The following is a 284,178-nucleotide window of genomic DNA, read 5'->3' on the forward strand; positions in this document are numbered from 1 at the left end:
AGAGACTAATTCCCCAAACCCCCTGGGAGACTGATAGCAGTCGAGGCTTTCCTTCTGCCCTGGGACACTCCAGATCCCGGAGCAGGCTGTGGTCCTGACTTGGTCATGCATGTAAGGAATCATCCCGTAGCTGGGATGGGTCACATCCCCCTATCCTGTCCACTCTGCCCTGTTCTTTATAATTCTTTAGCATGTGCCAAGTGATGTAGAGGATGTCCACTTAAGTTATGCCTCTTATGTAAGTTCCCCTTAATAAACTCTGTCAGTTGCCAAACTGGAGAGGTAAGTAGGGCAAATTGTGAAAAGTTACATTTGTCCACGATAAAGACACAGAGTGGGTCTGATGCGAGGATCTTCTCTGAAGGGCACATTCATCTGAGGACATCCACATCCTCCTCTGCCCACAGGCCTGAGGCCATCTCCCCTCGTCCTCATCCTCATACCCTGTCTCTTCAGCCATGTCTGCCATGACATTTCATTGCAAAAGAAAAACATGCTCAATAAAGAAAGTTGGAGACTTTCAACTACCACCTGTAGGTAAACACTAACAACTGTCTCATTGTTCTGTAGTTGTAGAAATATGTATGCATGTGTGTGTGCAGGGCCCTGGGGTGACATGTCACAGCTCACTTGTTCTACTGCTTCGGGACAGGATCCAATGTGTGCTGTTATCCTGAAAACCACTGTGAAGTCTGTTCTTGTCTCGGACACACTCACATCCGTGTCCCCTGTGTAATTGATTTGTCCTCGGTGGGCACGTGCCTAACTTGAAAGGATGCTGCCGTGGCCTGCAAGAGGGGTTGAGCCAGTTACCCAGCATCCCTTGGGAGGCCCCACGCCTTCGCCAGCTCAATGTCCTTGCCTAATTTACATTGTGGCCATTGTGCCAGTGTTAAATAATCACCTTGTGGGTTTTGTTGTTGTTTGTTGTTTTTGTTTTAAGCTTTTTAAAAGATTTTATTTATTACTTTTAGAGAGCAGGGAAGAAAGGGAGAAAGACAGGGAGAGAAACATTGATGTGCGAGAGAAACATCATCAGTTGCCTCTTGCATGCCCCCATCTGGAGACCTGGCTTGCAACCGAAGCATGTGCCCTGACAAGGAACCAAACTAGTGACCTTTCAGTTCACAGGCCAGTGCTCAATTTACTGAGATGCACCAGCCAGGGCTGTCCTGTGGTTTTTAACTGATGGCCTGTGTCATTGAGCTTCATCCATGAACTGACCAGCCATCATGATCCTCCCATTTAAATGTCCTTTTCTATTGGGATGCTGGCCCTTTCTATTAATTTTCAGGACATTTTACTATATTCTGGAATAAGTACTTCAGAAACACCTTCCCCCGCTCAGCCACTGGCCTTCCCAAACTCTTAACACTGTCTGAGATGAACACAAGCTTTCATTATACTGTTGTCCAATCATTGACCCTTTTAAAGAAAATCCTCAAAGTCATGAAGATATCCTCATAGGTTTCATTCTGGAAGCTTTACGGTTCAGCCTTAGACATTTCAGTCAACAGTCCACTTGGAATTCTTTGGAATTGGTTTTCATGTGTCGTGTGAGGCAGCATTCAAGATTCCCTTTTTTTTTTTTTTTTTTTTGATATCCAAATGATCCATCGCTGTTTACTCAAAATATCACCCTCTTTTCCTCTTTCCGCAAAACTGCTTTTGTCATGGATCTATTGTTTGAATATGTGTGGCCTTTTTCTTCACTTTCTACTCTGTTCCACTGGCCTTTGTGCCCACCTTTTGTTGTGGGTACATAGTCTTGATCCCTGTGGCTTTAGACCAGGTCTTTAGAGCTGATGTTCTTCCAACTCAAGAATATAGATGTTTTAGAACATGCTTGTAAGTGTTCACAACTTGGGATTTTGATTGAAGTGCCCTAACTCTACAGATTTATAGAGTAATTTAAATGGAATCTTAACAATATTGTTTTTCAAACCAAAAAAGAATGTGTTCCTCCATTAACGTATGCCTTCTTTCCTCAATAACAGTTTGTAGATTTTTTGCATGGAGGTCTTAAAGATTTTTCATTAGATTTGTTCTTAGGTATTTGATTAATTTTTATGTAATTTTAAATGGGCATTTTTTAAATATCTATTTTCTAATTGTGTATTGCTGGCATATATAAAAATATAATTTATTTTTGTATATGGACTTTATATTGAAATATTTTAACTTTTTTTAACCATTGACTTTTAAATAATTTTCAATACTAAGTTATGCCAACTGAAAATGACAGTTTTATTTCATTAATTCATCTCCATCCTTTTTCTTCTTATTCTGGTTTTTGTTTTCTCCCCTTATTACATTATCTCCAGAACAATGGTGGACGAAATCATTACCAGGAGGTATTCTGTCCTCATTCCCATTTTGTGAGAAAGCTTTCACTATTTCACTATGGGACCGTTGAAATGATGGCAATTTTTGTACAAGCTCTTGTCGGAATAAAAAATGTCCCTTCTATTCTCCGTGTACTAAGAGACTTTGTTGTTGTTGTTGTTGTTGTTGCAGATTTATTGAGATACAATTATCATAATATACAAATCGCTCCCTTTTTAGTATATTTACAGCATTGTGCAACCATCACTACAATCAATTCTAGAAATTTACATCACCTCCAAGAGAAACCTGCTCCCTTTAGTCATCACCCAACCTCACCCTTGAGGGTCTCCTTTTATTATGAATGGATGACAAATGTCATGAAATGGTTTTCTACATTTTTGAGATGATTATTAATGACTTGTACTTCTTTATTCTCTCAATGTGGTAATAACAGATAGATTTTTCAATATGAAACAACCTTACATTCCTGGATAATCCGAAACTGGCCATGAGGCATAATTTATGCATCGCTGGTTTCACTTTGCCACAGATAAATGCAGAGGTGTCACACCTGTGTTCCTGGACCCTGTAAGTCAGCCCACATTTTCGAGGGCTGGCTTCAGGTGGCTCGCTCTGAGGGACTGTGAGATCACACATTGTTCTCTAGGAACACTGAGTTATACTCCCACCAACAGAAAGCAAGAATAGTCCATTCCCTGCACTTCCTCTAACAAGAGATATTATTTTAAAATCTTTGCTATCTCATAAATTTTTAAAAATGTACCTTGACCCAGAGAGCTCTTCAAAGCCATTAGGAAGTGGATATGGTCCTTAGTCCATTTTGTGATTGTCTCTCACATTTTATTTCAATGGGCCCACATTCAGCTTCAGATATTTACACATTAGTACTAGAGGAGAACACCTCGACCTTAGAACCAGTGGGAAATATGTGGAGAAGCCTGAGTTGTGAACTCTTCCAGTGCTGGGCCAGAAGCCAAGCGAGGGGGCCCTGCTCCTGGGAATGTCCCTTGGACAGGACCTGCTAAGGGACAGGACAACTTACCCTGGCTGTGTAAGTCAGTTGGTTAGAGCATCGTCCTGATACGCCAAGGTTGTGTGTTTGATCTCTGGTCAGGGCACATACAAGAAGCAACTAATGAATGTGTAAGTAAATGAAACAACAAATCAATGTTTCTTTCTTTCTTTCTCTCTCTCAAGTGAATTTTTCAAAACAAAAGCCACAAAGGATAGGACAACGCCCCAAGCCGTAGGAGACACAGCTAGGCACAGGACTGGAGCTGATCATTAGTGACTGATGTCAGCCAGGCCACACCCCCACCATCTCAAGTCCTCAGTGCTGTATCACAGCAGGTGAGGGAGGGCCACGGGCTCTGGTGATCTCCAGTCATTAACCTTTGTCTTGAACAGGGTGGTTTGTTTTCATGAAGGAGTAGTGTTTATAAGGCCCAAGTTACTGAGTAGTAGCTTCAGAAGTCACGGGATGTTGATGCTTTTCTGCCCCCATCCCAAGTCTGCATTCACTGACTGCAGGCCAGAGTGGGGCCCACAGGGCCAGTGCCATCCCAATGGACAGTCCGCTCTGGCCTTTTACCTGTAGTTAGTATTCCCTCTGCCTTCGTTTTCCCACGGGAAGGGGGAGCAGAGTGCTGTCTGTGCTGGGGCAGGAATCCCCATGAGAGAGAGAGGCGGGGGAGGGGGCAGGGAGAGAGAGAGAGAGAGAGAGAAAGGGCTCCAGCAGGTGTGAGCACTTTACACTCATCTCTGTAGCCCCTCCCTCTTTCTTCTGCTGGGCTTAAGTGTGGGCAGGTGGTAAGGGCCTGGCCAAGGAGCTGTGGGGGTAGGTGTGTGGAAAGAGGGTTGGGGGAATGGGAAGCATAACTGAGCATAATTTCTGCAGAGCCAGGTGAGGAGGCCCCAGTCACAGTGGCAGCTTTTCCCTGAGGCCTGTGGCTGAGGCGTAGGGACCCCAGTGCCTGAGTATGGTGTCCCTGTGGCCAGTGCAGTGGGAGGTGGCCCTGGTCCTTATATGGGCTCATTTAGCAACGGTGTCTGGTGCTGTGGGGGTCTAGTTAGCCTCAGACAAGACTGTCCTCAGTCATCCTGGCCTAGGCCGTCCAGGGTCACCTGAGTCTCATTTCTACCTGTTTGTTTACCGATTGTTAACAACCTGGATCTTTGAGGAAATGATCCAGGCATAAGCGGGGACAGGATGCAAAGTGATTCTGCCTGTGTTATGGTAACAGCTGTCCTTAGAGCCCAGATGGTAGCACAGGGGGTGTCTAGGTCCCCAGAAGGCCTGGGAGACGGAACATCTATCTGGGAACCCAGGGTCCGTCACACAGAGCACTCTCATTATTTTACAAGGTTGGAAAAAGCAGACAAAGCATTGGGTTAAGGTCCTAAGCTAGTTTGGTCAGATAAATAGTAATATGTGAACATTTATTTTTATAACTTTTGCGATTACAAAAGTAATACATTTTTTGTAACGAATTGAAAGTTTAAGAACAAAGAGATGAGTAAAAGCATTTACAATTAATTTCACCATTCACAGATGGTGCAGTTAATTTAGCATTTTCTTCTCATATATGTGTGTATATATATATATATGCATATCACATATACATTCTGACATATATTTATAATTGTATCACTTTGCATTTTCCCACCTAACATATTGTGTTTTCGCATGCCATAACTCTCACACTGCACATTTGTCTTCATGCAGGGACCTGTTCAATTTTTGCCCATTTTCTATTGTTGGGCAGCTATGTTGCTCCAGCTATCAGTTATTGCACAAAGGGGGACCCAAAAAATGAAATTCATTTATAAAAATTGTATATATTCTTACATGTTTAAACTGCAGTCACCTTCAAAGTATTCTCCATTTGATGCAATACGTGTCGAGACATTTTTTTCCAATGTTCAAAACAGTTTTTTATCTCATCGATTTTAATGCCTTTTAGTGCCATTTTTTTTTTGTTTGTTTCACTTCTTCCACATCTGCAAAACTTTTCCTTTTGAAGACTTTTTTCATCCAGAAAAACAAAAGAAAAGTCACTTGGGACAAGATTGGGTGAATAGGGAGGGTAGAGCCCTGGGGTCATGCTGTTTTGGGTCATAAACTGCTGAACACTCAGCGTGGTGTGGAGAGGTGTGCTTGTTAATCACCCATCATGAAATGGGAAAATGAATTGAGTCTTCAAAAAAAATTCACTGAAGCCGAACACAGCCTCTCACAAAAATGTGAGCTGGTACACTGGTACAGATGGATTCCTACAACACTCACCCAGTGGGGCAAGCCTGTATTCTCACCTTCCAGAAGATAATCCTGGGGTTTTGGGGGTGCCCCTTCATAAATGTGGCAATAAACATCTTTGTTCAAAAATCTTTTTCCCCATCTTTGAAGTTCTGGGACCCATTTTTCTAAAAGTGGCTTATTAAGTTGAAGGAATGACACTGGACTCAAGAGACCCAGCACACCCAATAAGACAGTGTCCCCTGCGATGTCCCCACCTATGACATGACCCTGCAGAGAGGGCAGAGACCACTGACCCAAATACCAACGAGGACTTTCACAGTAGCTCCGGGGGTTCCAACCTCGTGTTAAATCAGTTTCTGGAACTCTGTTCAAGTGAAGCTTGGAGAGGCAACTCAATCCAAAATGTGGGAGAAGTCAGGGTAGATGACAGCAGGGCCCTAGCCCAGCACCCACAGCCCCTCACATGGGTTCTCTGGGGGGCGGGGAACTGGGCCACCTCCTCCTATGCTGCCCCAGGGACCCTCTGGTGGCTCCCCACCTTCCTGTCCTCCAACAGGGATGAGAACTTCATTGGCCTCACCCAAGGACTTTGCCACCTTTCACCTGGGGCCTCTGGGGTCCCTGGGGACCTGGCCAGGGACAAAGCGGATGGTCGGTGGAAGAACCTCAGGGCAGATGGGGCCTCCAAGCCCACCCTCTGCCCCCAAAACCCAGAGGAAGGGCAAGCACAGGGCTGAGGTCCCTGGTACATGTGGGACTGTGGGGGTTCACACTGGCCCACCTGAGCCCCCGCCCAAGGGACCTGAGAAGCCCAGGCCCACCCCCCCAGAGAGGAGCAGTTTGCAGAGGGCAGAGGATAGTCCCCAGGCCACCAACCCCTGCTACTCTGTCTCTGGCTCCTCCCTGCTCAGGGCATTTCCAGAAGAGAGCCAAATTGTTTTCAAATTGACTAAACTTGATTAACCATCAACCTAAGGAAGTGACTTCTCAGCAGACTCCAGGCAGTACTTTTCCAAGAAACCCTGCGCCCCACCCCATCCTGTGCCACTTTGGAGGGGAAGAGGGCTGGGCAGTCTGAGTGAGACAGACTAGTAAACCAGGACAAGTGGGGTAGGGAAACTGAGTCAGATAGTTAAATGGCCAAACAGTTTACAGTCACCTAGTAAATTGCAAAAAACAAGGACACCTAAGAGTGAATGGTTTACACTTCTCCCCAACCAGAGGGTAAGTATCTTATATCACCCTACTTGGGGTGATATAAGCCAGATAGCAGAAATTCAATTAGTACCACGTGTGCCAACCACACCCAAGGAAGGATGAAGTCAAGGGACTTCATCGTATTCGCGCATCAGCATAAAGATGATGAATATTCTACTGAGAGTCTCCCCTAAGAACTCCTCTAAACCCCCAGCCTTTAAAGCCCTCAAAATGAAGGATCCAGTGTTTGCTTCCCACCCCCCCCCCCCGGACCCCAGCACAACCTGTGCCTTCCCCTCCGCCTCCATCCCCCCAGCACGTTGCCTTTACCTTTCTCTCTTTGAAGCTCCAAGGGCCCTTCTTTTTCCTCTGTGACTTTCTAAATAAACTTTCTCTTATAGTTCGAGACTGGCTCTGAACTCTTTCTTAGCTAGAACTTAAGAACCAAGGTCCCACACCACCACCAACAAAGGAACCCAGCCTTTGTACCTGCAGTCCTTCGGGGAATCCCATGCAGTTCCCCACCTGGAACCCTGCTCCTACCAATCCAAACCCCTTCTCCCCAAACCTCTTGCTTCTACCCCGCTCCTAGGGTTCATCCCAGACCAGCCCCAGTGTCTTCCCAGCCCCTGAAGGTCAGCGCCTTCCTGCATCCCAGCTTTTCCTTGATATTTAAAATCTTTCCCCAGGCTGAACAGAATGAGCTCAGTGGACCCAGCCCAGGGACCGCCTTCCCCAACATCTGCTCTTTACTGGGGGCCCTGGGTCACCCCATGCTGGCAGGTCTCCCCACTTAACAGAACACATTCTGAGTTTCAGAGATCTTAGGTGCATACAGAGTAGGTCAGAGGGGGTCCACCCACCAAGGAGGCCCCGTACCTGACATATGTAGGTTTCTGCTGTGCCCTGAGAAGACCTGGCCAGGAGACCCCCGCAGTGCCCTCTCAGGAGCAGAGCCCCATTGTTTGCAGAAGCAGTGTGGGGACAAAAAAGGGGTGCTGTAACAAATTATAAATACCCAACTGGGCAGATCACAGTGGGTATACCCCACACATATAACTTTTTAGTAAAAGGTTTATCTGAAGCCCTGGCCATTGTTTCTGTGTATCTAGGTAACACACCTTTAAAATAAGCCACAACTGAGAGACACAAGGTACGCACGCACCGAGGAAAGACCAGGCGAGGACACGGAGGGAGTACAGCCATCCGCACATCTGCCATTGTGGGTATGTGTGTGGCCTCAGAAAAACCACACCTGCCAACACCTTGATCTTGGACTTCCAGCCTCCAGAACTGTGACACAATAAATGTCTGTTATTTAAAAAACTAACTAAATAAAATAAGCTGCAACCTGTACTGTAATCTGATCCCTGTCCTCCTTCCTCCCACCCTCCTGTAATCTTCCTCAGTTCCCTCCTGAAATCCAAATGCATAAAAGGAGCTGCGAAACTGTTATTCTCTGGAGCTTTGACATCGTGTTTTCCAGCATATAGCCTCAGTTTGGCTCAAAGAAACGTATAAAAATTCTCCAACTGTTTGGATGTTTCTTACGTAGACATGCAGAGGCAAATGAGCGGGAACTGTCCTTAAAAGGGTAATTGGCTTGCTCTGACCATTGTGACTTGGTTGGTTGGATGTCATTCCGCAAAGCCACAGGTCGCCAGTTTGATTCCTGCTCAGGGCATAAGACTGGGTGCAGGTTTGGTCCCGTCAGGATGTACCAGAGGCAGCCAATCGATGTCTCTCACTCACATCACTATTTCTCTCCTCTTCCTCCCTCCCCTCCCCTCTCTCTAAAAATAAATAAATAAATTCTTTAAAAAAAATTTGGTTCCAGGCTCATTGTGGACCTCTGATGGGGAAAGTGGGGAGACTGTGCTGTTGCCCCTTGATAGAGGTACTTAAAGGAAATGTGTTCTGGGGGAACATTGTTATCACAAGACCAAAATTCGCCATTCATTCATAACCACCATTTTGGAAGCATTTTTCTGCACCCAAGAGCTCCCTGTGCTAGAGGGACCATGTCACAGACTCCACTAGAAGCCACGTTGATTGTGGCAAGCAGCCTGCTTACTGGGCTCTCCAGCGTGGACTTGGGGTGGCTGCAGATTCTGACAGGATTCCCAAGGCCTAAGTTTCTCTGCCCTTCTTTAATGAACAAGTATAGCAAACACGGGGGACTTGCATTTCCACCAATGTGCTCGTAGACTGGTCTGATGCCTTGCAGAGTGGTCCCTTGCAGCTTTCAACACAGCAGCCCCTGACCCATCAGGTGCTGACCAAGCCTTTCCTGTGCCCCTACGCCAGGCAGGAGTGGAGGGGAGCCTCAGCCCCCATGTCCAAAGACCACTGTGAGAGGCTGGGTGGGAGAGCTGGGGACAGGTGGGCCAGGGCCAGGCCAGCGGAGGAGGAGAACCTCACCAACCAGAGGGGAGTTATTCCAAGCATCAGGGAGGCAGGTAGGAGTCCCCTCCATCTCTGGGTGGAGGTGCCGGCTACAGCAGGAGTATGAATGGAGAGGGCAGAGAGGAAGCCGTGGTCTAGGGAGGGAGCATTGAGGCCCCGCCTGGGTGGGGGCACTGAGGGTGGCCACACAGAGCTGTGCGAGAGGACTGAAATTGATGCCCAGAGAACCAAGGAGAGGGAGCTACAAAGAACCCCCCTTGGCCGCCCTACCTAAGGTACAGTTGCCCTGCGCAGGTGTGGGGTATCCCATCGTGTGTTCTCCGCAGCTGCTGGAGGATCCAGAGCTGAAGGCACCGGGTGGGGAGATGGGAGACCACACGGATGCCCGAGGTTTGAAGCCAAGAGCGGATCTTACAAAGATAATTGAGTGAGAAGAGTAAGGAAGAGAAGCTCTGAGCAGAATGTTACTTCCTAAATTAAACCACACACATTTCCCAAGAACTCATATTAAGCTAATTCCTTCAGAAGAGCTGCTGGGACGGGGGAGAAGATGCCACTAACCAGGTACAGGTATAGTAGAGTCAGCTCCCCTGCCCCACTCTCCAGCTGGAGGTAGGGATGGGGGAGGGGAAAGAGCTGATGGAGAGAAAGGGGAGGGGCCGTGGAGGGGAGTGGTCTCGGAGAGGGATGTCTGGAGGGGAAGGGTACACAGCAAAGACAAGCCTGAGGACCTAGACCCTGCAACAGGGGGTCAGGAGCAGTCAGGAGTGTGAACTCCATTGAAAGGCTGAGATAAGGGAGTGAAAATAAGTAAAGCAGGATCCCCAAGCTCCTAGGGACCCTTGCAAGGGACAAAGAGTGTCAGATAACAACAGGGCTGTGGGGAAGACTTGGGGCTGGCCTAGACAGGACTCGGGAAGTTTGGAGGAAGGGGATGTAAGGGTCCCTGCCCTACTCCCCTGGTCTAACGGTGGTGCTCAAAAGGTTCCAGAGCTTTAGGAAAGCTGAGCGCAGTAGAGCAAGGTCAAGGGTCATGGTGAGCCCAGCCCAGGCTGTGAAACCTGTGGTGGGAGATCCAGGTTGTCAGGGAAGCTGATCTGGTCCCCAGGGCAAGCAGCCCAGGCTGGGGGAGAGGGGCCCAGGGCCCTGATCGGGCCAGGCCGCAGTGCGTCCCCAGACTCCTGGGGTGGGCAGATGTGGGGCTGGGGGTCAAACTGAATGCTGGGCCAAGGGTAGGTTTGGGGAGTGCTAGGCATGGGTGTGGCCGTAGATGGAGGCAAGGTTCAAAGGGCAAGGTCACTGTCAAGAGGCCTGAGTCAGCTCTGGGAACAAGGGAGAAGCAGGGTGGATACCTGACCAGAGTCTTCAGAGGAGGGACCCTGGTCAGAGGTCTGAGGTCAGAGAGAGGAGGAGGGGCAACAAGGCTGTGGTTTGAGAAAGGCAGGCAGCAGTCTGCTGGGGGAGCAGAGAGAACCCCCCCACCCCAGAGTCCTGGGGGAAGGAGCTGGAGAGGAATAGCATGGGGAACCCCATACTCCGGGCCTCAGTGAGCCCCTGAGCAGCGGTACAGGCCCTGCCTTTCTCCTGGTCAGGGTCCTATCCCTGCTCCCCCGGTACAGGAAAGTGGGGGCTCCTCGGGGGCCCCACACAGGAGGAGAAGCCAGACCATTGCTCTCCCCTCCCCTCCCCTCATCCTCATCCTCTCCTCCCATCCCTTCCCCTTCTCCCCCCTCCTCCTCTCACCCCTACTTCCCCTCCCGCATCCCTCATGTCAATGTAAGAAACAGCCAAACCTGTAGAGAATTTTTATAAGAGTATATTTGAAAGAAACTGAGGACATATGCAGGGGAGCAAGAACTCAGACGCTCCAGAGAATGACAGTTTTGCAACTTCTTTTATGCATTAGAATTAAGGAGGGAACTTAAGAAAAACTGGAGAGAGCAAGGCAGAGACTGGATTATATCCGGCAGGGGTCTCCAACCCACGGCCTGACACGAAATCATAAATTTACTTAAAACCTTTTCTTTGCTCATCAGTTTTCTTTAGTGTTTGTGTATTTAAAGTGCAGCCCAAGACAACTCTTCTTCCAGTGTGGCCTAGAGACGCCAAAACTTTGGACACCCCTGGACTATAGGATAGTTAGCAAGACTGCGCCCCCTTGAGGGTTAATACTCACCCTTGGTGGTATATTACTGCTCGTATTTTAAAGGTGTGTTAACCTAGACTCACAAGAGCAATAAACAGGGACAGCTTAAGACATCCCTGCTACAAGCCTCAGGTATGATTACCCGCCATGACCTGCTCAGTTAGGAATTTATGACCAAATCGCCCTGAGAGGGTACTTTCCATAGAACCCCTTTCCGTCCACACCCACCGCTCCCCTCCATGGTGCAGGAACAGGTTCAGTCGGCTCCCCTGGCGCCTGCCACTCTGCCTGGGGTCAGCCTGTAAAACCACATCCTTTCCAGCTCACTTGTGTCCACGTAAGAAATGTCTACACCTGTACAGAATTTTTATGAGTTTATTTGAGCCCAAGTGACATAGGCAGGGGAGCAAGATCTCAAATGCTCCAGACAGTCACAGTTTTGCAGCTTCTTTGACAAAGTCGAAATTAAGGAAGTGACATAAGGAAGATTACGTGGAGCGGGGAGAAGCAAGGCAGGGACTGGATTAAAGGATGGTTAACAAGACTGTGTTTTCCTGAGGTTGGTGATGGCTATTTCAAAGGTGTGTTAACCTAGATGCACAGAACTGGCTTAAGGCAATGATAAACCTTTTAGTAAACCTTTTACTAAAATGTTATAGGCCTGGAGTGTGACTACCCACCATGACCTGCCCAGATACAGATTTATGATCAGATCACCTCGTGAGGTTATTTTCCATAAAACCCTGTTTTTTCATCCACACTCAACCTCAGGATGAGGCCTGACCCCACCTAGACGCCACCATAACCCAGAGCCCCTTTCTCCCCTACCATGTCCAGCTCAGCAAAGGGCAAACTCTGAGGCAGATGACCCTGGGCCCCTGCCACCTAAAGAGCAGATCAGATGGGCTAGGAAGGGGCCTCCAGGAATCCCCCCGACCCCCACCCCTGCTCATGTGAGTACTGAGAAGATACCAGTTCTCTTTGCAAAGATAGTACTTCCATGCTCAGAGTAAGCAGGGAATGTGTGCAGTAGTCGGTCCACAGGCGGGGCCCTGAGGTTTGTTCCAGCAAAGGGACCAGTTGAGGCAAGATGGTAAGAAAGCCAAGAAATTTCCTCCTGGGAAAGGAGAATTCTCAGGGGGCACTCTGCTCTGAGCCCCACGGAGTCCTCAGAAATCTTTCAAAAGCAGCAGCCGGGTATGGATGAAGGAGCTCTGTAATAAAACTGACAAGTCCAGTGATGGAAAGGAAGGTCCAGTGAAGGCGTGGGGATGTGTCTCCGTCTCCAGATACCACCAGGGAACAGGGGGAGAGAGTCCAGGCAGCTAACATTCCACTGCAGCTGTCCCCACCCTGCAACACCAGGAGAGAGGACACCCTACAGGGGCACCAGTGGGTCCCTGGCACTGCAGTGGACCTCTCGCCTGCTGTGCCTCCGAACCACGCAGCAGCTGGCTGAAGCCATCGTCCCAAGGTTACAAGTGGTGAGGGGACTGTCAGGTGGCTTGGCTGTCTTAGTGAAATACCACACATGTGGGTGACTTAACTAACATTTGTTTTCACAGTTCTAGAGGTTGAAAGTCTCAGATCAGGGTGCACGTGGTAGGTTCCTGGTGAGGGTCTCTTCCTGCCTGCAGGTGTCACCTTCTCCTGTCCTCCTAGGGCAGAGACAGCTTCTGGGTGTCTCTTCTTTTAAGGAGATCAATGGTATCAGATCAGCATCCCCCGTTGCAAGCTCATTGAACCATAATTACCACCTGATAGGCCTTATCTCCAAATATAGCCACACTGGGGGTCAGGGTCTCAGTTTGAATTAGGGGGGACACAGTCCACAGCAAGAAGTATGTCTACAATGCAGGCATTCTCCAAGATGCAGCACTTCCGTAGGGGTGTTAGGAGAAATTCTCAGCAGCCAATGCAGGCAGGACCCCAAATGACTATGACCACTCAGAAATGAGGTAAGAGTCACTTGCCAGGTCAGGACCATGTGCAGCAACCGGGAGTGGAGGAAGGACAGCCTAAACAAACACCAGGCAGGATGCCCACTGAAGGGCAGATTTCCCTGTTGCCATGCTGGGGATCTCTCTGTTCAATAATCACTTCCTCCCGTCTCCATTTCTCTCATATTGCACATAAATGTGTTGGTGTTGCTAATCTTATAGTAGAGTCTTAAATCCTAGGCGGGTGCCTGGAACAGGTGAGGAGACGTCATCCGGAGGCAATCAATAACTGACAGGACTTTGGACGCCCAGTCGGAGATAGAAGAGCATTCTTGTTTGCATGAGGTGCGGGGGTGGGGTGTATCATGTTGCTGAAGCATCAGCTCCAACAGTTAAATTTGGGGAAGGTGTTCATAGAGGTCCAGGGGGTGGAGCACGTAGGATGATCTGCTAGCACTTTCCCTCTTTTGAGCCCTTTACTCAGAGACTTAGGCACCTCATTTCTAGACAATCTGCCACGGGGTGCTGGGCAGCATCCACCAAGAGGCAGGCACAGAGCATGGAGACAGAGAGGGGCTGCCACCTCCACAGCGGGGGTGGAGTGCAGGGGTCACCCAGGTGGCTGGAGTGGAAGGAGGCACAGAGAAGACCCTGGGATGGAACCCCCCATTGCAGACCCCAGGAAGGACAGGTGGAGACCCCAGGAGAATTTTGCCGCCTCAGCATGGCCACCAGCACCCCCTCCTCCTCTTCCTTAGCTAGTCAGCTGGCTGGGAGTTGGGGGGACAAGAACAAGGGGTGTTTAAAGAAGGGGGCCCCGAAGGAGGGGTCAGTTCCCAGAAGACTGAGGAGTTTCTTTCCAGAGGTACATTTCCATACGCCAGTATCACCAGCGAAAACACTCTGAGCGGCCTCTGCCAAGGGCTGAGAGCCACCTGCTTTTCGACAACTGAGACTACCCTGCTGGTTCCCCTTTAATCCCGAGCACCATCCCCTGAATGACAGGGCTGCTCTGTGAGCCCTCCTCTCATGGGGGGGGGGGTCATGTGCGAGTCATGTAGCGTTTGTAAGGGAATCATGTGTCAGTCACACAGGGGAAATCACCTTTTGGGTCACCTGGCAGTCACGCAGGGGCCAGGCAGGCATTGGTGGCACAGAGGGACAGAGACAGACACATAGAGGAGGCGCGCACACCAATGTGAGCTCGTCATGGATGGGTTCGGTCACTGGTTCCTGTGAGCTTCTGGCTGCTGCTGGCATCTTAGGACCCCAGCTTGGGGTCATCACCTTAACCCCACATTTTTGGCAGAGGGTCTCTGTCCGGCCATCAGCACACACCCTGCCTCCCTGCCTTCCCCACGCCCTGCAGGACCTATGGGAGGGTGGGCTGGCTCCGCCCTGGGACCCTGGACAGCAAGGCTCCAACCTGCATTCCTGTCACCTGTCCTGTGCCAGGTGAAGTGCTTTGTCTTGTGCTGGACACTAGCTTTACATTCTGCTTTCCCCCCACTTGAATCCATATAATGAACATTTTCCCATGCTAGTGAACACTCCTCATGTATCTGGTGTTTAAGGGTCACGTACACCCGGTGTCCGATGTTCCTTCACTTACCTGATCCTTCCTCTCCCATGGGACACATGGTTGGTGCCAGTTTTTCTTCTGTAAATAATGCTACGTGTACTCACAGTTCATGTTCCTCTGGACAGATGGCCAGTGGGGCTTCTTTTGAAACCTCCTGATACTTGCAGTGCAAGAACGCACTGCCCCTGCTGCAGCAGGCAACCAGGCGAGGTTCCGAGCTGGGGCTCCCTGCCTGGGGCTCTGCTGCTGCTGCCTCTTCAACACTGCATCTGGGACAGATGCTCCTGACCCCCGCTCATCAGGCACCGACCCTCTCAGGCAGGGACCAGGAGCTGTGCTGCCCTGAGGGGAGGCAGCCACATCCTGGTTGCACTGACCTGGTCTTGCCAGCTTCCCCCTCTATGAGGTAGGGAAGGGATGGGTGAGTAGCGGGGCCAGTGTGCACAGGTAACAGCCCTCTTATCATTAGAGGGGCGGTCGCTTCCCCTCAATGAAATGGTCAAGACCCAGAGCATTAATTCATCCATGCTGGGTTGACATTAGGGCAGAAGGAAGGTCTCCTCCCTTCCATCATTCCTGCCCATGCCCTTAGGCCCTGAGAGGCCTCCCTGCCAGCTCCTGGGAAACCAAGGGTCTGCAAGCCCAGGTCTCAGGTGCTGGATCAAACTGGTCTGCCTTCAGGGAGAGTTGAGGCTCCCTTTCCGTCCCGGGGTCTGGAGGTTCCGCGGCCTCCTGCAGCCCTCCTTGCCCACCCCCGGGAGTGGTTAGAGAACGGTGGGAGAACTGCAGGCCCTTCGTCCCTCCTCAGCAGGTTGTCTTGATTAAAGGGGATAATCACAGTGCTCTCTCGGGCCTGCCTGCTTCATACACCAAAGATCGCGTGAAGCGCCGGCCCACCATCGTTTCATACGCGGTGGAGAAAAAATATTGCCTAACGCCGTCCCTCTCCCTTCTCCTCTTGAACGGGAGGAGGTGTCAGGACCGACAGGTGTGCAACTTACCTAGGCAGGTGCACACCTCAGTGCCTGCGCGGTGCGGCAGGAGTGCTCCCTGACGCCCACCCGCCACCCACTGCTATGGGTGACGGCGCCGCAGCACAGGAAGACCTCTCTGGGCGCCCAAGTGGCAGCCGAAGCCCAGGTTCCTTGCAGGGACCAATGAGGGTCCCTCTTGTCGCCGCTCCCGCTCCACCGCCCCGGCCGGGTCTGACTTTGTGACAGGTGGCCGGCAGGGGGCGCCCTCGGACCGCTCAGAATCCTCCGGGCTCCCGGCTCTGGCCGCGATCAACTCGGCACAGGGCCGGCAGCGTCTACTAGAGACAGCGCGGAAGCAGGGCGGCTCAGCACCCTGGCGCACCTCTGTTCACCTCCGTTCATCCTGGGGAACCCCGGTTTACCCCCTCCAGGGAACCCCGGGCAGGTCCCTCCCTCTCTCTGTGCTTGTTTCTTCCTGGGGTCAGCTGAACATGAATCTGACCCTGGCTCAGGAATGTCAGCAAGATGGGCAGGGTGTGTTGCTGCGGGTTGGGGTACAGCTGCTCCAGGAGCCCGGATTTTTAGGGGTGAGCAGAGCGCTGAACCCAAAAAGGACTTGCACCCACTGTACATGGGGACCCCGAAGCAGTGGGGAGGGGAGCACACAGGTACGCGGGGCGTGAGCAATGCCAAGGGGAGGGATGTGTCCTGACCCCTCACTACCAGGGTCGCTGGCCAGGGACTGCACCGGTCCATCTGACCCGGAACCCACGGGACCTCATCAGGCCTCCTCACCTCCATCCTCCCCCAAGGGTGTGGACACCCTGGCGTGGTGGGCATCAGGGTGCAGTGGTGAGTCCTGAGCTGAACTCTCCGTCTGTGCCAGGGGGCGACTGTGCCCTTTCCCGCCGGCTCCTGGGACTACGGGTCCCCCTGTCGTGGAGGTGGGGGTGGTCGTTGTGGGGTTTGGGGTGACAGAACTCCCTCTGCAGCCCAGCTCTGAGACTCACAGTGGGCTGCAGGAGGCCCCCAACATCCAGAAAGAGGATGAGCTGTCATCAGGTGGGGTGGGGAGAGGCTGCAGGTTTTCTTGCAGGTACATACTGGGGGTGACCCCCTACCAGCACCACAGGCCGAAGCCTCTGTGTGCTTAGCACCTGGGCATAAGGTTCATCCTGCAGTCAACAGAAGAGAGAGACAGGGACAGACAGAGATGCAGAGATCAAGAGAGAAACACACACAGAGGAAGAGAGATGGGAGACCCTGCTTCGAAGGTAAGAAGATGGAGGCTGTGCAGGCTGAGTGAGATGACCACCTGTGGGCAGGGGGCTAGGATGGGTAAGGTTGACCCAGACACCTACTAAGGAAACAGGGCAGGGTCCTGCATCAGAGATGCAACAGGATGGTCATCAAGTCTCCTCCTGCCTAGGATGGGGACACATCAAATGACGTATTGAAGGAGGTAAGCTTAGCTGGCCCACTCAAGGAGCCTATAGGTGGAACCCCCAGTAGAGCTGCTGAGAGTCCTCCCCCCACGCTTGCTTTGGCACCCCCACCCACGGCAGCCTTGACCCTGCCCATCATGTAAAATGGTGCCACCACTTTGGGAAAATGTTGGCACTTTCTAAGAATATATATTAAATATAATCCTACTCCTTGGGCTGGTCTACTCCTAGGTACTCAAGAGAAGTGAACACATGTCCGCATGGCCACTGGTACACCAAGGTCCAGAGCAGCTTCATTCCTAACAGCCCCACCAGAAACAGCCAGTGTCTGTCAGCAGGAGAGATGGATAAGCCAAAGGTGGGTTGTCTGTAAAGCAATGTTGCTCAGCCACAGAAAGGAAGGAACCAACAAGTGACAGCCAGGAGCACAGACCGCCTGATCTTATCTACCCTGAGTTCCAGAACAGGCACAATAGGTCCCGCAGTGGCTCTGCATGGGGCGGGGCTGCCAGGCAGGTCCAGGAGAGAAGTCTCTGGGCAATGGGCACGTCTGTATCTTGTCCTGGGTGCACACAGTTCTCTAAACTCTGAACAGAACAGTTAAGGTATGTGCACTTTATCACATGTAAAACCTATGTAAAAAAGGGTTCAAGGGCTCCCAGACCTCTAGTCTCTGCGCCTGGCTGGGACCTCTCCCAGCATGCACTTGGAGAGCATCCCCCAGGAAGGCAAACACAACTCATGTTGCTAGGGTTTACTTGGGAATCCAAGCAGGACAGACATTTCTTTTAAAAAAATTTTTTTTGTTTATTTTTGGAGAGAAGGGGAGGGAGGGAGAAAGAGAGGGAGAGAAACATCTTGCACACCCCCAAGTGGGGACCTGGCTGGAAACTCAGGCATGTGCCCTGACCAGGAATGGAATCATTGGTTTGCAGGACAATGCCCAGCCCACTGAGCCATACCAGTCAGGACAAGGACAGACATTTCTGACCTTGACCTTGACCATAAAGCAAGGAAGCTCTGTTCTTGCTTTAAATTATACCCTGGCCATACCTGCCCATCCTCAGAGTATCCAGGTGTGTCTGTCCTCAGCTGTGAGCATTTGCTCAGCTCTGAGCAGGGTCTGTGCAAGTGAAGACATCTCCTGGCATATCTGAGTTGGAGCAGGAGGTAGGGACCGAAGGTTGGGAAAATAGGTGGAGAGATGCCCAGGCAGACAGGAGAACCCACAGACAATGCAGGGCTGTGGGAGCAACAGGAAATGGCCCAGAGGAAGGGAAGAGGGGGTTGGGAATTCCAACCCTAAAGGATTAGTCGGCTCTTGGGGCCAAGGAGGCCACCTTGGGAGCACGGGCAGTCAGCTCCAACTGTATTCAGTGAGGGAGGTTGAGACTAAGGGTGTGTGTGGCAAGTGAGCAGGAGCCCTGAAAGCCACACATGTTGAGTTGGTCATAGGGAGCCACTGAAGATCTTAGGTGAAAGGCAGCTTTAGTAGAAAAAAAAAAAAGGCAGCTAGATCAAAGAGATTATTTCAGTTATATTCATCATCAGCTTCTGGACCAGAAGTGACAGATGTATATGTTAAAAGTATCTTAACAACAGCCTTGGACCATATGGCTCAGTTGATTGAAGCATCATCCCATAGACCGAAAAGTCACAGGTTCGATTACTGGTCAGGGCACTTACCCACGTTGCGGATTCCATCCCTGGTCGGGGCATGGATGAGAAGGCAACCAATTAATGTTTCCCTCTCTCTACCCATCCCTTCCCTCTCTCTCTAAAAGCAATGAAAAAATGTCCTTGGCTGACAAAGATGCTACTTTGGCTTAGGAGTCTGAGAGGTAGAGTGTGGCCAGGAAGATGGAAGCAGGAATGACTGTGGCTGGGCACCCCGTGTTGTTTGTTCCCTGCCGCCTACAGCCTTGGCCTCTCTGCATCAGCACCCTCTGCCTCTCCTTCTCAACTGCTCTGAAGCCTCATATTTGGCCTGATAACAGGGTGGGCCCCAGTGGGGGCCCTGTGCTCCCTCCCTGTCCCCTCTGTACTGCCTACCACATGGCTTTGCCCGTCTCTGGGCTCCTTACACATGTCCTTGGCTCCTCTCCCCTTCCTCCTGATAACAGGCACCTCAGGAGAGCCTTCACAGAGGGCTCCCATTTTGTGTCCCCACCCGAGTGTAGCATCTCATTCTGTGCATGTCCCTATACCAGGAATAGACAATGGATGGATGGATGGATGGATGGGTGGGTGGGTGGATGTTGTAGAGATGACAGATGGTGGTGAATGGGTGATGGAGGGGCGCTGATGGTGGTGGACAGGTGGATGGATGAGTGATGGGAGGTAGATTGCGTGTACTGAATATATTCTGTCTTAATCTTTCTCAAAGAGCAGCCTGTCTGCTATGCAAGAAGCCTTCGAGATTCAGACTGTGCACCCGTGAGCAGTGTCTGAGCCACCCAGTATGGGAGGCAGAGCTTCTGGGATTTGCAGCTCCCAGAGGCTCAGGGGCCACAGGATTCGATACACTGCGTGCCCCCCAAGCCATGGGAGGCATCTTGAGGAGGCTCACGGCCAGGATCACCTCAGGCACCCCTTACGAGAGCAGGCTGAGATGCCCGGCCCTGGAAACCCGACCTCCCAGGGGAGCGAGGGGCCGGAGGAGCCCAAGGGATCGTGTCACTGTGATGAGTGAGGCAGCGGGTCGGGTGGCCCAAGTTTCCGTGTTTACACATTCAAAGTGGAGCAGGTCTCGCAGCAGGGAGGGCTCCACGCCGAGGGCTGACCCAGTGACATGGAAGCAATGTTACCAGAGTTGGGACTGGGGCCTCCAGTCAGGGGAGGCAAAATGGGTCTACCATGGGGGTTTCTGAGCACCCTGACCCTCTGATCCCCTGTCATTGATCTCAGAACCAGGACAGTCTTGTCTGAGGCTAACTAGACCCCCACAGCACCAGACACCGTTGCTAAATGAGCCCATATAAGGACCAGGGCCACCTCCCACTGCACTGGCCACAGGGACACCATACTCAGGCACTGGGGTCCCTACGCCTCAGCCACAGGCCTCAGGGAAAAGCTGCCACTGTGACTGGGGCCTCCTCACCTGGCTCTGCAGAAATTATGCTCAGTTATGCTTCCCTTTCCCCCAACCCTCTTTCCACACACCTACCCCCACAGCTCCTTGGCCTGGCCCTTACCACCTGCCCACACCTAAGCCCAGCAGAAGAAAGAGGGAGGGGCTACAGAGATGAGTGTGAAGCATCCACACCTGCTGGAGTCCTTCCTAAGACTGGTGGGCAAGTGAACAAACCTGGGCCTCTCCAGCAGAGCAGAATGACAGGACGGGATGGCCCTGGAGATAAAAGGCTAAGGGGCCACCCTGCACCTGGCCACAACCTGCCCCTTGTGGTCCTGTGCGGTCTTCCCCCAATCCCTTGTTTTGGTTTCCATCCAGCCACCCTGGTCCCAGTCAGCCCACCATCGGGGCCAATCCTGGCATCTTCCCCAACAAACCTGCCACATTCCACCCTCCCATGTGCCTGGCTCCTGCCCTTTCTCTTTCTCCCCCTCCTCCTCTAGACTAAACTCCTGAGGGCAGCTACATGATCTTATCTCAGGGCAGAGATGCAGAACTGAAGGCCAGCAGCCGTGAGGGGGACTCTAAACATGCTAATACTTCTCCTCCCACCTTCTAAGTTCTTCTGGCTGGGCTAATAATCAAATTAACAGGGACAGGTTAACAGGGGAAAATCAAAGTTTTAGTACGTGTGTGGAGAATTCACATGAGGATGAAAAATCCAAAGATGAAGTAACGCTGGGTATATAACACATTTTGGACAAATGAGGTCCAAAAAGTCCACTTAGTCTTTTTGGTAAAACAAGAGACACATTTTCATTTTCACCAATAACTTTATCGATTTGGATATTTTGATATGTCGGCTATCTCCCGCATGGTATAATGTTGATCGTACTCAATTAATGTCTACCTGACCGTGGAGCATCATCCAGTGAGAAATCACCAGCACAAAACTTCGCAAACCACTTCTGACACGTTTAATCAGTCACAGCAACTTCTCCATACACTGCACAATCGTTTTTTGCATTTTGGTTGCATTTTTACCTTTCTTGAAATAATAAAGCATAATACACCAAAAGTGTTGCTTATTTTCTTCCATCTTCAATATTAAAATTGATGCACAGAAATTCACCAATTTTGATGATTTTTTTAAATGCACACTGATATGATAGTTATCACAATACAACCTGACAAAATTGTTTTGAATGAAATTAAAGACAGCTAAGCACTACTAGAGCCATTTTATGGTGAGGAAAACACAAAATTTTTGGCCAATCCAATAGATTTCAGAAGTGAGAATGGGCCATTTACAGCTAGTTGAGAAAGAGCAACATACCAGACAGGAAAATTCTTGCTCAGCAACTCAGAAACACGGGACACGGGTTGTATCTAGCCAGCAGACCCCGAGAAGCCCTCTACCTACCATACATAATTCAAATTAGACTAGGCTACAGACATGCTAAGATCTCCTTTTTCTTAAGTATATTTTATTGATTACACTATTACAGTTGTCTCCTTTTTTCTCCCTTAAAGGGTTAAAGCCCCCTCCCATCAGCATTCCCCCCACCCCAAGTTCATGTCCATGGGTTGTACATATAAGTTCTTTAGCGCCTCCATTTTCCATAATATTCTTAACTTCCCCCTGTCTATTTTGTGCCTACCAATTATGCTCCTTATTCTCTGTACCTTTTTCCCCATTCTCTCCCCCACCCCCTCCCTGCTGATAACCCTCCATGTGGTAAGATCGCCTTCTTGAAGCAGATTTCTCTACCTAAATCTTGTGGGCAGGAAAGAGGGGAGGGCGTAATGTTCTGAGTTTTTTGTTTCTTAATAAAATAGCGTAAGATCAATATCCCAAAAAGGACACTCAGGTGGCAAAACATTGGTTCCCTTCATGGTCCAGGGCAAACAGTAGCTATTCTGAGATTTTCTAAAAGAAGGAGAATTAACATTTACTGGGAGCCAACTACACTATAAGGAACACGAGGCATTTATCCAGCCACCCATTAACCATTCATTTATCATCTGTCCACCACCCACCCACCCAGCCAGCCAGCCAGGCACCATCCATCTGGCATCCGTTCATCTCCCATTCATCCCCAGAAAGGTTAGGAGCCCGTTTATGGACTTGGTGAGGACCCTCCATCCTGGAAGAATCTTTCAGAAGCAGGAGCGGTTTCTGACCCCTCCTGAGCCTCCCCTCCCACCCCTGCAACCCCTGCCACCCCCAGAAGCCCCAACAACGTGTGAATGAGGATAATCATTGTCAGTCTTCAGTGTGAATCACTCCCTGTGTTGCAGAGAGGGGCCTGGCCCTGAGCGGGTCTGCCTGGGGCCAGCTGCCATGTGTGGGCTCTTGACTTCATGCAGGAAAAACTTCACAACACGAATTCAGGTGATTATGAGTGGGCATTTATTAAAGCTGGGACAATACCCCTGGCTCGTGTGGCTCAATGGACTGAGCGCCAGCCTGAGGACCAAAGGGGTCGCTGGTTCGATTCCCAGTCAGGGCACATGCCTGGGTTGCAGGCCAGGTCCCCAGTAGGGGGTATGTGAGAAGCAACTACACATTAATGTTTCTCTCCCTCTCCTTCTCCCTTCCTTCCCTTCCCTAAAAAGAAATACAATTTTAAAACCTGGGACAACAAAACAAGGAAGGGCTTAGCACAGAAGAAGCGAGAGGAGAGCCTAGGCTGGGCTGCCTTAGCTCACTGGGGAGTCAGAGAAAAGGGGGCTTTGGGGGCGGGTTCAGGGGCTCAGCCTGGGACAAGCTGCCAGCTGCCCATTGTCTTTGACTTTAGCAGACACAGGCCTGTGGGGAAAGAAGTGGAGGGAGAAGCAGGGAAAGGAAATGGCGGGGCTGCTCCCCAGAGGGAGAGCAAAGGCTGGGTTCTTTTGAGGCTTTTCTCTTTCTCTTGCAGGTGAGGATCTTAGGGGCGGCCTCAGGGGAGGGTCTCAGTAGAATATTCGTGAGTTCTCCAGGTGTGCTCTTCTAGGGTCGTGGCCTCCACTGACTGGTTGGTGGACAGGCAAGCGTTCTTCAGTCCCTGCAGCTGGTTCTGCCATCCTCACCTGGTTTTGCTGCTTTGCTGAGCCTGGCACTGAAACACAACTGAGACCTGGATGTTATCTTCTAGACATTATTTCCAGGGAGGAGAAGGGGAGAGGCAGAGGAGGAGACGTTACTGTGGGGGCCAGGTGCTTGTTTTCCCAGTTTCGCCCCCTGCCAGGGCTTCCCAGCCTGGCGACCGTCTGCACCTGGCTGTAAACTGCTCGGCCATTGCATTCAGCTGTCTGTCTCAGTTTCCCTCTTCCACTTGCCAAGGAATTGTCCTAGCTTCTCACTATTCTGTCTCACCTGGAGGATGTCCAGTAGTACAGCACATGTCCAGTACCTTCCATTGCATCCCTACCCCCAGCCTGGCCCCAACCCTTTCTCCTGGACCTTCCCTCTGGCTCCTGATGGCCAGCAACAGAGGGCTGAGCAGCCGGCGTGGCGTGAAAGTGACCCCTGTTCTCCAGGTCCCAGGACAGTATCCAGAACTCCAGGGGTGGGACTGTGGTGGCCGCCGAGGGTTTGCGGCTGGTCTGCCCACCCCGCTGGTTGAGGGGAGGGACGTGCTGAGGCAGGATGGGGCTGACTGGCAGGTACCCCTGCCCTGAGTCGCAGGCACCAGCACCCTTCAGCAGGGGCTTTGTGTCCTGCAGCCAGGAGAGGCCCCTCCTCCTCAGGGAAGCACATGACTGTAACACACACAACCCTGAGCCTGTCCCAGGGGGTGGGGGTGGGAGGGCAGGTCTTCCACCAAGTCAGGAGAGGCCAGGTGAGGTGGCTTTGGCAAATAAGGTGGGCATCACCCCTCAAAGCCTGTCTCCTTCCTAAATGAAACCGTGAAGTATGTGAGAGTTCCCCGGCTCAGAGGGAGGGACCCCCAGCCAGGGCCCCATGCTCAGCACCATTGTCACCTTGCCCAGAACACAGCCACTGGCAGCATTAAAAAGACAGCCAAGAACAGAGGGGACTTTTTTTTTTCTTAAAGATTTTATTTATTTATTTTTAGAGAGCGGGGAAGGGAGGGAAAAAGAGAGGAAGAGAAACATCGATCGGTTGGTTGCCTCTCACATGTCCTCAGCTGAAGACCTGGCCTGACTGAGAATTGAACCGGTGACCCTTTAGTTTACCAGCCAATGCCCCACCCGCTGAGCCACACCAGTCAGGACGAGGGGACTTTCATTTTGAAGGGTTCCCAGTGTGAGACCACTCCAGAGCTGGCCAGGCCTCCTTCCCTCTGGGCTTCCACTGGAATGAGGTGTGGCCTCTTCTGCTCTCACAGCAGGACCACGAATTTCTCACAGAGGTGATACCTGAAACCCAAGGCCCCAGGAAGGTCCAGGATTGTTGTTCATGGGTGAGGGGGAGGATGGGTTTTATTAAAGACAAGGGAACCTGAAACTTTGTGGGTGAAACCCTCTGTTGGCTGGGGTTTTGTTCACAGTGACACCCATGGGGGTAGATGGGGAAGGTTGGCAGGGCTGAGGCACAGGTGGATGGGCATCAGATGACAGGTCCATGGCATGGACCCCCGGTGCACGGGCCTCCTCACTGTCCCCCCTGAGTGGCCCATGGGCCCATGGCATGCGACACACAGCTCAGCCCGGCTAGGGATGAAACTGCCGGGCCTGGCCCAGGTCAGCCTACATGGCTCAAACCCTGGACCACACATGAAACCCCCTCTGTCCTGGCTGACCATGGGGCCAGGGTTTAGGTTCAGAAAGCCGAAGCAAGTCTTCACAGCACCCAAGGCTTGTGTGAGTGTGTGCGCGCACACCATGGAGGTTGTCCTGCCTGGGGAGTCATCGAAAATGGCTCTAAAGTGAGGGCTTCAGGCTCCAGGCTGCTAGTATCCTTGCTCCCAAGGCACAGCATATCTGATGAGACCCAGAGCGCTCTAGAGTCTCCCTGCCACCCAAATTGTTAACTCAGACTCATCAGCCAGCTGTGTATTCTGATTAACACGTGTCCCAGTGCCCCTCCCGGTGCGTCACAAGGCACACACTGAGGAGGGGACAGCTTTAGGCAGATAGACGGTCCCCTGGACCACAAGGACTATAGCCCACAGGGGCCCTCCTTGGCCTTGACTCAGTGGACGGTTCGGCATGGTCAAGTGAGATAAGCCCAGGACAGCACTCAAGCCCCTGGAGTGACCGCTGGGTGGTCAGGTCAGCACTGGGGACAGCAGGGGCTCCTGTGCATGCCTGGTCAGATAACACGGGACTGCCGGCTCCCACCTGCTTGTACCCATCCACGGGTGTGCTGCTTGCATGCTGGGCCCTAATGGATATCCAGAGCCTCCACCCACTGCACGCACACGCACATACACAGGCACGCACATACACAGGCACGCACATGTGGCCTCTGCTGGCCCTCTTCTATCTTCTTCATGACTCTAGGACTGTGACGTTTGGGTTCCATCTGAAGAGCCCGTGCTTTGCCATCACTCCAGCCTGGAGGCCTGGGCAGTGCTGCCCCTGACAGACTTTAGAATGGGTGCCTTCCTAGGATGTTTTTATGGCCAGAATGGGAACATTTCACATGGGCTTTACATTTTTCCAGGCTAAGGCTCAGAAGGCTAGCTGTTGCATGATGGATGCCACTTAGAGGACATGCTGGCAAAGAAGGTAGGGAAAGAAAATGACCAGTGTTTCTGGTGCTGGGAAACAGAGGTGGTAATAGTGCTCTGCTTTCTGCTGCTCGAATTTGCCAGAACCCATGGAACATCATCGAGAGATGGTGCCTCCTACTGTTCATACATGAGACCTCAGTTAACAGTAAATCAACAAGGGAATGATGTATACATATATAATTTAAAAAGTGGAGGCTGTAAAAAGGTTTTCAGTGGAAGAGATGAAACCTATAATAACAGGCTATGTGGAAAATCATGACTTTGAGAGAATAGACAGAGAAAATCAGCCTGAAGAGAGGAGGCCAAAGCTGTTTTCAGAGGAAAATGTATAATCTTCAGTGTTTGTACTTACAGAGACATAATGAAAATCAGTTTTTTAAACTGAGTATTCAGATCAAGACGGCAGAGACAAAGATTGAAAAAGAAGAAACAGTGAAGATAAAATCAGAATTTAATGAATGAGAAAAAGGGAGAGCAGGACTGATGGCCAACTCATGCCCGACACCCTCCCCACCTCATGACGGTCTCCTGGCCCTCTGTGAGCGTCTCTGGCATCCCTGAGCTGCTTCCTCCGGAAGAAGGCCCTGTTGTTTTGTAGTCACAGCCCTTCATCCTCTCATCTCCCTTTACCTAGCACATTGGGAGCTGACATGAACGAGGCTGCATTTTTCTGGTTTGAACATTTTAAAGAAGTAACTAGATATTTTACATCGTTCTCAATTGCTGATGGATAGTGATGGTCAGAGGCCACTTAGGTCCTCCTGGGTCAGGTCCTGCCCACTCCTACCAGGACAGGCAGAGGGTTCTGAGGCACCCAGGGACATTCACCAAGGACCTCGCAGGCGAGGTGACACAACCGGAGCCCACATGGGGCTGTGCATCCAGGCTGAGGTCTTTGTGGCTCCAATGCCTATGGATCTCTAGGGCAGCCATGTGCTGAGGAACGGGGTAGGCAGAGAGCTGTTCCATAGAGGGTGTGGCTGGACCAACTAGGTTTGGCCACTTTCAAGGGAAAGCTGGACTCTCAGGGTGTCATCTGGTGGACCCTAAACAGAAGGAAGAAAAGGCTTGAGAAAAAGCTGAGTGTGGGAACTGCCTTCAGCAGCTCCATTCCAGGCCCCCCAGGTCAAGTCTGTCCACGGCTGCCTCCGGTCGTAAGGGCAGCTGCTGGCTAACGGTGACCACCAGGGCCAGTGTTGGGGGGGCAGGCAGCACAGGAGCACCCATCCCAGGCCCTTGGCCAGCACGACTCTTCACGAGAAGATACCAAGGCTGGTCCCATTCCGGCTCAGACCGTACAAGGAGCTCCACCAAGCACGGTATTTCATATTGCCCTGGAATTTCTAGAAAACTCCAAAACAAAAACAAAAAGGGGAAAAGAAAACAGAAGAGGTAAAAACAACAAAAAAAGAAAAAGCTAGCATTCTTTATGGGTAAAATGATTCCCTTGCAAAACCTAAGAAGTTGAACCTGAAAAGCCAATTGAATAACACAATTTAGAATTCTGTGAGGTGGCAGGTTACAAAAGAAATACACAAAAGCCAGTGATGTTTTGTATTTTTGTTCTTAAATATCAGCATAGTTGCAAGAGTCATTACAGTAGTAACAAAAAATGTGAATACATGTGAATTAACTTAATGAAAAAGACGTGCAGGACCTGGATAAAGGATTCGACACCATAAAGATGTCAGTTCTCAGCAAATTTATTTATACAGATTGAATGCCACTTCAATCAAAACATAAATGTACAAGGCCTGGCAGAAGTAACACCTGCTTGAGTGTAGTTGGTAGGAAAATAACATGGGTATAATGATTTATAGTCTGAATTTGAACATTTCACCTAAAATGTCTTATGGTGTCCTTGAGTGTGATATTGTTATGTTACAGAATTACATGCTTATGACTTTGTAATAAACAAGGAGCATTATTTGTGCCAGACCCTGTGTTTTGGGGGGAAACTTTCCAATATGATTCAAATGTTCATCTTGGCAGGTGGGGTGACGATCAGTGCTCAAGAATGGCCTAGAAAATATTGAAGAATGGGTGCCTGAGGGACAGTGCTGCCATTCCCATTTGTCACACTCTGAGATCTGTGAAGAAGGCAAGAGGGGCTCCTGAGCACCCAGAAGAGCCCAAAAGGTTGGGCGGGAAGGAGATGTGTGTGGCCAGGCGTTCCTGCAGGTGTGAGAACTTGGACCCTGGTCCTCTTCTCTCCCAATGAATGGAGTTGGGGAGACATAATGAGAGTGTGGGTGCAAGAATGGAGTCCTCGTCCTCCAGCACCCTGGATCTTTTCTCCTGTATTTATCGTGTCCCTAATCCCTAACATTAACAGAGCTCCCAAACATTAGTGGACACGTTTCCTGGACTTCTTCACAGGCAGATGTGCTCATATGACTAAAGTTGTGGCTAATGGTTCAAGCAAAGGTGTTATGCATGACTTCTGGGCTGGCTCTTGAGAGGACAGCCCATTGCCCTTTCCCTGGTTTCCCTCCCCACTACTGGAATATAAATGTGATGGCTGGACAAGGAGCAGCCATCATGGGCCATGAGAAGAGTGAATTGAAGCCATGCACAGCTGACCACTGACCTCCTTTAAATCATTGCTCAGATGTCATCTTCTCCTGGGTCCCTCTTGGACACCCCATTTACAATTTTACTCTTCCTAGAACCTTTCTTGTTTGCTACTTAATCAGAGCTCTTATCTCTGCCTCCACTCTAGAATGTATGCTTCCAAGAAACAGGGATTTCTGCCTCCTTATGTCATCCACAGGTCCTGGCGTAGCTAGGCACGAGCATGTGTTCATTGGATGAGTGAGTGAATGTGCAAACCTCGTTTCATATTTTAAAGTGCTATGTGAATTAATGTGAAGTGGTAACAACAGTGTGGTAATATTAACTCGGAGCATGTATTGTAGGAGCCCATAAACAGAGTGACTGATTCTCACCCAAGAGGGGCCTTGTCCGTTGGTTTCCATACCTCCTGAGGGGATCCTTGGTACCTGCCCCCAGTGGGCGTGGCCAGTGGTCCCAGGCTGGCGCCCCGGTCCTGGGGGTGAAGCCGTCGGGAACCAGAGATCTCCGGCGTCCCATGGCCTGTCCTTCTCCTGGCCCGGGCCCTGGCTTGCCTGGGATGGGATGGGGTCTCCAAAGTCCTGCAGAGCGACCCTCGAGGTTGGGCTACTTGGAAAGGACAGGACTGGCTTCTAGATCAAGGATTCTGTTTCCAACGACGGGCAAGGGATCTCGGAGACGGTTGGTGACCAAGTCCGCCCGATCCCACAGACGTCCTCTCCCCGGTGCCCGCGCCTGGCTACTCCCGGGACCCTGACCCCGTGGAGTGCTTGAGACCGCCTCCTCCCGGCAGGCCGGGCCCCGCCCCGCCCCCACCTCCGCTCCGCCCCGCCTTGTCCCCACCTCTGCTCCTCCCCGCCCCGCCCTGCCCCCACGTGCCCTCCCCCGTTCAAGCCCGACTCGCGTCCCGCAGCCCTCGCGTCGCCAGGGGACCCGAGGCCACCATGGCCCAACGTTTCGTGGTGACCCCCGCGGCCGGCGGCGGGGAGAATCCAGACCCCGCAGCTGCCCCGGAGCCGGCCCGGGTGGACGCGCTGCCCATTCTGAACTACGGCCGCGAACCAAGCCGCTACGGTAAGCACAGCCAGACGCGGACGTCCCCTCGGGGGTGAGAGTTGCGGGCGTCCCTAGCGTCGCAGCTGGGTGGCCGGTGGCTTGGGTGGGAGAGCTGCCTTAGTGCTGGGCTTGAGAACGGCCGCGTGTTGCTGCGTGGTCAGCTATGGATTGAGCTGGTGCGGTGCGTCCATAGCGCTCTCCTCGGAGACTTTGACAGCAGCCCGATCCCCGCCGGTGGTGTGCCCTGTCGCTGGGCCTAGAGGGAGATGCTAGGGCATTGTCTTTGGGGATTGGCTGGTGACAGCGTCTGAGCCCCCTGACATCCTTGGTCCTGGAGCGCAGAGCGTCAGTCCAATTCTCATTTCGGATGCATGCAGGGATAGGGCTTGCAGACCAAGGAAACGTTCTGCTGGGCTCTTTCTGTCTGGGTGTCACAGCCCAAGAGTCAGTGAGGCCTCCCTTCAGGGCGGTGCTTTTATAACATATACAGCCCTCTAATCAGCCACCTGGTTTATACCCTTTTCCCCAGTGACCTGCCTTTAATCACTTTAATGATCTAACTTCTACCTTTGTGTAACTTGTCTTGAGAACTCTGATTTGAAGGAATTGAGGAGTGTTGGCAGCCACACTGGTGTCCCCTGCCTGGTCCCTGTATGTGGGGGATGTAGAGACAGAGTGGCCTCCTGGCCACTCACTGCTCACACAGGTGGGGGCCCACAGCCCTGGGCCGGGAAGGTGGGGACATGGGAGGACAGGGCAAAGCCCGGCTTCCAGCCAGCGAGGAACAGAAGCAGGGTGTGACTGAACCTGAAAGGCTGCTAGAGCCCTGCCCCTCCACTGCAGTCAGTCTCTCTCCATGTGTGGGGGGTTTACACCCCTGGGAAGGGAGGCCGGCCCTGGGGCTTGACCCCCGCCCCAACTTCTCCCAGGGCAGGCTGCCCTTGGGCTCTTACTTGCCTACAGGACTTCGCCGCTGCAGGGCTGATGTTGGTGGGGCAGGGCCAAGGTTGGTCCGAGCTCCCTACAGCTTCGGCCATGCCCAGTAGTCCCAGCAGGTCAGCTGGGGGGAGGCAGCTCTTCAGGTAGAAGGGCCTCCTGTCTGTCTCCCACCCAAGGGAAACAGTGCATGTGAGCGTCATGTATGTGCACTCGATGGGGGAGGTGGCTCCAAGCACGAGGGCTAAGAGGAGCAGAGGTTTTGGATGCTCGTTCAACGAGATCTTTCGTTGAGTCACTGGGAAGTTCTCTAGCATCGTGGTGACATCTGAGTGGTGCCTCCCCATGTGAGCAGCGGGCTTTCCATGGCACGGGTGTGCATGAAGTATGCATGCCCATAGGCTTCTGCAGGTATGTGTTGCAGACACCCGCTCTCTAGGACAGCACTTGGCACAGACGTGGGATGTGTGTGTTGATACAATTCTGCTCTGAGTTCTAGATCAGGTTTGGATATGTGGACAGGACTCTTGTCACCTTGATAGTGGCTTATTCTCCGGTCATGCTCCCCCCACCCCCCCGTCATCCTCTAACCCTTGGGCTCCAGGAGAGGCTTGTGTGGCACCTGCTGTGCACCTGCAGTATCAACCCCAGAGCAGGGGGAGGCCTCTCCACCGCCCCCTCCAACCAGCTGTGACCCAGGCAGAGGGCGCTCTCTAGCCAGGGGCTGAGTCTTGTCCTGTTCCCCCTCACCCAGTAGCACGGCCCTTTTGTTTTCCTCCGTGAGCCGGTAATTCTGCAGTCACTGATCAGAGTAAGTCAGAGAAACTAATGATTTCTTGGGGGTCATGCAGGCCTCCAGCCTGTTCTGAGGGAAATAGCTTTGATGAAGAACTCAGTGGAAATTTCAGGGAGAATATGGGTAAGAAGAAAAACCATGTCTGAGAGCCTGACGGGTGAACTCTTCCTAGCTGTAGTCAGCAGCAGTGAGATGAGCTGTTGCTTCTGGGCAGTGGAGCTAGGTCCATACTCCCTCACCAGGGGCCCCCAGGGTGGTCCAGCTTCTGCACTGACCGCAGCCTGGGCTTGCTTGGCCCCCACGCTCTCCCCACAGGAACTGGGGACTCTGCGGCCTTGGCCTCACCTCTGGGCTGAAAGATGGACGCCCAGTGGGCTCTGCCCCATCATGGGGCTCTTTTCCAAGCCAGAAGAGCTCAGCTCCCAGCACCCCAAGAGCTCAGCTCCCAGCACCCCAAGCAGGGGCATGGGCCTGGGTCAGTTGACCCTTCAGGTCTTCCTCTGGCTGCATCCCCCTTTGGGGGCCCTCTGCCGCCCTGACCCCTGTCACCTAGCATGCTGGATTGTGCCCCTGGGGAGAGGGTTTGATGCCAGGTGACATGCTTAGGCCTCGACTTGTCTTTTTGCTCTCTATCAAGCTGCTGAGATCAGCAATGCCTCCTGCCGGTACGGATGGCATTGCACCAGGGTCCTCAATGCGGCACTCAAGAGATGGGGCCGTTGGGGCCAGGAGATCCCACCGAACTTTAGAATTCCCCCACACCCACGTTCACCTCTTTTTGTGGGTGGCTGTCCAGGCAGCAGGTCCTCCTCCTTCTTTCCCCACCACCACCCTTGGGGACTAAAGAACCCAGTTGGGGACAGGCCACCCAGCCATTCCTCCACCTCAGTCTTCAGGTGTGGAAACTACTGAGCCTGAATCTACCACCTGCTCCACCACTTGGCTGACCAATGTTTGCCCATAGACCTTAGGCTCCATAGTGTGGGAGTTCTAGCCAGTGGTCAATGAAATGATTTTTGTGTTGTGACCACTACATGAGAACAAAAGCCCTATTATTTGGTGTTCCATTTAAACAATGTGAACTAAGTTTAAAAAAGGAAACAGGCTTCATTGACACTCCTTGGTCCGAGCCAGGAAGTATGGTATGGTGAGCACTCATCTGGAGTTGTCCTTTCACTTCCAAGTATGTGGTGGGGTGATGGAGGGGAATTTCTAATCCTCGGGGACACCCGGCCTTTCCACTCGCAGGCTCCTAAGGCCATGCCAGTGTCCCTGTGGTGCCTCCTTCAGCAGCCAGCCTGGAGCGGGAATCGCAGAGTCTAACCATTCGACTTTGCTCTCAGACCAGCTCCCCTGGAGTGCCTGTGTGCAGAGAGAACATGCGGTGGCGGGGTCTCCCTTCTCTGGGACAGGACACAAGCCCAGTCTGTGTCCCCATCTCTGTGTCTCTCTGGCTCAGCCAGCACTTTTTTGAGGGCTCCCCCTTGAGCCCACAGCACACACTGGTCACAACAGCATGCCACTCAGCCACTTTTAGTTAGCTCATTAAGGGCGGCATGATCTTGTGCTGGGACAGGAGCAGCCTGCGCATCTCCACCCGCAGGAAATGAGAGATACTGCTCCAGATGTGATTACTTGCCCCCACCCTCCCCCACGTGGCTGCCGGAGGAGAAATGTGGCATGAAAAGGGACCATAGAGCCTTTTGTCTCACAGGAAAGGTCTCGCTGTGTTGCCATGGGGCTGGAAATGTCACAGGTGGTCTGGAAGTTTCCAGGTGAGCAAGGCTGAACCATCTCTCTCCTTTTGTTCCTGGTAAAGGGGAGCTGGTGGGAACCTCCAATGCAGTTTCTTTGGTGGGATCATCAGAGGTGGTTCCAGATCCAGAATCAAGACATGAGATGGACATGTTCCCCTCTCAGCCTGAGGGCAGAGGAAAGGGAGAGGGTCCAGCCTGGAAGGAGAGCCTGTGCAGGAGGCTGTCTTGAGGACAATGACATCTGCAGAGGGTCAAAGCCAGCTCCAGGACTTGTGGGAGGAGGCAGCGCAAGGAGCACATGCACACCCACCCCCTTCTTTCTTCCCTTTGCCCCACACCCCCAGGGCCACACCTCGGAGGGCAGCTTGGCTTCCCAGGGACCAGATTCCCCTAGGTCACCTCTGTGTCTCTGTGGCCTGGAGCAGGCTGCACCTGAAGCAGACATGAGTAGACGATTCTGAAAATGAAGAGGGTAGCGGAGCAGCCTGTCACTTGCATAGGGGCTGTCTGGGAGGGAAACATCCTCCTGGGCTGAGAGGGACAGCAGGAGGCCATCAGCATTGGAACACAAGGACTGAGTATCAGACAGCCTGTCCATCTGGGCAGTGGGAGCAGGAGCCAAGGGGCCCGGTCTGGTTAGGCACCGCCCATGGTGCCCGCAGCTACCCATGGGAGGAGGAGGGCACAGAGCAGACTCGAAGATGGGGTGGAGTGAGGGGCTAGAGGGCAAGCTGGCTCCCCAGGTCACCCTGTGTGACAGGCCCTGCTGGACAGTTTACCCCCCAACCCCTGCTCAGACAGTGCATCTGCGCTGTTTACACGACTTTGTGCATCCATCATCACTATCATTCATGGTGTTGGTCATAAGTTTCTGCTTAAAGAAAGTTTCAGGGATTCCTGGCCAGATAATTCAGTTGGTTAGTACATCAGCCTGATACACCAAGGTTATAGGTTCGATCCCCTATCAAGACACATACAAGAACCAACCAATGAATGCATAAATAAGGGGTACAACAAATTGATCTCTCTCTCTCAAATCAATAAATAAAAATTAAAAAAAAAAGTTTTAGGGAAAAACCCCATTTCCCAGGCCGAATGTGATGCTTTTCATCAGGATCCAGACTGCTGCCTGTTCCCTCTTGGCTGACTGACACCCCGGGTGGAGGCTGCAGACGGCTCTGGTGTCGACCCCCCGCCCCCAGCTTGCTAGGCAGACTCCATTTCCTTTCCCTTAAATATTTTATGGAGCATGGCGCATGTTAATCTGTAAGCCACCCCTGGGTCTCAGGGAGCAGTGCTTCTGTCCAGAGTACCCAAGAGTTTGGTCACTCTAATCCTGAAGAATTCTTGCCCTGGTGATTTCTAACTTGGCTTAAAAAGAAAATGCTTGAAGGCACTGCTATCGTTTCTCTTCTTTGCTTCTTAATGCTCAGTTTGCCTTCTTTTTCCATGGGGGTGGGCGTGTCATGGGTTTTGAGGCACGAACTTCCTTCGTACATCAAAATTTTCTTTAGATAAAGGCTTTACCATCCAAAGAGAAAATTGCAACTCAGTCTCCAAGACTGTGAGCCAAGGTCTGCACGGTGGGGTTGGCTTCTCTGGGCTCCCGGGTTCATCCCTGCTCATCCCTACAGTGGTCAGCTCACCCAGGTAACAAACACGAGAACGTCTGGTTCAGGCAGCCACACAAACATCCTTAACCCACTGGGAGGCTGTGATGGCAGGCTCAGGACCCCAGGGGAGACGCCTGGAGCAGCCCTCCTGCTGCCCTGGGTGTGGCGCCTGCCTGGGGCCCTGGCTGCCCTGTCCCCACAGTCTCCCCCTGGGCCTCTGTCCCCTGGGTTCAGGCTGGGGTTCTGCATCTGTGTCCATGGATGTTGACTTCTACACGAATATGTGGGGTCGGGGCAGTAAAAAGGTAACTATATAAGCATGGAATTTAAAAAATGCAAACATGTACCAAAGGGTACTACGAAAAGGCAACCCACAGAATGGGAGAAAATATTCGCAAATTACATCTGATAAGAGATTAATATCCAGAATGTATAAAGAGCTCCTATAACAACTCGACAACAGTAAATCAAACCAATTACAAATGGGCAAAGGACTTGAATAAACACTTTTAAAAATTAAATGTATTGAGATGATGCTGGTTAATGAGATTACATAAATTTCAGGTGTACAGTTCTATGATACATCGTCTGTATATTCCATTGCATGTTCAGCACACAAAGTCTAGTCTTCTGCATTACCATATGTTTGACCCCCTTTACTCTCTTCATTCTTCCCCAACCCCCTTCCATTCTGGTAACCTTCATACTGCTGTCTGTGTCTGAGTCTGTTTGTTCATTTGTTGCTTTCTATTTTATATCCCACATATGAGTGAAATCATTTGGTTCTTGTCCTTTTCTATCTGACTTATTTCACATAGGCTGATACTCTCAAGATCCATCTCTGTTGATGCAGATGGTGGTATTTCATCTTTTCTTAGGACTGAGTAGTGTTCCACTGTATATATGTACCACATTTTCTTTATCCAGTCATCGGTTGAAGGACACTCTAGTTGTTTCCATGCCTTGGCAACCTGTATAATGCTGCAATGAACATAGGGGTACATTTATCTTTACAAACAAATGTTTTCAAATTTTGGGGGTAGATAACCAGAAGAGCGATTACTAGGTCATAGGGTAATTCTCAAATAGACATTTCTCCAAAGAAGATATACAGATGGACAATAAGCACATGGAAAGATGCTCAGCATCACTGATCACTAGGGAAATGCAAACAAAACCACAATGAGATAGTGCTTTACCCCCATTTGAATGGCTATCATTTAAAAAAAAAAAAAGAATATAACAAATGTTGACAAAGATATGGAAAAATTAGAACTTTTTGCACTGCTGGTGGAAATGTAAAATGGTCCAGCTGCTGTGGAAAACAGTCAGGAGGTTCCTAAAATATTAAACATAGGTTTGCCATATGGTTCGGCAACTCCATTCCTAGGTATTTACCCAAAAGAATTGAAAACAGGGTCATGAAGAGATATTTCTGCACCCATGTTTATAGCAGCATTATTCACAATAGCCAGAAAAGTGGAAACAACTCAAAAGTCTATCAACAGAATAGATAAAGAAGATGTGGTCCAGGACTTCCCATCAAGATGGAGGCATAGGTAAATGTGCTTCGCCTCCTTGAGCAACCATAGAAAGAATTACAACTAGACCTTAAAACAAATAACACTCAGAACCATCAGAAAATTGAGCTGTATGGAAGTCTGGCAACCAAGGATTTAAAGAAGCCACATTCATAAAGACGGGTAGGAGGGGCAGAGATGCGGAGATGGGTAGAGAGGCAAGGAAACATGGTGTGGTGCAGCGAGGTGGTGGCAGTGGAATGGATGGTCCCACATTCACATGTGGTGGATAAAGATCAGGAGGGATACCTTGGGGGCAAGCAATCACAGCTCCAGGCCAGACCACATGGCCCTGGGTTTCAGCACCATGTAGATAAATCCTCATAACTTCCAGCTGTAAAAACCAGTGGGGGTTGGGGCAGCAGAAGAAACTGATGGATTTTCAGGAGATTCCACATGAAGGGCCCACATGGACTTAAAACATACACAGGCCCACCCTCTCTGGGATTCAGCACCAAGGCAACAGCTGGAAGGGTGCCAGTTGCACAGGGCGAGTGCCAGGCAAACCTCCAGAAACCAGGCAGCAGCATTGCCCCTTTCTGAGCTCTCCCCCAACACAGAGCCACAAAGTGGTGAAGAGGATTGCCCTGCCCTGGTGATTACTTAAGGCTCCACCCCACACAATTTACAGATGCCTTTTCTACAATAGACGATGCTACTAAGACATGGAATCAAAGCAACTCTACCTAATACACAGAAACAAACGCAGGGAGGCTGTCAAGTTGAGAAGACAAAGAAATATGGCCCAAATGAAAGAACTGAACAAAACCCCAGAAAAAGAACTAAATGAAATGGAGATAACCAACCTATCAGATGCAGAGTTCAAAACATTGGTGATCGGACTACTCAAAGAACTCATTGATTACAGCAACAACATAAAGGAAGAAATGAACATTACACTAAGTGAAATAGAGAAAAACCTACAGGGAACCGACAGTGAAGGGGAGGAAACTGGGATTCAAATCAATGATTTGGAACATATGGAAGAAATAAGCTTCAACCAGAACAGCAAGAAGAAACATTTAAAAAATGAGGATAGTATAAGGACCCTCTGGGACATCTCCAAATGTACCAACATCTGAATCATAGGAATGCCAGAAGGAGAAGAGGAAGAGCAAGAAATTGAAAACTTATTTGAAAAAATAATGAAAGAAAACTTCCCTAATTTGACAAAGGAAATAGACATACAAGTCCAGGAAGCACAGAGAGTCCCAAACAAGTTGGACCCAAAGAGGCCCACACCAAGACACATCATAATTAAAATGCCAATTAAAGATAAAGAGAGAATCATAAAAACAGCAAAAGAAAAGCAGAGTGTTACCTACAAGGAGTTCCCATAAAACTTTTAGTTGATTTCTCAAAAGAAACCTTGCAGGCCAGAAGGTACTGGAAAGAAATATTCAAGACGATGAAAAGCAAGGACCTACAACCTAGATTACTCTATCCAGCAAAGCTATCATTTAGAATGGAAGGGCAGATAAAGTGCCTCCCAGACAAGGTGAAGCTAAAGGAGTTCATCATCACCAAACCATTATTACATGAAATGTTAAGGGGGCTTATTTAAGAAAAAGAAGATCAAAACTATGAAGAGTAAAATGACAACAAATTCACAACTATCAACAACTGAATCTAAAAAAAAACTAAGCAAACAACCAGAACAGGAGCAGAATTATAGGTATGGAGATCATTTGGAGGGTTATCAGCTGGGAGGGGGAAGGGGGAAGGGGGAGAATGGTGGAAAAGGTGCAGGGACTAAGAAGCATTTGGTAGGTACAAAACAGACAGCAGGATGTTCAGAATAGTATAGGAAATGGAGAAGCTGAAGAACTTATATGCACAACCAATGGACATGAACTAAGAGGGGGAGTGCTGGAGGGAGCAGGGGTGCTGGGTGGAGGGAGGAAAAGGGAGAAAAATGGGACAACTCTAATGGCATAATCAATAAAATATATTTTTTAAAAAAGACGATGTGGTCCATCCATACAATGGAACATTATTCAGACTTAAAAGGGAAGGGCATTCTAACATAGGCTGCAGTGTGAATGAACCTTGATATTATGCTGAGTGAAATAAGCCAGTCACAGAAAGATAAATACTGAATGATTCCACTCATACAAGGTCCCCAGAGGTGTCAGATTCATAGGGACAAAAAGTAAAAGAGTGTGTGCCAAGGCCTGGGGGAGGGTGATGGGGAATTAGTGTGTAATGGGGCAGAGGTTCAGTGTGGGAAGATGAAAAAATTGAGGAGACAGGGGAGGTGATGGTTGCACACAGTGTGAGTGTGCTTAGTGCCACTTAACTGAACGCTCACTGTGGTTTAAATGCTGAGTTTTATGTTATATATATTTTATCTCAATACAAAAAATACAAAAAAAGAAAAGAAAAGCAAATAGGAGAGAATGGCCAAGAAGGAACTAAATCCCTTCCCTCCTGCCTGTTTCTGCCAGAGAACCCTGGTCTCTGATTTTCCGGGAAGAGGCCAGTTTGATTAAATCAATTCTCGCCATGCGGGGCTTTCCCAGGAGTGGGTCCTTTTTAATTTAAATTGCTCTCTGTGAGGTGCGAGATCAGGCCTCTTACAGGAGATATTTTTGTCAAGGAACCTTCCTGTTTCAAATAACACCCTCTGTGACCCCTTCTGGGCTGGTCCTGGAGGGGAAGGGGGGCTTCTGACTGGCTTCCTGCATGCAGATTCTAGGAAGGGGGCTGCAGACCGGGTACAGCCCCTCCTCACACTGCTTTCCCCAAGGACCTGCTCCTCCCTGGGCAAAGATAGAGTGGCAGCCTCAACCACGCAGCCAGGCATCGAGGGGAGGTGGCCCCGAGTCCTCCGGCCCACTCAGGCCCTCTCCTCCCTGGACATGCACTGTCTGTCCTTGTGCCCAGGGCCAACCTCACAGAGTGCACGGACCAATGTCCCGGCTGCGGGGCCTGCAGCCCCTGCCTCATCTTAGCCCCAACTGTCTTTCCCCAGACACCCCGGAGTGGGGACAAGTTCTGTCTGAAGATTTGACTGGGCTGGGCTCTCTCAGGAAGCCTCACCAACCTTATGGGTCCTTCCTTGTTCTGTTTGCTGGTGTTAGCCCTTTTCTTAACATCAGTGGCCTGTCCCCAGAAATGGAAAGGTGGCTGCTGACTGTACTTCTTCCCTTCGGAGGCAGCAAATGTTGGCTTTTTGCATGTGACTTTTCAGAGCTGTCCTTGGAGGGACTGAGATCCCAGCTTTGTGCCCGAAGAGGGGACTGTGCACCGCATGCAAGGCAAGACTAGTCATGATGGTCTCCTTGGTGGACATGCTGTGTCCTGGCTTCAGGAAAGGGAGTATGCGTGTGTATACATACATGCATGTGCATGCATGCATGCAATGTTTCTCCCACCTTAGCAGAGCTACCATCTACCTCATCTTCATTTTGGACAGTTTGCACAGCAATGACACATTATTACCTCATTCGTGCCTATGACCGCTCAGTGAGCAAGGGACAAGGTGTGCAGCCCATCAAGAGCTGGGCAGATGCAGCTCCCAGCCCTCGCTGGGCGTGGGGAAGCCAGAGCCCCTCCTGTGGCAGGCTGGATCATGATGTCACTCCCATGGGGAGCTTGGTGGACTGGTGCACCTTCCAGTGCTCTGTGAAGTTCCCTCAGAGCCATGCCAGAGTGGTGATGCTCACGGCACACCCTTGAGAAAAGGTGGGACGTGCAGGCTTTGAGACCCCAGAGAAGCAGACCCAAGATTAATAGAGATTAATTAACTCACAAGATTGTGGCTTGGTGAATCCAAAATCTGCAAGGTGGCCGGAGGGCCGGAGACCTGGGGAAGAGTGGCAGCTTAGACCACAGCCATCTGCTGGCAGGATTCCTTCTGCTCTCTGAGGTTGGCCTCCAGTTGAGTGCATGAAACCCATTCCAGTTAGGGAAAGCAATCTGCTTCCTCTAAAGTCCACCAATTTAAATGTTAATCTCACCCAAAAAAACACCTTCCCAGAAACATCCAGAAAAATGCTTGACCCTATATTTGGGCAAACTTCCAACCCCCAGCACTGAGACAATAAATTTCTGTTGTTTAAGCCTCACTGGCTGTGGTGGCTGTTATGCAAGAGCTGCTTGAGGTAAACTGTTCGACTGTTACAGACTGTGGGCACCCCTGCAGCCCCCGGCTGGGCTTGTCTCGGCTCAGCCTCCTCGGTGGCTGGGGCCACGGCTCTGCTCTGTCCTTAACCCCCAGGTGACTCCCTACGAAGAGCCTCCCCAAGGTGGTCCTCCATGAGGTCATTATGAGCTGCCACGATGCCTTCTCCAGCCCGGTGCTCATGGACTGCTTCACCTGGACCGAGGCTCCCTTCCTAGTAACCACCTCCATCAGGATCCATGCGATCCCCCCCCCCCCCCCCGCCATGGCCACCTGCGCCCTCCCTCGGGGCCTGGGTTCCTCATTGCATCTTGTTGCCGAGAGACGTAGCACTCCTGTCCCCCTGGACTAGATGGCATAGAGGAGGCACTGGGATCCTGAGCAAAGGGAAGGTGAACCACACTGGTGCTGTCACTGAGCCTCCACCCCATTTACAGGAGGGGCACCTCCCTGGGGGGCTTCTGGGAGAGGGGAGTGAAGCCAGCAGGTCAGGACTAGATCTCCCCCAGCTGCTGCACACAGTGAGACCCATTTTCTCTGGACCAGGCCCCTCATGTTGGCCCACAGGAAGGGGGCATCCGGGCCCCCACCTGCACGATTCTCTGCAGGGTTTCTGCCTGCCTGCAAATCTGGCCTGGGCTGCATAACCCGAAAGGTTTACCCAGGTACAGGATACAAGACTCAAGCCCTCACAGCAGCCCAAGATTGAGAGCAGGCTTCCCGAGGGTCCTTTGAGGGAGGTTTGTTCAGGGATGCTGACCGTTGCAAAGATGGAGTGAGCCCCTCAGCCAGCTGACCCTGGAGCGCCCTGGCCTAGAACAGCTCAACTGGCTTGTCCTTGCCTGTGCCCTAACTGCACAGAGAGAGGCTTGTGGCCACATCATTCTGGGAGACAGAGGTGCTGGTGGCACACTCCTCAGTTCTTCTTAGCTGAGTGCTTCCTGGGACTGGTGGCCTGAAACACACACATCTAAAACAGACGGGGCAAAAATGTTCTGGACACTTCACAGTCTGCCTGGTTTCCAGAACAGTGGGATGTGATGCACTCCAGGAAAACAGGAAGGGGAACTCATGTTAAAACAACATTTGTCCCCAAGAGAAGCAGGTCTGCTGGTGGAAGGGGATGGGATCATAGAGGTGGAGTGTGATTGCTCAGGGGAACAAGCCAGGCCACTCTGGGTGTTGTGGGAAGGAAGGTTGAGTGGCCACATGCTGAGGGGTATTGGGGCTCCCCAAGGCCCATTTCTCCAGTGTCACCCCCTCCCCCACAGGAACAGCCTCTCTCAGAGCAAGCCAATGACTAAAGACAACCTGTCCTGTCACTGACCAGTCAGTAGAGGCCATGACCCTAGAAGAGCACACCTGGAAAACTGATGAATATTTTACTGAAACCCTCCCTTGAGACCTCCCCTAAGATCCTCACCTGCAAGAGAAGAGAAAAGCCTCAAAAGAACCCAGCCTTTGCTCTCCCTCTGGGGAGCAGCCCCGCCATTTCCTTTCCCTGCTTCTCCCTCCACTTCTTTCCCCACAGGCCTGTGTCTGCTAAAGTCAAAGACAATGGGCAGCTGGCAGCTTGTCCCAGGCTGAGCCCCTGAACCCGTCCCCAAAGCCCCCTTTTCTCTGACTCCCCAGTGAGCTAAGGCAGCCCAGCCTAGGCTCTCCTGTCGCTTCTTCTGTGCTAAGCCCTTCCTTGTTTCATTGTCCCAGGCTATAAAATTGTATTTCTTTTTAGGGAAGGGAAGGAAGGGAGAAGGAGAGGGAGAGAAACATTAATGTGTAGTTGCATCTCACACACCCTCTACTGGGGACCTGGCCTGCAACCCAGGCATGTGCCCTGACTGGGAATCGAACCAGCGACCCTTTGGTTCGCAGGCCGGCACTCAATCCATTGAGCCACACCAGCTAGGGGTCATTGTCCCAGTTTTAATAAATGCCCACTCATAGTCACCTGGACTCGTGTTGTGAAATCTTTCCTGCAAGAAGTCAAGAGCCCACACACAACAGCTGGCCCCAGGCAGACCCGCTGAGGGCCAGGCCCCTGTACTCCTGTCACAGCAGGAGTAACTCCCTGGCCCCGCTTCCTGGGGCCCGCATTCTTCCCAGTTTGGACCTGAATTCTATTTTAATTTTGAGGTTTGTAATTATGCCCACGCCCTAACCTCTGGTTCCTGTGAATGGGACATTATTTTGAAAAGGTCTCTTTGTGAATGTGATTAAGTTAAGGATCTGAAGATGAAGAGATCATCCTGGATTATGCAGGTTGGCCCGGAATCCGCTGACAAATGTCCTTGTAGAAGACGCAGAGTGGAACAGACATAGGGGGAGGCCATCTGACGACAGGCAGAGACTGGAGTGATGCCTCACAGGCCCAGGGATGCCTGGAGCCCCAGGAGCTGGAAGAGGTGGGCAGGGCCCTCGCCTGGAGCCTGGGAAGGGAACATGGCCCTGGGACACCTTGATCTCATACTCCTAGCCCCAGAGCTGTGAGAGCACGCATTTCTATGTTAAGCCAGCATTTCTGCCTCTGGGTACAGCAGCTCTCTGAGTGGTGCCTGCAGAGGCTGGGTGGGCTTGCCTGAGAGGGGTTTCTGGGGTGCTGGAAGGAGAATGGACACACCTCCTGCTCCAGCCTCATCCGTCAGCCTCCCCATCACGTGGCATCATGACTGCTATCAGGGACTCCAGCATGTGCTGCTGCTCTGGGTGCCCGGGTCGACCCATAGGGCAGCACTGCCCTACAGGCAGAGAGGGGGAGCCTGGGGACGGCCCCCTGCCTAGACCCCAGCCCGTTCTGGGGCACACACCCCACAGCCAGGAGACCAGGGCCTCCTGGGGCAGTGCCAGGAGGAGACTGGACCCCAGCAGGGAGGTGACTGCTGTGTCCTGGAGCCTGTGGATGGTGGAGAAAGTGGGACTGAGGGGTGATCAAAGGAGCCAAGGAAGCTGGGACCTGAGCCACAAATCAGTGCTTGGAGCAGACCTAGCTCCAAAGTGCAGATCTGCCAGCCGCTGAGTCACCTGGAGGCTGCTCTCCCAGGAAGAAGGGTGTGGGGCAGTGCCAGTCTCCACCCTCTGGGGCCTAAGAAGCAGCCCGAAAGGAGAGACCCCACCCACTCAGACCCCTTCTGGGTTTCCTGCACAGAGCCAAGGCCGGGGCCCTGACAAAGTGCCGGAGCACAGGGCCTGGCGTGCTGCACATGCGTGCGGGCACGTGTGCGTGAGTGTGTCAGTGACTCTCACAAAAGCCAAGGCATCCCCTGGAGTCCAGAATGGGAAGCCTCCCGGGCCCTGGGCCTCACCTGCACTTTGTCCCCTGAGCCCTTTGAACTTTGCTCACGTTTGGTAACAGGCTCTACTTGGAAGCCAAGTTATGGCCTTGAAACCCAGCAGAGGGTTAATGTTGACTGTGCTGATAGTGAGCTCAGGGCACGGAGCCACAGTGAGTGAAGGGAGAGTGCAAACGTGTGCAGAGTTGCGGCAAGCGGGCCTGTGGGCCAGCAGCTGGGCAATAGCGCTGGTTTAAAAGCAGCTGTGGCCGTTTTTCCCGAGAGCAGAGTGTTCTTCTCTTGCACTTGTATTCGAAGGCAAAAGATCCTGTTTGTTTAGTTCCAAGGCATTCTTTCAGCTGCGTGTTGATGCTCCTTGCAGCTGGGCACTTTTACCTTCATATTGGGACCATGGGGCTGGCTTTGGACAAACCCTCACATTGGTTCATACCCTGAACACAAACCCCTTGAACTAATGACAGTGGGAATAAGAAAATGTCCTGGCAGAATCTACTTCATCACCTCAGAAACATGTAGGTCACCTACATGTGCCAGCACAGCTCAGATCTTGGCGTGGCGCTGCCTCCCTGTCAGTCCCGCCTGTGGGTTTTCATGATATGCTGGAGTGAGCAGGAAGGACCTCAATGGCAAAGGCCACTCCCAGGAAGAGAGGCCCTCAGCTGCCCACATGTCCAGCCCAAGGACAGCAGTGCAAAGCCCTCCGGCAGTGCTGATTTCCGGGCAAGACCTTGGATGTGAACAAAGACCTTCCAGTGTGAATGGGCGGAGCTGGCTGTGGCGGGTCAGCCCATCGCTACGTTTGGCGGAGACGCCTGGGCAGGTGAACAAGAGCAAGATTGTCACAGTGGAGAAGCAGGGGCCACAAGCCTAAGGAGGCGGGAGGCAGGAGGCAGGAACTGGAAGGGGCATCCTGTGTAGGTGGTTGGGGAGCATTTGCTTCCTGTAGCTGGTCCTGAGTGGAAGTGAGACGGTCGCTGACTGAATCCTGACCATCTGGACCCACCGCTGCTGTGGCTGTGATGGGGCTACCAGGCTGCCGGCGGCAGAGGTCGTGGGGCAGGGTTCTGTGTCATCTGTGGTGTGGCCGCTGTCTGCTGTTTATGCAGAGTCTCAGGGCACCGATGATGGGGCTCCCTGGGGAGCGGATCCAGATCATTCAGCTTTGTTTGTTTTCAGGTTCACAGGAGAGAGCCCACATGGCTCCACCAGTGAGGGAGGTGGGCGACCCTTGCAGTACAGGCGCAGGGAGCCGGCGCAGGAGGGTGGAAACCCCGGGGGAGACAGGGGCTGCCAAGTGAAAAGTTATAGGCCATGCTCAGCGGGGGGCATGGTATGACCCTGGAGGGCACTGTGGAGCCCTGTGGGGGGCACTGGGGAGCACTGTTTGGAGAACTGTGGGGACACTGTGAGGCACTGTGGGGGAGGCATCAGGATCAATGGGTTCTACACAGCCTCTGCTGGAGGGCAGGGCCCAGGGCTTCTGGCCTCCAGGTAGCCTTTGGGTGAATAACAGGATGACCAGCAGGGGGCAGGGGAGGACTGTGCTGAAAATGTACGGGGGGCCCTCGCTGCAGGCTTGAAAAATCAAACCTGCGTCTGGTGCCCAAGCTCTGCTTCGAGCCTGTTCCGTGAGGACACCTGGTTCTTTGGCCAACTCTGGGGCCTGGTCTATTAATCTAGATCCTGCCAGGAGGTCACAGCCAGGGGAGGGATTCCAGAAGTTTCCAGCCCAACCTCACAGCCGTTGCTTAGAGAGCCTCAGATGCTCTTCCCATGCCGCCATGCCCCCCCCCAACACCAGCTTGGCTCTGGGGTGTCTTGCCCCCGCCCCTACCCCAGGGCCCTAGGCCTGCATGGGCCCCCAGACCCCGCTCCCCATCAGATTCCTGCCTGGGGTCTTGGGCTGTTCCCCATTGCCCCTCCGAACCCCCGGCTCCTACCACCTAGCTCACCAGGCTGCCCACCTCTGACTGGACTGGCTGCTGCTTTTAACCCAAGAAGACAGCCTGGGTCCTACTGAGCTCTGCCTCCCCGTCTGCCTGCTGGGCCTTGTCCCTCCTTTTCCCTCCTCCTGCCACCAGATGGTCTTCCTCCTCCACTCCCCTCCTGGTTTCCCTGAAAGGCCTGGCCATGGTCCATCCTGCACCCATCTCATGAGTCAGAGGAAAATATGGGAGCTTCTCCCCTTCCCCCTACCAGCCCAGCTAAGGGGGACATCAAGCAGGAGGCTGCCCTCCTGCCCCCTCACCGAACCCCATGTCTGACTCTGGCGGGCAGAGGGTGGAACTTTTCTATCCCTCACTTCAGGCCTAGGGAGGGTGAAGACCATCTTTCCACGCCCCTGCCCATGTGTAGAAAGCCCTCTGCCACATGTTGGGGCCCAGGCCTACCCCCATGAGGTTGTCCTTGATGCCTCAATGCTGCTCGAATGAGGTAGGTGTGCCCTGCCCAGGACACTGGGCACAAGGGCACCTCCCTGCCGTCATCCTCGTGGGGAGACCAGCCCGGCACATGGCCAAAGCAAGTGCTGAGGCTTCTGGATGATTCTGGGTGGTTCTGGAGCTGCCAGAGTTGGTCACCTTGATAGGGGGCAGGACAGCAGAGCCGTCACCGCCACGGCTAAGCCTCCTGTCACCAAACAAGCACAATTTTAGGTGATTTTCAGCATTTTTCCTGAACCACACCCAGAAATACAATCATTGAGGTAACATCAGAAGTTTCTTTAGTTTCTCTAACTTTCTTTTTCAGGAGAAAATGGAGACATGTGCCCTGGGCTGCCCTGGCAGGGACATCCCTCCCTCGTGGTCTGACCCCAGGCCCTCAGGCGCAGGGCCCGGGATCAGATTTTCACTCTCTGACGACAGTGAGGCACCTTCCTTTTGAATGACCAGGGTTTGGGCAGAGGAATAATGCCGTGCCTTGGAAGCAGCCCCGTGTATTTGTGAATGTAACCCCATCTGAAATCTTTTATTTTCTTCCTGTTTAATCATGTCAGTTGTACCCACAGTTGAGGCTGTAATTTTCCTCCCGAGACGATGATGACTGTCAGTGACTCCTGAGTGTTCTCATGTTCATTCATGGGGCGGCTGTGGAGGCTCTGCCTGGCCCCTCCTGAAGTTCTGGTGGCATGGTGTTGCGGCAGCTTCCCGCAGCCCGGGAGCCCTGGGGGCGCGGTGCCCTCTCTTGGTCTGGGCCTCAGCACACAACCCAGAGAACTGCGGGGCAGGGCGTGCGGAGCCTGACTCCACATCTCTCGCCAGGAGAAGGCCTGGACATTCGTCGAGCCTCCTGAGCCTAGGGTCTCAGGCAGACGCCACATGGCCCCCAGGGACGCTCCTGGTGGCCGTCTTAGCACCCCATGCCTGGGAGGGTATTCCATGAGACCCTACCCTTTGGGGAGGAGAGGCGGTGGGTGTCACCTCCTCCGGCTTTCACAGTTTGGGAACAGGAGTCACAGCACGAACCAGCAGCCCCCTCCACCCTCACTGTGCTTGGAACTGCACAGGCCTTTTAAATTTATTTTTCAATTGTGGTAAAATATACAAAACACAAAACTGACTATCTTATTTTTGCGTGGCATTAAGCACATTCACAGCGTTGTGCAGCCGCCGCCACCATTCTTCTCTAGAACCGTTTCCCTTTCCCAGTTGGAACTCTGTGCCCATGATATACTAACTTCCTGTTCCGCTTCTGCTTCCGATCTCCAGGCCTCAGAGCCTTGGAAGAGCCTGGGTCAAGCGGAGCAGGGTGAGCAGAGCTGTGTGGGCACTTTCCTTGTCTGTACCGACAGGAGTTACGAGTGAGCTGCAGCGCAGGTGGGCCTGTCTGCGCTCTTTCTGCAGGCCTCGCAGCCGTCTGCAGGCCTGTTCCTCCCGCGGCTCCGGGCCATCCCTGGTTGCCCTTGTCCCCCAGTGGAGCATAAATAAATCAGGAGCTGAGCTAGACATAAATGTTAAAGATGTGTTCAAGGGTCTTAGATTTTGTAAATCAGAAGCACAACTAGGCAATACCCAGAGTTTTCCAAAAAAGAAGGTAAAGCTGAGGGTTGTTTGTTTTTGTTTGTTTGTTTTTTTAATGTATTCATTGATTTTAGAGAGGGAGGAAGGGAAAGAGAGAAAGAGAGAAATATTGATCGGGTTGCCTCCCAAATACGCCAAGGCCAGGGATCAAACCCACAACCTAGATATATGCCCTGACCCAGAATCAAACCCTTAACCTTTTGGTGCACAGGAGGACACTCCAACCAACCGAGCCACACCAGCCAGGGCAAGCTGAGGGTTCTCATAGTAAAGACTCTTGAGGAGAACCATTCCTGCATTCTTAATCTCCGGACTGATCTGAGATGGTAGTCTTCTAGATCAGGGGCCCTCAACTCCTGGGCCATGGACGGGTACCGGTTCATGGCCTGTTCGAACCGGACTGCACAGCAGGAGGTGAGTGGCAGAAGGATCAAGGGAAGCTTCTCTGCATTATCGCCTGAGATCTACCTTCTGTCCCCTCCAACCCCTACCCCCACCCCTCATCTGCCAGCCCATCCGTGGAAAAATTGTCTTCTACAACACCGATCCCTGGTGTCAAAAAGGGTGAGGACCGCTGCTCTCCATGACCTGACCGGTGGTATGGATAATGGATGTCAGACTGTCTGAATGGGTCTGGATGTTGGTTGTTAGGCAATCTGGACACATGCACATTCTTTCCTTGGTCCCTCAGGGCGTAATTAGAGGGTTATCTGGAGGTTTGATGTATATCTGGGGATTGACGCAGGACTGAGAAGGTTAAGTTCCCAGGCTGGTTAAAACAAGAATTGTTTCCTCACACCTCAACCTATGTAATTTTAGTAATTTAGCAGCTTGACTATAGTGACTCCATTTTATTTTCTCACTCCTTCTTCACCCTTGACCCTCCGGAAACATCCCTGATACATTCAGCAGACACCGTCCTGCTTGCCTGTAGGCGGCACCCGCATTTCCACAGTCCCTTCACACCTCGCACATCCTCCCCCGACACCTCTCTCCCCAAAGGCAGGGGCTGCTCCCCAGAATGCAAGGAACATTCCAGATGCTCATTGGTGATCAATACCCAATACTAACCCTTTGTTCTCGTCCAGTGACCTCACATCTCCCTGAGTGAAGGCCCCCAGTGTGTCGGTCTGGGGTGACATTTTTCTGTGCATGTTAGAGTCCCCTGACTCTGGGCCTGAGCAGTGGGGCTCAGCTTCCTGTCCCTCAGAAAGACGTGGGGCCCCCAGGGCAGGCCCCCCCCCCCCATGCCTGTCAGCTGGTGTGGTGTGTGGCCGCAGAGCCTGGCTGCAGCTGTATTTGCCCAGGTCGGGGTGTTTACTCTCCAAACACTCCCAGACCTGCCTGGTGCCACACAGGCTCTCTCGGGAGTGTCCCGGCTGGACTCAGGGTCTCTGCCCTTTCCAAGGCAAGAGGCACAGCTTTCCCTGCAGCAGTGAGGAGCCCCAGCGGGACATGTCTGCCTGTGTCCCATTCCCCTGGAATGCGCAGAGTGGCCAGCAGGAGTGGCCTGGTCAGTCTGTGGCCCCTTGCAGGTGACCCCTTGGGGAGGTGCCCTTGATGTTCAACACACATGGCCGTACCCCAGGGAAGGCAGAACCGTGGGTGAGAACTTGACCACCAAGGGTCAGCAGGGCTGTGGGCAGGCGGGGAGGGACTGTATGAGGCCATCAGACCTGGAATTTTTTTTAAAAAAACAATTTTATTTATTTATTTTTAGAGAGAGGGAAGGGAGGGAGAAAGAGAGGGAGAGAAACATTAATGTGTGTTTGCTTCTTGCACATGCCCCCTACTGGGGACCTGACCTGCAACCCAGGCATGTGCCGTGACTGGGAATTGAACCAGCAACCCTTTTGGTTTGCAGGCCAGAACTCAATCCACTGAGCCACACCAGCCAGGGTAGACCTGGAATCTTAAGGGGACCCTCCCCTGCCCTGCAGAGGACAGCAGGGTGCAAGTGGGCAAGTTTATATTTTCTTTCAAATTGGCCACAAAGGACAGTGGAGTGAAGGTGAGGGGGTGGAGCCCAGGGTGGCTGAAGTGCCAGCCTTTGTGGGGTGACAGAGGGAGGTGGTCTGGCTTCTGTGCCTCTGTGTGGGAGTGGGTCCAGATCGGCATCTGTGTGAGCAGGGTGCCTCAGGACCCACACATGCATAGCCTGTGCGGCGACTGACCCTGGGCTGCTCCAGGCCATTTCAGGAACACAGTGTGCACACGTGAGCACATACCCACAAGCTAACCCACTCTCACAGCATGCATACAAGCCCATGCTTCCATTCATACACAAACACAGACTAACACACTCACACAGACGTACTCATACACGCACACACAGGCACACTCCACTGCATCCTGATAAGGACCGAGGGGAGCCGGGCACAAATGGCCTTGATTTCACCAGGCTCTGAGTTAATCAGTCAACTGGACTTCCTGCCCAGTTAAGACCAAGTGGCACAGGTAGCTGTTCAACAACAGTTGGTTCTGAGGAGACTGGGCTGGCAGCTTGGAGTGGAAGCTGCTGCCTTCCAACCACTGTCCACTCTAGTCTTCCCTGATGGACATGTCCATTTTTACCTAAACTGGTCCCAACCTGTGATACAAATAGCCAGACGTACACAAATTCAGTGTTTACTGCTTGCATGTAATAAGCCCTGTTATATTGAAACTCACAGCTTCTCTGAAAGAAAGGGTTTCCTGAGCCAGGTGCTACCCAGAGTAAGGGCCAGGTCCTGGGGCATCCGCCTGAACCCCCCGTGGCAGGGCTGGATGGAGAAGGCAAACAGGTCCTCTGTCCTGGGGCTGACAGGGCCCTTTCATTACAGTGAGTTTGGGAAAGAAAGATGTAAGTTGCTTTGAGAGAATTTACACTGGCTACATAAGGGGGTACAGTGGGGCCAGGTCTGGGACAGGTGAATAATCCCTACGAAAGCAGCACTTGCTGATTCTGCACTGGTTGTGGGCCACAGCCCAGAACGTTCACATGTAAACAGGATGCCATCTGGTAGTCACCTAACTCTCTAGATAAGAGCTGAAATAGCCACCTGGAAGTCGATTAGTTTCAACCCAGTCAGGAATGCGAACAGTTTTTCCTTGGCTTCTATTTTGGCTCTGTTAACTAACCAACTCCTTGTCTCTTTTTCCCAACTTCAGGCTACTCTAATTTAGGACATTTCAGGGTTTTTCCCTTGCCACCCCCAGGTAAAAATAGAATTTTACAGCCAACCCAATCAGTAGCATTTGAGACATTTTCATGGTTTGTAGGATAACTCACCACAGCTGTATCTTTCAGTTCTTTGGTGACAAAGGCTGATTTGATAAAATGAGTTAGGAAATATTCCTTCTTTTAAAAAAAAATCCTCTGGAAGGGTTTAGTATAATCGGTACCATCTTCTGTGTTTGGAAAATTTTACCAGTAAAGCCATTTGGGCATATGTGTGTGTGTGTGTGTGTGTGTGTGTGTGTGTGTGTGTGTGAAGGTTTCAAATTATGGCTATAATTTCTGCATGAGATATAGTACTATTCAGAGTTTCTATTTCTTCTGGTATAAATTTTGGTAGGCTGTGTTTCCCAGAGAATTTGTCTATTTCACCTACAATTTCAAAATTATTATCACAAAGTTATTTACAGTATTTTCTTACTATTTGTATCAATTTCTTAGGGCTGCCGTAACAAAATTGCCCAGTATGGTAGCTTAAAACAATAGGAATGTATTTTCTCTGGGTTCTGAGGCCAGAAGGTGTAGAAGGGCCACACTCCTTTCCGAGGCTCCAGGGGAGGATCATTCCTGCCTCTTCTGGCTTTTGGGGACTCTAGACGTCCCCCGGCTTGCGGACACATCATTCTAACCTCTGCCTCTGTTGTCACATGACCTCCTCGCCGGCATCTCTCCTCTGGTGTTTTCATATCTCTCCTTTCAAAGGTACAAATCATTTTGGATCAGGGTTCCCCCGCCCCACTCTAGTATGACCTCATCTTAAGTCAGTCGTTTCTGCAATGATCCTATTTCCAAAGAAGGCTACAACCACAGCTAAGAGAGGCTGGGACTTCAACATTATCTTTTTAGGGGCCATAGTTCAACCCACTACATTATCTTTGTAATTTTTACAGGATCTCCTGTGTGTCGACAAGTTTTTCCCCAGCATAGTTTTAGCCGCAATTTACACGTTGATAGGTTGTATTTTCATTATCAGTTAATTAAAAATATTACCTGCTTTCAATTGTGGTTTCTTCTTTAGTTCACTGGTTTCTTGGAATGTGTTGGGGATTTTCCAGTTATCTCTCTGTGGTTAATTTGCTTTCTTCCTTCCTTTGTGGTCAGAGATCCTACTGTTATTCCATTCTTTGAAAGTGATTTGTTTTATGGTCCAGAACACGGTCTGTTCTGATAAATGTGTTCTGTGCACTTGAAGAGAACATGAGTTGTGCAATTGTTGGGTACATGTCTGAGTACCTGTCAATTACGTCACTCTTGTTACACATGAGGTTCGAATTTTCTTTATCTTTGCTGATTTTTTTTTCTTGTCATGTCAGTTACTGAGAGACGTGTCTTAACATTTCTAACTACTGGTATGGAGGTGCCTGTTTCTTCTAGTTCCGTTAGGCTCTGCTGTTCAGGGTGTGCCAATAGCGCAAGAACTGGATGTGCTAATCTTCCAGGGTAGCCAACCAGTCCTTCAGTATTAAACATGTTGTTATTATTATTATTTTGTTTTCTCCCTCCATTAGCTTGTTAGTTACACATGCTGCTATTGTTGTCATGTTGCCCTGGCTCGAGAGGGTCTATATAAAAAAAGCACAGCCGCCACATCCTACCCAGCGCAAGAATCCACCACCTCACTGCACCTCCTGAGCCACTGGTGCTGCATTTTTCATTCTACACATGCTTGTCATGCTCTGTACATTCAAGGTCATGCATATTACCACTGCTATCCTGTCTGGTCAGTGCTCTTGCTCATTTATATGCATTATTTTCCTTGTGGTTATTCTGCATTTTTGCGCTTCAATTAGGGGCCACTTGCCTTCAGTTCAGGAAGAATTCTCTCAGGTGTTGTCTGTCTGAAAATGTCTTTATTCTGCCTTCATTTTTAATGACCGATTTGCTGGTGTGGAAATTCTGACTAGGAGTCGTTTTCCTTGTTCACTTTGAAGAGGCCTTCTACTGTCTTTTCTGTGACCACCTCCCACAGGCACTGGTCCTGGCCCCAAGCCAAAGCTGCAAATCTTTCTGTTTTGGGTTTTTAATGTGCATCATTTTTCTCCTCAAAAGCAGAGTATAGCAATCAGACAGTCTCAATTGACCCTGTTTTTGTTTCCTTTTCTCTGTACTAATCGGTGCCTTTGTATTCCACGGTTTTGGCCTGGGACGTCTGTCCCTGAAGGATCTGGCTTTAGCACTGGGTTTTGAGTTGCTGATGAAAAAGGGTTCTGCGGAAAGTAGCCTCACAGGGTGATCTGGTCATAAATTCCTAACGGGACAGGTCATAGTGTTTGTCACAACTCAGGCATATAACATTTTAGTAAAAGGTTTATCTTCGCCTTAAGCAAACCCTGTCCTTTGTTTCTATGCAACTAGGTTAACACCTCTGAAATGCTCACCGTCCAGAGAGCACATAATCTTGTTAACTATCCTGTAACCCCTCCCTGCCTTGCTTTCTCCCACCTCCCCGTAATCTTCCTTAAATTCCCTCCTTAATTTCCAATTTGTAAAAGAAGCTGCAAACTATTATTCTCTAGAGCATCTGAGATCTTGCTCTCTGGCATATGTCCTCAGTTTGGCTCAGATATACTCTTACAAAAATTCTCTACAGGTTTTGACATTTCTTCAAAAAAGTTGTGAGGCCCATGTAACCTTGGTACTGCTGTTGCCATAAAAGGTTTTTCTAAAAATCCTTACCCAAGGACATTTTTTAAAACAACTTTCTTTCTTTCTTTCTTTCTTTCTTTCTTTCTTTCTTTCTTTCTTTCTTTCTTTCTTTCTTTCTTTCTTTCTTTCTTTCTTTCAAAGAGAGGGGAAAGGAGGGAGAAAGAGCGAGAGAAACACCATAGATCGGCTGCTTCTCATGTGTGCGTTGACTGGGACCGAACTGGTGACCTTTTGCTTTGCCAGACAATGCCCAACCAACTGAGCCATAGCAGTCAGGGCCAAGGACATTTTTTTCATTGCTTTTAGAGAGAGAGAGCGAAGGAGACAGGCAGGCGGAGAGAGAAACATTGACGTTAGAGAGAAGCATCAATTGACTGCCTTCTTTATGGGCCCTGACCGGGATTGTAGGTTGTGTTCAGGCGGAGGGGCGCCCATGCCCATGCCCAGACCCAGGATCGAACCCGCTGCCTAGGCATGTGCCCTGACTGGGAATTAAACTTACAACCTCTCAGTTACGGGACCACGTTCCAATTAACTGAGCCACACTGGCCAGGGCTCAAAGCTTATTTTTAAAATGTATTTTTTAAATCATTGCCCTGAGAAAATAGAAATCAATGACTTGCGGTGTTTGCAAAAAATAGCAGTTCTCTGTAGATATCAGTAAATCTTAATAGCACATTAGTCTGTCTGCTCTCATGTGAATCGAGCCAAAGATTTAAGTTTTGAATGAGGTAATTAAATGAAGAGGTAGTTACCTAACTCAGAAACTGTTAATAAAACTTTCCCTTCCTTCTCCTCTTAATGTAATAAAGTCAAGAAAAAGAGGTGGCTTTTGGTTCAGTTCACCAAGCAGAATCTCAAGTTCAAAACATGAGGTGACGGCTCAGCCAGCTCAGAAAATGTTTGGACCCATCGACTATGGCCAAGTCTGTGACCCTGGGCGCCCACACGACTCCAGGCCCGTGGCCGACGGACGTGTCCCTCAGACACTCACAAGGGAGGCTCAGCCCAGAGCTGAGCTCAGTCCCAAACCCATTATGGGCACGTCCTCTCCCGGACCTCCATTTTTGGCTGTTTGTCAGAACCCATTGGGATGACCTTGGGACAGGTTGTTGGTCACTTTATCTGGGCCGCTGGTAATAATAGGATAGAAATCACCGCCCTCGGGGCGCCAGAGTGCGGACCTGCTTATCTCTGGGCTCAGCAGCTGCTTAATTTAAATGATTGTAAAGTATTTTTGTCTCAGCAATGCTGGCACAGGCTACAAAATGTAAAAGGTACAGAGGAGTGCGCCTTTCCCTCTGGCCACCCCCTGTCCCTGCTGAGATGTCTCTCTGTGCCTGTGTGAATTCGTGTGTGTGATTCTTTACAAAAATGGCAACAAATTGTCCCACTCTATACAAGGGAAAATCATTTAGTGAAGCAAAGTTATTAACAATGGCCAAAAGGTGGAAGCAACCCAACTGTCCATTGATGAATGAGTGGATAAACAAAAGGTGGTTTCTCCATACAATAGAATATTATTCAGCCTTAAAATGGAGCAAAATGTTGACACATGCTACAACACACATGAACCTTGAGGACATTATGCTCAGTGAAATACTCCAGTCACGAAGGACAAACTCTATAGGACTCCACTAACATGAGTCCCACCTTCATGGGTCACATTCATAAAGACAGAAAGCAGAATAGTGTTTGCCAGAGGCTGAGGGACAAGGAGCTAGTGTTTAATGGGGACAGGGTTCCAGTTTTGCAAGATTTCTGGAGGTGGAATTACTGACAGTTGCACAATGACGTGCTAAAAGGTACATTAATGTCTTTGTTTTTAATTTTTATTTATTGATTTTAGAGAGAATAAGAGAGAGAGAGATCAATTTGTTGTTCCACTTATCCATGCATTCAGTGGTTGCTCCCTATATGTGCCCTGACCGGGCATCAAACCCTCAAACTGGAAAAATGCGCTAACCAACTGAGCTACACAGCCAGGGCTACATTAAAGCTTTTAAGAGTCTTTGTGAGCAAATACGCATCCCAATGGGGTGGAAGCAATTGGGAGCTCCCCCCCCCCGCCCCGCCCCGCCCGCCCCTCGCAGGAGAAAGGAGAGTGTTTTATAAAGAAGATGTGGAAATAAAGCAAGGAAACTGGTTGGTTGGCCTCAGCTGAAGAAGTTGGCTTCTCCGGGACAGCCTCACTGGTGTCTATCGTGGCCGCCCTGATGTTCTGTTTTTTCAGCTCCAGGATTCTGGCCCTGGCTGAGGCTCCGTTTTGCCTGCACCAGGCGATCTCCTTGTTCAATTACTGTAACATGCAGGAGTGTACCTCCTGCACCGGGCTGCACACTGACATGAGGTTATACAGCTAATTTTATGTCATGTATATTTTATCACAAACAAAATTAATTTTTTAAGAGGGAAAGAAAAGTCAAAACTAATAGATAGTTTTTGACAAGGCCCTGAGGTTGGTGTTGAGGAAGGCAGGCAGACCGCCTGGCACCAGGACCTGCAGCATCAGTGACCCCAGGGCCATGACTCACACATGGTGACTGCGGTGACAGCGTGGCGCTGGGCGGCTGAGACATGCTCTGCCCCCCTTCAAGGAGGTGCTTTCCTCCGCACCGACCACGTGGGTGGAGAAGAATTCTGATGCTTGGCGGGAACACCTCCATGACAGCCTGGCCACAGGATGACAGGACTAGTGTCCCTTCCCAGGCTGCGTGTGCACACAGCTACCCTTCCCTAGGAGAGCCTGCATCAACTCCTGAGGACACCTGAGGATGTTTGTCCAGGCTCACCCCGTACGCCCTGGGTGAGGTTTGGACAGGCAATGGGCTCACCTCCCAGGAAAGGCACAGCTCCGGCCTGGCCTCTCCGCTCACTGCCCAAGGGCCTGGGGACACCCAGCTCTTGGAGCTCCTTCCCTAGTCCCAGCCCCACCACTCACTGGCCGTGTGCTGTCTGGCAAGTGATTTAGCCTGTCTGGGCCCACAGATGGGCATCATTGTTGTGCTAAGACAGTTGAGGCTCCACACAGAATTACTCAGGTAATGTCTGCCACAGCGTCTGTCAGTGACAGCTCCCCTGAGAGGGCTGGGGGCCGGGATGGGGAGATCAGCACACAGGGCCTTGGACATTGGCTCCACGCTGCTCAGTGAGGCTGTGAGCTGCTGGCAAGGGCACACAGAAGTGCCCTGGCTTCTCTGCAGCCCCAGTGCTGGCCCCTGACAGAGCCACATGCTGTGCATTGAACAGACCGTTGTCTGGGGACAGACAGTGGCATTCCATGTGCGCACTCCAGGCCTCTGCCCCAGGCGGCTTTGTTGAGGTCTGTAGCCCTGACGGAGTTCTTTTCTGCTCAGACCACTTTGTGATTTAACAAATATTTGCTGGCTTGTCCTTTCCCTGTTGACAGGGGGATGTGATAGAAGCAGGATCAGGTCTCCTGCTGTCAGGAAAATGAGAGATTCGGGACCTGGGAGGCAATTCAGTGACTAGTGGAGATGCGCGCATGTGGAGGGTCAGGCTCAGGCACGGCTTCCATAATATGCTGTGAGGTCAATCTGCGCTCACCCCACATCTCAGAGGCTCCTAACCACCGCTTTGTCCTGTGAGGAGTGGCCGGCCACCTGTGGGGCACACGAGTCTGTACCTGCTGAGTTCTGTGCCAGGCAGGCCCCATCCAGGTAAAAGCAGAGCCTGAGGTGCACCAGATTTGTCACCCCCACCCCAGGGAGCCGCCATCCTGCCATCTGCCTGCCCTTGAGCTTGAGGTAGACAGGCTCACACAACCACCCGCCACAGAACTGAGAGATGGAGTGCGGCCTGTGTGGCCGAGGCCTGTCCCTCCTGCTGCTGTGTGCAGTTCCACTGGACACACGTTCTCGTCTGTCTGCCCAGCAATACTGATGGTCATGTGAGCTGTTCCCAGCCCGGCTGACATGAAGGTGCTGCTATGGCCGTCCTTGTGTGTGTCTTCTGTGCGTGCACATTTTTGTTGGGCATGGAACCGCTGGGTCCTGAGAGAGATGTGTGTGTCGTTTCCCAGGTTGTTGCCAAACAGTTTCTAAGGTAGCCGCGCGTTTTACACACCCAGGTGTGCAGGGGATGCCCCGGGGTGCTGCGCCCGTTGCTCCCCCTGGCTGTAGGTGCTGCTCCCTGCTCTGCGCAAAGGGCTGCTCTAGCTCCTCCTCCTCTGTGGAGCATCTGTTCACGTCTTCCATCTTTTTTCTAGCTTTTTGTTTTCTCCCTGTAGGCTGTCTTTATAGAATCCCAGTACAGGCCTGGGTTGGGTGCGTGAATGGCGGCTATCTTGGCACACTGGGGCCTGGTTTTCCTCTCTTAATGGTGTCTTTGGAGGAACAGAAGTACCTGACATTAAGGATGACCATTCTGCCAGTTTCTCTTTCATGCAGAATGCCTTTTCAGACCACAAAGGAATTTCACAGCCATCCTTTGTAATGTAAATCTATGTTTTGTAGCCTCCTCACTACAGCCTGTGCTTCTGCAAGGCTGGGGCCTCCCAGATGGCTTCGCCTTATGCCCAGGCCCAGCCCAGGGGCTTGGCCTCATGGTGTCCCCTGAGCCTGCCTGGTGGGCCAGACTTACCTCAGCCCCAGGAGGGAGCCACGACACTCTGAGGGGTGAAACAGGAGACCTGGCCAGCACCCAATCAGCAGAAAGGTCCGAGATGATACAGCAACTTGCAATGGAGTCAGAGAAAGGCACCCTGATGGCCTCAGAGGGACTGAATGGCTGGGAACAATGTGAGTGTCTGTTAGGCTGGTGTGGACTGGACTTTGGAGAGAGATGGAACAGCCAAGAGGGGCAGCTGGTCCTGAAGGGAGGTCAGAGGTACCAGAGCCCAAAATGGATGCTCCTGTCCCCATCGCTGGCACAGGACAGCCTGGGGCTGGCCCATTCCCTGGAACTCTGGGGAAAGTCCAGAGGAATGGGGTGTGTTTCTGGCCTGCACCCTGAAACGCAGCCTTCCAGAAAAGGGTGGGGCCTGCCCTGCCCGTGCCATGTCTGCCCTGGGGCAGGCTGTGCGGGTGGGAGCCTGGGGGAGACGGCTGGCACAGAGATGGCAGAGGGTTGGCTGCAGGGGCCCGGTTTGTGCCACAAAGCCCTGTTGCCCTGACAGTTACTGCTGTCCTTACCACCTACCCTGAGACCGTGTACTTTTGGGAGGGGCTAAGGCCAGAGGTCACTGGCCCACCTGGCCCTGTGCACTGGCCATGGGTGAGATGACAGTGTGATGCCTACATACCTGGACCGGAATGGACAGAGGGTCATCCTACAACTAGGGCAGAAACGTGCGCTTCCTTCCAGGCTTTCCTTGGCCCTTTGAGGATCTGAGGGGTACAATGAGGGTAGGGGGGAGACAGCAGGGTCCCCTACCCGTGCCCAGTGCTGGCTGATGGGCGAGGGCCCTGGGCATCTGCGCTCTCTGGCTGTGACTCCAGGAGGAGGTCTGGGGAGAAGGCAGCAGCATTCGTGGGCCTGGCCTCTGCGCCGGATTCCCAGTTGCAGGTTCTGAAAACGCTGCCGGTGGTGTTCCAGTGGTGTTTCTCTCGTCTGTACTGGTGAAAGGTAAAATGGCATGATGATTAGAGAACATACCCCTATTCTTAGAGCTTCCTGAAAATGCCTTTAACCTACTCTATGTATGGTCTCGTGTCCGGAAGAACAATCTGTATTTCATAGGCTGAATTTTCACAGCTCAGAATTTCCTTTCACAGAAATGAGGCAGACCCTCCTTCCAGGACCAATTACAAAATGCCGCCGCAGCATCCGCCCTCCCTGCAGCCCTCTGAACATTCCAGCGGAGGAGAGTGTCTGGTGTGCTTATCACTGACAGCTGTGCAGGCAGCTCCTTTTCTTTTAAATTAAAGCAATCGGTGCTTGTGATCCCCCAAGATGGGGGGCTGCCAGGGAGGTGGGCCCTCCGTCTGTGGGCACGGGTGCTGGGTCCTCCTCCCTCTGCCCCGTGGGTCCTGGGGGCCCCAACAGGCGCTGAGCCAGATCCACCAACTCTGCCTTTGCCACAGTCAGCCAGGCCACAGACTTGTCCTGCCGCCCCCACTCCTTGGAAGAAATCCCCCCAAACTGCAATGTCTTCAGGATTTAGCTCAGTTGATCATGAGGGCAGATCTTGGGTTTCCCCCAATTTGAACACCGCAGGGGTGGACTTGCCCAAGTCCTTTCTGGCCAGACCCTGGGCCAGGGTTTTCCTCCCTTCCTTGTGGACTCAGCACGATTTCCTGGTGGGTTGATCCCTGAGACCTTTCATGCCTGAGAATAGCTGGATTTGGCCTCATGTTTGAATTTATCAGGGCCAGCTGTCTGGGCTCACAGTGACTGCCCTCGAATATGTCCCAGGAGTTACTGCAGTTGGTTCAGGGTGCACTGCTGCCATGGAGAATTCAAGAATTTAGCTGGGTCAGTCTGCTCTCTCTTCCTACTCTGGCCAAGGCTACAGGCACCTCATTGAGGACGGTCCCAGCTCCAGGGACCCTGTGTCAGTCCTAGGCTCACTGTCAAATTCTGAAGCTTGGACTCCAGCAAAGCCTGCTCCTGGAGCTGACAGCAAACATTTGCCCAAGATGTGCTTGAAGTTACCTGTAAAACCAGAACAAGGGCTGGAGGGCAAAATGGTGTTTGGGACATTTCATACTTTACGATGCGCTCAAGATGGCTGGCTGCCACCTCTGCACCAGCCCCCCTTTAAGATTGCGGTTTGTCCTATGATTCATAAGGGCTAGCAGCAAAGTCACCACAGGTGTGCAGGATTTCCACAGCATCGGAAGAGTAACAAGAGAGGGATGGATGGAAATCTGTGCGTAGGCTACCAAAGTCCCCAAGCCTGGAGTTTCAGAAAATGAGAGGCTGGAGATCCAGCCACTGGGGGCCTCCAAGAGGGGTATCACCTAAGGCGAGATCTCTGCCCATTAAAGGATCTCAAACCCCCTGGAGTGCTTGAGTCCTAACTTCTGTGTTCTTCTTCTTCTTCTTTTTTAACCTTGACTTGAGGATATATTTATTGATCTTAGGGAGGAAGGGAGAGAAAGAGAGACAGAGACATTGATATGAGAGAAAGAGATCCTTGGTTGCTTCCCGTATGCGCCCCAACCTACCGGGTATCGAACCCCCAAGTTAGGTATGTGCCCCGACGGGAGATCGAACCTGCAGCCTTCCAGTGCATGGGATGATGCTCCAACCGACTGAGCCACCAGTCCAGGGTGCTGTGTTCTTCTATCACTCCTTACTTTTCTCAAATACAAAATAAAGCCCCAGCAAGGTTTCCAAGAATCCTGTTGGTGGGGACCCCACCTTTCCATCTTAAAGGGACTGCTCCCTGCACCCCAATCCTGAAGGCAAAGGGTGGTGTAGGCAGCTTGAGACATCCAGCGGCCATGTACTCGGGATGTCCTGAGCTGGAAACAGAGGAGCAGAGCAAGGGCAACTGGCAGCAGGACATCAGGGCAACTCACTAGGGACATCGAAGGCTGTGGCCGCTAGTGTTTTCAAAACAGCTGTCCGTCACTTTGAAACCAGGAGGTTTCACGTAGACTTATGAAATGATTTTATTTTGAAAAATTTCCAATCAACAGAAAAATCCAAGAATAGTGTGAGCGCACTCACATGCTGGCAGCCCACACTGCCCTTCCCAGGTGCCCCTCCCCTCCCTCTCTCATGGGTCTGCTAGTCCCTTTCATCCGGTGCGAGGTGAGCCCATGTTTTTTGTTTCTGTATTCTCAGGTGACAGTGACGTGTTTCAGGATCCAGGACATTATTTTGCTCAAGCCCAGAACCAGCTGGGCCTTCAGGCCAGGTGGCCTGCCGCTGCACCCCCCCCATCCCCCCATGAGGGAGATGTGTGTGTCCCCAGGGCCAACACAGGGCTTCTGAGCGGGAGGGCGGGTCAGGGAAGCCTGGTCACAGGGGTGGAGCGTAAGGTGGAGAGGCCCACTCTCAGAGCCCTCTACCTACTAGGGCAGCGCCGGGGACATCTGCTGTCCCTGACTGCAACAACCCCTTCCTGAGCCACTGCATCTGGGACAGACCTGTGGTCTTCGGGGACCACTCTGGCCCTGGACAGTGCTCTCAGAGAATTCTTCCCACCCTGGCAACCAGGAGGGTCCTGGTCCCACAGGCCAGCCAAAGGCCACAGACATGTCCCCTCCCCTCCAGGCTTTTGTCCCTGTGGCCCTCACACCCCCACCCTGCCAGGAAGGGCTCACCACACTTTTTGTTCTAAAAAATATGATTTTAGCTTTAGATAATGGGCCTCCCTCTTTCCCATTCCCTCCCCTCCTGCTCACCCTTCGCTTTCTCCCCTTCTCCTCCCCCTCATTTCTGCCCCTGCCCCCATCTGCTCTCCTGGTAGAGGGGTTAGCAGCAGACGGGCATCTTCTCCTCTTAGTTGGGATAGGTTCATCCCCCAGGGATGGCGCCAGGCCCCCCAGAGTGTAAGCTCGGGTGGAATTCCTGCCAAGAGTGGCCTTGGGCCTCCTGGGCCCTGGGCGTCTGAGACATCAGGCCTCCAGCTTCTGCCAGGAACCTGGGACAGAAGGTGGAAACCTGGGCCACCTCACCTTCTTATCTTTGTCTTTCACTGGAAATGGCTTTTCCAAATTTGGTTTTATGTTGCTGGGATATCACAGAAATGCAACGTCAGGGAAAATCACCGCTGCCACAGCCCAGAGAGACCCTGGTCGCCATGCCTTTTGGGCCTGCAGAAACACACACTTCAAACACGACCAAACCGTTCTGATTATGGTTTCAAGTTGTGACCGCCTTTGCTGGTACCACCTGTATTTGTAATGGGTGTTAAAACTGTTCGGTGTGACTCATTGCACTTATTTGCCATTTGCCGTAACTTTTCGGATTAACTTCCCTTTGTTGGCCCGTTTCATCGTGTCCTCAGGGGTTAGGAAAGTGACCTGAGGCAGTAAGATACAAGGCCATCGGGGTGTGCCTGCAGCGTCATCCTGGCCTCGCCTTCCCGGTGCTCTGCTGCAAGCTTCTGGCTTCCACAAACCAGACCAGTGGAGTGTGAGGAAGAGCGGGCTCCTTTGAGCAGGCAGGGTTGGGCCTTGGGGTCCTGTCGCAGAGCCTTAGTGACTTCTGTGTACCGGATTAAGTCCCGTGTGGAACAAGCCCCTGGAGCAGACCCCTCACCAATCATAGCTCGTTTCTGCAGGAAACCCCTTCCCACGAGCTGGGTGAGCTCCAGCCAGGCAAAGAGCGGGAGGGAGACCAGATTCCAATCAGTCTAGTGGGCGGGGGACACTTCTGTTTCGCGACGGAGCCAGACTTTGCCGGGAAACTACTCGATGGGGTGTCAAGGACTGCGGGCAAGAGCTTGCTGGAGGGCGGGAGTGGTGGGCAGGGTCAGTGCCGGCAGCCCGGAGGCAGGGAGCGAGCCGAGTCACCCGCTGGAGGAGAGTGATACGAGAAGAGCTGGGGGCGCGGGTAGTCCTGGCACAGGCTGTGGGAGGGACATCTGCGGAAGGCGCCCCGCCCCGTCCCGCGCAAACTTTTCCAGAGGCCGCGGGGACCGCAGGTGAGGTCACGTGGCTGGCTTGGGCGGGGCGAGGACAGGGCCGGAGGGCGGGTCGGGGGCGGGCCGCGTGGACCCCGCCTCTGCGCCCAAGTCCCGCGGCGCGTCGGCGGGAGCGGGCGGAGCGGAGCGTGGCTGGAACGCGTGGTGTGGCCTTAAGCGCGCAGTGACCGGAGTATCATGCCCACCAACTTCACCGTGGTGCCCGTGGAGGCGCGAGCGGACGGCGACCAGGACGAGGCGGCAGAGCTGACCGAGGCGCCGGGCGCTCCCGAGGGCCACGAGCCCGACAGCTCGAGCCCGGGTGAGCGCGGCCGCACCTGTCCGCCGGACAAAGGCGGAGCCGGGCTTCGCCGGGATGGGGGCGGTTCGGGGCCGGAGGAGGACCGGAGGAAAGGGTATGGGGCTGCTCTCCCGCCCTTGTATCCCCTTTCCCAGGGCCCTCCGCTGTTCCTCTCACTCCGCCTCCTCCTGAGGTTCCCTTACCACCACCCCGTCCCGCCCCCCTCCTGCCTGCAGCCCCCCCTTCCCCGCAAGGCTTAGTCGTGGGACGCCGGGTTGGAGGATCCCTGCCGTGTCCAGCGCTCCTAGCGCTGTGAGCCCACCTGTGCTGCTCCCCTATGACCCGCCTCCCGGGCCCAGGAAGCACCTTCTTTCTAGAACTCACGGTGGGGCAGAAGGGAGGTGTGGGAGGTGGGAGACGCCCGGGGTAACTATGGGAACGGGGGAGGGGCGTCTCGTGAGAACCCCTGCCTGGTTGTGCGGGGTGGGGTGCGGAAGCCGTAGGGGTGGTTGGCTCGCATGAGCGCCTTCCTGCTTCCTCAGGCCTTTGCTCCCCACGCGGCCAGGCTAAGAGCCACCGATGAAATTAGCTAACGCTGCTGAAGTCTCAGTTGTGTGTGCCCATTCTGTGGGTCATCAGCAGGAGGGACAGCAGGTCCCTGGAGGGGCTTGGGGAGGCCCCCCAACTGTGCTCAGGCCTAGGGTCCCCCTGGCCCTCTTTGTTCCGGAGTCCCAGGTCTACAGCACTTTCACTTTCTCTTGTGGGGGCTCCCTCAGGCCTGTGCCTCCTCACCCCGGCTCCGGGCCCCAGGCCCAGGTTCTTGCTCGTGATGGGTGAGTTCCCCTTAGTGATCAGCTTCGTCTTTGCTCTCATCTCCCTCTAGAAATTGGGGGAAGCAAGAGGACCCAGTCTAGCACCCACAGCTGGGGCTCCGCTTCCCTGTGCCCCGCCCCCCAGTGCAGCCTTGGCAGGAGGCTCCCAGCTCCAGGCACTTAAAGAAAGAGAACAAACAGGTCAGTGGAGACCACAGGTCCTGACTGCCCAGCACCCTGGCAGAAAAGGCCAGTCCCTCCTCGGGGCACCGTTAGGAGCCTGTTGGAAGGCTTGTCCTGATGGGCTGTTGCATCATCATCCTTCATTAGGGTCCTACCCTCTCCTTCAGGTGTCCCTTCCCTCAGGGTGAGGCAGCTGCCCATCTTTGCTCTGCTGGGTGTGGGGCTGGCCGCGGCTGCTCCCTGGCTGCTTCCTGGCACAGGGGCTTGAGACCAGGCGGAACATGGAGTCAGAGTCTGTGAGCTCAGCCTTTCTCCCACCACTCCCCTATGGTTCTGGTTCTGAGCACAAAGCATAAGCTTGTCAGGCTACCAGGAGCCACTGTGTTTCCAGAGGAGCCCTCAGCCGCCCTACTGGGTGTCTGGCTCCCTGTCTGCTGGCCCTGTCTTGGGTCCATGTTCACTTTCTCTCCAGACTTTGTGGCTTGTTGGGAAGCTGGGGATAATTTTCCTGCTGCTTGTTCCTTCTGCTCTCAGTAGGTCTCATGTGGTGCCCTGGGCCTTCATGCGGATGGGTGACTGTATTTGCCCAGCTGGCCTCAAGCCCCTAGCTTCCCTCCCTGAGTGCTTTTGCTTTCTGAACCCCGATCCCCGTAGTTCCTGCTGGGAGCTGAGCAGAAATTGAATCTCCCTGGGTGATCTCAGACTCAGGAGCGCCAAATGTCGGATTTGTGCTCACTTGTTAACAAATCCTTTATGGTTTGAGCGGAACTTGTGACACTTGGCTACATAGGCATAGAGCTGTCCTGGGACTTCCACATTTGTCTTCTATGCACTTCGTGTTTCCTCGGAAAGACATGGCAGAGGAGGTTTTCCCCGCTGAGCGGTCACGTTGCTGTTGTCTTTCAGGGTCTCTGGCTTGGCTCTGAGATTTAACGTAAGCTGTCAGACCACAGTCAGTACTAAGAAATGCTGAGGGAAGGGCACTGTGATGCCAGCATGATAAGGAGGGAGCTTGGGGAAACCACCTTGTTCCCTTCCTGTTGGGGAAGGTCCTGTAGGAGTCGGGAACAGCCAGGCTGGAGCCGCTTCCCAAGGTCCACATGTGGGGTCCACGATGTCTGGGGTCTGAACTCCATGGTCCCAGACCAGTAGCCATCCCTGCCGTATCCCAGGGACACTGGTGCTATTGAAGTTCTTTCCCAACTCTGGGTGACCCTCGAACCCCTCAGGGAAGCACCCAGCTTTCTGGGTGGGTTTCCTGGTGGCGGCGGGGCAAGTTTGGGGAGACCCTGTCCCTGGAAATCCTTGTTCTGTCATGGAAATAGGATGCACCACCCTTACCCCTCACCCTGCGGTCCCATGCCTCCTATTTCCACCACAGCCAAGGGATTCGTGAGACCAGACTCTGGTCAGTCCAGCCTGGAGGTGCAAGGGCCTCAAGCCTGTGACACCTACACCAGCTGGGGTCCCCACATCTTCCTGGGCCTGCTCTGTGCTCCAGGCTGGGGCTTCCTGGGAGCCGTGTCTCTCTGAAGCTCTGCCCATTTTCTGGCCCTTAGATGCACCTGGGACACTCAGGCGAGTGGCAGCGTGGCGGGTGGTAGATGTTGAGCATTGACCTTGAATTAGTTCTCCTGCCCTGACCTCAGCTCTTTTGGCTCTCAGGCCCGTGCCTGGTGCTTTAGAGCCAGAAGACGGTGGCCCTGCACCTCAGTGGAGGCCTGGGCCCTCTTGGAGGAGACACTCCTGCCAGAGAGTGAAAATCGCCCAGGCGGAGGGGAGGCTGGCGTGGGAAGCAGAGGCCAAGGTCAGTGTTAGCTTCTGCTGAGGACACTTTGAGAGCCCTCCCCGCTTTCCCGTTCCCTCCCGGCAAGGGTGTTCTGGTACGACGGGACTCATTTTCCCCGGGGGCTGGCGTACCTCCCCCGCCCTGAGGACCGAGGACGGGCATCATACCCTGGTCCCCTGTGTGATGGGACATTTATTTTCCATTTTATTGTTATGGGAGACTGGTCTGAAGTGACAGGACAGGTTTTTATGTATCCCAGTGTTACTGATACTTCATTTTTGGTAGAAATAACTTACCCAGGGGAGGTGGCCAGGAGAAGGAGGGTGTTTTTTCCTGACTTCCGATTATGGTAGGTTTTTATCTGATACCAGGAAGCCCAGCCTGATCTGCTCTCTTGGTGACACCCCTTCAAGGTGTGGTTAGACCTGGAGGCCGCAGGCAGCTGTGTGGCACTGTGGAGAGGACGGACATTCAGACCTCTAATGAGGCAGGGCCACAGGCCCCAACCCCCAAAGAAAGTTCCACCCCCAGCTTCTGTGGCTAAGGGAACCGGTCCCGCCCTTGAAGGGTGCTTGGAGCCTGCAACCCCCATGTCTCCTGCCTCCAGCTGAGACTGTTCCTCATGTGGCAGTTCCCGTGGTTCTGACTCTGTTTCCTCTTCTTTGGGTTGCTGTTCTGCTTTTTGCATTCCTTTCTGTGATTTCACTCTCTGCTGCCGAGGTCCTCTAGGTCACCCCGGGGTCTCTCCTCTGCCCTCTGTGAAGGGGATCTGAGCAGCTTGATGTGCTGATTCAGGCAGTCCTAGGGAACATGACCTTTGTCCTGTCGTGGCATGTGGCGGGCTGGCCATTAGGAGTAGGCAGTGGTTTGCTGGTAGCATTCTGTGAGGGCATCAGCTGCGCCAGCCCCAGGGTCATGGAGCCTCTGAGGCCATGACCCTAGGTTTTGAGCCAGTTTTCTGCCAAGTGTGGGGCTGCCGCCACCGAGATGCTGGGAGCACAACTCATGGCCAGGGGCGGGGGGTGGTAAGTGGGGGTTCAGGGAGTAGGGCAGTTGAAAAATGGGAAAAGAGAAAGCTTTCAGTCTCTGTCCTGCTGAGCAAGGACATGGAGCAGCTTGTTACTGGGTTTCAGGAAGGAAGGGATGCCTCACGCTGGCACAGGAAGGACAGGAGGCACAGTCGTCCCATTGGGCAGATCCCATGTTCAGCCTGTCTCCTTGGAATTTGCTGTAGGTGGCTTGGCTCGTGGATGGTCTTTAGGGGGATTTCATATTGGATGCACAGTAGAGGTTACTAAACATGTATTTTGTACCAAATTCCATTTGTAAAGGTAAAGGAACAAAAAGTAGTTGGACTCTGACTGAATGGAGCATGGCCCCGAGTGCTGGGAGCACGGCTCATGTCCATGCGTTTTTCCGTGTGCTTATGGGGGTTCCAGACCCTCTTTAGGTGGCAGGCCTTTTTCTTAGAAATCAAGTGAGGACGTGATTAAGTCCTCCTGCCAAGCCCATGTATATTTGTGTGTATAGGATGTGTGTTGTGGGCATGCACCTGCTTGCATGTGTACATGTGTGTATGTGTCTCTGTGGGCATGCATGTGGGCTCTCATTGCATGTTTGTGTTTGTACGCACATGTGGGCATGTGTGTGTGTGACTGAACAAGGTAGCAGATAGAGAGGGGTTTGGTCACTGGCACTGGGTCACATGGCATGAGGGCATCTGTCCTTTCCTCCGGCCCCCCAGCAGACCCCGTTCAGTCATGTGTCTGGGGGTGCTCTGCCCATCTCGGGCCGTGCAGGAAGAGGTGGCGTGTCCGTGCCCTGGTCTGAAGTATCTCCCCGGCTTGTGTGCCCTGTGAGCAGTGCAGGAGCCCATTGCCTCTTAGGTCCAGCTCTATGGTGTTTTCTTCTGGGAAGTTCCCCAGACCTGATCTTGATGCTTTGCTGGAGTGGGTGCCTGAGCCGTGGACACTAGTGGTAGTGGCTGCTCCTGCTTATGGGGGTGGTCACAGTGGGGCTGTGCTTGAGGGATCCTCCAGGGGCAGCCCAAAGTGCCAGGCAGCTCCAGGCCACTGGGTGCCGGTTGTGGCAGCTGTCGTCTGTCCTGTGCAGGCTGTGGAGTGTCCGCCCCTCTGGCCACCATGGTCCTCGGTGCATCAGCGAACGTAAGGGCTCCAGCCCTCCTCCTGGGGGATGGCGGCTGTAGGATCTAGCGAATGGTTTCTGGTGCAGTGGGGGAAATGGAGCACCATGAGGGTTTGGGTGTCAGTGGCCTCTCAGAGGGAATATTTGTGCAGGACTTGGGGGTTAGGGACAGTGGCACTGGTAGGGAGAGTGGTGAGGAGGCAGGGCAGGCCTTCAGATGTGAACTCCAGCCTTGTCCACGTGGAGACTACAAGCTTCGTGGCCTGTTCTGCTTCTGATGCCCTGGCTGTGTGACCGTCCAGAAGTGAACAAAGGCTGGAATTCCTCCATCCACATGAACCCACCACCTGTCTGTCACTGACTGTTTATGAAGTGGGCTGTGGCTGTGAGCAGGGAGCGGCTGACCTTGCAGACAAGCTCTCTGTTTTTGCTGCCCACTTTGGTGACAGGGGCACTTGGGCCTATGGCTGTCACGGTACTGTGCTGGTACCCAACTGATCGGCTACAGTCAAGACTGTCTGGTGACAAGGACGAGCAGCCAACTCCCAGAAACGTAGCCCCCAGGATGGAGTCCCCTGAAATGCAGCCTTCCAGGAATGCGGCCCCTGGATATAGCCTCCAGGTTAAATGAAATGCTGTGGCCTGAGGGTGACCCTGGCCCTAGACAGAGGCGCCTGGGCACTGAGTCAGTGTCTGAAGGGCCAGTGGACTGGCCCAGGGGAATTCCACCAGGGGCAGCCTAGAGCTGGTGAGGCTACACTGCCGAGGTACAGGGAGCAGGAGGAGCGGCCGGAGGAGCGCCTGGTGTGCGGGTTCTTGGGTCCCCGACACAGTGGGCCTGTATGCTCAGCAGGGCTCTCAACACTGTTAGCAGGGAAGAAGCGGGCTGTGCCATCGAGCAGGGCTTGGTTGTGGAGGCACCACTGTGCTGTGCATGCAGCCCACCTCTGTGCCAGGCAGCACTGTGGGGCCAGGTGTTCCTAGCACCTTGACTGGGTCTGTGCATCGTCGGTGTCTCATGTGCTGTTGGAGAGTGGGAACCTCTTCTCAGCCTTGAAATAGTTGACCCCAAATGCCCTTTACTTAGAGGTATGTGGCAGGCTTACTCTGTATCACTGGGGTTTTAGACGAAGTTCTCATGGGGATCGTTGGAAAGAGTGTGTTGCAAGGGTGAGGTACCTAGTTGTCTTGGAGCTGCTCAGGGCCAAGGCCACATGGGAACTTGGGAGATGGCTGGTTCATGGTCATGTGCCACAGCTCAGGCTCACAGATCATGCTGGCGTGGCTGGAGTGGGCCAGACATATCTGTACAGGTCAGAACCAGCAGGTAAATGGTGGACGATCCTTGCCTCCCTGCCTGCTGAAGGACCCGGCTGTGCTAGGGAGCTTCTGGCCCAGTGGACCTGACCAGATAACCCCACCGCCTGGGCTCCTGCATTGGGGGATGGGGGACTTTGGACCAGGACACCTTGCAGGTCCGCCATCCTCTGGAAGCTTCTGTAGATGGCCTCTCACTGCTGAACAGCTGTGTTATCAGTCTGAAGGGATCCATTTGCCCGCTCACGTCAAAGCCCAATAATATGGAAACAGGAGTTTGCAGCCAAGAAAGTAAAGGTTTATTTTAAGGAAATGGTGCCAACCCTGGAATCACAGGTAAGCTAGCAGTCAAAGACCTGGCTCCCTGTTGGCTTCTAGGGGGTTGATTACATAGCAGAAAAATCATTCATCGTTGTGGCTAAGGGAGTTCAGGTCACGGGCTCTACTGATTGGCTAGAGCCAAGGTAGGGTCAGGTCATTGTGATCATTGTGTCAGGTCCTGATGTCAGCCATGGCTTGTTCTCTCTATTTTCATGAGGGCACCCTAGGATGTGCCACTTTCATGCTTTCTTGGGGATGAAACATAACTGAAGTCAAGATGTTATCTTGAGCTTCTTTAGCTTGACAGAAGGAAATTCCTGGTCAGTAGACCTGAGGCTTTCTTCTTAAGACAGTTTAATGCTGATCAGAATCTGTTGTCCTAGGGGCTTAATGATTAAGGAAGAAAGTGGACAGACAGAAAGGAGAATAGGTCATGTTCAAGAAATGGAATTTCTGCGCCATTATAACCGAGGGTGTGCAGATGGGTGGTGGTTGGTTCGAGGCTCCGTCTGCTGGTGTCTGGTTCATGGCTTTGTGTTGCCAACCAACTGGGTCATCACTTCTGTGGGTATAGATTTTATAAGCGTCGCTCTCTGCAGATGTGAGACTGGAGGGCAAAGCGTGTTGTTCAGTGTTAGGTTTTAACTGCTATTCACACGGCCAGGTGCTTCCCATTTCAGCGTATTTGTTGGGGTGTCTCCACAGAGTCATTTTGTAGCAACAGCTGTACTGGGGAGTGTGTGCAGACATTTGCAAGCACCTCTGGGCATTTGAGGTCAGCTGGGGGCCTCAGGAGGGAAGCCCCACCCCTGTGGGGGTGTGCCTGCCCTCAGGAGGGGCCCTGTGCGACTGAGGCCGGGTAGCTGGCATGGATGGCACGAGAAATAGATGGGTGAAAGGGCCATCCAGGCCCTGGCAGGCGGCTGGCTGTGGGCTCCCGCTGGGGGCTGGGCTCCTTCCTGGGGGACGCTGGGGCAGTCCTGTCCAGCAGAGAGCGCAGAACACAAAGGGTTAATACCTTTCTTTTGTGAAAAAGAGGGGAACTCCCTTTTTAGAGTTGAGATCTGCTCTGTGCAGATAAGCCCCTGGAGCTTCAGCAGGACCAGCCAAGAATGAGGTGCCCTGGCTCCCGTGTGGGTCCTTGCACCTCCTGCCAGGAGCCCCTGTAAGCAGGCCCCATCCACTGTGGCTGGGGGGCTGGGGGGTGGGGGCTACAGGGCTGGGAGCTGTGGGGCTGTGTTCCTGGGTCCCTGGCCAGGAAGGCTGTGAACTGTTGGTGTTGGGGTCTGGCCTGGGTGGGGGGTGCCTGCGTGGGCCCCACTGCCCGTGCCTCCGGCAGGGCCCGAGCAAGACCCTGGTCCCTCCTTGACGTTCCTGGCTTGCTTCCTCTCTCTTTCCCTGGGCGGTTTCTTTCTGAGAAAACAGTTGGGGGAGGAGTGGAAGTGCTTTTTTGTTTTGTGTGGATGGGGGTGGGAGCTCCGTTCCAGGAGGCAGTTGAGTTTCCTGCGTTCTGGGTCATTCTCCAGCACAGTCTCCACTTGCCGGGTGCTGTGTGACTCACACGCCTGGGGTTTCTGGCTGTTGGGAGGAGAGCCAGTGGCGCCTGGGGGCCTGTGTCCACCACGGAGTGTCAGAACCACTTTCAGTTCGGCTCTGTGATGTGAGGCTGCCCTGACGGCGAGCCTGTCTGGGTGTTCACACGCAGGCCATGCCCTTGGCCAGCACAGTGGCTGTGGCCTGGCTCCGTCTGCGAGGTGGGGGTGTCCCACGCGCCCACATCTGTGTCACCCTCTGCTCAAGCGGGCATGTCTGCCTCAGGGTGATGTGAGGCCCTAGGGGACTCCAAGGCTATCCCTGCGTTCTCCTTATGCCTCAGTTTCCTTCTCCAGGGGCCAGCCTGCCCCAGAGATGGCCGTGACCTCTCTGCTCCTGGGCTCTGTCTGCCTGGTGCCTGCGGGTTGGGCCTGGGTTCTTGGAGGCTCAGAGGATGGTCACTGGGGAGGGATCGGGTTGAGCTGAAATCAGAGGAGAGAAGCGCCAGGTTGTTCTTAGGTTTCCTCTTGCCTCCGACCAAGGGTCTTGACCACAGCCAGACAGGAGCCGGAGTCGGTAATGGGAGCTGCCCCAGGGGCCTGGCTGAGGCTCTTGCCAACGCCCCCTTGGATTGCCAGCACTGGCCCCGAGGTGGGAGAGGTCGGTCCAAGAGCAGCGAACAGCCATGTGACTGACACAGTGGCAGGGAGTGGGGTTCCCCAGGGGCCTGTCATTTCCCACGAGGGGGGTGCGTCCTTTAGACACAAGTGCTAGGAACACATTCTCCTCTTGAGAAACTCTCAGAGCTGTGGTCCCCAGAGATGCCCATGTGCTTGTGTGTGGGCGTGTATGTGTGAACATGTGTGCATGGGTATATTTGTGCATGCACAAGTGTGAGTGTGTGGCGGTGTGAGTGTGCATGTGTGTTGATGTGTGTTGTGGGCATGTATGTTCTGTGTGTGCTGCATGTCCTATGTGTATCTATGTGTTTGTGTGTACTCACATGTGGCTGTGTTCTGTGTGTGCCTTTGTTTTGTGTGTGCGTGCACGTGTGTGTCTCACTATTTTTTTGGAACTTGATGGCCACTCCTGGTTTGCTCTTTCTCTGCATCTGTGCCTCTTGGTAGCTGAGCACCTGGTACTGTCTCTTCTTTTTAGACGGTGCGGGTGTCATATTTAAGAATGTGCCAGAGATGGGGTCTTACCCAGATAGTGGGGACTGAGGGCTCTGAATGGAGTGGTGAGTAAATTGAGGCCGAGCAGGGCCTTGGCTCTGGTTTAAAGGTGGTGCTCCCTTCCCTCCAGCGTCTGAAGCCCTCCTGCCCCCTTCCCTCAGCTTCCCCCAGACCTCCTTGCTGTTTCCCTGGAATCACCTGCCAGCCCTTGGGGTGACGATGGCAGGAGCCCTGTGGGACACATCTGGTTGGTGAGGAAGTGAAAAGAACACACCTGCCCCCAGGTGGGCTTTAACCTGAGACTGCACTGCAAGCCTGGGGAGCGTCCAGTCCCTCTGACCCATGAGACTCCCCCCATCTGGAGTCAGAGGGCTGCTGGGGACAGAATGTGTTTGGTGCTTTCAGAAGTGAGGGCTCTGCCCCACTGGGGAAGCCTCTAGGCATATAAGCAGGGCCACCTGCCTCTCCACAGGAAGAAGCCAGGTGGGGAGGGCACAGGTGTAGAGCTCGAAGGAAAAAGGTTTAATTTGCTTACTTGAAGCAGCAGGTCCTCCCCGTGAGAGGCAGTGGTGGTCCCACAGGCCTGTGCATGGGGAACATGCCCCACATCCTGTCCTCTCAGGTGCAGGCAGGTTTGTTCTCAAATGACCTTTTTACTTTCCTGGAAGTCACAGTGGGGAAGGAGAAGGCTCATCAGTCCTTCCAGAAGACAAGACCAGAGGGAATACCCCTCAGGACACAGTGGTGATGGTGGCTGGTGGACTGTGGGTGGTGGTTCCTGTCCTCTCAGTGTTTCCTCTGCTTTCAATGCAGGTGTTTCTGTTTTAGCCAGAAACTTGCTGTTAAAAGCCTGGGGACTCAACCTCAAGCTTTCACGTTTTCTTGGCCTGAATGCAGAGAGTCCCGTGGGCACCCTGCTGGCATTGATCGCCAGGGTGCTGGATTTCAGGTCCCAGCATTGATCCTGGCTGCAGAGCATGGCGGGTAAAGGGCAAGAACCAGGGGTCATTACCAGTAGGATCATGGAACCTAAAACCACTTTATGTCAGCACTTAACCACTTCAAAGACGACCTGGCCACTGGGGTAGTAGCTGTGGGGTGCTCTGGGGTCCAGCCGATTGGATGCACTGTGAGGTCACCAGTGGGAACTCCAAGTTGCTGAAGGTGCCTTGCATCTCCATGGGGGGGGGGGGACCATGTGTTCCCTCATCACCGGCACCTTGGTGTTGGCCCCCGTGTGGCCCGCATGGTGTCCAGTGCCGGGCACACTGCCCCATGTTTGGCGGTGGGAAGGAGCGATGGCTGCCGATGCTGGGCCCACCTAGCCCGCTGACCCTCAGAGACGTGTCTGGCTCTGAGCCTCAGCGGTCCCTCTGCTCCTCTCTGGGGAGCCGTTCTGGGAGAGATGGTGGTGAAATCCCACATTCAAACTGGAGTAAAAGGCGTGGGGGAGGAATGTTCTGGCTCACTCAGGGACGGGAGCTTGTGTGTGGAGGTGGGGGGGTGCTGGTGGAGGCTGTAATCGGAGAGTGGAGAAGGACACAGTGCACTTGGGGCCCGCTTGGGAACGCCGCCCTTGACAGGACTTGGGCTCTGATCCAGTGTCCACAACAGACCACCATGGTCTGGGCTCCCAAGCCACGGCAGGACACAGGCTCTGACTGAGCATCCGCAGCAGACCGCCAGGGTCGAGGCTCCCTGGACACGGCAGGAAGGTGGGTCTGCCGGCCTCCTTTCTCGCCCCCGAGCCTGGGCAGCCTCAGCTGAGTTCCACTGCCCCACCTGCTTGTCTGCGCTGATAGCTGTCTCCTCCAACCCTGTGGATGACTTAACTGTGTTTGCTCAATAATGACAAGGACGTACGCACTTCTCTCAGGGACACAAAGCCCGAGTGCCCCTCAGCTTCTGTACAGTCTCCAGAGTGACTTAGTTCAGGCGTCATCTGGGAAGGGAATCTGCTCTCTGCCAGGCTAGCACTGTCCCCTGGTCACTGTCTAATGTTTGCTGATACTGGGGTTAAGTTTGCATTTCAGGGAGCCAGAAACATGGACATCAAAACGGATGCAGGGAAAACCGATAGAGGACAGAAAAAAAAGAGACCAGAGATTGCCTGTGGGGGAACTTCCTGGGCCACTGGGTATGCTGTATCTTTTGGGGTCAGTTTCACAGGGTGTTGGTGGCTGCTGGGTGCTTTGAGATGCCCCTGGCTTCAGCTGGACAGGTGGGCTTTGTGCTTGGGGTGTGGGCTTTCATAGAACACCTGTCAATTTTGCCGAGTGTTGGGGCATTTTTTTGGAATGAAATGACAAGGTGAAGACACAAGATGAGTGGCTTCATCTAGGACACACCTGCCACTGCCTTCACAGGGAAGAGGAAAAGGGCGCCCGTCAGGGCTGCGTGCCCCACGCCTGCCCTGCTTCCTGGATCCCTGGGTTCTCCACTGGCAGGTGCCAGCCATCCGGTCCGTTCATGTGGTCTCAGTGGGCTGCCGCTCTGGGGCCTGCTGACCAGTCGCCGTTGGTCATCTGTCCAGAGCCAGGACCTCTGGGGATAGATAACCTTCTGTGCTGAAGGTGCTGTGAGCAGATGTGTTGCTGGAATTTCACCAAAACCTTGAGGGGACCAGCAGGTTTGTGTGGTCACTGAGACCTGGTTGTGCCATGCTGAGGAGTGACTCGTGAGATGCTGGCTTCCTTGGACTTCCCTGGGCCACAGAGCCAGGGGCATGAGGAAGGGGCTTCTCCAGGGAGTGAGCTCTCTGCCTGCTGCAAGGTAGGGCACAGGCAGGGCCAGGTCCTAAAACCAGAAAGCCTTAGGCTGGGCTGGAGGAAGAACCTGCTGGTTGACCTCCTGGGCTGGTGAGAGAGTCACATGAGCCATGTATTGAGAGCTGGCTGCCAGGCTCTGCAGCTTACAGCCTAGCAAGCTGCTTGCTTTTGTCAATAAAGTTGTGTTGGAACATGGTCCTGCTGTTTTGTTCACTCATTGCCTTCAGTGGCCGTGAGTGGTTGTGAGGGGACAGTGTGGCCCTTTACAGAGTAAACTTGCCACCTTATGGTCCAGAATGTTCCCTACCTTGCTGTCTTTCCCGACATCTACTTGCTCAAAGATGTCTGGGTCAGATATCTTATAGAATGCCACAGAGCATATATATGCTCATTTTTTTGGGGCTGTTTTCAGGAGAAACACTTTGAGACAAGAATGTCATGGGACATCCTGTGATGCATAAGTATTGGGGTTATCTCCCACCACCTATGTGACCTCAGACGACCTCAGTACTGGGCCCCTGGCCTTTGTTATCAATATGTGAAGACCTGCCCACACCGCATGCCTTTCACCCAGTAGCTTCAGGGTGTCTCTTGGGTTCTCGCTCAGTCACTTAATGTAGTGGTTACAGATGACGATCTTTCCCATGCGCTGACATTCACAAGCTGCGCCTGTCTGTGTTTTCCAGGCCTTCTTAAATTTTCTCCTTGTGGTCCCACCGAGATGAGAATTATTCCTTTACCTAGTGAACTTTACATTTGGCGTAGTTGGGGATCTGCGGAGCACATGGAGGTGGAGTCGGCTCTGGTTTCTGCCTGCAAGCCCTGGTGCCCACTCTGTACTCATTGGTGCGGTCACAGCTGAGAGCCGGCCCTTCGCCCCACTGCCTGCTGCCTCCAGCCCCTTAGCGTCTCACCTCACGCTGGCAGCCTCCACTGTCTGCAGGCCCCACGCGGCACTCAGCTCTCATGGCTGCCTAGTGTCTTGTTGGCTGCAACAGGTTCTCAGACTGTTGTTGTTTTCAGGGGCTTCATGGTTCTGAGATGGGCACGTGGGCTGGAGGATGTACTCAGTTGGGGTGTGTCACATGTTGTCCTCATGACCAGACTGGGGTTGTGGGTTTTGGGAGGAAGCCTCAGAGGGAGTGTGTCTTTTCATCTTGTCATATCAAGGGTGTCCGCCATCACCGTGGCTCACACGGCTGAGGGAACCTTGATCTCTGGCTGAGGTGTGTTTGTCATGCTTTGCCATAATACTGCTCTTCTTCTCTTTCTGTATTTAATTATAAATGAGTCATTATGTCCACCTTCCCAGCCTTTTCATTTTTTGTTTTTAAATGAGTGGCACGATGGCTTTATGATTTCATTTTATTCCGTGTTGTAGCCAGTTGTCACCATCTTGCTGCACTGGTCACCCCGTATTTGGGGCAGCCACTCCGCTGTGGAGTTAGTGGTGGGCTGAGTATGCAACACTCCTACTTTCAATCAGGCGATGGGTGTTGGTGTCCTTGGCCCAGGACCTCTGAATGCTCCTGGGACTGGTGGCCCTGGGACAGTCAGGGAGCTGGGCCGATGCTGCCCTCTGCTGTGGGACCATGCATTGTAAAGTCCATAAAAAGACTAATCGCAGGAAGTGGCTGCGGTGTCACAAAGTCAAACGTCTGGCCTGAGCACCTTGAGAGTTCAGAGCTAACGGAGTGGCAGGAGTCCAGGCCCTCATGCGCCAGACGCTAGTGGCTCATGCCATGCTGTGCTCGCCAGTGCCCTGGTGGGTTTTGAACTCGGGTGGTGGTTTCTGCGGGACCCGCCACCAGCACCAGTTGCTGCAGGGCTGCTGTCAGGGCGGCACACCCAGCACACGGCACCGCCCCTCCCGCTGCTGCCCGGTCCGCACTGACTTGATGAACTCATTACGTATTTTCAGGATGTTTCCATAAAGGCTCCCTGTCCCACTCCATGTGTAGGAAAATACCCTTCTGTTCTTCAAGAGTCATTGGCGCCTCGGTTCTTTTTTTTCCTGTGTGACATACCCACAGCTCAGCCATTCCCTGGGGCAGGTCCGGCAAATGGGAGTCCACCCAACCACCCCCAGTGGCACCGCAGCCTGGCTGGTGGTGTTTCCTGGTCAGGCCGGTGCGGGGAGCAAGTAAAACTCACACTCGCTGGTTCTGCTGCAGGTTTGGTTGGCTGAAGGGTCTGTTTTAAGACCTGTCTTGTCTGTTTTCTCAGTGACAAGAGAAACCAGTACCAAGCTGTGGAGGGAGGGGAGGTGGTTTTGGGGAGTCATCCTTGGACAGGCTCCATGTCTATAAGCGCCCCCGCCACCCCCGGGGTGTCACCTTAAGGAATCGGAATCCCGCCCGCTCTCTGTGCCGAGTCACGGAATGGCTACATGTCCTTGTATCTCGGCTTTGGAGGGAGGGGTCAGGGCTCAAGTGAGCTGTGACCTTCCACGTTAGCACGTTGCTTTTCTGTGCGGTAAACAACAGATAGTTACATCTAGATTGTAAAATCAACACATCTTAAAATTGTTTTTGTAATTGTGAGGACAGTGTGCGTTTTCAGTCCTCAGATGAGGAGCTGAGTCAGAAATGTGTTTACCTTTGGGCAAGAAGAGGGAGTGTTGTTGGGGGGTTGGTTTGGGGTTAATCCCATGACCTCCGGGCCATAACTGTGATTAAACATCTGACTGGCAGGCACAGACTCTTCCATTAGAGCAGATTAACTGTGACCGGGTCTCCTGGTGAGAGCGCTCCTGCTTGGGGACTGTAGGTGTGGGTCTTGCCCCCGGGTCGGCTTGGCCCAGGACACCTGATCCTGCCTTGGGGACTTCCCTCATCAGACAGCCTTCCGCTTCGTCCTGGACCATCAGAGGCCACCACTGTGCAGCAGGGACACCTGGAGCCCGGGGTCTGCGGGCCTGACAGGGCACCACCCAGGGAGCCTGCCCAGGAGGACGCTGTGGGGCCTGGCGAGTCCCACCTACCCCTCCAGCACCTGCCCATCAGGGTTTCCTCTGCTCACGCTTTTCCTTGGTCCTTGTTGTCATGAATGCACAGAGAGACGCAGGGGGCGCCAGCCCAGGTGAGTGGCCTCCCAGAGCTCAGGTGGGCCTCAGCCAGAGGAAGACCCCTGCCCTCCAGGGCTTCAGCAGCCTTGGCAGGGCTGTGTCTGGGGAGTGGGAGGGGTTTTGAAACCTGCTCTGTTTCACTTCTGGAGGTCTTTAGGGCCCAGTTTCCTTTGTTCAAACTTTCATTGTAACGTGTCCTTCCTTAAACAGGAAATGAAGTTTGAGTGTATTTAGAGGTGCAAGTAGTCAGGGGAATCGTAAGAACCATACAGGTGCTGTGTTCATAGTGTTTCCATATTATGAAGATGCAGGTGAGTCCCTCAGGTCAAAGCATTTGATTCTTACGGGAGTGCCTTGACTGCAGCGGAGTTGAGGAGTAGAGTCGCACCGGCACCTCCTACGGGGAGGAGCTGCTGCCTCACCCCCCCGGGTGGCAGCAGTCAGTGGAGGCCCTGTGTCCGCGGATGCTGTCAGGTGCCTCTGGAGGCGGGCCCTGCCCAGGTCTCCTGGCCTGGTCGCCCTCCGGCTCAGTATTCACCGTGCAGCGATGCATCTCCTCTCCCAATGCGTCGTCTGTTCTGCTGGGCACACGGGTAATTTTGGTAGCACCCCTGAGGGTTGACTTAGTAGACACTTCTCAGAAATGAAGGGAAATGAATTCTCTTTAAAGGACTAATGACTAAAATGACTTGGATAATAAGAGGAAGCATAGTTGGTCATGCGCAGGGCAGCGGTCTCCAGATTGGAAGGATTCACCCAAATGCTGAGGGCACGTTTGCTGCTGCTCTTGTATGTTTCTCCATTTTTCTGCCCTCATCACTTGCGTCACTTTGGTAACCTACAAAAGAGGATACCAGGTACTGGGTCTGCACCTTGTCCGCGGCCAGTGGCCCACAGCACCCTGGCTCCCTGTGTGCCCTGGCTGCTCCCACGTCCTTCATGCCGCCAGACTCCCACCATCCTGGTCATTGTTTGGGGGGCGATTACTTCCCCAGGTTTCCGTCCCCATCGTCAGGCTCATCGACAGTGTCAACAAGTCACTAAATGGACACTTAGCTGGATAAGTCGTTCCTGGTGTTCTTTGTTTTCTGCGCCCATGGGGAGCTCTAGGGACACTTCTTACCTGTCTAGTTTCTTTTGAGTCCTTCTCAGGACACCTTGTCTTACGTGCTCCTTGTCAGAACGGACAGGTGGGGTATGTTTAGCACCTGTTTGATAGCTTGTCTATGAGGCCCCTGTTCCCTGTGAGCGTCAGGTGCTTGAGAAAGGCATCAGGGCCCTCAGGTCAAGTACGCGGAGTTGCTGGGTGTGCATGGTCCTGAATGTGTGGCTGGCAGAGGGTTCAGTGGTTAGTGTTCACTTGCAAACAAGTTCTGAGAGCCATGGCTACCAGCCTGTGCTTTCCCAGCACCCAGCACGGGTTGTGTCTCACAGTGAGCTGAGCGTGGACCTCGCGGATGCCTGGGGACACTTGGGGAGCTGCGGGCCTGAGCTGTGCAGCAAGGCCCTTCCCATGTTGGCCGTCTTCCCCCCCAGCAACAAGAAACATGAGACCCAGGAGCTTGACTTTGTCCAAGGTCGTGTGGCCAGCCTGGCTTGTCAGAAGGAGAACCTAAAACCCAGCGCATCCCCCTCCCTCCCTCTCTTCCGGGGCAGTCAGCCCCGCTGGGGGCTGGGTGACCATGTTAGGACCTGGCCTGAGTGTCCTCTAGACAGAGGCTGGTCTAGACAAAGCCCTTTGCATCTTGCATTCATTCCCAGGAACTCTGTCAGCAATCGCGCTCCGTGTCAGCTGCTGATCATTATCACTGAAAAAGTAAAATCAGTATTCTCAGAAAAAATGTGCTGGGCGCTGTGGGGCCTGGCGAGTCCTGCCCACCCCTCCAGCACCTGCGCTTCACTGGTGGTGACTCACTGGCGGCGGTGACTCAGAGGTGGGCGCACTGTTGGGAGACTTGGGTAGGATACAGATTGGGAGGCACAAAAGGAGCTGGTGGTCCCGCCTGCCAGGCCCCTTTCCTTGCTCTGCTTGAGTGTCCCTGCCGGTGGCTTCTGGGCGGCATCAGTGTCCCTGGTGGAGTGTATTGAGGGTGCTAGAGGGGTCACTTAAAGATTTCTATCAGGGCAATACCACTGTGGGTTTTCTCTCCATTTTGAATTCAGAGCACACATTCAGGCCCTGTGGTTTGAGATCTGGGAGTGAACTCACTCACACATTGAATTCAGGCTGAGCCTTGTGGGCTTACCTGGGGCCTGGCTGCGGTGACCTGGGGACCTGATGGAATAGCTGTGGAGGTAGGGGTCCAACGTGGTCACCTGTGGGCTGTCTTACGTATATATCGGTTCCGTGACACCCATGGTGGGATACGCTCTGAACAGCTGGGGGGCCGCAGATAAGGCCGCTGTGACCTGTCAGGAGTCGAGTGCTGTCAAAACAAAACTGACCGGTTGTGTCTGTGTGGCCCTGGTCTACGCGAGCGTTTTCACGTTGCTGGAAGTTACAGGCCAGGGGTCAGTGGAGTTACTTGTCAGATATTTGTCCCCAGGAGCTCCAGTGACGCATAGGGTTTGTGGGACCTGAAAGGCATCCCACATTGGGATTTGAAGTTCCTGAACAGAAGGCCATACTTGGAGCTCTTTTTACCTGAGCCCCCCGCCCCAGTAGGGAGCTTTAAAAAGTCCAGGCAGCACAAAGGAGTTATTGTCCGTGCTCCCAGCCCCCGCGGTGAGCCCCACTTTACCTCGAGCTGTACTTTCAGAGGCTGCGATCCTATTGTGTGTGATGCTGTTACCCGCTTTTCATCTGACACACCATGGGCGTCATTCATGGCAAATGAAGGCCCGAATCTTTTAAAATAAGCACAGAGTTTTATTATGTGGTAAACCATGTTTAAAACCAAATCCCCACTAATGGCCCATTCGGTTGTTGAGCAGGTTTATCCTTATAAAAAGAGCTGTATGTTTGGTCTGAAAGTGTCTGATTAATTGTGGGAAGGGTGCAGACGGGGTGTCTGCCAGAAGCCTGTTCCTGCTGCGGGTCCCCTCCCTTCCCGGCAGCTGCACCCCAGGACAGGCGTCTGCCTCCCACCGCCGTCTTCTTCCCCGGTGTGCACAGTGGAGTGAGGCTGGGTTGGCGTTGCTTTGCTCTGGACTCTTTCCTCTGAGGTCGGCAGGGTTCTCAAGCCGCCTGTTGTCTGTAGGGAAGCGGGTGAGAGGTGCTTGCTATCCCTCCCTTGCTGGCTGGCCGAAGGCCTGGGAGCTCTGCTGCGTCCAGGCTCTTGGCGGGGGGTTCTGGCCTTTGTAGGGGATGTGGGGGATGCAAGGTCGGGGGTGGCACTATGTCTGTGGGCAGGGCACAGGCAGCGTGGCCATGACCGTGGCTTCTTCCATGTTGTGATTCAGCCCGTTTGGCCCTCACTGTAGTTGGGGTTTTCTGTGTCCTGGCCCTTTTCCCGTTTTCTTCTGAAGCAACAAGTGGTGTTTCTTGTCACGGAGTTGTGTTTTTGGCTTCAGAGCAAGGAGGCCACCCTGTGTGGAGGGCGTGGGGGCACCTCCGCGTCAGCACGGCTCCCTCTGCAGGCTCTCTGGGCTCCTCTTGCACTGGGATGCCTCCCGCCAGCCCGTGTGCTCGGGCTGCCGACCTCTCTGTCCTCTCGGTGGACTGGACCGAGGAGATCTGGCTCAGGGCCTCGGGCCTTATGCACCCAAGCTGAAGCTCCTCCTGGAACATGGACTGTCCCCTTGTGGCCAGACTGTGTGGGGGCAGTCTGGGTGTTTGGGAGCAGTGCTCAACTTGGTGGCTGAGGACATGCAGCCCAGGATGGGGAGTTCCTGCCTGATGGGTGAGGGGACTGCAGGGGCCCCACCCAGCCCAGACCTGGCCTGGCTGCCCGAGCTGCCCAGGATGATGTAACTGCCCCACATGGAGATCGGGGGGGTGTTCGGGGAGGGCCATGGGTCCAATTCACAGACACCGCCTTTCCTGCCTGGGTTTTGAGTGAACAGAGATGGGTCCCTCGCTCCCCTCTGTGCTCACCAAGGACAATTCGTGGCTCCACGGCTTGTCATGTTGTATTGGTGGAGGGCCACCGGGCTCTGAACTGTCCACCTCAGGACTTGCGCCGGGGAGGGAGGCCCCGGATACCTGGCCCAGCAGCATCCTGAATACAGTGGTCACTGCTCATCCTGGCTTCCCACTTCTCGGCATCCGGGACAGGGAGCGGGGACCCTCGTGGGCCTCGCTGGTTCAGGGTCTCAGGCAGGGTGTTGGCTGGTCACCTGCGTGCCTGTGTACCCAGAGAAGGCAGACTGGCTGCACGGGGCTCTCAGAGCCCCGTGCCCTCATCAGCACCCACCCGGTCCCCAGTGTCTTGCACTTGACTCAGCTGTGCACCCCTGTCTGTCACTGGGATCCCTCCCCCTAGGCCTGCTGGTCCCCAGGTCCTCTGTTGCCTCCACCTCCTCTCAGCTTCTAATCTGGATCCAAACTCATTTCCCAGCAGGAGATGGACACTCGAGAGAGAACAGCCCCATTATTAACAATGGCGACATGGAGAGAGAGAGTTTCTTTGAAGGAAAGAACATGGCACTTTTTGAGGTAAGTTTCACTTTTTCCTGCAAAAAGCAGGGGTCAGTATAGCAGCTGTAATTTGGACAAGTGAAGAGGCTGTGGTCTGGAGACCCCCAGTCTAAGGGTGGACCGAGGGGCCGGGCTGCCCAACTGGACATTGTGTGGGCAGGGAACTGGCTGCCGTCTGTGTCCCGAGGCCGTTGGACCGTGTGCCCTCACAGCTGACACCTGTCCATGAAGGGCGCGGAGAGGCTGAATCCTGGGCCATCTCGAGGACCCTGGCCCCCCTTTTTGGGTGGGTGGCCCTGCTCCATGTGGCCTGGAGCCTGCCCTCTAGCCCCAGACCCCTGACCTCGGACGGCTGTGATGGGGCTGGCTGGCCCATTTCAGATCTTGGGAATTCAGGACCAGGTGCAGAGCTGGGCTCCTGATGGCCCTGGAAATGGTCCCTTGAGTATCCACGCTGCAGGAGCCCTGCTGGGTTGTTGACCTGGTCAGGTTGGGGGTGTTTCGGTTTGGGAGCCGGGTGACTTATTCCATGTCTTGCTCCCAAACAGGAGGAAATGGACAGTAACCCCATGGTGTCCTCACTCCTCAACAAGCTGGCCAACTACACCAACCTGAGCCAGGGCGTGGTGGAGCATGAGGAGGATGAAGAGAGCCGGAGGCGTGAGGTCAAGGTGCACCGCCCGCCCCAGACCCCCCGGGACCCGTCGGGAGCCTCCTCGCCTTCCCTTTGTTTTTCAGTGATAGGACCATTTTCCTAGGAATTTCGTTTCTTAGGGATGTGTTTCTCGAAATCCATCCTAAAAAATAAGCAGAGCTGCGGTGAGGATTCATGTGTTAGAAAGAGGTTCTTTGGGAGAAATTGTAAAAGCCAAAACTTGGAAACCACACAGATGCTCCCGAGGGGGCTGGCGGGTTGTGCGTGGCTCCAGGACACACCAGCCCAAGCACAGGTTTCACGATGTAGGATGATGTTCGTACGGATGCTGATGAAGCTGCAGCGAACACAGTTGTGTTGAGAGTTTTTCTATGGGAGGATGATGGGTGATTATTAGTTTCTTCTCAGTTCCCTTATTTTTAAAATTCTCTCACAATAAGTATGTATTACTTTAAAATTAAAGATAGAAACTGCCCTGACCAATGTGGCACAGTGGGTTGGGCATTGTACCGCAAAGCAAAAGGTCGCAGGTTTGATTCCCGGTCAGGGCACATGCCTGGGTTGCCCGCTGGGTCTCTAGTTGGGGTCCAGCCCATTGATGTTTCTCTCCCACATCAGTATTTCTCTCTCTCTCCTTTTCCCTCCCTTCCAACATCTTTAAAAAGTAAATAAATAAAATCTTTAAAAGATACAAAATAAAAATTAAGAAAAAAAAATGTAACCACCGAAGGAATCCCTGTAGTACAGGCCACAGCTTCCAGAGGTCCTGATGGCCATCCCTCTTCCTGCCTTGTTCTGAAACCTTGACAAAAACAGGCATTTCCCAAGTTTTGGCAATCGTTCTACTGTTCACCTTTTCTGCAAATGGCTCACTAGAGGGTGGACATTGGCTTTTCTCTATTTTAAGTGCTATTTCCCCCCTTGTTGCTTCTGAGAACACCACTCAAAGGGCAAGGGCACTGAGTTGTGAAGGGAGGGGCTTGGGAACCGGGGCTGTTTCCTGGCGAGCAGGACAGAAGGCTTTGTGGGGCCTGAGCCCCTGGCCTCCCAGAGGGGGTCTGGCACTTTCCGCAGTGTTCTGTCAGCTAGATGGGACAGCTGAGCGACCCCCACAATGCTGAGCGGGGGTAAAGTGGGAGGGGTCCCGGCAGCCACCTCCCTCCTGTCTCTCCCCTACCCCACGTATACAGCCTGCCCATCTGGCTAGGGCTGGGGCCGAGGTGCCGGGAACCCTGCGCCCTGACATCCTCGCTCGCTCTCCCTCTGAGTATCTCCCTCGTACCCGTGTCTGGCCTGACCTTGGCCCCTTTGGGCTCCAAGCCAAGGGCTCTGCCTTCTCTCCTTCCTCTGACTGTAAACCCAGCAGGGTTCACACTCATTTCCCGACACTTGTGGGTGTTGGCTCCTTGTGTTTAAAAGAGATGCTTGTTCAAGATGGAAGTAGTAGAGACAGGGTACATGGGACATGGGGCGGCCTCCATCCCAGGCAGAGGGCAGTGGCCTCTGCAGCAGCAATGTGTCTGGTCCCCCTGCCATGATTTTCCTGGCTCCTCGGGAGCCTGTAGCCACCCTGGCTGTTCATGGAGCCACCGCTCCTTCCCCCACCAGGCAAGGGACAGGGGATGCTGACCCCAGGTGATGCCTTGTGGGAGGTTACAGCTTCAGACGGGTGCCCTGGGCACCGCCTGTGGTTTCACGGGCTCTGGTTCCACTGGCTCTGGGTGGGAGCCCAACTGTCCGTGCACACAGCACACGTCTGTCCCTGTGTCTGTCCGCTGGAGCTTGTGTTCAAGCGAGCTGTCAGCCAGCTCCAGGAAACAGACACTTTCCCGCAGGGACCTGTGTCCGGATGCTTCCTGGAACTAACCCTCAGCCTCAGCTTGTGGCACCACCCAGGCCTCGCCTGCTGCCCGCGCTCCTTCCGGGCCGGGTGGCGCAGCCCAGGGGGTCACAGAGGCCCTTGCAGCACAGACAGAATTGCAGCCCAGACCCCTCGTCGACATTTCTGTTGAGATGTAACCTCAGTGTTCAGCCCGGTCAATCTGAACAAAGCACGGGGTGTGGACTCACTGCCAGATCAGGGCCTAGAGCAGGACTGGGTTTCAGTCGCAGGAAGGACGGCTACCCTGTGACCCTCAGCAGGACTGTGTGTAGCCAGGCAGGCAGATTTCAGTTTGGGACAGATCTAGTCACCCCTCTTAGGCACTGAGTGTAGGTCTCATGGGATGGGAGGTGGGGGCCTCCCTCCCCTATTGTCTCTCGGACCAACCAGACACAGGAGCTTGTCCCTAAAGATGGGGCCTTTGTTTCCTTCAAGATTCCAGGGCCTGGAGACTCCAGCACCTCAGAGCTGTTTGGATCCTTCAAAACTGCCTTTTAAGAGGGCGCTGAAGGCCACTGTGCCCTTCCGAGGTGACTCAGGACTATGTCAGCCACTGGGCACAGAACTGGCTCCGGGCGGGCAGACGGGGCCCACGTGAGGCCTGGAGGCCCCGCTGCTCTGAATGGTTTGGGTCAGCCTCCAGCGGTGGTTTATTGATCTCTTCACGAGTTAACTAAGATTATAAAATAGAAGCCGGCAGTTTGCCCAGCGTTGCTGTCACTTTGCATATTTCATGTCACTTGGCATGTTCCTTCTCATTTTTATACAATTGAAAGACGCCCACCCTGTGTGTAAGACCCATAATTACTTTTATTTACCCAAAAGGACAAGTATCTCGTGGGTGGATGGGGCTTGGCCGGGGGAGGGGGAGCGGTGCGCCTGGCCAGGAGCTGGAGCTTGGACCGGGCATTGCGGGAGCTGCCGGGAGTCTAGGACTCAGGACCTGAGTCTGTGTGGGCTCTCTGACCCTGGCTCCCCCGGCCCGGGCTGCTGTCTTAGGCCATTCTCCCCAGGGCCCTGGAATCCGGGGGAGCTCTGAGGCCTTGCCGGCACTGTGGCGGGTGTTCCTCTCTGTTAACTCTCCATTTTCACCTGAGAAGCCTATCTAGTTTTTTTAATGGGGATTCAGCTCATTCTCCTTTGGGCGTTTGCCCTCCGGCCGGCCTGTGTCCTCCCGAATCCCAGGGCTGTAGCCCCTCTCTGAGACACCAGGTCCTTTTTGGTCAACCTTGTCTTTCAGGAAAGCTTCCCAGGATTTTTTGTTTTTGTTTTTTTTTTTAAGTTGATTGATTTTAGAGAGAGAAAGGAAGCAGGGGGAGAGGGAGAGAAGAAAGAGAGTGAAAAAGAGAGAGAGTGAAAGAGAGAGAAACACCAACTTGCTGTTCCACCCACTTATGAATTTATTGGTTGTTTCTTGCATGTGTCCTGACCAGGGATGAAACCTGCAACCTTAACGTAGCATGACGATGCTCTAACCAGCTGAGCTACCTGGCCAGGGCCTTTTTTTTTTTTTTTAAATTCACCTAAATTCAAGACATTTTCCCCACTAAACAGCATCTTGTCTTTGTAGCCAGATGATCCTAAATCTCAAGTGTGCTGCCTGAGTGTGGTCACACTGGCTGTCATCCCAGGTCACAGGCAGGGAAGGCGGGGACCCCTGGGCCTTGTCTGTCCTCTGTGGTGGCTGCGGGGCTGGCCCGTAGGCTCCTGGGCTTGTTGCCAGCTTTTCCGCGGAGGCTGTGGGTCTGCTCATCCCATAGTCTTTCCAGGATCACAGCAGACACTTCCATCAGGCACCGTCCTTGCAGTGCCCGTCCCACAGTTACCCCATGTCTGGTGGCAGCCATGCCGTGTTTCTGTGTCTGCAGTTGTGGACTCGGGGAAGGGAGTGCTCAGTGCAGCCAGGCAGCCAGTTCTCTGAACTCTCAGTGGTGCCCCCGATCACTTCTTCCATGTGGGTTGAGACACTGCTGATTTCTGCCTGGAGTTGGTGCCACTGGCCTTCTGTGGTTTTAAGGAGCATGGCTGTCTCATCCTCCGTGGCCCTCACATCTCCTCAGGTTGTGATCTCCTGAGGGTCTAAATGCCGGAGCTACAGTCACATTACCTGGGGCCTGGAGCCCCTTGCTCCCGTCTTTTCCCAAACTCCCCCACCTTCCCGCTGTTCCCCTCTCTGCTCCCTGGCAATGACGTGGTGTTGGTCCCTCTCAGAAGGCCACCCTGCTCCAGCACAGCCAGAGACCTACTCTGGAATCTTCTGGAGCCTCATTTCACACTTGGGCTCATGCCCCTTCAACCATTTTTCCAGGTCCAGGCAGCTGAAGCTTCCACCCTTGCCAGTTCCTTTCCCTGTCCTCCTGTCCCTGGGACCTTTTCCTGGGGCCTGCGGGTATAGCCAGGGCTCACAGGGGAGGGATCCCTGGGGCGAGGGGCTGAGGTCTGGCCCCTGCTGGGCGCAGACATGACCTCCCTAGAACCACTGCTCTCTCTCTCTCTCTCTCAGAGCCCAGGCATGGGCACCTTCATCGGCGTCTACCTGCCCTGCTTGCAGAACATCCTCGGCGTGATCCTCTTCCTGCGCCTGACGTGGATTGTGGGTGTCGCTGGCGTCCTGGAGTCCTTCCTCATTGTGTTTATGTGTTGCACCTGTGTGAGTGACCAAGGCTGTCCTGGGACGTGGTGTTTTTGCATTTGGGGCAGCGGTAGCCAGACTCCAGGGACCCGACCGGGTGCATGACTGTGGGCTCTCCAGGGTCTGCAGCTGCCCTTTGACCTGAGGTTGCTCACGTGGATTCCATCCCAAGGTGGCCTCCTCACCGGTGCTGGTGTGATCACGGGGAGATGGGTGTGGCCCGGGGGCTGTGACCCAGCTGTCTGTTGGCTGCGTGGAGTCTCATTTGGTTGCCTCTGAAGTATGGCGGGGCAACGCAGCAACCAAGGGTTTTTGCTGGACACTGTTGCCACTCACAGGGGTCCTGCACTCTGATTAGGTCCCCTTCCAGTTGGACCCATCTGGACATTTTCAGGGACCCCATTTATAGGAAGGGACACACCTCAGTGACTTGTTGAGCCCCAGACCCCAGCACGCCACACCTGCCAGTTGGCCTCCGCGCAGCCTCCCTTTCTGTTAGCAACAGTAGTCTCTTTCCACTGTTTCGTTGTGTCTGGTTTAGCCTCTGGGTGCCTCCTCCAGGCAGTGATTTTTCTTGCTGCTTTTATTGTTAAGGTGATTAAGCTGTTCTGTCACCACGTGTCACCTGGGAGTGGCTGTCTAAAAAAATTCAAACAATGCAGATGAGTGGGAGTCCCCTGGACCCCTCAGGCCACTTCCCCTTCCACCCCAGGCTTCCCGGTGTTTGGCCTTCAGGGAACTGTGGTGAGGTCCCTAAATGGCCTTGCTGCATTCTCCCCGGTCACAACGTTTCTTTCATTTAAGAGTCGCAAAGTAAGTGTCGCAAAGTATCCGGAATAGTGCCAGACAGACACAAAAAAGAATAGAAAGCGGGATAATGGGGTGGGGCCTTGTTCGAGCAGCAGACACGGCGCAGCAGGAATAAGGTCACAGCGACTCAGGTCACTGGGGCCTTTGCTTCCCAGGCTCTTCCTTCTGGTCCTTGGGTTGTAAAATAGTTACTCCATAATCCATGGGTGTGGCTGCTTCCTGAGCAGGGGGGCACCTTATACCCCATGGGGGCTGGGCACGCAGGCAGAAGCCCCCCCTTCAGTGCCGGTCAGGGTCCTGAGTCGGGGTTTCCTTGGGCAACCTGTAGGAGCTCAGGTTTGGGAGTTACGTGGAGGAGAACGTGGGTTGGGGTTGCAGTCCTGAGTGTCGAAGCTTTTTGCCTGCTGGCTGCTCAGCGGCCCGTTTGTGATCAGGAGCTGAGGAACAGGTAGCTGGGCCCTCCCCAGGCCCGGTGCTGTGCTCTCATCACCGGGGCAGCCCTCTGAAGGGCTCTTCCAAAAGGGTCACCTGTGTTTTTGCAGACGATGCTGACCGCCATCTCGATGAGTGCGATTGCCACCAATGGTGTGGTCCCAGGTAAGGGGGTGCTGGAGACGGGGTCTGCTAAATGAAGCCTTCCTTTTGTGGGTGGTAACTGATCTGAGCTCTGTCATGGATTCAGTGCATACTCTACTTTCATTTTGACGATGACCTTGACTTTAGCCCTTCACCTGAGATGGCCACAGGTGAGGCAGGAGTGGGGCTGGGAGTGGACGTGCCCTTACCCACCTGGAAGTTGCTGCTATCATTCATTTCCAAACAAAGAGATCTCCAGAGGTCTCTTGAGGGGTCAGGTGGGTAGAAGAGGGACATCCTCAGCCTGGCCAGGCCCTTCTAGAAGCTCTGTGAGCAGTGACCGCGCCTTTGGGCAGTGACATTCATACATCTCTCAGCTCTCACCAGCAGTCGGACCCTCAAGGGCTAGTGCCCCTGGTGTCCTGGGGCCTCTTCCTGTGTTTCCCCCAAGGGCACCGTGGGGCTCTGCTAAGACCAGGGTAGGGACCTGTTTTATAGCTCGGCTCCGCGCCTGCCCAAGTGCTCAGAGGCTGCTGTGCAGTAGCGATTCTCCTCAGAGCTGGAACTGCATCAGCACCCCTGTGGTTTTTGCTTGTCAAACTTAATTAAGCCTTTGGTGTCTAGACAAGAGGCTGGCATTTTATGACCAGATGTGTCCCTTTGATTCTGAAGTTTAATATCCCACAAACCATTATTCTCTTTTTAAAGTGACAAAACTGCAGCACCACAGGCTTGACTTAACTCGCTACCTCTGGCTCTGTCTGACCCCTAGGCAGCAGTGCAGGAGGGGCTGCCGGGCTGATTGACAGGGACGGGGGGCGGGGGGAGCTCTGGTTTCTTTAGGGTCCACTTCGACTTTTGAGCCCTGAAATTCTGGCTGTTGGTTTTCCCCAGTTTTGCAGCTGGCTCCCCGGGACTCAGAGGGCAGTGCCTGCAGGGTAGTGAGCTCAGCAGAGAAGGGAGGGCAGGTGGATAGGCCGGTGCTGCGCTAGCCTGGTGCCACGGGCCAGTTTGTTCCTTAGGCTATGTCATCGCCCATGAGCAAAGGTGCAGGCAAAATGCCTTCAGTTTCTTTGCGACCTGGATTCAAGGAACTGAAGTGATGCCACCTTGTTCCCCTGCAGCTCATGCAGTGTGTGTGTGTGTCTGTATAAGTGAGGCCCAGCTTATTTTGCACCCTGAGTCCTTGAATAGCTATCCCTCCTCTGGAAATCCCCGAGCATCCCAAGGAGAGCAGTGGTACAGAGACTGTCCTCTGGCCAGCCATCTTCCCACTAGCCATGGGTTGTGAGGCCCCCTGTGGGCCTAACCCGCCTGGGCATGGGAACCAGTCTCCCTTTGCTCAATGCCCAGCTGGGAGGCAGCACCGAAAGTCGGTGCTGGAGGAGGGGGCACGACGCGCTCACTTGGAGATAAGAGTCCAGTGGCAATTGGCTTTTAGGTTTGCTTCTCAGAAAGAGGGGCACACTCTAAGAAGCTCTTCAGGCATTCCAGAGTCACGCCATGGTCTCCTGGTTGGTGTTTGAGCATGGACTCAGCTGACCAGCAGAATGGTCAGGGACAGACCTGTTGGGCATAGCTATCAACTGCACTTTGGGGGTGATACAGAAATGATGCTTAAGCATCCCTGGGTTCTCAGGTCTTTGGGGACAGAAGTTAAAAGAATGGAAGTGTTGGTCTTACATCAGAATGTGCAGACTTATGGGCTCTGCCCGCTGCTTGTGGCTGTTGTTCACCACGACCATGTTTAGTCACAGCTTCCAGCGCTGGTGGTCTGTTCTGTGAAGTTCGCATTCACAGGACATGGTGGGTCCCTAACCCACTGTTTTCTGTTTGGTGTATTTTGCAGCTGGTGGCTCCTATTACATGATATCACGGTCCCTGGGGCCAGAGTTTGGAGGGGCCGTGGGCCTCTGCTTCTATCTGGGCACGACCTTCGCAGGGGCCATGTATATTTTGGGAACCATTGAGATTTTTCTGGTAAGTGCTTTGTCTTGGGCTGGTTTCCCTTGGCCGGACACCGACTCCAAGGACAGTGCTCCCCATCAGGCCTTTCTGCTCAGCTCTTGTTCCTTGTCATCCAGCGAACATTCTGGGTCCCTCTATGGAAGGTTCTCCCCTGAAACTTGACATGGAAGTACTTACGCTCAGTTGTGTAATGTGTTTTAAGGTAGACATGCTCTCCTGGTTTGCTAGACCCCTCAGAGGCTGAGCTCTTTGGGATCCCCCACCCTTTCGTCCCGGCTTCCTGCTCCAGTGCCGAGGGCGTGGCTGCCAGAAACACAGGGATTCCTGATGGCGGCCCATGGGGTGACATGCTCCCTGAGCCTTTGTTTGCCATGTCCGTACCTGATCCCACCCACCTCTTAGAGCTTAGTCACTGGTCCCTCAGTCCCATGGTCCATCGTGCCAGCAGGATGTGCCAAGCATCTGTTGGGTGAGCCCGCACTCGGTGCCAGCCCAGCGTGGTTCTGGGAGGACTGTCCTGGGCTGGCACACATCTCCAAGCTGGAATGATATCCCTGTTAGCAGGAAAAAACATTGCTTTTCTTCAAATTAGACAATCGGGGTATCCTTGTGTTCTAACACTGCCTCACTGTGAAGGGTCCTGTGCTTCATCTCAGACTCGTGCCCTGGCCATCACTGTTTGCTGCCCATGTTTTTCTGTACCCAAGGGTCCCCTGTAGATGCATTCTGGGGGTATGGGGGCTCTTGGGGAAGGAGGGAGCCGAGTGCTCAGCCCCGCCTAGATAAAGCCCCTTCAGAAGGTTGTGTGTGGCCCCCTCCCTCTCCCTGGCAGTCATCTTGCAGGCAGGGATGCGTAGGCTGCCCTTCTTGACCTGCTTTGTCCTCACAGACCTACATCTCCCCTGGAGCAGCCATCATCCACGCCGAGTCGGAGGGCGGCGAGGCCGTGGCCTTGCTGCACAACATGCGAGTGTATGGGACATGCACGCTGGTCCTCATGGCCATGGTGGTCTTCGTGGGTGTCAAGTACGTCAACAAGCTGGCCCTGGTGTTCCTGGCCTGCGTGGTGCTGTCCATCCTTGCCATCTACGCTGGCGTCATCAAGACTGCCTTCGACCCCCCAGACATCCCGTGAGTCCCAGTCCTCCGTCAGGGGTCTCTTGTCCTTGGCCCCTCTGCTTGGGTCAGGCCTGGAAGGATACAGTGTTTCCTAGTTTGTAATTCAGGTTTCATCTGTGGCCATGACGGTGGGGCCCCAGGGTGGTGGTACCAAGAGTTTGGCAGTCTTACCTTCTCTCACTGGCTTCGGGTGAGCAGACAGGATGTTCTAGCAGCCAGCTGTCTGCAGGGACAGGACAGGAGGTTTGGTGAAGGTCTGGGGGGCATATAGGTTGGCTGTATAGTCAGGCAGCACTGAGCTACTCCTGGGTGTTGCCTACTCCCCTAGTCCTCACGAAAACCCTCAAGTGGGTTCTTTTTTTGTCCCTCTTTTGAATGAAGACACTAAGTCACAAGGAAGTGGCCCTAGGTCACAGAGCAAGTGAGCAGGCTGGTGGTATGGCCGGCATTCGGGCATCAGGGTACCCAGTGGCCTGGGTGGGGAGGGGTGGGCTGGGAGGCGGCAGGCACCCAGCCCCCTCCTGGCTCCTGTGCTTCGCTGCCTCCATGTGGAGTGAGCCACCTGGGTGGACGCAGCCCCACTCATAGCTGCGTCTGACACTTCAGAGCAGGGTGGCAGAACAGGCCTCCCCTGAGCCCCTCATACTGCATGAGAGCTGGACTCCTGCCTAGACACTGATTTCCAGCAGCTCACACAGATGTTCCCGTCATGCTTAAATGGAGAGTGTTAGAAACCACGGACCGGGGCCCCTGCAAACCTCCACTCTAACTGAAGAATGTGGTGGAGGTAATTTCACATGGGAGCCACAGGTCTCCTCACGGAGCCCCTACTCCTGCTCCAGGGTCTGTCTGCTAGGGAACCGCACGTTATCGAGACGCAGCTTTGACATCTGTGCCAAAGTCCACGCCACCAACAATGGCACGACAACCACCGCGCTCTGGGGCCTCTTCTGCAACGGCTCCTCGCCCAGTGCCACCTGCGATGAGTACTTTGCCCAGAACAACCTCACAGAGATTCAGGGCATCCCTGGCGTGGCCAGCGGCGTCCTCCTGGGTGAGTGTCCAGTGGATCTCGGTGGGGCTGAGTACCCCAGAGCCCAGTCCCTGGGCACCTGTCCTGCCTCCCCATCCATGGTTGTGCCACCCCTCCCCCGATGCTCACCTGCCAGGGTCCTGCTCTGGCTGGTTCTCCCCAGGGTCATAGTTACAGCTGTGCTGGGAGGTCGACTACAAGTCGATCCTTTTTCTTTAGGATTTCATAACAGCTCTGTTAATAAGGGAAGTATTTAACCAGTGGGGACTGGTTTTTCCTGTCTGTGAGTTCTGTGATGAGAAATTGGGCTGGCCACCCCGCTACACCAGGAGAGAGGCCTCCCCTTTCACAGAAAAGGCAGTGGAATAATCCTGAGGCTGTGACCCCTGGGTCCCTAGCTGCCTGCCCACAGTAGATGCGGCATCACGTGTCCCTCCGAGGCTGTGATGACAGCGGGTATTAGGGGAACACGGGGCTGTACTGAGTTGATGGGTGGGCAGAGATGGGTCAGGACTGCTACACACGTCCACACGTCCCTCAGCCTTGGGATCCTGATGTTCAGAGGCCCCTGGCTAGTGAGCCCACCCCCTACCCTCGGGTTTTGGCAGAGCAAGCCCCTGGAGGGGGCAGCTGTGTACAGGTCATGCAGGGAGGGTGAGGTGGAGACAGGGCGCCCGGCTTTGAGGGAGCAGGGATAGGAGGACAGTGGGAGTGAGGCATGGAGATGACGGGCAGGGGCGGGGGATCCTGTGGGGCTTCCTGGGGAAGGAACGGATCCGTGTCAGCGGGGAGGGCCCGGAGGAGATGGGCTCTGCAGCTGGGACCCTGTAGGGAGTTTTGGGGGGAAGGAGGGTCTTTATGGGGAGGGGGCCCACAGGGTGTAATCTGCCCATGGGTGCCTTTGCACAGATAGGCAGGCCTGGGTGTCACCGCGAGTATGTGGTGGGGGCCTGTCCCTGCCCCTTAGGGGTCCTCTGTCACTGAGGGGACCTGTGTGAAGGGATCGCTGACGAACTCCCTCCGTGGAGACCTTCCCTCAGAGCCCAAAGGTGGCTTGTCAGAGATGTGCTTGTTCAAGTGAAGTTGTTCCTTCAAATTCAGCTTGAGGATCAAAACCTTTCACTCAGTGATTAGGTGAACAGTTTCCTCAGAGGTCAGTGTTTGAGTTTGACGTCCTTGTCCTCGTGGGATGTTGGTGCATGCTAGGCTCATCTCTGGGCCTCCCCAATGGCGGGAGCCCTGATGGAAGGTTCTAGGCTCCTATTAACTGTCCTTGTTTCCCCACAGATAACCTGTGGAGTGCGTACTCGGACAAAGGGGCGTTTGTGGAGAAGAAGAGCACACCCTCAGTGCCTGTGTCAGAGGAGAGCAGATCCAGCAGGCTGCCCTATGTCCTCACCGACATCATGACCTATTTCACCATGTTGGTTGGCATCTACTTTCCCTCTGTGACCGGTGAGGCCTTGGGCATTCCAGGCGGGCCAGAGCCGTCACCTCCCTCCCTCAGCTCTGACACAAGCAACCTGTCTCTTCCCACCCCTGCACGCTTCCCCTCTACACCGCCTTTCCTACCCCGCCTCCCCCTGCCCCGCCTGTTTTCTTTACTGTTTGGTTCAAGAAATGAGCACAGTCTGCTCCGGTCTGTTCTGAGTGGGGAGCAGGAAGTCGTGTTAGAAGCCCACGTTGCTCTCTCCTGAGAGGCCCACGTTGTTAGAAGTAACTTTGTGTCTGCAGTGTGGACTTGCTGAGAATACCTGGTGTACTCTTAGGTGGCACCTAGGAGTGGACATGGAGAACTGTTAGTGGCCAGGTACTGCAGCCATTCTTGTCCTTACAAGAGAGTCAGTTGACCTTCCGGGATGGTCCTCAGTGTATGAAAGTCCTGTCTCCTGTCCCCTGCAACACACATTTGGGCACACACAGGAGGGCCCTTAGTGCATGCAAATCCCTCATATACCCAATATAGACATGTATATACACGCATGTGTGCGCATACACAGCTTCACGTGCACCCACGTGCTGCTCCAGGAAACCACTGCCCACTGGGACACTCTTCAGCCTACTACCCACAAAGCGGAAGCCCCCAGCCCCTTCTAACCTTGCCCAGTTGACTGAGCAGCTTGTAGCTGTCGGTGTGTCTATCCTTCGAATCACTGTCCAGGCCAGCTCCTGGCCCTACATCAAGCCTGTCTGTGCTCTGGCAGGCTGGCCTGCAACGGCCCCGCTTGCCAGCCTCTCTGTTCTTAATTCATCTCAGCTCCTCCTAAAGTTGTGAAGTTTAGGGGCGGGGGGGGGTTGGGGGAGGTGTTGGCAAGTGCTTGTTTTTAGTTTCCCCTGAAAGACTGGGAGATGGGGTCACAGACTCACTTTGGCAAGCATGGGGATGTGGATCGGGTCCCTGGGGAGCTCTGTCCTGTGTTCCCCATCTGGCAGTGTGGAACACGTTCTAGGGTGAGAGCAGACCTGCTGGGTGGAGAGTGTGGAAGCATCCTCTGTGGATGCAGGTGGTCCCACAGCTGGGGGCACCCTGTCTGCGGGCTCTGTGCCAGTGTACCCACCCACCTAGCATCGCCGCATTACCGAGCATGTTGGCACATCAGGTCACACATAGCGTACACCCCTGGGGCGCTGAACAAACCTGCCATCAGTTAGCATTTCTTTGAGCCTGGTTGGAATCATTTTACTATATTTTATTTAAAAATTTTTTTGTTTTAGGTTTTTGGGTTTTGTTGGTTTTTTTTTTTAGATTTTTAATTATGTATTTATTTTTTAGAGAGGGGAAAGAGAAAGACGGGGAAAGAAACATCAATGTGTGGTTGCCTCTCATGCGCCCCCTACTGGGGACCTGGCCTGCAATCCAGGCATGTGCCCTGGGCTGGGAATTGAACTGGCGACCCTTCGGTTCACAGGCTGCCGCTCAATCCACTGAGCCACACCAGCCAGGGCTCTTTTTTATTTATTGATTTTAGAGGGAAAGTAAGGGGGAGAGAGAAATACTACTTCGTTGTTCCACATATTTATGCATTCCTTGGTTGATTCTTGTATGTGTCCTGATCAGGGATAGAACCCACAACTTTGGCATATCTTGATGATGCTCTAACCAACTGAGCTACTCAGCCAGGGCCTCATTTTACTTTATGTACCAAATCGAGTGAGTCTTGAGGGTATAGGCAGTAACATATCCATGTGCAGAAGGAAAAAGATCAAACTCAGTGTGGAGAAGCCTCAAGGTACTTCATGGTCATGTTCTTAAAATGCTTGATCCAGACCTGGCTCCATGACCCCCAGCCACATGGATTAACCCAAATCTTAGAGGGAAGTGAGGTCAGAGCCGAGTGCACCTGGAGGCTGACTTTGGTTTTGGTATCAGTGGCAAGTGCCTGGGCTGAGTCTTACTCTGGTCTTGACTGTGACTTAGTTCATGGGGTTAATTGTCCCTGTGGAGAGTATGGGGGACATTTGGGGCTTTTCCCCATGTGCCCTGCAGCAGCTGTCACACAGCTGCACAGGGACACCTGGTCCGTGCTCTTTGAGGCCTGGATTGGGGACAGTGGCCCACACAGATGTGGTCGTCCTCAGCTCGCATCTTCCCAGCATGGCCCAGGTGAGGTCCCGCTAAAACATGCAGGTTAGCATGTGTTCATCCTAACTCAGCCTCAGATAGGCCTTAGCCAGCAGGGATGGAGTTTTCTAGGTTTTCTTGGTAACAGGCCAGCTTTGCCTGTCTCTTTCCACAGGCATCATGGCAGGCTCGAACCGGTCTGGGGACCTCAAGGATGCCCAGAAGTCGATCCCCACGGGGACTATCATGGCCATTGTGACCACATCTTTCATTTGTATCCTTGGAGGGCTCAAGGCGTGGGAGGCTCAGGGGCAGGGGCTGTCATCGGCCTGTCAGGGCGTGAGGGCTCCTACCCCGACGCTCTGGGTGGCTCACCGCTGTGCCATCAACAGCTTCGGATGAGCTTCTCTGCCTCAGGTGAGTTCTGACCACAACATCTGTCCCTTAGAGAGGGACCTGGGCTGGTGCCGACCTGATGTGAGAAAATAAAACAACACCTGGGCACCACCTCCAAAGTCGGTTACAGAACATGAAATCGTGCATAAACTACATACAGTAACCATGTTACCACATACAACTCATCACGTGCGTTCGTAACACTTCACTGCGTGTGTATGGTGGGATAATCCCACACACGTGCACTCGTCAGTTTTACCACGCTGTGGCGCTGCCCTTGAGGTGCCAGTGGAGCCTTGTCTGTCACCGAAGTTTGTCCCTCTTAAGCAAGCAAGGAAGCGTCCCCTGCGGTGGTCATACTGCATGCCCAGCATGTCCTCATTGACCTGAGGCCGCGTGCTATGGAGCAGGGCCCAGAGGGCCACTGGGACAGGCAGTGTGCGCCCAGAATGAGCAGGGGGCACAGGGTGGCTCCAGGCTCATCTGCAGCCCGGGCCCTGCTGCCAGCACATGGTGTCCACGGCTTCCTTGACACCAGCCGCAGACCTCTCCTGCATCGTGCTTTTTGGGGCCTGCATCGAAGGTGTGATCTTACGAGATAAGTATGTTGGTTTTTGTGTGCAACTTCTAGAAATTTCTGGGGTCAGAGTCAGTTTTCTTGAATGCCTTTAGCTTTGAAATTGAGATCACTCCGGATTTCACACGTTTTGTGTGTGGAGCGATAAGGTCCCGTGGTTCCTTTGCCGAGGTTCTCTTTTATCTGATGTGTCCATCCTGCTCTAGCCTGGAGCTGTGAGACCGTAGAGTCACCTCAGACCCAACTGAGCTGGGGGTGCAGGGATACCTGGGCAAGGCCATAGGAAGCCCAGCTGTCCCCACCACTCAGTGGAGGAGTGGCCTGTGCCCCAGGCTGTCACCCGCCAGCGCTGCTTTCTGGTGGTTACATGTTTATCAGCTCCTTGGGGCATCAGGGCTCCTACTGGTTCCTGACAGGGAAGCTGTGGTCACTGCCCATCACTTTTGCAGGAGTGACAGTGGCCTCACAGACCCCAGGCCGGGCCATGGGCCGGGCCATGGTTTCCTTGCTCCTGAGAGGACCTTGGGGAGCAGGACCCATGTGTTTACTTGGGGTAGGAAGGGCATGGCCACTCAGATGCTGGAAAAACGTTTAGTCTTCAGCTCATGTTTTGAAGTCCACCCCACCTGCCCCTCCTGCAGGTTCGGGGAGGCCCTGCAGGGGAACCTGGTCATCGGCATGCTGGCCTGGCCGTCCCCCTGGGTTATCGTCATTGGCTCCTTCTTCTCCACCTGCGGCGCCGGCCTGCAGAGCCTGACGGGGGCGCCGCGCCTGCTGCAGGCCATCGCCCGCGACGGCATCATCCCCTTCCTCCAGGTGAGCGGCGGCTGCCCGCAGGCTCGGGGCTGCCTTGAGGGCTCCCTTGTGAGAGCGGGGCCCTTGGGAAGGAGCATGTCTGGAGGGTCCCCACGGTTCTGTTCCAGGGCACAGTCTTTACAGTTTAAGATAGTGGGACCTATTTCCCCACCTCCAGCCTGGCAGTCCCTGCCCCAGGTGGTCTCTGGGCTGAGGCCACAGGGTGCAATGGATAAAGGCAGCCCCTTAACACCTGGGCTGGCAGAGCAGTTCGCAGCAGCGACAGTGGGAGCCTCCTCTTCCTCTGGGGTTGGCACCTGTCCTGCCATCGCCCCGTGGGACGCTGTGCCCCAGGACTGTCCCACTGCCATGATGATGAGGGCCATGGTACCTGGAGCCTCTGCTTTCTCCAGGTGGGGCTGCAGGTTTCAAAGTGAACTTGAGGCCGTTGATGTTTTGGTGCCCTGGTGCCACCATGAGAGAGGCCACAGGCGGGGTGGCTTAAACAACACAAGCTGATTGTCAGCGCTGGGGGCTAGAAGTCTGAGGTCAGGGTATCGCAGGGCTGGTTTCTCCTTGAGACGACGGCCCTCTTGTCCTCACGCGGCCATCCCTCTGTGTGTGTCTGTTATACTCTCTTCTTGTAAGGACCCCAGTCGGATTGGATCAGGGTTCACCCCAGTGACCTCAGTGTCACCGTGGCCCCAGTATCTGCCGTTCTCACCATAGTTTCCTGAAACCAATCCCAGCAGACTTGGGTTTCTTTACCTTTCACGCCTTCTGTCTGTTCAGGAGAAACGAGGTCATGGAGGGTGTGCTGACGGTACGGGGGCTGTGCTAGGCTATGTGTGATAGACGGGGTTAGGCTGTCTATTCAGGAAGGTGGCATGGGGGTGGCGCTAGTATCCTGGCGCCCCCTTGACTTCCCCTGAGGCCTGGCCAGTGGGGCCGCTTCACTGCGTCTGCCCAGAGAATTCACACATTTTGTGTTTCTTTCTGCCTGTCTCTCTAACAGTCCCCGGGGCAGGAGGGAGAGGGTGGGAAGGGCTCTTCAAGCCTGTGTCCCTGAGTGTGGGGCAGACCTTCCAAAAGGTTCTGCCACCCCTCATGGCTGTGGGTGAAGGTCCAGGTGCCTCACAGTGAGCTCTTTGCAGAACTCTCTCCTCTGGTGGCTGGGCTTGAGACCCCAGGAGACCCCAGTCCAGCACACTAGGCATTGCCCTCACCCTGGTTGCTGCTCTGCCAGGACCCTGGGTCTAATGCTACCCAGGTGCCATTTACCCCATGAATTCTGGGCATCAGGTTTTCTTCCCCAGGCCCCTGGGTAGGGTGCGGGGTGCATTTTAAAAGTCCACTTCTGCAAACATTGCATCGCTGAGGCCTTGTGGGTTGGACCACCCAGCTCGGGGCCTGCCCCTGGCCCCCAGCCCACGTGCCCTTCTTCCTGCAGGTGTTCGGCCATGGGAAGGCCAACGGGGAACCCACGTGGGCCCTGCTGCTCACAGCCCTCATCTGTGAGACCGGCATCCTCATCGCTTCCCTGGACAGTGTGGCCCCCATCCTCTCCATGTGAGCGCGGGCACGGCAAGGGCATGTGCAGACCAGGCCTAGGGGCGTGGCTGCCACTGTGACCACAAGGGCGACATGAGGCCCTGTGCTCAGGGCTGGCCATCTGCGCAGGGGACTGCAGACGGGTGGGCGCAGGGGCCCAGGTGGTTACGGTGTTGGATAGTGATGTGGATGAGAGGGGGCGGGAGACCCCAAGAAGGGCTTGGATATGGAGGGTGGGGCAAGGAGACCCCACGGGAGGGACAGTGATGCGGACAGGGGGTCAGGGAGAACCCCACAGGAAGAACCGCGACATTGACAAGGGGGCTCAAGGGAGCTGGTGGGCAGAGACGCCCACAGGACGGAGCAGACCACTGTGGGGCCTGGCCAGGCACCTCTCACACTGCTCCTTGGGTCCCTAGGTTCTTTCTCATGTGCTACATGTTTGTGAACCTGGCTTGCGCTGTGCAGACCCTGCTGCGCACCCCCAACTGGCGCCCACGCTTCAGATACTACCACTGGTAAGGCTACTGCTGGGAGAGGACACACGGTGCACCTGCAGGACCCAAAGGCTGTGGGGGCCCTGGTTGTCCTTCGCAGAGGAGTCCAGCCAGGCTGGTGAGGGTGGCGCGCCTGTGTCACCTGGGACGCCCACCATGCAGCAGCCCTTGTTATCGGTATGGGCCCGGTGCTTCTCCGTCCCCTGTTCCCTGGGCATTAGGTGCTCAGTGCCTCGCCACAGTGGGCATTCGGCACAGTAGAGGATCCAGGGCTCCAGCAGGTGTCCCGGGGTTGTTTCAGCCCTCGCAGCCAACTCGGGATGGGGAAGCTGGTTTCCCAAGAGCCCCTGTCATTTTCTAGCAGTGACTAAAAGAAAGATTTTCTCTAAGGGACCAGGAATGTTTCTGCGGCAGCTGCTCAGATGCTAGGTTAGGGCATGGGAGCAGGTGGCATGTGGGGTGTTGGGGTCAGGGTGTAGCCTGGGGCGTGGACTCTGGTCCCCACCTGCGGCTACTGGATGACCACACTCTTCCCCAGGACGCTGTCCTTCCTGGGCATGAGTCTCTGCCTGGCACTGATGTTCATCTGCTCCTGGTACTACGCCCTGTTCGCCATGCTTATCGCTGGCTGTATCTACAAGTACATTGAGTATCGCGGGTGAGTTCTGTGGGCCACGCAGCCCCTGTGGTCACAAGGCCCCCTGCCAACCTGGGTGTGCTCTCAGAGTGGGGCCTCTCTGGGCTTTGGAGCCAAGTGCTGTGTGGGCCCCCCTTGGACCAGTGGGGCTGGTGTCCCTCCTCTGGGGACAGGTGCACAGGGATCTGGGCAGGATCTCTGCTGCAGCCGTCATTACAGCAGGTGGAGAGCCACCACATTGGCTACTCTTTATTTTATTTTTTTAAGGTAATGATTTTTTTTAAAGACTTTTATTTATTTATTTTTGAAGGGGGAGGGAGGGGAAAAGAGAGAGAGAAACATTGATGGTTGCCTCTCACACACAGCCCCCCAGCAGGGGACCTAACCCATAACTCAGGCATGTGCATTGTCCAGGAATCAAACCTGCGACCTTCCAGTGGGCAAAACGACACCCAGCCCACTGAGCCAGGCCAGTCAGGGCACACCCGCTGTTCTTAATTGATTTTGTGCTATGACACACATGAGGTTTATCTGTGTATATATAAAAACCATGATATCTTTAAAGCTTTTCTTTTCTTATTTTTAGAGAGGGAGGGAGGGAGACAGGAAGAGAAACCTCAATGTGTGAGAGAAACATTGATTGGTTGCCACTCATACCCCCCCAGCTAGGACCTGGCCCTCAGCCCAGGCCTGTGCCCTGACTGGGAATCGAACTGGCGACCTTTCGGTTCACAGGCCAGCAGTCAGTCCACCGAACCATGCCAGCCAGGGATAAAAGCCATAATTTTTTTAAAGTGTGGTTTTTTTGGAAACTAAAATCCACACAATGGCAGCACTGATGTATGATGGATTTCAAAATTTCCAGAAACCATCCCCCCATTCCTTCTTGGCCCTGTTTTTTTGTTTTTGTTTTTTTGATCAAAAAAAGCAAAGCTGTGCGCAACAGTAGTACCTCAGGTTAACTCTATCTCAGCACCTGTAGTCCCTCACTGGGACATTTCCCCAGCCCCCTGGCCCCTGGTAGTGGGAAGGGAAGGGAGGTGGGGTGTGTCTGGCCAGGTGGTATGGTAGGTGGGCTGCCTGAAGTGCCATCCTGGCTCTTGGGGTGGTTTGCAAGGAGGTAGGGGGCTGTGGCTGCTCGTGCTGCTGAAGCCCAGCCTTTTGGAGCCGGCTCTGCCCAGGTCACTGCCTGCCCATCGGGATGCCCCCAACCACACCTTCATTTCCCGTGGTTGGCCCAACTCAGGTCCCATACAGGGTGTCAGGGCCATCTCCCACTACCACTTCCAGCCAGGGTGTCCCCTCCCCGTGTCCTGCCTCTCCTCATGTATTGCCCATCCCCACCCTTGGCTGGTCTGGAAGCCCCTCCCTCATCACAGAAGTGCCTGGAGATCCTAGGTCAGCTTCCTGGGGCTGCCGCCCTGCGGGCACCGTCCTGAGTGTGCTGCAGGGCGGGGCCTCACTGCTGCCCCCTCCCCTGCAGGGCCGAGAAGGAATGGGGGGATGGCATCAGGGGGCTGTCGCTGAATGCTGCCCGCTACGCTCTGCTGCGCGTCGAACATGGCCCGCCCCACACCAAGAACTGGAGGTGAGTGCCTGCAGCCCACCCCAAACCCGGCCCCCGCCCTGTGATCCCACGGAACGCTTGTTTCTAAAGGCAGTTTCTCTAAAGAGAGAAACTGTTCCTCCTGTTGTTAGGAAACCATGCCTCAGAAGCTTCTAGTGCCTTCCCTCAGTCCAGGAGTGTAGGCCAGCCCAGCTGTGATCAGCTCACATGTGATCAGACATCTGAGGGCAGTGCTAAGCTCTAAGCTGGGCCTGGCCTGGGTGGTGGGTGGGGGACGGGTGAGCTTTCCTAGTGAGGCTCCGGCTGCAGATCGAGGGCTCCAGCGTGTGACGGCTGGGCTGCTCCCTCCTCTCACTTCTGGGAGGGGGTTGGGGCAAGGGTTGCCCCTCTGGAACAGGAATTTAATCTGCACTGAAAGCCCTTGGTCTCCCCATCCTGCACTTGCCTGGAGGTGTTAACAGGCAGGGACAGGAGGTACCCACTGGGGTTTTCTTCAGGGAGCCTCAGGCTCTGGGTTGGGGTGGGGGGCTCCCAAGAAGCATCTGACTGTTCACTTGCCTCACCTGTTCACCTTTCCCATCTAGTCACCTGTTCCACCTGTTCACCCGTTTCATTTGTCCCATCTGTCTCACCTGGCCACCTGTGATCATGTGGTGATGCGTTTCCATGGTAACTGCTGTCCCCGCACAGGCCCCAGGTGCTGGTGATGTTGAACCTGGACTCTGAGCAGTGTGTGAAGCACCCGCGCCTGCTCTCCTTCACCACACAGCTCAAGGCCGGCAAGGGCCTGACCATCGTGGGCTCTGTGCTGGAGGGGACCTACCTGGACAAGCACACGGAGGCCCAGCAGGCCGAGGAGGTGGGTTGGCACGGGCTGGGGCTGGAGGACGGAGGTGGGACCAGGGTGGCCTGTGCAGGAGCAGAGGGCTGCACACAAAGGTTTTCCATCCCCGATGCTCCAGGCACAGTGCCGTGTGTTGTGCTGTCATGCATCAAAAAAGACAGTAGTCTTGGAATTTGAAACATACGGGACAGAAACCTGCTTAAAAAATACCCTGCAACATGCGATGCTCCCGAGACCTTAAAGAGACTGTCGGTGCTGGTTACACTCGGAAGTTGCAGACTCAGTGCTGAGGGCCATTTAGCTCAAACCTTGGAAAAGTCCTGATGCACAGGTTCCGCTAGGGCCCTCGTGATGGCCCGGCTCCCGTCCCGTTTTCTTCCGTGTTTGAGGTCCCTGGGCTGCTGGGCGGGTCTGCGCAGAGGCCCTGGGGTCCTGGCAAGGGCGGAGGGGCATGACCATAGCCCTTTGTGTGAGTGTCCTGCAGTGGATGTAACCAGTGACCACACACAGGGGGCCTGATATCAGTACACGTTTATTATCCTCCCTCTTTTGGAGGCAAAAGTCCAAAATCAAGGTGTTGCAGGGTCACACCCCCTCCCTAGACTCTGTGGTTGAGGGGACCCTTCCTGCCTCCTTCAGCTGCTGGGGGCTCCAGGTGTCCCTGGGCTTATGGCTGCCTCTGTTCCACTTTTGCCCCTGTCTCTACATGACTTCTCCTCTGTGTCTGAGTTTTTCTCTTCTGTCTCTTATAAGGACACTTGTCAATGGATCCAAGGCCACCTGGATGATTCCAGATGATCTCCTCATTTTAGGATTCTTAATCACAGCTGCAAAGACCCTTTTTCCAAATAAGGCCACATTCACAGGTTATCAGGATTTAAGACGTGGGCATATTTTTGGGGGGCTACCATCAACCCCCTGTAGTCTGTCCTCCAGCCCCCAAAATGCCCATCTGCCTTATGTGCAGAATACATTCATCTCACCCTAGCATCCTCCCCAGTCAGTTCACTATCAGTTCTCGCTGCGGAATCCCACCTGTCTCTCAGCAGCTCCAGGGCCCGTATCTCACCTTCTGCATCATTTGAATTTGGTATTGGTGAGACTCTGGTGGGTGTAGTCCATTCTAGGACAAAATTCCTCTGTCCACAGACCTGCAAGGCTTGAGAAAACAGGTGATCCGTATTCCAAAGTGTGACTTGAGGCAGGCCTAGGAGAGACATTCCCATTCTAGGAGGCGGACATCCAAGGAGTTTGAAATCCAGCTGGTGGTCCCATTTGATGTCAGAACCCGGGAGTGCTGCTCTGTGGCTTGTGACTCTGCCAAAAGGGGGCCCCAAGCCGGGCCTCTGTGGGCTGGTCAGTGTGGCCAGGAAGATCAGCGTCCGCACGTGGCATTGCTTTAATGGGAGACATGCTGGGTCTTCTGAAACTGAGCTGCCTGGTCAGATACCTGGCATGTGACTGAGTGGGAGGGAACTACACAGTGAAGCATATGGCACATGCCTGGTATTTCTTCCCTGAACCCATGAAGTACCACAGTTTTCTTAGAAGAGCTGTTAGATTTGACATATTCTAGTCAAGTTTCCCAACAGACCAGTGAAATAGCAGGCAGTTTCACGACAACATACATCCCGTTGAAAGAACCACCTCAATCAAGTGGTGTGCACAGCACTCACTGTCACCCCACTCTCCCGCACACACGCGTGGCCTCACGCACAGGCGGCCCCCAGAGCACCCGCCCACTCATGAATTCAGGAACAACGGGCACCGTCCACGCGGAGCCTCTGACCTCCCCTGTGGTGTGGGGCCTGCCCAGGGCTGCCCCGGCCCCTTGTTGCGCGTTGGTGGGGCTGGCGCGTGCTGCTCTCAGCCTGCTCCGTGGGCGCGGGGGCCATGACCCCTGACCTCTCCCCAGAACATCCGGTCCCTGATGAGTGCCGAGAAGACCAAAGGATTCTGCCAGCTGGTGGTGTCCTCCAACCTGCGGGACGGCATGTCCCATCTGATCCAGTCGGCCGGCCTGGGCGGCATGAAGCACAACACGGTGCTCATGGCCTGGCCCGAGTCCTGGAAGGATGAGGACAACCCCTTCTCCTGGAAGAACTTTGTTGGTGGGTATCGGGGTCACTGGCTCGCGAGGTGCTCCCTGGAGGCCTGCTGGGGCCCCCAGCTGTGCCATTTCACTTGAAAACATTGGAAAAGCAAACAGCCGTTTGAAAGCCTTGACCCACCCTCTCCCTTTTTCCTGGTGATGCCCCCCAGTTTGGCCGTCCTGGGGGAGGTACTGGGCTTGGCCATGCACGTCCGTGTGCTGGCTGTGGAGTTGCTGGTGGAGGGAGGGCTGCTTTTGGAGCCTGCCCTTGCTGGGGGCTTCATGGGGACCCTGTGGCCACCTCCTGCGCTGGCTGGTGCCCAGTAAGTCCACGGGGTGTGTCGTTCTGTTGAGGCCCTGCTGACACGTGTGCTGCCTCTCCACAGACACTGTCCGCGACACCACGGCAGCACAGCAGGCCCTGCTGGTGGCCAAAAACGTGGACCTGTTTCCACAAAACCAGGAACGCTTCAGCGACGGCCACATCGACGTGTGGTGGATCGTGCACGACGGGGGCCTGCTGATGCTGCTGCCTTTCCTGCTGCGGCAGCACAAGGTGGGGGGTAGGGGTCGCGGGGGGGAGGTTGCAAGTGGGGGGTCATGGGTCATAGTTGGGAAGTCATGGGCCATTGGGGTCATACCATGGGATGGCACCGGGGAGGTCACCTGAGTAGGGGGGCTCTGGGGAGCTTGTGTCCCCTGAGGTGGTCAGTGGGGGCCAGTGGTGTCAGAAACTGCCCCAAGCGCAGATGTCTCCTATCCCCAACCCCCAGGTGTGGAGGAAGTGCCGGATGCGTATCTTCACAGTGGCCCAGGTGGATGACAACAGCATCCAGATGAAGAAGGACCTGCAGACGTTCCTGTACCACCTCAGAATCAGCGCAGAGGTGGAGGTGGTGGAAATGGTGAGGGCTGGTGGGCCGGGCTGCCGGCTGTGCTGTTCTGTTCATGTTTGGCGATGTTCCGGATTTGTGGGTGCGTGCAGGCGCAGCCGGGCTCCTGCGGGCCTGGCCCTGACCCCGCACTCAGCACGGTGGTCATGGCTGAGGGCGGGCCCTGTGCGCGGCTGCACTCTGTGCTCCAGGCTGTCAGCGTCTGCCATTACTCCTCAGAGTCCTTCTCTGTTCAGGACCCTGCGCTGCACTCCCTCCTCTGGGCCCTGACAGTTCCTGTTCCTTATTTATAACCGTGGAAGTTTAGAGTGGCGCAGATATGTCGTAGAATGTCCTCCAGATTAGACCTGTCTGATGTTTTTCTCATGACTGGACTGGGTTTTGTTTATGGAAGGAAGACCCCAGAGGTGGTGTGTCCTCCCGAGTGTGTCCTGTAAGGGGAATGTGCCAGTCAACCCTCACAGGGAATAAGGGCCTGTGGCCCAGCCACATCCACTGGCACCTTCTGTGTGAAGTCTAGTCTTTGCCCCGGAAGCGTGTCCCCAGGTCCTGGGGGTACAGGAGGGGGCTCAGCTGTCAGGATCTTCTCTGCGTGTGTCAGGTGCACTTGTGTCTAGATCTCCCACTACTTTGCACTTTGGGTTGTTCACCGCACTGTTCATTCTGTTGCTCATGTTGTCCAGCTCTGGCTGCTGGAACGTCTTCCATGTGGCTCCTGAGTCCCTTTGCCATTGTCCCCCATCCTCCTGTGACCATCCATCAGCAACCTCACATGTTTTAAATCACCCGCAGCCAAACAGAATTAAGATGCAAAGATCTGGCCCCCATTTGAGGAGGGTGCTGAGTCCGTGTCAGTGTCACAATTTTGAGTAACTACGTTTATTACTATGTTTCAAATCCCCTGGTCCTATTCAGCTTTCCAAGTGTGTTAGTTGGTGCCATTTATTTAACAATAACATTGTTAAAATCGACAGTCCTACTTGATTTCAGTCATGATTGCAAACTAGGTTTAAGTAGGCAGTGTCTCTTGTTTAGGGACATAATTACATTTCCTTTCTGAAAGTGAGGGTGGTCCTGCTCCTGCCTGGGACCACCCTGCTACCTGGGGGGTTGAAGGTTGCAACGAACACTCCCATGGGAAGAAGACACCAAGACTGATGTCCTGTTAGTTCAGTCTCTCCTTCCCCTCCTGTTGCTTCTGGCGTCTTCTTCAGGTCAGCCTCTTCCCTCCAAGGCATTGCAGGGCAGAGATGGTCCCAGAGGCTGCTCTCACGTGGAGTTTTGTGCATCGGGAGCCTTGTTCACAGAGGGCGAGGGCCTGGGGTTTCACTGGCGGCTGCCAAGCCTGGCGCTCTTGGGTCCTCAGGAGCAGTGGGCCCATGGGGGGCCCAAGGGCCGAGGACCTGAGGGGAGTGTGAAAATGAATGAGGAGGGGAAACCAGTGGTTGGAGTCTAAAATTTAATAATTGAGAATCAGGGCCACTAACCAGGAAGGAGGTGTTCCCCACCAGCAAGGTTCAGAAAGACCAGAGTCAGGAGTGTGAACCGTGCAGTGTCAGCACATAAGAGCTTAGGGGTTTTGTAGATCTCACGGAGTAGATTTTATTAAGAGCATCGCAGACATTTAGCTAATGGACTCAAAGAGCACCCAAGCCAAAACCAGCTCTCTGAGCACCGAGGGTTCGCGCATCGGCGGTTGGCTCAGCCGGCCATCTGTCCGCCGGGATCATGTCTGCTGGATGCTGATGTTGCAGCCTTAAGTATCAGAAATGAGGGTACTTTTTAGTCTGCAGAGGATTTGATTTAAATACCTAGGAAACACAAGAAAATAAATAAACAGTAGGAATTTAGGAGAGTGGACTGATAACAGAAATAATGCACAAAAATTAATTTCTCCACAGTGAGTCACAAGAAAGTGTCAGGGAGTGATATCCAGCTCACAGAGCCCTGTAGATGGGGGCACAGAGCTCCACAGAGGTCCCATGGGCAGCTCTCCCCAGAGCCTGGGGACAGGGAGGACTCCACCCAGGGACAGGGAGGACCCAGCATCACCCCCTGAAGGACGGGCCAGTGTCAGGACAGGACCAAGCTCTGTGGTCGGTGGGCACATGACACACTTGGCTTGCAGAGGGGGAGGCCGGGGTGGGGGCGGTTTCTGGCCAGCCTGTCGTTTCAGCAGCTGCTCAGACACGGAGTGAGGCCGGTGACCTGTGGTGAAAATACCATGTTCTATACATGTTGAGTTACTTCTGTGCCCTGGGACGTTTTAGGTGGAGAACGACATCTCCGCATTCACCTACGAGAAGACACTGGTCATGGAGCAGAGGAGCCAAATGCTGAAGCAGATGCAGCTGTCCAAGACGGAGCGCGAGAGGGAGGTGTGTGCAGGCGCCGGGCGCCCCTCAGTTAGAGGTGGTCAGTCCCATGGGTGCTGGTGCGGTGCAGGACCCCGTGCTCCTGCAGATCCCACAGAGCTGGTGGGACCAAGTTTTATTGCGGTCACTTTACGCCGGTCATCTCCATCCCTGGTTTTGTGAACGGTCGTGTGGGCTGCCTTCCTCCTCCACCTCCTCTCCCCACACAGATCAAGGCCTCGCAGCCTCGCTGGCCTCTGTGGACCACTCCCAGGCTACGTTCAGGGGCTGTCACCCCTGGTCTGCCACACACAGTGTACTCAGAGCTGTCCCAGCCACGCACAGCCCCCTCCTCTCTTGCATCATCTCCTGCTTGAACTAACATGGTGGCCTAATAGTCACCCTTCTGTCTCTTTCATCTTCAAACCAGCGACCACAGTGAGTCCTTAAGAGCCAAGTTAGTAACTCCTCCCCCAGGCTCCATGCCTGACCTCACATGGCCCTGTCGCTGCCTGAGTAACCTTCACTCTGGCCACACAGACCCCTCCAGTTTCTCAGTGAAGCTAACCCATGCCCTGAACCCACCTCATCCCCACAGGCCTTCCGCGTTTCCCTTTGGCAGCTCCTCCTTTGCACACAGGCTTCCTGGGGTACTTTGTGTAATGCTGTAGCTGCCTCCTCCCGCACTACATCCACCTACAAACGCCATGTCACTTATGACCTACCCCAAAGCAGGGGCCTTCAGGAAGCCCCTGTGCTGTGGATGGATGGATGGATGGATGGATGGATGGATGGATGGGTGAGCGGGTGAATAAGGGCAAGAACGAATGAGGAAGGATGGAGGGGTGAGGGGATGAATGAATAAGTGATAGAAAAGGTGATAAGTAAGGAGATGAATGAGTGCAAGGAAGGAAGGGTGAATTGATGAGGGGATGAGTGAATAGTAAATGAGGTGATAGATTAGTGAGTGAATGGATGGATGAGCAGGTTGGGAAGCGGAGGCAGCACGTGGAGCAGAGACTTTAGGACGTGAACATTCCCTTGCGTCCATATGGAGTCCTGGGTTCTTTCTCAGTGGCTTTCAGAGCTGGAGCCGGAGGAGGCAGAGGAGGAAGTGATGGATTTGGGCTGGAAGCCCAGCAAGAGGGGGTCTGGTGGGAGTTGGGGCAACCGTGGGGTCCCAACTGGGAGGCCATCTGGGGGTCCCTGGGTTCTTTTGGTCATGAAACCCTCTTGGTTCCATGGGCCGGCAGCTTCTCTCCGCCCCCTGCTTGCCTCTTGCCGGGAGGTTTGGAGACCTCCTGTGGTGAGCCTGCCCCTGCCCTCCCTCCAGGCTCAGCTAATTCACGACAGGAACACTGCATCCCATTCTGCGGTGGCTGCCAGGTCTCAAGCCCCACCCACACCAGACAAGGTGCAGATGACCTGGACAAAGGAGAAGCTGATTGCCGAGAAGTTTAAGAACAAAGATAACAGTGTGTCCGGGTTCAAAGACCTCTTTAGCCTAAAGCCGTGAGTGTCAACCTGGTGGCTGGGGTGGCAGGTCCCCACTTCCCTAGCTGCTGGTGGCAGGGCAGTGGGCACACAGCTGCAGGCTGGCAGGCCTGGAGGGCCAGGAACCAGCCCGAGGGCCACAGCGTTCTCACGGCTCATTGGCTGGGGCCTGGACAGTGGCCTCGTCTGTGTTCTTGGTGGGCTCACAGCAGCTAGACATAGATGGATGAGGGCTCCTAGCTCGGGCCCTGCTGACGGTGCAGGCTGCCTGTCAGGGCCAGGGGCCTGTCCGCCTGCCTCGGCTCCCACCCGTGATGGGTTTGGCTGAGCACCCCCAGAGCGGGCAGGGGTGCCCATGGATGGCACGTGTGGCTGGGTCCCAGGGAGGGGTCTGGGTTGAGTCACAGTTACACAGCCCCTGGGTTCCAGGGTGGGAGAGCAGGGCAGCATTTCCCCAGGTTCTTCAGCGGCGGGCTGGACGCTAAAGCCCGGGTTGTCGGGAAGGGCCTGGAGCCTTTCTGGTGCTCGTGGGGTTGAGAACCCCTTGCAGGGAAAGACCAAGATAGGCCCGCAAAGGGCAGCCTGGGGTGATCCCACAATTGTTTAAAAGTGCGCGTCGTAATCGCTGCTGAAGTAATATGTTCTCTGTGTTTTCTCTTCCATGTAGAGAATGGGGAAACCTGTAAGTCACTCGCTTGGTTTAGGACACCTGTTAGCCTGCGTGCCTCGCATGCCTGGCCCACGCACCCCTTGTAAACTGTGTGTGCTTGGCCGCGTGTGCCTGTGTCCTCGTGTGTGTGCGTGCGTGTCCATGCGCAGGCAGAGCTGGCTCATCGCTGCTGTAGCTTTCAGTAATTTCCTGTCAGATTCGCTCCTCTCTGTTCAGAGCGGCTCATGGCACATTCCTGAGATTCATTCTCTAAATACCACGGAAGAACTGAGATCTGGGAGGGTTGCTCCTGAGCCAGCTCTGAGCGAGCAGAAGCATGTGTATCAGTAGTGGTTAGTTGATTCATCCACATCCCTGGATCAAGGCGTTCAGATACCAAACCTGAGTTCTGTGGGGACAGAATTTGCTGTGTTCCCCCCATCAGACACCTTTCACCCCATAGGAAGCTGCTAACCTTTTAAAGTCCGTATGATGTGGATGTGGATGAATTTTCTGCATGGTCTGACCAGGGCTTAGTTCCATGGCCAGGGGTCCAGGGCCAGGCTGGCCGGGTGGGAGGGGACGCCCCCTGAGGCTGCTGTTGGTCCATATGTCTGTCCTCCTTTCTCTATCATCGCCCTGCCCCCCATCTCCCCGGCTGCCCCAGGCACTTTGGGCTGTTTTCTCCTGTGGGAGCACAGCCCAAGGCAGTGTCCACAGAGGAACTCTAGGGACTAGGTGGCTGCACTTGCTTTTTTGGCCCCTAAACCTGAGTTAACTACGTGGCAGTGTCGGTCCATGGAGGGAGCAAACACGTAAATGTATCAGGGAGACTGTGCTTGGGGGCCTATATAGGACTGTACTTTCTGCAAATTTAAAATCACCCCCCGCAATAAAGTCTGTAAATTAAAAAACAAAAACATGTAGACAAAGCATAGGGTTTCTCCCCAAACCACAGTTGAACCATGGGCCTGCAGAGATTCCTGTGCCCACGCGGCACATTTGGGCCCAGGACAGGGGCTCCATGCACCCAAACCCCCACCCCTCTCCCTGAGCAGGGCCAGAGTGGACCCCCACAGGCCTGGGGACTCAGAAGAAAATGAACCAGGAAGAAGCTATTTTGTGGACAGAACTAAACATACAGGTGGATGTTCCTCTGGGCACCCGTCAGGGTTAGGCCGTGCGAAGCTTCTGGAAGGTGGGAGGTCAGCCCCTACCTGACCCATGTGTGATGTACTGTGCTATCCCCAAGGTACATGCACGTTGGGGAGGTTTCCTGGCCCTGTGGGGTGCGTTGTGCGTATCTTTTTTCTGTGTTTCCTCGGTCGTCCTCACTGTCGCCACCAGGAGCCAGAATCTCCATTTTGATTCACCGCCCCAGTACCCCCACCCCAGACGCCGATTCCCAGCCTTGGAAACCCTGTTTGGAAATCTCTTCTCCCTCTGGCAGAGTCAGCGTATTTCTGATACATTTCCTGCTTGTGGACTCGCACGGCAGGCTATTAGAGCAAGGACATGCGGGCCACACTGTCCCTGTCCACGCCTCTGACCCCCAACAGGGGCACATCATCCTGGAGCCACGGGCCCTTCCAGACCCAAACCTCTGATTTTAAGATTATATGTGTTTTCAAACTCTTAACCCTAAGGGATCCTTTAATATCTCACACATGCTTTTCTAGAATTGCTGCCATCCCCAAACACACTGGTAATTTTGGTCTCTCCAGGCACCTAATTCATGGTTGTTGTGATGAGAGATCCCGGTTGTACCACGGACAGAGACCCAATCTCTAATTTTATCAATCGGAATTGGAGGGAGAAAATAAAGGGTCTGTGTCCCTGTTTTCCTCCCGGTAATAATTGGTGGTTATAATTGGATTTATTTGGCTTAAGGGTTGAGTTGATCAAAGGGTACGGCCTGAGCATTCATCCTGCAGGCCTTTCCCTGACCCCTCGTGTGCGGCCTCTGTCTGCCCGCCCATCCCTCTCGTGTCCGAGGCACCGTGACCTTGTAGAAGGGCAGTAGTCGGCCTGTCCAGGCTGCGTTTCTGAGGCTGGCCAGGGATTCCCTGTGTGTGGCCCCAGAATCGTCCAGCACAGGAAGATGCAAATGCTTTGAGGCAGGCGGAGCTCCTAGGACAGCTTCTCCTGAGTGCTTCCTGGAGTACGGTTCCTTAGAGAGGGGAGTCGTGGCCACCTGGCTGGGCACCCCTTGTGGGTTGCCTGAGTGCCTGGGCGTGCCAGTGGGTGTGGGTCTGAAGTCTTTCTCCCCTTACTTGGCTGGGGACCCTCCCTTGGGGGTCACTGCTGGATCTGGGAAGTGTCAAGCACAGTGGACCTTCAGTCTACATGGGGAGTAGAGAACTGTTAATGAGAACTTGAGACACAGTGTCTGGGTCGCTGAGCATTGGAAGCTCTTCTCCAGTGGCAGCCAGGAGCAGGAGCATCCGGGAGGGCCGGGAGCTGGTTGGACCTTCACGGTATCCAGAATCCTCGGCCAGAATCTAAGTCTCTGTTACAGGACTTAAGACCACAGTGGAGGTGGAAGCCAGGTGCAGGGGCCTTGTTCCTATTCCATCATCTCTGGGCTTCTTGGACCCCAGCCTGTGTTGGATGAGCGAGGTTGCCGAGTGCACTTAGTTCAGCAGACTCACCGCAGGGCAGTGTTTAAAGCCCGGTTTGGCCACAACTCCAGGGATTCCAATGGAAAACAATTCAGAGCCCCTGGATGTGTGAGTGCCTTTCTGTGCCCAGACAGCAGGCTTGCCCCCAAAGCATTTGTTTCTGCCTGTATGGACAACCGCTTGTAAACTAGAAGCTCAACAGCTTTCATGATTCTCAGCCCAAAGTGTTTGGAAGCCAAAGCACCATGGTTGCTAAAAAGCCCCTCCGCTGTCCTCTGACTCCACCACGATTCTCATGTGGAATCACCTCCCGTGGAGCCTTCGGGACTGTGAATCCATTGGAATCGATTTATTTCTACTCAGCCCTCTCTAACCAGAGTGGAGTAGGGCAGGTCAGGGTTCAGACCTGGCCTAGCGCCCAGCATCAAGAGCTGGAGGTGCAGAGTAACCGTCTCCCTTTTGCAGGAACCAGTCCAACGTCAGGAGGATGCACACGGCTGTAAAGCTCAACGGAGTTGTCCTGAATAAGTCCCAGGATGCCCAGCTGGTCCTGCTGAACATGCCAGGGCCCCCGAAAAACCGGCAGGGGGACGAGAACTGTATCCTTTCCTGGGCAGGCAGGGGGCAGGTGATGTGGGTGCTTGGGCTCTGCACGCCTACGGCTGGCTCTTATCCTGGTGTGTCCCTGGGGCCTATGGGGCACTTGTGTGTGACTCCATCTCTAGGATGGACCGAGCCTGGGGCAGTGGGTCCACAGGCCTCTGCCAAGGCTCAACTCTGAGTCTTCTTGGCACCTCATTTCCCCTTAAATACCTTTCTGTCCATCGAGCCCCATGTCCTCACAAGGGCCCCCTGGGCCCTCCTGGTTGCTCAAGGTGTGCCAGCCACAGAGTGGGAGGCTCTGACCTCAAAGGTCATAGATCAGCCCTATCGCAAACTGGACTGTCAGCTGCCACATGAGGCAAGGCACAGGTCCTCACACAGGCTACGGGTTGCCTGGGGTGTGTGGCCTGGGGACCATCCTCCGGGGTTCAGCCCCTACCTTCCCCCGGGGGCGCAGCGGGTGGCAGTAAGCGGAAGGTCAGCAGCTTGGCTCTTCAGTTTAAGCCTTAGGCTGACCACAAGTTAGGAATTCAAGTCTTGGTTACCAGGACATTCCAGCCTGTTTGGTGTCTTGGCGGACAGTGAACATGTCTGTCAGGCACCTCCCTCCTGGTAGGTCTGTATCCAGAACCCCGAGTGAGGGCAGGGGTCTCCTCTAGGTTCTCAGGCCCCCTGCGTTCAGAGGAGGCATCTTGTTGGGTGGGGCGAGGGCCTCTGCTTGTGCTCCCGGGTCCCCTCCCATGCCCTGGGCCCCTTTCTCACCCCCACTGCAGGAACCTGGCATCTGGCTTCCCCTGACGCAGCTGTCACCTTCTTCCTCAAACAGTCCTAATGACAGGACCCTGTGTAAGTCATTCTCTTCACATTTTAGGCTACGTGTACCGTGGCATCAGCCATGGCCTTAACTCAGTCCACCCCAGATATGGAGTTCCTCGAGGTCCTGACCGAGGGGCTGAACAGGGTCCTCCTGGTCAGGGGCAGTGGCCGGGAGGTGATCACCATCTACTCCTAACGTTCGGCCACTCCAGAAGTGCGCTGGGCAGGCACAGGGATGGTGCTGCCCACATAGGCCAGTGGCCTGACCCGCCAGCGTGGCTTCCTACAGAAGTTTCTAGAATATCACCGGGCTCTCCTGCCAAGGCTGAGAGCCAGCGCATGACTGAAAAGGTTTCCTCGAGTCTGGGAGATGAGATGCCCTTGGTGTTCCGTGTGCTCCTGAGGGAGGCCCAGAGTGCCTGGGACACAGCTGTCCCTCTCGTGGCGCTATGTACTCAGCCTCTGGATTCTGGAATTAATCCACCTTGACTGCACCTGCCTGGTCTGTTGTGGCAGTCACACTGCAGTTCTTCCCCACCCAGGACATTCACAAGAAGCCACACTTGGACTGAAGTTGGCCCGTGAGACATTCGGTCTGTTTATGACTCTGAAAGGTCAGCCTGTGGCTAAGAACTCACTACAGGTTCCTCATCAGCCCCCCGATCTCTCTGTTCCTTTGAACATCGCTGCTTGTGTTTCTGTAAAGGCAGGGAAGCCAGCTGCCCCCATCCACGTCCCCGGGCTCAGCCGGTTGGCCTTGGTCAGGTACCTGCCTTGCTGGGGATGTCTGGTAAGGGAGCCTAGTTGTCGGGGAGCACAGAGTGGCCATTGAGCTGGGTTTGTGCTCCAGGAAGCTCCCAAGGGAAAGAACCCCCCATCGAGGAGCTCTCTGAGCCCAGGTGTGTCTGGGAACTCCAGACTTTAATAGCACTGGTGGGCCCAGCCCGGCAGGCACCTCATTTCTGAGACATGGAAACGTTAAATGCCAAGAGTTCACACCTTCAGAGCCACAGGCACGCCACACAGTTCAGCTTCTGATGCGCACTCGCTCCTTGACCTCCATGTCCACACCTTACACTCTGGGGAGGGCGCCGGGCTGCAGCGTGGGCGCCCGGGGCCGGGAAGGGCACATGCACTGAGTTGTCTGGCTGAAGCCCATGTCCCTCCACCGCATGGAGGGGATGGTGACAGCTGTGTTGAGGGCACTGACACAGTACCTTTTAGTGATCTGTAGACTTCGCACTTTACCTTGTGGTCTTTCTGCTTGTGGTCATGATCATGTTCACTGTAGATGCTGCAGTAATTTGTGCCTCGCTTTCTGTGTGGTTTATTTATTTGTTTAAACACCTGGGCGTTTCAATGCTAATTGTCCTCAAAGAGACTGTGTCTACGAAACAGGCCCAGAGGAGCAGGCCCTTGGCTTTCTCACACTTCTGTGGGCTCCCACGGGAGTTGGCCTGGGCCGCAGATTTCATGTCAGGGCAAAGGCTAAGGGCGCATTTCCAGATGTTTCTGAGGAGCCATCAGAATGACCACTGGCCAGAGCATGTGCCAAATAGCCACAGCTGGGCTGGGGGTGGGGCGTCCAGACTTTGGCTCACCCTGTTCAGCCCTGAGTTAAGTGAAACCCGCCTCATTCACGGATGCGCAGTGAGGATCCGCGTGTCTGCCCCACCTGCCTGTCCGCAGTCTCTGAGCACCACGTAGCCTCTCCACACTGAGCTTTGTATATCTGTAACAGCAGTTGGTTCAAGTGGATTTTGTTTTCCTTTTACAGATTCCTTGTCTTTGTATGATTTTTGTTAGTAGAAGAATAAACCTGAATGAAATCTACATTGAAGAGTCTCATGTGTCTCTTTCAGCATAAAAATTAGGCAATTGCAGAAAATGCCCCCAGGCCTCCCTTCTTTTGGAGGAGTTTGCCGAAATGACTCAATGTATAGTTTCTATCAGGAAGATATCAGCAAATAAAACCTGTGATTAAAAGGGACCCTTTATAAGACTCGGGCTTACAGTGAGATCACACCCGCCGGGATGGTGGGGAGCAAGGGGATGGAGGGTAACTTCCTACGATGTGTGAAGGTGTGGTTGCTGTGGAAACTGCTGAAGCTCCTAAAAGAGTTCCTAAATTTTTACACAATCACTGTGTGACCCAGCAATACCCCTCCTGGGTGTATAGCCCAGAGAAATGTCTACATAAACTTGTATCCATGTGTTCATAGCAGCACATGTTCATAGCAGCACTAGTCACACCAGCCAGAATGTGGGAACAGCCCAAACACCCATCTATTAGTAAGTGACTAAATACATACACACATTCCCTGGAATATAATTCAGTTGTTAGAATGACATTCTAATGTGCAACCACATGGATGAGCTGTGTGCAAGAAGCCAGCCACAGGTCACGCATGATTCCACTTAACATGAACAGTGCCAAGTCGTGGAATCCAGACAATGTGGATTGTGGTGAGTTCATGGGGTGGCAGAAGGGAGAGTGACAGAGGGGGCACGTGGTTCCTTTTGGGGCGAAGATGTTCCAAAGCGTTCGTGGTGGAGCTTGCAGTCTCTGGACAGAACACCGATTGCCATGAAGAGAACTGAGGTGTGTGAAGCTGCCTGCCGTGCCTCTTGGGGACTTTGGGGGCAGTGGACACAGGGCTGTGGGAGAGTAACCTGGAGAGCAGAGCTGTCCTTTAGCCTCCGCTAGGAGCATGCACACCCATGACCTGGAGTACAGGGGCCCAGGCTTCTGAGCAGGAGTGAGGGTGCCAAGGGGGAGTGAAAGGAGCAGGCTCCACCGGGGTCTGGCAGAGACTCGTGGGAAGATGTGGTAAGGTCCCCGGGTGTTAACCACACACCCATGGGCACCCACGCAGCGGGTTCAGTGCAGCACAGAGTCATCTTCGCCACTGGACAGCCTTGGAAAGGGGCACGGATGCCATCAGACACCAGAGCCCAAGTTGGTCTTAAATGCACACCCAAACTGCCAAGATAAAACAGAACTGCTGGTGTGTGCGTGTCACCACAGCTCACAGTGCCCTGGAGGAGGCACTCGGCCCTTCCCGATGCTCCCACCGCACTCCCACCGCACTCGCCCCCAGCAGGCAGGCACCTCCGCCTTGCTGGGTGGGCCACCAGCACCTGGTGCCGCCCCGTCTATGGCTGTCGCCGCCATCTATGGCTATCGCCCTCTGAGGGGACCCCTCCCACCCTGGGGCTGCTTTCCCTGAGGCAGCCTTGTGTGGGCTGCCGGCCCTGGGTGCAGTTGGTCTCCGGGCCCCACTCAGCCCTACTCAGTGCCACCCGCCCCTCTGATCCCGCACACAGGGCCCTGGGGCCCGGCCAGTACAGCCTGTCCACTCCGGCCCCAGGTCTCCCCAACCTGGCATTGCTGGGGCCTCAGGTACAACTTCCCCCCAAACCCTGTTTTCACTGCGACAGTGTCAAGCGCTCAGGAGACGAGAAGGCAGCTCTGGCTCGTCCATCTCTTCGCTTTTCTGCAGTGGCCTTGTCCCCCGCGTGAGAGGCGGATGAAGGTGCAAGAGTTGGGACCAAGAGGTCTCAAGACAGCACTCACATCTGCCCCCATAAGCATGACTGCTGTAGAGAAGGGACCAGGGACAACTGCCCGCTGGATTCCAGCATGGTTACCCGTGAAACGTCCCTGGAACACGTCATGTCGTCTGTGTTGTCTGTCCAGGAATTAATGGTTACATTAATGTGTTGGAACATCTGCACGAGCTTCACTCATGTGCCAGGTGCTGTTTTAATCTGTTCATTGTGGACGCCAAAAGGCACACCCACAATGTGAGGCGGCGAGGTGTGTGACCCTTGCCCACCAGAGGTCGCCACTGCCTGCAGGAGCCGGTGAAGTGAACATTCACAGGCGGGGCCAGGTGGTGGTCATTTCCATTTGGACAATGGTAAGCGTCTCTGCTGCACGGGCTCACAAGCAGCAGACACACTCAACTTCCGGTGGATTTGTTGGTGTTTCACTGCACTTACAAATTGTCTTTAAAACCAGGGTCTGGGTCAGAGGCTAGAGTTCAGGCCCCACCCCCACTTCCCTGCCAGCCAGCCTGCAGAGCACCTACCGGAGGGCTGTGGTTGGGCCGCAGGGGGCTTCTGGGATTAATTAAATAAGGTTCCCAAATATGGAACCAGGTGCGGGAGCTCTACACACTGAGGAATAGACCCAGGTTGGGATGACAGGCATTTCTGTAAAAACCGCAGTGCCAGCCACGTGGGTGTCGTGCAGCATGCGTGTGTGTGGGGGCAGCCAGACACCAGCTGGGGTCTGATGACCTGAGATACCTGGGAAATTGAGATGCGAGTGCTCCTGCCTCAAAAGACCTTGAGAACTCCTAGTTCTCCCTCACCCGTGGCCTCGGATCACAGACACCAGTGACTCCGAAGTCCAGAGGGGCTTTACAACAGCCGGACAGGGACACAATGGCAAAAGGGAGGAGAAGGTTGCAAATGATGCATCGGCTCTTCCAGAGTCTCATCACAGAGAGCCCAGCGTCCCCATGTAAACCTTGGTCCGTGCAGCTCCAGACAGTGGCCCGAGGTATCCCGTTATCATAAACCCAATTTGGGGCTTAGGTTTTGGGTTTTTTGTTTTTGTGTTTTGGAGCAGTAAAGTGGGTGCAAAAAAAAACCCCCCAAAAAACCATTACCCATAAGTCTGGAGTTCCATATTTTCCTTCTACAAATGTCTGTATAAACAGATAGACACGCTCTCCATGCATCATGAACTCCCACAGGCTGGTGCAGGTGGGCTGACTGTATCTATTTAAAAACCTCATTTTAGTCCTGGCTGGTGTGGCTCAGTGGATTGAACACCAGCCTGTGAACCAAAAGGTCACTGGTTTGATTCCTAGGCAGAGGCACATGCCTGGGTTGCAGGCCAGGTCCCCAGCTGGGACGTGTGGGAGGCAATTGATCACACTGATGTTTCCCTCCCTTCCTCTCTCTCTCTAAAAACAAATAAAATCTTAAAAAATAAAAAGCTCATTTTAAAACAGTATGACATATTACAAAATGCACGTATTTTTATTATGCCTCAGGGCAAGGGGAACCTCAATTACAAGGCAACCACCAATTTGCTGGATTCTTAAAAACAGTTCCATGAAGGTGAATGCACAATCACCTGCCTAAACTCTCAAATTGCCAGAAAGTCCACTTGCTCATGTGGGATGGAGGAAGGAGCAGCATTGTCCTGCCACAGGGCGCTGCCAGCGAAGGTCCCATGACCCTGACACCATCACTGCCGCTTTCCCTGGAGGGATCACTCTGCTCTGCAGGTGGACACCACGGACACTGTGCCACGAGCACTACAATGGTTTATGTGAGTCCAGAAAACACATGTCCTGCCTCTCGTCCCATGGACTGTGATTGTTTTAGATAGAAACTACCGCCTCCCCTGGCCCTGCTGTCCCCGCCTGTGTCCACTTAAGATGCTGGTGCCGGCACCAACCCACGCGTGTCCCCCCTTTGCTCTCATGGCCTCACTTCCTGAATTTATTGACCGCCGTTTGAGGAGCACTTTGCGCCTCCCTCGTGGCCGCCCTTCCGTTAGGAGCAGTACTCAGCGTGGTGAGGCAGAACTCCCTGCCGCACATGCAGCACACTGAGCAAGGAAGAGTGGCTCCCCAAAACCACCACTCTGGGCTTCAGAATGAATAACACACGAAGGCTGCAACACTGCACCTTCGCGCTCTGCTACATAACATCAAGGCCTTGCCACCCTGCACCTCTCAGTCCAAGGCACCCGAAGCATGAGGCGCCGTGAGGAAAACGCGGAAGTCGTCTGAGCAGAGTCCCTTCCAGGCCAGGAGGGCTCATTTTGGAATCATACATGAAAGATATAACTGTACTCTTCTATGCTTACATGTGGTTTTATGGGTTACACAGAATCACTTCATAACTGGGAAACGCCAGTGGCATCGAATGTGTTCACTTCAACAGGACATCCGTCGGGAGCACGGAGGAAAGGAGAGCAGAGGAAGGGCCTTCTCCGTGAGTGTCCACCTGGTGCCGCCTCAGCCGCCCACGCCGGAGACCTGGAGCTGGGCGCCCGGGTCAGCGCGTGCACGCTAGGACGGGTGGTGGTGGTGGTAGTGGTGGTGGTGGTGGTGTTCGTGATGGTGGTGGTGTTCGTGGCGCTGGATCACGGGCACGGAGTAGCCCTCCCCCACCAGCAAGGGCGGCAGGTCCCGTACCACCTCGTGCTCCATTACCGCAGGCTGGCCCAGCGTGGCCTTCAGCGGTGAGTGGCCCTCCCTGCCCTTCTGCCGGTACCTCTTGTGGCCATAGGGCTGTGGCGGGGGCTGTGGCGGGGGCTGTGGGAGGTGGTGGCTCTCCTGGGGGGGCTGGGGCAGTGCGGCTGGTGGGTAGTAGCCGAAGGCCCTCCCGGGTTTGCCTCCACCAGGCACGCCCCCACTGGGCACCCCGGGCGGCCTGCCCGAGCCCTTGGGAGACTTGAGGAATTGCTTTTCCTGCCCCTTCAGCCGGGGCTGCATGTCCAGGGCCCGGGCAGCGGGCTCGCTGGCCAGCAGGACATGGTCAGCCAGCACCTGGGACCTGCGGTTGTACATGGTGTGTGCATCCGACTCCTGGGAGCGAGATCTGCTCGGGGGCTGGGAGGTCTTGCCCTGGTGCTCCTGCTTGGCCTGTGTTGGTGGGGACCCTGCACACATGGGACACAGACCTGTGAGACCCTCTGCAGGGCCTGGACATCCCACCTTGCACCAAGTACCCCCCACACCCGCATGCAATGCCACAGCATAGTTGTTGCAGGAGCTCTAGAACCCTCAGGCCAGGGCTCATGCTCCTAAGGGAGGCGTCCACACCCCGGGGCCTCTTGCCCAGGGGAATGGTCCCAAGTACCTACCGGGCCCGAATTTAGATGTATAGTTTTCTATTCCGGCCAGGTCTAGGTAGTGGTTTCTCCGCTCAGTGTTCTCATCCACGCAGTATGGTCCCCTCACGGGACAGGGATGGGGGTCGGCATTGGGCCTCCTGCATGGGGCACAGAGCTGAAGGGGCCTGACCTCCACACCAGGCCAGAGCAGACATTCCTCGGAGAGGAAGGGGGCACCGGAGTGGACGGTCCTGGGCAGCGGGCTCTGACCAGCACTGCTTCCCAGAGAGGAGCATCAGAGCGCGTGGGTGTGCACGACAGCAAGGTCCCCAGCTGGCCTGGAACCCCATCAGCACCCCAGAATCATTGTTGCGAGTTGCCTTAGGGAGCCTGCAAGAACTCCTGTCTCCTGGTCCACCTAGGACACCCAGTTGGGCCCTGAGGCAGAGAGCGGGTCACTGCTCGGACACCTCCACTGTCCCTGTCACCGCCACAGCCGGTGAGTGGAACCAGTGTGCCAGACCGAGGGTCTCACAGCTGACCTGCCCTTCAAGCCTCACTCATCTCTCAGGCAGACACTGGGTGTTCTCAGCTCCAGCCGGGTGCCGGGCCACAGGGCAGCACCCGCGCCCCAACAGGAGGCTGTGCCCAGGGCTCCCGGCACCCAGCTGCCCGCCTGGCAGTCGGCCCTCAGGGGGCAGTCCTTGAGGCCTGCAGGGAGCAGGGGTGTGGGCGGGCTGCTCCCACCTGAGCAGGGTACACCTGGAGGGTGGAGCCCGACCCCGGTCCCTCACCTGATGTATGCAGACAGCCTCCTATCGGCCACCCTAGAGTCCTCCGGGATCTCGCCTTCCGTCCTGCAGCGAGTGGGCTCCCGGTCTGCAAGAGTGAATTCACTCAGTCATTTGTTCGCTCGTTCATTCATTCACTGAGCAAATACTTCGGAGCCCTTGCCAGGTGCCAGGCCCTGCCTTCCATGTTCAGGAAACCAGAGATTTTGCCCAGGCCTTGGCGGGGGGCAGGGGAGCAGGGCAGGCAGCGAGGCGCTGAATAGTAGACACAACAACCAGTAATCCCCATGGCCGGGTGTGGAGGTAAGGGCTCTGAGGAAATGCAGAGCGCAGGTGGGGAACCAGGAGGGGTCTGCAAGGAGGGGGTGCGCGGCCATTTACAGCAGGACCTTCCAGGCATCCGAGCAGGGGAGCCAGGCCCCTCACCCTGTCCAGCGGGGGGACTCTCCTTCCTCTTGCTGGAGGGCTCAGGGCTGACGGTCAGCTTCACGCGGAGGGTCTTACTGCTGCCAGAGGAGTGATTGACTGAGGCGTCGACGACCTCGTAGATGGTGTGCATAAGGCTGGACATGTCCTGAGGATGGCACTGGCGTCACTGACACAGGCAGACTGGGCTGCGATCTGCCCTCCCCATGCCACCGCTTCCAGGCTGCCCGCCTGTTTGAGTGGCTCTGCATTCCATACGAGCGCTGGCTCAGACAGAATGGCCACAACTGAGCAGCCTTTCTTACTCCACATTTAACCCCGTGTGGCACCAAACAGCCTGGGTAAGTAGTCCTGCTGCTGTTGGAATCATATCTCTTGGACTGTTTAAATTTCACACTGAATCTATACGTTCAAAGGACTCAGCAACCAAATAACTACCAAAGTGTTACTCTAACCCACAGACACTTATTTCTGTCATCCTACATGTTTGCTTCCTTTAGAGGGGCACACCGCCCATCCTGGACACGCAGGCCAGCCGAGGCAAGTGCCGGGGGCCCTTCCGGGACTCTTGCCACTGTGCCCACTGAGCCTCCGGGGGATCCAGAAACAGGCCATGCGGGGCTCTGACAGCCTCGGGCCACAAGGCTCGCAAAGTTGCCTAGATCCATCACCCCCGCCCCCCTCCTGGGAAAGGCCCAGCGTCTCCTCCCGCCCTCCAGGGCTCAGCCTGTCCCCCCATCACAGAGGCCATGGTCTGTTCTGCCAGGCCCCCGCCCTGTGGACCACCTTCCAAAAACACAAGCACATCACCTCCCTGGTGGCCTTCCCACTGTTGTCGAAGCCATAGAGCGTGAAGGTCCACTCCTGGCGGTTGTCCTCCTCCACCGAGACGTCACACTGGAGCGCCTGAGGGGCACATGGGAATAGGGGCAGGTGGGGTCATCGCCCTGAGCTGGGACCCCCAAGCCTCCCCCATCTCTCAGGGGAACAGGTCCCCTCATTGCTCCCTCAAGCTCCTGCCTTGGGTGGACTGGGAGACGAATGGTGGACCTCTGCGTCATTGCCATGGTGCTAGTGCCACAGCTGAGGAAGTCCCCCGGATTATTTGGTGCCACATCGACCAGTCTGGGCTGGATATGTGGCGACACTTTCCTTGTGCACCACCCCCTTTTCCAGAGCTTGCAGATGTTGGAAGCACATGCAAGCTTTGCGGTAACTCCCCCAACTGGCTGAACCGCAGGAAAACTGTCCAGGCAGGAGGCTGTTTTAGGGTCAATGTGCACCTATCCCAGCTGCAGACCCCTTTGCACCATGAAACAGAGCAAAGACCTACATCAATGTTCAGGTGCTTCTTGCCCAGGCCTCGCGGGCCCTCGCGGTTTGCTGCTCTTTCAACATCATCGGCAGTGAAGAGCTGTCCGGTCCCCTCTCGACCCTCGGCCTTCTCGGCGGGGAGTGCCACTGGAGGTACAAGGAGGAGAGAGGAAGAACTGTTTTCTCCTGACCCAGCCCAGACAGGGAAGTCAGGGGAGCGGGGATGTGGGAAGGTGCGGCCGGGGAGCCTGTGATTCTTTCCACATGTTCCTGAGCTGACAGCCCGTCCTTCCAGAACAAGGAGCTATCAATGGATCTGTGCAAAGGGCAGGAAGCCCTCGCCTGGCTTAGCCATGGCCACATGTGCCCTCGGCCCTAGCTTCGGATAGCCAGACATAGCCAGGCGTGTCCTCCTGGTTCTGCCCCACCCAGCCAGCAGTGGCTTCAGAGATGGAGGTGAGAAGGCTGCCCTGGGTTGGTCTGGGTTTGGTGGGGAAGCTAAGGAGCATGCAGCATGGGTGGTCCGTGTCATCAGGGGCTCATCTCTCCCGGTGTCCTGAGGGCAGGTTTTGAGCATATGCCTGGGGCACAGGGTAGAGTCTGTGAGGTTTGGGGAGTGGGACTTACCCTCTAGAGGACACTGGTCCTCCCGGAAAGGTCCTTCTGTGGGGTCCCCGCTGAGAAGCTCCTGCAGAGAGAACAGCAAGCATGTGACCACATGGCTCTGTGGGGCAGGCCATGGACACCAGTCTTCAAGGGTGTCACTGCAGAGACGCCAACCTGTGCACGCCTCACTAAGTCTTAGACTCTTAGCAAGTAAAAGACATGCACATCTCACCATGTTTTCTGGTTCCATGAGAACCATCTTAGGACAACACGCTGCTGCCAGACACAAGAACTGGGAGAATGATGCCCTGTCGCTGCCCAAGAATGCAGGTGGCCAGGATCCCGGCTGTGCGGGGGTTGGTGGGCAGGCACCTCCCCCAGGGCAGCCAGGTGAGGCGGAGCAGTCGGCTCAGAGAAGCTCCTCAGCTTCCAGAGCCAATCCCAAAACCAGTCATGGAAAAATGGGATACTTCCAACTGAAACGCTGCAGAACAAAAGCTCGCATGGCCCTGATAAAGGACCCACAAAAGTGAAGAGCACGAGGAAAGCAAACATGAATAGGGTGATCAGGGAAGCACCTTGAACCAGAGGATCCTGCCTGGCAAAGAGACTCATGCCTGCATTAGCCACTCGCCCCCAGAGATGGGAGGGTTTCCCAGGGACTCTAGGGGAGGCAGCAGGCACCCTCTGCTCCCCAGGCATTTCTGTTCTGACTCAATGGCTGCAGAGTGCTGAGGGCCCGGCAGAGGGCAGAAGTAGAGGTGCCTGCGTGTGGACATGCAGCCCCAGGGCTACTTGGCCGGACAGCCCTCCCAGCCCCACAGCTTCATCATCCCTCCTGACGGGGGGCCACAGTGTCACTGGACGCCCCTCACCTTTCCCTTGGCTCCAGGCCTGGAATCCGATGTGACTACGGCCCTAAAGTGCCTGAAGTTCCTTTTGAAAAAAAATGTCCACCCACATATATCCCAACGCTAGAATCTACAGTGTTTATTGACAAGCTAAATCAGCAACTACCTCTGAGATGCAGAGAGGCTCAAATAAAAGGTAAAAAACATTGGGGAGAAAAGTAACAGTCCTCATCCCTGTGACTGCTGGTTTCAGTCAAATTTGTCCTGGTTACATTAAAATGCCCTTTAATCTGTACAGCTTTGGCTAAACTGAAGGGCCAAAAGCTTTAACTGCAATGGATAAACCTACCACAGGGATGCTCGCCAGGTGTGTGGCCCCTTCCCGCAGGGGTGACCTCCTAGGCACCAAATCCCAGATAATTGGGGCCCTCAAGCGAGACAGGGGCGTAAGCAGATACCCCATCTCCCGAAGTCCAGCAAGTGCCCATCTCCCACAGAGTCCAGCCCTGCTCCTGGGATGCCCCTTATCTGCCTACCCTGATCTGAGCACCCTGTGGCGGAGACCCCCGCTCCTGGACCTTTACTTTCCGCCCTCACTCCCTTTGCCACCCCAGAGGAGCCCCAGCCTCATGCCTATAAAAGTCTGCCTCTCACCCTGACCAGTGTGGCTCAGTGGGTTGGGTGCTGGCTGGCAAACTGAAAGGTCGCAGGTTCCATTCCCAGTCAGGGCACATGCCTGGGTTGTTGAGGGGGACATAGGAGAGGCAACAGGTTGGTGTTTTTCTCCCTCCCTTCCCCTCGCTCTAAAAAATAAATACAATCTTTAGAATTGTTTTATTTAAAAATAAATTTTTTAAAGTAAAATCAACCAATGTGTGTGTAAATAAGTGGAACACATCGATGTCTCTCTCCCTTCCTCTCTTAAAAAAAATAAAATTTAAAAAGAAATCTTTTTTAAAAAGAGTGAGGGGGAGGGAAGGAGAAAGACTAGGAGAGAAACATCGATGTGTGAGAGCAACATTGATCTACTGCCTCCTGTACGCCCCCCTACCAGGGACTGACCCCCCAACCCAGGCATGTGTCCTGACTGGGAATGGAACCTGCGAGCTTTCAGTCTGCAGGCTGGCGCCCAGCCCACTGAGCTACACCAGCCAGGGCAAATAAATAAAATCTTAAAAAAAAAAAAAAGGTCTGCCTCTCATCCAGATCTGGCCGCGCCTTCTGCCTGCCCAGATTTCTGTAGAGGGTCCTCAGCACTATCCTCCTTACTCCCCTGACTGAGAGCTCTGTTCCTGCACGCCCCCCACTCCCAGGGCTTCCCTATCAAGCAAGCAGGGTGGGCCTGACCTTCTGCTGATCCCCTCAGGCATAGGGGTGAGGGTGGGGGACAATGCTCCATGCTCGCTTCCTGCTCCCACCTCCAGCTGCCCTGGTGCGTTATCCATTCATTCGCCAGCCTCTGCTGGGCCCTCCAGTGGCCTGGCTCTGCTGGCCGTGGGGACAGGATTTCAGCCTGAGGTATCCTAAAGCTTGAGGAACGCCCAGGTCCTTCTTTTGCATGTCAGTGTTAGGTGGCTGCGACCTTCTCTGTCTGCGGGTCCCCATGGTCTGATCCCTACTCCTCTCACCCTGCAGGGGCTCTCAGGAGAGACTACTCAGGCCTACCAATCAGCTGCCCCAAGGCTGCCACCCATATCTCCTGCCCAACTCTGTCCTGCACTAAGCCTCTGGAGGACCTCTGCTCCACGAGCCATAGCGCGAGACTGAGCTCCTTGTCCTCCCCAGCAAGCAGCCCTGCCCTCGAAGGGTCTGTCCAAGATGGGTCTTTGTGAAAGGCCCAGGAATGACCATCTGCTCAGGTGAGACCGTGAGGCACTCCCCACTGCTGCCCGTGGGTGCAGGGTGATGGGAGTCGCCTGAAATCATGGCTCCTGGCCTCCCTTGAAAGACCAGGAGCCCTGGCTGCACCTTCCTATGGGATAGCACTCGGTGGAGCCCAGCAACCATGCCAGGGTCCTTCCCCACATCCACCAGAACTGTGGTGACACAGGCAGTCCATCACCGCAGGTGCCAGGTCTGGGAGATCTCACGCACCTGTCAGAAGGAGGGGCAGGAGACCAGCTCCTGCTTCAGGCAGCAGAGGTGAGATAGGAAAGGAGAAATCTTTTGTGATGCAAATACACACCTCCTGAGTGCCTCTGCTTTTCAGATTTCAATGTTCAAGTATTCCTTCAGAATTTGGTGCATCTGGGATCTTAGCAAACACATTCCCAAGTTTGCAGGGGCCTCTGTTTTCCTTGGGAACCCCATGCTCCTGAGTAAAACAAAGGTGGGAACCTGGGGGAAAGATCTTTGAGGAAAGCAGTGTGGAGACGTTACTGCTTCTTCACCTGATGCCTGAGTGAGACCAAGCACATGAAAAGAAAGACCTTATAAGACCTGCTTCATTTCCCACCAGCAGCCATTGGGATTAATTCAGTTGCTTTGTCCCAGGAAGGACAGGTGTAGCCTCTTTTCCAAACAGATAAAACCTGTGTGTGTTTCCCTTGAAAGATCCGTGCTAGCTCCGCCTACAGTTCTTTAAAGGAGGCCAGTGCAGTGGTCTTCAGGATCTGGGCTTCAATAAAGAGAGTCTGAGGCCCCGGCTGGGTAACTCAGTTGGTTCCAGCGTTGTCCCAATATGCCAGGGTTGCATGTCTGATCCCCAGTCAGGGCACATACAAGAATCAACCAGTGAATGTGTACATAAGTGGAACACATCGATGTCTCTCTCTCTCCCTTCCTCTCTAAAAAAATAAATAAATAAAATTTAAAAACAGGGTCCGTGGAGGATAACAGGGCCTGGGGGACAGTGTGACAGTGTCCTGGGACAGCGATAATAAAGAGCTGCAAATTGGGGGTTTAAACAATAGAAACGTATGCTCTCCGCTTTGGGGCTAGCAGTTAGAAATCTAGGTGTCACAGGGCTGCACTCCATCTGGAGGTTCCAGGGGAGGGTTCTTTCTGTCTCTTCCAGCTCCTGGTGTCCCCAGGTGTTCTGGGCTTGTGGCCACACCTCCAGCTTCTGCTCTGTTGTCACATGGTCTCTCCATGTGTCTGTCTCCTCTGGGTCAAGTCTCTCACTGCCTCCCTCTTACAAAGATGCACATGCAGGCAGCTGGGCCCCACCAGGATGAAGATCAGACCTGCAGAGACCCTTCTTCACATGTCACAGCCGTGGGTTCCAGAGTGGAGGACAGTGATCTTTGGGGCCAGCATTCATTCAGCCCCCACTGTCCGAAGCTGGACCTCATCTTCATTCTGCTACAACTGGCCAATAATTCTGTATCGGCCACCTCATCACTTGGGCCTTGGTTTCCTCTTGGTGAAATAAGGAACGGGATCCGAGGAGGGCGCTGGGGCTCTCCAGGTGCCCACCGCGAGTCAGGAGTGTGCACACACCACGCTGTGGGGCCTTCCCCCCGAACGGAGAGGCCTGTGCTGCGAGGACAGATAAGGTAGCACCCTTGGTTCTGACACCAGAGCTTGCTGACTGGCCTTCCTCCTCTTACCCTAAAGAGGCCAGTAACAAGGCTGAGGGCAGAGGAGATGCACGCACGCACAGTTCCTGCTTTAAGAGAGAAACGTGATGGACACACTGCCAGAAACTGGCTTGCTTCTCAAAGTAGACTCTTTGCAGACTCCAAAAGGCCTCTCTGGCTTGTGTTCCTGAAAATGTGGTGTTCCCCAGGGGCAAATATTTACACTGTCCAGAAAGCCAGCTCTGTGTGCTGAATCTCAGAAGCAGGTTCCCTTCTGTGAAAGAGTCCAGGATGTTTGTGATGAGAATCCAGTGTGACCACCAGGAGAGTGGGCACGTGGGACCTGGGCACACCCCACCCACCAGGCAGGAGAGCTGCTCTGGTTCCCCTGCCGCTCTCGGAACTGCCCTGTCTTCTCCATTAGCACAGACTCGGGCGACCTACTCGATGGCGCTCAGAGCCCCCAATAGCTCACGACCTACAGCCCCAGCACCTCTGGCCTTCTGGAAGTCCTGCCCTCCTGAATATGAGGTCAGAGCTGCTCCCTGGAGTTCTGGGTGAGTTCCCAAGTCCTGTGTCTTCTCCCCCCCCCCCCGGCCCCCGCCCCGGTGTAGTGGGGCAGGGCAGGATGGGACTCCCTGTGGCCCAGAGTCCAAGCAGGTAAGAAAGGGGTCGGGGAGGGTAGAGAAAAACAGAGGGAGAGATGGGGGCAGGGAGGAGACCTGAGCAGGTGTGTTGGCTGCGTCTTTCTAGAACTAACTGCTCTTAACAGAAGTCACTGAGCACCCACTCAGTGGCTTGGTGGGTTCCTCAGGAAAGGATGACCTTAAGTGCTGGGTGAACGTTTAGAATCATGGCGCCTCCAGAGCCTACACTTGTGGTCCCAGGGGTTATCCAGTGTTCCCGTGAGATCAGAAATAAGAGGGACTTCTCCTGGGCAAGTTCAGTCATCCCCAGCGAACGGCACTCCTGGGTTCAGAACGCCTCTCTATGTCTGTACCCCTGCTCCCCAGACCGACTTCACATGGCTGTAAGGGACACGGGGCAGGGACGAGGACAGGACATCATAACAGGAACAGCCTGGTGGGGTTTCTGGTCAGCAGGGAAATAGCCTCACCTTAATTCCCTCCTCTTAACAGGTAATGCCTTGGCAGGTGAAACAGGTAGCTCTAACGTAGCTCATGGGGAGGCCTTGGGGACAGCTGGGGAAAAAAGGGCCATTGTCACCCCCTCAACTCCAGCTTCTGCAGTTAGCACTGCCTGGCCAGCCATGGAACTCTCTAGAAGCAAAAGCTGCCATGTCAAGAGCTACAGAACAACCTCATTCCTCTTTGCAAGTGGCTCAGCACAAGGCTAATCCGCCAAATGGTGGCAGCCCCAGTGCTGGGTGGTCAGGGAGGAGCCAGGGGCCAGGAGCTGCCTGCCCAGTTATGATGGACTGGGAAGTTACAGGAGTTGCAGGCAAGCAAGGACTGTGAGGCTCAGAAGAGAGGCCAAGGGAGGCCTGGTGTGGCTGGAGTCCCTCAGGGGAGGTGTCATCAGGCCTATGCCATAGGTGGCCAAGGCTACTTCAGGGCAGTCTGGAAGGTGCCTGGGGCTGGGTGAGGGTGGAGGGCAATGTGACCTCCAGACCAGGATGCCCTGGGCCCAGGAGGAGCCTGAGCTCCCACTGGAGGCCAGCAGGACACTGGATGTACTGAGGGAATGATGTGGGATGAGAGGTAGGGGAGGTTTGGCATCATCGTGCCCCGGACCACGCAGGAAAAAGCAAAGGGCGAGGCTGGGTCCTGAGGAACCCCAAGGGCTGGGACACCCCAGAGGGGGTGAGGAGAAATATCAGGGTCAGAAGGGTCAAGGGTCTTGGAGAGGAGGACAAGGAGGCCGACAGCGCACCTGGCAGGCTGGGCTCTGTGGGAACTGTCAGGGGCAGGTGAGGGCCGACAGGAGGAAGGAGGGGGGAAGTTGGGGGGGTAGGTGGAGGGAGGGGACTGAAGGCCTGTGCTTTGTGCTCCACAGGAGCCTCAGGTGGGAGAGGCCCGTCACTAGGCACTCCAGCAGAGAAACATGGATGTGGAGGCGGGTGGCTGCTTCCAAGGCTGTTTAAATAAAAGAACCCCATCGCCAGGGCCAGGAATTCAAGGCAGGTTTCCAGACGCCACCAGACTCAAGCCTGTGTGGGAACACATCTGCCCCCCAGTGTCTAAGGGACTCAGGCTACTCTCAGAGCTTGTTGTTTGTAAGAAACGCTCTGTGAGGGGGTGGAGGCCGCTTTCTGCTGGTTGCCAGTGGATGGAATTTGACTTCAAGGTGATCCGCCAGCGTCTGTCTGGAAACACCACGGCAGCTTTGAAGTGGAAGTCTCGGTTTCAACGGCTAAACAGTTTCAGATGTGACAATGTAGTTTTATGGGCTTAATAATTCCGACACATGTGCAGCTGAGGCCCACGGTGGGTCCCATTCAAGGGGCCGCTGTAACTGTTATTCTGAACTTCTGATTTTAAAGCAAAAGATTAGGGACGATGAAACCAAGCATTCACGGGCTGGGGGCCGTGCAAACAGGCTTCTCAACGAGCTGCAGATGGTTTTAGTTTCTTTCTCTCAAAATTAAAACAGAGCTTCAAGATCTGAGAGGGGTGTTTCTAGAGTCTGCTCATCGGTAATCCTGGGTTAGGACTGTTTAATCAGGCTTTGTAATAACCAAATTTGGAACTTCCAGCTAGAAACTCAGTCATCTGGGATCAAAGGGTCTCCTAAAATAAACATGCATCTCCTCACGTGACAGCGATAACTTATGTCCTGTATGAAGTCTCTATCTTCTTCGTATCTCTCTCCCAGCTTTTCACAATTTTGCTCATTTTGGTAAGACAAAAGGTATTACACACCCCACTTAGCCTGGTCTGGAGATTTATTTGTTGGCACTCCCCCCGGCAAAACACCCTGACCCTGGAGAGGGTTCCCAAGGGCCCCACACTGGGACCTCGCTGGAGAATGCCTGCCAAGCCTGTGCTAAGAATGTCTGAGGACACATGCCATGGGGACTGGCACATCCACTGATGGCACACGGGGGTAGCAGTGTCCACTGATGACACATGCTACTAGGGATCCAGCCTGGTGGCCAGCTGACAGCGTGTCATCAATAGTTGACCAGAGATGGACCCAGGCCAACTGCTGGAGTAACTGCCCCATGAACATGTGCGGGGACAACACTGCCATCAGCAGAGGGTCCGTGAGGAGCTGGGTTTAACAATGTGGTGGCCAGGATTCTCCTTCTCCCACCCTTGGGAAGAGGGACTCATGGTACCCATATTAACTGACATGATTGGGAAGAGAAGCAGTAAGAGCCCCTGACCCCAAACCCCAGGCTTGTCACTGGGACCAGAATCCACATCCTCTCAGAGTCTCCACTAGAATCAGGTGTGGCTGAGGGAGCGCAGGCTTGCCCGGGCAGGGGACGAAAAGTTTCAGCACAGATACTAAATGTACGTGAACGTATACACATGTATATCTAGTCTATGAATACGTATCTACATGCGTGGGTAAGACAAACTATATACCCACACTATGTATGTATACAAACAAACACACCATCTTCACCCTTGATAACTGAGAAGTGACCCTAAAATATGCCAGAAAACCTCAGGGGTTTCTCATTCTCAGCATCCTGGAATTCTTGCTTTCAGCTTAACACTAAATGATACAGAATCACCTTGCTGCTGCTCAGCAGACCGCCTTTTCTCCTCCCAGTTGTGCTGCTACTGTTTTTGTCTTTAGAGCTAATGATTCCAAGTTTTGCAGAGAAAAGAAAATCAAGGGTGATCGATATTCCAAATGCAGCTGCTGTCCTCTGAGCAGACGGACTACAGGTCACAAAACTCACACAATAAAAACAAGACCCACATCTCCCAACCCCTGACCCTTCCTACTCTCAGCCACCCTCCTTCAGACGAGGTCCGTGCCACTGGGTTTCAACTGCAGAATTCACCTTCCCCCAACCTGGATTCTTCCACGGGAAAACCCACTGGACTTTTCTTTCATTAGCATGAAAGCCTCATGTTTCCTATTTTGAAGGAAGATTATTACAAAGCTGGAAAGGAACTGCGTGCAGTTAAAGTTTCTAACTTAGAAGGCACCACGTGTTACCTACTGTGCATGTCCGTGCCCTCAGCAGAGATGACCAGACTGGAAATGTGGAAGGGCTACTATCTGGTTACAGCACCAGGACCCTGGGCTGAGCTACTCTGAGAAAAGTAACGAGCATGTTTTCTTCTTTAGAAAGCACCTCTGCAGCGTCATGTGGAAACACACCCTGCACACGACAAAGTAATAACCTCAGCCTGGCTCTGTTGTTGTTGGCTGAGGCTCCGGAGATCAAAGGAAGGAGGCTGAGGCCCAAGGCACACCCCTCCCTCAGCTCTGGTATCTGGCAGCCACAGCAGCAGGATCTTAAAGGAGCAGAGACAAAACCTCAGCTACTTTTACAAACACCAACCAAAATCTACCCTTAAAGAAGTTTAGTTGAGACCCCACATGTGAAAAATAAAAGATGTTCAGAGGAAACCTGCACACATGTTTGGTATGACACAATCCTATCCTGAATCCAGGCTGTTGCAAGGTTTGGAAAGTTGGGGGCGGGGCACAGGATGAGCCCAAGTGCAGGACACTCACCCTGGCAGCCCTTCTGTGGGTTGTCCCCATCACTACAGGGCAGGAAAGACAGCCTGTCTTTGGATGAAGACAGATTTGGCACCATGATGTGTGAGGCCGGCCGGCCAGCTGCGGCCCCGTTGTCTGAACACTCAGAGCAGCAGCCTGGTCATGCAGTCCTTTGACTAACCCACGACTCGCCTGCTGGGGCTCTGAGCCCCCCAGGCAAACCATGGCTGATGTGGTCGATGTCCACTGCACCCTCCTGCTGACCCTGAAAGACCTCAAAGCAGGAACTGTGTTCCCTCTGTCCTCACATCCACAGGATGAGCAGATCCCTTCTCCACCTGGGCCACATTCTCTCCACGACAAGCCAGAAGCGGAACTAAGCGGGGTGGGGGTCCCTGAACACCAGGCGCAGGGCCTTCCAAGCAGTTTCCCCCTCAATGTGGCCAGAAGGTCAGCGCCACCCTGGGCTTCCGGGCCACTTGGACCGGACGCTGAACAGCACTGGACAGCCCCAGTGGAGGGGCCCGAGCCTGAGCCGGGCTGGTGCAGGTCCTCCTGACCACAGGCTGGAGACAGTAGGACCATTATGGTGTTCCAGCTGAGGGCTCCTGCTGGGCAGCTGCCAGCCCCTGGAGCCTTTCCCTGCTCACCTCAGGGACAAGGCAACCACGGTGTCACCACCTCAATACAAGGACCACAGATGTGGTTGATTCGTCACCCCAACCGCTCCCCACGCTCCCGGAGGAAGCAGAGCTGGCCGCTGCTGAAAATATATCTCAGGCCTCGGGGGAAGCCTCATGGGACAGTGTTAGCACCGCATTTCCCAAGGGATAGAGACAGTTTTGTTCTGAAGAAAACCTAAACGTCTTTAAACAAATCAATGGAAAGAAAGGGCAAGAGGCCCCCCTTCTCAGCTCCAGCCTTCTGTTCCAAAGCTGGGAAGATGGGGTCTGGGAACGCCAAGAATGCCAAGTTGGTGGGTGTGGGGCCCACATGCCACCTGTCCCTCTTCCAGCAGGAGCTGCTTGTCTTAGACAAAGTGTCCAGCCTCCCAGAGCTGCAGAAGTCTGGGCGGCAACCACAGTGACATTTAGCGCATTGAGAGTAGCTGCTTCTGGGAGGTGGTGGGATCAGGGTGTAGGTCATGGTTATTCTCTCTACTCCCTGTTTTCACAACAGTCCCCTGCACACACAGCCTCAGTGGCAAAGCCCAGGAAGCACTCTGTCCTATCTGCTCCCCAAGCCTGAAGATGCAGGGGTGGCTACCCCCACTTCTGTCAGACCTTTTGCCCACGCCATGCCCCCACATCCGTGGCCGCCTCCACCCTCACCTGGCTTCTCATGCACCCTTGCTTTAGTTCTCCAGGCACCCGAGGCACCAGGGGGCACCTGTCCTGTCCCCACTGTCTGGCTCCCACACAGTCTGTGAGCAGCACGGTGCCTGGAGCAGGCAGGGAAACCTGCTGGTCAGAGCACAGGCTGCGGGGGGCTGCCTGGGTTGGGTCCTGGATGCACGACTCCATGCCTTTGGGCAAATGGCCTCACCCCGCGGTTCCTTGATTTCCTCTCTGTGAAAGGGGAAACAACTATTAAGAAGGGTAACCAGTAATTGTGCTGAGTGCCGTGAACGCATCACACTCCTGGGTTAGTGAGCAAAGACCTGTGGGTGTCACCTCAGGTATGCCAGGTAAGCACAGAGCTTCAGGGGGTGGGAAGATGCTGAGAGGCTCAAACACTCGCCATGGAGGGTTGGACCATCCAGGTCTTTGGGCAAGAGGGAAGGATGTGCCAAAGGCCACTGGGATTGGTACAGCGCCTCTAGGGAGGTCCTTCTTGAGTGCCAGGATCAGGTAGGGTTTTTTGTTTTTGTTTTTTTGCAGAAGACAGGCTGTGCCTGGGCCTCACCTGACCCCGAGGTCATGTGAGAGACTATATTCAGAGGGTTGTCCACTTAAGACCTGGGATACATGAGGTTACAGGGAGGGCACAGCCTGGGGAGGGTCCTGCCACTGCTGACTACCCAGGACCAAGGCCGGCAGCCTCAGGTTAGCGAGCACTGATGGTAGGAGGGGCTCCCTGCTAGAATTAACCGCTCAGCCCTGGCCTACAGAGGCCTCTGCCACAGGAGCGCTCCAAAATCAAGCCCGCCAAGACACGTCAAGGGTTGTTAAAATAATCTCTGGTTTGAATTTTTGTATTAGAATATGCTGTTTTGTTTTTGTTTCTTGGGGGTATTTGCTCCTCTAGTTTTAGAGCTCAAAACTCATTATAATTTCCTTGGGAGACATTGCAGAACAAAAGGAAGTTCTTCTCCTCTGGCTGCCGAGGGCTGGCCGTCATCATGAGCAAATTCCAGCTGGCACAGCAGAGAGGATCGAACAGACCCAATTTATTTCATTCTGGCACAAAAAAGGCTGCCAGCAGTGCCTGCCACATATCCATTGACATGAAGGTGGGCGCGGAGCTCACAGGCCGGCTGTGATGTAGTGCACAGTGAGGCGGGTGGTGTCCCCGCAAGGTCCCGGGTCCATTACACTCAGGCCTCTCGATGGAGAGGCAGCCCAGCAAGGCACTCAGCCCAGAGAGGTGGTCAGCACGGAGAGACAGTCAGCCCAGAGAGGTGGTCAGCCCAGCAAGGCTGGCAAGTCCTCGGAGAGGCAGTCCTGACCAAAGCCAATGCTGCGTTTTCTTGTTTTGTTTCCAGGACTGCATGATGAACTCCGCCCAAAAGGACGACTGTTAACACGCTTGGTGAGATGTCCTGTTTGTGGGTGGGACTGTTCGCACCTCGTGTGCAAATTAAATGGCTGTTCCTCCTATTTAAGGAGAACGACCCCAATTGTCAGGCATTGTGTGGCAGCTTTGCCTGCTGTCCAGTTGGACGAATTAGACAGGACTGAGGCTGCGAAGGCCCTGCGGCCTCTCTGGTCACCAGGTCTGTAGGCACCAGCCCAGCAGCACGAAGAGAAGTGAGAGGGGAGGTGTGGAGGGTGCCAGGCAGAGGTCCTAAAAGGTTGCTGGAGAGAGACATGTGAGCAGACACCTGAAGGCAGAAGGCAGTGAGCTGAGCTGTGAGGGATGGGCTTCTTGGCAGAGGGGCAACATGTGCAAAGGCTCTGGGGCAGGACCAGCAAGGAGGCCAGAGCAGAGTGGACAGTCTCTGAGGAGGTGCAGGGGCCAGACACAGGGTGAGGGGTGCCAGCCTCCTGGGTTTTCACTCCGAGGAGGGGCTGCTATTGGCCGGCCTTATGTCTGAAACACCCACTTGGATTGCAGAGATGGAGGAGAGACGTGGAGGACTGGTTAGAGGGGAGGATGTGGGGAGCGGGGCACAGCAGAAGGGGAGGTGGTGGGAATGGCCAATTCTGAGAGGCCAAGTTGACGGGTTTCCTGAGGAATGGGACCTGGGTGTGACAGGCAGAGGATGAAGGACCACTTTGCGGAGATGGAGGAGCTGGCCAGTTACACTGTGTCCTGCCTTATTCACACAAGGTGCAGGCAGCTTCCTCCTACCTCGACTGCATTATGAAGAGGAAAGGTGCAAGGCGATAAGTCTCCTTAACATTCGGGGACACTACTGTGCATGGAGTGACAGGTAGCCTCTGTCAGCATCTGCCTGGTCAAGGGGGCTGCCTCAGTCTCAAGAGGATCCCTACGGCGCTTCTTCTCAAGCTGGATAATTCTATGTGCTTATATTGGTCCTAAGCTAATTAAAAGTTGTTCCAAATGTAGAGACAACCACGTTCACAATCCTGCTTCTGAGAGGTCCAGATGTGGAGCTGAGCTGGACCGCTGTGAGGGGCCCACCCTGCCAGCCGCCCTCCCTTCCAGGCCAGGCTACCAGGAAATCATAGAGCTGACCCAGATGGGGACCAAATGGCGATGTTCAGAGAGTGGCTAAAACAGAACTCGTCTTTACACCAGAGGTTTGTCCACATTCATGGTTTAGTGACTTTAGTTTTCCTGAGCACAGAGCTCAAATCTGGATACATTCTTAAATGAGCAAATGCTAAAATGGAGCAGCGTTAATTGTTGCTCAGTGTGGACATTGAAGGGGTGACCTCAGAATAAGGATTTAAAATTGAAACATTAAAGTGAAGGCCACACCCATGTGGACCGAAGAGCTTTGCCAAACAAAGTAGAAGATGGCAGGCCTTCTGACGTGACGTTTTCATGGGTCATGTACTGGGCTGAACCATACCCCCAAATCCATGACAACCCGGAACCTCAGAATGTATTTGAAAGTATTTGCAGATGTGATTAGTTAAGATGAGGTCATGCCGGCTTTAGGGTCAGTCCTGACCCAATAACTAGTGTCCTTGTAAGAGGACAGGGCACAGACACAGGCAGGAGGCCACATAAAAATGGAGGCAGAAACTGGAGCCATTTGGCTAGAAGCCCAGGGGAACCTGGAGCTCCCAGAAGTTGGAAGAGACAAGAAAGGACCCTCCTCAAGAGGCTGCAGAGAGCACAGCCCTGCCGACAGCTTGATTTCAGACTTCTGGCCTCTAGAACCACGAGAGAAAAAAATGGCTGTTGGTTTAGGCCACCCGGTTTGTGAAACTTTGTCACAGCAGCCCCAAGAAACCAACAGGGGTAGGTTCAGGCTGCATTTTCATTATTTAAAATATTTAACCCTAAGGTCCTCCAAGCATGTGCTTATACTGGTTGACTATCAAACCCAATAATTTATGAATGATCTACCATCTGACGTCGCTGCTGAGCACGTAACAAGACCATGGGTCTGTCTTCCTTCAGAAAGAATTACCCAAACAGTCCTGGTGGGATCTGGGGTGGTGTCTGCCCCAAACTTCTCCTGAGCATTTAGGGACCCCGCAGTCCTCTCAGCTTTAGGACACACATGTGGACATCTGTAACCCTGCAGGCCGGGAATGCTTGTCCTCCTCGGGGAGCAGGACCTCAAGAGTAGCAGATGTCCCTGCAGACCAGGAGGAGGGCAACACGCCCCAGATGGTCAGGGTCTGCTGGGCTTCCGGACAGGAAGAAAAGAGGAGGGGGAGAGAAGGAGGAGGAGCAGGGGGAGGGGCGGGGGAGGGGAGGAGGAGGGAGGGAGGAAGGGAGAAGAAGCGGGGAGGGGGAGGAGGAGAGCAGTGCCCAACTCCGGAGAAGAGAGTGGGGCAGGGGCAAGGTCGGCCTCTGCCTCTCGGTGAGCCAGGTCCAGCAGGCAGACAGACCAGCCAGGGCTTCCCTGAGAAACTCCAGCCCCAGCCCCAGGCCCTCGCAGAGGTTCTTTATGTCTGTTGCAGGAAAAGGAAATGAGTGCTCAAAGAGGGAGGAGCGTTTCAATGCTTTTGCTTCTCCAGATGAGAACAGGGAAACACTTTCTTACAAGAGCTAAAGTGGGGATAGTTGAACCACAGAAAAATATCCACCCTTCCTTCTTCCAACCAAAACAACCCGAAGGAGTTACAGGAATTGGCTCTGGAAACAGGAAACAGAAAATGCAGCTCACAGTTCCCCTCCCCAGACCGACCTCCCCTGGAACCCTTCTGGGGGACCTACGGGTGGCCGCAGGGGTTGCTCATGGAGGAGCAGCGATGCCCCGAGATCGCCCCAAAGCCAGGGTGCAGGCGACCCCCTGGCAGGGACATGAGTAGCCCCAGCCCTAGGAGGCACCAGTCTGCAACAGGTTGGAGGAAGAGGCCCCGACACACCTTGGGTCTGCTCTCCCAAATGACAGGTTCCAGGTCAGGGGACAGCAGAGCCAAGAAAACTCTCTTACAATGGGGTGAGCAATGCAGAGAGACTTCCTCAGGATGAACAAGCAGCATTTCCAGCCCTGAGTATCTGGCGGGCTCAGGAAACATGAGGGGGCCATAGAGGGTGCTGAGGATGGGGATGTGGAGTTAGGGTACAGCAAAAAGATTCAGTTTAGAAAATAAAACGACAGAAAAAGGTGCCCAGGGACTGAGGCTGAGAGCAGGCTGCGTCCTCCGGCTGGGATGGACTGCTTCCTTCCACTCATCATGGTGGACAGTCCAGCCGCCTGAGGCGGCAAGCTTGTGGCCTGTTAGTGGCTGAATTGTGCCCCACCCCACATTCATATGTTTAAGTCCTGCCCCCAGAGCCTGTGGATGTGACCTTACATGGGGTGACATCATTGCTGATGTTATCAGTAACATTAGGGTGGAGCCTAATCCAATACACCCTGTATCCTGACAAAAAGATCATCACAGGGAGAGGAAGACACACAGAGGAATGACCCTGTGAAGACGTGGAGAGGGGACAGTCTACAGTCCCAGGAAAGAAGACTCGGGAGAAATCACCTTGATCCCAGACTTCTGGTCTCCAGGACAGAGAGAGAATAAAACCCTGTGGCTTAAGCCGTCCCATCTGTGGTGCCGGTTACAGCTGTCTCAGGAAACCCACTCCTGGACGGAAACGCACACCAAGGCCACCCTCTCCCCGTGCGGGGCTGAGGGGCACCTTCAATTCTCCTCATACCAGGTGGGTTTTCTGCTGTGACACTGTCAGCTTCTCACTCCCCACGTGTGGAATCATCAAAGAAGTGCCTTGCTGGGTGGAACACCAGGGGCCAGGAGGATGTGCCCATGTGAGGCAGGGAGCAGACCCTGCCTGTACACTTCTCTGCTCTCCCGGAGGCTCAGCACCAACCCGGCAGCACAAAGGGTATTTTGCCTCCCCAGTCTCCTCACAAGCAAAGGGGATGAAACTACAGCGGGTGCAGGCCAGGTGGCCAGGACAACCCGGTGAGACTGTGAAGGCAACTCGCATGGCCCAGGAGAGAGGCCTGGGGCAGGGTGTGTGGCAGGCTGCCCCCCTGAACAGCCCTTTGCCTGCGGTTCCCCACAGAGAGCAGCTCTGCAGGGGCCTGGGGTCTGTCCCCAGCTGGACCTGCCTACAGGCTGCCTCGGGCCTCAGAGGCTGCCCTGAGAATTTCCGTGGACAACACAGGCCTTTCCTCCCAAATCTAGACTTTCCGAGGTAGGTGTATACCAGGGAGAGGTTCCACTTCACACCTGTAGGAACAGCTGAGGGTGATGACATCACAGCGACTCCGCCAGTGGCTTTCCTCATATCCTGCCTGTTGGACAACTCAGTTCAGGAGATGAAATGCCCAGGTCAGACCCGAACCGCTGCTTCCGTAAACCAAGCCTCTGCTAGCTCAAAGATGGTGGTGGCCTAGGCTTCCTTTCTTGGGAAGAGTAGAGTCAGAGCCGCATGACCCATGTCCTCCACGCCTGCTCAGTGCACCTGCCCACACAGCACGACACTCTTTCACAAGGAGGACGATCCCGCGTATATAGCTCACCGGTCCTGGTGCAAATGCACAGCCTCATGCCCTCCAGTCCAGAAGCACTTGGTGCCAGAGCTCAAGAGGGTCAGGCAGGGGGCCTGACATGGGTGTTTACTGACCCCATGTGGGCTGCTGTCCAACAGCCATCCTCGCAGCCCACCCGTGGCAGAGGATGCAGAGCCGCCCAGCAGTGCCAGAGCCAGACTCTTCACATCGGTCACTTCCTCTTTCCTCACAGGACTCCAAGCAGAAACATGTGGCCTGTGAGCCATGGACAAGCTGTGACCTCAAGACACGAAGATGAGCAGCAGCACCAGGCCTGGAGGTGGGTGTGGTGGCACTGAGTCACCACACAGGCCACCTCTCTGAACGACCACATAAGGGAAATCTCGGGTGGGCGAGCTCACCACATTTTAAGATGACCATGTGCCAGGGTTCCCAGTTGTTATCTGTGAGGCTAATTCTTCAACAACCTGTTGGGGCTGCCTGGGTGGGTGCCCCTTGGCCATACAGACAGGGTGAAGGACGGGGGACATGGGCCTTGACCTCTCATCTCCTGAGGAGAAAAACGACCAAACCCCCGACCCTAGACTAGAGAGACAGGCTGGAGAGTGGTAGGGCAGTGCCACCCAGTTCCCACCCCCAGCGAAGGTCTGTGGCCTGGCATAGCCAGGGATGCGCTGCCCCATTCCAGCAAGGTCAGGACGAGTACTGGCCCCGCCCAGGTGACATCAGGTGAAGGAGAATTGGGTGTTGTTTAAAAGAAAGACGATACTAAGAATCCCGAAACACCAATTCAAAAGAACTTATGCACACCAATGTTCACAGCAGCATATTTACAATAGCCAAGTGCTGGAAACAGCCTAAGTGCCCACCAGTAGATAAGTGGATCAGAAACTCTGGTACATTTACACAGTGGAATACTACACAACAGAAAGAAAAAAGGAGCTCCTATCCTTCGCGACAGCATGGATGGAACTGGAGTGCATTATGCTAAGTGAAATAAGCCAGACGGTGAAAGACAAATCCCGTATGATCTCACCTATAAGGGGAATCTAATGAACAAAATAAACTAACAAGCAAAACAGAACCAGAGGCATGGAAACAAGGAACAGTCTGACAGCTGTACGAGGGGAGGGAGGAGGACGATAAGAGTGGAAAGAAGGGGAAGGGACTGGTCAAGGAACATGTATGAATAACCCATGGACAAGGACAGCAGGGCGGGGACTGACTGTGGGGGCGGGGAGTAGACTGGGGGTAGGAGGGCAAAGGGGGAAAAATTGGGACAACTGTAATAGAATAACAATAAAAAACTTTTTAAAACAAGATGATTCTAAAATGCAGAGTTCATCGGTCACTTTGCTGCTCAAATAAATGAGAGATTAGTCTGTTCTTTGCCAGCACAGCAGGGTCACAGTGCTTAAGATGATCATTCGGGAGGCTAGGTGTCCTGAGTGCACAGTGGGGTCGTGGTGCCCAGGACAGAGCATTCGCTGTTAGCCTGTGTTCATCACCCAGAGCTCACCTCAGACCCTGCAGTGTTAAGGGTCAGAAGGACTATGCTCGCCTCCCACCAGGGGTCTGTCCAGCTCACACAGATTTCTGAGCCAGAGCTAGGGCCAGGAGCTGCCTTCTGGTCACCCCCATGGCTCTGGGGCTTCCCTGCACAGCTGCACTGGCCTGCACCAGCAGCAGCTCTCCATCCACACTCAGGAGTTTACGCGTCTTCAACTGCATCCTCACCCACTTGGAGAGTCAGCAGTTTGGCCAGATACCTACCAGGGCTGAGCGCTGACTTCTGAAGACTGCAAAGTAGCATAGATTTTTAAAGAAAAGATAGGATGTAAGCTCTTCAACAGCGAACACCCTCAAAGTTATTCAAACAACTTAGCCACAGTAGAAATGTAGGAGGAATAAGTGACAGGAGTGACTTGAATGCAGCACAGTGTCTAATCATCACCTCCCTGATGAGGGCAGTGTGACTTGGGGTCTGTTCTTTTCCTTTTGGGCAGCTGAAATGTCAGCTTCTTCAGCAGCCATGTGGACTGTCTGTGCCCGAGGGAGCTGCCACAGAGATCTCCTGCAGTCTACAGGCTCCTTTACTCTGTCCGTGAAATCCTCTGACTCCAAACTGCAGTGATGCTCCTTGTACTTCCCGAATTCTCCACCTAAGCCCTGGCCTTGACTGTGCGTGGGGCCCCGAGTGTACCTATGGACATAGAGGGTCAATGTTCTCTGAAGCCACTCCCCTGGGAGAATACCCCTTCACATGCCTACGTGCAGGCCGGTAGCACATGCTGCATCTCCATCAGCTTTCTGGAAGCTTCTCTCAAAACCAGCATCTCAGGGGAAGTGCCTCTGCTGACCACTGTCCCAGCACGGGGGAGAGGCTCTGCAGCTGGCCTCTGACCCCACTGTGGCCATCACAGATCTGCTGGCCTAGCTCCAAGGCCGGGGTCCCAGCTCAGCCTTGCCTTGTGGACATCAGAGTCCTTAACACACAACACGAGGGTGCCCATACCTGAGCTATTGAGAAGCGGGCACACACACTGACCCTTGGTGGCTGAATTGCCATCCACAGCAGCCCTGCCATGGGCACCAGGTTGGGGCAGGTGCATGGCATCCAGCCATCCATATGGCCCTCACCCCCTCCTGGGTGTCTGATGCTGTTGGCTGCATGCCCACAGATGACGCCAGCGCCTCCTGCAATCCCCGCCGACAGGGGGGACAGCCGGGTCAGTACGGTGGATCCCCTCCCCTCTGACAGTCCTGACTTCAGACAGCACCTGTCCACATCTCCAGGCGAGGAAAGAAGGCAACTTCAGCTATTTACTCCAGAAACACACTCAGAGCAGCAAGCTCCCTCACAATCCCATCACCCCTTCCCAGGAAGTGTTTCCCACAGAGTGGCCTGGTGGCTCCTCAGGTATGAATTAGTTGGGACCACTTGGCTCATCCTTAGGTAGGATAGCATACAGGAGGGCCATTTGCAACTTCAGAAGCAAGGATGGGCGTGAGGGGCTGATGCAGCTGGCCCTGGGGAGAGGCCCCTGGTGCTTGGTGAGGACTGTTGTCCGTGCCCTGACAACCATGTGAGCCTTCAGGCTCCTATGCATATCTGTACTGGCCTCGCCACACAGCGGGGCCACGTCTGAGGGCAGAGACATGGCCGCTGGTATTGAAAGTTCCCACAATGGATGCCAAAAGAAAGTGAAGAGCTCCCAGGCCTGGTGCCCAGACACCCCACAAAGGCTAGCACTCTGTGAGGTTAGTGCCCAGAGCACAGGTCATAGAACTCTGAAGGTCATCCCGAGGAGCTGCACTGCGGCCGGAGGACCTGCCACCTGTCTCACCGAAAGTGTCCTTTCTTGAGGCCTGTGGCCAGATAGCCAGGGAGGAGCCATGGCATCCGCACCTCCTCGTGCCTCTTGGGTGTCTTCTGCAAACATGTGCTTTACGCTCCGACTCGCACCACAGCCCTCTGTGTTGATTGCAGATGGGGTGGTGTCCAGACTTTGTACAAAGCCAAGGGAATTTCCCAGGGATTTCAACCAGAAGCCGCAGAGTTAACATCTCAACCACTCTTAACTAAGATCTGTAAATCCTGCTGCTGCTGTGTGCTCTGGTAGTATGGTGGATAGGTGGGTAGGTGGGCAGGTGAGCACTGGCTCCTGGGCTGCCAGGCAAGCGGGATGGAGCAGCCCTGCTCCACCACAGCGGGACGAAAGCCTGCTGCCAGGACAAGAGGGGTCCAATGTCCTGGTGACTGGCTCCAGGGAACTCTAGGTAGAAGGCATCAAACCATGCCATGGGGCTGAGCCCCCAGACCCCAAAAGCAGTGCGAGGCCAGCTGTAGACAAGACCACACGCAGGGCACATGGAGTTTGCTGGAAGCCAGAGGCTTGTCCGGAGGGGAGTCTCTCTCTGGGGTTGCAGGGCTCGCCCTCTCCAGTCCTTGCAAGGCTGCCTCCATTGGGAACACGTGCCAAATGTCAGCGCACACAAAACTGCCACGTGCCCATGTGTGGAACCCGTGTGTAGGTCCTTAAAGCTGGGATCCACCCGAGACAGAACGTATGGGCAGAGCCCCTCCCGGCTGCCTGTCACAAAGCCTTGGGAGCTGAGAAGCTACATCCTTCAAGGACAGCTAAGAGTCCCACCACGCAGCAGGCCTCAGCCAAGGCCCTAGTGGCCTCCTGGATTCCTGCACTTCTGTTTCACATCTCAGTTAACATGCCACCTCCAAAGTTGCCAAAACATCCCTTTCTTAGGCTTACTTAATGGAAATCTGCGTTTTATCCACAACAAAATTTCAATGGTTAGCCGTGATTCTTATCTTCTGAACTTCCCCTGCCAGCTTCAGGGAGCGCTGGAGGACTTGCAGAGACGCAGACAGATGGTGAGTGACTGTGTGCAGGGAAGGGAAGGGCATGTTTGCAGGACAGGGACGACCATGTCTCCACAGAGCCTCACCAGGATTCCTGCTGTTCCGTGGCTGGCCCCACCTGTAACCATGACCCCCGCTGCTCTGCGGCTGGCTCCACCTTCAGAAACAGCACTGCCAAGTGCTGCTGGTGCTACTGCCTGTCACTTCTCATAACTTTAACACATGCATGACCTCAGTTACTCCACTCCTTAGATTCCCTGTGCTGCGCTTGCCAACATCCCACAGCACCCTGGCACAGGCCTGGCCCTTCAGGGGCACTCAGCAATGAACTGATGCAGGTCCTGCCATGAGAAGACGGCAGCATTTCTCAGAATCAACAAGGGACACTGTTTTAGGCTGTGAAATAGGGAGCGCACCTGCCTGGAAAATGCTAATATTTATAAGAATTTTTTTAGCTGTGCACTAAGTAGATACCAGGAGCCAGCCTAGCTCACTAACAATTAACAGGCAAAACGAACTTCATTTCCTTTATTTTGGTGGGTGGGGGAGGGCAGGTGATATTTAGATGCACTTTATGATCATGTGGTCATTTGCCAGTTCTTGAGCAACATGGTGCACCAGGGCTGACCTGCACGGACACACAGGGCGAACTTCAGGGAAAGGAGGAGTGTGTCAGACTCACTGGGTGCGCGGCCTGATCCAGGGTGGCTTTCCTTGGGGGTATCACCTGGGAGGGCAGAGATGAAGGATGGAGTTCTGGGCACCACACAAAGAAAAGGGCACAGGACACGGCTGGAAACAGGAGATTTGTAGAACGTGACACCCAAATGCCCCCCAATTGAGCAAGTTCTAGGCACAGAACCAGGAGCAGGGATGGTTAGGCGCAGTTCGCACTGAACCTGAGCTGGAGCCACCTTAGTGTATGCCCAGTTTTGCCTGGTAAGCAAGGGAGCAGTGACATGGCGGTGGTGAGGGTACCTGTGCATCTGTGGCAGGGTGTGCCTGGCCGAGGAGGTCTAAACTTCAGGCTGGTGTTTGGCCAGGGGCTTGCAGCAGCATGGCCAAATGAGGAAAATGTAGAAAAAGCAGAACCATTGTCTTCAAGCTAAAATGTATTTAATTTAAAGGACCATCTTCTATTCTGAGATTTTCCTCTTTCTACATCTAGGTGTTAAAAGGAACTTTCTTTCATGAAATGAGCCGGTCTCAATCCATTGAGGCTGCTACAACAAATACCACAGACTGGGTGACTTATAAATAACAGGCATTTATTTCCCATAGTCCTGGAGGCTGGATGTCCAAGATCAAGGTGTTGGCAGGTTCAGTATCTGCTGAGAGCCCTATTCTGATTCAGATTTAGCACTATCCTGCTATGTCCTCATATGGTAGATGTGACAGGGAGCTCTCTGGGGCAGTAACCCATCAGGGCTCCACCTTGGTGACCTACTCACCTCCCTGTTGCTTCACCTACTAACACCATCAACTTGGGGGTTAGATTTCAACATATGAACTTGAGGGGAGACACAAACTTTCAGACCATAGCAGAGGACAAAATGAAAAGAGAACAACCCAAGCCAACTCCCACACCATTCTTTCAAAATATGTCCCGGAAGTATGGGGTCCATCAGCCAGTTCCAACCCCAGCTCTGACAATCTCACAGTGACACCAGAGTGTTTTCATTTTCATTTTCAGGAATGTGCTCCCAGTGAGTCCCTCAGCCCAGAAGAAGCACCGCTTGGTGCTGCTGGAACTGCCCTCTTTATTGCCGCGCCTTCTGAACAAATGAGAACAAGCACCCAGAGAGTCCTAAGGGCTGAGCGAACACTGCCAGGTCCCGTCTGCCCATGCCCCCAGGAAGGAGGGCCCCAGGCAGTACAGCTGGTCAAACCATGCCCAGCCTAAACCCTTGACCATGAAGCTAATGCCTGCACAGCTTCCTGCGTGCCCAATTTATATGCCACACACAGGAGAACCAAGCTAAGAGGCACCATCCCGTTATCAACACCGCCATCTCTCTTGGAGGGAGAGAGACGGGCCTGGGCTGCTCCCTGGGTACCCACCCTTATCCTCGGTACCAAGAAGCACAGGTCCATCTAACATTATCATCTGACATTACTATGATGTACCCAGAAGATTCCTTAAAATGTATTTCCTACTTTCACAGGTGTAAGCTTAAACCACCATTTCCAGAAAGCAGGAACTCTAACTCCATTATGGGTTTGATTTGGGAGCAAATCTGAGCCATTTCCAGGGTGAGCTGCAGTGTTTCCAAATACACTCAGAACTTTTCATTTGTCAACTGGCAGGAAGAATGTTGTTCCAAAAACAGAGATGACTTCCCTTGAGCAGTGGAACAGGGTGTTGGGGGGGCAAGCAGTGGGGGAGGAGGGGTCTTGGCCATCTGCTGTGGCCATTTACACAGGTCCAGTTCACACTAATGCTCATCTAACGTTCACTTTCTCCTGCTTGGCAAACATGTGCAGGTCTAGTTTACCCACGGCCCCTTTGATGCTCCCCCACAACCCTCAAGCTGGCAGTTCTCTGCTTCTGGATGCAACATCATCCATATCCACCTGAGCAGGACCCCGGGAGCCCCTGGCAGCCCCTGCAGTCGGGTGCCCCACTCCCCTCCCCAGTCCTTAAGGAGTCTGGCTTTCCCATGAACCTCCCTGTGGACCAGTGGTCATCCACCCTGCAGAAAGGAGGCCTCTAATTCTGGCCATCTTTGCTGTGTAAGCGACCGATCCTAAAGCAAATCATTGCCCCTTCCGAAGCCTCCAGCCTGAGATATTGAGGGCTCACCCTCGGGACGCCCACCCAGCCTGGCCTGTGGAGGCTGGGACGGACAGGTTCTCTCCGCCCAGCTGGCATCTCTCCCGCCCCGCCATCTCAGCCTACGCCTTCTAGGTCTGGGTCAAGCGAGGGGCACAACTCTGGTATCCCCTGGCCCTGTCGGGCGGAGCCCCCTCACCCCCATCCCGCCACGCCTACCTGCTTGTCCCGCGCGCGGTGCTCCATGCCGCCGCGCCGCTCCGCCTCCACCATGCCTTTGCGGCCACTTGAGTACGAAGACACCACGAAGCTGTCCCCTGCGGCCCGGCGAGAGGAAGCGCGGGAACCGGGCACCAAGGAGGGAAGGAGACGCGCGGTGAGCCCCGTGGGCGCTGCGCCTCCTCAAAGGTGTTCCGCCGCCAGGCGCGCCCACCCCATCTCCGTGAGGCCTGGGGCTCAGGGCTCCAGCTGGGGAGCCGGGGCCGGGGGCGGGGGTGGGATGGGGGCCTACGCGCTCCCGGAGTCCCCGGGGCAACCTCCCCCCACCCGATGGCACGAGGACAGAACGCACGTCTCGCTCTGGGCTCGGGGTCCCGGCTGGGTCGCCGCCCCACCCGGCCCGCTCACCTTCAGGGCTCTCTCTCCGCTTGAAGGCTGCAGCGGCTGCGGCGCGCCAGAGGGAGGGCGCGGGAGAGGGAAGGGTCAGTGAGTGGCCGGCGCCCGCCCCGCCCGCCCGCCCGCCCCGGGCCCGCGTCTCACCGTGCTTGGACTGAAATTTCCCCATCCTGCCCCAGCCCCCGGCTGCCGCCCGCGCTCCGGGGCGCGCGCTCAGGTGCGGGTCTGGGGTCCAGTGCCCGGGCTGGGCGTGCGCGGGGGCCGCATGGACCGGGCGCCTGGCCTCCGCGCCAAGTCGTGTAGCGGGGTTCCGGCGGCCAGTGCAGCCGGGACGCTGGGGAGGGAGAGTGAGTGAGCAGGCGGGCGGGCTCGGCGACCGCAGCTACAGAAGCGGCTCGGTTCCCTCTGAGCGCGCACGCCCGCGCTCGGGCTTTAACGTCGGCCCCCGCAGCGCCCCCCGCGGCCACCGTCCGCAGCGCACCGCCCCCCGGACCTCGACCCCCACCCACATCCAGGCCCCAAGCCGCCTGGTCTGGGCCGGGCCTTGATGGGGCGTGTGCGAATTTCGGGACTTGGCAGGGAAGGTGTCCGTCAGCGACGAGGACCCTGGACAAGGCGCCTCTGACGAGGCTGCAGGGACCCTTCGGTTCTGTGCCGACCTTTTTGGGGAAAGCCTCCGACTAGGCCATCCTAGGTCATGGGGCCCCCAATTCTAGAAGAGCAGAGAGTCCCTCCTTTCACAGGATAGGATCCCGGGGCACTGCCCAGGACTTTGGAAACCCAACCTGCATCCTTGTGGCTGATGATGTGGTGGGTGGGGAAGTAAGCTTGGGTAGGAGGAGGATTCAGAGGACAGGAGGCCCACGGCGGGGGCGGGACCTTGGAAAGAAGGCGAAGAGGGGCAGATTTCTCCACAGGACCAACTCTCAGCCTTGGCCTAGCTGGTATGGACCAGCTGACTTCTTTCCAGAGGTCCAGCTCCAGCCTCTTTCTGCCCCACAGTACTCCAGGGCAGGAGAAGACTAGCATTGGGCTGTGGGCTGGATACACCGTGACTTCCCCCCTCAACTTTGGCCTTGGCGGGAGCAGGGCCTTTCCCAGATGCCTGCGCAATGGGGAAGCACGACAGCCACCTCTGGAAGCCCTGGGCCTGGCCACCTGTGCTCAACCCCCTCTACATGAGGGATAGGCTGCCAGCCCACCTTTCCCCTCCTTCAGCACCCTCTCTGTTCCTTCCTCTGTATCCTCTACCCTGTGGGGACCCCCTCGCCCTCTTCTGTATATTCCTCTGGAGAAACCACCCTTTCTCACCTACTCCCTGGGTCCCAGCTTGCCACGTCTGCTCAACTTCCCCCCTTGCCGCCCCTCAACTTCCCTTGCCCACCAAGCACCTGTATCTCCCACAGTGGTTTCAACTCAGCAGGTGCTGTAACTGTGGGGTCGCTCCCACGTCTCCAGTCATGGATGACCCCACCATAGCCTGGTGCCCACTCCAAACCCTGGAGGCGGACGACCACAGTGAGGTTACTTATCTGCCCAGGTGCCCATCTTCTTTTCCTTGATGGAGCTGGGCCTCCCCAGCTCAGCTGGGCAGCTCGCCCCCACCGCCCCTGGACGCTCCCTACCTCTTGCCCCTGGGATAACAGGCATGGAAGAGCCAATGTCCAGCCAAGCCCAGGGGATGATTCACATGTGTCTTGTCCAATTCTCAGGCCATCAGGGGGCAGATGCTGTCATTATCCACTTTACAGTGGCCCAAAGCTCCATGTGATTCCTCAGGCACACAGATGGTCAATGACAAAACCAGAGTCCTGCCCTTGACCCCAGTAGACCCCTGGGGTGACCTGGAACCAAGCCGCACACAGGGGTGTGAATGCAGGGCATGTGAACTATGCAGTGGCACACTCACCTGTGAGCCATTCCCACCAGCCCTCCTGCAGGACCCTGGTTGGAGGTACGGCCACAGAGTGGGCCATTTCATGCAAGCAGACACTCTAGCACCAGAGGGCAGGGACCTCTGCTGGGTCTGCACCTGGGCCAGGCTCTTGCCCTGAAGATGGGCCTCTTCCAGCTCCAAGACCTGGGTCCAGGACCCCTCTCTCTAGGCAACCCCCCCAGATCCTTCTAGCCCCTTTCTCTGTCTCTCACAAACCTATACAGACCTTTAACCCTCAATTTAGAACGTAATGGTTTGTCATCTTCAGTGGTTTCATTTGACCCATTAACGTGTTTGTGACAATAGTAATAATACTATTGTAGGTTATGCAAAGTAACAGCTTAGAGACTGAAGCCCTTCCAAATGCCTTATGTTTCTAACCATCACCCTGTACCAACTCGAGGATGGGCGTGCAACCCATGTGCAGATACAGTCCTGTATGGAGTCCTGCGATGATGCTCACAGATGCTGGGAAGCCTGCCACCGCACACTGTCACGGGGGAGGTTGGCTGGGATATCTGGCCAGGTGTGTTGGCAGGCACCGTTGAGTCTCATTCCTAAGGCTCTGCTCTTTGTTAAATGCGATGGCTTGAGGACTGGAAAGGGCCAGGATGGTGCATGAGTGTCCCTGGAACCAATCTGCACTCCGTCGTGCTCCCTAGGCTGGCCTGCCCTGGGCTGGCAAGTGTCTGGGGTCATATCTACCTTGTCACACAGAGCTATGCAGCAGAAAGTTCTCATGTGTTCCATGTTGACCTGGATTATCTGGAAAAGATTTTAAATGTGTTCTTTATCAGCTTTATAGGTATGTAATTCATATACTCTCTAATTTACCCATTTAAAGTGTATAATTCAAGGGTTTTTAGTGTCTTTGTAGATTTGTGCAACCATCAATAGTCAATTTTAGAACACTCGCATTGCCTCACCCCTAATCTTCCTGTCAACCCCAGCCCCAGGGAGCCACGGTCTGTCCCCTGTCTCTATGGATTTCCCTGTTTGGGACATTTTGTGTGAATGGAATCATGAGATGTGTGGCCTTTTGTGTCTGGCTTCTTTCACTGAGTGTAGTATTTCCAAGGTTCCTCCATGATGTGGCACGTGTCAGAATGCCCTTCCTTCTCATGGCTGCATAAAATCCAGCGTATGGACAGACCTTGCTTCATTTATCTGTCCATCTGCTGATGGACATCTGGGTTACTTCCACGTTTTGGCTCCTGTGAACAGAGCTGCACAAGCTGTTTGTGCACAAGCTTTGTGTGGATACAATTCCATCTCTTTTAGGTATGATATGGGGAGGGAACTTGCTGGGTCACATGGTAGCTCCCTGTTTAACTCTGTGAGGGACCACCTCTCTGTGGGCCCAAGTGTTTTCCACAGCGGCAGCCTTACTTCACAAACCCACCACCATGTGGCAGGGCCCTATTTCTCTACATCTTCTCAGACACTTGTTACTGACTTTTTAAATTTTGGACATCCTGGTGGGTGGGATGTGGTGTCTCACTTGTTTGATTTGCATTTCTCTAATGGCTAATGATGTCAGGTATCTTTTCGTGTGTTTACCAGCCTTTTGTTGAGATGTAAAGTTCTTTATGTATTATGGGCACAAGTTTCTCATCACATGTGTATATACGATTTGCAAATATATTTTCCTATTCAGTGGGTTGTCTTTTCACTTTCTTGATGGTGTCCTTTGAAGTACAGAAGTTTTCAGTTTTGAGGTTCAATGTATCTGTTTTATCTTTTGTTTTTCCTGCTTCAGGTGGCATACCTCTGAATTCTTTCAGTCTTAATATTCGACTTTCTGCCCACATGGCTGCAGCCAGGAAGCAGGGCACAGCCAGTCTTTCCAGGAACTCCCAGAGCGCTGGCAATTTCGTGACTACAAGAAACTCAGCTCACTTGCTAAGCCCCCAAAAGGGTCATGTAATAGAGCCACAGATGGGAGGAGATGGGACTAACTTTGGGCGACTGGGCAAGCAACCCACCCACCAAGACACTTTGGAGGTCTCTTAGCCAGATGACTACAGACTTCTTCTTCAGGTGTAGACATGACCACACAGCTCCAGGGGGGCCCGTTCACACCTAGAAACTGGAGAAGAAGCAAGGACGGCCCACCAGCTTTTGCGAGGAGGGTCCTGTGGAAGAGCCTGTGTGCAGGACAGGAAGGTGGGGCAGAGGAGGCCATCCTGGTCAATGCCCACGCTTGTGTCTGGGGGGAGGATGGACTGATGCAGACAATTCCTGGGAAGGCCTGAAGGCAGCTAACAGGGCTGGCCCAGCCCACAAGCTTTACTTACTGCTCCTGTGTCCTGGTCACTCTCTGCCTGCTGGTGCCACCACCTCGGCCAGCGACCTCCATCTGCTCCTTGGAAAGTTGTCCAGGACACCAAGGGGTCTGTTTCTTGTCCTCACAGCTGCTCCATCTGCCTGAGGCCCAGACCTGTCCTGAGCCTCATGCTGACTTTTGGGAAAGAGCATCAGCTTTGTTCTCATCTGGGTACCCCAATCAGGAAGCATCTACGAAAAGCCTGTCCACCTGCCCTGACATGTAGAAATCGCAGGTTCCTCACATACCTGTCCTTCAGAGGGGTCTTCCTCTGGGGCAGCGGGCACCGTGTGGTGCTCAGACTTCAGGGAACCCAGGAGGGCTCACCAGGCTGGGACACCAGGCCTCTCCACTGGGCAAGGCTGTGGCTCTGTCCCTGTTCACTGGGCACACAGCTCTGCCCACCTGTCTAGTGCGACACCAGTCCCTCCTCTGCCCGGCTCCCTGGGCTCTTTCTGAGAGGAGCTTGCAGTGGGCATCTTGGTGCCTCAGGGAGCATGAGAGGCCTCCAGAGCTCCCTCAGCCCAGACCTCCAGGCCTGGTTGCTTAGCCTCTTCTCACTGTGCACCTCGCAGGGGCAGGAGGAATCGGCCCCACCACAAAGTGCACGCCGTGGTGATGCACACGTTCCTCTGTGCAGCCCATATAGGGCTGTGAGCACCATTCTCACGGAGTCACAGGGTGTCCCGAGTGTCCTGCCTGCCTCCTGGGCAGCAGCAACAGGCTTCCCCACATCTCCAGCTCCCTGGGAGCTGGGAAGGTGAAAGGAGTGTGAGGGTGTGGCCCTCACTGTGGACCCCTGACTCTCAGATTTTGGGGTACACTCACTGCTTGAGCTCAGGAAGCAGGAGCTAGAATGCTGGCTTGGAGAATTACACATGCACTTGCCCATCCAGCAAGGTGTCCTACTCCCTGACCCAGAACAGGGGTCTGCAGGGCCTTGGGGGACCCTTGGGCACTTTGCATTTTGGCCTTCAGAGGCTCCATTCTTCATAAAAATACTAAAAACTCTATCTTAGAACAGTGAGTCCCCTTGTCATCTGCCCAGTTCAGTGGTGTCATGTTTGCAATGGTGGTGCAGTGACAACATGAATGCTACCAGGGGCCATCTGCTTTCCCAGTCTCTGTGCCAGCATTGTTTGCAAGCACCCTCCTTTCACGACACTGAGCAGCATGTCCTTGCTGGGGTCTGTTAGTGGGTCTGCCATCTACCCCCTTTGCCCATGGGGTGAGCCTCTGGATACATCGCTCTGCCCTCCCCTGAGCTTGGCCCCTGAGCGTTCTCATCCCCCAGGGATGGCCAGTGTGGGCAGGGACGTTTGCAGCATCCCGCCTGCTGAAGCCCAGAGGACAAGGATAATGAGGAACGCGGGATGTACCGGGAGCTGAGACCAGCTCTGGCACACAGCAGCTACGGCTGGAGCCTGGCTCGGAGCCTCTGACTGCCCAGCACCCTCCCGTCCCTTGGCAGCTCTCAGGAAGCAGGGCAGGGTGGGGCCTCTCTGTGTCCTGCATTCTCCCTTCTGCATCATAGAGCCTCCAGGACAGTTTTGGCCTGTTGATAAAATCAGTTCTCAGTACTTTCAAAGAGAAGGGCTATGCTGCAGCCATATCTTCAGTCACTAATCTGCCTTCTTGCAGGTTTTCAAAGTCTTCTCATTATCATATCAGTGCTTCCAAAAACCCAGAGGTGGGGGTGGACAGGGTGGGGCATCTTGTCTTTAGTTCCAGGAGATACTTCCAAAGCCTGGACAGCCCAGTTTCCCCAGGCCTGAAGGACATGCCCAATAGGTGAATCGCCTGATGGCCATGCCTGTGCCCGCAGCTGCACTGTCTGTGCCATGTGTACCAGTCTCCCTGGTGCAGCCTTGGGTTGGGATGGCCCAGGAACCCTTAGTCTAAACAAGGGTGTGGCTGTGGGGACCCTCCCCGGGGACTTGAGTGTTCCTTCCGTGGCCTGGTGCTTCCAGTAGGGAAGGAAAACACTGGGCCAGGCGTTTGGAGATGAATGTACAGCAGGACACCTTTGCGCTCATGAAGCCTTTGGACATGAAGCACAGGTGTGTTCTTTATTAAATCAGGACCAAATGCATCAAATGTGGGGTCCTCACCCAAAAGGGGCCACTGGCCCACCACGTTGTCACTGGAGCAGAAAGCATCCAGAGCAGAGGCTCATCCTGTTTCTGTGGTTATTACTGTCACCATCTGCTCCCTTTTAAGAAGTGGATGATGCTGTTCTTTGTGGTCTGCCCAGCTCACAGCCTGTGCCGTGGACCAGGGGTTTTGTATCTGAAACTGTAACCACACACTGGAAACACTATTCTGTCGGGTGCCACCAGGGGCCCTTCGGATCCCAGGTGGTCATTCAAAGCCCTGTGTGTGGCCGAGGGAACGCAGCCTCCATCTGCACAACCATCTTCTGTTTCCTGAGGTGTAAGGGGTTTCCTGCGGAGTGCACACTTGGTGGAGATGGCCGCACGGTGGACCAGCTCCAGATCAGCCCATGGACCCCCAGTGACCTCAGTCCTCATCCCTCCAGCCACATCTCCCCTCCAGGTCAGCAGCAGGAGAGGCGGGCTGGGAGGTGGGGTGAGCACGGCATCCAGGGCTCTCATCACTAGGCAAAGCAAGCCCAGAGGACCTAAAATGGGTTTGAGACTCGCCTCCTCTATCTGGTTGCTTCTTGCTTGCATAAGATGTTTAGGAAAAAAACACAAATTTAGTCATCCTGGAGATCGGGGGGGGATTGTGTAGGTGAACTCTGACCTCCACCCCACTGCCCACTCAGTGCTTCTCATATAAGCGGTTCTGCAGGAACAGAAAGGCTGTGTTGGGATGCGGACAAGGACCCTCTGCGGGCCCAGCTGTTACCAACAGCCACTCAGCGGTCTCAGGTGTCCGAGATAATTTTCTTCTTCTGTAGACTACATCCCTGACCCCAATTCTCTTGCTGTGGCTGTCCAAGCACAAGACAAGGGATGCCCTGGCCATCTGTCCCGGTGCCCCTCAAAGCAGGTCCGGGCAGGGGAAGGGTAGCCTGTGAGGCGGTAGACCCCAAGTGGCCACTGCCCGTGGGAGGCAGGGGCTCAGACAGGGAGGTGACTCACCCCGTCTTCAGCATCTTAGGACACCAGACCACCATCTAGCCCTTTAGTAAGTTAGAATTACTGAGGGTGTCACGTCATCCCAGAGGGCAGGGCCCATGTCTTACTCAGGACACACAGTAGGCGCTTAATACCTGTGCTGCTCTGTAAAACGGAACTGCCCTTTTTTCTTTCCTGGGCTTTTCGAGTGTCCTGGGTTTCCCAAGTTGGGGACACTGCCTGAGTGCCTCCCTTGGTCACTGGTCACCTGGTCGACGCCCCCAGGTGAGGGCGAATGGTTCTGAAGCTCCTGGGCTCTGGGCGGTCCCTCCGGCCTCCAGGCTCCCAGGGTGCTTCCTGCCTGTATGCCGACACTTGGCATTAAACATTCATTTCCTGGCAAGAGTAGTCTCTTTAATTTTAACGCTTGTAGCTCTCAAGAGAATCATTAAAATTTCTCCTTGAAAAAACTCCGGTTGCCCACTTTAAGCCTTTGCTGGCCATCACCAGGCACTTCAGGACGCTTTCTCCTTGGCCGCCAGAGCTGACTGACCAGGGGCTGTCCACTCCCAGTCACCCTTCTGGCCTCAGCGAGGAATCAGACGTTCAGCATGTTTTGTGGGAATGGGATGTGGACCAAAGAGCCCTGCCTGTCAAGGGTGAATAACAGAACGAAGCACAGCGCACCCACCCCAGCTGCGATCCTTCATGTTCACGCCCCGCTCATCCGGTTCTCCTCCCCAGACTCAGCACAGCTACATTTCTTCTGAGGGGGCCTGTGCAGGAGGAGCCTCCATGACGGGCTTCCAACGAGGACTGTCCTGAGCCCTTAGGTTTATCTCTCTGCTCCCTTAGAAAGGGAGTTCAGTCTTCACATGCTGAACCCCGGAGACCTACGGCCATGGCCCTGCTTATTCTAACCCCATCAGACAAGGGAAATGGGGTGATGAGAGGAGGTCCACGAGAGCCAGCAAAGAGAGGAGGCGTGTTTACAGCAGGCTGTGTGACCAGCCCCCTACTGGGTGCCATCTGGCTCAACCTCATCAGTCACCCGTGGGACAGAGCTGGGAAGCAGCTGGACTGGTCTCCTGACCTTCAGGGCCAACCCAGGGTCAGGACGCTCTTGTTGGCCCCCTTGTTGGCCTCCTTGTCGGGGAAGACATCAACGTCTCGGATGCTAAGAAGTGATGTCAGGGAGAGAGGGGAGGGGAGCAGGACCAGGCCACTGAGGCTGCCGTGTGCAGCAGGTGGGCGCCCAGGTGGACTGCGCACTAGCGGGGAGCCACCAGTGGCCTCTGCGGGGAACCGGCAAGATCTGGGTTTCTCTCTGGTCACCAGATGGGTTGTTGTGTATGAGAGCTGAGAGCTCTGCCAACCGGAAACCCTCTCTGCAAGGCCTTAAGAGCGCTGGCACCGTCCCCTGGTCATGGGGCCGGGAGGGGAAGAATGAGGCCCCCCCACCAGGTGTGTGAGGTGGGGAGGCCAGCCGGGATTTGGAAAGCCTCTGCCCAGAGAGGCGAGAGCTGGCTGAGCCGGGTCTCTGTGGACCATGGGGAGGGAAGCCTGGCCAGGGATGGGGCACGGGGCAGTGACTCTGCTCTGATGAGAAATCTTAATTGTCCAGTGACCCCTGAGCACGGGGTGGGGGTTGGGTGGGAGGTATTGCAGGGTGGCCCAGGGGGTCCAGAGGTGTGGTCAGCCCTGTTCCTGAAGGTACTTGGGGCTCCAGGTGCCTGGCAGCCACAGAGGGTCTCTTGTCTCCTAGAGTGCACTTTTTGGGGAGCAGGGACCTCAGGCAAGGATTCCAGCCTTCCCAAGCTTCACCATACATATCCCATCAGTGTGACATTAGGTGGGGAAATGCCTGCCAGCCCTGGTACAGCCCAGCCGGGGCAGGGCTCCCTGATGCTGCCAGGACGCCTATCCCGAGGCCAACGCGCACCTGCTCCCTCCTCGGCCTGGTGGGGGCAGGGACTGGGCTGCCAGATGAGGGTGGGCGGTGAGAGGCTGCACTCACTTTCCCTAAGGCCTTCCCTGCCTTGGCTACAAGCAAGGCCCCTGGCTGGATTCCCAGGACTGAGTCATGGGTCTGTGGGGGCCCCACATATTCATGTTTCTCAGCCCCTTGGGTGCCCCTCTGCAGAGCTGGTGCTGGGACCCTGTTTAGTTGTGTGATGATGGGTGGGTCCCTCCACATTTTCATCCTCATAATGGGTGTAATTATGGTGGCCGTCAGCCAAAAAAAATGGACTGAAGATAAAGCAAGGTAATCATTGGCAAGCGGGATAAAGGAAGCCAGAAGCTGCCTCACTGCAGCTTCGCCGGCCCCCGAGAGCACCCGGCTTTGCACGTCACCCACACCTGTGTGAGGGTGCTGGCCCAGGCTCGCACAAAGGAGATGGGGGCCCAGGGAGGCGGCCGGAGGCGGGGCGATGTGGCTCAAGTGTCCTGCCAGGAGGTCCAAGCCTCCCAGCGAGCATCCCAGGAGAAGGCAGGGCCTCTTCTAGCCCAGCTCCCATTTAGGCAGGGCCCCTCCTGCTCTGCTCAGCCCTTTGAGACCTTCAGAATGGCCCTCTTCCTTCCAGGGTCCAGGGGAGGGACTGGGTCACCCTTGGTTCACAAAAAGCCAGTCCCTCAGGGAGCCCTCCGTGTGAGAGGTGCACAGGCAGGCCATTGTCGTTCCTCTTGGAAGAATCGATAAAAACCTTCTCAGAATGAAGGGCAGGCTTCTCCGTGAACTCTCGTTAGCCTTACCGAAAGAGCCATCCTCTGGCGCTGTTTTTCTTGTTTTTACCACAGACGAAGGAAAACTTCATTATGGGCTCTCACTGGCTGGGGACCAGTTTCTGGGAACCACTGATCAAGCGCCTCCCGAGAAGAATTTGCAAATAAAGGAGAAAAGAGACTGAAATATGACCACAGGGCTGGCACTAAAGGGGCCATTCCTCTGTGGCCAGAACAGCCTAACAAAGAAGCCTGGATGATTGTCCCTTCTCCATGCTGAAGGGGGAACGAAAATGACAATCAGGTCAAAGTCCACATGAGCCGCCGAGTCCCCAGCTTTTCCCCTGGAGAGGGGGCTCTGTTGCTTCCAGGGGACTTGGAGCTCCTGAGGCCAGCAGAGCCCCGGGTAGGGGACCAGCCAGTCATGAGGCCAGCCAGGCCCCCCAGGAGTGGGGGCTTCTCAGCTGCCCATTAGAATCAACCTGGCACTTTGCTTTCCCAGTGCCAGGCGTTCCTCCAAAGGGGCTTGAGAGTCCCTGTTTTTAAAAGACCTCCTGATCCTCCTGTGCAGCCAGGAGAACACCTTAGACCCGCGGATAGCCCCGGGGGTCATGGCTGTGTGAGGCGGGAGCCGCCCCAGGAATGAGGTAAACTGAGTTTGATTCTGTTCATAGTGTTGACTGAAGTGGGACGCCGGGAGTGACGACATCAGTTCACTTCTGATCTACGGAGTCCTGTCAGTGGCCTCTTAGACATCCAGTGTCCTCAGCTCCACTCTGGTCTTCCTGACGACTGCTGACAGCCAGCACTCGAGGGCTGCATGGAGACCCTTGAGGTGCTTTGTTGATCATGGCATGAGCTAGTATCTGTCATAAGGACTTGCATCTTGGGCTCACCCTGGACGAAACTGTGAAGTAGGAGGAAGGGGCTTCTGGCCTCAGTGACCAGTCATCTCAGTGGGCTCGCTTGTTCCAGGTGGAATGTTTGAGACGAGAATGTGGTAAGTTCGTCATGCTGAGGAGTTCCACACTGAGAAACATGTGCTTGTCTTTTGGGTCAGGGCGCCAGCCATGGGAAATTTTCCTGCAGACACGCTTGTATGTGTGTGTGCACGCGCACATGCACTTGTGTGGGTGTTGCAAGCCCTGCTTGCAAATAGAAATCACTGGAAATGTCCACCAATGGGAACATGAGTGTTATTATCACATCCATGTGACAGAATACTATGCAGCCTTTAAAAATGGCCAAGCTCTGAGCAGACTCAAGTGGAAGAATGTCCAGGACTTATTGTTAAATGAAAACAGCCATTCCCAGAGCATATTTTTGCTATGATTCCATGTGTTCAAAAACAGTCCTATCTGTAGACGCGTGGGAAATGTCTGTATGATGCACATTAAATTGGTAACAGAAGTTGCTTCTATTGGAAGGAGGATGGGAGACCTTTGTTTCAGTTCTGAACTTTTGTTTTTACAATAAACACATGTTTTTTAATAGATGGGGGAAAAATTTAAAAATTACAAGTGTAAGGAGAGACAGATGTCAGGAGTGCACCACGCAAACCCAGAAGCGCTCGTTCTGAGAAATGTACATGGAATCAGCTTTGAGCAAGGATCCTTCTGCAGCCCTCACTCCGAAGACCGGTTAACCAGTTAATTGGTATTGATTAACTAGTCCTCAAGCAGTCCAATCTGATTCTAAAGTAACTGACTAACTTCTGCAGCTCCAGGCCAGCAGGCTCTACAAGGAAGTCTGCGGAGAGTGGAAATTAGAGAAAGAGAACTTGAAGGACTAGGATATTTCTAGACGTTTTGTTTTCTTTAGAGACTTGTCCATGGAGACTGACTAGCTTTAATGGCTTGGGTTGGTACTGTTTTATCACTTGTTTTGCTCTAAAGATGGAATAGTCTGAAGTCTGTGTTGAAAACCAACTAAAATGTCCCAGTACAAGAGGGATTGTGTTAGAAAACAGGGAGCACGGCTGATCCAAGCAGTTGGGTGTAGGGCTGTGCCAGTCCTGAGACTGGCACCCGAGGGATCTGCTGCTTGTCTCACTGTCAGGGGCTGGAACCCTCACCCCCAGTGCTGCCTCCCGGCGACGAACCTGGAGTGGGGGACAGGGGCCTGCTGGGGGGCGGATCTGGAGCAGATCTTTTGCTTTGAGGGGGTTTTATACATCAGCCAGCGTAAAGCCACGCACTTTTCCAGGAAAGGCCTGCTGTAAAAAGCGTTAGGTCTTCTTTCAATAAGAAGAGGAAAAACAGAGCTTCTCTCTGTCTCTGAAGACAGGAATGGTTCAGACTCAAGAGAAGGTGGAGAGGAATACACAATATTCCTTTGTTCCTTTACCCCAGCCTTCCCTGAGGTGAATGCTTAGAGACAGCAGGTAAATGGTGGGGTCACCACCAGAAGCCTGACCCACAGGACCAGGCCCCACACACCACATGGCCCCCACTTTGCTTTGAAGGGACATTACGTATGGAAGAGGAGAGCGTGCTTCAGTTCCCCCACGGCTCCCGCCAGCCTCTGGAGAAAAGGCAGCTTTCTTCTCTGGAAAATTGGCAGAACAAAGAAGGAAGTCAGCTTGCAAAACACCAGTGACAAAACATCATTCTTATCTTCCTGGGGTGGTCCCTTTGGAAGAGCTATGAATGGCTACTTTTGGCTTGGAGGACACAGGGGGAGCCCAGGGCCCCATCTGCCCAGCAGGAGCCTGCTGGGCTTCTCTTTAATGTTCCCGTGTCCTCCCACCTGTGGGAAGAGCTGCTGGATGCCTTACTGCAAACCTCCTCTCTAGACTGGAAAAGACACGTATCTTATTTTCTTTCAAATTTTTAAAAAAGATTTTATTTATTTATTTTTGGAGAGAAGGGAAGCAAGGGAGAAAGAGACAGAGAGAAACATCAATGTGCAGGAGAAACATCAATCAGTTGCTTCTCACACGCCCCGCGATGGAGACCTGGCCTGCAACCCAGGCATGTGCCTTGACAGGGAATTGAACCAGCAACCTTTTGGTTCACAGGCTAGCATTCAATCCACTGAGCCACACCAGCCAAGGCAAGGAAAAGACACACATCTTATTCAGCCATCACGAAAGCAGGGCTTCTCTTTAAAATGTGGCCAGAGACTTCTGACCACCCCAAGATGTCCCACTTCTCCCACTAGGAGAGTGACACTAACTGCGTTCACCCACTTCTGCAGGACATGGTGCAGCTCAGCCAGCCCAGTCACTGGGCGTGGAAGCTGAGTAAGGCCCATGGACTGAACCCATAGGTGCAGGTGAAGGGGACATCTGGAAGAGAAGGAAGAGCCAGGCAGGATTGGCTGGCAAAGGTTTCCAGGAGCCGGCTCCGCCGTCCTCCCAGGCTGGTTTGGAGAGGGAAGGGCAAGTGGTGGCATCATTTGGAAATTGCTGGTCAGCATCCTTGCATGCTTTAGATGAAGACCTGAAAACCATGAAAGACAGAGGAGGAAGAAGGGTGATACTTCATTTTGGGGGCACAGAGTAAGGTGCCCCTGGATTGATCAAGAGTGGACCCCAGAGCCCGCAGGGCATGGGGACCCCAAATTGAAAAGGAAGAGCCGTGGCCCTGTGCAGTGGGTGGGTGAAGGGTCTGCACCACCTCCTGGCTGCAGGCCCACAGGGCAGGTTGGGCCCCAGGGCATTTGCATCTACCACTGGAAGGATTTTGCACTCTAACATAGTTTCTGCAAAATGTCCCATTTCCCCAAGAAGGCAGCCAGCCATCCTCAGTTATGAGGGAAGGAGGTATCTCCAGTGAGACTCTTCACTGGGTTGTTTTGTGCAAAATCCAGGTTAGCCGCTGAAGAAAACACCTAGCCTGTTACACTCCTCCCTCCAGGCTGTCCCGCAGGGCCTTCCTGGGGAGCTCCCCACCTGGGTTTTCAACTGGAGGGACTGTGTCCTCTCCCTCCACATTAGCCACTCCCCAGGACCCTGGCCCCATCCTCATTGCCCCTTCATGTTGCCCAGTCCACCCCTTCCTCCTGCGCTGTGATGGTCCCAGCACATCCCTGCTTCACACCTGCCCAGGTATCCAGGATCATTCACCTCTGTGCCCTGTGCCTCCAAATCGCTGTCTCACGAGGACTCTCCCTGGCCTCTTGCTGCTGCATGATCCCCAACTAGTGGACAAAGTTCATCTCAGGGGGTAGCACTGGCTCTTTCTTCTGTCTTCTTGCTCTTTTCTTTCCCCAGGTAACATGACCCCTTGCCTATCGTCCCTCTGCACCTGTCCACCTGCTTTTCCAGCTTCTTTCCCATCAGGAGTCTGTTGTCCATCCCCCACCCCCAAGGCTCCAGGAGACCAGGAGGGGAGGCCTGACCTGGGGGCCTAGATGCAGTGTGGCCCGGAGGGGAGGCCAGGGGTGGCCCTGCACATGCCGCACACATACGCAAGCACCCACATAGACATGCACACATACAGGCAAACGCAGGCTCCCACATGCACACACATGTGCACAGCATTGCTCCTTGCTGGCCTGGCAGCCTGGCCTGGAGGCAGCAGAGACCACCCAGGACACCAGGGTCAGGAGGGCCTGGGCCCAGAGAACAGATATTCAGAGACAGAAAGACAGACAGAGGCAGAGGGGGAGAGAGAGAAAGGGAGACAGAGGAGAGAGAGACAGAGACAGAGAAATAGAGACAGAGAAACCGAGAGGCAGAAAGAGACAGAGAGGGAGAGTAAGCGTCTGCTGCACCCCGGCCGGCTTGTGGGGTGAGCACCTTCTGGTGAAATGCTCTTTCCCACACAGGTCAGGGGAGGCTCTAGGGCACCTGGGCTGCGGTACCCAGCTGAAAGCTGAGCAGGCAGTTCACCTGTGGCCCGGGAAGCCCAGGTCGACGGCTGTCATCACATTTGCAAAATAGCAGTTGATTAAATATTCCCTGAGAAAGTTTTCACTTTGTGTTTTTATTTCCCAATCACTTTAACCTGAGGGAAGGAACCGGAGTCCGGTGGGGTGGCAGGGCGCCTGCCAGAACCCTCCCCCTCACCGCAGCGGTGCCGGCCACACCCAGACACACCTGTGGTTTCCGAGGAATGGACGTGCATTCACCTGGGAGCAGGACCAGCAAACACTGTGCACTTGTGCGTCCTTCAGACTGAGGGAGCCCATGTCCAGGAGTACACGCAGCTCCTAACTGCGGAGTTTGTTGAAACCATATACATATACACACCTATATGTGTAAGATAAGACAAAAGTAGGTTTACAGATTTTTGTATGAAAAATAATAAAATAATAAATAATAATACAAGAATAAACTGTTTCATGAAGTCTACAACTGTAAACCTAAAAATACAATAATAAATAATAACACAAGAATAGACTGTCTCACGTACTCTACAACTGTAAGCCTAATTTTGCCCTACCCTGTATGTATCTGTGTGTGTGTGTGTGTGTGTGTGTGTGTACACATTCATCTTCCTAAATCAGGACAGAGGTGTCCACACTCCAGGGGCCCCTCCCGGTCAGTGCTTGGCCCAGACATCCCACCATCCCCATCCCTGCCGCCTGAGCCAGGGCCTGCTGTCCCTCAGCTTCCCGAGAGAGCCACACTGGCCGCTGGCTGGCCTCCTTCCACCCTCACAGCTCGGGGAGGCTGCCTCCTGTGACATGACATTCTCTAGCCTGTGGCTGACTGACCTGAGGGCGTTTCCACGCGGTGCTCTGGTTGACACAGCATGGGGGACGTGTGTGCTGGCCTGTTGGCCTCTCACACATTTACTTTGGGCGTGAGCCTTGGGTGGACATGGGCCCAGGGATTGGCATGTGTCCAGCTTTGGTAGATGTGCCCGGCAGATTACTCCATCCTTGACGTCACTATGTTTGACCCGTGTCCTCTCCCCAGCCCTCACCCGGTCCTTGGCCCCCCGTCCCACCACCGCCCCTGTCCTTGGCCCCTGTTCTTGGCACTCCCCCTGCTCCCAGCCTCCTCAGCCCTCCGCACACCCGCTGTCCAGCATCTGCAGAGTTGGCTTGTTGTGGTCTTAGTTTATGTTTGCCTGATTATTAGCGTTATTGAGCACCTTCCCACATGCTTAATGGTCACTTAGAAGTCCTCCCTTGGGATGTGCCAGGTCAGGCCTTTGACCACTTTTACGTCTCCTTGGTCCGGGCTATGGACATCTCCTGTCAGCTCCGACATCTCCCGGACTGGGCTGGACTCCTCCCTCCAGTGGTGCTTCCAGATGAACAGACATTCTTAATTTTAATAAAGTCCCATTTAGCCTGATTTTTCTTTTACGATTAGCGCTTTCTCTGTTTGAGAAATCTGCCCCCGAGTCATGAGAATATTTTCCTGCTTCCTTTCAGAAGTTTTATGTTTTCGCATTCCCATTAAGGTCTATGATCCATTTTAAGTTTATTTCTGTGTTTGATGTGAAGTATGGGTCACGGTTCATTCCTCCCTCCCATGCGGATATTCAGTTCAGTTGTTGAAAAGACAACCCTGCCCCACTTTTTTGCAGTGGTGTCTTTGTCATGAGCCGCTCTGTTCTGTCTCACTGCCTTTGCCTTCCCTGCACCAAGGCTACTCTCTCTGGGAACAGAGGCCAGCACTGCTTCCTCTGCTCCAGCCCCGAGTGGGACTGAGAGCAAAGGTGCCAGGGTCCTGAACAGGCTGCCCTGTGGGTCCGCCTCACCCAGTGTGGGATGTCAGCTCCACGGTGCCCCGACAGGCTCGGTGGGCACTGGCTGCCACAGAGGGCCCCTTATGAGCCGTGGGATGTCCACAGTGCCTGCGGAAAGAAGAATGCATTGTTTTCCAGGAAAGCATTTAATGAGACTCACCAGCCAAGACAGTATAAGAGAAATAAATAAGGCACAATCGGATCCTTTATTCTACAACATTCCCGGCCCCACTGTTTTCACAGACTACGCTCTGGCATGCTTTTCCTGCCCGGCTCCCCCCTTGCCTCACGCCTCTTCAGCTCTCACGGTGAGCAGCCTGGTATTTCCCTTTGACCATAGTGTTTATTAAATATCGATTGCAGTAATAAGAAACGATTTGTACTAAAGTCAAAAGGAAAAGAAAACATATCAAGTAAACCAGAGCGTTTTTGACTTGCTCCTGTTTTAAAAGGCCGTGCCCATGAAAACAAAGCCGACATTTGATGTGCAGTCCGTGGAACCATGATTTCTCAGCGAATGGCCATTCAGTGGGTGGGGGAAGAGTGGAACGTGGTTTGAAAACTGCTTTTGTCATATTTGTCGCAGCGAGGCATGCCTTGGCAGTTCCTTGATAAGTGCGTGAAAAATAAGAAAGTCAAAAGCAAGGGCCTGAAAGAAAACTGGGTCCTCGGGTGGAAGCCACAGAACTCCATGAGGAGCCGTCCCCTCCCCCTGTCCCCGCAAGCACCCACCCTGGATGGGCCAGACAGAGCAGGTCCTGGGCCATCTGGGCTCCTCAGCTTGTTAGCTGAAATCTGGGCTGTTGTCAGGAGGGTGAGGGGTGACCATCGGCAGACCCAGGCCGACTGCTGCAGGGACCTCATTGCTGGCCTAGAAATCACGGTCTTGCTGAAATCATGTATCAGTTAATAGCTGTAGACGTGTCAATAAAGAGTATTATTTCCTCCTTTTTCTTTCTGTTTCTTTTACTTGTTTCATTGCACTGGAAGGAGCCTCTAGTAAAATGTTTAATTTAAGTGGTAAAGATTGGTATTTGTGGCCCTTCCTGTGAAATCTCTCAACATTTCCGCATTCTGCATGATGTTTATAGAAACTGTTCATTATATATAGAAATTTACTTGCTTTTCTTTCATTTCTTAGAGTTGTAATGAATGGGAGTTGAATTTTTTAGAGCATTTTACCAACACCTGTTGAGATGATTTTTTATTTTGTTTGGTTATTTGTGATATATTTATTTATTGTTAATGTTTTACCATTCTTACATGACTGCATTGTACCTCAGTTAGCTGTGCTGCAGTTTCTATTCCGCTGACTGTGATTTGCTAATTTTTAGAGCATATTTGTGTCCGTGATTTTAACAGGACTCCTCATACTTGCATCTATTTTGTCAAGTTGTGTTTTTCAGAATTTGTTTAATTTATCTATATTGTTGAAATTATTGGCATAAATTGTTCAGCATACTTTTTTTATTATTTAACATCTGTGAGATCTTTAGTGATGTTTCCAGTCTCATCTTTGATATTGTTGATTTGTGCCTCATTTTTCCCTTGATCAGAATTTCTAGGAGTTTATCATTTTGTTTTTAACTATTCTATTTTAAGCAAACAAGATTTGGCTGTCATTTATTTTTCTTGTGTAATGTTTTGTGTTTCATAAATTACTGATGTTATCATAATTGTTTTCTCTCTTCTAATTTATTGACTATAATAGTGTAATTTTATGTTCTCTTTCCAAGCTCTTAAAAAACATACTAGTTCTTTGATTTCCAGCATTTTCCCTAACATATGCATTGAAGGCTGTACACTTTCTTCTCAGTACAGCTTTTCTTGTCAGTATATCACACAAGTTTTTATACTTTACACTTTCATCATCATCCAATTCAAAATATTTCCCAATTTCTATTGGAACCTCTTTGATTGATGGATTATTTAGATGTTTATTACTTTATATTCAAACATTTAGAATTTTTCCATGTATTTTATCTTCTTTTAAATTAAGTTTATTGAGGTGACACTGGTTAATAAAACTATATGGTTTCAAGTGAACAGTTCTGTGATACATCATCTGTATATTGCATTGTGTGTTTACCACCCAAAGGCAAGTCTCCTTCCATCACCATATATTTGACCCTTTACCCTCCAAACTCCCTTTCCCTCTGGTAACCACCATACAGTGGTCAATGTCTATGAGTGTTTGTTTGTTTATTTTGTTTGTTCATTTGTTGCTTTCAGGTTACCATGTATCATGTTGTTATTGATTTCACTGGGTCATAAACTATTCTCCCTTTGTTTTTAATCTTTAACAATCAGTGGAGGCTTTTTACTGGCCCAACATGTCATCAATTTGGATTTATGATCCTTATGCACTTGAAGAAAAAGTATATACTGTGATCATCTATTAGATTCAGGGTTCTGTGCATGTCAACCATGTCAAATTTGTTAACCATGTTTTTCAGTTCTTCAATATTTCTACATATTTTTCTCTGTTTGCATGGTGTGCCTTCTCCCACCCTTATGCATTTATGTATTTGCATTTATTTACGTGTCATCTGAAGAAATGAAGTATATTTTGTTTTAATTTTGTAATGTAGCCTGACAATCTTTGCCTTTTAATTAGAGCACTATATAATTTAATGATGTGATGAAATAATGACTGCATTATTTTATTGGAACTGATGTTGTTTAAATTTACCACATGACAGTTTGCTTTGTAGTAGTCTCCTCTGTTCCTTTTTTATCGTTCTCTGCTAATTTCTGACTAATCAAATATGTCTTATTATTCTCTCCATATTAGATTTTTATTATTCTTTTAATGATTTCCCACATGCATCCTTTAAAAGTTTTTTTTGTTGAATTTATTGAGGTGACACTTGTTAGTAAAATTATATAGGCACCAGGTGTACAATCCTATAACACATCATCCGTATGTTGTACTGTGTGTTCACCACCCCAAGTTAAGTTTATTTCCATTCGCTATTTATCCCCCCATACCGTCTTCTTCCTCCCCCCGACTACCCCCTTTTCATTCTGGTAATCACCATACTGTTGTCTGTGTCTATGAGTTGTTCTCCTTTGTTTAATCCCTTGCCCTTTGCACCCAGCCCTCCAACCCTGCTCCCTTCTGACAGCAGTCAGCCCGGTCTCTGTATCTAGGAGTCCTTTTCTATTCTGTTAGTTTACTTTGGTCATTAGATCCCACAGAGAAGTGAAACCATACGGTACTTGCCTTTCTGTGGCTGGCTTGTTTCACTTAGCATACTACTCTCCAGGTCTATCCACGCTGGCACAAAGGGTAAGATTTTCTTTTTACAGCTGAGTAGCATTCCATTGTGTAAATGTACCACAGCTTTCTTGTCCACTCATCTACTGATGGGCACTTGGGCCACTTCCAAATCTTGGCTATTGTAAGCAATGCTGCAATGAACAGAGGGGTGCATATATTCTTTCAACTCAGTGTTTTGTGTTTCTTTGGATACATTTCCAGAAGTGGAATCGCTGGGTCATAAGGCAATTCCATTTTTAATTTTTTTTTTTTTTTTTTTTTTTTAGGAAAACTCCATACTACTTTCCACAGTGGCTGCACCAATGTGCATTCCCACCAGCAGTGCATGAGGGTTCCCTTTTCTCCAAATCTTCGCCAGCAGTTGTTGTCTGTTGATTCACTGATGATAGCCATTCTGACAGGTGTGAGGTGATATCTCATTCTGGTTTTAATTTTCATTTCTCTGACGATTAGCAACATTGAGCATCTTTTCATATGTCTGTTGGCCATCTGTATGCCCTCTTTTGAGAAGTGTCTATTCACTTCTCAAAGTGTCCATTGCCCATCGTTAATTGGGTTTTTTGTTTTTTTGCTGTTGAGTTGTGTGTGTTCTTTATAAATTTTGGATATGAACCCTTGTCAGATGTATCACTGGTGAATATTTTCTCCCATTCACGTGGCTGTCTCTTTCATTTTGTTGATGGTTTCCTTTCTGTGCAAAACCGTTTTAATTGGATGTAGCCCATATGCATCCTTGATATTAGAGTTGGCACTGTTAGCTCTCCTGGACAATGTAAGTTCATTACAGTCCTTTAATCACATTTACCTATCCTAGCCTTTTTACTATTTTTCTGTACCCTAATTTTATGTATATTTAAATTCTACCAAACATTATTGTTATTTTTGCATTCAGACAGCACATCTGGGTTTTGCCACACATTGACCTTTTCTATTGTTTTCCACAGTTTCCTCTTTTTCTTGTTTTTTTTTTTTTTTATAACAAGTTTTAAGGACAGGGGGTAATTTCCCTTCTACCTGAAAATCTTCATTATTTATTTTGGTAAAGATCACTGCTTCCAAGTTCTCTAAATTTTTTTTCATTTGAATATATCTTAACTTCTTGTTTCTTTTCTTTTTTAAAACTTTTTAATTGAATTTATTTGTGTTACATTGGTTAATAAATATACATATGGGTTTCACGTGTACAGTTCTAAAATACATCATCTGTATATTTTATTGTGCGTTCATGACCCCAAGTCAAGTCTTCTTCCATTACCATTTAAAGCTCTATACCCTTTTCTACCTTCCTCCACCCCTTCCTTTCCCTTTGGTAATCACTATATTGTTATCTGTGTCTGTGAGGGTCTTTGTTGGTTTGTTTGTTTGATTAATCCCTTCACCAATGTCCTGCTCATTTTTAAAAGTATTTTAACTGGTATAGCAATCTTGGTGAGCTGTTTTCTCCCCAGGATTTAAAAATACCTTATTCCATTATCTTCCAGCCTCCATAATTTTTGTTGAGAAGTCGGCTGTCTGTCAACGTGTTTACTTTTACAATTTTCCTCTTTGATTTTATTTCTGACAGATTGACTGTGGCGTGTCTGGCGTTATGATTTCTATATTAATTTTGCTTCATGTTTGCAGAGTCTCTGAAATATATAGTTTGATGTCTTTAATTTTTTTCAGTGCTCCAAATGTTCTTTACTATCTAACATTGGTTTTGGAAATTTCTTAACCAGCGTTCCTTCAAATATTTCTTCTCCCTCATTCCCCTCTCCTTCTGTGACCCTGATCTGTGTATGTTATGCCTTTTCTTTGCATACATTTTATGTCCTTTGTTCTATTTTAATCCTTCTAGCTTTCATTGCTTTGTTCTTGATATTCTCTACTGACCTGTCTTCCATTCTATGAACCTTTATTTTGCTGTCTTACCCACTGTTAAATCCATCTTTCAAGTAATTAATGTAATTTAAAGAAGGTTTTAGTTCCAGTATTTTGATAAATAAAAATATTTTTGTTCTTCTGTGAAACTATCTATCTTGTCATAATTCTGTGTATATTTATATATATTAACAAAGTTAACTTAAAATCCGTACTTGGTAAATCCAATACTTGACTACATTTGATTCTGTTCATATGGCCTTTTTCCTCTTGGTGTTTGACAATTTGGTCTTTGGTATGGCTGGAAATTGTGAGTGCATTTTGGATGCCATGCATGGAAATAGAGGTTTTGGATGATGTGTTTTCTTCTGGAGGCTTCTAGAGGAAGGTGAGCTCTGAGTCAAGGAAACTAAGCACCCAAGAAATTTAAAAATCACAAAAGGAAAAACTCCAAGGTTATACTAACTGAAGTAAGAGTATTTAAAATAAGTATTACAAATATCCCTTAAAAATAAGGGAAGAAATTAGCAATATTTTAAAAATGATATTTTGAGAAAAATAACAAAGAGGTATAAACTATACCTCTTTGTATAAACAATAATAGTTGAAAAATAAACTATTTTGAGGGCATAATAAAAACATTCTCATAAAGTTTCAAAGATATGCCAACAGAGCCCACTATGAAAATATTTTTGGAGAAAATCTCAAAATAAAAAGAGAAACAAACCCAGGGAAAGCTGAAAGAAACATGAGAAGAAAAAAGAAAGATTAAAGCTATACCTTTACAAAGTTTGTTGTTGACTTAAGAAAAAACTAAGATCAAAGAAAGGAAACACAAATACTAAGTTCAGAACTAAAACTCTCAATAATATCGACAACAAAAAAGAAATTAGATCACCTTCTTACACTGTACATGAGTAAACTCAAAATGGATTAAAGACTTAAATGTTAGACTTGAAACCATAAAAATCCTAGAAGAAAACATAAGCACTAAAATCTCAGACATATCTCACAACAGTATTTTTTTTCTGAAATGTCTCTTTGAGTAAGAGAAACAAAAGAAAAAATCAACAAGTGGGACAACATTCAATTAAAAAGGTTTTGCACAGAAAGGAACCCAACAAAATGAGAGAGACAGCTACGTGAATGGGAGAAAATATTCACCAGTGATACATCTGACAAGGGTTCATATCCAAAATTTATAAAGAACACACACAACTCAACAGCAAAAAAACAAAAAACCCAATTAACGATGGGCAATGGACACTTTGAGAAGTGAATAGACACTTCTCAAAAGAGGGCATACAGATGGCCAACAGACATATGAAAAGATGCTCAATGTTGCTAATCGTCAGAGAAATGAAAATTAAAACCAGAATGAGATATCACCTCACACCTGTCAGAATGGCTATCATCAGTGAATCAACAGACAACAACTGCTGGCGAAGATTTGGAGAAAAGGGAACCCTCATGCACTGCTGGTGGGAATGCACATTGGTGCAGCCACTGTGGAAAGTAGTATGGAATTTTCCTAAAAAAAAAAAAAAAAAAAAAAAAAAATTAAAAATGGAATTGCCTTATGACCCAGCGATTCCACTTCTGGAAATGTATCCAAAGAAACACAAAACACTGAGTTGAAAGAATATATGCACCCCTCTGTTCATTGCAGCATTGCTTACAATAGCCAAGATTTGGAAGTGGCCCAAGTGCCCATCAGTAGATGAGTGGACAAGAAAGCTGTGGTACATTTACACAATGGAATGCTACTCAGCTGTAAAAAGAAAATCTTACCCTTTGTGCCAGCGTGGATAGACCTGGAGAGTAGTATGCTAAGTGAAACAAGCCAGCCACAGAAAGGCAAGTACCGTATGGTTTCACTTCTCTGTGGGATCTAATGACCAAAGTAAACTAACAGAATAGAAAAGGACTCCTAGATACAGAGACCGGGCTGACTGCTGTCAGAAGGGAGCAGGGTTGGAGGGCTGGGTGCAAAGGGCAAGGGATTAAACAAAGGAGAACAACTCATAGACACAGACAACAGTATGGTGATTACCAGAATGAAAAGGGGGTAGTCGGGGGGGAGGAAGAAGACGGTATGGGGGGATAAATAGCGAATGGAAATAAACTTAACTTGGGGTGGTGAACACACAGTGCAACATACGGATGATGTGTTATAGGATTGTACACCTGGTGCCTATATAATTTTATTAACAAGTGTCACCTCAATAAATTCACTACTATTTTTTTAAAGTGAGGGATCAGAATGTTGGGACCCAGTGCTGTAAGAGAGCACTAAGATCCTCATCAGGGAGAACATTTGTTATCAATTTAAATGAAGGTAAAAGATGAGAAAAAGGAAACAGAAAAGGTAGAGCAAATAAAAATATAATAGATAACAGGATATGTCCAAATGCATCAACAGCCACTGAAAATCTCAGTGGGCTTGTGTGTCCTGCTGAGGCTTCACACATCTGAGTGTGCTGGACATCCTTGCTTCTTGGTCTCCTCACCTCACTCACCTTGTTCTTCTCCCGCTCTTGGTCCTCTCTTCCTTGACCCCAGCCTCAGAGTCCACATGCCCAGGCCTCTGCACTCGGGTGGCATGAGTGTGGGCCTGGAGAGAGGTATTGTTGCCCTGGCTCATGGGCCACGTGTCCCCACACTGACACTTTTGGCTTCTCTCCATGGGACCCCAGATGTAAGTTTCCAACCACGCCCGTGACATCTTCTGTGTGCCCCTGCACCACCTTCACTACGCCTGTCCCTCCATAGCTCTCCCTACCAAGAGCCAACAGCAGCCTCCTGCAGGGGATGTAGCCTGGCCTTCCCCTCACCTCAGCCTAACCTATCAACAGATGCTCTCGGCTCTGCCTTCAAGCCTACCTGGAGCCTCATCACCCTTACCCTACCCGGCCAGGCCTCACTAGTTCCCCAAGAGCTGGCCACAGCCTCCTAGCTGGTCCTACTCTCATGCCCCACATGGTATATCCTCCATGGATTACCAAAAGCACCTTTAAAACTGAAGGTCAGGTTCAGTTGCCCTATAACCCAGCCCCCATCCTCCCTACCTCCCTAGTAGGAGCTGGGGTCCTCAAATTGCCTGCCTCCCCACATCATTGCCTGCCTCACTTGGCTTCTTCCAGCACACTGGACTCAAGCAGCTCAGTCCTTACAACCAATGACAGACAGTTCTCTGCCCAAGGTGTCCACAGGCTCTGTCCCTCAGTCCCTTCAGGTTTCTGCTCAGAGGCTGCACGGCCATGCCCCACCCTGGGCCCTGGCTTTCAGTGGTCAGTGTGTGGACACTGGACATGTGAACTTCCCATCCCTCACCAGGTGGCTTTATCCCGGGCCCCAGGGCAGGGCAGCCCCACGGTGTGGGAGTTCAGTGCCCCCAGGGCAGAAGTGAGTGGAGAACAGCCCCGCTCTCCTGCCCACTGCTGGGGAATACAGACCATTTCTGCTCTCTGGGACCCCCTCCCGGCATGATGCTATATCCCAGTTTCTGTTCTGGGGTCTCCCGGGGGGACACCCCTGGGGCTTTACATAAAGCAGCAGCCCCTGCTTCCCTTCTCTGCACGTCTGTGGGCCTCTGCCGTCGCATCTGTGAACTTTCCATGCCCCCGGGGGGACAGGTCCTCTTTATCTCACTGCTGGACCCCAGAGCCTAGAAGACATCCCTCCCACCGCACGTGCTCCATAAATTTCTGATAAAGGAAACAAAGAAAGAAGAGACGGATGATTGAGTGAAGGAGCGCTGGTTGTTCTGTGTAGGCACAGGAGGCGTCTACAGGAGAATAAGATGGAAACTGAAGTGCCCCTCTGGCCAGGCCTGTGGGATTTGCCACCCTGCAGGGACCCAGGGTGAAGATGTGCCCTGCACACATCCCTGGCTGCACCTCAGTTGAAGGGGACGCGTAAGTAGAGAGTTGTCACAGCTCCCAGCAGGGCCACGGGGGCACCTTCCAGACTCCCTGCTCCATTCTAACCACTTTCTTTCCAGCTCTCATATGGAAATAATATTGGGCCTCATAAAAGATCCAGGTTCTTGTTTCAAATTATGAAACAAACATTCTCCTTGGATAATGCCATGTCAAGCCGCGAGTGAGGTTTTGAATTCCAACTTCAAGGGGAAGTTGAGATTAACTCTAAACCAGAGCATGTAAGTTTGTAATAAACTGGAGGCCACGTTCTGCTGCCAATTAGAAATAACTGTGCGATCCGTTCCTTTGAATTATGTGAATCCATGCACATGTTAGGCTTTTTGCAAAGCCTTAAAGTTGTGCACAAAAGTATAAATTAAAAAATAATTAATGCAATTTAATGTCAATGAGTAAACTTCAAAGCCCTGCAAAACAGCAGAAACTCATCAAAGCAGAAAAAACAAATATGTTTCCAGTTCAGATCTGAAATCCTCCCAGCAGCCCAGCATTTAATCTTGTGGGAAGGCTTGCGAAACTCTCTGGACCGAGGCTGTGAGCCTGCTCCCTGCCCTCTCCTCGCAACACTGAGATACAGTCACATGTGTAGCCTGTGCGTCCCAGAAAAGAACTTAACTGCTTTGAATGTTGTAAAGAGAGAGCGCTTCACCAAGTGAGCAGACAGGCCTAAACCTCGAGACACATCCCAAAGTTTAGCAAAATGGTGTTTAAACTTTTGTTTTAATTAAATGTTACTTTTAAAAGCAACCAGCTTCTCCACTTTGGGCATTTTCCAGTAAACTTCAGTTCAGGGCTTTGCAAACAAAATGAGTATTAACTAAGAGTTAGTGTTAAGAAGAGGAGTGTTCATGAGCTCTGTGCTAAATGCATGAAGATTAATTTTAAGCATGCATCATTTAGAACTATTTAAGAACTAACAATGGGCTCCATCATGAGACTGCATGCCTTGTTTTACTACTCACTGCTACTTTGGAAAGCACACAAAGATCACTTAAAATGTGTGTATAAATGTGAGCACTGTGGCCTTTCTTTCAGTGACTCTGGTGGCCCAGAAGGGTCAAAGTCATCCAACTTCAAAGGCCCTCATGACGTCTACCCAAGTCTTTCTCTGCCTGGAATTGACCCAAACACCTTCCCATGAGCCTCCAGAGAGAAGAATAATGCAGCCTTTCTTGGAAATCTGTTCTTATGTTTAAGCCCCTGTCAGGAAGTTATTCCTTGTCTGCGTCTCCATGACACCAATACATTAAGTCAATTAGGGCAAAAATTGAGTCACTTGCCCACATGTTTTGTCTGCATGGGACTCAACAATGGGGGACTGAGTTGACAGGAGGTTTTGACATCACTGTAACCCAGACGTTGTGTCTCAACAAACATTCCCTTGACACAATGGAGACCAGTGTTTCTTTTCCGTGTTCAGTAGAACGGTTTGCTCCTAGAACCCTCTTTGAATCAACCCACAGAGTCACAAGCTTCTTTGTGTCCTTGAGGAAATTGGATGTGCACTCACAGTCACCATCATCCTTGGCCTGGGCACAGAAACAAGCCACATGCCCTGCCCAGGTGGGTCAGATCCCTCCCTTAACTGCCCCTCAGCTCCTGAGGGAAGGAGTGTGAGCAGGGGGCCACCCAGCCAGGCCGAGTCCACACCATGCAGCTGTGGCTGGGGGAACACAGCAAGGCCCCAAATCTCCCCTCCGTTCCTCTTCCCTTGCTGTTCACCATCAGTTCATTGAGTGCCTAACGTGTGCCTGGCACTGGGGAGGACGTGAGGACATCAGGGCCGACCATTCCTGCTTTAAAAGACATGGAAGCTGAGAGGGAGGGAAATACAGCACTAAACCAGAAGGCGGCACGGTCCCTCCCGCTGTGGGCCCCACCCTGCAGCCCCTCCATCAATCCAGCAGTCTCCTCAGATGAGGGGGACCCCTGTGTGCATCGCTGCCCCATGGTCCCAGCCACGGCTGCTGAGCCCCATCCGCTCCCTGCAGTTTCCCACAGTCCACCATCTTTGCTGGGTGTAGTACCGACATCAGGGTTTTTGTCACTCCCTGGAGCCCTCATTCCAGGGAGATCTGGGACCAGAGCTGCCTGGAACCTGGCTCACCGCCATCTTCGCAGGAACCAGCACTCCGCTGGCCCCAATCTGAGTCATAAAAACAGGATTTAGATGCAAATCAGCAAGGGCCACCCAACCCAAAAGGAATACTGGCTTGAAACAGCTGAAGCAGTGTCTGCTTCCCCAGTGCACATCTGGAGGGAGCCGTGGACTCCTGAGGATGGAGCCCTGTCTCCACTCTCCCCTAGCCCCCGTCTGGCTCTCCGGAAAAGGTGGGGTGTGACGAGATGCACACAGCGGTGTGGCTGCACCAATGTGTTGGAGGGACCAAAGAGCTTAGGGCTTCATGGCTGCCCACCTGGCTCCCTTCTGACAAAATGGAAAGTGAGGTTTAAGCCATGTGTACACATGGGGCAATGTGATCCTCATGACAGTGAGCTGTGCATCTGCTGTTGTTTCATAGTCACCTGGCTTTTCCTTCACCACAAAGGCCCCAGTGAGGACATGTGGCTAGAGGAAGACAACTATGTGTAGTTGTCTGAAGGCTGAAGCTCTTGTGTGTATGTGTGAGTGAATGTGCATGTGCATGTAAGAGTGCAGGTGCACGTGCGTGTGTGTGAGTGTGGGTGTGGCCGTGTGTAAACCTCCTAGTGAACCTCAGGCAGATGTGGCTGTGGGACTCTGAGGTGTGGGCAGTTTTCCACCAAGAGAAGCAGGTCCTTCTCCAAGGCTGGAGCTCAGTCACCGCCAGGGCCTGCGGCTGGCCCTGGCTCTCCTGGGCCTTTATGGGAGGAACTGCCCCTTGTGCCCAGCCCTGGACATTTTGCATCCACTCTGGCCATGTGAGCTCACCCTAGAGCTCTTATCTAACCCCTGCAGCCCTGGGGCCTTAGCAATGAGGCTGTCCTCAATTCTGACAGCAGGAGGACATGCAGGCATGTGACCTTGCCCATGGTTCTGGAGCCCTAGCACGGTCACCACACCCTGGTCCCAAGGGAGGGGGTGTTCTGGGTGGGGCTGGCATCCCAACGCTTCCTCAGCAATGACAGCTCCAGGGCTGGGAGCTGAAAAGGCTGAGCCTCAGGCCACAAATTACACTTGCTCAACCGCTGTGAACAAAGTAAACCTAAGCTACAGGGGCTCAGCTAGCGGTGCCACCGGTGTAGCCATGCTGCCTGGGGCCCTCACTGCAGCAATGAAAAATTGTAACCTACCCTACCATTCTTTGACATTGTTTCTGCAAGTGGGGCTCTGACTAATATGCAGCTTATAGATGAACAGCATGTTTGTGTAAGAATTCTAGGAACTAACTTCAAAAGATATAGACTCTGACCTTCAGGTCTCTGATCCCAGCTCTAGGAGATTTGCTGACCTTCAACTGTGGATCCAGGATGACTAAACCAAGATGACGCACACTGGACCATTCCTGGCCTTCTCAGAATGGACTGCTCAACTGCTCGTAGAGAACTTTGCAACCCAATCCCTTGGTCTCTTTGCTCTGGTCCCTTCTCCCTCCTTATAACAACTTCTGCCTGCACTGAGATGGGGCGATGGGCTTTGAGACATAAGTTCCCCATCTTTCAGGTGGACAACATCTGAATAAACTGCTTTCCTTTACGTGAACACCTGCCTCTCAAGTATTGGCTTTCGCAGCGGCAGGCCGCCGAACCTGCTTTCGGTTACATCACCACTCCACAGGCTGCCCTGGAGGGCAAGGTGGCGTTCATCGGTGCCAACGTACAAATAAAAGGCCTTTCAAAGTGCGAGGCAACAAGCATTTATTGAGATCAATAAGAATAACAGAGGCCCAAACGGTGTTCCGATTAGGAGGCAAAGACAAGGGGTATTTATGAGAAAGGGAAGGGGAATAATTATCAGCGGAAGGCATCGGCTATTGGTACATGTAACGTAGTATCACTAATTCTAAACAGTGTTTTTAATCTCCAGTCCCTTAGTCATAATAACTGCTTCCTTGTTATCTTTGCAAACAGATCTTTGGGATACAATGTTGCCCTAGGCCCAGTCCAAATGTTATTTTGCCCTGTTTTTAACATTCCAAGGTTTGAGGTATCAGACATTCAAGGCAGCTCCTCTGGGATGGCAGCTCTCGGTCTATTTTAAAAGTGGCTTTTTTTTTTTTTTTCAAATTATTGTTTACATCAGCTTGCAGGAGGGGCCCAAGCCATCGTCTGTGTCAGGGGCACCTGAGACCTAGTCCCTGAAGACCCATCAGTGTCACAAAGGCACTTCAGGTACAATGAGAGGGGCGTGAGGTCTCATATCATTGTGTTTTGTGTTGTCTTCATATCTAACAATGGGGGTGGTATTTCCAAGGGGCCTTTCACACCTGGCAAACGCAGCCTCAAGGTGGTTTCTGGCATTTTAACCCTCTCAAGTGCAGCTTATTTTTTCATTGATTCACTGGAAAGCAGCCTTCTCCTCCCGCAATCACAGTCTGAAACTTCCCGGCCTCCCCACTCTGCCCAGCGCTGCCAGGTGCGTTTGGACTCCCCACCATGGCTGCCTCCCACGCCGAGTGGTATAGGCTTGAGCCCCTGTGATGGAACCCAGACCTGTGGGGGCTGTGGAGCTGGTGACCTTAACACTCACAGAACCTCCCTTCCCTCATGAGCAAAGTCAAAATAATGCCTCTGACCTCAAAGGCTGTTTAAGGCGAATGTGCCTGGCCCATCATGTAGAGGCCTGCTCTCTCTACTGTGGGCGGGGCCAAAGAAATTGTGCACTGAGAGGAGGACCTGGAGCCAATGCAGAGAGACCGGTGCTGGGGCAGCACGTGACAAGGGGGCATCTGTCCTCCAGGTCCTGCCTGACATCCCAGGAGCACATGGCATGATCAGCCTCCACACTGAGCAGGCAGGCAGGGAGAGGGTGAAGAGGGGGCTCTTGCTGAGGCCGTCACCAGCACAGAGACACCTGCAATCAGGGAGAGAGACCAGCTTCCTTCATACCATTCACTCAGCTGCAGAGAGAGAGAGGCGGGACTGCTGGCCTGTCAGAAAAGTCCCAGCTTAGTTAGGTCATTGGAAGGCAGAGCCTATGACAAGGGACAGAGAGGTGCAGGCCTGGGGTGGTGAGCCTGAGGGGCAAGGGAGCAAGGGGCACTGTTATGTACCACAGTTCTGGTGACTCCTTCTCCATGAGCCATAGCAGGCTGATCAGAGGGCTGTAAAGGTGAGCTGTAGGCTCTAATGGCCTGAGGGTGGGGACAGAGGGGACCTGGGGACATGCTGCATGTTTGTTCACAGGGAGTGAGGTAGCAGTAGCAAGTGTCCTAGGGCTATAGGGCTTCCAGGGGGCAGAAGTAGGGACTGACGAAACCTCACCTTACAAAGAGGCTGGAGACAAAGCCAAAGTGGGCCCTGGACTCACCCACTGGTGCTTTCTTGCTGGGCTAGGAGCCACATTCCTCTTCTCTTCCTCCTAAGTCATACAGAGTAACTCACATTCCTGCAGGGACCAGGTGACCTTCCCGAGGGAACAGTGGAGTCGGACGTCTGCAGTGGGAGCAAGCTGGGGACCAGGCTGCGGTTCCTCCCGCCTCTTCCTCACGGTCCCTTTCACTGCCTGCCCCACCTGCCTGCCAGCTGGGATCCTCACCCCACTTCTGAGGAGTCTCTGGAACCCGGGGGCCTTCCCTCAGAGCCCCAGGAAGGCACAACAAAGCATTTGTTGTTTTCCAGAGACTGTTTTTTCAGGCTCATGATTTTTTATGTGAAGGTGAAACACACAGGTTAGTCAGATTTCACGGAGCACATAGGCTGCTTGAAGATGCCATGTTTGGAAAACTGTTCACTCTTTTCTCCTAGAATGTGGAACCATAACTTTAATATTGACTTGTATGCAATAACCTTGCTAAACGCAGTGATTAATTCTAATAGCAATCCATTTGGGTGATTTTCTCATGGCAAAGTTCAGTCTTCTGTGAGAGAGAGTTTTGTCTTATTTGACCTCTTTTTCTTTCCATAGGACCTGGCAAGACATGTTGGGTAGGAGAGGCCGCCCTCTCCCTTTCCTGCCACAGGGAGGATGCCCCTTGTTTTCCTGATGTCCTAGGGCTGTAGGTGCCTGTCACCAAGTGAGAGCCGCCCCCCTCCTAGTTGGCCTCAGATTTTTTTATGAGTGGTGTTGGCTTGTGGTAAATATTTTCTTAAGAACAGCAATTGAGATGATTTGTGCCTTTTCCCCATTATTCTATTAATATATTGAATTACCAACCTTGAATTTCTTGAAAAAAACTGTTATAAATTCATCTTTTTCTGTAAAAAAGAAAATATATAATCTGATTTGGTTCTCTAATATTTTTTAATTAATTAATTTATTTTTTCAAATACATTTGTCTCTGCCTTCTCCCCACCACTTTCCCCTCCCCCCTCCCCCTTCTCCCTCCCTCAATCTTTCCCCACATGGTTCGCTAATATTTTGTGTGGGACTCTCGCATTCATGTCTGTGAGACTGATTAGTAATTTTTTTTCTTATAATTTCTCTTGTTGTTAGATATCGAGGTCATGCCACTCATGGAATTATTTGGGAAATATTTACTCTTTCTATTCTATGGATTAATTTATGCAAGCTTGGAATTAATTCTTTCCTAAATGTTTGGAAGAATTTACTGCTAAAGCCATTTAGGCCTAGAGGGGAAGATGTTAAAATGTAAAGCTTATTTCTTTAATGGAGTCCAATTTTTCCTCTTTTCTAGTGTCAGTTTTGGAAATTTGTGTTTATCTAGGAATTCACCCATTTCCTCTATATTTTAAAATATATAGCGTAAAGTGTTTCAGAATAATTGCATTATACTTAAGTATCCACCAAACATGTGGGGGCCTTCCTCTTTCTATTTTGATGTTCAAAATCTGTGCCTTTTTTCCTTTTCTCTCCACTTCATCAGCGTGTTCTTGGTCTTCTCAAGATTCATCTTTTTGAAAACAATACTTTATTATGTGGTTTTTATTTTATTAGCCTCTGTCTTACCTTTGTTATTTGCTTCTTCCTGCTTCATTGGCAAATTTCTGTGGGTGCTGGCTCTAGACGCACTTTCTGAGGCACATGGCCCAGGGCCATTTTAGCTCCTCTCCCCCAGCGAGACCCACAGCGACCTTCTAGGGTGACAGGAAAGACCAGCAGTGCTGGGTGCTGGGCCCCTTTCCTCCCACTGAGGCTGAGGGTGTGTGGGGACCAGACAGGATACCACTCAAGCCTCCTCCTTCCTCCTCCAGCCTCCGCAAGCACCCCCTGGCCACCCGACAAATTTGCAAAGGGCCCAGCACAGGCTAGACTCTGGAAGGAGAACAACAAAGACAGCAGAGCCCACCCTCATGGGGTCCAGGCCCAGGCGGGGGTAGGTACTGCACGTCCGCCCCCAGTGGAGGCACGAGGGAGCAGAACTTCCAGGTGGTCTGCACACCTGGCCCATCACTGGGGAGTGGGAATGAGGGCACTTGGATGAGAGAGGAACCCAGGGGGTGTTGCAGGCCTTCTCCCCTGGGCTCCGCCATCCTGAATGGTCTGTGAAGCTCCAGGTGACCAGCTGTGGGTGGGAGGAGAGGCGAGTTCAGCCAGAGTGATCTGGAGGGTCAGCCCTTATGCTCTCTTGCCTGTTTGTGCCACTGCCTGCTTCTGGATCTAGAACCACTGCTCCATGTGTGCCCCTTAGGCACCAAAGGGAGATTGCAGACAAGAGGACCGCAGTTCTGTGGAGCCCAGTGGGCCAGGGTAGAGGGCAGCACTGGGGCAGCTGGGCTGGAAGCCATTTGGCTCTGGGGCCAATCATGAGACAGCCCCATCTTGGGCCACTCTTCAGCTGCCAGGGGTCCCAGCAATGGAAGACCATGGATCTGGGATGTGTTTTCTAGGATTCAGATGAAAGGGGGGAATCCACATAACTGATGTGCATTTCCAGCTGCTGTCATGAGCGCTGGCCCTGGCAGTTTACTTTTTTTTTTTTCCTTAGTGGCAATAGGCACAGGCCAGCACTGTGTAGACAGGTGAGGATCTGGAGAACAGGTGACATTTGCATTGTTTAACTTTGAACCTGGGGTCTACCTGGGCATGTGGAAAACCTCTCTGTCTCCCTGCACCTAACTCCCTATCCCACAGTCTGTGTTGACTCAGAAGCTGGTAGGCTCATGCCTTCATTATACCTGGGCTTTCCTAGGCCCAGTGGACTATTTTCAGGCATGGACAGAGCAGGGATACACCAGGGACCTCTGAGAGGACAGGCTGCACCAGTTACTTAAACCATTTGTGTCATTTGTGGATGAGTCAGCCCATCCACTACAGGTAGGGGCTTAACTAACAACCACTTATTCCTCACAGTTTCAGAGGCTGGAAGGCCTAAGACACCACACGCAGCTCTAACAGCTGTAAGCTGGCCGGTGAGGCAGCCACAGGGCCAACGTTCCCTGCCCCCGCTGCCCGGGCTCCAGCTCACGCTTCGTAGGTGCCTTTTCAGGGTGTTCACCCAAGGATTTTATTTCTTTTTTGTGATATTTTCAGTTATTGCAAATCTATGAAATTAGACTTCCCCTTTGCACCCCATTCTGATTCTTCAGAAATGTCTTCTCTCTCTCATCTTCACCCACTGCTTGGGTTTCTGATGAGCAAATGCAGTCACACAGAGGATCCATGGTGCTGCCCTGCCTGGGAGGAAGGCTCTGCCGGTCAATCCCTTGTTCCATCAAAAACACATGCCTGGTTGGGGAGGGGAGTCCAAGATTTGAGAGTCATCAGCACCGGGTGCATCCAAAACCAGCGGCTTGAGGCAGAGCCCAGAGAAGTCCTTTGGTGGTGGAAAGGAGCCAGGATCTGAGAAAGAGCAGGAATCAGGGCATTCCCTGGTAGGCTCTGCTCATGTCCCCATACTCCTCCTAAACACCAACATGGACAACCATAGAGTGACACCAAGACCCACGGACAACCCCCTTCAGGAGTGGCCATACCACCCCAGCAGCCAACAAGGGGTCAGTGCATGCCCAGGGGAGTGGGGAATCAAAGGGGCCCAGGATGGCCCTGGGCTGTGCACCTCGAATCACCAACAGCACTCGCCCCAAAAGGAGAGGACCACCAGGATTGGAGCAGGGCACTGGGCTGCACAGAGGAAGGCACAGGTCAGAGGGGTCACGAAGACAGCCGGGACAGAGTGAGGACAACGCCACACAGCTAGGCCGAGGACAGTGATCTGCAAACAAGGCTGTAGAATATTCCTGAAGACATTTGTGGAGAGCAGGGCTATGTTCCATGAGGAGAACCATCTGAGTCTGGTCTTCCCTGAACCCAGAACCCAGAGAAACCCAGTTCGGAGGACACTGCTTTCCTGGCCATGTCCCAGGAGCTGCCTGGTCACTGTCCATGGAATTCCATCAGTGTGCAGAAGAGGACACACCATACACACTGATGCATGCATGCACATACATCATACACACTCAGGTATCACACACATGTGTGCACATGTGTGCCACAGAAGACATGCATACACATCACATGCAGATACACAATCCAGCACATTCCTACACACAGCACACACATCCAGATACATACCATACTCACATATATGCATACATGCAACACATCATATATCCATACAGACAGACACACAGTGTACACCAAAAATACACATTCAAAGATACACAAATGCAGACAGGCAGATACACAACACACATCCTGCACGCACACTCACAATCACCTTTCTCTGCTTCTGAAACTCATGACTTTCTCACAGACCTTTACATTTTTTCTCTGTTTCTGTTTAGTTCTCTTTGCTCCTTTTTCTTCAATTGCTTTCCATGGTGTTCATTATTCTTAGATTGTTTTAAATTTAGTCTCCATTTCTGAAATTTCTTTTCCTTTGTTTTTCACAGTATTTCCTGATTTTTTAAAAAAGATTTTATTTATTTATTTTTAGACAGAAGGGAAAGGAAGGAAAGAGGGAAACATCTGTGTGGTTGCTTCTCATGCGCCCCCTACTGGAGACCTGGCCCACAACCCAGGCATGTTCCCTAACGTGATTGAACCAGTGACTCTTTGGTTCACAGGCCAGCGCTCAATCCACTGAGCATTACCAGGCATGGCTATTTCCTAATTTCTTGAGTTGTGTCATATATGTCTGTCTTCTGGCTATATTGCTACTAGCTTTTCCATTTTTGACTTGTAGTCTTGTCTCAAAGCTTAAATATTGCCTTAACTTCTTTAATTCATTTTGAAATATTAGGATACAATTTTCATCTGCTTTTCAGTTATATCTTTCTGATATGTTTTTGTTGACTATTGGAATATTATTTCTTTTTTATTGTAACAGCTTTTATGCAGTCTGGGTGTGTGTGTGTGTGTGTGTGTGTGGCATGTGTGTCCCAAACAACACCAAGATATATCCTAACCAATTATCGGACTCTAAAGATAAGGGGAAAATCCTTTGGACATTAAAACAAAAAGAATCCAAATTTGTTTACAAAGGAAAGAACATAAGATTGGCATTAAATGTCTCAATAGCAACTCTTTGCTAGAAAACAATGAAGCAACATTTCAAAAATACTCCAGGGAAGAAAATGTGAGCCAAGGCGGCTGAATCTGGCCAAGCAGCTCTGCAAGAATAAAGGCAGAAGAAGTCATAAATTTGCAAGCACTCAGGGAGTATCGTCCCCATGAGCCCTTCCTGAAGAATTTACTGAAGAACCAACTTCCAACAACCACAAAATAACTGGAGAAGGTTCAGCACTAGCTCTGAGGACAGACCTGGGATATATGCGCTTGCAGAGCTCAAACAAGGGTGACCAGAGAGGATGCACATGTTGCAAGTTGGAATATAGAAATAGTGCAGCTGGCAAGAATAAAATAAACTTTGTAATTGCTACACAGGGTCCCCTCACCCCACTGACTGATGTGTGCAGGGCTTGGGAGAGGGGGCAGAGACCCTTTGGCCATGGGGCTCGCTCTCGGGGGATCACCTGACACTCTTTGGAAGGCCTCTATGCCCAGCTGCACTGTGGGCCCTGATCTCTAACTGCACCTGGATGGCACCAGGCATTCCACACAAGAACATGTGTGCTGTTTGTCATCCATCCCGTGGTTGCCTCAATGTCAACTTCTTACATAAGATTATGTCATGTTTATCTTTTAGTGAACTAGTGCCATGAACCTGTCCAGGCAGGACCACAGAACGTTCACGCTTCCTTCCTCTGAACCCCTTTATCAGTAAATCAGAGGTGTTGGGATTTATCCTCCAGATGGTCCTCTATCTGGGCCAGCACGGTCCCACAGAATGCACTGCGAGCACATACACGAATGTAGATTTTTCTGGTAGTCACATGAAAACACCCAGAAGAAACAGATGATATTAATTTTAATACATTATTTAACCCCAAATATTATTACTTCAGCATGTAACCCAAATGTAAAGTTGTTTTGCATTCTTTCTCAGTACTGTGTTTCCCACTCCGAGTCTCGCACGTGCGGCACAGTTCTCTGTGGGGGGCGGGTTTCCTGTCAGTGGCCACCAAACTGGACACTCAGGCCTAGACTCATCCCTTCACCCTCAGATGCAGCCAAGCCCACCAGAGAGAGGCTAAGTCAGCTTCGAAGCTAAGCTTGGTTTATCCAGCCTGGCATGGGGGTTGGGGAGCCAGTGTGAGCCTTGCCAGGTCCCATGGGACCCCAGGCTGCCCCCAGTGTGGGGTCCAGGGTGAGCAACACATGGTCAGGATGGGTGAGGCTCCCAGAGAGCCTGCCTTGCCCTCCATGTTCTGCTCCCTATGCACTGACTGTGAGCCCTGCAAGGGCAGCTAGCACCCACCTCTGAGGCTGGCACCCAGGGATGCGCACACCCCACCCGCTAAGGCCCCACAGGAGCTGCCCTGGACTCGGGGCACCCCTGCCCCTCTGGAATGTCCCTTGCACACAGGGCCACAGACCATCCTCCCAGAGGGTCCCCACATACCCGCCTGGGATGTGCGGCATGCTTTTCTTCTGGCCCGGGGCCTGTGTTTCCTGACAAGAAGAACTGATGGCCAGTGAGGCCTCTCAGCTCCCCTGAATGTCTTGCTGGGGCTGGAGCCTCGGATGTGCCCAGGCTTTTGTTCCTTAGAGCCAGCAGTGCCCTGTGATCCTGGCCTGTAGTTGAAGGGGAGGAAACAAGGGGGAAACGGCGGGTAGAGGGAGCGGTCTCGAGGACAGAGTGGGCACCGAGGGTGGGGCAAAGCCTCGGTGGGTGGGCCCTGATGCCTGGATAACGGTGGAACTGGCCCTGGCTTCTCCAAGCTGCAGCGTGGTCACAGCAAGAGGCCATTGTCAGAGCCTTTGCGCTCACTGCAGGTTAAGCCCTGGCAGGAGCTCTCTGCAGCCCCTTGTCCTTGCCTGGGATCTGACCCTGGTTTCAACCCCTGGTTTTGAGGAGCAGGTGTTTTTCACATATATCTTTATGCCTGAAAAAGCTCTCCCAGCCACCTCCTGGCTGTGTTACCCCAGAAGCCACTCGACCTCTCTGGGCCTCCAGTGTGCACCAGCAAAGCAAAGTGACTGAGATAGACCTGTGGTTTATCCCTGTTTCAATATTTTGTGGTTCCTACTGAGTTTGGACAGAGTATCTCACCTCTGCCCCTTGGGACTAAACTGCAATGTTTGGGAAGAATGTGTTCACTGCAACGACCTTAGGGTCATAAATCAAATTTCTAGATAGGACCTGGGGCCCTCCCCACATGGCAGGAGGCATAATGGAGAGCACATTCAAGATCACAGAACTCAGCCAGCCTGGGACTTCAGGGCCAGGTCCATGCCATCCTGGCTGTATGACCACGAACACACCACTGAGCTCTCCGGGCCCCGTGCCCACGTCTGCAAGATGATTATAACGCAGGCCCAGGGTGTGGGGACCTGGGGGCAGCAGGAGCTCGGGGCAGGTGCTGGCCCAGGGTTGGTGCTTGAGAAATGGTTGCCTTCCTTACAAAAAGACAGCTGTTATGTGAGCTCTCAAGAGCTCACAGAGTGGGTCAATATCATACCTCGCCCCTATTCCTGACTCAGTGTCCCCACCCAGCCCCAGCCCATGTCACTTAACTCCTCCAACTTCCCTGCGGCTCCATGGGCCGCTGACCACACCTGGCCCCGCCGGCCGTGCCCACACTGGTCTGCAGAACTGAGGTAACCAGAGAACTGAGGCTGTAGGTGTCCTTGAATCTGATTGGGGTGTAAACGCCACGTGGGCTGGTCACCTGCCCTCAGTGGCTAGAAATGCAGAGCACTGGGTCGACAGGTAGCTGTAGGAGCAGCCAGCAAACCCAACATAAGGAGAACACAGCCCAAAGGCCGACCTCGCCAGAGGACTCGGAGGAGCCCCATGGACCCCACACTTCACACCGACACTGAGAACCTGAATCAGAAGACCTGCGTCTTCTAGGGGCTGAGAGCTGTTGAATCTGAAAGGCTCTCCCGTGGTGTGCGATTCAAAGAAGAGATTTTAAAATCATGTAATGGAATGCAGGAGTTCATTTTCATTAAAACAAATTCTGGGACGTAGCAGAGAATCTTTGCAGCTCCAAGATTGTAAAAGCTACATGGGAACGAAAGGGACATGCGTCAGGTTAGGTACACACAGCGAGGGGGGAGGACACTTGGACGTGTGCTCCCAGCCCATTCGGTATGCGTCTGTGTTTACCATCCAAAACAGCGCATCTCAGAACAAAAACTGGCGCTCATTAGACGAGGCAGCATCTGCCAGCTGTGGTTATTTCCTGCCCAGAGCTGCCTGGAGGAGAACGAGGGGGACGGCCCCCCTTTCCACACCCCCAACCCTGAGGAGCCACCTTTTGTTGAACTACAAAGGGAAAATAAACGAGGCCATACTTGATTTAAAGCTGGGTCTGTTGTGTCTCGCACAGGATTGATCTGCAGCCAGCCAGATGTGGCCAGACTCCGCCCTGAGAGCTCCAGCGTGGCTGGGTGTGTTTCTGGCAGGGAGATGCACGTTTGGGGCCACATTGTTTCAATGAACAATTTGTTCCCTGCGCAGTCTTGGAGACTAACATTTTTACAGGTGGCCTGGGGGTGGGCAGTCGGTGGCAGGTTCCCCATACAGCATGTTTTGTTTTGCAGCCTGGGCAGGAGATGCAGAGATCTGACAGAGGGAGGCTGGGGGCATCTACTCCCTGCTTCCTGGCAGTGCTGGGCTCCGCATCGCACGCATTTGCAGAGCAAAGGGGACCTATGTGCCCAACTGACAGACTGCAGGACAAATGGTGCCATTTTCTTTCCCAAGGCGTGGCGCTGGAGCCAAGGAGGTCGGTGCTCCTGATCACGCTGCACAGGCCCAGGTGAGGTGCCCTTTGCCAGGCCTCTCACCAGGCCACGTCCCCAGGTGAGGTCTGACCTCAACTGTCAGCCATCCAGGCCCCACCTTGGACCACTTTCTGGACTCTTGGTGGTAGATTATATTAATGATGTCATGACCTCACCTCCAACATCATGCTGTGTCAAGTTGAAGGAGGGATAGATGCCTCCCACTTTTAGAAGCTGACGAGGGACCAAAGAACTCTTTGCAGTCACACTCAGAAGCTGAGTGACACCTGATGTAGCTGTCAGGGTGGGGTGAGGAGTCTACATTGGAACTTGTGTGTCCTCCCTCTCAGCCTCAGCAGAACCAGAGTGTGGACCCCGTGTCTGGGCCCAGACACCTGTTCCAGAGCCCATTTCCTGATGGTGTGAGCTCGCGTTGCAGCCCTGCATCTGACCCTTTGAATCTATGTTAGTATGGGGCCAGGTATTTATGTAAAACCATACAAGGACAGAGCCTGTAGGTTCCAAGGCCACTGGAGGGCCTTCTAAAGTGCTCACACAGTCAATTCTTGGTAAAACCTGCAAAGGAAAGATATTCTTTCAGTCAAGACCACTGCTTCTCAGCAAGCGCCCCAGGCCCAGTTTGAGAAGACTCAGCCTGGCTGAGTCGATGGCTCTTGGGGATCTGCTGTTTCAGCTGCCTGAACTCCTATGGAGCTCAACATAACTTTTCTGCCACAACGCCCTTGCTGTGGGGCTCAGCGCTACAGAACGTGGGGTCTGGGGTCTCGGCAACTGAGCCATAGAAACTCTCCAGCAGGCTGCAGGGCACATGGCCCCTGGCCTGGCCACCTCAACCCACCCATCTTCCCTTTTTCCTTCAATGTGAGGAAGAGAGTGCAAGGCTCCCTGAGGGCTCACAGGTAAGCCTCTCCTGGAACCAACCACTGAATGTTCCCCCAGAACCAGTCCCCAGGACAGGCCTCTCCCAGACCTTTGTCCCCTTTGCTGTGTTTTCCTCCCACAAACGAGACAGACAGGAATTTACCCTTCCTGAGAGGCAGCTTGCAGTAGAGGCCTGGGCATGTCGCCAACCCACCAGTGAGGAGCCGTGTGTGGGAGCCACCACGAGGGGGTCATGCAGATGCCACAGCCAGCCCCGGGGCCCAGGCACCGCCTGTCCCTTCAGGCAGAGAAGGTTTGTTTCATTTCATTCACAGACTGGGCTTCCGGGTAAGACTTCTTTTGAAGGAAGTTTTGATGGATTTAAAAAACATGAAAACCACTGGCAAAGGGGAGAAGTGCTGAGTTCTTTATCAGAGAAAACCTGGTTTCCTATATCACTTAGGACTAATCCACGTTGAACAACTGACATTCCCCAGACCCCAGGCTCTTGTCTGAGGTGTGACAATGCTTCTGGGGGCTGCTGAGAGCTTTCCTGAGGCACTTGGGAGGCCTTCGCTGCACGTGTTGCCCACCTGAGCATCTGTGCCCTGGGCACACGGCGGCACATGAGGCTCGCTTCGCTGAGTTCCAGCCAGAGTCCAGGTACCAGACAGGTGGGATGAAGGTGGTACCTGAGAACCAGCTGCTGTGTCAGCCACACCGCCTAGGTGTACCGTCCATACTCCAGGAACCCAGAATCAGAGGGGGCAAAACATGCCAAGGAGAAAAAAACTTCTCTTTCAGAGATGAATCCAGATGGTCCAGAGACCCTGCTTGGAACAGCTGTTGATTCTTCCCGCAGCCAGCCAACTCAGGAGTCCAGTCCCAGCTCAGGCTCTTTCTGGCCAGCAGCCTCAGATGGGTTGTTTCATCTCAAAGCCACATTTTCCTGTGCTGTAATATGTTTAATGTGTTATACATCCTTCCGCCCCCACATTTCTCACACTCAACAGACTAAGGTTTCCTTGGGATGGGAGCAGGGAGGGAAGGAAGCTGGAGGAGACACAGAAGGAGCTGCACTTGGCTTGGGTCTAGCCCTCGCCTCATAGGGGGCCAAATCTAAGGACCCCACGTGGGTTCATGGACCTGAGAGGGAGACTGGCCCATTGTCGCCTCCCAGTGGAGTTTAGGAAGCCAGGTTTTCCTCCCAGTCCCCACCCTGCACCTGTGCTGCAGGAGGCAGGGATGGGCCTGCCACCAACATCTGACATGGCCTCTCAAGGCAGCCAGCAAATATGCACTGGGAGGCAAGGCTACATAAAGCCTGGCGTCAGCCCCGTCCCCACCCCAACTCCATCGTGTGACTAGGAGTCCAAACCAAGGAGTACAGCCTGGATAGAAGCAAGATGACAGCTGAACAGCCCAGCCTGAGCCAGACAAGGTGGGATAGCAAGAACGTGGAGTCAAAAAGCACATAATAAACATCCTTAGGGAAATGGGAAGCAGCAAGTAAGCAGGCCAGACACCTGCCAAAGGAGCAAAGCTCCAGTGACATTAATAGTGCCTCCCCAAAGGCCCCTTCAGTAGGCAAGGATGGAAGGACACTCAGAGTCACCATGGGGACTTAGCCCCAAGGCCTAAGCAGCTTTGCGGTGGGGACATCTGCCCACCTGCGTTTGAGCGCAGCCTCTTGGCCTTATAAAGAAATGTGAAGATGGCTCTGATGGGACCCAGCTGAGACATTGCACTAAGGAGGGGGAGGAGTGCAGACATCTCTAAAGGTGAGACTAGACCTACTCAGATGGCGGCTTCGAAAAGAAGGGCAACCAGGACTTGGGGTCCCAGGACAAATGCAGCGGCAACACAAGCATTGGCAGCGGGTGATGGGAGCAAAGCTTCCCATTGCTTTGTACATTCCAGAGGGGACCCAGGTGTTCGGAATCTGGGAAGCACACCACACGCCAGAGCAGCTGTGTCTACAGCAAAGGGTGTAATTTCCAAGTGAACAGGATGACAAAGAAAAGGCATCAAATAACTCCAGAGGTGAGGATAGAGGTATAACGTGGAAGGAACAGTTATGAAGAGAATGAGCCACCGCTGGGAATAAGATACCCGGCAGCTGAAATACAGAACTCAGAGGGGGTAATGGCATCCAGAGCCCCCGCGGCTGGGTGCGTCCCACCAAGTACAGGCGCATGAGAGAGGGACGAGAAGGAAGAGGGCGCCAAGGACAGGAGGGGACATCCACATCCAAGGGGTCCCAGAGGAGAGAAACAAAGTAGTGAAAATGGAAACAAGTAGAAAGGTGTGTGAAAAGAGAAACAAGACTGTGGACGGCAGGGTGCACTGAGTGCCAAAGGGCACAGGGAGTTTAGTAGGCCCACCTACAGCCTTTGTCCTAAAAATTAAGAACATAAGACCAAGGAGTAACATCCAGATGCTCAAGGGAAGGGACCCCACAAACAGCAGGGTTGGCATCAGCTGCACCTACCAGCTGAGGACAAAGGAGCCAGGTGCCAAGGACATGGGAGCCTTGGATATTACGTGAGCCACAGTGTAAGGAGGACACAGGGGTGAAAGGGCCTGGGGAGTTCAGGACAGGCAGGCCCTGTGTGAAGAGCATGAGGATGATGTGAGGGGACACCAGGAGAGGTCACCGACGGTGACCAGCGCAGGTTGTCGAGGGGGAAGAGCCCAGCTGTGACCCCGACAAGTCCAGAGCAAAGAAAGAATAAAGATGAATGCACAACTTTCAAACCATTCAAACCAGCCCAAGAAAACCTGGTCTCATTGGTGGAAGGCAAAAAAATAAATAAGAAGAAGAAGGGAAAGAAGCCACAAAGTGTGGGCAGTCAAATAGACAGAAACCTGTAATTGAGGGGACGGATGACGAGCCTCTAGATTTCAAACACTTCTGCTCTAAGAGGAGACAACAAGCAGTGCCCGCCCTCCCGCCCTGCTCAGAACTCCCAGTTGACTCAAGACAAGAAAAAAGCAAGGTTGGCTGAGAATTATTACTTGCATTTGAATTTCTTAGTGTTGTTTCATGTTTCAAAAAACCTGCAGCTTCCTGGAGAGTAGTGTCTAGCATAGACCTGCAGACGTGGTGTTCGGTGTGCTGCGTGCTGTGTGTCCCCAGAGCCACCACCGCTAGTCACATGACCCTGGTAAGGCTTTTCTAACTCTGTCACTCATTGGCAAGATGCAGATAATAACAGGGAAACCTCAGATTGGGTGTATGCAGAGAACAAATGGGGCACAAGTACGAATAATGTGACCCATGGGGCGGGCGGCTGGCCTCGTGCCCACCATGTTCATCCTTGGAGCATTTCAGGAAGCATGTTCATTTCATTTCAGAAATGCTCCCCCTAACCCGTGAAGCTGTTATCCCATCACTTGGATTAGGTGTTTGGACTGACCCAAGGGAACGGACTCACCCAACCACTGCAGGTCAGACAAGGCCAGGCCAGCTCAGAGTGTCAGGAACCCTGGGATGTGAGCCGGTCCCCAGGACCCTGGTCTGTCATTGCGGGTTCAGCCTCTGTGCTCGGGAGCACCCCACTTCCCAAGTGTCTCAATGACCGGAGGGTTTATGCTGTGCAAACAAGATGTCAACTCCAATTTCTTACAAAAATAAGATGAAGGTTCTGCTTGGTAGATACACACAATTTAAGATCAAAGCCTTTGATCATTTTAACCTGACAGTTCCTCATTCACTGGCTGGAAGTTTGGTTCCCAGTAATTAGACTTACTTCTTTTGCTAAGTAAACATCGAGCCATTTATTTTGCAATGGGGAAAACTGGAAAGTACACAAAGGCCTAACTTTAGGTTGATTTCAGAAAGAAAAGAGGGCCTTACCAGTTGTCCACACAGCACTGCTTGCTGCTGAAAGTACTGCCTTTGTTAGCAGGACATGGATGTACATGATTTCTCCATCTGTTGGCCCAGCCTAAGAAATGGCCCTACTTCCCTTTTATTCCAAAAATTAAGTCGAATAAAAACTAGCTGGAACATTTGCCAATTGTTCTTCAAAGGGAAATGAAAGAAGTCATGTGTTTCAGCAGAAAACATAACTCTGTGATAGGCGGGTGGGCGAGCCAGAAATCGGCTTTCCCTGCTGGACCCTGTGTGGCTCCCACCGTCCTGACAGGAAAGGTGCCAAGGCGGCAGCCAGCTCTTTTGTCTGGAGCGCCCAGGAAGGGGTTAATCGTTGATGCTGTTGTGCTGTCTCATTATCACCATTCGCTCTCTGATTTACTCCAAGAAGTTAATAGCAAGGCTGCAGTTCATCCCCTGAGCCCAGTCCAAAGCAGCTGGTATTACAGGCGGGGGAGGCCTGTCAGTAGGGGTGAGGGCCTCTGGCCACGTGGCTGCCGTGTTTTCTGGGCAGGCCCTCCGTTCCTTTGAGAAGGAATGCAGCGTGTGGCTGAATGGTGGGTCCCAGGACAGCAGCCAGCCTCCCTCTGAGCATTGGTGCAGAACCCAAACGTGCTGGTAGGTGGGCACTGAGACCCAAGTACAGAGATGTGACTCAAAGGAAAACTGAGCAAGTTTTGCCAAGTGTATGCAAAGAGAAGTAAACTGAGGCAGAATCAGCCAATTCTGGCCAGATGATGGTGTCCTCGCTGAGTGCCACCTGCCTTTCCCTGAGGTGAGGACCTGTTGGCCAGTCCATCTCAGAGAGAAGGGCCCTGCAGTGTGGGCCAGGCCCCAGCAGAGACCCCACCCGTGAGGCAGAGAGTTTGGGCCTGACTTTTCTTAGCTCAGAAAATGGCTGCTTCTCACTCCTTGGCATCAACACCTCTCCCTCGGAACAAAGGCCCCAGAGCAACAGACTGGAACAGTTTGCTGTCCCCCACGGAGTCACTGCGCGGGCGCTCCCCATCTCCCTAGGCTTTGTTCCACTGAGGCTCCTGTTCTCAGGGTCGCTGATGGGGCAGTTACTCAATTTGGGGCCTTCCGGTGCCCACAGGCAGGAGAAAAGGACTCTTCCCTGAACTGACCAAAAGAAAAAAAAAACATTTTTAAAGAAATAGCTGACAGATTTGGCCCTTTAGTCAGGTTTGGGGCTGTCCCTGCTAGTGGGACCCCAATGCCATTCAGACGTCAGCCCTTTATCATGAAGTAGGGAAGTGTGGCTGGGTTGCCTGAGACTTAAAGTGCGACAGGAGAGACAGGGTGGTGGGCTGCTGCAGTGGAGTCAGCGGTGACCGGTGAAGACAGAGCTGCCAGCCTGGGGCAGGAAGGGCACCGAGACTCTGCCTGGGGAGCCGACCGGTAGGGGAAACAGAGATGCCAGCCTCAGGAGGGAGACAGTGGCTTCTGACGGAGGAAGAAGCCGCTGCATGCTGGCCGTCGACACCCCCAACCCAAGCCCACAGCTACCTTATGAGGGACGTGAATGGTTTCTCAGCCCTTCCCACCTGCCCGCAGTTGCGCACAGGACTGATGGGGTGTGGCCGTCTCACCAGTGTATGTCCAGGCAAAAGCAGAGAGGGCATGGTGGCCATGCGCCAACACTTCTCTTCAGACACTGGGAAGCTCACGCCAGACCACATGTGCATGTGTGAGATTGTATGTGCAATCACATGCATTTGATTGTGTGCATGTGGTTGTGGGGATACAGTTGTGTGTTGTTGCCTGTGTGCCTTGAGCCTGTCCAGGGACATGGAGACCAAGTCCTGCCATTTGTCCATCCTGTTGGAGTCTCTCTGGCACAGTCACTCCTATCTTTGTGAGGAAAGCTGACCTACACGCACAGGCCGTGGGGGCTCAGTTTCCTGAGAATAGGGTAACTTTGACTTAGGTTTTCTTGACCGACACAAGGGCCGTGAAATGCAGAGCACCACCCAGACAGCCCACACAGGGCAGAGCCTGTCCCGCCAGCCACATCACCCCACACACTCTGTCCCATGGTGAGCAGCACCCCAACTGCACAGGCTGGAGCTCCTCTTGCAGGTGCGCCCACCACCCGAGTGACAGGTGACAACAATTGATGCAGTAAATGAGGGGAAAGTGTCCTCACCTGCTCCCCCCACAGCTGCAGGCTCAGCAAAAGCGTGGTTGGGGTAACAGTGCCAGAGAGAATCGTGTTTGTGTTTTCTGCTAAGTCTGGAGATGTGCTCTGGCTCTGGGCTCAGGCCAACTCACTGCCTGGGCAGGGCGGGGAGGCCCCAGCAGCCTCTAAGCCAGGCACACAGCTGTGTGATTCTGAAAACTTACATGAGGTCAGAGCAAATACTTCCTCCACAGAAACTTTCCATGGAGCCACCTGAGGTCACAGAGCCTGAGGTGAGTCGGGGCACTGGCTGGCAGGTGGCAGCCTATTCCAGTAGGTTGGTGGCGTGGGCATGTGAGTCAGAGGTGGCCTGTTACCAGTGCGTCAGCAGACAAGGCCCTCTGCTTCTCAACAATACCAGCCACCCAAAGGTCCCAAGACACGCTGGATATAACTACTCTTCTCTGTGAACAAAACAGACAGGTCATCCTGACTGGAAGGCTGGTGTGTCCCAGGAAACAGGGTGGCCTTTGCTGGAGGAAACGGCATGTCTGGGACTGGTCTTGCATTTCACATCCCTGCTTTGTGGCTCTGGGCAACTTGGAGCAAATAGTTGATCAATTAGGAATCTGAGTGCCCCTCTTGGTAATGAAGTTATGATCACACATTTTTACAGAGCTGCTGTGGACTCAACACAACTGTGAGCCACTCAGGGAGCTCCGGTCTCCTCTCAGCCAGTTCAGAGAGAGCCGAGTGGGTCACACATGCCCAAGATTCAAGGGAAGAGCAGGCGTGTGCTGGCAATGCCCACAGCAAGGAAGCTGACAAAACAGGACATACAAGTGACCCTTATTTTCTGAAAAACTCAAAGAGAAAAAAAGAATACAAACTCACGTTAGAGCAATTGCTACCCTAAACCCAGGTGTTCCAAAAACAGGCTCCCTTTTTGTAAAGCCTCAAGAAACCTAAACAAATACATTAGGAACAACTTAAATTTTTCTAGGGTAACCTGGTAACATATTTTATTGCCTTGAACAATTTCACCTTCTGTGGCATTTTGCGAGCCTATTGAGTACATGATATTGGGAGTCAGAGCTCCCGATATTTTTATATTTATATTTTATATGAAGTCAGAGCAAATATTTTCAAATGACTGCAAAGAAAAATAAGGGGGGTGTAAAAAATCTGTACCTCAAACTAAGAACAGAAAGTCAGGCAGGACATGAATTCATAGCTATATTTCTGAAACTTCTGTTTACCACTTTTTCTTTTTCCAGGTAAACTATTTAACTTAAGAAAAGAAAACCATTAAAAAAAACACAAGGTGTGCAATGTAGCTCTGGGAACATAAAAGAAAACTGAAGACATAGAGAAAGAAAGATCTTCAACCATAAATGGTAATTCAGGTCGTAGAGGAAACTTCCAGTCATAAATAATGTCACATGATAAGAAAGCAGGTTGCAGTTATAAATAGTAAGTCAGATAATAGAGAAAGGTATCAATTAATATATACTAACTCATGTGATCAAGTTATCCAGTCATAAATGATAACTCAGGTGATAAAAACAAGTTTCCCTTTCATAGTGTAAGTTCTGGTGATAAAGAGTTTCCCACAGTGGAGAGGAGGGCCATTGGCCCTGGCCTGCTGCTTCAGAGACAGGCTCAACAGTGACCACCAGGCCTGTTGTTTTTCTGGGAGCCACTCCTCCCACCAGCCCGACACAATGTGCCAGTAGCGCGACACCGATTCCTGTCCGGCTCTTGGGCGCTGCTCTGAAGAGCGTTGCCCTTTATACCAGAAAGCTGGTGGGCGCTACAGGGAAAAAACAAAATTGGATGAAAATGGAGGAGGTGCTAGAAAAGGAGGAAGAGGAATATGTGGTGGGAAAAGTTCTCGACTGTGGAGGAGTAAAGGGCAAAGTGGAGTTGCTCCTCAAGTGGAAAAGGGTTCTCAATGAGGGGCAACACGTGGGAGCCAGGAGAGAACCCAGATTGTGCCCACTTCATCGCCAAGTTTCTTCAGTCACTGGAAACAGCCCATGAGGGTGAAAAATCAGAGCGAGGCAAGCACAAGGCTGACTCTGACTCTGAAGAAAAGGGAGAGGAGAGCAAACCCAAGGAGAAAGAAGAGTCAGGAAAGCAATGAGGCTTTGCCTGGGGTTTGGAGCTGGAGTGAATTACTGGAGCTACAGACTCTAGTGTAGAACTCATGTTCCTAATGAAACAGGAAAACTCTGACGGGGCTGACCTGGACCCTGCCAAAAAAGCCAAGGTCAAGGGCTGCCAGGTTGTCATAGCCTTCTCTGAGGAAAGGCTGACGTGACATTCCTGCAGTTTGGAGGATGATGGCAAAAAAAATGACAAGAGTCATCTCCTGAATACCGGCCTCTGTCACATTTGACTGTGGGTTTCAAGTGGGGAGGGAAAGGAGTTCTATTTGCCATGACACTATAGAGGTGGCTTGAGAAGATGTCCCTTGAAGAGTCAGAGTAGTCTCTGTGCCCTACAGCAGGCCAAGTACTATGGAGGGGAAGGAGGATACGGGGTTCAAGGCAACTCATTCTGCACTTTGCTGAGGAAAGCACAGGGCCTTCTATGGAGGACAAAACGAGCAGAATGGGTGTGTGGGAGAGCAAAAAGATGTTGTAGATCTTCAAATAGCATTTCTACAACACACAGCCTTCTTCCTAGCATGTGTTAACTCTGCATTTTTGTAGCATATAACATGTGTGCAGTTTTTTGGCTATTATTAGTGTATTATTTGGGGGTGAAAGGGATGGTGTGGGGAGGAAGGGAAATGGGTGGGATTGTTTTTGTTAAGGTTTGGGGCCTGATTGGGGAAATGGCAAAACAATAGGAAAAACAAGTAATTAATGATGATTCAGTTCTGTGTCTAGAATATTTTATCTTTTCAAAATATGTAATTGGCAACCTGAATGAGTACTGTGAGAGACTGTTTCAAAACTGTGAATGCCTGAAATAATAAGCCAAGGTATGCCCTCCCTGAGCTTAACACTGTTCTTAGCAAAGGACTAAGCTATCTGATCAGTTACCAAACCTGCCATTTGGAGGAAGGAAACTTGCTAAGGAGGGAAAGTCTTATTGGAGCATATACATAGGCAGATCATTCTGTCTTAGAGGTGCTGATTCTTGAAACTAGCGAAAAGACCCTTTCTTTCCCAATTATGAAGTTATAAATATTAGCTTGTCCATCCAAGCCACTGGCTGAGGTATTTGGGGAGGGTAAGAGGATGGCCTAGAAGGTGTGAGTAAAGAGAAAGGCCCACGCTCAGGGTGGAAAACTCCTGGAGTCTCTCTCTTTGTAGAACTTTGAACTCTGGAACTATCAGTGGCAAGGTTTAGTCATTGACAGCACAAGCTCACCAAGTCACTTCAACAGTTGAAATATTTCAAAAGCCATAGTCTCAGGAGAAGATTAAACTTTCATATTGGGGCAGTAGTTCACTTTAAAACATAAAACAAAAAAATCATTTTTTAATACTAAGAATTGTTTAATACCCAAAATTTTGTCTTGAGTCATGAGATCCATCAGACTTGATGTCATCTAGACCTGCATCTAGAACCTCATTCTAAAATCCTTTTAGGCATGTGTTTGGTTTTTGTGAAACCTTTGTTTAAATGTAAACATCATACTACACTGTCATTTTTTGTCTTAATAAAACTATATAGATTTATTTTTAAAAGCTTCCTATTTCATTTGATAACTAAGGTGAGAGAGAAAGGTTTCCAGACACTAATGATATTCATCATGTATCCAGTATTAATAACAACTTGGGTGATAGAGACAGATAGTTTCCAGTCATAAATGATAACACAAGTAATAGAAAAAGACAGTTTCTGGATATAAATGATGACTTGTGTGATAAAGATAACAGTTTCCGGTTATTAATGATAACTCATGTGGTAAAGAATGTTTTCCATTAATAAGTTATTAAGTAAGATGATAGAGCATAAAGGCTTCCAATCATAAATGATAAGTCAGGAGACAGAGGAGGTTTTGTTTCATAAATGATAGGGAGGTAAGAGAGAAGTGAAGATTTTAGGCATGAATGATAACTCATGTGATAAAAAGAGGTTTTTAGTCATAAATGATAGCTCAGGTGATATATCGAGAGGAGTCCCAGTCATAAAGAATAAATTACATCATAAAAAAGAAAGATTTCTAGTTATAAATGAAAATTGTGTGTGAGAGAGAAAAAAAGTTTCTGATATACATAATTCAGGTGATAGAGAAAAAAGATTCCAGTCATAAATGAAAACTAGGGAGATACAGAAAAAAGTTTTCCATTTATAAATAATTACTTGGTTGACAGAGGATGACTCAGACGTAAAAGATAAATCAGGTGATAGAGAAAGAATATTTCCAGTTATAAATTAGAACTAAGGTGATAGAGAAAGAATGTTTCAAGTTATAAATAATAACTCATAGGATAGAGAAAAAGGTTTTGAGTCATAAAAGGTAGGTAAAGTTACATAAAAGGAAGGCTTCAAGTTACAAATGATAACTACATGATAGAGAAAGAAAAGTTTCCAGTCATAAATAATAATTCAGGTGATAAAGGAAGAAGGTTCCTAGTCTGAAAAAAAACCTAAGGTGATAGAGAAAGAAAGATTTCCGATCATAAATGAGACAAATAGAAAAAGAAAGTTTCCAATCATTGATAATAGATCAAGTGATAGAAAAAAATGTTTTTTCAAGATAATACTTTATTTACTTTAAAAAATTTTTGTTTTTCAATTATAGCCAACATACAATATTACATTAGTTTCAGGTATACAACCTAGTGATTAGACATTATATAACTTACTATGTGGTTACCCTGATAAATTTAGTACCTGCCTGACACCATATGTAGTTATTACAATATTATTTACTATATCCCCTATGTAGTATTTTACACCCCTGTGGCTATTCTGTAGCTACCAATTTGTACTTCTTAATCCTTTCACATTTTTTACCCATTCTCCCAACCCCCTTCTCGTCTGGCAACCATCAAAATATTCTCTGTATCTATGAGTGTATTTCTGTTCTGTCTGTTCACTTGTTTTGGTTTTTTACATACCATATAAATGAAATTATATGGCATTTGTCCTCTTCTGTCTGACTTACTTCCTGCAACACAATAAGTTCTAGGTCCATCCATGTTGTTGCAGATGGCAAGATTTCATTCTTTTTTATGGCTTAGTCATATTCCATTGTATATATGCACCATTTCTTCTTTATCCATTTATCTATTAATGGATACTTAGTTTGCTTCCATATCTTAGCTATTGTAAATAATGTTGCAATGAACATGTAAATGTATATGTCTTTTTAATTTAGTGTTTGGGTTTCTTTGAGAAAATACACAGAAGTGAAATTGTTGGGTCCTTCTTTGTCTCTTGTTATATAACTTTGTTTTAAAGTTCATTTTGGTATAAGTATTGTTACCCCATCTTTTTTGCTTGTTTGTTTCCATTTTCATGAAATATCTTTTTCCATCCCTTTACTTTCAGTCTGTGCGTGTCTTTCAATATGAAGTGAGTCTCTTGTAAACAGCAGGTGTAAGCATCTTGTTTTTTATCCATTAAGTTTCCGTATGTCTTTTGATTGGAGCATTCAGTCCATTTGCATTTAAAATAATTGTTGATAGATATGCATTTATTGATGTTTATTATTTATATTTTTTAATCTTTTTCTTCTTTTTAAATAAGACCCTTTAACACTTTTTGTAATACTAATTTGGTGCAGATGAACTCCTTTAGCTTTTTTGTTTGTTTGTTCTGGGAAGCTCTATCTCTGTCCATCAGTTCTAAATGATAGCTTTGCAGGTTAGAGTAATCTTGGTTGAGGGTCCTTGTTTTTCATCACTTTGAGTATTTCTCGCCAGTCCTATCTGGCCTGCAAAGTTTCTGTTGAGAAATCATCTGACAGTCTTATGGATAGACTGTCAGATGATTTGTAGATAAATAGCTGTTTGTTTTCTTGTTACTTTTAAGATTCTCTCCTTTGTCTTTAACCTTTGGCATTTTGATCGTGACGTGTCTTGGTGTGGGCATCATTGGGTTCATCTTGTTTGGTATTCTCTGCCTGTCCTGGACTTGTATGTCTATTTCATTCACCAGGTTAAGGAAGTTTTCTATCATTATTTTTTCACATGTCTCCCTCCCTCCCTCCCTCCTTCCCTCCCTCCCTCCTTTCCTTTCATCTTTTTTTGCAATGTGGTATTATTTCTTAAAATATATTTTATTGATTTTGCTATTACAGTTGCCCCATTTTTTCCTCTTCTTTATCCCCTTCTGCCCTGCACCCCGTCCCCCGGCCACCAGCACTCCCCACCCCCTTAGTTCATGGCCGTGGGTTGTATATGTAAGTTCTTTGGCTTCTACATTTTTTTATACTATTCTTAACCTCCCCCTGTCTATTTTGTGTCTACCAATTATGTTTCTTATTCCCTGTCCCTTTTTGCCCCACTTTCCCCCCCCTCCTCCTCCCCACTGATAACCCTCCACGTGATCTCCATTTCTGTGATTCTGTTCCTGTTCTAGTTGTTTGCTTAGTTTGTTTTTGTTTTTTAGGTTCAGTTGTTGACAGTTGTGTTTGTTGTCATTTTACTAATCATAATTTTGATCTTCTTTCTCTTAGATAAATCCTTTTAACATTTCATATAATAAGAGTTTGCTGATGGTGAACTCCTTTAACTTTATCTTATCTGGGAAGCACTTTATCTGCCCTTCAATTCTAAATGATAGCTTTGCCAGATAGAGTAATTTTGGATGTAGACCCTTGCCTTTCATGACTTTGAATACTTCTTTCCAGCCTCTTGCCTCTTCTTTTGAGAAATCAGCTGATAGTATTATGGGAGCTCCTTTGAAGGTAACTCTCTCCTTTTCTCTTGCTGCTTTTAAGATTGTCTCCTTATCTTTAATCTTGGGTAATTTAATTATGGTTGGTCTTGGTATGTTCCTCCTTGGGTCAACTTCTTTGGGATTCTCTGAGCTTCCTGGACTTGCATGTCTATTTTCTTTGCCAGACTGGAGAAGTTTTCTTTCACTATTTTTTTCAAATAAGTTTCCAATTTCTTGTTCTTTCTCTTATCCTTCTGGCACCACTATGATTTAGATGTTGGAACGTTTAAAGTTGTCCCAGAGGTTCCTAAGCCTCTTCTTATTTTTTTGAATTCTTGTTTCTTTATTCTGTTCTGACTGAATGTTTATTTCTTCCTTCTGTTCCAAATCATTGCTTTGAGTCCTGGTTTCCTTCCCTTCACTGTTGGTTCCCTGTATATTTTGCTTTATTTCACTTTGTATAGACTTCACTTCTTCCTTTATTTTGCGTCTGTATGCAACCATTTCTGTGAGCATCCTGATTACCAGTGTTTTGAACTCCACATCTGGTAGGTTGGCTATTTTCTCATTGCTTAGTTTTTTTTCCTGGAGTTTTGATCTGTTCTTTCACTTGGGTCATATTTCTGTGTCTTGGTGCACCTGTTACATTGTAAGGGGTGGAGCCTCAGGTATTCACCAGAGCAAGGCAACACAATTCTCTGCATTGTGGCTCTGTATGTGGGGGAGGGGTCAGAGATGGAACAATGCTGTTTGTTCAGCTTTCACCCCACTTTCAGTCACTTCCCCTGCTATCCGCAAGTGAATTGTTCCTTTGTGGTGCTGATACCCAGGTGGGTGAGTTTGTGTACATTCTAGGACCCCATGGATCCCTCCAACAGACTCTTCTGTGAGACTGGCAGTTTCTCTTGCTGCTGCAACACCCACAGATTTTTATAGCCAGAGGTTTTGAGGCTTTATTTCCCAGAGCTGGACCCTGGGTTGCATGGTCTATCTTGCTCCCCAATTGTTCCTCCCGGTTTTTCCACACATGAAAGTGGGACCACCCAGTCCACCAGCTGCCACCTTGCCTCATGTCCTCTCCACCACAGCTGCCCATTTCCACCCCTCCTACCAGTCTGAATAAATGTTTCTTCTTTAACTCTTTGGTTGTCCGACTTCCATACATTTTGATTTTCTAGCAGTTCTGGTTTTTTGTTTTTAAATTGGTTGTTGTCCTTCTTTGGGTTGTTTGAGGAAGTGAACCATATCTACCTATGCCTCTATCTTGCCTTATTTTTTATTCTTTTTTTTCTTTTTCCTGTTCTAATTAGGTGTTTTTCTGCTTCCTTATCTTCCAAATCTCTGATTTGGTCCTCTGTTCCTTCTCCTCCACTGCTAATTCCTATAATGTATTCTTCATTTCAGTTAGTATATTTTTATTTGTGACTGATTCTTTTTTATGTTTTCTTTTTCCTTTTTTATGTTTCTATCTCTTTGTTGAAGTTCTCACTAAATTCATATATCCTTCTTCTATGTTCACTGAGCATTCTTATAATCAGTGTTTTGTACTCTGCTTGTCTCCATTCTGTTTAGTTCTTTTTCTGGAGTTTTATTTTGTTCTTTCATTTGCCACCTCATTTTGGCTGCTTCCTTGTTTGTTTTTATACATTAGGTAGAGCTTCTATGTCTCCTAGGCTTGGTAGAGTGACCTAGTATAGTAGCTGTCCTGTAGGATCCTATGGCACAGCTTCTCCAATCACCAGAGATGGGAATTCCAGGTGCATCCCCTGTGAGCTGTGTACACCTTCCTGTTGCATTTGAGCCTCAGTTGCTATTGGCATTTTAATGGGAGGGATCGATACCGCAGGCCAATTGGCTGTGAGGACCAGCTTCAACCATCATGGAGAATCAGCTGTGCAGGGTCCAATCTCATGGAGCAGGACTTACTTCAGTGGGGTTGTGGGGCCTATTGAGTCTGCCCCTTGAGAATGTCCCTTTTGGAGGAGGTTACTTGGTGCTTCAATGTGGTCTGAAGCTGTTCACAGGGTGCATTGGTTCTGGAGCCTTTTTGAAGGTGCAGGTCAGGTCAGGTGCCAACTGTGCCCTACTGGCATCACTCAGCATAAGCTACAAAGCAATCTGCAGATAGGTGCTACTTGTGCTGGACTTGGAGGTACCCAGGAGAGGCCAAGCTGCAAACCAAGACCAATTGCCACTAGTGTTAGGCCTGGGGCCACTTAGCAAGATGTACACAGCAGACTGAGGCCAGACACTTCTTGTTTGAGAGATTTTAGGAAAGTCCAAAGCATAAATGAAGACGAGCCATTTGTACGGAAATGCCACTGGAAATGGCGTGGGTGGGCCTGCAAGTTGGATGAGGTGGGGTCTCAGGAAATCACTAGGGCTGGGTGAACAGTGATAACCAGGTTGATGGAGACTCAGCTATGGTATCCACCTGCTGGCTCTGTTGAGGGGAGGACTCATCAAAGGAACAATGGCCTCTGCCAGCACTTCTGTCTGGGAGAAAGTTGCCCCCCAGCTCTCTCCCCAATGCCAGATAACTCAGTTCCTCCTTGTATGCCCCTGCTGCCCCAGCACTGGAACTCGGAGGGGGTGGGTCCGAGAATGTCCATGCATAGGCCATTTAAGAGGAACTGCCTGTGACTCCATCTCACTCAGCTACAATTCAAGCTTGCTTTTAAAGCCAGAAGTTATGGGGCCTTCTCTTCCTAGCACTGGAACTCTGGGCTGGGGTTCTGGTGTGAGGCTGGGCCCCTTGCTCCTCATGGAGGACTTCAGCAGCAGATATTCCTCCAGATTTTTATCTGACATATGTGCGTGTGTGACCAGCCTATTTGTCATTTTTGTCCCTCCTTCCAGTCTTCATGTGGCTTCTTCTGTATATCCTTAGTTATAGGACTTCTGTTCAGCTAGATTCCAGGTGATTCTGAAAAGTGGTTGTTCTATAGTTTAGTTGTAATTTTGATGTGGTTGTGGGAGGATCCAAAAGTGTTTTAATCATAAAAAATAACAGGTTATAAAAATAAGGGTATCTAAGCATAAAGGTGGTGTGATAAGTCACATGATGAAGAAAAAAGGTAGCCAGTCATAAATTATAACTCAGGTTATAGAAAAAGAAGATTTTTCAGTCACAATGATAAATCAAAAGATATAGAAAATTTTTCAGTCATAAGTGATACATAGGTGATAAAGAAAATAATTTCTAGTCATAAAAGAAACCAATGTGAAAAGAAACAAATTTTCTAGTCATAAATGGGAACCATGATGATAGAGGTTCTATCATAAATGATAACTCATTATAGAAATCTCATTAATAGAAAAATTAAGAAAAACTTAGTCACAAATAGTCACCATAGTCATAGAAATAAAATTTTCCATCCTTATATGATAACTCAAGTGATAGAGAATGAAAGTTTTCATGTCATAAATGGTAACTCATATGATAGAGAAATAAGGTATCAAGTCAAAAATGTTGTCAAGTGATAGAGAATTTCTAGTCATAAATGATTCCAGATGTAAAGTATGTTTTCAGTCATAAATGATAAATCACTTGATTGAGAATTGTTTTGTTACAAATGATAACTCAGGTTATAGAGGAAGGAGGTGTTCAGTCATAAATGATAACTCAGGTTATTGGGAGAAATGTTTCAAGACAAATGATAACTCAGGTGACAAACAATATTTATAGTCACAAATTGATAATTTAAAAGGATAGAAATAAAAATATTTTTAGTCATAATGATTCAGATTATTACAGGTGAAAGTTTTCTGTCACAAATGATAACTAATATTACAAAGAAAAAATGTCTGTCATAAATGACAATTCAGATTATAGAGGAAGAATGCTTGGCATAAACAATAAATAATGTGATAGAGAAACATTTACAGTCATCAATGACCATTAAGTTGACAGAGAACAAAACATTTTCAGTTGTAAATGATAACTCATGTGATTGAGAAAGGTTTTCATTCATAAATGCAATGATACCTCAGGTTATAAATGAAGAGTTCTAGTCATAAATGATAACAGGTTATAGTAGAAAAATTTTTCTGTTAGAGAACAAATTGTTTTCAGTCATAAATGATAACTCAGGTGATAATAAGCAGCATTACCAGTCATAAAGAACTCAGGAGATAGAGCACAAATTGTTTTTAGTCCTAAATGATAATTCTGGTTATATCAAATGAAGGTTTTCAATCATAAATGACAACTGAGGAAATAGAGGAAGAATGTGTCCAGTCACAAATAACTCAGATAATAAATAAGATTTTACATCATAAATGATAATTCAGGTAATAGAAAACAAAATGTTTCCAGGCATAAGATAACTCAAGTTAGAGAGAAAGAGTGTTTCAGTCATAAATGATAAATCAGGTTATAGAGAAAGAATGTTTCCAGCCAAAAATGATAATTCATGTGATAGAAAACAAAATGTATTCAGTAATAAATGTCTCATCTTTCAGAGGAAGAAAGTTTTCAGTTATCAATGGTAACACAGGTGATAGAGAACAAAGAGTTTTCAGTCATAAAAGGCACCTCAGATGATTGATAAAAAAGGTGCCCAGTCAAAAAAGGTAACAGGTTATAGAGAAAGACAGTTTTTGGTTATAAATTATAACTAGGATGATAAGCAACAAAATGTTTTTAGTCATAAATGGTAATTCAAGTTATAAAGAAAGAAGATTTTCAGTCATAAATAACAACTCTGGTTATCGGGGAAAAATGTTTCCAGCCATAAACAATACCTCAGGTGCTAAGAGATACATTTCAGTTCTAAAAGATAATTAAGGTGATAAAGAACAAATATTTTCAGTCATAAATGATAACTAATGTGATAGAGGGGCATTCCCAGTTATAAATGATAATTCAGGTGACAAAGGATAGATTGTTTTGAGTCATATACGATAACTCAGATGATAGTTGAAGAATGCTTTCAGTCATAAATGATATTTCAGATTACAGAGAAAAACCTCCAAGCATAAATAATAATTCAGGTGATAGATAGGAAATGTTAGTCATACACATAATTCAGATTGATAAGGAAGGTTTTCAGTTATAAGTTATTACTCAGGTTATAGAGGAAGAAGGTTTCTAGTCATAAATAATAACACAAATAACAGAGAACATAATTGCGTTGGTCATAAATGGTAACTCAAGCTATTTGAAAAGAGTGATGCTATTCATAAATGGAAACACAGATGATAGAAGAACAACACATTCAATAATAAATTATAATTCAGATTAGATAGGAGAAATATTTTCAGCAATAAAGGATAACTCATGTTTTAACAGGAGGTTTTTAGTCATAACGATAAATCAGGTGATAGTGGAAGAATGTTTCCTGTTATAAGTTATACTTCAGGTGATAGAGAAACATTTCTAGTCATAAATAATAATTGAGGTGATAAAGGGAAAAATATTTTCAGTCATAAATAATAACTCAGGTAATAGTGGAAGAAGGTTTTTGGTCATAAATAATGAGTCAGGTTATAGAGGAGGAATGTTTCCTTTCATAATTTATAACTCAGTTGACAGAGAAACATATAGAGTAACATATGATAATTGAGGTGATAAAACACAAAATATTTTTAGTCACAAAAGACTACTCATATCATCGAAGAAGAATGTTTCCCATCATAAATGGTAACACAGGTGATGGAGAAACATTTCCAGTCATACATTATAGTTCAGATGATAGAGGACAAAATGTTTTTAGTCATAAGTGGTAAGTCAGGTTAAATGGAAAGAAAGTTTTCAGTAATTAATGATAACTCAGGTTATAGAGGAAAAATATTTCTAGCCATAAATGATTTTTCAGGTTACAGAGAGATATTTTTAATTATAAATATAATTCAAGTGATACAGAAAAAAATGGTTTCAATCATAAATACTAAGATCGTTAAGAAAGGTTTTCAACTTTAAGTGATTACTGAAGTTATAGAGGAAGGTTTCCTGTCATAAATTATAACTCAGGCGATGAGAAACACATCTAGTCAAAATGGTATGAGGGGTAATGGAGCATAAAATGTTTTCAGTCATAAATGGTAACTCCAGCTACAGTGGAAGAATATTTCCAGTCACAAATGATAACAAGGTGATAGTGAAACATTTCCAGGTATCAATTATTATCAGATGATAGAGGACAAAAGGTTTTCAGTCATAAATGGTAACTCAGATTATAGTGAAAGAAGGTTTTAAGTCATAAATGGTAAGTCAGGTTACAGAGGAAGAATGCTTTCAAAACATTTCCAGTCATAAATGATATTTGAGGGGATAGAGCACAATGTTTTTAGTCATAAATGATAACTCAGGTTATAGAGTAAGAAGATTTCCAGTCATAAATAATAACTCCTGAGAAAAAACGTAATATTTTCAATCACCAATGATAACTTGAGTAATAGAGAAATGTTTCTAGTTATCAATGTTATTTAAGATGATAGAGAACAAAATGTTTGCAGTCATAAATGATAACTCAGATGATTAAAAAAGGTTTTCCATCATAAATGATAATTCGGGTTATACAGAAAGAAGTTTTTTGTAATAAATGATAATTCAGGTGATAAGGAAGAATGTTTCTAGTCATAAATAATAACTCAAATGAAAAGGGAAGAATGTTACATGTTTATATGATAAAAAAGTGATAAACATTTTCAGTCATAAATGACAACTCAGTAGAGAACAAAATGTTTTCAGTCATAAATGATAACTCTGACTAGAGAAGGAGTGTTTCCAATCATAAATAATATCTCAAGTTATAGAGGGAAAAGATTTTTAGTCATCAATGTTAACTCAGAAGATAGAGAACAAAATGTTTTCAGTCATATGTGATAACAGGTGACACAGGAACAATGCTTCTAGTCACAAATGTTGACATATGTGAGAGAAAGAACCATTCCAGGTGTAAATTATTATTCAGATGATAGAGGACAAAAAGTTTTCATCATAAATGATAACTCAGTTTATCACTTATGTTTCCAGTCATAAATAATAAGATGATTTAGAAAAATTTCCTGTCATTTATGACATATCAGTTGATAGGGTACCAAGTTGTTTTTTTTTATCCTCGTCCAAAGACATGCTTATTGATTTTAGAGAGATGGAAAGGGAAGGGGAGAGAGAGGGAGAGAAATATCTATGTAAGAAACATTGATCAGTTGCCTGTTATACATGCACTGACTGGGACCAAAGCCACAACCTAGGCATGTGCCCTGATGAGGAATTGCATCCGCAGTCTTTTGGTTTACAGGACTATGCTCCAACCAAGTGAGCCACACCAACCAGGGAGTATCGAGTATTTTTTTGTCATAAGTGAAAACTCAGTTTATAGAGGAGAAAGTTTCTAGTCATAAATGATAATTTAGGTGATAGAGAACAAAATGTTTAGATCATAAATGATAACTCAGGTTTTAGAGGTAGAAGATTTTCAGTTATAAATGACAACTCAGATTAGAAGAATGTTTTTAGTCATAAATAACAACTCAGGACATAGAGGAAAAAACTTTCCAGCCATAAATGTTAACTCAGATGATTGATTTAAAAACATGTTAAGTCATATATGATAATTCAGTGATAAACATTTTCAGTCATAAAGAGTAATTCAGGTGATATAGAAAAATTATTTTCATTCATAAATATTAACTCAGATGATTGAGAAAGAATGTTTTCAGTCATAAACGATAACTCAGGTTAAAGAGGAGGGGTTTTTGGTCATGAATGGTAATTCATGTTATAGAGAACAAAATGTTTCAGTCATAAATGGTAATTCAGGTTATAGAGGAAGATGGTTCTTAACCATAAATGATAACTCCAGTTATAAAGGAAGTAAATTTCCACTCATAAATGAAAACTCAAGTGATAAACAAAAAAATCACACACAATGCAATATACAGATGATGAAATATCTGTATCATTTCATTATATTGTCATTATATAATTTCATTGTTACTCCAATAAATTTATATAATTTATTTCATTATATAATTTCATTAATCAATGTCCCTCCACTAATTTATTTTAAAAATAAAAAAATCCATTCCTGATAACTTAGGTGATAGAGAACAAAATATTTCAGTAATAAATGATAGCTCCAGTCATAAAGAATATTTCCAGTTATAAAGATAACTCAAGGAACAAACAACAAAATATTTTCAACCATAAATGATACCTCGGGTGATAGAGATACATTTCTAGTTTTAAATGATATTTTGGATGATAGAGAACTAAATATTTTCAGTCATAAATGAGTCAATGATAGAGAAACATATCCTATCAAAAATGATAGTTTTAGTGACAGAACAAAATGTTTTCATTCATAAACTATAATTCAGATGATTGAGGAACATATCTAGTCATAACTAATAACTGAGGAGACAGAGCACAAAAGTTTTCAGTATAAATAATAACTTAGGTTATAGTGGAAGAATGTTTTCAGTCATAAGTGATAATACAGGTAATAGAGAAACATTTCCAGTCATAAATTATAGTTCAGATGAAAGAGGACAAAATGTTTAGATCATAAATATTAAATAATAACAAAGGTTTTACTGAAAAGTTTTCGAGCATAAATGATAGATCAGGTTATAGAGGAAGAATGGTTCCTATCATAAATTATGACAGGTTACATAAGAAGAATGTTTCCTATCAGCAGTGGAGAATAATAGGGCAGGGGAGGGATGGGGACAACTATAATTGAACATCAGTAAAAATTTTTTTAAAATTTTAACTCCGGTGATTGAGAAATGTATCTAGTCATAAATGGTATGAGAGATGATAGAGCACAAAATGTTTTCAGTCATAAATGGTAACTCCAGCTACAGAGGAAGATTTCCAGTCATAAGTGGTAACATATGTGATAGTGAAACGTTTCCAGGTATAAATTATTATTAAGATAATAGAGGACAAAAAGTTTTCAGTCATAAATGGTAACTCAGGTTATAGTGGAAGAAGGTTTTAGGTCTTAATGGTAAGTCAGGTTATAGAGTAAGAACATTTCCAGTCATAAACTATAACTCTGGAGAAAGAGAACATGTTTTCAATCATAAATGATAACTCAGGTAATAAAAAAGCAGTTCCAGTCATAAATGTTATTTAAGATGACAGAGAACAAAATGTTTTCAGTCATGCTAACTCAGATGATTGAAAAACATTTTCAGTTATAAATGATAACTCAGGTTATAGAGAAAAAAAGTTTTTTGTAATAAATGATAACTCAGGTGATATAGAATGGTTTCAGTCATAAATTCTAATTCAAGTGATAGGGAAAGAATGTTGCCTATTATATATGATAGCAAAGGTGATGGAGAAATATTTCCAGTAAAAAATAACAATTCAGTTAATAGAGTACAAAATATTTTAAGTCATAAATAATAATTGATTAGAGAATTTTCTCAGTCATAAATTATATCTCAGGTAATAGAGGGCAAAAGGTGTTTTAGTCATAAATGTTAACGCAGGTAATAGAGAAAAATGTTTTCAGTAATAACTCAGATTGGAGGGAGGTTTCTGGTCATAAATTATAACTCATATGATAGAGAATAAAGTGTTTTAAGTTGCTTTGATAACTCAGGTAATAATAAGAAATATTTCTAGTCATAATGATAACTCTGGTGATAGAGAACAAAAATGTTTTCAGTCATTATTGATAACTCAAGTGATAGAGGAAGAATCTTTCGAGGTTCAAATGATAATACAAGTGATAGGGAAACAACTATTCCAGGCATAAGTTATTATTCAGATGACAGAGGGCACAAAATGTGTTCAGGCATAAATAATAACTCAGGATTAGTGGAAGGAGATTTTCTGTCATAAATGGTAATTCAGATTATAGAAGAATGTTTTCTGTCATAAATTATAACTCAGGTGATAAACATTTTCAGTCACAAATTATAATTGAAGTGATAGACCACAAAATGCTTTCAGTTGCAAGTTATGGCTCAGGTTATAGTGAAAAAGGGTTTCCAGTCATAAATGATAATTCTGGAGAAAGAAAAGAGTGTTTTCAATAATAAATAATAACTTAATTACTAAAAAAACTATGTCCAGTCATAAGTGATATTAAGATTATAGAGAATAAAATGTTTGGTCATAGTGACAATTCAGATGATATAGGAAGAATGTTTTCAGTCATAAGTGATAACTCAGGTTACAGAGAACATTTTTTGTCATAAATGACAACGCAGGTGATATAGGAAAAATGTTCCCAGTCCTAAATAACTCAAGTTACAGGGGAAGAATGTTGCCTGTTATAAGTAATAAATGTTGATAAAAACATTTTCACTCATAAATAACAACTAAGTTGATAGAGAACAGAATTTTTTATATATAATCTTGATATTTTTTTCTTTACCATTTAGTCCCTTTATACCCACCTCCCCCAGCAATCACCATGCTTTTGTCCATGTCCATGAGTACTTTCTCTTTTTTGCTCAATCACTCCACCCCCAAACCACGTCCCCCCACTAGCTGTCATCTGTTCTCCATCTATGAGTCTGTCTTTGTTTTGCTTGTTAGTTCAGTTTGGAGAACAAAATGTTTTAAGTCATAAATTAGAGGGAGAATGAGATTAAGTCATGAGATTAGAGGGAGAATAGTTCCATCATAAGCAATAACTCAGGTAGTAGAGGAAAAAGATTTCCAGTCAGAAATGGTATCTCAGGTAATAAAGAAGAAAATGTTTTCAAGTAATAAATTATAATTCAGATTATAGGGAGAAGGTTCCAGTCAAAAATTATAACTCAGGTGATAGAGAATAAAATGTTTTCAGTTATATATGATAACTCAGGTAAGAGAAGAAGAATGTCTAAAGTCATAAACAATAACTCAGGTGATAGAGATACATTTCCAGTCACAAATGATAATTCAAGTGATACAAAACATTTTCAATCATATGATAACTAAACATTTGGAGGAAGAATATCTTTAGTCATAAATGATAACTCAGGGGACTGAGAAACAAAAATTGCAGTCATAAATAATTCAGGTGATGGAACAAAGTATTTTCAATCATAAGTAGTAACTCAGTTTATACAGGAGGAAGGTTTTCAGTCATAAATCATAACTCAAATTATAGAGGAAAAAATTTTCAGTCATATCACTCTGGTGATAGAGCAAAATTGTATCCAGTCATAAATGATAACTCAGGTAAAAGTAAAATACTTCCAATTATAAATGATAATTCAGGTGATAGAAAATAGTGTTCCCAGTCATTTTTTTATTCGAGTTATAGAGCAAGAATGGTAACTCGGGTTATAGAGAACAACTGTTTTTAGTCATAAATGATAACAGGTTATAGAGACAGAATTTCTCCTGTCATAAATCATAACTCAGATGATAGAGAAACAACATTTCCAGTCATAAATGATAATTTAGGTGATTGTTAACAAAATGTTTCCAGTCATGTGATATCTCAAATTTTGGATGAAGAAAGTTTCTAGTCATAAATAACTCCAGTCTTAGAGAACATAATGGTTTCAGTCATAAGTGATAACTCAAGTTATTGAGAATGTTTCTAGTCATAAATTATAACTTGTGATAAACATTTCCAATCATAAATGATAATTGAGGTGATGGAACACAAAATGTTTTCAGTTATAAATCATAATTCAGGTTATAGAGGAAGTCGATTTCCTGTAATAAATAACTCAGAACATAATATCTTCAATCATAAATGATGTCAGGTAATAGAGAAACATTTTTCAGTCATAAATGATAGTTCAGATGATAGAGAACAAAATGTTTTCAGTCATAAATGTAACTCAGATAATTGAGAAAGAGGGTTTTCAGTCTTAAATTATAACTCAGGTGATAGAGAAACATTTCCAGTGATAAATGATAATTTGGCAGACAAAGTTTTTCAGTAGCATAGTCATGGTGATAGGAGTCACAGCAAGTGCATCCATGGAGAGCCACTGCCTTTTTACCTGGACCTTCAAGTGTTGTCTTGTACTAGAAAGTTGAGCTTCCAAATCCAAGCCTCACTGGCCTTGTATGGCAGGAGTATGTAATCACATTCAGTCCTAGATATTATTTACTGCACTGTGCCATTTCTACAGCAGGTATGAGAAGCTCAATCCAGTCAACCCAGAGTACAGATATGTGATGGCTAAACTCAGCGAGGTCAGTTCTTGTTCATAGCACAGGGGGTAGCAGTGTTGGGGGCCACTTTCATCCACTCAGTCAGGCCTAGCCTGGGGAGGCTACATCACTTTCCACATGTGGTCCAGGTCATGTGTCCTCAGAAGCTCTATGTATCCCACCCCTTACTTCCACAGGCCACACTAACTCATTGGAAAGCTGGAAAAATGTGCTGAATGATCAGGGGTGGGATTTGGAGAACACCATCTCTGCCACCATCTCTTTGGCGAGTCCTCTACTGTCCACCTGCTTCCATGCCACCTCATTTTCCCTAGGGTTAGGGTCATCGGCTTATTGCAATAGCTTCCAGCAGCACCCAGAGTAATTTCCCCAAAGTTAGGCACTGACCTTTCCACACCTCCACTCAGAAAGTATAACCTATGACCTCACCTATAAGTGGAACCTAATCAACAAAACAAACAAAAGAGCAAAAAAGAACCAGAGACATGGAAATAAAAAACAAACTGACAGTGACCAAAGGGAAGAGGGAAGGGGGATAATGGAGGAAAAAAGAGGAGTCAAGTCAAGGAACATGTACAAAGGACCCATGGACAAGGACAATGGGGTGGGGATGTCTTTGGGAGCAGGAGTTGGATGTGGCATGGAAGAGCAACAGGGGGGAAAAATGCGGGCAACTCTGAACAATTAAAAAGAAGAAAGGAAAGCATCCAAAGAGAGAATAAGGCATTAGAAAGTGGTATCTTAAAAAACTTCATTGAACTCTTACTTATTTTAAAATGTCTCATCTTTGCTGTATTTGTCATTACTGATTGTTCCAAATAGAATCTAGTTACTTGCCCTTGAAAAAGAAAAAAAAAAAAAAGCATAACCTGCCCTAGCCATTTTCCTCAGTTGGAATGTCATTTTGTGTACACCAAAAGGTTATGGGTTTGATCCTTGGTCGGGGCTTGTATGGGAGGCAACGGATCAATGTTTCTCACATCAATGTTTCTTTCTCTCTCCCCAGCCTCCCTTCCTCTCTCTCTCAAATCAGTAAGCATATCCTCAGGTGATGATTTAAAAAATAAAGCATAACACTTTGCCAACTCTCTCTGGCCTCAAGGCCTGTGTGGAAGGGGCCTGGGGCCACTTCTGTGAGCTGGGGCAACAGGGACTGAGGCTGCTAGAACCCCCATGCAGTTGGAGCTACCAGGAGCTGATTGCAGCATTTCCCCTGCTCCATGTCATTAGGATTGACACACTTAGCAGTATGTCAGTCGTGGCTACCCTAACAGTGGGCCCTTGCCTAGGGATGAGAGTCATCCTAATGGGGAAGGCCAAGTGGAAATCTCAGAAACCAACCCCACATGGAGGGCAGGGTGTAGGGTGTACCAGTCCACAATGTTCAATAGTGGCCTGGCCCTGGAGACACCGAGGACCCGGACATGACCACCAGATTCCCTCAGGCTTGGCCTGAGGGAGCAGTGGTTCCATCAGCATGTCCTTGCACCTCCATGTCAGTTTTGGCCTCGTGGCTGCAGTGCCCCATGGGGCTCAGGTCCATGGCTCATGCTCACTAAATTGGAGGATTCAGAAAGCACTAAATGTGGTCACATGGCTCTCTGGATGGTGCTTTCCCCTGCCTTGAGACTTATGACCTTGTCGACTTCCTGGGGACAGTGCTCTGGCCTGCATCACCCATGGGGAATTAGTGGCCCACAGTAGGAACATGGCTACACTTACCCCTTCCCACACCTGCCTCTTGTGGGCAGGGCAGCCCATCCCTATTCTTTTCCTGGGCCAGTGGAAACATCTAGCCTTGCCAGGCAATGTGCATCTCAGGGATTTTAACCGCATCCCAGAAAGTGCCCATGACAGACTGCACAGAGTCAGGAGCCGGGTTCCTGCGTCCTCCACCTGGGGGGCCCAGGTGTGACCCCCCTCATACCGTGGCCATCCCATTACAAGCAGGGGCTTCCTCTGGAAGGACAGGTGGGTGCAGGGATGGCCCATATCCCTTCTCTTTACACGTCTAGTGAGGGAGCTAGGTTCTGTGGAGGAATGATGGGCTGAAAGCACCCATGTTGCTCTGCCCTGTACCCCACCGCCTTGCACACACACACACACATGCAGATGTCCACATGCAGGAACTCACAGGCACAGATGCACATGTGCACACATAGAAGCACATGAACACACACGACTTGTAGGAAGAATAGAGGGGGCCTCAGCACCTGAACAGGAACACATGGCCTGGCTGGCCACCTCTGCTGACATGCTTTCCACCCTGGGGCCTTAGTGAGCCCTGAATTCTGAGTCACATCCCATGGAGTGGTGTCACCCTCTAGTGGCCCATGGGCAGACGTGTCAGTCACGCCCACAAAAACTCAAACCCACTGTCTGGGAAATGGGTCTAGGTGTAGTAGGTGGACTTCCCCAACCCCCCACCAAACACACACATCTATCATCCTTGGCCAGCAAGGCCCAACTCTAACGCCCTGCCCCTACCTCTTTCTGAACTCTCTTCCTCCTGGCTGGCTCCTTTGCTGTGTCTGTTTCCTTATCCCCAGACCCCTTCCTTCAACCAGGGTACCTGGACATTGGGTATTTCAGCAGCAAACCCATAAAATGAAGTTGTTTCATGGTCCCTGCCCACTCTAGCCCCAATACTTAGGACATAGAGCGTCCTACTCCCTTCTTTCCTGGTGCTCACAAAACCCCACCTTCACCCCTACTACAGAGTCTTTGGTAAACCACAGAGCCAGACTCTGGCTCCAAGACAGAAGTCACTGGATCTGGTTCTTGATCTGGCTAAGCCAAAGATGGCAGACCACAAAGAGACAAAACTGACGTATGTCCCAGCTTTAGAGGTCCTCCACTATGCAGTCTGAAAGAACCCCTCCCCATAGCCGTGTGTGCAGTTCCCATAAAACAGCACAGCCTCTCCTGCCTTAATCCTCAAAGCATGCAACAGGTTAAAAGTTAAGTAATCATGTGGGCAATTTTTAAGTAATATTCAAAGAGGTTGGAAGAGATAAGAGAAACAAAATGGGAAAATTCTGGAAAGTTTTTTTTAATACTTAAAAAGCTATATAACAAAAGGTAACACGTTCGCTTAAAATGTATACAAAACACTAATATAAAATTTATTTTAGCATGAGATAAGATAAAAGCAAAACATCATATTCTGCGGACTATACCAATTTTCACATGTTACTGTGAGTTTTCATTTGAACTGTGATAATATTACTGAACAGAATAGGGAGAAACACTGTTGTACTGCTCGCCTGTGCTGGTTATGAGGAGCACGGGACACATTTCAAATAAATGCCGAGGACCACACCTTTCCCACAAAGTGGACCATGTCTGACTATTGTAAAGAACACTTTACCTAGAATTTTTTTTGTTGATTTCTGTAACACAGGAATAGGTTTTCTTTATTCATTAAGTAGTCTGAAATGTCTGCATTAAATAAAACAAGCTCACTTCAGATAGGAAATGCTACCTTCTATCTTGAATGAGGTGTACATTTTTAATGCTATGACCACATTCTTTTTTATGGCGATGTAATTTCTCTCATTTCTCTAACCTATATTAATCATTTTTAAACAAAATTTGTCAACATTTTGCATCCAATCAACTGCAGGCAGGATGAAATAAACACATCCATATAGTTCTTTATAAAGAGCCAACAGAACTTGAACTATACCACCCTTTAAAACACTGAAAATGACAGGTCATTTGCCTTCTAATATGCATTTAAAAATATGTAAATACAGCACACTCCTTTTAACAACGCTTGGCTCTGCAGGCCTCTGCCATGTTGTACAAAGATTCCTGAGGAAGTGATCTCACTGCTTCTGTTCATGACTTGGAAAACACAGGTAGAGCCCAGATCAAACACAAGAGGAAAGATTTTTTCTCTCTTCAAATTGCTTGTCCACTGCCAGGGACAGGGCCTGGAGGAAGCCCTCGATGGTGACGGTGGGGGCCTGGAAAAATATGCAGGAGTCGTGGGGTGACCCTTGTTCTTGGGAGCCACCGGCAGCACCCAGCCCATCCATGACACAGAGAGCAGAGGAGACAACTCCAGGCCACTGTTCTGTGTGAACTAAGCTCAGACCCGAGGGGCATGAGCACCACTGAGGCTTGTGAGCTCTTGATGTGTGTGAGCAGAAGCATACAGCATGGCCACCTCCTCCCTAAGGGCTTGAGAGGGCTCCACCGCTAGGGTATCAAGGCTAGTGCCTCCTACAGCCCCAAGAGCCTGTGCCTTTAGAAACTGAGGTTAAATAAGGCAGATATCCATCCCAATGGAACTAAGTGTGACTCCTAGCAGGTCCACACCCTGCTGGAGAGAGTGGGTGGTAGTGAGAAGAGTACCCAGAAGCAGAGGATGGCTGTGGAAAACGTACCTGAATGTACAGTGCATGAGCCAGAAAAGGGAGTTTCCTTAGGATGCGGCCGCTAAGGCCCTCGCTCTTCCTGTGAATGGAACCAAGTGCAGGGATGTCAATTCCATGTGAACAGTCATGTGTTTCAGGACTACTTTTCCCCTCCCGTGTCTCTCAATGTCCCTTCTCTCACAACCCCTCAAGTGGAGCTGGTCTCCTTTAGTCCTCAGCTACTGCTTCAAGTGGGCCAGGGTCCTTGCTGCCCCGATGGGCCACCTACGGGCACCACTGTGCTCAGGGACTGCAATGCCTGCCCAGCGCCATGGATTACCTCACATCTTTATTAATTTTTGTACAAATCTCTGAACTGTTCCCCTCTGTACCATCTCTCTAACAGATAATCCAAAAACAAAAAGAATACTGTTCTTTATGCTATTCCTTTGTTTAAAACCTTCCCCGTGCCTCATGGGCTCAGAATAAAGTTTAAACTGTCTGGTCAGAACTCGGAGGTTCCCTTCACTAGGTCCTCGGCAGTGTAACCCACCAAAGTCCCTGTATATATGGTGTCCACAGCCTTCCAGATTTCTCTCCAGTTTATCTGAATTCTAACTGTCCTTTGAGGCTCTGCTCCATTTTCCCACCTTCCCTTGATCCCCGAAGCCATCTGAGAGCTTGAAAGTGCTACTGACCCTGGACCTCCACCCACTGGTCCAGAAACCCAGGGCCTAGGAAGGTTGGAGGCCCTCAAAGCTCCCCCAGCCTCTGTGAGATGAGTTGGGATTCAACTCCGTTCCCGGACCCCAAAAACACGACCCCAGATGGCTACAGTCAATTATGACTCCGTTACTATAGCAAATGGATTTTTCAAGGTTACAAAAATGAGGTCCATTTGCACCTTGAAATTTCACTTAACAGGAGGCTCAACTTTGACACGTTGTTTTCAATGAAGCCAATCATCTCCAGCTCGCGGAGGGTCAGCAGCTGCTGGCGAGGGTATATGATCTGACACTGGGAAGATAGGGGGCAGAATGTACATGGTCAGCAACAGGATAGCACTGAGAGAACATAAACCACATCACATCTCACAGACATGCAATGGGGTCATTAAACACGTACAACTAACCAAGAAACAGGCTGGTTCCCCTCTCACAGGTGCCCGTGCGCACTCTCTCACACCACACACCTCCCCGCTTCTTCAAACAAAGACAAGAATACAAACAACACAACATGTCTCTGAAACAAGAAGCAACCCAGCCTTTTCTATGCTTTGGCCAACATGTGTCCTCACCATGTGTCAACATGGGAGTCCAATCTGGTATTCGGTCCCAAGGATGTGACACGACCTGTAGATGGCAGAGCTAGGCCCTGGAACCAGGACTTGGCCTACCTTTCAAAGGGGGTCTGTGTTTGTTGTTTTTAAGACTCTCTTTTGGTGGAATAACAGACCAAGGCTCATGGTCCATCTTGTAGACCACATGTCCGCACACTGGATGCTCTGCCAAGCAGCCACACTGAACTGTCAGACTGCCACAATGACCACTACTGAATGAATTTTAACATGAACTGTTTCAATTCAGGAACCAGGAGAGATGAGAGAGAAAGAATGGCTTTCTCCACATCTTTTGGAGGTTTGGTGAGGTTCATGGGTAAAATTAAGAAACAGGGTTTGTGTCCGTTGTGTTCTGACCCCTGCCTAACTAAGTGACTGGCTACCTTAGGCTCCCTGCAGCTTCCCCTGAGCTGCCCCCTGCCACTCCTCCCATTGACAGATGGTGGCCTCCAGGCTCATGCCATACTGGCAGACCTCAGTATCTTCACAGAGACAGCAAAAATCACATTTCAGCCTTCAGGACTAGCCATAGCTCCACCAAAACACTGGAATGCCTCAACTGCAATGCCTATAAACTATAAAAGAAACTACCCCTGTCCACATGCTCAACACCAAGAAAAAGTCTGTGCACTTGCCCAACCCTTAGGGCATCCCCTGGATACACAGCACAAGTGTAAGTGTGACCCCACACTGATAGCACTTGGTGACCTTCAGCAGACTCTGCCATCACAGTGGCTTCTTGAGAGTAATACCGCATTACAGCACTTCTGATGGTCATTTTGGGTCTCCAGTCAAAGCTCCATGGAGCCCCTCTCCCTCTCCCACACTGCAGAAAAGTAGGACACAGTGCACACACCAGGACAGTGCTCACCCAGCTCTGAGACCTGTGCTGAGGCCAGCTCTCCTGTCCCTGTCACAGAGGCTGTGTCATCCTTGTTGAGGATGAGGAGGCTCTAGATCCATGGTGCCAGGATCCTGGTGGATGAGGGGGGTGGGGGGTGGACGAGGGTTGATCCCACCCCAGAAGCAATTACAATGATGCTGTTACTATGATCACTATGTAAGTGCCTATTTGTTGGCTGGCTTGGTTACTGCCCATGGCTTCCCAGTGCCCAGAGCTCCTGGCACCGGGCACACGTCGGGTTCCTGTTAGACTGAATTATAAGAGACCGGCTGTGATTCTGTGCTCACTGCCATCACTAGAACATGGGACCAAAAGCACGTGAACACGGTAGCTGATGGCAGGCTGTGAACCTTTAGTCAGGATACCCTCCCTGTGAACTATGACCTCCCATTAAATAACCTCCCTCTCAACTACAACCTCCAGTCAGATGACCTTCCTGTGAATAATGACCTCTAGTCAGATGATCTCCCTGTGAAGAACGTCCAGTCAGATGACCTCATTATGAAGGACCTTGCAGTCAGGATGACCTTCCTATGAACCAGGACCAGGACTTCTACTGTTTTCTTTCAGGGGAGGAAAATGGGGCGCAGAGAGCAGGTCACTTGCAAAGCCCATGAGAACCAGAACTTGCCAGAAGAAATGTCAACCACAGCCCACACCCCTCCAACTCACTCATCACTTACAGGTAGGTCAAATAATCGTGATGATCATTTTGTGCCAGAAGAGCAAACATATTGAATCAGTGGCCATAAATACTTTGACTATTAACACAACTTGCCAAATAGAACTGAAATTTTCAATCTAAGAAAAATGGTTAATACCATGTCAAAACACCTTATTCCATATTGAAACTAGCTATTTTAAATTATGCCAGGGAATTAAAAAAAATGTAAGAAATTTACTGGTTAGTAGAGAGAGAGAAAAAAAAATCAAAGTACATACCTTCATCAGCTCTTCCAAACAGGACAGGTAGATTTTGAAGATGGCTGCAGCAGAGGGTGGCCCAATATACTGCCTGATGTCTGCCCTGTCCACGAAGGCCACGTCGATCCTCTCCGTGATGTTGGAGGTGGTCAGAATCACCACATTGGAGTGCCTGAGGCAGAGGAGGAAGGATCAGTCAACTGTGCCTCTGTGACTTGATAATATGCTACTCTACACTGGGAGTATCAAGGGGTGCCCTTGAAGGTTCCAAGTGTTTAAATGTTGCTCAGCTGGCTGCACTTTCTGTCCCAATATGAGCCCAGAAGGCCTCCTGAGGCCCTGCAACTCTGAGCTCCTGGCCACAACACAGTGTGCCAGGCCAACTCTCCAGGGGCCTTTGCTCTGGTAGCTTCTCTGCCTTTTAGAAAGCTCTCCTAGACACCTGCTGGCTATCCCCTCACTTCAATTGTGGTAAAGACCAAATCTCTGTAGCGCACCCCGGACCACCCATCGCCTGATCCCCCAGCACCCACACCCCTGCCGGCCTGGCTACAGCCACACAACTGCTCATCACACAACTCTCACCAACACACTACGGAGCTGATTTATCCCCTTTACCAGCTGCTTTTCCCTCTAGCTTCCAAGCGCCACAAGAGAGCCACCATTATCACTCGGCTCACTACATAAGCCAGCACAGAGCAGGCACAAGACGTCCTGGGGAGTATGCTTCCCAGCCTGGTGGGCTTGGGCACAGGGGATGTGGCAGCGCTGCCGTTGGGGCCCATAGTCAGCATACAGGTGGTCCATGGGCAGCTGTGTTGCCAGGGGAGCACCTAGGAAGATCAGCTTCACCCGGATTCTGGAAAGAGGTGCACAGCCCTCTGCAGGGTGAGCAGGGCGAGCCAAATGAAAGCACAGGGATTCCAGAAGCCCAGTGGCAGAAAAGACTGGTGTCGAGGCTGGCGAGCAGGCTGCTTGGTGCAGCACCCAAGTGGGGATGCAGAGGGAGCACATGGCTGGAAATGTACCCCAGGACGGGCTTTGTTACCAAGGGTCTGATGCATACAAAGGCAGATGTGCAAGGCTCGCCCAGAGAGGGACCTGAACCAGGATATGAAGAAATGTGAAGGGAGGTGAGAGAAATCAGAGGCACACGTGTCTCTGCTCCTTCCTGGGCCTACACACCCCAGTGACAGAAGTGTCAGGGTGACCCCATGTTCTGGCCTGAGCGGTGGTGCACGGCAGAGCTATTGGTGTCATGGGAACCCAGCAAATTGGGGTTTCAGGGCCAAATGAACAACTTGGGAGCATGTCTGATATCTGGTCATGGTGGACACACAGATCTGTGACAGGGACTTGCCCACCAGAATCTTGAGTGATGCCAGAGGACTGCAGGCTATGAACAGGCTATGCAGGGAACCCCTGAACAAAGTGAGGAAACAGCAGCAGCAGAAACTGAGGCAGTCAGGGGAGTCAAATGCTGTGGACATTTCCAGGAAGAGAAAACTGAGCACTTGGGTGAACAACGAGTAGTGGCAGGAGTAGAAACCAGTCAGGGAGGGACGGACGTAGCAACAAGGAGGGGGCTACACCTTCCACAAGGCTTTACTGTAGAAGGGTGAGAAGCAAGAGGCTTCTGCAGTTGACCCCAACTAACAACTACATTAGCAGGAAGCTACAGATATTCTCTATGGTCAAACAATGATGAAGGCTGAGATAAGATATTCCTTAGCATAATTTAGTTCATGTCACTCCACATTCAATAAGCTAGCTTCTGAATGATGCTTTAGAGCCCTGGCACCCTGGAATGAGGAAGAAACACCAGAGAACAAACACGAGGACCCTGGTTGCGGAGGGAGCACTGAAGTCCTGCAAAGAGTAACGCAGGGGCAGAGGCGGGGTCTCTGGTTTGAACATTTATTTCCTCATGAGTCAGGTTAGTAGGAGTCACTTTATAAAGCTGGATCACTTTTGGTACATTGAGCACAGGCCTTGCAGGACTAGACTTTGGAAATGTGAAATCTGGCCCTGTGAAGGACAAGCAAGTGATGCTCCACCTACCCAGTGCCAGCCCTTCACCCGTGACAGGCTAGTTGTGCTGGAGCTAGTGCATGATACAGCAGTGGGCACTCTTCATTTTATGTTTCCCTGCAGGGTGAGAGTGTTCACCATGCCCAAGTTCTGTTTGACATTTTTAATACTTAGTAAAAAGTGCTTAATTTCTAAAAAAGGCATTTAGTATATGCTGCCTCAAAAGAAAAAGAGCAACCACTCAATGCCAGAAGCCTTTTTAGTTAGGAGAGCTAGAGTAGGGTCCTGAGGTGTGTGATCCTCACAGCTTCTCTGTGACTTCTCACCTAAGGTCTGTGCGTCAGAGCCTTTATAGCCATGTGCCACATGATGATGTTTCTGTCAACAACAAACAGCGCATGCGATGGTAGTCCCATAAGATTATAATGGATTAGAAGCAAAAGGTTTATTTGCAACGTTAGAAGAAAAAGCTGTACCCGACTACAATATTGATTTTACTGCCAGCTCTGGGTGGTTTAAATAGATGAGAAAGCTCAGCAGGCTGTCTTCCCACTGTGCACCTGTCAATGGCTGGGACCCCAGAGCTGGCGAGACAGAGCGAGGAGGGGAGCCCAGGAGCCCACCTACCCCTATTATACATATTCATGCACACAAACTCACTTCATTTGTGTTTCTTCCTTTTATGTCTGTCTGTCTGTCTGTCTCAGGCTTTACCTCTCTGGTTCTCTTTTGATCTCTGCTCTCCTTTTCTCTTCCCTCCTCCTGATGTCTACTCTCCCTCCACAGCCCTCCCCTTGTTCCCCCAACATGAGTGCACACATATACTTTTCTCTTGTATACCATGTTTTTACTGGACCTTTTCTATGTTTAGGTATGTTCAGATACACAAATACTTCCCCTGTATTACAAATGCCTACAGTATTCAGCACAGTAACATGCTCTACAGGCTTGTGGCCGAGGTGCAATAGGCTGTATCATATAACCTATGTGTGCGTGGGCTATGCCATCTGGGTTTCTGTGTGCTCTACGATGTTAACGCAACAGCAAATCACCTAATGATGCATTAAGTGGCATGTGACTGTATTACCTCTTAATCTGATCGATTTGGGTCAAGACAGCATTGACCACACGGATGGCATCTGAAGGCTCAGTGCCTGCCCTGCAGGCATTACGGGCAGCTGTGAGGCTCTCCACCTGTGGGAACAGAGCAATGGATCAAAAATTACAGCACCTGGCCCCACGGGGCAGCCATGGAACACATTAACTGAGCAAGTGAATGAACAAATGAATGGATGTACGGATGCCTGGGTATGCCAGGGGTTCCGCATGTGGGATGCCAAGGAAGACAGGATTGCATGAGACAGTGACTACCCGATGGAGGCTGGACTGAGCAAGGGGCGGTTGTACCCTGGCAACAAGAGGCATTGAGTTTTGAATTTCCTCTATTGCAGGTTTCACATCTGAACATGCCTACCTCGTCAATCAGCACGAACACCAGAGCGTCTTTGTCATCAATTAGATCCTGGATCTTCTGGAACATCTTAGTTACTAGCTTGCCACTCTGGAACCAAAACACTCTTAGTGTTGATCTGCATTCTTCATGCTGCCTGGTGCACACATGGCCCAGCCTGGCATCACTCTGACCCCAGGTGTTCCCACAAGCCCACCGTCTGCTGATGGCCCTTGGAGAACTCACTACATCAGAGAAGCCAGGTCTGCAGGGGTGGAGGTCAATCCAAATGCCCTCTCTCCCTGCTTTATGTGCCAGGACACTGAGACTTGATCCCACACTGACTCCTGTCCAGGGCCACATGGCTTACCTGTCTGCTTTCCTCTTGCGAGGAAGCTGTCCTCACAACTGGGAATGAGATGAATTATGAGTGCAAACCAGCTGGGCACAGCCCTTACAGATACTCTCTGTCCCCATTCCCATCCACCAGAAGGGCCTACTGACAGGGCTTCCTGGAGCAGAGCATTTCAGTAGTGAAGGACACCTGTGAGGTCACCTTGTCCAAGCCCCTCAGTGCACAGTTGGCTGAATATGGCTCAGAGCCCCGAGGGCATGCTCAGCTGAAGAGTTAGAAATCGGGGTGTCCCCTTCTCCTAAGACAATGTTGAATGTCCTTTCCCACCCAAAGGCCTAGACGTGCCCAACCTCTTGGGCCTCAGACTATTTCCAAGTTACTGCTTAGCTCTAGAAGTCTCCTTTGACCACAAAGTCAGCTGCACAGAAAGTTTGCTTAGTATACAGGACAGCTTTTCAACTACATGGCTGACAACCCAGAGAATTAGAATATTAATACTTACTTCTGAAAACCACTTAGAAAAGAGACTGTGGCTGTTTATTTCAATTAATTGTCCATACCGGTACCTAGGATGATAAAAAAGAGTTAAGACAATTACTTTGCAAATTAGTCGTCCCACATCCACAGTAGCAGCACTTTTGCTCATTAAATACAACGTCTCTCAGCTGCCCAGCATGGTGAAAATTGCTAATTTGTTAAGAGAGAATCAAGGTACCCAGCACTCTGCATACTAAATAAGTATAAAAAATTTAACAGAATGCAACCAACAGTTCTGGTTAAAGCAAATTAAAATTTTCAAACTGAATAATATCTTCATTTAAACAAGAGTAATATCCCTCTAATTTTTAATCTACTTGTAATTTATATTTATGTTTAAAAAGTACTACTGATACTAATATAGCAAGTAAATCTAAACAAGCATCAGAAGTTTTGGCTAGAGCTGAATATTTTTTCCCCCTTCCACAAAACCTTAAAGAATGTGACAATTTGTTTTCCAGCACAAACTCTAGCACTCTGGATATTCAGATGGCAAAAAGTGAACCTTACACACTAACTGAATGACATCCAGCACTAACACTCCAGTCACTCAGGAGGCAGCTGAGAAGTCTGGACACACTTAGCTTTGACTAGAATCACACAAGAAACCTGACTGAGACAGGACAGAAGTTGACACCCAGGTATTCTCCACAGTTTCTTTCATGTCAAAAGTCTACAGAAGAAAATGAATTACTTTCAAAAAGTATCACTGACTTTCCATTTAAAAAAGAGAGGAAGACCATTTACTAATTCTGTTCACAAAAGAAGAGAGAGGATAGACAATGTAACAAAATAAAAACTGGGTTCAGTATTAAACAAAGTTAATTGATTATAAAACATTTTAAGTAAAGTAAGCAACAAAGGCTTGCTAAAGCTTCTTTTTGCAATTTGTGAGACACAAAATAAATATACATTTCCAGATATTTGTACAGTCATGTGTCACTTCACAACGGGGATACATTCTGAGAAAATGCATAGTCAGGCGATTTCGTCACTGGGAGAACATCACAGAGGCACGTACGCAGATCTGGGTGCACAGCCCACTGCTCCTGGGCCACCAGCCTATACAACCTGTTATTGTGCAAAACAGCACAAGATTAAATCAAGCACAAGAGAAAATGATGCCATCAAGAGACACGGTAATCACAAGATGTATGATGCCAGCATAATGAGGCATAACACTATTTTATAGAAAACTTTTTATAAGTAGAAAGAGTAGACTGTAAAATAACAATAAAAAGTATATTACAGTAAGCATATAAACCAGTAGCATAGTTGTTAATTATCAAGTATTATATACTGTACGTAACTGTGTACTGTACTTGTACATGACTAGCAGCACAGTAGGTTTGTTTACACCAGCATCACCATGAACATGTGAATAGTGCGTTGTACTGACATTATGATGGCTACAATGTCACTAGGCAAAAGGAATTTTTCAGCTTATGGGATCACCGTCATATATCCAATACACCGTTTACCAAAACATAGTTATACAGTGCATGACAGTACTGGGAAAACTTGTTTTGTGATAACATCTTCACTCTCTGGTATGATAGGAAACTGCCCCTAGAGATCTTTAAACACATTTCAATATGTCAAGACAAGGGAAAAGTTGTTAAGCATAAAATAAAGGATTAAAAAAAGCAATTTCCCTATGTAAAAAATACTTACAAGACATTTTGAAATGAAAGTAAGTATTTAAATGTAAACTTCACAGAATTTCCTTTTCTAAAGCCAAACAGGAGTAACAGGTACCAGACTTACCCTCTGCTTTCAACAATTAGAAAACTGCATGGAATAAATGAGACAATATCTATGAAGGGCGCTGGACAACAGGACAGGCACCAGAGGACCTCAGAGAAAGGAAATAAGGTAAGCACTACAATCACCAGGCTTTCTGCCTGGAGCACCTGGAGAGGACTCAGGAAGAGCACAGACATTGTGCTGAACTGAGGAAACAAAAATCAGTTCAAAGAGCCTGAGGCAGCAGGACGCTGCAGAGCAGAGGTCCAAAGGGGAGGCAGATTTTCAGGAATAAAGCACCAGAAACCACCCTGCAGTCCCTCTAAGTGTTCACTGAACACTTGGACACCTATGGGCAGGGAAATCCATGAGGCTTTCCAGACCTGAGAGCTAAGCAGTTCCTGGAGCTCACATAGACAGCCAAGGGGGAGAATACTTGTTATTCATTCACAGTGTTCAACTGAGACCCCAGCAGGGGCCCACTTGAGAATTAAAACTAGGCTACACTTAAGACATCTTGCTAACAAAGCTTAAAAACAAACCTCAAAAGGATCAAATAAATCATGAGTAACTGAAATGCCTACCAGAACAAGACCCAACAGTCTTTACAGAGCCCAGACACTTCAAATCACAATGTCCGCATTCAAACAAAAATTACTTGACATGTCGAGAGCATAAAATGTGTCCTGTAACCAGAAGAAATACAACAGACTCAAATAATGATTATGAACTTAGTCAACAAGAACATTAAAACAGTTTTTATAAATTGTGCAAGGGTTTTAACAGAACATAGTGAAAAGTATAAAAGGAACCAGAGAGAACCTCAAAGAAAAATATTCACTATCAGATATGAAAATTTTACTGACTGGAATTCAAAGCAAATTAGATACTGCAGAAAAACTGTCCAAAATGAAACACACGCAGAAAAATTTTTATACCTGAAAAAACAAAAGAGCATACCAATGGCCTCTGAAACAGTAACACACAAGCTATTACTCAAATACATGGACTCTCAGAAGAGGGGTGGGGTGGGGGGCAAGGAAATGATGGTCACCTATTTCCCAAATGTGATGAAACCATAAACCTGAAAACAGGAATCAAGGAGAAACAGACAAATCCACTCTTAGATACTTGGCCATTCCTTTCCAGTCAGTGACAGAATAGCAGACTAGACCATCAAGCAGGCACATCAAGTACCCTGAGCTGACATCCACAGAACATACCATCCAAGAAGAGCAGAAACACTTTCTCTGAAGTGCACATGAAACAGTCAGCAGGGCAGTTCATGTGCTGATCATTAAGCAAGTCTCCATAAATTTAAAAAAACCCAAAATCATAACTCACGACTAAGTTGAGTGTAGAGGAATTAATTTACATTGAGAGAGGGACCTTACTTGTCATGTCAAGTTATTGAAAAAAAAGGACAGCTTTCACTATTATAAAGGGAAAGCAGGAAATCCTATTCCTGCTACTTCCCTCTTTCAAATCACCCAGGTTACCTGCTTGAAAGTCGAATGGTCAATTTCTGGGCCAGAGCTCTGCACAGGGATGTTTTTCCAGTTCCCGGAGGACCTGTAACAAAATTTAAGCAAGTGCATGTTTAAGTCAGTGCTATACCAAACTTCTTAAAACAACAGCAGTTGCATTTTCCACAGAATACAAAATAAGGAGAGAGTTCAATACTTTGAATGTTCTTACAAGCACTGCTTGTTACCTCACAATGAAATCTGCTGGCAGAGTAAGTGCCATAAAATATTACTAATACACTTTAAAGAAGTCTTTCTTCCTTTCTTCCTAATTTGAATTTAACTTGTGTTTCTGGTCTGAGCTCCCACTGCCACTGGTACAAGCCCTGCTTCTGGACCCAGGGGCCCGCTCAGCAGTCTAAGTGAGCACTGCATTTCCTGGTCTCACATCTTCACTGACACCCTCCTTGTCCCCACATGTCCTCTCAGTGGCAGCTTTCAAAGGTCAAACGCACCTTTCCAGCTAATCATGAGGACTCTCAGGCACTGAAGTTTGCCCTGCCTGCAGCCCACAGCCGCACCATCTGTCACTATGGCTATTTCTACATGGGCCCGCACCCCATACTAAACCTGAGGATGCAGGAGAGGACCCTTGCCTGTACAACTTCTTGCTCTGTGTGTCACCTAGTATGCCTTGCAGAGGTTCTGAGGTGACCAATGCATAAGAACAAATGCATCTAATAGAAAATGCTGATATGTTGAACTTTGATTTTCTGTAAGCATATTCAGTAACAAAAGAGAAAATATGTAATAAGTTCTAAATGAAAAATAATTGAAATACCTATCGATTGCCTACTCTAATCTTGGTATCAGGACAACGTGCTGAGGTATCTGCTATTTAAAAGACAACTTTTCTTAAGGTGCATATAAGTGTACAACCTTAATGACATAAAGAGACTAGTTACTCTGAACTCCTACATCATTATAATTTGGGTATCCTATATTTCTTTCCATCCAATGTTAAGAAAAATACCCACTATATTCCACCGAGGATTTCTATGAAGTATGGTTTTGCAGTTTACTACTCACAAAGAAAAGCTCTAAGAATGTTACAAAGAAATATGAGACACTTTCTTTTCCAGGAGTTTATGATCAGTTGGGGAAATAAGAGTTAATTGAAAAGTTTAATAATAATACAAAAAGTCACAAGGCAGTAACTGGGTAGCTGCCAAACGATGGGTCACGTAACAAATACCCAGAGAAATGTGAGCTGCCATCAGCTTCACACAGAAGGAACATTTTAGGACAACTCTGGCTCCACGAACAAAACTGCTGTAGCTCTTCACAGAAGAACAAAGGTATGAGTAAAGCCTGACATCACACAGTCTATCTTGTAAAATGCAACCCCACATGCTTTACCATGAAGCAGCACCACCCGGTTCCAAGTGATGAGATTGCTGTCGACGTTCCTGTCTGAAAACAGTAATGCTGTCATCACATAATCGAGGAGCTGAGTAAAGAAAGGAAAAATACAGATAAAGAAGCCAATAGGGGAAGGTTCCCACTATGTGTGCTCTTACATGAAGAGCAGGGACAGGAGCAAGGCAGCCCTCCAGCAACTACCACCACCAAACACTTCCTGGATACATCACAAGCTTTCATTTTAGAATGGAACTTTAAACAAAAGAGGGTAACTGCTGGCTATTACCATTATAAGCATAAAAGATAAACAGAAAGACACTTTTATTTAGAATGCCGAGATCACACAAAATAACTAAGGGACTCTCCCTGCTGGTGTGGCTCAGTGGGTTGAACGTTGTCTCATGACCTGAAAGGTCACCAGTTCAATTCCTGGTCAGGGCGCATGCCTGGGTTGTGGGCCAGGTCCTCAACTGGGACATGCAAGAGGCAACCAATTGATGTTTCTCTCACACATCAATATTTCTCTCCATCTTTTTCTCCCTCCCTTTCCTTCTTTCTAAAAATAAATAAATAAATAAATAAAATCTTACAGAAAAAAAAAAACCCAACTAAGGGACTTATCAAGCAGGAGAAGTAGGCAAGCACATGGCACACTTACTGAAAGCAGTCAGGACTCCCTTGTCTTGCTGTGGCTGCCCAGAGCAGCCTAGAGGGGCAGGATACAGACTTCTGGCATCCCCCACACCATGCAGAAGGACCCTTCCCCTTGGAGTGGGTTCACACACGCTGGTACCTGCTCTGTTTGCCCTGTGGCACAGTTCCCTCAGCTCCCATGGGCTCCTAAGAGGGAAGCTCCACAGAAGCTGTCTTCATATTTGGTACCCTCCCTCTTCCCCCTCAGGGGATGCCCCAGAGGCCAGCTCTACTTGGGAGCAATCCCAGAGGGCGGACATCCAGAATCCTGGCTGCTGGCAGCTCCCAAAAGCCCATTTAAGTCAAAGAGCTCTGAGGTGGTGGAGAGCAACACAATAATTTTGCTTCAAATAACAGGGACTTTGGGGGAAAAGTGCAACTTACATGAGATTTGATTTCCACATCATACACCAGGCTGTCCCACAGCCCATGGAATTCAGCTGTGACAGAATAAAACAAAAACTTAACTTCAGAAGAGCAAGCATTACACCTACCAGCTAGGTCTGCCCCGGGCTGCCAATGCTCTCCCCTCCTCCACACATGGTATGCTAAGGGTCTGATTACAGGGAAGTTACATTTTTTTAAGTTTTTCTTGAAATTAAATACATAAAATAAAAGCCAGTTACATTGGACTCCTGACAGATAATAACTGGGTAAGAGTTTTTGTCATGTTATTATGCAGAGTTGTCTTTTATGGACCCACGCTTTACACAGCACAGACCCTGAATCCACCACTCTCCCTATAAGCCAACACTTGGGCAAGGCAGACCAGCAGGTCTAGTCTAGCCATTAGGACATCAGACATAAAACCCGATGACAGAGTTAACCCCAGGACTCTGCCTGCAAGAACACATTGGCAAGTCCACAAACAAGCATCAAGGCAGAAGGAGGAAGAAGTAGTCTTCTTTCCTGACCAATTGGGCAGGAAAGAAGAGTTGGTCACCTTCTCAACAAATACCATCTGTGAAGAAACAGTCCAAAGGAACCCTCTACTTTATTCTTTGTAATATACTTACCATTTTATATGAGATAAAAATGCCCTGACGTCCTACAAAACAAACAAAATCTCTCTGGTTAACTGACTTGGCAACTCTAAGGTGTGCGTCATCCTCTGACCTCGTGTGGACAATCTACTTACTGTTACTATCACACATACCTGCAGGGAGAACCCAATGATTTGCTGCAATTATATTTTCTGTCTCTTCTTCCAAATTTTCACTGATGGGGCCGTCTTCACTTAGGTGGAAGATGTGAAGTGCAATAGTGCATGCGCTCAAATCGATGGGCTGTGATGAGAAAATCAAATAAATTTACACAAATGGAAAAACCACTCACTTTCTAATTCTGAAGTCTGTTTTTTAAAATCCTCACCTGAAAACATGCTCATTGATTTTAGAAAGAGGGGAAAAGAGGGAGAGAAACTTCGATATGAAAGAGAAATATTGATCGGTTGCTTCTTTTATGTGCCCATTAGGAAACAAACCTGCAACCTAGGCACATGCCCTGACCGGGAATCAAACCGCTTTACAGTACAATGCTCCAGACAACTGAGCGACACTGGACAGGGCTCTAAAGTTCATTTTTAATAGTAAAATCCAAAAATAAAGACTTAAGGTGCAGTATGTTCAAAACTAGTTCTGAGATTAGATAAAACACTATTATTTTATTTCAGACTTAGAATTAGCTCTTTTAAAAATATTTACCCCTCCCCTTTTACTACCTAACATCTGAAAAAAAAACTTTATTGTTTTTATAATTACAAAAGTAACACATGCTTGTTGAAAAAATTGCAACTATAGAATGGAAAATGTCAAAGTTTCCTACATCCAATCTCATAACATTAGTCTATAGCACATCCACAAAAGTGATTCTATCACAGCTTTCTACCCTTGCTTTTCCCACTTACTGGAGCTTAGAGACATTTTATGTTGTAGATAGATAACTTTCTTTTTCATGGTTATATCATATTTGGTGTGAATGTGCCAGATGTTTACCAACCTGTTATGGATAGTTTAAATATTTCAAATTGTTAGCTACTATTAACAATAGTATTTGTTCCTATATCTCTACAAAATTACAGAGTTATCTGTTAAGATAAATTCTTTGAGGCGCAGCCCTGGCTGGTGAGAGGCTTAGAGGATTGAGTGCCGCCCAGTGAACCAAAGTGTCACTGGTTCGATTCCCAGTCAGGGCACAGGCCTGGGTTGTGGGCCAGGTCCCCACTGGGGGGCGCTCAAGCGGCAACCACACACTGATGTTTCTCTCCCTCTTTCTCCCTCCCTTCCACTCTAAACATAAAATCCTACCAAAAAAAAAAAAAAAGAAGAAAAAAAATTCCTTGAGGTGGATCTGCAGTCAAAGATGTTTAGTGGGTAGCACCCATGCCCTCCAGTTACGCTGTGCTAACTGTCCCTCCACAAGTGTCGGAAAGCTCTCCAGTTCCCCTCAGGCTGACCAAAATCAAATACAGTGGCATCAGATATCAGGATGGGTAGAACTCCAACAATGCCACGAATGTTGGTCGTAATATAAGAATGGGGAGGTCCACCACATAAGCATTATTTTAGTGCCATATCAATTCTTCCAAATTGACTCTTTATAAGAATAGAAATTGTCCAGGTATCAGTGACACACATTCCTGAGGTAGACACTTTGGGTTGCTTTTACAGTGGTAGAACTGCCACAACGCATCCACAGCTACACAAAGCTCTTCTTAGCTCCCACACATGAACTCTGTAAGATGGTGGCTGAGGCAGTCCGTACGGTGGACTAGATGAAGTTTCAAGAAGGCAAGCCCATTTCCTCATTTCTGTTGTCCCTACACATCCTATGGTCCTAACGCACGCTGAGCTCTCCATAAATATTTTTTTATTGAAAGAATAAGAGAGAAGGCTCACAGACCTCATCAGTGCAGCCCCACTGTTCTACGGAGCTGCATTTTAATTCCTGGTTTCCAATCCCTCCCCGACTGTATTGACAGCACGCTGAAACTGGGGCCAAGTCCACTCCCAGCATCTGGCTCCCGCCAGAGAGCCAGTACTTGCCTGATCATCAAACCGACAGGTAAGCAAAGCAAACCAGTTTCTGTCATACACTATGAAAGCAGCAAGCAGACTCAGGGCACCAAATTTCTACTCAGGTAAGGGTTAACTGTTTCTTCACACTGGAAGTTAGTAACTTACCTGTGGGTCTTTGATCTTTAATTCCGTGTCAACAATAGACACAGACTGCACATTCCTGGTCAGAAAAGGTTCATCAAATTCGGTCCACGTGTAATCTCCAAATACAATATTATGCCTGTTAAGGAGCTTTCTAACACTCAGCTTTATATCTTCTTTTTTTGCTGTGCTGGACAAACAAAACACATATATCGGTTGTAGGTTAAGGACCAAGATTTAAACAATACTTTTTTAAAAAAAAGAAATCAGGGCATACATACGAAAGTGCAGCACTTAAGAGGAACGGCGAAGGGGACCTGCCTGGGGATCAAAGATAGAGTCACTCACTACTGCCTACTTGCCTTGTGGCCAGGGAGCAACCCAAGGGCTTTGTGCTTCAGCTCTGCATCAGATAAATGGGGCAGTAGCAAGACTTCTTGCTACATTAGGTTACTATAAAGATTAGTCAATACATTCAAAGATTTAGGACAATGCCTGGTACATAGTAAGCACTCAATAAATGTCGGCTGTTCCTATTATTAGTGAAAGAAGGAAACCCCACAGCTGTGGGATCAGGTCAGGAGTCTGCATTTTAACAAGTGTCCAAGGCCTGGCATTCACTCTGAGAAAACCTGGCTCCGCTCAGCCCACCTTGCCACCTGACAGCCATGCGGACTGGTTCTGAGATCACACTGAGAGCTCTGAGTATATGGCTCGTTCCAACTTTCCGCTTTCCTGGGCTGCGCCCGACAAGGCTCTGCGTGGGTCCCGTTCAGGGTCAGCCCAGATGGGTCTGGACCGAGTTCGGCGCAGTAGGCTCCGGTCAGGGTCTGGACCAAGGGTTATCGGTCAGGGGCACGCAGGTGCCGAATCCGCTCAGGGCTATCCGGGTTCTATCGGGTCGGGTCGGCTCACCTGCCGCTCCGCTGGTGCACTTCCACATGGACTATCGGCGTCTCAGCCACACAGGGCAACGCCTGCTTTAGGTCCCCCACGGCCTGGTCCATGGCGCCACCGCCGCCACGAGCCCCGGGTAGACGGCCCGAGCGTGGCCGCCGCCTGACGCCCGGCGCCGCCACCACATCCAACACCAGTGGCTCCGCCACAGCCGCCACAAGGCCCGCCGGCCCCGCCCGCACTTCGAATCTGCCGCGCGCGGCGCTCCGTCCCCTGACCCGGAAGCACTCGTGCCAGTGAGCCAAGGGGCCACTTCCGGGCGCAAGGTCCGCTTCCGGCGCGGCCCCAAGACCTCCAGAAGCTGAGACCGGCGGCGAGCCAGGGCCGTGGGGGCGGTGCCCACGCTCCTGCCGCGTTCGCTGCTGTCCACGGTCCCGCGCTCTGCCTCGTAACCGCAATGGGCAAGAAGCACAAGAAACACAAGACCGAGTGGCGCTCGTCGTACGAGGGTGAGGGAGAGGGCGCGCTTTGTGACGCCGGGCTGGGTGGGCGTTCGCGCGGGCGGACGGGCGGGCCACGGTCCCGGGGAAACGCTAAGGATCCCGGGCTCGCGGTCTTTCGTGGGGGGCGGGGTCCCGGGCTCGCGGTCTTTCGTGGGGGGCGGGGTCCCGGGCTCGCGGGGTGGGGACTTGAGTTTTCTGTCTGGTCCACCTCCAAAGTCCTGGAGAAAAGCCAAGCATCTGAATTGGCTTGGGGCTGGGTCTCCGGGAGGTCTTATCACTTTGTCCTTCCCTGCCTGGTCGTGGTCCTGCAGCAGTACGTTACGTGTTAGCGGACAACAAGGGGGTAGACAGGGGCCGGGGGCTTTGGGATGCGGGATCCGTCTGTGGGGTCCCAACTCCTGGCCTTGTTGCTCCCCCTGGTCTTGTTGCTTTCCCCTCTCTGTGGCTCCCTGAGGATAATGCAGTGTGAGGGAGAAGGAAATGGAGACGAAAGGGAAATAACACTCAGCCACTGTCAGCTTTGCCCAGCCGTCTTTTTCTAATGTTTTTAGCATTTCTCTGCTCCGCCTTAGTAAGGCCAGCCCTCTAGGGCTCCATAGTAGCACCCATACATTCGGCCAGCCGTGCCACCCACCTGGGTGATGTTTTCTCTAAGCATGCACTGTGAGGGCCACGGTTTCTGTCTCTACAGATTATGCAGACAAGCCCTTGGAGAAGCCCCTGAAGCTGGTCCTCAAGGTTGGAGGAAGTGAAGTGACTGAACTCTCTGGATCTGGCCATGACTCCAGTTATTATGATGACAGGTCAGACCATGAACGAGAGAGACATAAAGAAAAAAAGAAGAAGAAAAAGAAAAAATCAGAGAAGGAGAAATATATGGACGATGAAGAAAGAAGGAAGCGAAAGGTAAAAGGGGGTGGGGTGGCCAGCTTGTGCTGACCCCAAAACCCCTGGTGTGGCAGACAGAAGGAGTGCTACAGGGCTTAGGAAAGGGGGTGTTTTGTTTGTAGTGAAACAGACCACAAAGGTAGTTGCTTCAGTTCTGGCTCTTTGTGCATCACTTTCTCCCCACCCCTGGGGAGGGTCTTTACAATGGTGGGGGTATGGGGTGAGAAGAGTCTCTGGAAGAGGGTATTTCTTTTAGCTTTGTGTTTTCCCTTAGAAACAGGAGGTTTGTTTAAAACTGTTTTCATTGCTCTCACTGCCTTGACTTTGCCTCATAGGAAGAGAAGAAGCGGAAACGGGAAAAGGAACACTGTGACACAGAGGGAGAGGCCGATGACTTTGATCCTGGGAAGAAGGTAGAGGTAGAGCCGCCCCCTGATCGGCCAGTCCGAGCGTGCCGGACGCAGCCAGGCAAGTGCTGGCATTTTCAAAGACTTTTTTTTGTACCGTTGGAGCTTGTTACTGTGAAGCAGCAGTTATTGTGTCTTTTAGCTTTTCGGGAGAAGCACAGAATGAAGGAACAGTATTTTCTCTTCCAAGGCCTCACGTGATATATAACTGGATCTGAGGTTCTTGCCATCATCTTTGAACTTCTAGAGCAAGGTTTGGCCAACTGCTTCTCCTGGTCTTTTTCTTTAAGCCCACGAGCTAAGAAGCTTATCATAGATGGGAGGAGGGTAGTGTTTCAAGGACTCCAGAAACACTGGGAGCTGTGCTAACTCCACCAAAGGAGAGCTTCTGGAACACTTTGACCTGTGTGTGGTCACTTCCCTCAGAGGCTTCCAAATGGTCAGGAGGTTTGCTCTTCAGGCAATTCTTTTCTTGCCTGTGGAGGTAGAAAGTATTGTATTGTAATCATGGTGGGCTGCTACCTTGTTGCTACTTCTCTAGCAGTACCCTCCCATGATTGAGTCATTGTCACAGTTAACAGGTAGGACTTGGAACTGCTGAGCATGTTGGGGAGAAGAGAAGGTCAGGTGCAAACAACATTTCATGAAATGAATGTCTGCAAAGTTAGTATAATCACTGGTAATTGTTAGCTTAATATAACTTACCTCCTGGAGGTCATACATTGGGCACTCCCGCCACCCCCCCCCCCAGCATTATACCTGAAGAGTTAGTGATCACATGATGCTGTCTTGATCACTCTGAAGAGTGTCACTGTTAGGGACCTGCTGGTGTGCATTCCTGTTGTGCTTCATACTTGGTTTCTCAGTGGAGAATTGCATTTAGAAACCAAAATCCAGGTGCTGGGTGTAGCCTTCTGTGATCAGAGCTAGGAAAGTCCACTACATATGTACAGCTTCTAGAGGGAACCTAAACTGACATCTGTGTTTACATTCACCAAAAATTATGTTTTCACTTGTGTGCTCAGAGGCGTAGCTAAGAACTGCAGGGCTGACAGTAACCCCTGTGCAGTGTGTATTCTTATCCCTGTTTTACACTTGAACAGGCATATCCAGAAATTTTGGACTCTTAAGTGAAATGGTAGTTGGTGAATGCATCAATTTCTATATCCAAAGCCTTTGTTCTTTTTTTCATACCATATCTGGAATATACCAGACCCACTGGTGACAGGGATTGGAAATAGATTGATGACTAATAATTACGTGTTGTTGGTTTAAGGGATATCAGCACAAGGGTTTGGGGACTGATGTGCGGGTGCCCTTTACACCCAGCTGAACGTGGTGGGGGCCAACGCTGGCTTTGGTTTATCTTTGTATCCAGTTCTTATTTGAGCCCTCCTATGAAAATGCTTTGGAACTCAAAACAAGTAAGTACGTACTGTGAAATTGGAGCGCTCCAGTGAAGTGATATCAAAATCTTTTTGTTCAATTTTATTTTTTTACTTTTTAAATCAGCTGAAAACGAGAGCACGCCTATTCAGCAACTACTAGAGCATTTCCTCCGCCAGCTCCAGAGGTAAAGAGTGTTTCTAAAGAGCTTTTATTTGAGGGCATTTGGGTTCTTCTCTCTGAGGTGTACTTGCCTCCACCACCGTCACTGTGTCCTCACTGGTAACGCCCAGTTGGATGGTGTGAGCAAGCACCATTCAAGAGCAGAGCAGGGAGGGCTCTGTCAATGTTGGGAGTCAGAGAGCTATGATGTAGATGTCATGGTTGCAGCCAGGATGCTAGTCATGGAAATTTTAGTGCATCCAAAAACACCTATCACAGTTTTAAAGGGCAAAAATTTTATTTTTTATATTTAAGAAACAAACTTTGGTCAATTAAATTTTTATGGTGAAGGGTTTTGTATCATTCAGAAATTTAGGTTTTAGCGGTTTCCAATTTAAATAAAGGTGTTTTTGTTTTCAGAAAAGATCCTCATGGATTTTTTGCTTTTCCTGTTACGGATGCAATCGCTCCAGGATACTCAATGATAATAAAACATCCAATGGATTTTGGCACGATGAAAGACAAAATTGTGGCTAATGAATACAAGTCAGTCACAGAATTTAAGGTAAATTAATTTCAGTTCCTAAAATAATTGTTAGGGAGCTCTGCATTAGTTTATGTCCAGTAAACACTTCATTCATCTTAGGTCATTTCCACTTGCAAGTTTTCACAGGTGTTTCTGTGTTTGGGTTGATGTTTCACAAATACAGCATCAAGGAAATGGGTTGGTTGTAAATTTCTCTGTATTTTGGTCTAGAGCAGCAATTTTCAACCTTTTTTATCACATGTCCCCCATAAATGAATTACTGTAATTCTCTATTTTTGCTGATCTGACCAAAAAAAACCAAAAGGCATAATTTTGATTCATTCACACAGGATGGCTGTTGTGTTGGCTGTTATAGTTGTTTTTATTTTGACAGTCTTAAGGAAAAGAGATCAGTGCCCCTGACTAAATAGTCAGGTATTTAGTTGCGTGAGTTTATGAGTTGCATGTTTTAAAAATTTTTTCAGCACGCTGATGAGCTTCTCATGGCACACCAGTTGAAAATTGCTGGTCTAGAAGCTGGCCCACATGTTACATGCTATTTGAAGTGCATTTCTGTTTTGTTGTTGTTAAGTCATGGTGCTGGCATAAATGAGACATGTTAGGTCAAGCAAGGTTGTATCTTATTTGGCCTGGTTCCAGAATGGGCATTTTTAAAAATACAATTTTTCTCAATACTCAGTTTTATCTTGTAATAACTGGGAGTTTGGGGTTTTTTTTTAGAACAATAAATTCTTGCCCTGGCTGGTGTGGCTCAGTGGATTGAGTGCCGGCCTGCAAACCAAAGGGTCACTGGTTCCATTTCCAGTCAGCGCACGTCCCTGGGTTGTGAGCCAGGTTCCCAGTTGGGGGCATGCAAGAGGCAACCACACATTGATGTTTCTCTCCCTCTCTTTCTTCTTCCCTTCCCCTCTCTAAAAATAAATTTTAAAAAAATAGAATAATAAATCTCTTAAGTCCCCCGAGTATTTAGCTCTAAACTCTCTCCTTAGTACTGGCTGTGAGAGGTAGAAATTGTTGATTGGCTCCAAAACCCTGGGGGGAAATCAAAACAAATGCTTGACAACATTGGCAGTAATGTCATTCAGGAGACACATTAGGCTTCTTTCTCAGGTCTGTTAATTTCTGGAAAACTTGGCTTTTCTGTATTTACTAGAGATGTTACTGAAAGGATTTGCTGACCTGCAGAAACAGCATGCCAAATTAGAAGGGGAGTAGGAGAAAGGAAAAAATTTCACAGGAGGATATAGTAATGCTCCAGAGGGCAAATGGTAACAGTAATCCATGCCTTACAATCCTCTGCGTTTTCTAACTGTGGCCCCAATTTCGTCTCTTGCCCAGTGACAAAGCCAAGGTGTGAGCAGTGTTCACCCCATCTCTTGTCCTCAAGAGAATGGTTTTAAAAAAAATAAAATTATATAGGTTTCAGGTGTACATTTCAATAATACATTATCTGTATGTAGTATTGTGTGTTTATGCCAAGTCAAGCCTCCTTCCATGTACCATTTATCCCTCCATACCCTCTTCTACCCCCCTCCCCCGACCCCTCTTTCCCTTGGGTAATCATCATATTGTTGTCTGTGCCTATGAGTTTATGAGTTGTTTGTTTGTTTGTTTAATCCCTTTACCTTTTTCACCCAGCCCCACAAAGCCCCTCTCCCGTGATGGCTGTCAGTCTCTTCTCTATCTGTGAGTCTGTTTCTATTTTGGTAGTTTATTTTATTCATTAGATTCCACATATGATTGAAATCATATGGCACTTGTCTTACGGACCTGGAAAGCATTATGCTAAGTGAAGTAAGCCAGTCAGAGAAACACAAGTCAAGAGAGTGTGCTGAACCCAGCACAGTTGGCACCTGTGATGGATGGGGGCTTCATAGCCTCAGTCCCAGCCTTGGGAACACTGCCACAGTGACTTGGTAAGGTCCTCAGCACACGTTCTGTTGGTGTGTGGCTTCAGTGGTCATTGTCCATCCTCACATCTAATTCACCTGTGACAGCTGTGTGCTAAATAATTGGGTTGTGATGTTAAAATACTGATGTTTCAAATAACTTTTAATATAAATTATTTGATGTTTTCTTATTTTAGTTCTCTTTTAATAGCACTAGAATAACTGTAGACAAAATTTTAAATTCCATGGAAAAATCCCAGAGACAGAGCACCTGACCGTGCCCACCTCTCAGTTCATCCCTGGACTTTTACTTAACTTAGTTGTTGGTCCTTGCTCCTATTTACATCTGAGTTCTTCTTAAAGAGAAAGGAGAGGGTAGGAGACAGGAATGATGCACAGGGAGCCATCATCTTCCTTTCATGAAATGTACATATTATGCTCAAAAAGTACAGACTTTGTTCTGTGCAAATAGAGATCAATGAACAGTTATGAAAATTTCTCTGAAAGAGTTTTGAAGTTATTTTTATGCAGAGAGCCAAATTTAATTGTTTTCCATTTAATTTTCAGTACTTCGTTTTGGCTTTTACAGGAATCCAAACTCTTTGCTGCTGTCTGTGTGATGTTTCAAACTTGATGAATTTTTTTCTCTTTTTTTTTTTTTCAGGCAGATTTCAAACTGATGTGTGACAATGCAATGACATACAACAGGCCAGACACAGTGTACTACAAGTTAGCTAAGAAGATCCTTCACGCAGGCTTTAAGATGATGAGCAAAGTAAGAAAGCCACTAACACCGAGGAGCCACAGAAACGAGAGCTCTCCTCTACGTTGTTTATGCCTAAACAGAAACTCACCCACAGTGAATGACATGTTTCCATCTTCCTGTCACTGGCCACGGCATGGACCCCTCCGCTCTAGGGTAGACGCCCAGGCTGCCCTTCCCATCCATGTCCCTCTCCTCCAGGCACTCCTCTTTCTCTTCTTGCTCCTGCCCTAGCTGTAATGTCTCCTTCAGGGTGGGTAGGGTTCGGATCTGTTGATCTCAAGTCTGGACTTTGACTTTCTCACTGGATTGCAGCCAGCCTTTTGGGTATGTTTTGTGTGGCTGCCTCACTGAATCCAGCCAGGACATCCTGACCATCCTGCGTGGCTTCAGCGGTCTGTCATACGAGCCAGGTTGCATGTGCCACATGTCTAGGACCACTGCCTTTTCCCTGATAAGCCTATAGGTGAGGTGCAGCCCTGTGCCCTCTGTCTGGCCTGTTCACCTCTGCCGGCTCTGAGTGCTCACCAGCTAATTTGCTGCACCCTTTGGTGCTGACCCCACAACCACCTCCTGTTGCACCGCATGGAAGATTAGCTGTTAGGCCAGGTGAGGTTGTGGCCATCCCCATCCCATCCCATCGTCATGGCGCCTTGGCTGTGAGGGAGAGGTAAAGTCGTGCTGCTCTGTCCTTTCTGATTCTAGGAGCGGCTGTTAGCTTTGAAGCGCAGCATGTCGTTTATGCAGGACATGGATTTTTCTCAGCAGGCAGCTCTTCTGGGCAATGAAGACACAGCTGTTGAGGAACCTGTTCCGGAAGTTGTACCTGTACAAGTAGAAACTACCAAGAAATCCAAAAGGCCGAGTAGAGAAGTCATCAGGTAAAGAGAAGTGCGCTTGCCTGTGGACTCAGACACTCACCTTGGGTAGGTGGGTGCTCCCCGGGGACAGCAGGTTAGGGACACCGGCCTGTGTTCTGCCAGTGTCTCTGGAGTAGCTTAGGGATGGGCTGCTTGTGCAGATTGGTGGGAGGAACACAGCTCCTCACAAGCTTAGATCTGTTTTTCAGAAGGATGTGACCATCCTTCCCTGCCCACCTTGAGAGTGAGGCGACCATACTCTGTGGGTAATGAATGTCACTCTTACTAGTGGAAGGTGGCAGAAGATCGTGAGACCCCACAGTCACTTCTGTGGGAAGTGGTAGTTGCTGTATGACCCATGCTCTTTCTATGTGGGTGCAGTACCATCTTACAGCCAGCACAACTTGTCCTGAAGGAGAGCAGTGCACACTAATGGACACAGGAGGCGTAAGGGCTGCGACAGCCCTTTCTGCATGCACACATGATCTGTCCCAGGTGGGCACAGTGAGCTCATCTGGTCAGCCCTGTAGCAGGTCCACTGCTCTTCGCTGTTCCCACATGTGTCCTATTTGTGAATATTTTTTTGCCCTTTACTCCCAAGAAACGTTATGTGCAGAACACACGCTGGTAACCTGGGCTTGCCTGTCCCAGGATCAGGGAACAAGACTGTCACGTTGGGCAGGTAGCATACATGGCAACATGCATTTCTTACCACACTCCGAGCTTCCTGCTCCTGTAGCTGCAAACACTGGACCAGAGGAGAGGAAGGGCCTTCCCATTGGCTCAGCATCCCCAGGCAGGGCTTGTTCCCATGACTCCATGGAGGGGGTCCCATCCACTTGTTTCTAGAACCTACCCCAGCAGAGGCTGCCTCCCTTGGATGCTGCACCTAGCACCTCTCCTAGCACATGAAAGAAGAACTTCATGTGGAACCTGAGGCTGACCTGCTAAAGTCTTGGAGTATCCCTTGGGCCTTGCAGTGGGGGCAGCTCGTCAGTGCAGTGAGCAGCCTTGTGCGCCTAACCCTGACTAGCCTTCAGCTCCTCAACCCTCCACAGGATTTTTGCCGCTTTTTCTAATGGTACCTTGAATGACACTTTAACCAATGATGCTTCTGTCATGTGATGTTTCTTCTGTTCCTAAAGCAACTGAAATATGTAACTGAGACATGAAAAATATGGAAAATTTACTTGGTTTACACTTATTTATTCTTCATCTTAATGAAAGGGTCTTATTTTACTTTCGTTAGAAGTAAAGGAAAGAGAGCAAAAGTGCTCTTTGTGTCACTCCTGCTGGGTATTTGTGTGACTCTGGGAGCACTGGGAACTGACCACTGTGGGACAGGAGTGAAGTGGTTACATTGCCTCCTGGTGACTTCTGCAGTGTTTCTGCCTTGTAGCTGCATGTTTGAGCCAGAAGGAAACGCTTGCAGCCTGACTGACAGCACAGCAGAAGAACACGTACTGGCCTTGGTGGAGCATGCGGCTGATGAGGCTCGGGACAGGATCAACCGACTCCTTCCAGGCAGCAAGGTAGTGCTCCCTGACTAGTGGTGTATTTTCTGTCAGGACAATGGCACAGCCCTCAGAATCAAGTTAATGTCAAGATGTTACAAGTGTCTAGTCTGAGCTCTGTTGCCGTCATGGGGTGCCTTTGTCACTGGAGGGTCCAGCTCAGGAGTGCATGCTCTAGTCAGGGTCAGCTCCTTGTCTGCACTGGCCATTGTAGCTACTGACCCCACCTCCTGGGAGGTAAGGGGTCCTCTAGGGACAGATACCTGTGTCAGGACTATGCTGATCTCCATCACTCGATAGAGGCCGAGCCCACCAGGCTTCTGTGCTGCAGGTTAATTTTTTTCCCTGTGTACTCACGTGTTTGTGTACTGCTGCAGTCACTAGTGTGTCTGACCCAGTTACAGCTTGTGGGAGGGAGCCCATCCAGTGGGCTGCTGGTCGTCAGGAGGAGGTCACTCCATCCTTTGAGCATCTCCTCCTCTGACACAAGAAGATATTCTAGGTCAGCACACATCCAGTAGAAAGAGTGCAAGTCACGTATGCAGCTTTAAACTTCTCAGTCATGCTAATAGCGACACAGGTGAAATTCTAATGTATTTTATTGGATCTGAAACATCCAAAATCATGTTTAAACATACAGTCTGAACTGGAACTTTACAGTTTTTTCATACTAAGTCTACGAAATTCAGATTGTAAAGAATTTTGAAATATTTTGAGTATTTTGGGTTACATAGACTTTGTTATGATTAATTTTATCTATTTCTTTTTACTTATTTTTAACATGCCTGCTAGAAAGTTTGAGGTTCCCTGTGTGGCTTACGTTGTCATTCTGTGGGACTTGCTAGTCTTCACCCCTATTGTACTTTAGCCATGGAATTTCTCCAAGGAGCCCTGGTTCCTTAGTGGAGAATGGTGTTCAGAAACCCAGACCTGGGCCCTGTGTGTGGCCCTCAGTGGACAGAGCTAGGAAAGGCCATTACATATGTATGGCTTCTAAGGAACCTAGACTGACATCTGTGTTTACATTCACCAAAAACCAAGTTTTTGTACTGAACCTCTGATGCCATCTAGTATCACCAAGCCTGTTCTACTTTCCTCCCTTTCAATTTTGTAATTCCACAGTGAGAAACCTGACTTCTCTTACCCTTAATACACTTATGTGATCAAGGATAACCAATCTCCTATCCCCTATGCCCTACCTACCCTGCTTGGGTCCTGGTTTCCCTTGCAGGCTTGCTCCTCCCACTCAGATGTTTGGTCCCTCCACTTGGGCACCAGCACCTAGATAGGTGGGCACCCTCCTACACCTCCTCCCCACACACACCGACACACATGTGCCTTCTCTTCCTCATTCTCTTCATGGCCTGCAGAGGAGGACTTGGTTTTGTTTGGTGGTTGGTTTTTAAATGGAAATAGTTCCCATGTGCTTTAGAGATGGAGCCTGTGAACTATTTGTCAGTAATATGTTTGTTGGCCAGTGCCGTGTTCTAACTCATTTTATTGAGGCTTCTGACCTACTGTAAAAAGTTATTTCTAGGTAAAGTGTTTTTGTTTCAAAAGCTCTTTTTTAGAAGATGTTATGAGGAGCTTTTCTAAGAAGTTCTTTCATTTGCTCTCGTGTGCACATTGTTTGCGGTGGGTCTTAAACTCCAAGGAAAGGTATGAGAGGAGCCACTTGTCGTCACTCATGGAGAAACGAGTGACCTTTGTGGCCATTCAGGATTCTCCAAACTAGGCCATATTCCTAGGCCTTTATTTTGTTGGAGATTCAGTAGGAATCTCAACTGTAGAAACTAAGGGCTGTCACTTTAGCAGGGAGTGTGCACTCAGGCGTGCTTCCTTGCAGATGGGCTATCTGAAGAAGAGCGGAGATGGGAACCTGCTCTACAGCGTGGTCAACACGGCTGAGCCAGACGCTGACGGTGGGTGGCCCCTCTCGGCTCAGTGTCCTTTTTAGTCTTCATGCTGTTCTGCTAACCTCTTTTTCTATTCAGTGGTTTTAAAACCTTTTAACCTGTTTGTCATGTCTGTTTTCACTGGAGTGTGTGACACCGGTGGTAAAGTGTAGATGAGAAGCCCTGGTCAAGTTCCCACTCCTCCACACCCGCCTCATCACAACACTTGTGCAATAAGTGGACTGAGACTGGTCATCCAGTGGGGGTGGGGGTGCTGGCCAGACCATTTCTGACCAAGGGTCCCTGGGACAGCTAGCAGGACTGCAGTTGCACACCCGCAGAGCTGCAGGCTTGGGGCTGGACATCCTGATACTCTCATGAGGATTTACTCAGAAGTTCAACAGTGGCTCCTCTGACAGAAACCAGTGCCCAACTTGGCTCTACTCTTAAAGCTTGAAAGAAGTAACTCAGCTGAAACACGAGTTTTAGAAAAACCCCAGTTGATAATTACATCAAGGAAGATCTTGATGGAGGCATAAGTACTGGGAGGTTTTGTGGTCTTAGCAAGCATTTTTATTTTAGCAAGTATTTTTATACTTTTCCATCTCCTTGAAAAAGATTTCAAAGGCTTGTCCTTTGAAGAAAAGCAAACTCCGGAACTAAATATGCACGCATGCCCACACGCCCAGAAAAGGAAAACACTTCTCTTGGCCTTGCGCACATGGATGCAGTATAACCCCCATGGGCCTGACATGCCTGGTGGCCTTATTTCTCTTAGCCCTTGACATGCAGGTTTATTTAGTATTCTCTGACATGTACAGAATATAAATTCTGATCAGTTTCTTTGCTGTTTAGCCAGAATGAATCATACTCTTTTTCATAAGAGAATAGACAAGTTGATCGGCAACTTAGAAAGAGAACATGAGGTGGCGATTCCGATTGGTGATTTGAAGAACCCTGCTCTTTAGCATAAGAAATGTGCAGTTGGAAGGTGTACAAAGGTGGGGGTTCTACTGTTGCTATTAGAATCTGTACAGCATGTCTTAGAGGCGGTGAGTGGTCAGCGTGACAATGTTACGTTCCCAGTGTCATGGTCAGAGTGTTGAAGATTTTCCATTATGTTGACTTTGGGGTAATCATAAAGTGAAATTAAAGTGTAGTTAAGGTTTGAGAATGATAGTTGGCTTTTGCGAATTTGATTTCAGATGGTCTTTACAGAGACCCTCCAGGCCCTCTCTCCCACACATAGCTACTATGAGGTGAAGAGAATGCTGGAGGTGCTGTGTGGGACAGGGGGACCCGTTCATGAGCTCACAGCCCTTATCTTGTTGCAGAGGAGGAGACCCACCCGGTGGACCTGAGCTCACTCTCCAGCAAGCTGCTCCCTGGCTTCAGCTTCACCACACTGGGCTTCAAAGACGAGAGAAGGAGCAAAGGTGAGTGTGCAGGGACTAATGTGCAGGGAGTGTGGGGAGGAGCACACAGGTCAGTGAGTCACCGCAAAGGAGTCCCCAGTTCCTCCTCCAAGATCTTCCTGACTTAACCTGTTTTTAGAAATGTATACAGATTCTGAATTTGAAACCAATAATAAAATTAAGACCATATGAATGACAAGAATAAAAATGACATTGGGCAAGTTCCTGCTTTGCCATCTGCTCTTTCCTGATAGATGGGTCTCAGTCCTGCATTTCATGAAATTCTTAGATGGACTGCCACTTTCTGCTGTGATAGCTGGGAGCCAGGTCATGGTGATCTAGTAGTGGACGTTTAATTTCCTCCAACAAACTCACAGTGTATTCATTTGGAAGGGGTGATGATGCCTGCAGCTGAGAAAGGGGCTGTTCGTGACTTTCTGGAGAGAATTAGGGAGGGTATGGGTACATTGGCTGCATTTGTATTTGTGGTCGGCTTTCTGGTTTATTTTGGACTGTCTGTTAGTATGTGTAGCTGTTTTGTTCCCAGGGGCCATTTTGATTGTCACACTGGGGTGCTACTGGCATTTAGTTGGGAGAGGCCCACATTGCTGCTTCACACCCTTCTGTGCCCAGGACACAGTCCTCCTGGCCCCTGACGTCATTCATGCAGGGGTGACAGCACGTACTCCCTTCAGGGCAGTGACCCTCTGATTCCCTTTATATCCCCTCAGCATGAGCTGACCTCTGTAGGCGCGTTTCCCAGCGATGTCTGGCACGGGACAGGAGCCGGCACTGGGAAGCCCTTCTGCTTTTCACACTCACTCCCTTATAGAACACTGAACCATTCTCTGCAGCCATTGGCCACAGACATAAAACAAGGATGATGAAGTGATCTGCTAGTTATGCCCCAAAACTTCTACTAATTCAGCTGTAGTCACTAGTTTAGCCAGAATTTCATAGAGAAGAAAGGGTGCCATTGGTGGGGGATGCATTGCGCAAGAGTATGGGTGAGAAACACACAAGGAGACCGGTTGACTTCAGCTTGTGCCAGATGTAATTTGGGTGTAAATCTGATGTTTCTTATGTTTTCCCTTTTTTTTCCACTCTTAGTCACTTTACTCTCAAGTGCCAGTACTGCACTTTCAATGCATAATAATTCTGTGTTTGGAGACTTGAAATCGGATGAAATGGAGCTTCTGTATTCTGCCTATGGAGATGAGACAGGAGTGCAGTGTGCGCTCAGGTAAGCTATGCGCAGAGATGCAGGCAGGCCTCTTGCTTGCTCTGTGACAGGAGCCGTTTTCCTACTGAGCAGTTACATCATAGCCTATTTGTGAAGGAGACAGCCACTGGCAGCAGATTCAGATAGCAGAAATCTCCAAGTTATTTTCAGTAAACTCTTGTGGTCTACTGTAGGCTGGTTGTGAATTTTGGGTAACTCAATCACAATTTTTTATTTAAATAATTTTTTTTTCAATTACAGTTGACATACAGTACTATATTGGTTTTAGGTATACACCCCATTGATTTAGACATTATACCACCTACTAAATGGTCATCCCAATAAATCTCATATCCATTCGACACCATATATAGTTATTAGAATATTACTGTCTATATTACCTATACGGTACTTGACAGCCCCATGACTCTCTGTTACACCAATTTATACTTCTTAATCCCTTCACCTTTTACATCCAGCTCCTCAACCCTCATCCCATCTGACAGCCATCAAAGTGTTCTCTGTATCAATGAGTCTGTTTCTGTTCTGCTTGTATGTTTGTTTTGTAGATTTAATTATTGATAGATATGTATGTATTCCTATTTTATTGTTTTTTTTTTCCTTATGTCTTTTTAAAGAAGACCCTTTAACATTTCTTATAATACAGGTTTGATGGTGATGAACTCTTTTAGCTTTTCCTTGTCTAGGAAGCTCTTTATATGTTCTTTGATTCTAAGTGATAGTTTTGCTGGGTAGAGTAACCTTGGTTGTAGGTTCTTGTTTTTCATCACTTTGAGTATTTCTTGCCAGTCCCTTCTGGCCTGTGAAGTTTCTGTTTTGAAGTCAGCTGACAGTCTTACAGGAGCTCCCTTGTGGGTAACTAACTGCTTTTCTCTTGCTGTTTTTAAGATTTTCTGTCTCTAACCTTTTGCATTTTATTTATGATGTATCTTGGTGTGGGCCTTTTTGGGTTCATATCGTTTGGGACTCTGCGCTTCCTATGACTTGTATATTTCCCTCACCAGGTTAGGGAAGTTTTCTGTCATTTTTTTACATAGGTTTTCAATTTCTTTCTCGCTCTCTTCACCTGGCACCCCCCCCAAATGAGAATATTGGTACACTTGAAGTTGTCCCAGAGATTTCTTATACTATCCTTACTTTTTAAATTCCCTTTTCTTATTGCTGTTCTGATGGGATATTTTTTGCTTCGTTATATTCCAAATTGCTATTTTGATTCTCAGCCTCATTTACTCCACTGTTGATTCCCTGTAAATTATTCATTTCAGTTAGCATATCTTTCATTGCTGACTAATTCTTTATGGTTTCCGTGTCCTTTTTTTATGCTGTTGAAGTTCTCTCCAAGTTCATATACTCTTCCCTTAAGTTCATTCTTATAACCATTGTTTTGAACTTTGTAGATTCGTTGTCTCGATTGGTTAGTACTTTCTCTGGAGTTTTGTCTTATTCTTTCATTTGACACATATTTCTTTGTCTTCTCATTTTGGTTACTTCCCTGTGTTTGTTTCTATGTATTAGGTAGAGCTGCTACATCTCCTAGGCTTGGTAGAGTGCCCTAATATAGTAGGTGTCTTGTAGGGTCCAGTGGCACAGCCTCCCTGTCTTCCTGAGCTGGACTCGCCACCCCTTTTCCCTACCTCTGCCCTGGCTCTGTTCATGCTGCTATTATCGTTGAGCCTCTATTGTTGTTTGCTTGAAAATGGGAGGGATTTAGCCCCAGGCCAGTCGGCTTCAAGGATTGTCTGTGACCACCATGGAGGTTCAGCTGCACAGGGGCCTACCCCATGGAGCAGGACTTACTTCAGCAGGGCTCTGGTGCCCACTAAGCCTGCTCCTTGAGTGTGTTGCTTGTGGATATGATTGAGTGGTGCTTTGATGTGGTCTGAAGCTGTCCGCCAGGTACACTGGCTCAAGTGCCTTCCAGGAGGTGCAGGCCAAGCTCTGCCAGCATTTGTGTTCTGTCCGGAGCTGTGTTCTGTGGACGGCTGTTACTAAAGCATGGAGGTGCCCAGGAGAGGCCAAGCTGCGGATCAGGGCTGGCTGCCACTACTGCTGGGCCTGGAACCACTTAGTGAGGGGTACGGGGTACACCAAGCCCAGATCCTGCTTGTTTGAGAGATTTAAGGAAAATCTGAAGCATGAGCCAAGACAGGCCATTCATAATGGAAAACCACTGGAAACAGCTTGGGCTGGCTCAAAAGCTGGTGAGGTAGGGTCTCAGGGAAACACCAGGGTGGGGCAAACAATGAAAGCCAGGTTGATGAAGACTCAGTTATGGTGCCCGATTGCCAGTTCTGTGGGCAAAGGGCTCAGAAAAGGAACTATGGCCTCTGCCAACACTTCTGTACAGGGGAAAGCTGCACCTCTAACTCTCGCCCTTATGCTAAACAGTTGATTTCCTCTCCGTATGTCCCTGGTGCCTTTCAAGGTGCTGCCCCAGTGCTGGAACTCAGAGTGCATCTGACTAAGTCTGTGCACAGGCCTTTTTAAGAGGAACTGCCTAGGACTCCAAAAGCTCTCATTCTCACTCAGCCACAATCTCCACTGGTTCTTAGAGCCAGAACTGTATGGGGACTTTTCTTCCTGGCACTGGAACCCTGAGCTGGAGGGCCTGGTGTGGGGCTGGTTTCCCTTGCCCCTTAGGGGTGACATCCTGCAGCCAAGGTATCCCCCCTGATTTTTATCCAGCACATGTAGGTGTGGAAGCAGCCCATTCTGTGTCTCTACTCCTCCTATCATTCTCAATGTTGCTTCTCTATATCTGTAGTTATAAGACTTCCGTTTAGCTAGATTTCAGGTGCTTCTGAATGATGGTTTTCTGTGGTTCGGTTGTATTTTTGATATGATATTGAGAGGCTGCAGGTACTGCATTTACCTACGCCACCATCTGGATTGGAAGCTGTAAATGTTGGGCTGTACAGGGTTTTGAAATAACTAAGTTTTGCAAAGATTGAGATACGAAAATGCAAGCAACCAACTTGTCCTAAATGTCATATACACACATATTATTCTGGGCTCCAGCTGAGGGAGAGCAGGATGGATGAGAGTTGTGTAAGGTGAGTCTGGGGTTTGTGGCTCTGGGGAAAGAGTTGAAGGGACAGTTGCCAGGATCCCTGTGCTGAGTCACTCCCCATACTGCAGACACCTTCTTTCTTGGCTAGAGCACTCCCCTTCATGTGGCATCAGCCTGGGTGGGGTGTTCAGTCACAATTTTAAGGAGGTGATGCTCCAGACTGTAGCTCAAAAAAGTATTTGTGTGTGTGTCTAACCACCTGTGTATGTTTAATAAGACTTTTTATTACAATTGTATTCAGATGTGTTCTTAGTAGCAGTATTAGTCAGCTTGGGCTGTGTAACAAGCCCCATAGACAGAGCAGTAAACAACTAACACTTACTGTCTCCCAGTCCTTGAGGTTGCAAGTCTGAGATGCAGGTATCAGCAGGGCTGCTTTCTCCTGAGGACTTTCTGTGTTGTCTTGTCCATCTGTGTGTGTGTAATATTAACATAAGAGATGTACTGCTTTGTTTCTATAAAACTGTTTTTGTGTGTATTTGTTTTATGTGGTGAAGTAAAAGTTGGTCACTCTTGTAGAATTTTAGTAATTTTCTATGGGGAAAATAATTTTGCTAGCCTCTAAGAAATGGAATCTTTCCATGTTAAATCTTTGTTTTATTCTGAAAAGAAACAGAATATATGGCAAATATTTTAAAAATCAGTCTCTAATATACTAAAGGAATACCTAGCCCAGGTTTTTTGTGAGACCAAAAAACCCCCCAAAAAGTGGAAAACCAAGGAGGAAATTCCTTACAAGAGAGGATGGTATCACAAGTTGGTTACCTTCCCCTTTACTCCTGTTTTCCCTGGCAGTGTGCTCACAGCTCTTCATGTACACCAGTCACCTTTTTTTCAGGTAGCACCATGTAGCTGGACGGCACTTGTCTTCCCCAAGTGCATGCTCCTGAAACGCATACAGATTCTGTGTGCCATGCAGTGACAGTCACAGTGCACAAGCAGTCCACGAAGGGAGGCAGATGGGTCTTGGCCTCAGTATCAGGGCCCCTTCCTACTGGACTCCTCATGCCACCTTCCTCAGACACTTTGTCCTAGGGCCCTTCCAGACCACACTGAGTCTTCTGGCCAGTCCCTGTTTCCTTCTCAACTGTCAGTGTGGTGGTTTATCATAGAATGTTCCTGGCAGAGACTTTGGTGGTGCTGCTTCCAGACCAGCAGCCCCCCTTACTCTGTGTGAAGGCCTTTGAAGTCTGGACAGCTCTTTTGAGTCTTTGCCCGGCTTTGATGCTAGGACCATGGGTTTTCCATTTTCTGCCTCCTTTTAAATTTTTTAGTTAGTTTTATTTTGGTTTTTAAAGCATTCATGTGGCCCAAAAATCGAAACTAAGGTGTCCTTGGAGAGCCTGGCTCCCACAGCTGCTCCCTCCCCTTCCTATTAAGTGGCCATTTACGCTCTGCATCTGTCCTTAGTCTACTTTTGTTTTCAAACCCCAAACAGATACGAATGTGCTTCTTTTACAGAAGTTAGCATAAGTCATCCTGTCACCCCATACGTGTGTATATACACTGCTCTTCACCTTGCTTTTCTTTTTAATTAATTTTTTCTTTAACTTTTTGGGGGCATGGACCGTTTTGAGGATCTGACGAAGTTTGTTGGTCCAATCCCCGAGTCTGCCACATAGGGGAGGTTTGCAGCTCTCAGAACCTCATGGAGGAGCGACCGAGGTGTGCTGATGTCACAGGCTTCTGTGCTCAGGACTGCTGGCATTGGTGGCAGCAGAATCTGAAAGATGAAAGCACATAGTGTTTGTGTCAACATGTTCTTTCCCGGCCCTTTTCCAGCCTGCAGGAGTTTGTGAAGGATGCTGGGAGCTACAGTAAGAGAATAGTGGACGACCTCCTGGACCAGATCACAGGCGGAGACCACTCACGGATGCTCTTCCAGCTGAGGCAGGTGGGCTGCATTGTGGTGCCATTCCTGTAAAAGAGCCAAATGACTGGCTTCTCAGGGAAGAATGTGCTGTTTATAGGTCATTGCTAAACAGTTCCTCTCTCACTGACTTTTTTTTTTTTTACTTCCAACTGTTAGTTGTCTTTAGAAGAAACTTAAAAAGCCTTTTCTGTTTGCCACATATTCACTCTTCATAACTTTGTGTATACTCAGATTTCTTCATCTGCTGTCATTTTCCCTTGTTCTGAAGAATTTTTTTATAGTGTAGATTCGGTGACAGTGAATTTGCTCAGCTTTTCTTTGAGAAAAATCTTTATTTTACCATCAGTTTTGAAATTCATTTTTCTTGGCTATGGAATCAACAGGTTGATTTTTTTTTCCTTTCTACTTTAAAGGATTCCAAACTTGCACTATTTCTGTGTATACAGCTATTTTTATCTTTGCTTTCTGTTTTTAATGTCTCTGTTTTAGTCAACATCAAGGATTGATAAACTGGCCCTTGAGCTTAATTTTTTTTACATTACATTTTTTCATAGGTTGTAAAAAAAAAATGCTACAGACTGTACATGGCCCTCAAAACCTCAAATACAGGGATAGGCAAAAGTAGGTATATAGTTGTCAGTATGCAAAATACAGGGTTTATTATTGTATTATATATAGTATTATTCATTTGTATTATTTCCATATGAATAACTGTAAATCTAATTTTGCCTACCCTGTATGTGCGCTGTGGTCCTTCAGAGAAAAAGTTTGCTGACCTCTGCTCTAGATGCTTTTAATTTTTAATCTTTATAACTGATTTTCAGAAATTTATTTTTGATGTCTCTTAGTGTGCTTTTCTTTGTATTTATTCTACTTAACATTTGGTGAGCTTCTCGGACCTATTGGTTTATGGTTTTCAACAAATTTGGAAGATTTCAGCTATTATTTCCTCAAATACTGTTTGCCCACACCCTTATTTTATCATTTCTTTGACTTTAATGTGTGTTAGATGTCTTGATATAGTCCACATATTACTAAAGCTCTTTTTTTAAGAAAGACTTTACCCTTCTCCCCTCCTTTCAGTTTGAATAGTTTCCATTACCATGATTTTGGTAATCTTTCTTTAGGCCATGCCTCAATTTATTAATCCTTGCTAGTGAATTTTTTACTCAAGATACCATGTTTTTCATCTCTAGAATTTTGTTTAATTCTTTTTCTTTTTTGCATCATCCATTCTCTATTGTGTTCATGTTTTTCTTTAAATCTTTGAACATGTTCATAATATTTATTATAGCTGCTTTTAAAGTCCTTATCCACTAATTCTGTCATTTCTACCAGTCTGGACCTGTCTGTTGGCAGATTTTCCTTTGATTTATAGGCTATGATTTGCTGCTTTGTTGTCTGGTTGGATGTTGGGCTTACACTGCTGTGAGTCTAGACTGTGCTAATACAGTAGCCACTGGCTGTAGGTGGCTATTGGGAAATTTGAAGGTGCTAGTCTGAATTTAGTTATGTTGAAAGTGTGAGTTACAAACTAGAATTTTAAAGATTAGTTAAAAAAAAAAGGGGGTGAAAGTATGTCAATAATTATTTTATTTGGATTACATGTTAGAATAAAAATGTTTTCAATGGATTAAGAAAACTGTTAGGACTAATTGCACATGAAGGTTAATTTTAACATGGTTATTAGAAAATTTAAAATTAAGTTTAAGCTTACATTATATTTCTGTTGAACAAGGCTGGTCTGGATTTTATCTTCCCTTAAAGAATGTTTATGTTCATTTTGGCAGAGTTGTTACTTCTGAATCACCTGATTCTCTTAAGCTTATTTTTAAACTTTGTTAAGATTCACCTAGGCAACCTTTCTTTGAGTGTTAGTCTGGCTTAAATACTAAGGAGTGGCCCTTTTTGAGTCTCTTCTGGTGGCCCTAGTTTCAGTGAGATGTCTGGTTTGGCTGGGTGGAGATCAGACGTGCCTCACTCTGCACACCTAGCTCTGTTGTGCTTCATTGGTACGTGCACAAGTTAGTGTTAGCCCGGCTCAGGGTCCCCCCCAGATTTCTGGAGCGCCTGCTCTGAGCAGTGTGCTCCTCCCTAGACTGCCCTGCCAGCCTGTGGCCTGGGCGGCAGCCAGGATCTGGGTCCCATTCTTTGAGTTGTGGTCTATAAGGTTCCTCGTGGCACTGCCTCCGGAGCGTGCACCTACGGCATGTGTCTGTGTGCTGTGTGATGGTTACAGCAGGAGGCTCTGAAATGTGCTGGCACCTCAGTTTCCTTTCTAGGTTCCAGACTGATCACTCGCTGATAGGGAATTTGTGTTGCAGGATTGTACAATTTCAGATGTGCCATCACATTACGTACTTCTAAAATGTATATGTTAAAGGAAGCTGAAATGAGAAAACAGACATTAAAATATGGCACTACTTATTTTTCTGCTTAGAACTTTGTGAAAATCAACACAAACAAATCTTGGAAACATTATTTTGAACAAAAGGTCCCAGATACAAACATGTACAAACCGAATGACTACTTTTTGGGTACATAGAACAAGGGTATTTTTAAGGTAATGCTCCTACCAGATTATAGAATGCTGCCCAGTGCAGCATTCAGGCTGTCGTCACACAGCAGTGGTCAAGCACAAGCCCTCTTCCAGGCACTGTGCAGGCCAAAGGAAAGGGTGCATGTGCCCATAGCTCTGTCCATTCAGCAGCTGGGGTTTGAGCTGGTCTCAGGTGGATATTCCAGTTAAACCACCAGGCCTGGTATTTTCCTGAGTGTCCCTGGAGTCCCAGAGTACAACATTTGACTTTTTTCTTTTGTTTTATGCCACCTGGGGCTGCAGAAACAAGGTTGGGTGTCCTCTCACTCCTTCATCTCTGTCTTGCCCCTGGTGCTCTCATGGGCACTTGGCCCATTGGGAACCGTGGCTGGTGCTGAATGAATCAGGGCCTCGTAGTGGAGTTAGCTGTCTGACACTGCCAGCTGCACAGAAGCATTGAGGCTCAGCTCTGATTCACAGTACAGTGGGAACGTAATGAGCACAGCCCAGGAGTCGTGAATAAGCCTTCACGTGTGTCCTTGATGTGGATGGATTGCCCTACATAAAATCGTTTGGGAAAACTGATTTCCTACCTGTTTTTCTTTCCAGAGGAGAAATGTCCCGATGAAGCCCCCAGATGAAGTAAAGGTGAGTTCCGTGGACATGTAAATAAAAACATAGTTATTAGTGTTCCAGCAGGGCAGTTGTGCTCTGCTTTTGAAATGGGCTGGTTGAGAAGAGCTTCCTGTGTTGTCCTATTTAGAAACTAAGTTTTGGATGAATAAGATTAAGTGGTAGTCTCTTTCCACCCCCTGATTTTTAATGGCTTGGGGGTGGGGGATATAAAACCACAATATATTCTTCCAAATCCAGACTCAGGAATTCAAAGGTGCCAGGCAGGGTGGGCCTGCTGAAAGGTGGACACACCAACAGGGAAATGCCGTGTGCCGTCAGTTGGGTGCACGTGTACTACACTGGTGAATGAGACAAGCTTGGCAGATCTAAGTCATTGGGGCCTCGCCAGTGCCTAATGTGGATGCTTTGTTTGAGGAAACTGTTGTGGTCTAGCTACGGTTCCTCACTGCCTCCCACCCCCCTTTTCCTGTCCCTTGGAAATAACTTGGAACAGAGACACCAGGACCCTGGGCAGGGTGTTGGGGCCTGGGCGTCTGTTGTTACCTGGCCTTGGTGGTCGGAGGGCTCACCTGGGGCAGGAGGATTAGGTGTCTGGAAGGGGGACTTGCTGAGTGACCGACTGGAGAAGGTAACATGGTGTTTCCCAGGAGGGTGTGCTCGCTGGTGCATCTGAGTACATAAGGCAGCCAGGGTTCTGGTCAGGGTCTCTGACCAGTTATGCAGGTGCACTGTGGCATAGAGTGCAAGCCCCACGCTCATCTTTTAAAACCTGGGATGTGCTGCAAGCTGCTTTGGGCTGAGAGCCTGGCACACATTTCTGCCCTGCTGCTGGGCCTCCACAGGGTCAGCTCTGGGACAGGTGTGGGCAGCTTTCAGAAGGGGCCTCCTGTTACTCAAACTGTCCCTTGTGCTGAACGCCTGCTCCCCACCCCTCTCTTCAACCCTGTGGTGGCTGTGCCTGTCTCTGTGGCCAGCTCCATTATGTTTTCCTGTCCATGTGTGATGGTCAGTCTGTATTGACACACAGTGAGGCACCCACCTCTGCTCCCTTCATTCTGTCATGCTCTTGCCCCTCATGGCATCTGTGGCAACGTGCTTCTATCACCATTCAGGGCTCCCAGCCATTTCTGCAAATACATTGTTCGCTTTTGCTTTAGGATTAACTTTAACATCCTCAAAGGCACGAACTTTAATGAAAACCTTTTCAGTGTTATCTTAGAATGTAGATCTCCACACTTAGCTAGCAGAAGTGTCCAGGGAAAACAGCCAAAGCAGTTTCCTGTAGGTGAGCCATGGAGCAGTCTAGCCTTGGGAAGGCCGTCTGGTATGTGCGCGTGCCATGTGCATTAGTACATAGGAAGGGGCATTGCGCTGCTGTGGTCTCTAGGGAAATTTGTGCTGCTCGATGCCCTTCTACTGGTGGAATAAGGCGTGAGCAAACCAGCTTTGTTCAGGATGTCTTAATGAGCTCCAAATTGCTTCATGCTTTAGGATCATCAGTCAAACCTAAGATAAGCTGTGGGATGATCCCCTTATGAGTGAGGGCCGTGGTGCTGAGCCCTGGGTGGGGTAATAACAGTTCTAAGCTTCAGTCTCTGATTAAGAGGCAGATGGTAATGGTGGGGTTGTTGTTGGAGTTTATAGTTATACTCAACCCTCGGGGCCTGGCCCATTACCAGGCTCTGTAAACATGAACTCATGATGGCCTGAGTTGTTACTGTCACAGTTCCTCTTGGGAGAGATTACTTATCAAAGCAGAGAGAAGTAGGTTTTATGAAAGCCAAGTGAAGAAGCAAATCCACAGATCACCATGGCCAAGAAAGCCGCGCAGCAGAGGGTTCACACCGAGGCCAAAACAGCCCATCCAGAGGGTTCACACCAAGGCCAAGGCAGCCCAACAAGCATGGGTGTCATAGGCCTAGTGTCTCCTTGCTCAGTAGTGGGAACATCAGCTTTTTCCAGCCCCTGGGTTCCTGTGAATTGCTGGATGGAGGTGGACACTTCTCCCTACCACACAGGCTGGCGGGGGTCCTGTCTTGAGTCCCAGGAGAGGGCTGAGGGTGGAGTGGGGGACACATAAAAGGTATCCGCACAAGCCAGGCTCAATTCCAAGCATTTCTCAGGTGGAGCTTTTGTTTCTTAACTATTCGGTGAAATGATATCACTGCAGACTGTCTTTTGGGGCGGGGGGCACTGTCATTTAACACTAAATTGTCATTGGTTACTTAGGATTCAGCACCCATGTAAGAGTATGTGATTTGGCAGAATTTTGAGGGCCTTAAAATACTAGAGATCACCCTTCAAATATTTACTTAAAATATAGCTGTGTTAATCCTAAAATTCTAGTATTCTGATAGGAGCAAATTGGATGGAAGAAAGTGCGGGGGGGGGGGGTAGAGTATTTCGGAGAAGGCAGAGCTGGCCATTTCTGAGAGCGAACAGGGAATTGATACAGCAGACAGAAGACGCCCAGAGAGAAGATGTGCCCCAAGAGGGCCAGGAGAGCAGAGGTGGCTGCCGTCTGCACCCTCAGGGGAGGCTCACCGGGAGAAGGAAAGAGAACTCTCTGGTTTGGAATCTGCTGCCTTACTAAAGTGAAGTTCCTGAAAATAGTCGTGGGCTCTGCAGGTGCTGTGTTCCTACCTGACACAGAGTCCCCAGAGAGCCAGCAGCCTTTGTGTGCTTGTCTGACATTGTTGATCTAGATAGTAGCTCACTTATGAGCTCATACCTGCTCGTCCCTGGGCTGTGGCATGGGCTGCACATAGCTTGGTCTTGCCCACTTTTTGGGACTAGACATGGCGATGCAGACCTGTCCTATAAGTGGATGTTCACTGCCCACTTAGTAGTGCTGTTTTTTGTTTTCTGCCCTCCACAGGCTGGGGACTCCCTAGGAGATGGCGGCTCTGTGCTGGATTTCATGTCAATGAAGTCGTATTCTGACGTCTCTCTGGATATCTCCATGCTCAGCTCTCTGGGTAGGTTGTGGCGGGCACATGCCTGTCTTGTAACATGGCAGTCAGATCAGCTGAAAGGAAGTGGCCATTCAACCTGAGGGGTGCTCCCTGGGAGCACAGGGCTGGTACACTGCTGCTTGTTCTTGCTCCCTGGAGGGTGGCCCATCCTGGTACAGTGGCCATAGGTGAGGGTCCCGCTGTCAGGACTACCTTCAGATGGCTTCAGATGGGGCTTGCCTGGATCTTCTTCCTGACTTCAGGCTCCACGTTTAGGATCTCTGGGTCCTTCCATCATGTTGGTTGGTTCAGGCACCTGCCCCGACCTGCTGATAGCGCATTAATGTGCTCACATGTGCCCATTGGGATGTTCCCTCATGGACTGCTGGCCCTTCCTCCCCAATGTGAAATGCCCTCTGCATCTCACAGCATTTGATGTTTTGAAATTTGCTCTGCCATCCCAACTCCCTGTTGACTAGTGGTGGTTGTGGTACGTGTTCTTCCTTCTTACTTTGGACACAGCTGTGCTTTTTACCTGGGAGCAACTCCCCTGAGAGGACATATGGCAACACCTGGAGACATCTTTGGTTGTCACAAGTGGGGTGTGGTGCTTCTGACATCGCATGTAGAGGCCAGAGATCCTGCTAAACTTTCTGGAACACACAGGATAGCCCCTACAAAGAGTGACCCAGCCCCAGTGTCCCTAGTGCCTTATGTTAAAAGCAGGTTTTGCCCTGGCATGTGTAGCTCAGTTGGTTGGAGCATTATCCTGTAAGCCAAAAGGTTGCAAATTTGATTCCCAGTCAGGGTACTACCTAGGTTGTTGGTTTGGTCCCCGGTCATGGTGCATATGGGAGGCAACCAACTGATGTTTCTCTCCCTCTCTTTCTCCCTCTCTTCCCCTCTCAAATGAATAAGCATGTCCTTGGGTGGGGATTAAAAAAAACATGGAGTTCATCAAACTATTTTCAGAGCATAAAATCTTGCTTTGTCATCCATCCTGACAGCACCTGTGTTTTGGTTGGAGTGTGCCAAGACCATTTGTGTTTAAAGCAATTACTGATGTGATTGGTTTCATGTCTTCCATCTTGCTGGGTTTTCTTTTTTTCCGTTTTCCCAGTATCCAGGGGTCCCCAAGACCACCCCCAGGTTTTGTTGCTTCCCTGGAACTTAGCACTCGGCTGTGCTCACAGGACACTGGCCAGACTCCCCAAAGGAAAAAGGCACACAGGGTACGCGTGGAGGCTAGGTACCTCTTCCAGAGCTGCCTCCCCGTGTGTCCTGCAGCATGTGCCTAATCCCCAGCAGTGACTGTGACAGCACAGCACCTTTGCTGGGCACAACCCCAAATTCTGGGCTCCCAGAAGGAAAGCGGGTGTTCAACATAAATCGTACCATTGCAGAGACAGCTTAGGAACACAGCGCTCCTCCTCGTCGTTCAGATGATGGGAGCCTTCTTGAAATCCTTGTTCAGTATGGCCAGCAGTCTAGAGCACTACAATAATGCTTTGCTGCACACCAGTTATTCTTTTTTCCTCTGGTTGCATCTTAAGATTTTTCTCCTTATTACTGGTTTTCAGTGTTTTGGTTATAATGTGCCTTGTTTGCCTTTCTTTAGGTTTATTTTTCCTGGGGTTTGTTCAGCTGCTTGATACTAAGGGTTTAGAGATTTTATCAAATATAGGAAATTTGGCTATAACCCCGATTCTGCCCATTTGTTGTTGAGCCTGTGTTTTGGGCTGTCCTACACTGTATCCTCAAGGACACTGGTTGTCCCATCTACTGTGCTGGCCTGCCATTTTCCTTCCTGGGGTTTCCCTTTCCATCCAGCTCCATTATGCTTTTTCAGCATCGTCATCCCTTTCTGGCTTCTCTGTCACGGTTTATCTGCCTTCTTTGACATATGGAGCATGTATCCAATTGTTTTTAACACCCTGTCTGTTCATTTCCGCATCTCTTCACAATGTTCCCCCGGTGAAGCTCATTTTTCTTGCTCTGTTGCCTGCCTGGTGGTTTATTGGAGGCCAGACTATGCAGTAAATCTGTTGGGTGCTAGATCTGGTCGCATGCCTTTGCACTGTGGTGAGCCTTGCTCCAACAGGCTGTTGGGCAACTTGGAGCTGTCAGACCCTATCCAGGTTTTGCTTTGAGGCATTCTTAGGGTGGGCTCAGAGCCACAGTATAAGGCGAACATGGTCCCACCCTTAGGCTGCATCCTTCCACATACTTGGGACAGATTGTCACATATGTGCATGAGCTGTTGCACTCTCTGGCAAGGCACAGGGCAGTGCTTGGCCAAGACTAGAGAGCTCTCCAGGCAGCCTGTCTTCTCCATCTCTCAGGCCACTCACTGCCCGGCATTGCTGGTGCCTCCCCTGGCTAAAGCTTGTCCTGTCCTGGTGTCTTCAGGCCTCTGTTGCATACATCATCTTGTTTTTCTAGTTGTTTATGACAGGAGTGCAAGACCTGTTTCCATAAAATGGCACAGATTGACGTGGCACCTGGTTTCTTGTCAGGCATGTTGTCCCTCCTGTCATTCTCCACCCCCTTTTGCTCTCTCAAGTTGTATCACCCTCTCCGCCAAGCTTCACTCATGGTGAAGCCAGATGGTGGTTGTCCTGAGCGTGCATAGTGATGAGTGAGAGATAGCAGAAGTGCTTTATGGATGGGCCAGTTGACCTGAGCTGGTGTCTTGTTGTCTTGTGTTTGCACAGGGAAAGTAAAGAAGGAGCTGGACCATGATGACGGCCATCTGAACTTGGATGAGACAACAAAGCTCTTACAGGACCTGCATGAGGCGCAGGCAGAGCGGGGGGGCTCCCGGCCGTCATCCAACCTCAGCTCCCTGTCTAACACCTCCGATAGGGATCAGCACCACCTGGGTAAGGCGGCCCCTGGCCTGATCTCTGCCCCACATCTTCCAGCGTCTGTCTGGGAAGAGAGCAGGAGCACTGATTGTCCAGAAAGGCTAGAGATCCTCGGAGGCTGGAGGTTGCGCAAGCAGTGAGTCCAGGCCCATGGGACTGTAGTCCCTTGGAGCTTGAACAGGCCTCCCTTGTCATGTGACTGCGTTGAGGCAAAGTATTTGAGTGGAATTTAGTTCATGTTACGAATTTGTGGCTTTGGCCGTAAGGTATAGGCAGCCTGTGTGTTAGGAGGAGTCCTGGCAGCCACATACTGAGGCCCTGGGTAAGGGGCAGAATGAGGCTGAGGCTGCCGACTCTTACATCATGAAGAGTTCAAAGTTGGGAATATTTGTTTCTTCCTGCTTTTTCTGATTTTAGCCCCAAAACAGTGTGTTGACAAGTTTGTTCCTCCAGGATCATGATTTTGGGAGAGCATGTGACCTCCTTGACCGGGGGGCTCCAGAGTTTAATGAGTGTCGTGGCCCAGTCATGAGGGGGACCAGACATTTGCCTCATGGCTTCTTGAATGTGTTTATGCTACTGTTTTAGTGCCCAGATATGAATATTGAATTATTCTTTCAGAGAATAATTGGTGGCAGGGGTTGAGGGGAGTGGTAGTTATCAGCTACAGAAGTTCAGTGAAAGCTATCCGAATAAGGACCAGCCTTTTCGGTCATGTTAACCTTGTGATAAACAACGCATGCGATAGATTCCAGGTATCTCTCGGTCGGGTCCAGATCTGAGAACTCCAGTGTCCTAGTGGGCTCTCAAGGTGGCACTGGAACCTGCTTGGGGGACGAGGGCTTGTCTGAGGGACCCCTGACCAAAGAGCCTTTGTTCCTGCAGAAGCAGCAGTTGTGCTCTGTGGAGGGTCAGGGCCATCCTTCTGCAACAGGATGTCCACTGCCGTATCTGTGAGAAGTGGCCTCCACCCTGTCCCCAGGAGTGACAAGGGGTAGTTTATACGCTGGGAGGGATGAGAGGGTGGCCTGTGCCTTGGGAGCGGTAAGGGCAGCGGCCCATACCCCAGGAGGGGATGAGTGGGGGCGGCCTGAACCCCGGCAGCCGTTGCTCTGGCCCAGTTCTGGGCTTTGCTAACAACAGGCACATAGACACATGATTTTGGCCTGGCGCCTGCTGAGCCTGGACGCTTTGTGTACAGATCTATTGAAATGTCTCATCTTTCCCATGATTGCAGGAAGCCCTTCTCGCCTCAGTGTCGGTGAGCAACCAGAGGTGACCCATGACCCGTATGAATTTCTTCAGTCTCCAGAACCTGCAGCCTCTACAAAGAGCTAGCCTTGTAGATAGTCTTAGATTTTTTAAGTTTTTATTTGCATGTACAGAATTTCTGTTGTGAGACAAAAGACTTCTGTGTCCCCTTTGGCATGCAGGAAGCAGCCTGGGGAGGTGGTGAATTGTCTCTGATATCATGTCAACCGCATGTAGATCCATTGTTTCTGTCGATAGCACTATGAATTCCGAATAGTGGAAATCCTATATAAAGGGTATGTGATTAGATTGTATAAAGCTGGTATGGTCTGTCTCTGAGCTCCGTGGTATCAGTAAAGCCTTTCTCTGTGGCCGGTGTGGACACACCTGATCTGCCCCATGACCTCGGGAAGCAGACGTGGTGGAGTCTGTCCCCATTCTGTTGGGGATCCTGTATGTTCATTCCCACCCATCCCCACATTTACAAGGCAAGTCATGGTGGGAGTCACACAGGAGCATGTGGGGAGCTGGTCGTGCACCCTCCTGGCCCTGGACAGACAAGGAGTTGAGTGCAGCTTCTCTTCTCTGTCTTAAATTCACGTGCTTAAGAAAGGGGTACATTGTGCTGGAAGACTCAGAGGTCAACTGCCCTACCAGTTAACCATGAAGTGGTGTGTCCATATAAAATGTTTTTTATTCCGGATATGTTTACTGGATGCCTGTTTATATTGGAAAAATGTAAATACAGATCTTAATAAAAAAAATACAGAGTATAATTGCATAGAATTATTTACAGCACTGCTGAGTATCCATTTTTGAGTGACTTCTCAGTAAAAATCATTAGTCACACAAAGTTGATAGTGCTCCTTCCTCCTGCCATCTCCTTAGCGTCTAGCCTGGTTCTTGGCCCCCGCAGGGATGTCTGGGGTCATAGGCATCCCAGCACAACTTTCTGCTCTGTTTCCTTATTGTGAAAACATAAAATCAGAGTTGATTACCTCCCAGGGTGGGGTCAGTCCTGGGGGAGAACATGTGTGACTGTGAAGCAGTGGGCAGTGTGACATGTCTAGGCCTCCTGGACAGGGCGAGAAGCCCTGCTGGAGTAGGTAAGGGTCCCCCACAGGCGCTTGGTGAAAGCAGAGCTAAACATGCCACAGGTGAAACATCAGGAAGCAGTTGCAGGTTATGAGAGCAGAAAAGGAGTTTCTTAATGGGCTTAAGCTAAAGAGCATGATCCCGCCCTGCAGCTGGCCCTCCGCTGGCCTCAGTACCACTGCCCCCAGCCTTACCCTAGCCCCTCATCTCTGCATTGGCCGCCCAGCTCAGGAGGCTGGGAGAGGAAGAATCTGGATTTCCAGCTTCAGGGTGGGGGTGGGTTCTGCGTCCAGCAGGACCCAGGTTGGTTTCTTTGACGATGGGATGGAGCTCAAGTTTTGGACTGAGTCCAGCAAATCTCATGGGTGAGGGTGCTGGAGTTGCCTTCCTCAAGCCTTTACCTCTCTGGCCCAAGTTCTCCATGTCTGCCAGGGTGACATTGGGTATAGCTCACAATGGCACCATCCAGAGCCCCAGGCCTCCTAGAATGGAGTGGTCCCCATCTCTAGGGCAAGGCAACAATGCAAACAGCAGGAGGCGCTGCTGCCTCCTGAGCCCGAGCCTACAGTGGAGCCTGGCACAGCCCAGGACACATAGTGTGGGGGGATTCTCAAGGCCTTTTTGCTCAGAAAGCTGCAGACCCGCAAGGAATGAAAATGAAGTCAGGACTGGACAGACCTCTGACTGAAGGTCTCAATGTTTTGTTAAATCATTTTATTTTGGTAAAATTAACATGACAAAATTAACCATTAGCCATTGTCAATAGGCAATTCAGTTGCCTTTGTACCTTCACAGTGTTGTGCCATCGAATCCTGAGCATCTTCATTTCCCCAAAGGGAAACCCTGTGCCCAGGTATGTGTGCATATGCGAGTGCTCAGGTGAGCCCACTTGTGTGAGCACCCCCCTGCCTGGCCTGTGCGATGCCCACCTCCACTCCCTTGTGTGGCTGCTTCCTGCCCGCCACCCCCCTGCCACACCCACCTCCCTTACCTGCAGGGGAGACCCTTGCAGTGAGGGATTGTTTGGGGGGCCTTAGATGCATGCACAGCGGAACCATACACAAGTTCACAGAGTGTTATGATAATGGAAAGTTGTAGATGACCTGAATTTCAGGTGTGTTCGTCAATCACACAGGATGGGTTGACATGCTTTCCATAAAATAGTGTAGTGGATCTGTGTTACGGGAAGGGACAACAATGTGCTGCAGTTAGGGGACAAGAGCAGGCTGTAGTGTGAGCCCCACAGAACGTTCATCATGTTTAAGTCCCTGAATGCATGTCTATGCACAGAAGGCCCTGGGAGCCCCGGGCTGGGGGTCAGGCTTTGCAGGCTCTCTGCTCTTATCTCTGTTTCGTAGTGCTTACACAGTGAGCAGGTCCTGATTTGGTAACTTCTAACATTATTTTCATGAAACAAAGATGTCCCTGACATAGGGTCATTTCTAAAAGGCCTGAGTGGCTGTGGCCACTCTGGCCCTCGGTCAGTCTGAAGGGGCCCAGCACCTGCAGACTTGGGGTGCCCCGGGGCAGTGCATTTCCGACCCCTCACGCCCTGTGGCCTCCTTCAGTGTCACACAAGCACTGCCCTGGGGGCCACTGGTCTTCAGGACACTTGCTGAGGTCACCCGCCCCTGGAGTAAGGGCCACGTGGCCACCCTCCGCCACCCACGGGCTGTCCACGTGTGTGTCTGGAGAAGTATGTTCTGTGCCCAGGACAGAAACCACATTAATCTAAAGTTACCAGGAAGCACTTACAAGAACTGTATGAAGGCCACGCTGACCAACACTTGAGGGATGCATCTGCTGTGCACAGGAACTGTGACTTTGCCATCCAAGAACTGCGGTCTTTCTCAAAGTCACATACTTTTGAAAGTATAAATGCCTTAGATTGACCACCCTCTCTGAGGGGGTGCCATGGCCTGGGTTTTCGTTACCAGTAACCGTAGCTCTTGACGTCTCCCACAGCCTGTAGCCTCCGTGTGCTGTTGACTGGATCCTCAGGGGTATGAGACACAGGCAGGCAGCCCCATTGTCTTCTCCGGGTCTCTTGGTAGTGCATTGGCCTGGCACCTGGTGGGACCCCAGCCACGAGGGCCTGGCCTGGCCAGCACCATGGACAGCAGTGCCCAGCAGCAGTGGTGGTGGCCTTGTCGGCTGCGGGTGTCTTTGGGCTCTCACCTCACTTGGACATGGTTTCAGATGGAGGCCAGTGCAGCAGAGCTTTATTGGTGTCAGCTTGGGTCTGCCCAGGCCTGCCCACAGTGGCCTGGTGACAAAGCCTCCAGACCCCTCATTCCCTGGGGCCTCTGAGGCTGGCAATCCCAGGAGAACCTCTCAGTCCCTGTCTCCTGCTCATCTGTGGTCAGCCTGGGTTTCCAGGATAAGCGTCCCTGTTACCCCAATGATGCTTTGCCTCTTTGCTGTCCCTTAGGATGGCATTGATGCAGTGTGAAGAAATGGAAACCCAGGGGAGCTGGGGTGGCAAAAGCCAGGTAAACTGACCACAGCCAGAGGTCAGCCTCAGCACCAGCCCTGTTGGGCCCAGCTCCCCAACCAGCTGAGAGGTCCCTGGGCCCCCCAGAGAGGCTACTGTGGCTATGTGTTACGCAACACATGCCCTAACTCATGGAGAGCCCCTTCCTCCACATGGCCCCTGGCCCCACCCAGGTAGCCTTGTAGCCTGCTGGTTTGTCTGTCTTGTGCCTCTATGTCCGGGCTTGGCAGCACGTTGGGGGACAGACCCCTGGCCTCCATGGGCGCTGGGCAGCAGCAGGGCTCCACACAGCACATTTTGGAGGAGGCAGAATCAGCCTTCCATTCCAGATGCTGCCCTGGCTTAGGTGGCTTCCCCCAGGAACTTACATGGTGCCAGAGGCCAGTGGAGCCCACAAGATGCCACCTCTGAAGACAGAAAAGGAACATGTCCCATCCACCCTTCTGACCCCCACCAAGGAAGGGATGTGTGGTCGGCCTGAATTTGGGGGCCTTAAGATAGGAGTTGTTGGACCCCACAAATGGGAACTGAAAATTTCTTGAGCTTAAGAATTGAGACACTGAGGGAAGAAGCAGGGAAAGAGGAAAGGCGATGTGAACCACGCTGGTTGGCCATACTCCAGAGAAAACCCTCCCTGGCACGTGACTCCCCACTCAGTGCACGTGTGCACGTCCCTCACGCTCTGACTTCGTCTGCTGTGGCCCTTTTGTGGCCACCAAGAGGGCAGACTGCCGGACGACCGGACTCAGGTGCCTGTGTCTATGCTGCTGTCCCCAGGTCTGACCCAGAGGCACCCATACTCTTGCGAGAGTGTGTGAATCTCGGTTCCTGCAGCAAAAACAGCTGATGGGGTCAAGTGTGATAAGGAAAGTTGGGACCAGCTCCTGGGCCACCACGAGCTGTTGAAGCAGGAGATCAAGGAGAGACATGAGCTGACCACCATATCACCGAGGGGCTGTAATAGGAAGTGTTCCAGTCGACACCCAGGGCCACGTAGAGCAATCTCAGGTGCAGGTGGCGAAGGGCGGTGCTGCCCGCCAGCCCATCCACCCCCTCACCTTATTCTCAGGGTCTCCTCAGTGTCTGTTCCAGTCTCCCCACCCCTACAACTGGCAGAGGGCATGTCCAGACGACTGGGCTTTATGAGGTACCTTGGGCTCTGTTGTTACCATGTCAACCAGGGAGATCCTGAAGTCCTTGTTGGGTGATCTTCCTCAGTGTGGCCTGGGCTGAGCGAGAGTGTGTGTGGTTTTTTTTGTTCAGTCAGGAAATGTCCCATGGCTGAGGAAATAAGAGTGTGCTTTGGCTGCAAGGGAGGTATGTGTTTCACTTCTTACTTCTGTTCTTACCAGAGGACTAGCAGGTTTAACCTCTGCAAGTCCAGAAAGATAGGCCAGGATAGCAGAACATAGAACAAAATAATGATTCAGAAGTGTCAGGGTCTGTGTTCGACGGCAAGGTTCAGAAATGTTTGCACAGAGGTCATGGTGCCATAAAGATGCTGATGAGTGATGCATGGTGTGTGTGTGTGTGTGTGTTGTGTGCACATGTGTTTAGTATATGTCTGTGGGGTGTGGTGTGTGGTATGGTTATGTTCACGCGCACTGGCAATATCAAAGCTGTGTGCCAGGCGGGGCCAGAGGAGGGCGTTCTCCTTCACTCTCCCTGTTGGGCCTGGCCAGGTTGGCTGCAGGGTGGTGGTGGGAAGTGGGCTCGGTGAGGGGGGATGAACCTGCCGGTGTCTGCTGTTCCTGGCTGGGTGTGGGCACCTGGCCTGGCTGCTGCTTCTGTCAGTGGGCACGGGGCCTCCACTGTGCTGCAATTCCAGCCCTGGGGTCCTCCCTGGCACACCTCCTCTTAAGAAGTGTGGAGGCGTGGCTCTGTGCCATTGGCAGACAAGACAGCACTATTGTTTCATTTCTGTACATGAGAAGTAGGCAGGGTAGAGCTCAGTCTCCAGTAGAAAGGGATATTTCCCAGAAGGCCTGGCCCCAAGCAGGCATTCCTCGAAGTTGGGTGGCTGGGTGGCTGGGGGTGGATGGCACTGACTCCCTCTCGGCGGGGTGGGGGCTGTCCCCAGACAGGGCACTTTGTCCATTCAGGGAGACAGTCAGGGTGTCCACTTTAATTGTGCCCATTTCACCCCAGAAGGAAACAGGAAGTGCCCAGAGTTTTGTCCCAGTTTTTTTTTTAACTGATCTGATCTCCCAAGAGATAAGAATTTGAACTAGAAAGTACACACATTCCCTTTTGCACATATTTCAAACTGGGTGAAAAGAACACTTGGCTTTTATTAATGGAGATGAGTGCAGACCCTGCTGCGAGGGGAGGCGCGGGATGAGGGTGGGCAGCACCTCAGGGCAGGTGTTGGCAGTCCAGCCCCTCTGTTCCTGAGGAATCCATCCCATAGCTCAGCACAGCGCCAGGGAGATCCCGGCGCAGCACCGCGCAGCACCTGGGAGAGCATCAGACTTTTCAGCTCCTGCCTGCAGATTACCCGTGTCCTAGGAAACGAGGTAAGTGTATGCCTCGCACCCATTATTTTGGCACAAGTCATCATGTTGACGCTCTGCCTTTTGACCAAGCTTGCGTGCTGACAGTTGCACAGACTCATAGCTCTGTCATCAGGCGTTGTTTCAACTTGATTTCATTGCAGATTTGATTCAGACATACTGGCAGATTCATTTGCTCACCACTGTCGGTAATTTTCAGATTTGATGGTGTGCGCCTTTCGGTGTACTTTGGACCTCACATGTTTCAAGATCTTTCAGTTTGCTCTCACACTTTAGTGATACTTTGGTTGCGTCCATTTTAGGTTCTAAAGATTATCAGAACTTGAAGAATTGCTGTTTTAAATTCTACAAAATCTAAAGCCAGTTACAACTTTTAGGTATACATCTTTTGTAGGTAATCTTACTTTGTTTTCACTCTTCCTGTCTGGCTCTTGGAGCACACTTTGAGTCTAAAGTTTTAAATCTTCTTGAAGCACAGACATGTTTTCTTCACTTTTTAGCTTTTTTGTTTCTTCTCTTATATCTTCTCCATTGCCTTTTCTGGAAACCTTAACAGATAATAGTGTGTCTCCAGCTTCTGTTCCCCGTGTCACTTAAATTTTCTCTGATAATTCTCACTTCTTCACCTCTCTCTTCCAAGATCTGTGATAATTCCTTTATTTCACTTTCCAGATCATGGGACTTTAATTTTGGGTCATGTTTTTTGTTAGCTGGCTCTTATATCTGCATGTTATTTTAATTGTGAGTCATGTTTTTATAGGAACATTACCATTCTGTGTTCTCTCCCATCCCCCAGTAGCTTGGTCTTATGTTATAAGTGTCATGTTCTCTCAGGTCTCCCTGAGATTCTCATGTAACCCAAATAAGCTTGGAGCCACTGTGGCCCCATGTCCACTTGGTGTCACACCCGGAGAACCAAAGCAGATGATCAAAAACAGCGGGCAGCAGCCAAAATCTGCTCATGAAAATTCTCAAGAGAATTCACAACTCATAAGAGTCTTAGAATATTTCCAACATCTCTGTCTATTCCCAAAGAAATACATTTATGTCAACTACATTTTCAGTGAATTTTATTCTGAAGGGACAACAAAGGGCCCTGCATAGAGCATGATGTAGCAAAGTGTTCAGAAAGCCTACCTGTAGCAGCTGTGAAACATGGTTCTCCTTGTCTCCGACACCCTCAGTCTCCCTGATGCCAACCCCTTTCCTTCCCCGGTGGCTCCTGCCCACCTGACTGGGCCACAGTTCCCGCCCAGCTGCTATACCTGGACAACACCAGGTATAGGCCTTCCCTGTCCCCAGAGAAGGAATAGCACAGAACTCTCTGGAAATCTCGTCTCTGGTTCTGTTTTTAAGGGGCACTTGCAGGTGGAATTCTCAGATTTATATTGAATAAAAGCATTGTTTTATGACACCAACAGGATTTGTTTTTCATGCATTACATGAGTTTCCCCAGGGTTGAGGGCCTCGTGCTGATGTGGGTTTTCATCTCATACTGATGGGTCTTCTGATAAATCCATGCATATGAATAAACATGCTGCAGACATGTTTATAAAGCCATTCCTACCACGCAATGGCCTGGTCCATGTTCCTGATCTTGGCCTTAGTCACCTTTTGCATCACTATAGGCTGTCCCCTGGCCACGACAGCCTGGTAGCTGCCAACACCTGGGGTCCTAGTGGGTGGGTGCCCTTTCCAGTTCCTTGACCACATGGGCCGCCCACCCTCTGAGAGCTGTTTTCCACAGCTGCATCGTGGCTGTGGCCTGGTTGATCTTTGCAGGATTTCCTGTGATTCTCCTGTGGAGGGCCCGCTGCTGGCTCCAGCCCCAGCCCCAGTCCAAGCTCCAGCCCTGCCACCTCTGCTACCAGCAGTAGTCCCTGGTGAAGCCGGGCTGTGGATTCCCACCCCTAGGATCTCCCTGGTCATGTGGGATTGTGGGCAGGAGGCCCATGGCCCTCCATACTCTCCTGAGTTTTGCAGATGGACCACTGTGACAGGGGCCAGAGATGGGTCCTTTCAGACCCTATGGCTAGCAGGGGAAGTGGACATTGCTGCCTCCCTCGCCTGTCCGGAGTGAACAGCTGGTGGAAGCCCCTCCACAAATACCAGGTGATGATATCCTGGGCCACGTTCACGATCTTGGCCGTAGTCACATTTTGCACTTTCATTCCCATGCTGCCACATGAGTGGAAGTACATCGCCTACAAAGTACCCTTTCACTGGGGCAGCACCTACCTATTGTCTAGAGTGGGCAGGGACTTTGGAAAGACTCCTCCAGAGGGGACTCCAGATGCCTGCCTGAGACCTCTCCTTCCGCACTCTGTCCTCCACACTGAGTCACCTGCAGGGGTTGTCTCCCTTTTTCTCACCCCAAGCAGACCCTATTGTCACGGCGCCCCCCCCCCCCCCCCCGCACACACACACACACGCACTTCTGTTCTCTGTGTGGCTCAGTCTCTCGGGGACCTGGAGAGAAGTGCAGATGCCTATATAGGAGCATCCGCCCCCGCCCCCCGACCTGCGGTTGATACAGACAGTGCACCTAGCTACAGGAGGGTGGCAAGCAGGCCCTGGGTGGGGACAGAGAGCTGTGGGGACAGGGAGGAGGTGGAGATCTGGGCCACCGCCGTTTTCCCAACAGTGCCCAGGGTTTGATCTGTGTTGTCTAATGAAGGAGAGTGAGTTTAATAAGAACTTTAAAAGAATGCTAAAGAATTTACAATGTACTGCTGAATTTTGCTTACCCCAAGCCTCTGTCAGGCAGGTGCTATGGAACCTTGTCTCCCACCACAGAGCTTTCCAGGTCAGCTCTTAGGTGGCTCACTTATTTCAGGCCTGAGACCCGCCCTGAGTGGCTGTGCTCTGGGGTGCGCGCAAGAGAACACCGGCCTTTATATCTCAGTGGTTTGCATCAGGGCGGCTTGAGGTTTTGTGTTTCTTATTCAATCCTCTTGCGACATCAGTCCATTTGCAGGCCAGGCCTGTGGGTGCCAGCACCCCCCTTAGCCGCACCATGGACTGAATTTCCCCAGCTGCTGCCATAACAAGTACCACAGACTGGACGGCTTAAACAAAGAAATTTATTCTGTGGCCAGAAGCCTGCAATCAAGGTGTGGGCAGGGCTGCACTCTCTCTGAAGCATCCAGGCAGGATTCATCCCAGGCTGCTCTCCCAGCTCTGGTGGACTCAGGTGTCCCTTGGCTTATAGATGGCGACCGCCTCTGTGTCCTCATATGGTCGTCCCTCTGTGCATAGCTATGTCCTAATCTCTTCTTCTTATAAGGATACCAATCATGGATTAGGACCCACCCTAATACCCTCCTCCTAACTTCATCATTCGCAAAGACACAGTTTCCAAATAAGATCACACTTGTAGGTCCTGAGGATTAGGACGTCAACATCTTTGCGGGGGACACAGTTCAGCCCCTAACTGTCAGTTTTGTCCATGTACTGGATTATAACCCATTCTCTTTATTCTCTTTTGACCCAGAACTCAGCCCTGTTTTGGCCCTGCGTTCTTTGTCCAGTGGTCACCCTGAGCTCGAATCTGCATAACGGCGTGGCAAGGAGTTCGGGCTCATGTGTACTCTCTGCCCACACCTGCCCTGGTCCTCCCCACCCCTAGGTAGCTTGGTGCCCGTTCTGTGCTGCCCCTCCCACTTGTCCTAAGTGGTGGACGCACGATGGGTTCCTGGCTCTCCAGGGCTCAGGCTGACTGTGGAACACAATTTCCAGTCCAGTTTCCCACCACTAGGAACACCCCCTGCCCCCACCAGCGACATCCCTCTGGCCCCAGCAGCTGCACTTGGGCTCTATGCTCTGGCCACTGAGGGGGTGCCAGCACCAGCCAGCACCTGCAGGGACTGCAGCCCATGGCCCTAGGGTAGGCAGGGTGGGGTCCCCCAGTGGGAACAAGGAAGGAACCGCAAAGGTGAACCTCTTACAGGGCAGAGGTCAACGTCCTGTATTGGCTGACCCTCCGGGTCAGTGCTTCTCTTGGCTGTCCAATCCCTGTGGTCCATTGTGCAGAAAGCCCTGGAGTCTGATGGGATTTATTTAATCTGGGCATCCTGTGTTGTGACCAGAGGCAAATGAACTTGGGCACATGGTGGAGAAGTTCCCAGTGAGGACACTGAAGCTGGCATCTCTAGCGCGTCTGGTTCTTCTGACTCCAGGGTTGGCCCGGGAGGGGGAGACTGGACGTGACTGCGGCAGTGGGAAGCCTGCTGTGGGCCCTGCTCTCCGCCTCTTCCTGCTGCAAACAGGACGAGAGGTTAATAGTGTGACGAGGGCGTGTCCTGGGCTGGCGCCCTCTGTGCTGTTTGTTTACCAAACACAGATTGTTGCTAGGGACCTTCCAGCCTGTTCTCAGAACAGCTCCTGTGAACCCTCAGGGTTGGTCAGGCGGCTCCTGATTTGTAATGAAAGTGTGATCACGAACCCCCTTCCTTTTCCTCTTTCTTACAAGCTTGAATCTAAGATAAAATTGCCTCTGAAAGCGAAAGCAGGGAACTTGAGGGTGTGGCACCTGCCCTGCAACCTTTCCATCCCAGGGGCTCAGCCCACCCTGAGTGAAGGTCGCTGAGTGTGAACGGCCAGGCCATCTTGGGCAAAAAACATCACCAACTTTTGCACAGCAATCACTCCAGTGTGTGATCTGTGTCGAGGGGCTGACTCAGACCTGGTTGAGTACTGAGTGCTGGCCTCGGTGTTTGGTCAGATCATGGGGTGGATTCTCTCCCAGGTGAGGTACAAGGTGTACTTGTTTGTTCTTGGTATGGACGGCTTCTTGTCCGAGGGGCCTATGGACAGCTTTGCCCTCTGCATCTAGGCAGGACACAGCCTAGACTCTTCGGGTCCCTTCCCTCACCTGTTTGTTACCAGGAGATGCTCTCTAAGACGTGGCCTGTCCATGGCCTTGCAGACTGGGGACGGCCTGGGAAATTGGACACAAGCAACTCTGCAGGGCTGGCCGGGCAGGCCCAGGTCCGGTGACCCAGCCCCTCCACTATGGGACTGAGGATCCTAGTGTGGACTGTGATGTCCCCGCATTCCCTGGCAATGGTCTTGTGTGTGAGCCAGGTGTAGATGTGGGGGCAAAGACTGGGGTCCCAGCTTTACCTGCTGCCCAGGAGGAGGCCCTCTCCAGCCACCCACCCGCTCGCTACCCGCAGCACCATCAGCCTGCCCACCAGTTTCCGACAAAGGCCTTTCTACTCTTGCTCTGCAGAGGAAGGGGCTGCACCTGGGCCACAGTGCCACTTCCTGCTGTGTCTCATTGTCCTTGGCTGGCTGTCACCCTCCTGTGTCCCGCCACTCAGGACATTCTCCTGTTACCCCAGTAACCACACAAACAGTGCTCCTCAGGCTTCAGGGACCAGGTGCAGGGGGACCAGCGTGCCAGGACCTTATTAGTATTACCAGCTGTGACAGGGAGGCCTGGCCCAGTGGCTGGCCACCTGCCCCGCTGCCCCACACCCTGTGTAAGAGCCTGGCCTCGTTCTGCTCAGCAGCAGAGTAGGAGAGGGTTAGGCTTTATGCCCAGCCCCGCAGGGCCTAGTGGCCATGGGAAGGGCCTGGATGTCACCTTGTCCCCTGTCGCCCGCATATATTCCCCAGAGCATGGCTGGTTCTCAGCCATCTCCCCACCCCCACTTCCCTGCTCCTCCTGGCTCAGGCCCACCCCTGGCCCAGGGACCACCTTCCCTATCTGACCTGCCTGATGCCTCCCTCTCCCCCACCCACCTTAGGTTGTCTCAGGGCACCCCTAGCCAGGCAGGCCCCAGGGCCTCGGGTCTGCACTCACTGCCAGGAGGCCGGACGACGAGGGAGGAATGAACAGCGTTGGCCAGAGCCAGCCTCCACTCGGGCTTGTTGCACATTGCGTATGGACATGTGTGACTGGACCCTCATTAAGACAGGACCACACGTATAAACCTAAGCCCCAAGCCCCCGGGCGGCTCCCCACTGAAGCCAACCTCGCAGGCAGGGTGGCAGGCCGGGCAGTGCCTGAGAAGGAGTTCCACAGGATGGAGCCACAATCCCACCTCCCTGTCAGAGCCTGCCCTGTTTGTTGACCCTTCTGTAAACTCTCTGGAGCCTTTTGTACATGGTGGCATGTCAGGTGACACCCCCCGCCCGTGCCCCAGGCGCAGGGAAGGAAACCCTGCAGGCCGGCAGCATTCCCCCCGTGCCCGGGCTGCCTCTGTCCTTCTGGAGATGGGCCTGTAAACCCCGAAGCCTTCCTTCCCTCCTGGCACAGAACTTGTTTCTAGGAAGCAGGGCAGGGCTGATGGGAGGCCACGCTAGTGCTTCCGCCCCCTTCTGTTTGGTTTCCATGGGGATGGTGTGTTGGTCCCCAGGGGAGAGGAGGCGGAGAGGTGGGATGTGAGGGCTTGATTTTTACCTCTGAGCCCTGCAGGGAGTGAGAGCTGGAAAAGACCCAAGGGGTCCTGGTGGAGAGAGAGAAAGGCGCCCACTCACACCAACGCTCATTGGCTGGTTGAGTCGCTCCCTCCCTCCCTCCCTCCCTCTCTCCCTCCCTCCCTCCTTTGTGTCTTGGTGATAAACTTTCATCCTAATGCCACCCATACTTTCAGCAGAAGGTCTCGGCTGCCCAAAGAACCCCCACCCCCAACCTTCAGCATGTGGCTTGGTTCCCACCTGTGCATACAGGCCTTCCCCTTAGTGAAGCATGTGGGAGCCACACCCTTAGTGAACAACTGTTTGCCTGTTGTGAAGCCGTGGCTTCCATTTGAAAGCCTCCCTCGAGCAGGCCCTGCTGTGTCCTCCCTGGAGGGAGGGATGGGGGCAAGAAAGGCCTCCCTCGGTCCCTGCCGCTAGCTGGGCCCATAGCTCCTGGCCAAGCACCAGGGCCAGGATACTTCGTGCCGTGCTGACCAGGCTGAGGCCTAAATTATGCCTTGGCACCAGCCCCCCGCCACACACACACCGTGACTGACGGAATTTTCTTTTTTCCTCTCATCCTGCACTTGATCTCTGTCTCTATCAATCTGGCCAAAGCAAGCGTTAGACACAAGAACACCTACTGTCAACTGCTGCTTCCTTTCAACGAATCCAAACACCATCATGTCACTGAAGATCAGTATTGCTCTCTGTGTGAGGCCACCCTGTGAGTGCTGGGTGTGGGGCCAGGCAACACCAGTGGCCCTGCAACCACTCTGTGGAGAGCCAGACTGACTTCTCCAGCCACCTGTGAGGGCCTCTGCAGTGATGTTCCCTCATAGAAGCAGGGGCTGTTTTCATGCAGCTGACTGGTGCTGTGGCCCTCAGACACATAGTCCCCTCCCGCCTTGCCCCAAGCTGATCAAGGCACAGGAGAGCACTGTCTGTCTTGGGGATTCTCAGACGAGCCCCTACCCCCACAGGATCACAGGGCTCGTCAGGACCCTGGGGTCTCCAGCAGCTCTGGGGACATACGTATGTAGCCTGTGGGGGAGGCCCAGTAGCTTGGGGTGGGGGGGGAACTTAGCCTGGCCTCCCTGCCTCGAACCTTGGCACCACATAGCAGGTGTGGCTAAGGGAAGGCACCGCAACACAGGGACATAGGTCCTCTCTGACTCGGGCTGCTGCTACCTGTTTCTCCCAGCACCCAGGCAGAGGCGGCTCTGACTCCATCTCTCACCTGCACAGGTTGCTAACGGGCTGCTCCTAAATTTTTCCTTCCAGAAGCACAAAAGCCAAACATTTTAGCGCCTGCCACAAGTGCATTGCTGGCTTTGACTATGACTGCAAATGGCTCGACAACTGCATCAGGAGCAGGAATTAACGGTGATGGGGCTGGGAGAAGGGAGGGAGGAGGAAAGAGGAGGACCCAGAAAGGGGTCTGCAGACTGGGGGCCTTGTGGGTTAGAGCTGGTGGGCCCTGGGCAGTGAGGGGCTGTGTCTCATCCCCCAGCGCAGCAGCGCTCAGCGTCCCTCTGGTCTCCTGTCTGATTATGAAACATGTTTGGATGGAGCTGTCCCTGGACATGCTACGTCAAGCCCATTTTCCCAAAGTGGATTGCTGGAGACCCTCATTGGATTGCGTCCTCCTGTCCAGAGGATGCAAACTGGGCTGATGCGTCCTTGGCCTGCTGGCCTGGATCTCTGTGCCTTCTGCCCACCAGGCCCCGAGCACAGAGGATGTGGGCTGGGGTCGGTGCTAGGAGCAGGCATCTAGCCATGACCAGAGGCGTTTCCTCTGTGAGATCAGGGTGCAGGGCCTGTGGAGTTTACCAAGGCTGTCAGTCAGCTCTACTGTCCTTCAAGAGCTACATGTCTCCAGGAGAAACACAAGCTCTCTCCCCCTCACCTAAGCCAGACTTGGAAAGGGAAGGCCTTTGCCGGCACATAGTGTGGCCTCCCAGCTGCAGAGAGGGGGCTCCATTGCTTACCCACCTTGGGCAGCAAGTGCCCTGAGTTCCCACTACCAAGCAGAGGAGACCGCATGAGAAATGCAGAACTTGCTCCTCCTGCCTCTTCCCCTAGAGGAGAGGAGCCCCTCGAGGTCAGGGGACAGGCTGGAACCCCAGTCCTCATGCTGGCACAGCTCCCTCTCCCTCCATGCACCTCTTTAAGGCTGGCTGGTCACCTCAAGTTCTGCTGGGGAAATACGCAAGACTGTGCGGCCCTGCCCATGAGGAGAGTGGGCCAGGCTCTGGTGATCACAGCTGCAGACACAGAGCAGGCTGAGCTGGGTGTTCCTAGTGGGGCCCTGAGTCCCAGGAGCCCTACCCACACCACTGGCAAGGCCAGCAGGACAGAGCGCGTGCCTAGTGCACAGCCAGGAGAGGCCCGCTTCCCTCAGTCAGGAGCGCACCGATGGGAAGGGGCGCTCTGTGCACAAAGACTGGGGGCAGGTGAGAGCAGGGGCCATCCCTGAGTGGTGGACACAGGCCGCCAGCATCTGAGTTGCTTCCTGTCCCTTCTACTGTACGGCAGAGAAAGCAAGAGGGAGCAACGGCATGTAGAATACAATTTGGCTTAAGCCATATATAATAGAGGCCCTGAGAGAGGCCGTGACTTTCATAGCTGGGACAAGAGAAGAATGAGGAATGGTGTCAGGTTAAAAGATGGAGAGCGCTGTGGTGCATAACAATACAGGGCTCAAGTGGGACTCGCAGGAGGAGACCCCCCCAAGAGGGGAGCAGCATCCTGAGTGCAGGACCGAACATGTCTGTCTTAGGGCATTTGGACATCAAAGAATAGATTTCCAGGAAAAAGTTGGGATATTAGTTATAGTAAAAAGCAGCCACTTACAACAACACATGTTTATTACCTCCCAGTGTCTGTGGGTCAGGGGTCCAGCACAGCTGAGCCGGCTCCTCAGGACCTGGACCTTTCACAAGCCTCCAGTCCTGGAGCTGGCAGGGCCTGTGGCCCCACCTGACTAGGGAGGATACCCCCGGGGCTCATCACCTGGTTGCAGGTTGTTGGTAGGGCCAGTCCTCGGTCTTCGTGAGCTGTTGACCAATGGCCTTCTTCCTTTCCTTGTCAAGTGGACGTTCCCACATGATGGAGTGTCTCATAACACAGCAGGGGAGCAAATGAGGAAGCAAAAGAGAGGGCAGTAGGAAGGAAGCAGCCCCTCTAACCGAGTCGTGGCAGTGGCGTCCCATCGCCTTCTCTGCAAGGCGCTAGATCCAGCCCGCACGGCAGAGCATGGAGTGCACAGGCACGGATGCCTGTGCTGGGCACTGCCGGGGACACGTGGGAAGCTGTTGGCAGTCAGATGCTCCGTTCTGAAGCTTGAGACAGGAACACCCTGAGGAGTCCGCAGAACATAAGTGGGAGTGAAACTGGAGCGAGGATGAGCTCTCCCGGGAAGAAGGGCGGACGTGGAGAGTGCCCATGGCGCAGGTGCAAAGGAAAGCCACCTTCGTGGAAAATGGAAGAGAAAGCATCCTGGCTGATAGTAAGCAAGAGCGGGATTCTACCTACTGGCCCGAGCTCATGTTAGAGGAAACACAGGTGGACGTCCTTTTAATGCATGTGCTTTGCATTCTGGCCTCCAAGTTCCTCACTTGTGATGTTTTCCTCGACTTTAGCGCTATGTGAGAGTTAATTTTTTTATGTGAAACTTACTCAGAATGAATGCGAGCTCTGGGAGACATGCTTTACAAGCTGATTTTGATGGTATTTGTACAAGCCCATGGAAAAGAATGAATGTTTCCACTAAAATATACACAAGCGCAAGTTCATAACCTCCAACTGTGACCCAGGTTCGGAGGGAGTATGGAAGAATGCAGTGAGAGCCAGGTGGGGTTAATCAGGAGAGAAACCGTAAGTCAGGCTCAAACACAACAAAAACAGAAGCACTTGTTGAGACTGCCTAGGGGAGGGGATGGGGTCCTGGTCCACGGAGCTCCCCCGACCTGGGTGAGCAGTCTGAGGGTATCACTGGGGTGCGTGGGGCCGCCAGCCCTTCCTTCTGCTCCCCAAGCTGCAAATAGGCTTCTGTGGGTGGCCCTTTTCACTTTCCAGAAATAATTATAAACCATCTGTTCTCATGTTTGTTAGTTTTTAGGGAAAGAGAAATGGAAAGTTTGGCCCCTCTGTGGAAGCTCAGGGCTGACACAGGCACAGAAGCCATTCTCACTGATACCGTTTTTCTACTGACACACAACTCAGATGTCCTTGCAGTAGTCTGGGTGCTCCTGCCACTTGCTGGAGCCACTATCCCAGGTTAATAAAAAGCGTGCGGGGCACGGCACTCGCCATAGGTCCATATTTACCTCATGGGCTGCCAGGCGGGCAGGGCGGCAGCCCCTGCAGGGATGCGGCTCGCAGGCCTCAGGCAAGTGCAAGGAGCTGCTGCTGCTGCCCAAGGCCGGGGGCTTGGGGGTGGCTGTCCAGCAGCTCCCCAGCGTCCTGGGTTAGGACCCAGGCCCCCACTTCCTGGGGTGAAGTCCTGAGGGGTGGGTCAGGTATGCACAATGGAGGCTTGGTAACTGTCCTTTTCCTTATTTCTCCTTTCTAGTGTCCAACAGGATGGGTAAGTTTGAGTATGGGACATGGGGCCACAAATAACAAAGGTCAAAATCCTCATCAATAAACAAAAATCTGACCTTTCAAATACAGTGTTTGCCACAGGTACGGACGTCCCTGTGCTTCATCACCCCTGTTTACCCAGAGCTGGGGCAATGCCCAAGGCCGCCTTGTGGCTAGGACTACTTAGTCACAGTCTTCTGCTTTGGTGTGGACATGGTGCTGTGTGTGGGATGCGGTGCATGTGTCTGTGTGAACGTGTGCAACATGCATGTTTGTGTTACATCATCTCTACGCTCCCTCTGCTTGGGATCGTGCCAGCAGGGCTGACTCTGCCAGGCCCTTTTCTCAAGCTACTTCTTATCAACACTCCAAACACTTGCTCAAAGGTCACCATTAAGAAAATGAAAATATAAGCAACAGACAAAATATTTGCAAATCATATACTTGGATCCAGAATATCTGAAGAACTTTCAAAACTCAAGTATGAGAAAAATGACCCAAGTTTTAAAATGGGCAAAAGGTTTGAACAAATCGTTTGCCAAGGTGGAGCTGTGGGTGGCAAACAAGCATGTGGAAAGACGGCCAACCTCACTGGCCCTGGGGGCATGCGGACAACAGCCAAAGGCGCCGCTGTGGACCGTGAGAAGCTAAAATAAAAGGACCAACAAGTACCAAGTGTTAGTGAAGCTGAAGGGAAATTGGAAGTCTCACACATTGCTAGGGGAAGGTAAAATTATACCACTTTGGAAAGCAGTTTGCCATTTTCTTAAAAACGAAAAATACGTGTATCATATGAACAAGCAATCCCATCCCCAGTTTCTTATGAACAGAGAAAACACAGGTGCACATGTCACAAGAATTGGGAGGACAGGTGCTTCCCCACAGTGAGGTCCCAGGAGACTCTGAGATACCAGTCCTCAAAATCGACTAAAAATTGGTTTGAATGTAATGTAAGATATGCTCAATGTCAACAAATTCCTTATTGATTTTGCGGGTTATCCTTTATCCCCTTACCCCACGCAGGGAATGAATGAGCACCCCATTTCACCTGCACTTGAGTAAAACTGTAAGTTTACCACACCATGACCTATCTCCCCACCATTACCCTTGGTAATCCTCAAATCTTCCTGCCCAACGTAGGGCCTTTGCTGGCCTCGTTGCCCCCTGACCTACAGATGCACAAGGCAGCACCCTTCCTGTGCCGCACCCCCATATTCAAACTTCTCTCTCTGCTTCCCTGCATCCGCAACCCCCAAGGTGACCTCTCCCCT

The 284,178-nt window shown here is 50.9% G+C and overlaps 4 protein-coding genes and 1 pseudogene across 10 annotated transcripts; 3 read left to right on the top strand and 2 right to left on the bottom strand.

The window, feature by feature from the left end:
* Positions 1-29,573: 29,573 nt before the first annotated feature.
* Positions 29,574-117,632, top strand: SLC12A7 (solute carrier family 12 member 7). Of its 5 annotated transcripts, none has more exons than XM_054578352.1 (25): positions 29,574-29,703; positions 83,114-83,211; positions 83,742-83,864; positions 88,234-88,380; positions 89,715-89,769; positions 91,598-91,728; positions 92,606-92,847; positions 93,678-93,889; positions 95,156-95,323; positions 97,606-97,704; positions 98,371-98,428; positions 99,045-99,219; positions 100,649-100,767; positions 101,169-101,267; positions 101,785-101,904; positions 103,367-103,471; positions 104,141-104,309; positions 106,210-106,405; positions 106,773-106,942; positions 107,160-107,291; positions 109,550-109,657; positions 110,967-111,145; positions 111,795-111,809; positions 114,863-114,996; positions 115,921-117,632. In XM_054578352.1, exons 1-25 carry the CDS (start codon positions 29,574-29,576, stop codon positions 116,010-116,012), a joined length of 3,276 nt encoding a protein of 1,091 aa, XP_054434327.1. In that variant the 3' UTR covers positions 116,013-117,632. The 5 variants fall into 5 exon arrangements, with proteins under 5 accessions (XP_054434327.1, XP_054434328.1, XP_054434330.1 ...); XM_054578353.1 differs by lacking the exon at positions 29,574-29,703 and adding an exon at positions 63,331-63,525; XM_054578355.1 differs by lacking the exon at positions 29,574-29,703 and adding an exon at positions 63,331-63,525 and having other exon boundaries at positions 83,117-83,211.
* Positions 117,633-120,868: 3,236 nt separating this feature from the next.
* Positions 120,869-150,066, bottom strand: NKD2 (NKD inhibitor of WNT signaling pathway 2). Its single transcript, XM_054578648.1, has 9 exons — positions 149,910-150,066; positions 149,502-149,599; positions 125,840-125,900; positions 125,232-125,359; positions 124,709-124,804; positions 123,899-124,046; positions 123,476-123,560; positions 122,712-122,839; positions 120,869-122,507 (listed from the first exon to the last, which is right to left on the bottom strand). The coding sequence occupies exons 1-9, from the start codon at positions 150,064-150,066 to the stop codon at positions 121,915-121,917; spliced, it is 1,494 nt and encodes a 497-aa protein (XP_054434623.1). The 3' UTR covers positions 120,869-121,914.
* A 47,116-nt stretch (positions 150,067-197,182) lies between these two features.
* On the top strand, positions 197,183-199,320 carry LOC129074727 (chromobox protein homolog 1-like; annotated as a pseudogene).
* Positions 199,321-219,737: 20,417 nt separating this feature from the next.
* TRIP13 (thyroid hormone receptor interactor 13) lies at positions 219,738-237,262 on the bottom strand. Its single transcript, XM_054578223.1, has 13 exons — positions 237,167-237,262; positions 236,276-236,441; positions 234,250-234,379; positions 233,478-233,533; positions 232,398-232,488; positions 231,012-231,084; positions 227,732-227,795; positions 226,899-226,985; positions 226,512-226,618; positions 223,412-223,565; positions 221,131-221,243; positions 220,257-220,326; positions 219,738-219,833 (listed from the first exon to the last, which is right to left on the bottom strand). The coding sequence occupies exons 1-13, from the start codon at positions 237,256-237,258 to the stop codon at positions 219,738-219,740; spliced, it is 1,299 nt and encodes a 432-aa protein (XP_054434198.1). The 5' UTR covers positions 237,259-237,262.
* Positions 237,263-237,465: 203 nt separating this feature from the next.
* On the top strand, positions 237,466-266,575 carry BRD9 (bromodomain containing 9). Of its 3 annotated transcripts, none has more exons than XM_054578358.1 (16): positions 237,466-237,657; positions 238,343-238,557; positions 238,875-239,007; positions 240,459-240,519; positions 240,915-241,059; positions 243,595-243,705; positions 244,399-244,574; positions 245,953-246,085; positions 247,914-247,989; positions 249,297-249,398; positions 250,488-250,620; positions 255,473-255,584; positions 258,712-258,750; positions 261,617-261,716; positions 264,407-264,574; positions 265,797-266,575. In XM_054578358.1, exons 1-16 carry the CDS (start codon positions 237,606-237,608, stop codon positions 265,895-265,897), a joined length of 1,857 nt encoding a protein of 618 aa, XP_054434333.1. In that variant the 5' UTR covers positions 237,466-237,605; the 3' UTR covers positions 265,898-266,575. The 3 variants fall into 3 exon arrangements, with proteins under 3 accessions (XP_054434333.1, XP_054434334.1, XP_054434335.1); XM_054578359.1 differs by having other exon boundaries at positions 244,459-244,574; XM_054578360.1 differs by having other exon boundaries at positions 244,462-244,574.
* Positions 266,576-284,178: the final 17,603 nt, after the last annotated feature.

This window comes from Pteronotus mesoamericanus, unplaced genomic scaffold, assembly GCF_021234165.1.
Source record: "Pteronotus mesoamericanus isolate MK-2021 breed Mesoamerican mustached bat unplaced genomic scaffold, CSHL_Meso_final contig_50, whole genome shotgun sequence".
Classification (NCBI taxonomy): Eukaryota; Metazoa; Chordata; class Mammalia; order Chiroptera; family Mormoopidae; genus Pteronotus; species Pteronotus mesoamericanus.

What these genes read in the sequence shown, in the direction of transcription:
- SLC12A7 (XM_054578352.1), top strand. Translation starts at nt 29,574, where the DNA reads ATGGCCCAACGTTTCGTGGTGACCCCCGCGGCCGGCGGCGGGGAGAAT. An exon ending in CACCAATGGTGTGGTCCCAG is followed by an intron (nt 89,770 to 91,597) that starts GTAAGGGGGTGC and finishes TGTATTTTGCAG; the next exon opens with CTGGTGGCTCCTATTACATG. An exon ending in GGCCAGCGGCGTCCTCCTGG is followed by an intron (nt 93,890 to 95,155) that starts GTGAGTGTCCAG and finishes GTTTCCCCACAG; the next exon opens with ATAACCTGTGGAGTGCGTAC.
- NKD2 (XM_054578648.1), bottom strand. Translation starts at nt 150,066, where the DNA reads ATGGGGAAATTTCAGTCCAAGCACGGTGAGACGCGGGCCCGGGGCGGG. An exon ending in GGACCAGTGTCCTCTAGAGG is followed by an intron (nt 125,360 to 125,839) that starts GTAAGTCCCACT and finishes TTGTACCTCCAG; the next exon opens with TGGCACTCCCCGCCGAGAAG. An exon ending in AGGCTGTCTGCATACATCAG is followed by an intron (nt 122,840 to 123,475) that starts GTGAGGGACCGG and finishes TGCCCCATGCAG; the next exon opens with GAGGCCCAATGCCGACCCCC.
- TRIP13 (XM_054578223.1), bottom strand. Translation starts at nt 237,258, where the DNA reads ATGGACCAGGCCGTGGGGGACCTAAAGCAGGCGTTGCCCTGTGTGGCT. An exon ending in GTGCACCAGCGGAGCGGCAG is followed by an intron (nt 236,442 to 237,166) that starts GTGAGCCGACCC and finishes TTGTTTGTCCAG; the next exon opens with CACAGCAAAAAAAGAAGATA. An exon ending in CTCATGCACTGTACATTCAG is followed by an intron (nt 219,834 to 220,256) that starts GTACGTTTTCCA and finishes ATATTTTTCCAG; the next exon opens with GCCCCCACCGTCACCATCGA.
- BRD9 (XM_054578358.1), top strand. Translation starts at nt 237,606, where the DNA reads ATGGGCAAGAAGCACAAGAAACACAAGACCGAGTGGCGCTCGTCGTAC. An exon ending in TTCCTCCGCCAGCTCCAGAG is followed by an intron (nt 240,520 to 240,914) that starts GTAAAGAGTGTT and finishes TTTTGTTTTCAG; the next exon opens with AAAAGATCCTCATGGATTTT. An exon ending in AGACGAGAGAAGGAGCAAAG is followed by an intron (nt 249,399 to 250,487) that starts GTGAGTGTGCAG and finishes TTCCACTCTTAG; the next exon opens with TCACTTTACTCTCAAGTGCC.